Source organism: Lagopus muta, chromosome 6 (assembly GCF_023343835.1).
Source record: "Lagopus muta isolate bLagMut1 chromosome 6, bLagMut1 primary, whole genome shotgun sequence".
Classification (NCBI taxonomy): Eukaryota; Metazoa; Chordata; class Aves; order Galliformes; family Phasianidae; genus Lagopus; species Lagopus muta.
The window spans coordinates 36,022,932-36,311,289 of NC_064438.1; the positions used below are offsets into that span (position 1 = coordinate 36,022,932).

The following is a 288,358-nucleotide window of genomic DNA, read 5'->3' on the forward strand; positions in this document are numbered from 1 at the left end:
GGTTATTTTTATCAGCTCACAGTGTTACACGTGGGCTGTTCACCTCCCCCTCATGTATTTTTGACTGGGGACTGTCAAAGAACAGCCCCAAAACTGTGAGCTGTGGATACAGAGGAAACATTTATCTATCTTATTCAGGCTGACATGATAACCAAGCAAACTACGTGGGAGGTACTTTTTCAGCATGAATAGCCAAGGTCCAAATTAAGTCATTTAAAATCTTAAGGCTGCTCCACAGATAAAGAAATGGAGCTCACCAGGGTATCCAGCCAGAGCTCCACAGTGTTGTTATGTATATTTCTGACTGACCACGCTCAGTTCTGGTTTTATTTTTAGGCTGTGTCTTATTTTTGATGTCTCTTAAATTGACTGTTGCATCCCTGGGAAGATCTGCATTTCTCTCTGTGAACTGTGGGGCTGTTTATAAATCCATTGCTTGCATGTTTGGAGATCCTTAGGGATGAGATGTGTGATATAAATTTAAAATGCTTTTGTTGTTATGCCTTAGGGGTAAATACAGGTCACTTCATTTGAAATCTGCTACCACTGGGAAGGCAAGTTTTCTCTGGTGTCATTCCCATTTCTCTCCATGCAAGTTTTGTTACAGCACGTTGCTCGCAGTGCCTTTGCCTAGAGCTGATGCTTGTTGCCTGCTGCAGAAAAACGTGCTGCCATGTATAAGAAAAGCTGTGGAGTGTGAGGGGGAACACAGGCAAGTCTCGTGGGCTTGTAGTACAACTTCCCCCTCAGCAACACAAATAACACTGCTCCCCATCAGCATGGCCCCTTCTCCTACAGCAGAGTGGAAGCACCTGAAACAGAAAACACCAACTGGAAGCGTGCTGACAATTACAAAGGGACTTTCCCCTGCAGGCAGCTGTGACATGTGGTAATATTACCTTCTCTAGTTTTTCCCAGCAAGAAGGAAGCTTACAAAGGTGGGGAAAGAAGTTCCATGGGACTGTGCAGAAAAGTGGTGCTGTAGGAATTCAGGGCAGGGTTCCTGTCAGACACAAGGAGCAAGTAGGGTTGTACTAAGGTGCTACTTTCCTTTCTGCTTGAATTTGGGATATAGAAAGCTGAAGCTGGGTCTAGATGTGAGTTTCCCTGTGGTACAAGATGATATTTTGAGCAAATGGAATGCCTGAGCAGGGCAGGTGAAGCAGGGCTGGCTGCAGTCTGAGTCCAGGCACTGCAGGCCTCGCTTGTTCTGATATCTAAAGTTGGTGGGTGCAAAGGCTGCACTTCATCCCAGTAAGCAGATGTGCTGCTTATATGGAAATGGCTGAAGCAGCTGGAGCCCTCTGCAGAAAGCAGCCACAGGGCAGCCTGAATTAGTAGCTGAGTTGTGTGTGATATCAGGGATTTCCCTGAGGACGGATGTGGCAAATACAGGGGTTAATTTACCAAGTGCTGTAACTGCATCTGTGAGATAGCAGGGGAACCAAGGGGAAGGAAGTAGGAAATACTAGACAGAATACAGAGAGCATAACCCTGAGGAGGAAAAAAAAAAAAAAAAAAGAGAAAAAAAAAAGCACCACATAAAATGAACTTTGGGCTGGGTGCTTCCTGAAAAAACCTTGGGACTACAAACAGAGGTCTTGAGGTTGATTCCTGCTGTGCACACCCTCTGCAAATGAAGAAGTCTTTGGCTGGCCCCAGGCCCACTTCTCCCCACCATAAAGCGGTTGCTGGACTGGCACCAGAGAGGACTTTGCTTCATGTACCACAGTGTGGCATGCTCCTGACAGAAGCTCCTTTTTTTCTGGACTAGTTTTGGAGCTGCCTTTGCCTGCAGGGAATGCAGGCAGTTTGTTCAGGGTTGGATATGTTTTCACATAATGTTCTGCTGTTCCAGCCCATGCTTCCTTTGACTTGACAAAAGACTGCTGCTGAGCAGGGCTGCATGAGGGCTGAGTTACAGAGAGCAGGGATCACTATGAGCACTGCACATAGTGTTGGAGGGTGCCCATGTCCTCAGGTGCTGGAGTCCCCCAGCTGCACCTGGGAACACACTAAGGAGTCCACAGTGCTGGGCTGGGAGTCATTAACAGGGCTCTGGAAGAAATAGGAACAGATGGAGATGCCATGCAGATGTTTCAGCCTGAACTGAGTTTAAATTTCTCTCTCTCCAAAGTTGGATCAATTCCTGGGATGACTCAGTATATGCCTTTCAGGGCCCTGTTTTCTTCAGATTTAGTGGGTGATGCTTAGAGAGGCTTGGGCTTTGATGTTTCCCAGGTGGAAACATCTCTAAGATAAGCTCCAGTATTCCTACTTTGTGCACATGCCCCATGGAGACATCTGGAGGCACACAGTGTAGCCCTGATGGCACACATGCCTGTCTTCCCTAGGTGCTCAGTTAGCCAAGTTATCTCAGTTCTGTTTAACCCTGATGGGCGGAGGGAGAAATAGTTCTCCAGTAGCTCCTTTCCTGAGGAGCATCCAGAGGGACACACATGTGCTGCCCTATGGGCAGGATGCAGCTCTGGGAGGGGGACTGGGCAGACAAAAGCCTGTCCTCTGGCGGTCAGCTGCACACTAGTTTCAGCTGCATCATCACAGTGAGTCATTCAATAAAAGCAATTAACTGAAGAAATATCACTGAACTACAATAATTATCCAAATGTCCTACCATTGACCATTCAGATGGTAAAAATAAATCCACACAATCAATTGTGTTAGTGAATGCTAATTCAAATCTAATAACATCCTGGTTTATTTGATTATGTATAAAGAATTTACCTGCAGAGTTGATGCAGGATGGGCTGGGGAGTAGCCAGGTGCTTGGATGACTGCCCACTGTGTGGCCTCCATGTACATTTTGTCCCTGGACTAGCAACACAGAAGCCACCTGGTCTGGGGAGTAGCAAAGGAGTGGTGCCCAAGGCTGTGGCTTTCATGGACATAGGAGGGACTTTTTTATGAAGTATTTCAAGGTATCATAGAATCATCAAGGCTGGAAATGACCACTGGGATCATCTAGTCAAACCACTGATGTATCACCACCATGCCCACTAACCATGTCCCTAACTTCATGCTGCGAATGACCATGATGCACATTGTTACTTGACACTGTGCCTGTCACTGTGGGACCTGGATATGTAAGAATGATGGATGTTGCAGATTCAATGAGCTCCTTCAACCTTCATTGGCTTCAGCCTTCCACAAAGGCATGGTGAGCTCCTTCCCTGCTGGGGCAGTTCTGCCCTGTCCTTGCTCACCGAGGGAGGAGCCTGCTTCTGTAGAACTTGAAGCGCTGTGTCTGTGCCACTTCACCTTTGCGAGCAGAGCAGGAGATGCTCTTGAATTGCTGTTGAAAGTGAATGCAAGCTGGGCTGCATAAGACCATGAACAGAGCTATTTCTTAGTTAATTACGGTGGGTAGTCTGAAGAGATGAATTCAGTAATGCTTGTTTTTAGCGATATTTCAAGATTAGAAAAGTTAGCAAAGTTACCAAGAAAGCAGTCTGCTCTGAAAGCTGTCTGCTGTGTTGTTTTCACATTTCTCTGTGAATCTTTATGCATAGCTCTCATGCTGCTTTGCAAATGCAGGAAGCAGTGAGCAGATTTAGCACAGGGACCAGTGACACAATTTCACAATGCAAGGTGCCTGGGATGGCAAAAACCTGGCACTTCTGAAGTCAGCAGCAGCCAGAATGTGCTTACACCTTTCACATCGATGCCCCATCCATTGAACTGTGTTGTTCCCCTGGGGTGAAAAACAGCATAGACATCAAGGCAAATTTCTCCTGCTCTCATTATGACATTTCAGGGTTTTCTGAATGAGGCTAATAGACAGTGAATCACCACAATGTGCTGTGGCAGCATCGGCTTTTTCCCACTTGCACTCGATACCAACTGTATGTCCAGGGCTGTCAGGATGTGTCATGGCAGCAGGTCCTGCAGCAAGGTAGGAGTTCCCCCAGGCACCTCTGTGGCATTTGGCCACTGGCCGGAGGAGCCTGGCTGTGTCACGTGAGCTGTTGTTAGCATGCTCCTCAGCAGCAGAAGCAGCCCTCATGCTGCAAGGACAGGACTTCTCTGCTTGTCTGTTAGCATGAACAGTCATCTGCTCTCTGAGGCTGGCCACTTTTATTTTTTTAGGTCATTCTATGTAACACAATTATGTTGGAATAGGATTCTTGTATCTAATCAAATGAAACTTCATGTAGTTAGTTTGTCATTAGCATTTATTAACGAATGTGATTGTGAAGATTTAGTTTCTCACATGGTTAATAGGAAAGCATTTAGATAATTACAGCTGTCTAGTGTCTTTCCACCTCTAATTGCTTTTACTGCCTGGTTCATTTCCAGAACAGCAAGTGAGACACTGGCTTGCAGTTGTGCAGAGAAACTGGTCCTGCAGTTAATCCTTGCTGTATCACTGGTATGATGCTTTGTAGATGAGAAGTCAGCTCCCAAATCCTTCCTAAGTTTCACATGAACTGCAGAAAATCACAGCCATACTGTGACCCAGCTTTCCCCCTTGGCTACACCATGCCAATTCACCTGGTCTAGCATCCATTCTGACATTGGCTATCTGAAGCTACCTATGAGAGAAAAATAAGTTAACACCCAGCATTCACTGCTTTAGGAGCTTCCCCAACATCTGTCTTTGAATTTAACTGCAGTGGATGTATCTAATCCCTTGTTAAGCTTCTCCACATCTTTGGTCTCCACAGTGTCCTCTTACATTCATTATACATACATTAAAACCAAAGCTCCACTAACACTTCCTAGTGTCTGTTTTAAAACTATTAGGTTATAAAAGGAATGCTCCTGACATATTAAGCAAAGAATGACATTTCTTCTTCACTTCCTTAGGCCATGTGTGTTGTAACTGAGCTGTAACCACCTTCTTCTGTCTCCTTTCTAAGTTTCAACTAGCTTACTCCTAACTTCATTTCCTTCTCATGGAGCTTTTCTGTACATGGTCACTTTTTACAGAACCTATTTTTTTTCTGTCCTATATAGCATCTAACCTGTATTTAAGAAGGATTTAAAGAAAGTCAAAATGGTATATTTTGCTTTTTCTCCACTTCTTCCTATTAATTCTGATGATCTATCCTGTTCTTTTGGCCTCTGTGGAACTCTGACGTCCAGTATCCACTGTGGCTCTGAGAATTGTTTCTAGTCAAAACAGTTCATTCAAAGCTCACAACTGGTCATTGTAAATAGCCTTTTCCCTTTGGGTGCTGTGTAGTGCATTTGATGCAGAATTTAATGCAAAATCTGACTTCTGATTACTCTGCTACATCATATTTTTACATATTTCTAAACATTTCTGTACTTCTTTTCTGTCACAACTTCACCTGTTATGCTTAATTCTGTATCAACTGTGGTCTTTTCTGCTTGGTTCTTCACTCTGCTTTCTACGTCTTTCAAATGTACAGAAAACAACAAGGTGAGGACATTGTTATCTTGAAAGACTAAATATCTGGAGAAAACATGTCTATTGTACAAAGTAAAAGTGGTACATTATAACAAGGATGATGGTAGTGTTCATTCTCATAAACTTTTTTGTCACTGTTCTGTCTTTCAATAGCTATCTTGGTTGTAGCGAACTGTCCCAGGAGTACTTCAGAACAGAACTATCTGTTCTTGGCTAGGCAGACCAGTGACCCTTCACGGAGCTGGGGACACCTGCAACCACAGAAACGATGCAAGGGAGGACCTGTGCCCCTGGGACTGATGTGTCCTGATGCTATGAGCCTTTGGGAGGCTTCTTCAGAGACAATGTGGTGGACACATTTGAAGCCTACATCTTTTTCACAGGGAGAAGCTGGGCAGCACTGATCTCTGCTCTCTGTGACAGCGGCAGGACTGGAGAGACTGGCATAGAGCGGTATCTGGGGAGGGTCAGGTTGGGTGTTAGGGAAAGGCTCCTCACTACAGGGTGGTGGGCATGGAACAGGCCGCCCGGGGCAGTGATCACGGCCCCAAGCTGCTGAAGCTCAAGAGGCATTTGATCATCGCTCTCAGACACTGGGTTTCCAACGCCTCCCGGCCCTCGGCTTCTTTCTTCCCGGCCGCTGCCGAGAATGGTTCTGCGTTTGTGCGTTTCCCTCTGTTATGCCGTGTTTGCTTCCCTCCGTGGTGCTGTGTTTCCCTCTAGTGGCGCCTGAGCCCTGCAAAAAAGTGCAGCCGCCTGCAAGCTGCCTTACTCTGCAGGGATGGCTGGGGTGATGGCTTTCAGAGCTCACAGAACTCATCTTTGTTTCAGCGACCGATCCGAGAAGGTTGCAGCATGTCTCCAGATGAATAACAGCGATTTTACCGCAAAAATATTCCTCTGTGCTTCATTAGACTCCCAAGGCACATCTTTATGAAGTACACTTGATGTGGCCTCAAATATGTGAATTTGTTGTCCATTCTGGACCAATAACAGCATCGCTTGGTGGAGTGCTCTTGAAATATGAACTCAGTGATCCTTGTGAGTCTCTGCCAAGTGGAGATATTCAGTACTTCTATAATTCTGTGATTAACAAAACCCTCTCCCCACATTCAATCTCATTACACAATCTCTGCTGGGACAAGTTCTATTTTATGCAGAGCAGAGGTTAAGGGAATGACACCTGTTGTAGATTCAAGTCCCATGTTGGGACCCTTATGCTAACATTCTCCTGTATTGCCCTTGTCTTTTCTTTCTCCTGTGTACATAGGTTGCTTTGAAAGTAATGCTAATTATTTATTTCCTGGAAATGACGACAAAGAGCACAATGACACTATTTGATAGAGAAAATTCTCAGCTACAGAACATGATTTTTTAGTAGTTACCACCCTTAGCCAATCTGTGTGGATGAGTTGATCAAGATGCTCTTCAGTTTGTGGTGTGACAGCTGTGAGTGGCCATCTGAACGTGGCTTGTCTTTCATATTGCTGTTGTCACTGCTGAAATGCACCTCTCACCACCTCACTGTGCTCACATCCACTGTTTGGTCTCCATAAATGTTCAGGTATCGATAAATGTCAGTTGGTGCCAGTTTTTCTGCAAGGAGGAATTTAATGATGCATATTTGCTTCATATACATTTCCATGTCATATGCCATTTTGTCACCCCTCTGCCACCTGTTACACGGTGACAAAATGTAATGGAATATTGGTAGGAAGGTTCAGCCTCTACTGCCATTCTGCCAACATCTGTTTTTGATATTGTGGACCAATAGGATAAAATAGGAGGTATTACTTTTGGAGCAGCCCTCATATTTTCCTACTAGTCTACCAGGTTCCTCCCTTGTAAGCAGCTGCTATTGGCCATGGAGAGGCTGCTCTCTTAGCAGTGCCTGGGTGCAGACTAAGCCCCCTGAAGCGCATGCAACACAGGCTGCTGGATTGCAAATCGTCCTTTTGGTTTTCATGTATGAATGTGCCATCATCAAGATGGCATTTTGCAATGATTCTCAAAAGCTCATCCTAATAAAGCTATTTAAGCACTTCAGTGCATCCTCCTTGACATCCCTCTCTCCCTTCAGAAAAACAATGGACAAGTGGAGAGTATGTGGCACAGTTCATTCATTTTGACAGATGAATATGTGAAAAGATTTTTAGAGTCTCTGAACAAGAAAAGGAAATGTTTTGTTCCTCAGCATCTGGTAGGGGAAGCAGGTGATTTTTCTGGTTATTTTTCCTTAAATTAAAAAGCTACTGTGGGCACTTCAAAATGTTATAAGAGTTAGTAACAGCATGTTAATAATGTTGAATAATATCGATTAATGCATGTTCATTAATGTTGAATCTTATAAATATTATTTCTATTATATAAAAGTCTTGTTGGAACTGCTTTAAAGGCTCTTAATTAGCTTTTACTGAAGCAAAGTACCAGCAACAGGGATGCCAGAACAATGACTCGCAGGTGTGCATCCAGCCATAAGAGGGAGGTAATTGCAGGACTTGGCAGAGCTCAGATGCTTCAGTTCAAAGCTGTAATGATGAGAACCACCACTCTGCTGCTGTCTTGCCCTAGCCTGAAGTCTGAATGTCACAGTTACCTGTGGTAAAGGACTTTGGCTTCCCCAAGTCCAATGTCTCAGTCCCCAGTTGGATCCAGGGCCCCCTGAGATGCTCAACACCAGTCCCTGGTCAGTCCCTGTTCACACAGTACCCTGTGCTTATTTCCTAGGATCCCAGCTGCAGCTTGGTATGAAGCCATGGCTGCCCCTTTTCTCCGCCTCTTGCAGCCTCTTGAGGATGCTGAATGTTGACAGGATGTCAAAAGTGAATGGATGAAAAAGCCTATCTATTAAAGATATTAAATACAAAGACAACACTCAGGAATTGCCAGAGCCAAAGATTGCTGGCTGTTGGGAGGATATTCAGAGGAAGTATCATTTTATGCTTTCCTTTTTCTAAACATTTCCCCCAGCATCTGAGCATCTGCTTTTGGCCACTATAGGAGATACTAGGCCAGGTGGGTTTTTACTGAGCCAATAGGGTATTTTTGGGACAAATACAACCAAACAAGCGATTTTGTGCTGCCTTGTTGGGAGAGTGTTTCCAAATCCCCAGTAGTGTTTGTTTTGTTTGCTTTGTTTTGTTTTGTGAATGAGTCTTTGGCAGTTAGCCAAGTTGTGTCAGAAAACTAAAAGTTAACCAGAAAACAAAATAGCAAAAATCATAATAACACCATCAAGATTGCAAACATGAAGCACTTGGAGGGAAGAAAATGTAAAAGTAAATGATCTTTGAGAATCTTCAAGATTAGATTAGATCATATAAGACTGTAATCTTATCTGACGTCGCTCAAGTGTGCAATAGGAGATAGACTTGTTTTACACAGTAGTGCTCCATTTTTTCCACAGTGTCCTTTCCCTACTCTGTACTATCACAGATGAGCCTTATTTGAGGTGTGCAATGCTGCAAACTTAGTGAGGATAGATAGTCCCCGACATCCAGACATGTAGTCCTGGTCTCCACAGTTTGTTGGGCACACGACCCAGGGGACTCTGGGACCTGAAGGTAGATTCTGCTCACTTAACTTCAACACTTTCACAGGTCAGCAGAAGTTCTTTGTTTTTGTCATAACATCTCAGTTCCTCATTTGAGACTGGTAACACTTCCACTTACCTTAGTGTAGGTCCTGGCTCAATTATGACTTTATTTTCATTATTGTTGAAGTTCATGTTTGGCACCTTTCCCCATCTCACTTTGATCTGCTTATGGAGTCTTCCCTCCCCTGTAATGCTCCTTGTCTTCAGCCTGGGATTTGAGCTCAGGCATGGTTACTAATGCTAAACACTGTGTGTGCAGGCTTCTTGGTCTGCAGTAAAACTAAGTGGAGATTCCTTTGTAAAACCTGTGCTGTGGAACAAAACATGAAGCTCACTGGTGGGCTCACCGTATCTAAGCTGAATTGCCTGTGGTCTCAGTTGTGCCACAGAGAGAGAAAAAAACTACATTTGGGTCTATTTTAGGCTAGATTCAAATGCCCCTGAAGGCATCCTGTTGTGGAAGGTGGTTAGCCAACTGATTTAGATTGGACAGCTGTCTTTTATGTGGCTAAATGTTGGTGAGAAGAGGGGGAATGTCTTGACCCGATGTTCACAGAGTCATTTATTGTCACAGGAAGAATGTTGTGGGATTCTGTTGGTGGTGGGTTTTTGTTTCTTTGTTTTGCTTTGTTTTGTGTGTTTGTTTTTCATAATTTTCATAATCTGTTTAAGGACAACTAAGAGACAAGGAAAATAAAGTCTTTTTTCTAATACTTTAACTGTAATTGTGCCTTGTCTGAAAACAAACAAACAAGCAAAAAATAACCAAAAAACCTTCAAAATGGAAAAAAAAACCACCACAACTGCAGCTCAACCTCAAAATTGCCTCCTAACAGTAAATGAATATGTCAATTCTCTCTATGATGAAATTAAAATGTAATTAAGGTGATTTTTCTTTGGAAAAGTTCATTAATGATGTGGTTGGTAGAAGGAGGCAGTAATGCAGAGATTAAACATGCTGGAAATTAGCATAAGGTGTTATGCGCTCACAGCAATCTTCATAGTATCCTGGCAGCTTGTCATGAGAGTGTCTTTTGAAGGAGGTGATGCTCTGTGATGCACTGTGTGAAAACATGATAAACAGGAAGGATCGTGTGATGGCGAATTTTCTAAAGTATTAGGTTTAAACTTCATACAATTTAGAGAGTGTATGCAAATATCTGTGTCAATACTGCCATGATTTTGTGTGTACTTTCCTTGTGAAGTTGAGAAACTTCTGAACTATAAACTTTAATAAAGTTTATTTACTGAGATTTCATTACTGCCTAGCATGTCTACAGCATCTACAGCGTATTTACCTACAGTGGAGACTGCAGCAAAGAGATTTTATTCTTCATTTTTATTGTCCATTATAATTAAGATTACTGGAAACTATCTTTTAGCAGAAGATTTAAGAAGAACAAAAATAAAACAAAATTCAAAAACAAACAAGCAAACAAACAAACAAAAAAACCCTATAGGTGTTGACATATCTTATTTAGAGACTTGAGAGGGTTAGAGACTAAGAGAAAAATGATTGTTATCTGGCATGAATTAACATATAGTGAGTTTGCTCACAACTGAAGAAAGTGATAGATGTAACACATGCATTAATAAAACACCAAAGAAAAGGTATGGCTGTCATTAGGGATGGTACTTGGATAAATGCTATTGATTGCTGAAATTTAATTTAATTTGATGGCTTTTACTGTAATTAACACAATGGTTTGTACCAGCATAGATCTCTTAACATTGTTATCTAAGGTGACAAATTTTGAAATTAAATGTTCATTTAAGATTAATTCAAATTTTCTAAAGGTTTTCCCAAGTCAATGGATCTCAGTTAATTTCTTTAGACTGAGTAGACCTCATTTTTTTCTCCCCTCTCAGATGAACAACCTCCTTATTTACATCAATGTTGCAGTGAAAGCAGCATATACAAAGGAAATGTTTGCAGATTTTGATGAATTCTTGACAACTATTGTTGCCTATACTTTGCAAGCTTGAAAGGTATTTTCTTTGTAGCATTAGATTTTAATGGTACCAAATGTAACGTACACATATAATAACAATAATTCACTTTCCTTGTGTTCAGCCATTTACCTTGTCGTACATCTGCTAGATGCAGGGCCTGGTTCTCTTCTCTTTTACACCTGTTTTACCCGAGGGCTGTTTATTTTGATGGAGTTACTCCTGATTTAGACCTGTGTATATGAATCTGTTATCTCAGAGAGGTAAATTAATGCTTTTAATCAAGACCACTCTTCTGCCTACCCATCAACATCAAAGCCTAGACATGCTATTAGTTATTGAGAAAGGAAGCACAGTGTGAGTAAGCAGCCCTTATCCATCTCTGGCTCCCTATTACCAGAATTTTAGCACCATTACCTCAAAACCATGAATACTTTTATCCTCATAGTCACTTGGAAATGCTGCATATCCCCATTTTACAGACCAAAGCCACAAAAAGATGTGGAATTTAGGCAGAAATGAGGGACCTACATCCAAATTTATTCCTCAGGGTCACTTCTTGCAGATGCAAAGTCTCCCTGGTCTGAATGTGCCTCTGTTTTGGACGTTAAAGTTCCATATAACTGAAGATTTCTTTCCCTGAAGAACTTCAGTCTCATCAGAATGCAGCAGCTGATATGCCTAAGCTTTCTCCTGCCTGAGCCTCAGCACGTCTTTCCCCATTTCTTCCACAGGGTAAATCTGCTTCCCTGGCCTCTGAGTGTGCCAAAATCCTTTGGCCAGTTTTCACAGCTAACAGGAGTGGAATGCATTCCTTAGTTTTCCAGATGGACAGCTAGCATAACTACCTTAAGAAAAGGATGCAGATCTGTGAATCCCAATATGCATATACCTGCCATGCTGAGGTGGAATACCAAGTCATAAGGAAGTGAAAATTCAAACTCATCATTGCCAGCTGGCTACACTATGTGCTTCCCTCCTGGCTCTCCAGGAGATGCCAACACTGGGAGAAATTGGCACTTCTGGGCTGGGCACAGCAGCAGAAAGCAACTCAGTGGGAAAGTCGTTTACTTAAACTAGTGAGATGAAGAAACAGACTTAAAGTACTTCCAAATAGGGGATGCTAGGTGTAAAGGAAATTGTGGCAAGGTGGAGGTTGACCTCCCAGGTAACGAGTGATAGGACAAGAGATAACAAGTTTCACCAGGGAAGAGGGGTTCGTTTGGATAGAAGGGAAAAAATATGCTCAGAAAGAGCAGTCAGGAATTGGAACAGGCTGCCCAGGGAGGTGATGTAGTTAGTCACTGTCCCTAGAGGTGCTCAAGAACCACGTAGATGTGGCGCTGAGCGGCACGGTGGGGATGGGTCAGCGGTTGGCCCGGTTGATCTTAGGGCTCCTTTCCAACCGTAACCGTCCTGCGCTTCCATGACCCGCGGCCGGCGGAGCTGCGGAGCTGTCCCCCCTGTGGTGCTGAAGCGCCGGCAACCGCAGCGCCGCACTGCTGGCCGCTGCCGGCCCCTCCCCACCCCCTTCACCCCCCCCATCTCCCCCTCCCCCCTCTCCCTCCTCCCCGGGGAACCTGAGCGCTTGGGACGTTGAGAACGAGGGGCAGTTACTTTCTAAAATACACTGTCGTACGTGTAGGCTGTAGTCAATCTGTATTTGCCGGCTGATTATAGCTGTAATTGCTTTGCTTTTTATCTGTGGAGGAGCTTCCCCCATATAGAGGATAACCGCGTTAGGATGCCTCACGAAGAATATTAGTTGCTTAAACACAGAACTTCAAATTTCAGGTCTTAAAGGCAAATGGAGGAATTAATTGAAAAATCAGATTTGAGTTGGTCTAGGTGATTAAATGTACTGAGACAATATGCATACTAGACTGCTGATCTGAACAATATTCCTTTCCAGTGGTAGCAACAGAAACAAAAATGGGAAACAAATTGGTAAGCTATTCAACTACAGAATTATTTTAAGGAGAAGGCTGGGAAAGTGTACGTTTATCAAAACAAATGTAACATTGAATACTGTAATGCAAATTGATGAAAAATCTGTTACTTGCAAAAGAGAAAGAGCTGAAAAATGTAAAGCTAAAATCTAGTTTTACTTCTGTATTTATATAATTTGTCAGAGGAAAAAATAATGAAAAACTATAATTAACAATTATAAAGATAATTTCTGTTTCTATTAATGCCTACAAATACATTGTCATTAATCACACAATTTATAGAAATATTCAGAAAGTACTTAAGAGAGATTTTTACAAACCAAATGTCTGAGAAACGTAATCCTACCGTACCTCAGTGATTGGTAAAAGAAGGGCACATTATCTTAATTATTTTTCTGGAGCAAACATTATTTCAATGTGATAAAAGATGACATGACACTAAAGGTAAAGCTACAGCAGATGTTACATGAGTAACAAGACAGTATGCCTACATTCTGGTAATTTCTCCCCCTCTAGACATGTTCTCATTAATCTGTGATTAATAGGATTTGAGTATAGTAAATGATGTTGATCTATTGTCTGTCTTTGTCCTACACCATAGAGAGAGCAATTTGTCAGCTCGGCTTTTGTGTGGCTATTTAATAGCAAAGAGGGGAAGAGAAAAGACGCTGATCTTCTAATTGGCATCTATAGAGAAAGGTCTAAGAACACTGTCTGCCTGGAAATAGGTTGTGTGCAATTCCTATGCCTGTGAAGCTGAGGTGCACAGTTGTACAACCACACGTGCACACAGGAAAGGAACTGTATGTATCTTTCACACAATCATCTGCTTCCAAAAGTAGAACCAAGAGAAAGAGCACCATACAACAATCTGCAATTGCCAGCTCTTCAGAATCTGTTGTGTTTCAGCCTGTTACATGTCAAGGGAGTACTTCTTGACTGATGTGCCTTTATTACAGACAGAAAGCTCCTTCCTTCCCAGAGCAGAAAGAAGAATAAGGCAGGGGAGGAATGGAGGGTAGCAATAGAGACCAGAAAAGTCCTCTCATCAGAAAAATCAGAAGGAGAAGGAACATGAAGTGCTCAAATGCCAGGTGAATAATGGCTCAGATAATGTCACTCAGAATTTAACTGTCCTTCTTAGGTGTTCGGGTTATCTAATAAAATTATTCTACCTAATGTGAAACAAAATACAGATAACTTCATAATTAAGTCACCAGTCCCAGTTCAACAAAGCGTGTCAACTACTGCTTCAAAATAAGCATGAATCATGGAATCATGGGATCATAGAAAGGTTTGGATTGGTGGGGACCTTAAAGATCACCTAGTGCCCACCCTCTGCCATGAGCAGGGCTACTCCCCACCAGATCAAGCTGCTCAGGACTCCGTCCAACCTGGTCTTGAGTACCTCAAGGAATCAAGCACCTGTAGTTTCTCTGGGCAGCCTGTGCCAGGGCCTCACCACTCTCTGAGTAAACAGTCTTTTCCTAACATTTAGTCTGCATCTCTGTTTAGCTTAAAATCATTCCCCATTGGCCTATCATTACCAGACCATGAAGGTCTCATAAAGACAAGCACTTTGCTAAGCTGTGTTTCCTCAGATGCCTTCCCTTAACTCCTGCTAACTGTTTGATGTCCTCTGAAAGGTCAAGATACTTTTTTTGGGTGTGATTCAAGAATGGATCCCTTTGGCATGTCTGCATCTCAGCAAAATGCTTGTTTGTTTCCTATTATGATGTCTTCAGTGGTGACAATAGCTGAGGAATTTCTGATTTAGTTTAATTACCTGAGCAGTTATCACAGTACAACTACTTAAAACAACACAGTAACTCTTTAAATATATACCTATCTAAAAACACGTAACTTGTGCAAGTTAGGACACATTTCTTCAAATAGCTTTGTCCATCCAGTAGGTGGGAAAAATAAATTTCATGAGAGAGAAGTGGAATCATCTAAAACTGGCTTTGCCCTTGGAAATTGTGCTGTGGAACTGCACATAAAATTGTTTCTACCAATGAAACTCTTCAGTGGATTGTAGAATAGAAAATCTTTATTGTCTCTTTTTTAAAGCTAATGCATCTGGACAAGATTTAATGAAAACTGATAAAAGATTAAGATTGGATGAAGATATGTTTTTCTAGGGAAAAAATAAAGCCAAAGACAGAATTGAATCTGATTTAAAATGTAGCATAGTGTAGGAAAACAAATTGATGGTCCTGAGGTTAGAGAAATGGCTCCCAAAAATGTATATGTAAGTCTACAGTATCTACTGCCACATTTCACAATCACACCGCTGTATAAAGCCACTCGGATCCACTGCTCAGGTATAAATCAGTGTATCTGCATGTACAACAGCTGTTGTGATGGAGAACAGATGTGCAAGGATGAAAAAGTGGGGAAGTATTATAGCATATAAATTGTTCCATCTTGTTTATGAATTTGCAAAAATTGAGCAGTTCTCTGCTGCTTAGAGATGTTACTTCTGGATATGCTGAGCAGAGTTACCACCAACCACAAAGTGTAGCCATGTTTCTGTCTTCTGGGGGTCTTTTGGCATTTGAGTCTATTTCAGCCATGGAAGGGAGAAAGCATCCAAACTGTCCTAGTGGAAACAGCTTCCTAAGAGGAGATGCTAAAGTTGCATGAATATTGCACTGGGGAGCTGGGGACTTGTGAATCAGTCTTTCAATCTAAACTCATACACTTAAAATAAGCTCAAATTTTACACAATTCAAGCATTTGTATAAATAAATAATGTGGCATGGCTTAAATATGGCAAGTTTCAGTTCTTTCTAAAAATGAGGTTAGTTTTTATTTTTTTAAATACTCAGAGCTGTGCGTATGGAAATGTTTGCTAATCCTGCATGCAAGTGAGTGCAAAATGCCCCCAGATGCTCACAGGGAGTACAGCAGGAGGCACTGGGGGCTGGGGGACTCTGTCTGTGACCTGGGCTTCATCTGACAAAGTCCTCTGTATTAGGGTACGAATTTATTGCATCTGTCCATCAACACAGCTCATTACACAGAACTTGAACTTAAGCTGCCACATATTTTCTGATAGATTAATCTCTATCTAGCATGTGAAGTTGTTGTGAGAGCTATTTGTTATTTGATATTTCATGCTCTCAGATTGTTGAAAAAGCTGCTGAGTTAAGGAAGATCAAAATGCAGAGTGACATTTCTCTTTAAAGAGCCATTATTCCTGAAAGATAGGAGGACTGTTGAAATGTGAGAATAAGGTGATAGAAGCAAACGTTATAAAACTGTTATTTTAAAACATTACCTGTTTTCTGCTGCCCCTTAATATCGCTGTGCTTAGAGGGGGAAGGAGGCTGCATTTGAAGCAGTTATCTCTTATGCAGGCAATAGCATCTGGTGATATTAAAATGTCATCAGATGAAAATATATGCAACAGCATCAACCTCATTTGAATATGAAATGCAGAGACAATCCAAGGCAGACAACTGCTTGTTTAGAATTATATCTGAGTCCAAAGGCTGGATCATCAATAATAGATTAAGGTTTTTTTGCTTGTTGTAAATTAGAGGTTGGATGGGTATTGTCGTTTTGCTTTTTAATTATTTATAGCATTAGCAAGATTGTATGTTGCAAAACACCAAGGAGAGTAAAAATGTAAAATGCAAAGGGGGGAGAATTAATTTTAAAATCTGACACTAGAATAAAGCTTCAAAACCTTGTATCAACCACACTGAAAATTAGATAGTAACATTCTGCTAGTTCTGTCAAAGTCAAATACAGAAGCAATTGTTAAGTGTTGATAGGCAGTGGCTAGAAGGTGTAATCCTCTGGGAAGGTTTTGATCCAAAATGAAACAGTTTTCTACCCCTGCTAGTCAGGCAGAAATCTAATTACTCTCTTTTGATCTCTATGGAGAGGTAAACCAAGGAGTTATAGGTTATGGACAGTTTTATTGATTTTTATCTCAGAAATCAACAAGTGCAGGCTTTACACTTTACACATACTTGCTTAGCTGGTGTTAGGATCAAATATTTCAAACTGGCTTTCCCTGCTACTGCATCAATAAGCATTTCAGTTGTTTTGTTCAGGTTGTGCTGTTGATGTTAATATTACAGAACTTCTTTGCACTTGGAAGCTTTGGAGGAAAATGACAGGTAGGTTTATATTTTGGCATTTTAAGATAAAATCTAAACACTTCTTTTCCAGCTACTTTCTTTTCTTAGAAGACTGAATTGATATATCCAGGATATAACCAGGCAAACTGATAAATATTTTTATCTCTGTAAGAAAAGGATCTTTGCTGTAAAGGCAGCAGAACCAGAGTCTCAGTTGGAAGAGGCCACCCCTGTTTGGACATTTAGCATCCCTCCCATGTTCAAAGCAGATAAGGATTGCTGTGATGCAGCTGTAACAGCAGGTATTTCTGTGGTACACTTGGAGAGTGGAGGACGGAGAAGGCATTGTGTTTCTAGAGTCTGCAGTGCTCCTGTAGGACATACCAGCTGCCAACCACACTGCTCATATTCTAGCCTTTACTTTGCTCTGGTCCTTTGTCCTGCCTCTGTGAATGTGGACAGTTCTGCAAATACCCACTCTTATCAAATGCAGCTTACAGAAATACTTAACCTTAAAAACAAAACAAAGCGAAACAAAACAATCTTTTCTTCCGTAAGCTATTTACCATATGTATATAGTTTTGCAGAATGAGTAAAGACACTGGCCTAAATGATCAATGGAGAAGGAAGTCCTTGTTTTTCATGTGTTTTTAATTAAGTTTATATATATGGGAAAGACTTTGATGCTTTTTTAACTAAAATCTTGGAAAGTAATGATGTCCCCATCTCAATGAACAGGACTTGTGCTGTCAAGTTAAAGGCGTCAGGATTTCATGCCAGCTTTTTAGAAATACAATAATTTTGGTCCTATTGTTGCTAATTACATGTTTTCAGGCAATCTAATCAGTCTTCAAGAATGTGCATGAATCAGGACCGCCTTGTTCAAGCACACAGCATAGCCAGTCACTCATATTTAACTCGGCTGTCAGATCCACAGGCACAGGCACACAGCCCAGGATGAGTGCAGGTTCGAGATTGTTTTGATAGCTTCTCTTCTTCGTGGCCAGGGAGATAAGGCTGTTTCTCCCACAGCTGCATTTTTCCTGAATGACTGACAACCCCTTTAGAGGAGATCAGCTCCTTTTTGTGCCCTTTCACTCACTCGGAGGTTATCAGCTAAAACTGCACTCAGCATTCAATCACATTTTTCCCCTGTGGCCATAACTCCTGTTAACACAATTAACCTTCTGATGGGAACATAAAATGAATCTAGGGAGGGAAAAAGAGCAGAAATACATTCCCATGTTACAGATTAAATGGCCATATTGCTTATAGCAGTGTTTTTTCACCTCTTTTCTCTTCCACAACATTGCGTATAAGGGGCTATTAACAGGAAGTTGCCTGTCACAAAATTCTTCCTAGCAATCCCGGCAGCTCTTATTTTATTGGCAATTTTTTGACTTTAATGCTGATGGAAACTATTATGGGACATAAAACTGTATTGCCAGACAAATGAAAATTTGTGTTTGCTTGTGTTTTGGCTTGCTGAACCCCCTAAAATATCTAAATCTGAAAAATACTTTATCCATCTCCTTTGGGTTTCTTCTTCTATCACAGTATTTTGAAATGGTAAACAGACCCATTGCATGTTCATTTTTGTTTTCATTGACTGGGTGTGATTCTCAGACACCAAGGCAAGATTGCAGCCAGTGACCCTGTGCAGGTTTGGTGCTGAGCTCCAGCTCTGTCTCTGATTATCTTCAGCAAGCTATTGCTCTGCTCCACTTAATGCTACATATTTAATTTTATCACTCTGACATCCTCTTCAACTATACTCTGTCAGCATCACTTGTTCCCACCAACTGCAGTGATGAGGTAAAAGGTGAATTTGGGTTGGAAGATATTTGTTCTCTTACTGACAGGGCATGCACCATTCTTGTGGGCAAGAGGAGGGCTTGAAGATGCTGAGCCAGTTGTCTTTCTCAGATTGTGTTATTTTAAACTATTGTCCAGCCACAGGCATGTGGCCACCACATAGTATTATGACTCCAGGAACTTGCAGAACTATGTTGAGAAACAAGCAAGCAGACAAAGGAAGGAAAATAAATGCCACTTCTCTAGTATGGGCAAATCCCTAACCACAGGCAGTGGTTCTATTGAGGCAGCACTTAAATGAGATCAAGACATTTTATGTTTTCCTAGAAGACTGTAATAATACTGATTTTGACCCTTCTTCATTTACCAGGTTTGCATAGTAAGCATCCAGTTCTAGCTGGTAAGGACAGATTTGAATAATTTCTAGATTTGTTTTTATGTTGTCACATCTCCCCTTTTTTTCTTGTTTTTTTTTTTTTTTTTTTTTTTTTTTTTTTTTTTTTTGCTACAGCCTCGCCTTTCCAAAGCAGGGCTTAAGGGATGGTCTTCATGTGCCAGCACTGCTGCTGTTGATTTAAAAAAGTCTTGCAAGATTAAAGTAATGTTGAAAAACCTGCAGTTAATAATGCTGGAATGTTTTCCTGGCAAAATAAGAGAGGTCTTTGCTGCTAGAGACAAGTGCTGCTGAGGAAGAGCCAAGGAAACCCTGTGATTGCCAATTTGAAGATGAAGGAGCTATGTGGGTATATAGGAGAAGAATGAGAACGCAGCTGATGGGAAAAGGAAGATGCAGGACTATCACCTGACAGCCAAAGGTTGGGCTAATTTTCATTGTAAGCCTGTTTTTTTCTATTTCATATCTCCTTTCTTTTCTCATTTCAGTTTAGATGTGTTAGCTGTTCATCTGTTCTTGTCCTGAGAATTGATTGTTTCATCCATGGGAGATTGCTGACATGAAGAAAACACAGTAATTAAAGTGAGGACAGAGGATGTCAGGCTTGCTTTTCCCTTTCAAGAGAAACTGAAAACTTCTCCAGGAACAGTTTTGCTACACAGCAAACATAATTCCACTGGATGTAGCATTCAGACTGGCACAAGTAAATATGACTGATACAGCCCCATAGGAGGACCAGTAGAGCTCCATGGTGAAGATCACTTTTCAGGTAAGAGTCTCAACCATTTGTCAACAAAATGCAAGGCTAAATAGTAGTGTATCCCTTGACTCCCTTGACTCTCCTTTCGCAGGTAATACCTGTCGTCTGCTGTCCTGCCCCAAGCAACAGACTCCAGCCCACTGGTTCCCACTGCTGTCTCCTTAGTGAACACAAAGGACACACTAGGCAGGGTGGCAGGGAGTGTGGCACAAGGAGGTGCACTGTGCCAGGCCATGAGGGTGCAAAAATGCTGCTGCTGAGCCGAGCTGGCTGGGAAGATCCCACTGGTGAGCTGGAGATAACTTCTGTAATTCAGGTTTTTCCACAGGATTTAAAATGAATGGCTGTAGAAATATGAATTCAGTATATATTAAGTGGATCTTATTCTGCTGGAAGACACATGTGCTGGAGCGTTGGATAAATCCTGAGAAGATAGGACTCCCAGCTCATCTCATTATTGTAAGGGATTAGTCCTCTGTGAGCCCTTGGGAATTACAGATCAGCGTTCAGAGGATGTGCCTAGCTGTGACTTATGGTTTTCAAGGGCTTTGTGCCTTTACTCAGCACTTACAGCTGCAAAGATTTCTTTTGCTTGGTTTTTGAGGGTGCCAGGGAATATTTTGCCAAGTCTTGTGGCTACACAAAATATCACTAACTGCCTTTTCCCAGATCCACACAGGCGTGCTACTGAAAAACAGCACTTGAGAGAAGGCTCCATGTCTTTTTTGCTAAAGCAGGTCCCCTTCACACACAGCACATGCTCCCTGCCCTGCCCTAGGCTGCAGCTCCACCAGGTGAACCTGTTGCTGCTCTTTGTCCAGCAGACTCACTGCACCTCGTAGACTGCAACACCTCATGTTGCATATCCATGTACAAGTTCAGCACTGTGATCCAGCCCCTGGGATTTGCCGTCTCTGAGCTGGCTCTGCAATGTCAGGTTGATGTGGTTATTAATTTTTTCTGATAAGACTGGGGCAGTCACCGGTGTAAGGGCTTCTGTAGTGCTGCATAATACATCAAAACTCCGGTGCAGCGGCTGCTTCTAAATAGCAGATATAAATTCTCTGTGGCTCTGTTGGGGTCTGCTGTCCTGCGGGAATGCGCAGGCTGGGCAGTCATCTCCAGCCCTCGGCACTGAGGCTCAACCAAGAGAGTTCACAGGAAGTCCAATTGCTGCGATAAGCCTGACCTGGTTAACAAGACGCCTAACGTTCGTGGTGGGTTTTTGGTGGTTTTTTTTTTTTTTTTTTTTTTGGGGGGGGGTTGTTTTGTTTTGTTTTGTTTTGTTTTGGTAGGTAGGTCTTCTCACAGTTCTTGGAGAAAAGAAAAAAGGGGCATAACTCAGAAATTAGAGGAAACAATTCAAGGACCAACTGTAAGGAAATCACTTGCTCCTCCTTATATTTCTGGGTGGACATGGTGCGACAGCCTCAGCTCCAGTGGCTGTGGAAGAGCCATACATTCACTGGAGATTGTTAGTGCTTCCTCTTGAGATTTACTGCCTGGTTCTGGCTCAAGACAATAATTGAGGTTGTACCAGTGCAGACTGTCCCCTGCTGTTTTACCCTCAACATTTTTTTTATTTTTATTTTTTAAATCTACTCAGAAAAGAAACAGAGAATATGGGAAGATATTGAATAATATCTGACATTTTCAGTTTTCCTGGCTTGTGCTTCCTACCTTCCAGTAGGCATCTGGTGGTTAAGCAGAAGTGAAACACATTGGTCTTAGCCTCGGAAAGTAGACATTAAACTTTCAAACACAGTAGACATTTTCACCTGTATTTTCCATGCACAAAAGCCTAATATGGAATGATATCAGAGTAAATAGGTGGTGTGTGCTTAGAGGTCCTTTAGAAAAAAATTGATCAATTCAGAAATGTTTTTTGCCTTCAGTCCTAAACAACTGATTTATGTTCCAGGCGAATTTCTACAGCAATTTACAGTTCTTCTACTTCTTCAATTATCCATTTTTCCCCTATTGAGATCTTATTCATTTTCATTTACTTCTGCAAAATCTTTTTTTCCTGGCATTACCATTATGCCTTCTCCTACTATTTCTTTTAAATTAAGTGCTTGGTTCTTTATCTTTTCACCATTAATTACTGATGTCTTTTTGACCTCTGCTTTGTAAGATACCGTGTCATATTTCTATTTCCTATCTTTCAGTCTCCGATTAGACTTTTTTTTCCTTAACGATTCCTCCCTGAATAGCCTTGTTCTTGTTTTTCAGGCAGTTCCCAGAATGGCCGTACAGCCGAACCTTTGCCCTCTTCTCTCATTTCTCACCTTGTCTCCATTGTATCAATGGCCTATTTAAAAATGTATTTTACAGCTCGCAAGGCCAAGCCGCTCTCTCTTCTTATAATTAGGCTGATTTCAATTATCTATATCGGCATCTCAACAGCCTTTTGCTATGACTCTGAGCCAGAGAGCACCTCTCTTTTGGGGACATGTAAGGTCTGGTGGGAGCAGCAGGTGCCATCATGAGACCTGAGGTTTGGTTTAGCAGATGGGGTGATAGGACTATATCAGAGTAACACGAACAGAAACTGCTATACAGATTTTGGGCACGTGAAATGCTAGTTTAAAGGGTTGAGGTCTTTTCTGAGGAAAAATAGTGAAGTTTTTTTGGCATAACAGAGTGCAACCTCTTCAGTGATAAGCTGTTATTTCAGAGTTTCAAACTCATCCTCAGGTATCCAAACCATTTCTTGGACTGGTTCCACGTGTACCATTTTACCATGTCTTACAGAGGCATTTTCATTTGCTTCTTTCTCTGTAATGACTCCCAAAGTTTTTATTTTGTCATTGAAAAAAATGTGAATAGTTCACAAATTATTTTCCTGTCTTTGCCAAATCACCCATTAGCTTCGGCGGAGCCTCATTTAGCGAGCGAGGTGAGACTGCAGCAGAGCCTTTAAGCATTGCTTTGTCGGGGGGTGATGGCTGTGAAGGGCAGCCAGCTGCTTCATCCAAACTGCGAGTGGCTGGGCCTTCCTGCCGAAATATGTTTTATAAATGTGTAAAGCGAAACAGCATAAATGCAGGCATTTGCTGTCATTTTGTTCTTTTAAATAAATAAGTGAGTATAATGAGTCTCAGCCACAGAATGAACATAATGAACCTCCGAACAACAAGATGTTGTCTGAGAGCAATATTTACCACTGAGGAAGGGATTGTTGCAGAAACAAAAATTGTTTAGATGTTAGTGGGTGAGATAAGAATCTATTAAAGGAATTAAAAGCTGAGATGATTCATCGCACATTTCTGCTTATTTGTAAGCAACACATGAAAGGCAGGATTTCAAAACATTTGTATTAGAAAAACATCAGTAACAAAGCCTACTGATTTAATTTTTCAGTCTCTCGGGCTTCAAAAGAAGATGTGACTTGTCCGCATTTGCCTTGAAAAAACATACAGCTCTGTAAATTTGCCTGGGCTCTGTTTGTTTTGCTACGTTTTGAAATTTGTCACCAATAAATGATATTTACACAATTTTGCCACGCACAACAATCCCAGAGCTGCTTCTGGCTGTGCTGGGAGCCAGGTTTGTGATGCATTTCAAACTGGGGAGCTGCTTCTCCTGGTGCTGCTGCTGGGGCTGTGCAGCTCACAGAGAAGTGCATCCTCTCTGCTCCCCCCAAACACACTGCAGCCCTCTGCTCATTGCAGGCTGCAGCTCTTAATGCCAACCAAATGCTTCTGCAGTGAAGATCAGTGCCATTATTCAAAGATGGATGTTTTGCTTCCCCTGTCATTTGCAGGAGGAATGTTGCAAGGAGCTGTTGCAAATATTTTGGTATGACAGCTGAAATTCATAGGGTTGGACTTCTATTTTGTTGTCTGGGTCCTGGCCCAAGGTCTCACAGCACAACTATTGGAGAAAATTTGTCTTAAAGTGTTTTTCATTGCAGAATAGAAATAGCACTGAAATCTAAAAATGTGCAAGACTGGCAGGAGTTTTTGCGTGAATTTTCTATAGGAGGACAGTAGAGAACATGGCAACAAAACCAAGAAATGGAGAAAGAAGTGGCACCAGGAGGCAGTGTGTAAACAAACAAGAGAGCGAACAGCATGACTGTGAGCCATTGGCAGGGAATGGACCTGCAGTTCAGCAAATCTGAATTGCTCCTGCTGTACAGTCTGGATTTTCCTGAGCAGTATTCTTTCCACTGTCTCCTGTAAGTTGAGCATCTTTAAAGCAACCTTTGAAAGCAAACTGGCTTGCACCAGCTCCTGACCACTGGGATCAGTGGAATGAAGGAAAGCACAGCTCCTGGTAGCTCCCTGCCCTTGAGGAGATGAAGTGAGCATCAGGGCAATGGAGCTGTGCAGAGGTCAGTGCTGCTGAGATTCAGCACCAAACTCCTCCACCATTGCCCCAGGCTTCTGGCCATGACCAAGGGGAGGAGGGCATTTGGTGGGGGGAGAGGAGCAGAAGGGAAAAGCAGGTCTGCTGGACTCACTTGGTGCTTTAGAAGACCCTCTTACAGCTGAGAAGCTCAGTGCAAAGCTGAGAGCCTCATCTTCATGCAGAAACATACACCTTGCCTCTAAAAACATCTCTGTCCTTACAACAGCTTGGTATGGCAGCCACTAAAATTCAAACTGCTTCTTAGGAAAAAGTGGTTCCTTTCTAAATGGCAAAATGAAAAAAAAAAAAAAATAGAAGAAAATCCCCATTTTAAGCATTAAGAAGGAAACATTTATTTTAATGGCAATTTTTCTCTTTATGTCATCTAAAAATATTAAGCAGTGCTGTGGCTCCCACCTAAAGGTGTGACAAAACCTTGTAGCACAGAACAGGCACAGGACTTTTCAACTCCAGACCTGCCTATTTTGCAGTTTCATAGCTACCTCAAGGAAAACATCTTTATTGGAAGAAATATCATGCAGCTATAGGAGAGGCTGCCTTGTTTGTCCCAACGCCTGATGCTTATTTGAAGGATTAACTCAGCCATTCCTTATTCCCATTTTTCACTTCTAATGCGTTTCTGTTTGTGTATCTTCCAACAGAACATACTGTGCTTCTGTTTAACTGTCTATTTATAGTCATAAGAGAAATAAACATATAAAATAAATGCATCTTGATGCATAGCTGTGCACAAGTACAGATGTTTTATTAATGAAAATGAATCTAGCTTTTTGTAAGTCATGGCAGCAATATAACATATCATTGTTTGGTTCTCTGCTAGACAGTCCCTGCTGTTTTTACATAGAAATTCCTGTAATACTTAATGGACATCTGGAAGAATTCAGCCAATTAATCGAATTCACACAGGAGCTAGGCTAATGGCTGTCTGAAAGGCAGATTACATTAAATCAAACTTGCAATATGAATGAAAGTACTTAATCATACATGCAACATTCATTAGATGCGGCACAGCAAGTGTTTTGATTACTTTAATGAAAGATCAGGTAAAGTGCATCAACTGAACAGATTGAAGAGACAGCATGCTTACAAATGTTTGATTATGTTGACTATCAACAGAAACAGTGCCAGTAATTTATAGCAAAAACATATTTGGAGGAGTAGGATTATGGAGCCGGTGAACTTGGGAGGGGAGCTGAAATTTCAGCCTCACCTTCAAACACTTTAATTAATAGCCAGGATAGCAAGACTTTAATCAAATGTCACAGAAGAAGCAAAACAGACACGTTTGGAGACTCTTGTATGGTGACTGCTGGTCTTCACCAGTGTTTGCCGTCCTTACACTTGATGCTGGTTTTGAATCCCCTGTGTTTTGTCTGACTTGGGAGTAAACACAGCAATTTCCTAACTGCACAAATATCTTTAAAGAATGGTACGGTTTGAGAAAGGCAGTGACTTCTGATCTGTGCTACTCCTCGCTGCTGGAGGCAGCCCCACTCTCCATGCCAGCAGCCCTGGCCCACTGCACCCTAAAACACCATCACATTTTTCCTTCTCTGAGTTCTTCAGCTGGAAGCTAATTTTGTCCTCGTGCCCAGGAGGTTCCCCCCCAGTTCACCACTGCTATGAGCACAGCTTCCCCCCAGTGACCCACTGTAACCCACCTGCAGCCTCACCAGTCTGAAGATGGGAGCTCACTAGCTCCCAGAGCCTGAAAGAGTTCCTTCCCCAGGGTCCTTTATTCCTTGCCTGCACTCTTCTGCCTTGTAAACAAGTGCTTGGGTGTGGGCAGAGGTGGGTAGCTCAACTAGGGGCATCATTTTTTCTTTTATGTTTTACTGCCTTACCTGGAGCAGATTTTATATTTTTTGGAAGCACGCACACATTATTAGGAGGAGCTAGGTCTTAGAACTCAAGCATCCTATGGCTATGGACCATGACATATTTCCTGGACAGGGGTACCAGCTTGCAGGGAGGGATGATGAGGACTTCCCTGCATTGCAACAAAGTGTTTTGTGGCTGTGGTTCTCCTGGTCCTGCCTTCTGTGCTCCAGAATCCTCCTAGCTCTAGCCCTCTAAGAGAAATGAACAAAGAAACTGTGGGATTCTCCCTCCTGCCTGAACTCTATTGGAGGCAGGTGTGGCGTTACGCAGCCCAGTGAGCTCCATCTCTCTCACCCTGCTTTCCTGTTATCCTTCAGGCTGTGCTTTTCACAGGCAGAGTTGCCCACCTGTCTCTGCATACATCCACGCAGCATGCAGCTGGGAAGCGATCTCACTGAGAGCTGCTGTTACTATTCATATAATTAATAACTGTGACCTTTCCATAAAAATGAGTATCTTTTTCAGTGAATTACAACATATAATGATGTTTGTAGGAAACAGACTGCTGGGTATCTCATGCTGAAGAACGCCTGAGCTTCCTATTTATGACTTTGTGAGATCAATAAATAACTCCATTACAAGCAAAATTGTAATGGCAAATGGCTTCAGCCTGTGGGACACCAGCTGAAACCCATAATGAAATCACAACAGCTCTGATGGTCCCATGGAGGCCCTTGGAGGACTGGTGGGAGTTTGGGCATGTCAGCAGCTCCCTGGAGAGAACCCAGTGGCCCGGAAGCAGCCCTGGTGGGTTGAAGGTGGGGAGAGGTCTGTGGGTACACTGAGGGTCCACAAGCCCTCTGGCACAGGGGCAAGGCTGGGAGTCACAGCACTGTGACCCTGTCTTCATCTCTTAGTGACAGAATCATTGCCACATCAACAGTTCTATGACCAGGGCTACAATGGCCTGACTCCATTTACACAAAAGAAGAGAGGGCGAATGCTTTCATAGTGTTCTAAAATGCCTTAAAATCCCTCCAGTCCACAGAAAAAAAGTGTTTCATACCTTCTCCTCTGGAAACCTTTTGGCTAATATTTGAGCAAGAAAGAAAACACAGCAGCTGTTAGCGTAATTTCCCCCTTGAGGCAGATTGTCCTCAGGTAAAACAAAACCCAATTAATGTACCATCAAGGTCAGGTAAATTAGACAACGCAGACCATCATAATGCAGAGCTTTCCTCCAGCGTCTGCCACCGGCTCCAAGTACCAGCCCAGCAGAAGCACCAGAGCAGTGGGGCCTGTCTGTGTGAGCGCTGGAGCTGGGGCTGCTCCACTGGCAGTGCTGCTGTGGGTATTGGGGACAGGCGGCTGCTGTCTGCCTTCTGCTTCCTGCTTCTGTCGTCGCAAACCAGATGTTGAGGAAAGATTTAAAAGTCAACTTAATTTGAAATTCAAAAATATAAAAAAAACTTGACCACAGGATTTTTTTTTTTGTGGCAGGGAGGGGACACATGAAGGGGAGAAATATTCTTTAATCCTCTGATTATAGTCCCTTTCTATTTTAGTTTTGACATTTATTTTTTAAAGCTGTGGTTATTTTTTCTTTTATTAAGCAGCCAGAGTCACTTCTCCCTCTCTCTGTCCCTTCAGTCCCCAGAAGGACTCCTCTGAGAACCAGACCTCACCCCAGACTTTTCCCTCACAGCTGGGAATGCTGCCATACATACATTCCTCTCCCTGTTGGTGCCTGAAGACTGCACAGAAGCTCCAAATGCAGCTGCACCAATTTACTGGGACATTGCATCGCACCTCATTCCCCAGCCTCACCAGGCCTAGATCACAAGGGATGCCATTGCATTTTTCAGCTAGAAATGTGAGTTCCATACACTGTAGGATTAACCCTTTGGCTAATCCAGTCTCACCTAAGGATGACTGTTTTACGTAAGCAGCCAATACATTTGATCAAGCCCAATCCACTTTGATCAGACCACAGAGAACACAGTGCATGGCAGGAGACCTGGCCAGTTCTCCTGAGAGCAATCAGTTCCTTGTTTAGGAAACCTTCAACATAAAGCTCCCTGTCATTCTGTGGTTGGATGGGCTGAGAGCTGCACCACCAGCAGTGTGATGGTGCCAGTGGAATTCAATGTCAGTGGATAAAAATCCTGCAGATTCAGGATCTGTATGCACATGTGCACAGAATTGTTGAATATTTTTATAAATTACCTGAAATTCTTAATTATTAAAATTTTAGAAGGAATACAGGCTGAAATTAAGAGTATAACTCCACATGACAACCCTGAAAACTGGCAGCTCACAGAACCAGTGCAAGGACAATCAACAGGGTGAACTTCACTGGGGCTGGGCGAAGATAATCTGGAATGAAACTCTAAGTGGGAGTCAAGAAACTGGAAGCCAGCATAGGAGAAGGGGCAGAGAAGATGATACACTTTATCGTGGCAAAACCAGGCACAAATCCCAGAACAGGTTTGCAACATCTTTGTTAACATCCCACAGGCACTTAGTGTGGTGAGACACCAATGGGACAATGAACTCATTAGGCCCAGTCCCACCTCAACCTGACATCCATGGAGCTGAGCAGGGTGGGTGCCGTAGATGCTGCAAGGCCCAGGGGGCTCAGGGACCTCACTGTTAGAGAAAGAGCTGTGGAAGGATAGAGGGTGGTAAGGGATGAGGCTGGAGCAATTTTTTGAGCTGTACTGCTTCAGGCTGGGAGGCTCTGCAGTGCCTGCAGCCTTCTTGCATCCTCTGGGGACAGGCCTGGACTCTGGGACCCAGGGACATTCCTGTCACAGCCCCAGCCTGCATCACAGGTGCTGTTACTGGAAATGTCTGGTGTTCCAGTTAACACACCCAGTGCACCTGATGGTGTCCAACTGGCACGACCTTGGCTGTTCCCAAAAGGAAGAGACACCAACAGGCTTCTCAGCGCTCAGGCACATGGGGTGCTCCTACCACAGGCTCCTTGTGCAACGTGACTGCAGAGAGACAAGCACTGAAGGGAAGGAACACCGCTCTGCAAATTAAAAGAGCTATTTACGCTCTGCAAGAGGAGCAGTGAAACACAGCATACTTGTAAGTAGGGATGCGGTAATTCAGTGAGAAATGCAGTTGGGAAGTCCCAGTAACAAAGGTCAACCAAACACTAGGAAAAATCATGCAGTCAGACAGGGAAGGATCCAGCTGTGCTGAGCACGGCTCATCGGTCCCAATTAGAGTGGTTTGTACTAACAAAGGGTGATCTCTAGCCCACAGAGCCTGTAATCTAATTTAAAATTCAGTGCAACAATGAAAATGAGGGAAAATAGGAGAGTAATGTAAAACATGATTAAGAGTTTGCTAAGCAAATGTAATCAGAGCACTTACAGAGACAAGTGGCTGAGTGTTCGGAGCAGGTGGGGAAAGTTCTCTTTCTGCACGAGGGCTCACATCCTCACCACCACTGCTGCAAATCCCCTGCTTGAGGGGTGCCGAACGGCTTGAGGGATGCCGTCCCCATGTGCCTGCATTTCTGCAGGAAGAGGATGCTCTTGGTGGGTTCTGTGGCACAGCCGCGGCTGGGGCTGGGCTCCAGGCACAGTGCAACGCACGGAGCAAGGCTCCAGCCTGTGCATCGGCCGTGGCACGCTGCTTTGCCTAGTCGCCGTGGGACTGTTCCAGCTCACCCCGGGTAACCGAATGACCCAAAAGTGAGGTGCTGACAACTTGAGGCGGCTCGGAGGAACCGTGGCAAAGCAATTCCTCCCCACACGTACATCACTACTTCCCAAGCAACTCGGTGAATGCCGCGGCTCCAGCTCCGCGCACGGCTGCAGACTCGTGGCACCCACGCGTATCCGCAGCTCGCAGCGGGGCAGAGCCGGCTCTGCAGCCATTCCTTGCCCCGTGGCTCGGCCTTACATCCCTCACACTCTGTAGGATGCCTAGCAGCGAGGCGGCCGGATGCCGTATCGCAGCAGCTCCCGGGGTGACAGAGCATTGCGAGCGGCGGAGCTTCGCAAGGAGCGGCGTTCCTCGACGCCTGCACAGTGACCTGCGGAAACGCCCTCGAAGTGCGGTAGAATGGCGCGCGCCGAAAGCCTTGCCTGCAGCCCCTCCAGCTTCTGGGAGGAAAACCCGACAGAGCTGTCGGCTCGGCCCGCGAAGGGCAGCAAGGGGCGCTCCTGCCGTGACCCTGCCGGGTTGCCGGGCCCGGGATGCCGCCGTGCCCCGTGCCGCGTCCCCTTCGGCAAGGAGAGAACTGCCGTGCCCCGGGGGACGCCGCGGGGGCCGCATCGCCCTCTCCGCGCCCGCCCCGGCAGCGTGGAGCCCTGGCCGGCTCCGGCCGCCCCCGCCCCCGCCGCCGCCAGCGCCGGCCCCAACTCCTCATTGGCCGCCGACGCCGGAGGGAGGATGACGGCCGGGCGGGAGCGGGCGCGGGGGTATAAAGCAGAGCGGGCTCCGCTCCTACCGTCCCCCACCTCGCCATGCCGCGCGGCTTTCTCGTAAAGCGCAGCCGGCGCCCCGGCGGCTCCTACCGGGCGCGCCCCCGGGAGCGGGACCCGCCGCCCGCCCCGCCGCCACCGCCGCCCGCCGCCTTCGAGGGCGGCCCCGCCGCTCGGCCGGGGGCGGAGGAGGAGGAGGAGGGCGAGGAGGAGGGGGGCGCCGCCGCCGCCCGCCCCGCGCCCGCCGCCGCGACGTGGACCGCTGGCGGCGGGGATGCCGGGGGCGCCGGGCTCGGTCATCCGGAGGGGCCGTGCGGCGGCTGGGGGCCGTGCGGCGCGGCGGGGCCGCGGGCGGCGTTCTTCGAGCGGTGCCTGAGCTCCCCCGCCTCCGCCGAGTCCTTCCCGCTGGCCGCCGCCTTCCCGCCGGTCGAGAAGCTGCCTCCGGCACCCCGCACGCCGCTGCCTGCGCCCCCGCCGCCGTCTGTCCCCGCGCTGAAGCGGCCGTCGCGGGCCAAGGCGCCCGCCAAGAGGGCGAAGGCCGCGCGGAAGCTGAGCTTCGCCGACGAGGTGACCACCTCGCCCGTGCTGGGGCTGCGCATCAAGGAGGAGGGCCCCGAGGGGCGGCCGGGCGTGGAGCCGCCGGGGGGCCGCACGCCGCTGGGCGAGTTCATCTGCCAGCTGTGCAAGGAGCGCTACGCCGACCCGCTGGCGCTGGCCCAGCACCGCTGCTCCCGCATCGTGCGCGTCGAGTACCGCTGCCCCGAGTGCCACAAGATCTTCAGCTGCCCCGCTAACCTGGCCTCGCACCGCCGCTGGCACAAGCCGCGGCCCGGCCCCAGCGCCGAGGGCCCCGCCGCCGCCCCGCCGGGCAAGGAGAACAGCCCCGAGCGGCGGCCCCGCGCCGCCCCGCAGCCCGCGCCGCCCGCGCCGCCCCGTCAGCACCTCGCCGTCGCGGACAGCGGCGCCGCGGCCCCCGGCGCGGAGGCGTTCTCGTGCCCGTGCTGCCAGAAGCGGTTCCGGCGGCAGGCCTACCTCCGCAAGCACCTGGGCACGCACGGCACCCCGCGGCCCGTCCCCCTCGGGCCGCCCGAGCGCGGGCAGCTCTCCTTCGGCTGCCACCTGTGCGGCGCCCGCTTCCCCTCGGCGGACATCAGGGACAAGCACCGGCTGTGGCACGCCGTGCGGGACGAGCTGCTGCTGCAGCCTCCGCCGCCCGGGCGACCCGAGGGCGGCGGGGCGGCGGGCGGCGAGCGGCAGGGCTTCCCCTGCAAGCAGTGCCCCGCCACCTTCTTCAGCGCGCCTGGGTTGGCGCGGCACGCCAGCAAGTGCCACCCGGCGGAAGGCAGGCAGGTCCTGCTGCTTCAGGTGCCCGTCCGCCCGGGCTGCTAGCCCGCCGAGTGCCCCGAGCCCGGGCCGGGCCCGGCCGCGCTGTAATTCCTATGGAACGTCGCGGTCCGTGTCCGCGCGGCCGCGAGGCGGAGGGGCCGCAGCCCCGGGCGGGGCGGGAGCGCGGCTGTACAGACGGTACTTAAAGAGAGGAATTATTTTTTTTTTCGTGAGAAAGGAGCCCGACCTAGTGACCTTGTTGCAATAGCCTTAGGCCCCGAGCTTCACCACTGAAGTTATTGTGAAGTGTTTCGTTCGCTGTATTATGTACCAAATAGTCAGGAAGGTGAATGTTCCCGTTCAGTCGGTGTCCGGTCACATAATAGCTAGAAAATCGTATGGGAACTTATTCGTGCTGTCCGCTTGCTAAGACGCGAGGCGTTGCTCTCCGTGCTAAGTACGCATCTCCCGCTCCTTCCGTGCGTCCGCGCTGCGGCACAGTGCGCGCCGCTCCGGGGCTGCCACGGGTCCCGCGCTGCTGCCAGCCGGTGACCCGCAGCCGGGCCGCGCCGCTGCTGCTGTAGTGCGGCGAGCCCCGTGCTTTGCGGCGCCCTGCCCAGCGCTCCGACGCGGCGCGGCCTTTCCCGCCCGCTGCCGGCGTCCCGGGCTGTATTTCTTCGTTCGGTTGGTTATTTATTTATTTATTTATTTATTTATTTTCACGCGGTGCTGCTTGTTTCCAAATGTGATCGCGGATGAGGCCAAAAGTAAGGACGAGCAAATTCAATAAATGTTCTAAAACAAAGCGAACGCCTTGCTTGAATTCCGGGGGGAGAAGCAGGTTGTTCAGTCAGCGCTGAAGAACCAAACCGATCCCAGGCAGCCTTCGCTACAGCGCTGGGAAAGGAGCACGCAGAGTATTTCCATCTTTTCATTAAAAGCGATGAATTTTGTTGCACACAACAGGGTGCTCGCATGTATCATGCCCAAGGGCTGAGAGCAAGTGATAATGCTTCATTTTGTGTTTGGGTTCCAGGATCTGGAAATCAGAAAGCATCCAGCAGCCCATTAGGCTGCTCTGTGCTGCCCGCTGAGGCCCCACCTGCAGCCCGCTGTGCCCTGCAAAGAAGCAATGGGCATTGTTGTAACAGTGCGTCTACGAGACTCTTGGTGGTAACTGAGGTTCAGCTAGAAGTGCCTGTTCTTCTCACTGATCTCAGTGTCACTGTGCGTTTTTAAACTATCATCCTCTTTCTCTGCTTGCATGAGCAAAGGGAAAAGGGCTACGGACCCTGCGGACCCAACGATTGCTGGCTGTTCCTACAGTCGGCAGCAGCACTGAGCTGCACTTTGTGCTGCCGGGCGCCTTGTTCCCCACATCTGGGGATGGGGATCCCACACGTTCCTATGGTGGATGGGGAAGTGCCCCCAGAGCTGGCTCACAGCCTGAGCTTCGGTAGGAGCGGAAGCCCCATATCCCTGGCAGCCGCCCTGTGCGCAGTTTGCTGACCTTTTACAAACTGGAGCAGAAATCTAGCAGCTGAGGTGAATGACTAATACACAAAAGGTGGTAAGAATAATTTTATTGTATTATTAAATAGCATGTCTTCTCTTCAACCATTACAAATTTGTAGATACTACATGAATGACAATACATAATTTATATTTTTACTGTTGCCCATATGATATATTTACACATGCAGTTAGTACCGATGCCATGCTACATCTTGTTAACAGCATTCTGTTGTTCGCCAGCCCCAAAATGTGAGCATCTCATCTCCGGTAGGAAAATATCTCTGGATGGGTGGAATGCGTGTACGGAGCTGCTCTTGGGGCTTGAATCAGCGGCACTGCAAGTCCAATCCTGCAGTGTGTTCCCTTTGCTTCCGCAGCACACAGCATCAGAGCAATGAGTTTATATCAGGAAAGTGCTTTTTTGTTGTTGGTTTTTAAGGAGCGATGACACACATATAGCCCAGCAGTCTGGTGAGAAAGGCTAAAACTCATGGAACTCAGTGGCATTGACTACTGATACCACTTTGAAAAGCAAACGTTATAAAAATATTTGGAAGCCAAGCAGAAGGAGAACTTCAGCACAGTGATTTTTATCTTTTCTGGCATAGATGATGGCACCACCTGCGCTGCTACGACATGACACACTGCTCTGTGAGGAAGGAGCTGCTGCTGCGTGCAAGTTACTCTGTTTGGGCTCTGTAATGCCTGAAAGACTGTTGGAGTATTTCATTCTTAACATAAATAATCTGCACACAGGCTGTGCATTAGCACTGTGACATCTGACAGAAACTTTACAAATGCAACTCCAATTTAAAACTGTACGTTCATTTTTCAAATTGTACATATTTCTTTCTTTGTTTCAGAGGAAACTGCAATGGGGCACAATAAATATGGTGTAACCAAATGGCAGTCTCCAATTCTCATGTCACTCAGATCAACCAGAGCTAAAAAGGACTTCTGGGGAGGTGTCCTCATCACAGAGCACAGTAACAGGTACAGAGGGCAGGCTACACTAAATAAAAAAAAAGGGAAAAAATTGTAATTAAAAAAAGGGGGAGGAAAAAAAAAAAAGAGCCTGGAGTTTGAGTAAAAAAAAAACAAAAAACAAAACAAAACAAAAAAACAACCAAACAACAACAAAGAAAAACCCTTAAAAAAAAAAAAAAAAGATGCTAAAATACGAAAGTAAAATTCCAGTGTCGCTGTTTAAAACAAGCACACAGATGGGTAGGCAGGGACCGGGTGCTGTCCTCCAGCTGCAGGCTGTGGGTGCTGTCAGGAAGCTGCGGGCACCCCGCCCTCAGGACTTGTTGGCTGAGCCCGAGGAGCGCCGCAGCTTCATGGACATGCGGCTCTTGCTAGTCCGAGGAGACATGGGTGAGGCTAAGTCTGTTCCATCCGCCTGCGCTGCTGCTGCTGCTGCTGGAGGCTCTCCCGGCTGAGTCTCTGGGCAGGAGCCTGCAGAGGACAGCAAGAACCGAGGCTGTCAGTGCTGCCTCCATGCCGCAGTGTGGGCATCTGTACACAAGGGCAGACAGGAGCCCCGTGCTGCCAGCAACCCAGCATGTGCACCAGCCCCTCACCAGCTGCGGGTGGCTGCAGTGACTGCTGCAGCACCAGCTCTAGAGAAAGGGTGGTGCCAGGGGCCACTGGGCTGCAAGGCCACGTTAACTGTTGCCCTCAGCCACTGACGTAGCACTGAGGTGGGCACTGTAACTCTGCTATGCAGTGGGACTGACCCCTCTCTAGCTGCCTGCAGGGATGGAGAGGGATTATGTAGGCCATCGCCCCACAGAGTTCAGTCTTTATGACAGCATGGAAAATTAGAGCCCATCGCGTGCCAAGGGAGCTCTAGGGACGCAACTGAAAAGGTGGAGTGAGCTGGGAGAGCAGAACACCTCTTCCCACCTGAACTTCAATCAGTGCTCCAAATTCCTGCAGGGCCCACAAGGCAAAGCTTGAACAGATCATATGAGCTGGATGCACTTCGCATCCCACGTTCTTTGTAAAAGGAACAAGATGAATTTGAGATAATGGTGCAGAGCTCATCCTCACACCCAAAGCTGCTCTGCAGCGACGTCCCCACAGAAGCCCCTCTCATGCAGCTCTGCCTGCTTCTGCCAATAGGTATTATGGGAAAGAGGCAGCGCAACACGGCAGCTACGTTCTGCCTCATGGGTACAGAATTGGGACCCTGCAAACTCACATGCACAAAACTAAACTGATTTGATCAGCCATCTGCAGAGACCAACAGCTGCCTGGCCCCAGTCCCCCCCACTGGCGCTGACCACTTCTGAGCTGTGTAAACTGCAGACAGCAGCTCAGTACTACAGAAGTCAATGGAAAACCTCTGCCGGCTTTGGTAAGCCAGAAAGAACATCGCCTGCTATTCTGTCTGCATCACGGTAATGCTTTTAAAATAATAATAATGCAATAATCAGAACTGAAGAGACTTCTCTCTCAGTTAACATTTCACATATAATGGGTTCAAAAAACCCCCGCTAAAAACAGAACTTTTCTTTTCTTTGGAAAGACTCCTGTCAAATAAAATCATGGCAAAAAATTCAGATAGGAAGTCTGAGAGTACAGTTAAAGCACTGCCATAAGCCTGAAGGGTTGGGTGCCTAGAGTCCTCCTGGCCTGGCCACTACCTGCCCGTTCCTCCAAGGCCCCACACTCTCTTTCTCCAGTTTACACCAGCCTCTGAGGTGACGGGGAGGAAAAAGGGCTGCTATTTGTTCCCCAGCTGGGGACAGCAATTCTCTTCATGAGCTGGAGACCTCATTGCCAAACAATCTGGAAAAGCACGATAATGCCTGACTTACTGCGCCTCATAAAAAAAGGCAGGCAGGGAAACATGCACTCTCATTTTCTGAAATTCTATCTTGTTCTAATTTTACAAGGAATTAAAGCATTTCAAACGGTGGAAGTTAGAGAACAGAAAATAACCATTGTTGTTTTGCACAGCATACCATTCACAGCTAGCGTGAAAGACCTTCCGTTTCAAGCCTTTGCCCTTTACCTTGATGTGGCCAATGCTTTCTAGTGGAGGTTTTGGAAGGAGAAGAAATATCACAGCATTTCTTTCTTTGTTGAGAATGAAGAAGTGATGAGGAAGGAGAAGTGGAAAGAAGTGAGGAAGGGGGAGGAGAAAAGATAAAAGATAACAGGTGTGAGACATGAGACACGAACCGCAGAGATTGAAGGGTATTAACAGATGAGTACAGAAAACAGAATTTCGAATTTCATTATGTAATTGCTGCTCATGCTACAGGTTAAAGAGAGTGATGAGTTAGTTATGTGCAATGAAGCAACAGCTCACAAATCCGGTGTCATACTTACCAACTAAGCATTACAAGAAAAAAGGAAGGGAGAGAGAAAGAAAAGAATTCTATGACATTATCCAGATCCAGCAACCTTGTTTATAGCAACAGATACATCCTAAGCATAGTCTGCAACGTTTTCTCAAAGTCTGTGAAAACAGTTAAATACTCACACACAGACACACAACCTAGAAGGAAAAACAAATGGCAATCTGACATATGGCTTCTGCTCCCCAGCTGTCCCATCTTTTAAGTATGCTATAATTACAGCCAATCTCCACATGAGACTGAAATCACGTCAAGAAGAAAAAACACTGGATTTGAGCTAGTCAAGTTAAGGAGTAAAACCATACTTCAAAATTTTATCAAGGGCTGGATAAGGAAAGCCTTAAAACTCCAAGTATTTCAATCAGGGTATTATTGATATTATTCTTGTAATATCTTAAAATTTTGATCATAATTTCTGCAAACAGACATTAGAAATCACAGAATTCACATATAGTCCAATTTTAAGAAACTGACTTAGAGTTGCTAAAGAACAGAAGTCATGTGAAGTGATTTTCACATCTGAACATACCACAACAGAAGAGTGAAGAATAATGGCACTTAAAATATATTTGAAGTCTCACAGGAATCAACAGACTGATTACTCATTTTCTTTGGATTTTAGATATGAATATATATCTATAGGTGCACACATACACACACACACACACACACACACAAAGTGTGGTTATATAAATTCTCAAGTTTTAAAACCTTCAGTTTGAAGTTTTATATCTTTGTGCAATTAAATATTTAGTTATCCAAACTATAAAAATAGGATTAAACAAGAAGGCCTTTTTCTCAATTGACCTGTAATAAGAAAATTCAATTAAAATAAACAAAACAGATGAATTAACTTTTTTAAGAGTTTGAAAAATGTTTAAAAGTCATTCATTTTTTTTAGTCTCTTAAGCTTGACAACTGACCAAACTGGCATGGAGCATTTTATCAGCTTGATACCAGTTCGATAGCGTGGGATCACAGCGTGAAGCTGTTTCAGTTGTTTGTGAACATGGAAGCTATTCAGGGGAGTTGAAAGGAGACATTTTCCCAATACACCTACAATTTTTAGGATCCTCTAAAGACAGTAGGATTTTTATTTGTCTCAGAATGGAGCTATTTAAACATTAAAAGGAATCCTAACTACAGACTGACTTAGAAAGGATACGGATACACCATAGCACACCCATTTACATAGAACATCTCACTCAACAGTTCTGACTTGCAGAGGTGAAAAATTTAGACCACGAGTGCAGTGGGGTGCTGATCCGTTGCCTGTTGAGCTTTCTGGCTTTATCACATCAGTTGTGTGATTAGTGTTTTTCTGAGCGTCATTTCTGTGAACAGCTACCCAGGGAAATACCATTTGTTTATGTTGGTAAATTCTGATTTTAAGATACTCCAAGCCCTGCCTTTCCTGACCTCCAGGGAAGAGAAAAATCACTTGAATAGTTTGTGCTCTCTGCCACTCTCACAAACACCAGCCCAAAGCTGGCCAGGCTATCAGTTACACTCAGGTGAGCCTTGCTAGGGCCAAAGCATTATATCTATCAACAGTTTGCAGAAAAGATGAAAAGAAGCAAGAAGCAGGTACAGAGAGGATGACTGCAAAAGCAGCTGCCAAGCAAGATGAGAGGCAGAGGAAGAGATGTGAGTGGCCTGGAAACCTGGAGGGCTGAAGCTAAGTAGGAGACAAAAAGTTGGAGCCAGACACGAGAAAGATGCACAACCAAAAGGGGTTTATGGAACATGAGTGGAAGAGCTTATGTCCAGCAAAGAATACTCTTCAGAACCTGTCTGGAAAGCTGACTACTGGAGAAACCTATTCTGCATCAGCAAATACCTTGAACATCCACTCTTTCCATTGGTAGAGGTTCAGGCAGAGATAAGACAGCGCTCTGTTACCACAAATCACTGCACTGCCCCAGTTCTCAGAAACTGGTGGTGGATCTTAAGGTTACAGTTTTGCTTATGAATCATGATGGCTATTAATCAGTGTTACAGTTTCTCTTTTGTCCTACGCCTTAAGCAAAAACAAGAATGGAAAAAACCTACACATTACATGTAGTTACAAAACAATTGATCTATAAAGTCAAATGTTCAAAAGCTAGGAAATACCAGAATTAGAATTGTACATGCTGTTTTAATTTCATCCCTTGGTACATATATGTATTTTTTTAATTGGACAACCATATTACATTTTTTTCAGTAAACGCCAGTAAACGTATGAAGTTGATTTGTTTGGGACTCCAGCAGTCAGAGAATCACAGAATCATCTGAGTTGGAAGGGACCTTTAAAGGTCATCTAGTCCAACTCCCCTGCAGTGAACAGGGACATCTAAGCTAGATCAGGTTGCTGTAGTCTACACTGAATTTACTGCTTCAAAGTGCTGAGGATTGTCAGCTTACTATGACCAAAGTGGTCAATAGCTATTCAGAAACATTTAATGTTTCAGTTTCAGTTGTCCAATGTGGAATTTTTGGAAAATTTTATTAAGTTCTGTTGTTTTGCTCTGACTTGGAAGTACAAAAAATTCATAATAAGACTGGACTGGAGAAGAATAATGAGAAACTCTTCACAGCCTTACTAGACAAACAGCTTTCATAAAACACTCTTGCTTTTAAGAGTGTTTTCAATCACAGACTCCAACCATCATCAAGAGCAGTGGTTAGACCAATGCGGTGAGAAAAGCACCACCATCATCTGTGAAGGGCTAAGACAGGATAAAAAAGATTATGAAATTCTTCATTCAAAGGTACCCAGCAAACAAGCAGCAGGGATGATGATACAAGCTCTAGAACGTGAGATCTTCTTGTACAAGGCTGAAGAACCACTGACTCCACATTCCTCCACTTCTCTACATGTAAGTCAGCATAACTGTACTGAGCTCTGACTTGAAAACACAGGAATGATTAATAAGAGCAAAAGGTCTTCTGCTGGCATCACAAGTAAGGCACTATAGCAGAGAGGTTCCCTTTCTATGAGGTTTACTATACTGCAGTCCGATTTATGGTAGCAGAGAGAGTTAAAAAAAGTACCACAAAGAAGAACCAAAAGTAAATCATCAATACAATTTAAAACTCAGAATCTTAGCATCATGAGGTCAATAAGCCCTTCAATATCATTGAGCTTGTTACTGACAGTTTCCTTGGACTACTCTGGTGTCACAGAAATTGGGTTTACTCAATAGCTGTATAGTAGGAAATCTTAGTTTGCAGTTACTCTTTCTTTAGAGACAGCAAAAAGTAAAAAATGGAGTAGCAAATGAATTACATTCTGTGACTAAATAGAGGTAACTCTCAATTAAAAAAAAAAAAAAAAAGCATACATACATTACACCAGTCAAATTCCTAAGCATGGGGAGGGGGATTTTGCAGATATTTTGACAGGATAACTTACATATCTAGACAAAACAGCAGCTGCCAAAACAACATTGTATCAATGAGCAACCACTTTAAGGAAGGAAACAGTTTTTGTTGATGATTGAAGCTTTCATAAACAGAAAAAGTACACTGTCACTGAACAGCATGTTCTCTATTGGCCAGTTGTCATAGATTAATTGAAAAACATGGCATGCTGAAAGTGGCTGATAGGATCACAACAAAATTTACAGTGCCTGGTGGTGGGCTTTTGTAGCTTCACTGCTTCCTTATATCTGTCCCAGAGTAAGGAATTATATGTATGTAGTATTATTTATAAAAATTGAAGATATTCAACAACTATAAGCTTTGAAATCATGATCCAAGTAAACATTCAAGTCTGTGATGTCTAACATATGGAAATATTTTCTGGTTATTTCTGGTCTTTCTTCATAAAAAGCAGACAAAATATTTTTAATTTTGAAAAATAACTGCAACATAATTTTAGAAACTGGTCAGAAATTTTCAGGTGCTGTGAAAACATCTGGCAGGTAGCCTGCAAAGTTTTGAGTCATTCTGGGTGCAATGAATGTGTGCAGATGCCCAGGCAGGACTCCAGTGCCACTCCTTTGTGCAGTCCTGGAACAAGTCAGACCTCCACACTCATCTTTCAAGAGTTGCCAGATCCATGGAAAGTAGAAACCTGGTGGAATCTTTCTTAGGACCATGGTCCTTCAAAATTGAGGGTCATCTGCATTTACCCTACTCACAGGTATATCTTCATTAGAACTGGAAACTGGTGGTTTCCAGATGAATCAAGCTTGGGAGATGACTGCCACTATATGGCACAAAGTCCAGGAGAACATCTCCCTTAGGACAAGGCATCACATTTTGTGGAGTGTAAACATGCGCATTCACTCTGATGTGAAATGCATCACAGATTCCTATTAATGAGATTTCTGCAGAAAAACGTTACATGGGAGAGAAAGCTTAAGACAAAAATCAATTTTTTTTTTCAGAATTCAGAAGTTAGAGTAAGCAAGTATGACTCAGACAATTTTTAAGGGAACACAGGAATTGCCATGTGGAGCAATGCCCTGTATTAGTTTGGTGCAATGGGGAGAAGTAGCTTTGCTTCTCCCTGAAAGAATAAGCTAGATGAAGAACACAGAACCACTTAGCCTGAAATGAGATTTCTAAAAGTGAACAGGCAGAACTGATACAAGCACACTAGACTATGCACTATGAGTGTCTGATGCTGAATACATACTGAGTGCAATAGGTAGGAAAAGTGGCAAGGATTGGTGTGTCTGGTCATTGTTTTTAAAGTTTCCAGTTACAGATTCTTCCTATTCAAATGCTGTCATACATTAAATTATGTTACTATCTTTGAACTAATTTAATTAGTTTTAAATTACTGCCTTTTAATTTAGTTTCCCCTTGGTTTTGATTATTTACACTGGGATAGCTCTGCCACTTACACTCCGAAACTAACTTCTAGTCATGGTTTATACTTACACACAAAAGAATCTCTCTGTTTTAACATCTCTCAGTCTGCAGACCTCGTCAGAATGCTTTTGTAATTCTGAAACTTATTTCTGCATATTTTATCAATTAAGAAACAAATTTTGAGATAATAACTTACCAAATTAATTAATTCTTACAAAATGCATTTTATTTAGATTTACAGCTTTTCCACAATAGCACTTTGATTTATTTGAGAATTTCAAGTGTTACACATTCTTCTTCTCCTTCTTTCCTATGTTATCACTGCAGAATGCCTTACAACATCAATGAAAGACAGTACAGGGTACAAAACACACCACTGCCATTCAGTACTACTTGTTCATGCTGAGAAACGAAGGTCAATACAATAAAGTGTTACTCATTCAACAACTGTCTCTACCATTAGTTACCTTAATCCCAGAACCAGTGTTAGTGCTTCATGCAGACCTGAGGTTAGTAAAAGACTAAAACTTTAAGAAGATGTAGTGGTCATTTCTCAATCAGTGTGAAATTCTTTTTAGTGTGAACAAGGGCAACAAGGAAAGTTTGCATACAATCTGGTTACAAGCTTAGTGCTCTAGTAAAAGTAATAGGAACAAAGGGTTTTTTGGACACTTTGTCTTACCTTCAGATAAACAGAACTGATATTTAATGATCTAAAAAGAGGGGAAATAAAATAAATGAAATAATCATAAGGAGTTCAGGAAATTTCAGAACAGGAAGGCCTTGAGTTACTCATTCTCTTAGCAATTTTCTTATTAGTAACTGAAAATGCAGTATCCTCTTAGAGAACAGTGGAAAGCAAAAATGACCTTAAGAAAACTCTGCAACTAACAACCTGGAAACAGATGACTGCAAGGCTCTCAGGTTTCTAGTTTTAAACTTTTCATTCTAAAAATGTAAAGAGTTTAAAACTTTTTTACAGGGAAGGCATACTGACATTAAAGAAGCCTACACTAGCCTAAACCAGCCTACATGAATCAGTACTGACAAGCCATGGAAATTTTACATGGGGGAATGCAATAAAATACATTGTGAAAATACACTTGCTACATTAAAGGAGCTTGCCAAGTCTTACTGTCTGGCATTGGCTCATGATGCCAGACAAAAGAAAAAGGGCTAAAGGTAACTTTGAAGAAGTTCTTTAATAGATGTATATAGACTTTCACATTAATGGAAACCATTAATAATATGAAAAGATTTGAATTTTCATTCTTTATAAGTAAGGATACTGCATTTGATGTAAGACTGTGTAAGAACAGTTCTTCACTGTTCTTCTTACCTGCATCTGAGGGAAAATGGTGGTAAGGTGCTGGACAGAAAACCTGAGCAGCAAAATCCTCAAAAGTTGTAGGTTCTAGGTGATGCTGAACAATTGTTTGCAGGTATCGTGCTCTCTCCTCATAGCTGGTTTAGCTGAGAATTAAGGAGCAATTTATATCACGTACTGTAATTGCTAAATAACAGTGCCCAGTAATTCAGAGCTCTTAATGTTAAATATGTATTTCAATGACGGCACACATTTATTTTTAATTCCTTACATAACTTAAGATAACAAAAGATTACCTGAAGCACTGTAATAATAGAAACTGTATGACAAATACAATCAATGTGAGCCTTATTGTTACATCATTCCCTTTTCAAGCTTCATATCACACTTTCCGAAAATCTTTTCAAACTACAGCTGTTTAAATGTTATCTCTAAACAAAATACTTCGGCTACCCTGGTTAAAATTAAATTTAAACACCTACATTTTTAAGAATATAGCATGAAAAGTAACATGAGCATTAACAAAATAATTCATTTTGCACTTTGCAATGACAAACTCTTTCCATAATCCCTAAACACACATGCAGCTAAGATAAGTACAGAGTTTAATTTGGGTACTGGGAAAAAAACCCTAATTGATTATGCTGAAAAACATGCAAAAGTATTTGTAGAGTATCTGAGAGACCCCTAAATACCAGCTAACGGGGAGCTGGCAGGGCACTGACAGCAAAATACTGTTCTTCTTCCTTTTCACCTTGTTCTCCCTTTCTGATATTATTGACAAGAGAGCAGTGTCTTCAAGTGTTGCTGCTTTTGAAGAACCCTCTCCAGGCTGCTTGTTCCAGCAGGCCTGATTGTGCTGTTAGCACAGAGAGAGCGAGAAAAAGAGAGAATATTTCTGCTGTTCACGAAAGCAACTATGGAAATGGCTGTCAAAATGTAGAGCAGCAGGCAGCAACATACAATTATCAAGAAAAACTACCATGCTGACTTCACGTCATATAGTTCCTGAACTGAGAAATCAGTTAACCTTTTCTCTGACAACTTTCAAAGTCCTCCAGCTGGACTCAACGTGCTGAATGACAGAGACTTTCCCAAGTTATCTCACATAAACACAACATGACCAAAATTTTTTCCTGACATTTATGATTGTGCATGTCTTGTTTTTGTAATTTATCTGTTGATAGTAAGATTGTGTTCGCCTCATACATACATATATATTGTCTCCATTACCCCTTCCAAAAAAAAAAAAAAACAACAACCAAAACCAAACCAACCAAGCAAAAAATATGCACAATAAAATCCAAATCAGCATTCAGTGGAGGAATGTACTCAGAATCAGTTCTCAAAGGTTCTGAGGTCTGACTTCTGGTTTGCTGCTCTTTTGGAGCAGGAGAGGGAGTGAGGAAACTTCCCTTTTGACTCAATTTCATCTGTGAAATGGGGATAATATTAATCTCTGTATCTTGCACATATATTTTAGTAAATTAAACAAGAGAATTGCATTAGAAGTGACTACAGTTTTTATTAACAAGTGCTAACATTTTAAATAATCGTTTTCAGTTATTTATAATAAATATTCTCAGCTCTATATTACAGCTGGAAACAATACCCTTCATCTTAGCTATGAAAACTAGAGTTCAACTATTACAGAACTTTTCTTCTGTACAGTATTTACTATATATTTTGCAGTGCATCTAATCATAGGAATGCAGAGACTGTATTATCTGAAAACAACTTTCTACTGAATATGATCACCTTAGTGGTGTTTCCTTAGATCACAACTTGGTTATGCAGTGAAACTGCAAAACAATTTTACCTTTAAAATCTGTGCTCCAATTTTTGTCTTTTGGATCCAGAGAGAGCTGAAACCCAGCAGAATTCTCTATCTGGAGAAGCTATGATAGAAGCACTGGGACAAGAGAAAATACAAAAATCTCCTATTGTAAAGAGTTAGGTTGGGGGATAAACATAGCGTTGAGCCTTAAGAGAGAAGAGTAATATAGAACATTTTTAAAGAGGCTATGTATAAGTGGTAGAGGATGAAACTGATGGTTGAAGTCTAAATAATACTACGTATCTCACAACTTGTTGAAAAGCACTTTTTTTCATTGGGGGAGATTCACAGCTGCTGAATTTTCTGCAGTTAATAGAGTCCTTTGATTCACAGCAGTGCCCCTTGCACAAAATATACTGGCCTTTGTGTATTACCAGAAACTAATTTTCTATTTGGCTGAAAAGGGAAAAATGGGGTTATTGCTTCTCCCTCCTACAGAGCTTTTCATTATGCCTGATGCACTCAACTTCTAAGCTCTTCTGAGAAAAAAAAAATAACTGAAGAGGCAAGAGGTAGAAAAATGAGCTTGTTAGCACATTAGAAGTGAAGTATCTTGGTGGGCCCTAGAAATTCCCAGTGGTGTGTTAACTTATCACTCTATGCATGCTGGCACTGATAGTCTCCCAATTGATCACTCTCTTTTCGCACCAAAGGTGCTGCCAGGAAGCAAAGGCTGAAGGCCCACAGAACAGGCTGCTATCAAAACAAGCTGTTTTTAAAAGTCTGCTTGAATGGGTAAAATGTTTCATGGTAAAGTAGGGTGGAGACACCTACCTCCTTTTCAAATGCTCTACTTTTAGAGGTCTCTGAAGAAAATCTTTCAGGTTATCCTATTATATCCAAAGCTTACACACAAATAAGGCAGAAATGAAGGAAAGTTACCACTTTGAATGCAGAAGGACTTTCTCATTCTCCAGTCTATGTACCCATCTCCTAACCAAATAAAGAAGTCTTGACACAGATGCTGACTGAGGAGGATAATGACGTTTTTGTTACTCAGTGGAAAGGACATGCTTATATCAGTTCTAGAAGACTAATTCAAATGCACACTTAGCACACTCAGAGAAAGGTAATTCAGCTGGCCTGGTTGCCTCTCATCTTAGCAATCCTCAAAACTATCTGCACTGTGTCAAAAACAGAACTCTGCAAAAAAAATACCCACAAATCTGATGTGTAAGTCAAGTCCAAAACTTGCACTAAGAAGATACAATCTCCTCAGAACAGCTCTTCTGTGTTAGAAAATGAGTAGCTGAGGTTTGGACACTTACAACTACTTGCACGTACTTCAAAAATATTCCAGTATTTTAAAACTTCATTTTTATGCATTTCTGACTGAGATAATCCAGCTCTACACTTCATTTAAATGCTACTTATCTGCAAGTATCCAATCCCATGGAGGTTAATTTTTGCATTACTTCTATTAGGCTAGACATTTATTTCTTTAAAATGCTGCTCTCTAGGGAAGAGTTATTAGCACCTATAAATTGAGCGGCACACACAAACTCATTGGCTAGTAATAACAGTGGAAATGCAGGCTACATTCTTACTGTGAGTGGATGTTGCCACTAGCATCCCAATTAAGACAGAACGGGAAGGACACACAGACAAAACCAGCAGAGAAATAATCAGTTTGTCACTAAAAAAGAAAGTTTGTGACTAAACACTTTCTGCTTCTGAGAAGATGCTAACTGACAAAAAAGAGAATGGATAGAAGTGCAAGATATGCATTAACTGTACAGACACTCACTCAAATCTGTCAGCTAAAAACTGGCAGAAACATAACACAAAAAGCACAATAAAACATCCAAAGATCTGATGAAATTATTTCATTATGTTTTTTCAGAAGTTGTAGCCGTGCAATATACAATCAATATAACAACAACAAACAAGCCAGAAATTGCGCCTCTACAGGTCATTCAAGTTGTGGTCACTGCAACTAACATTTCATTTGCATTACAACTGATGTGAATTTTTGTATACTCAGAACAGCAGAGTCCACTTTCGGGGCATCCCGCTTCGAATCATAATCCGGTCTGGGTTGAAAAGGACCTCAATGATGATCTAGTTTCAACCTCCCTGCTATGTGCAGGGCTGCCAACCACTAGACCAGGCTGCCCAGAGCCACAGGGCATTGACGGGCATTCTCTTTGGATATCATTTTCAATCTGCCATTTCCTTGCAGTAGTCATTAACTACTTGATCAATTTGATTAAAACTGCTAAGAAGACATCTTTGAAGGCTTATAATCTGTTGGCATTCAGGTCACACAGCCATTCATACTTCTCACTACTGTTTCACACATCCTTATATTTTGCATCCTCCTTCATTTTTTGTCATTTTTAGACTTAACTGTTAAACTTTGAGGACACAAACAGCACTTGTCTAGTCTGCACATCTCAGTATAATGAGATTGTGGTCTATGGTCATGTTTATACACTATCTATGGTTACACATATGACATGATAATACAAGTAAAATATTTTTCTTGCGTGCATCTTCATGCACCATCCTCATCTCCTTCTTTCATATTCAGAACAATTCCTTCATAGATCATTTTTTAATTCACAATTTTGTCATCCTTCCATTTGATGAGGAAATCTATTTCCTAATTACCTTCATCTCTAGGTATTTGTCTCAAATTCTTCTTTCTTGCAATTCTAATCATGCAATCTCTGTAAGCTGTACTTCCCATTGCCCAGCCCCATCTACTGTCTCCATCTTTCAAGTTCTTACATCAGATCATCTATTCATAATCATTTCCATAGGTTTATAATCTCAATCTAACTACACTTTTCTTCTCCATTTGTATTTACATCCTTCTAAACTCAGTAAAAAGTCAGCCCATAAACTTTAGAATTGAGTAATATGTATTGCAAGTAACCTATCTAGTATTTAACAGTTAAAGAAGAATGAATTCATGATTAGCACATTATAGTCATCACCAGAGTACCAATCCTAATATTTCATTTAACCCGAAGCTGAGAAAATACAAAGGAAAGGTAGTTTCAACATGGAGTAAAATTCCCAAGACTTTAATTAAGAATATATCTTTTCAAAATTGTGTTATCTGTCTTACAGGAGCATCTACATGCTAGATCTATAAAAGAACTGGAGAAGAAATTCTAGTGTTGGCACTGAAGACTTCCTGAGCAGGGGCCATAAGCTCAGGGGCCATAACCTTCTCTCTCACCAAAGTACTATAACCACTGCTCTATACAGATGAGCATGTACTCTCCCTGTGATGATGAGGACATGTTATGAAACGAAGAGCAATTTCAGCAGTGAACCAAGTGCACCTATTACAAAATGTCCTCAGTTCCAATGACTAGAATGACATTCTTATAAGAGGCAGTAGATGTGGCCTCAAAACTGGAAACCACTCATTTCTTAGATGACTGATATAACTACTGAGTTAACTCCTGTTGTATTTGTGTGGGAACTGATCCAGTAAACATGCTTTCAAAGCTCTATGCACTGCCACCTTACAAGTAAGATGAGTAAAGAAACACCAACCTCTGCTCAACAGATAGACAGAGGCATGAGCAAGAGGCATGAGAAAATGTATTATCACAACAGATTTCCTAAGGAGCTTCTAAGGAGAAAGATAATGGTGGAAAATGCATTCAAAGATGGAAAATTTAAAAAGGATTGAAGGCACAGTTCAGTAATACACAAAAATGATTATAGAAAGATCTCTAATGATTGTAAATACTCTTTGAAAGGTCAGTGTGTCATTTGTTCAAAAAATTTTTAAATGACTGTATGTGTGAAGTACCAAAAGACATCAATTGCAGAAATCCTGTAATTTTCTACCTGTCAAAAGAAGCATCTACCATTTCAGACACAACAATCAAATGTCATGCTACGGCTTCCATTTTAGTAAATGACTTCAGTATGACTTCAGGATGATTTAAAAGGCATCAGAGTCACAATAATTCAGGAAATACCCCACAACTACGAAGTTTCAAGCTGTAAGCCCAGCAACGTTGCAGGTATTTCTAGCCCCTTAATTGGTGGCCTGGTTAAGCCCAGTAAAGAGAAAACAAAACTGTTTTCTTAGAAATCAGAATTATAACAAAAGGAAAGGAATTTCCAAAAGGTATATGAAAGACAGTAAAAATGTGGGCTATTGTTTTTTGCTTCTTTTTCCTATCGCTGTCTCTCATCCAGACAAACTGAATAAAAATCACAATATCAAGCACCTCTATGAAAGTTTTATTAATAAATCATCCGTTCTGATGCTTATGTATGTACATATATATATGTGCACATTTGTTTAGCGTATCACAATAGAACAGTGTATTGGTGTTACAGTGTATATGTGATCACAACACTGACGGTATGTAGAATCTGAGAGCCTTTGATTCCACTGCTAGGAAAGAGAGAATCTTCTGATGATTGCCTAGAAATACCTTTTAGAACAAAAGCCAGAGAATGCATTTCTAAATAGCATGATGGACCATCTCAGGTTAAATTACCAACCATTGTTAGAAATACATGTACAGCTGCATCCCTGGCAGTTTCAATTGTTAGCAAAATCATCTAAGAAGTCAATACATATTGATATGATTGTGGAGAGTACAAGCCAGGCCTTTGAAAAACAGTTTAGGCAAGCAATAGCCAAAGTACTGCTCAATTTTTAACTGGAAAATGAAAGTCTTCCATCCAGAGATACTTGTTTGTAGGCTTAATGGACACCTACAAGAGGCTGCTTTTTTTGACTGCACGCACAATGTATAAAAGAGATTAACGATGTTTTAAGAAAAGCTACGTAAGATGGCACCTTCTTATTTATATCTACCCCCCTCAGCAAATTTAGAAGCCCACTTCTTTGCAAGGAAAAATAACAGTGCAATATTGTCAACAGTCAAAAAAGCTCCCAGGATATTAAAGACCAAAGGGGGAAAAAAAAAAACAAAAGAGAGAAAATAGTGAGGCACAATAAATGGCAGATTTTGTAGGATTTTAAGCTAGATTCCTGGGTCTGAAAAGGGGTTCAAACTCTGCAGAATTGCTACAATCTGAGGTATTTAGAACGAAGAAAGCAACAATTTTATTAGGCAGATTCTTCCTTGTAAATTTCAATTTCTGACATAAAGAAGTGAAGGACAATTGCCTCCAGAAAAAGATAACAAGTACAGATTAAAACCTAAGGTTACAACCTTAGTAGAATTTGACAAAACCCAACCATCATACTTGTTGAAATGGAAGTTTTTTTTTTCCAGAAAATCTCACTCTGAAAGAAAGAGATTGTTCAGTGGTTGTCAAATCAGCTGAAGTCATACTGAGTCACAACAATTTGTACTTTTTGTTGCCTCTTAGAATTAAGGATCTAAGTTGGGATGCTATTGATCTAGTGTTGGAAGCCCTGCAACTAGCTGTGTTTTCTATGTAGGTGGGAGATCAGTATCAACTGGCCACACTGAGAGGAATACTTAAAGTTCTGTTCTACTTTGAAAAGTGACTGTGGAAGTAGCACCTACGTAATGCACTTCAGTGGTTCCCGCATCTATTTTGCACGGTATACAAAGATTCTTTTTCCCAACTGTAACTTCTATTAACTCATGTCAACTTATTTCTCAAAGTCAGCCTAGATTCTTTTCTGTTTCTTAAATACTACCAATATTGAAAACTGGCACATAAATACTTTGCTCTGTGCATTACACAGATATGCTGTAAATGAAAGCAGTGTCTGCATACAGAATTGGAGTTTACCCACGTCACCGATGATTTATAAAGCAGAATTCAGTTTATGCCTCTCATATCCAGTGCAAGATTTTCAGGTTAAAGAGAAGAAACAAAAAATTACAATGCTTGACACTACTGAAAAGGTGAATAATTTTACAGTTTTCTAAGGTGATTTTTACCCCATTTTTACCCCCATTTTCTCAGTATTAGTGACAGCACTTTTGTAAAACATAACAATCTATTTCCTTACTCATAAAACAGAACATAAAACTCAAAGGACCCACCGTAATATTTTTAAAGTTCTAAGTTGCCTTTCATGAAGATATCTTAAAACTGTGGAAGGGACTCAGTGCTAATTATCAAAACCCAGTAAATTTAAAAAGTAAAGCATTAATATGACAAACTACCTAGTAAAGTAGATATATTGTTAAAATTAAATCAGTATTAAAAGTAAGTAACAGACAACAGAATTTAAGCAAGCATAAAATGCAGTATCTAGCATCCTTAATGAAAATCCTTCTCAACACAAACTGTAACTGCCAAAGGGTTCTCTGACAATTTCTGAGGCATGTATCTTCATGATTAAAATACAGAAATAAATAATAGATAAATCCATACAAATTAATCTCATCATTCTAGGTTTTGAAAATTGTTTTTAATGCATATATTCGCATTATTCTTTAAATGAATGTAATTAAAACTACATGCTATTTTTAATGCTACTAAAAAGTTCAATATATTTTAATGAATTGAAAATTTGGGGGTAAATTATAACATACATTTTTGCCATTTAGAAGCTTTTTTAAGAGTACTAATTTTACAGTTAAAGGTGATTAATTCCAGTATAGATAACTATAGTTAAATGATGAAAAGGGCAAGCATTATCTAGGCATATTTGCAGCCACTGAGTGCTTCTGAGTCAGTGTATTGCTTTCTGCCTAGTTTATCACCACATTATACATTGGAAGGCATTGACTTCATCTGGATTTTTATAAGAATCTTTATTTTTACTGTGTAAGCACTTGCAAAGTTACTAAATTATTGCAAGAAATTGTAATTGATGCTTACATTTTCATTGGAAAACCCAGTACTGTCCTTCTAGGAATATCCTTGATGCATTGTTTATTTTTTTATCTTGTTCCATCAGATCTTAAAGCTAACTAAATTCTTCAGTGGTTTATAACATCTTCTGCGAAGAAAAAGCTGTGATTCATCAGAGCAGACAAAGCGAGGCTTTAATCCATTCCTGTAACCATATTGCCAAGTCTATATTGTTTACATTGCGTCTCAATTAAGAGACAGGCAGGACACCTGGTACTTCTTTATCTAAGTCCCACGGGCTGCCAGATGACTCAAAATCCATAACAGGTGCTAAAGCAGTGTGAGTGTAGCACCATTAACACAAACTGGAATTAGATAAAATTTGGACCATGCTTAACCACTTAAAACACTCAATTATGAAATGAAAAATGTAACCACTCTGTACCAAGCTCCTTTAGAGAAGGCACATAAAAGATGCGTAGAATTAAACTGCAACTGTAATGGACTTACCATAAACCTCACATTCAGTATAAGTATTCTCTTGAATCAAACTACTTAACAACTATATAAAAAGTCATTGTTTTAAGGTAGCCATATCAAAATATTTTGAGATTACACTTATTAAACTGAATAGATTCTAATTCTGATCAATCACTCAAGCAGAAAAAATGACAACACTGATTCCCAGATTTTTAGCAATTTCCAAGGTAAGATGAAAAAATGCAGAATTAATAATATTTATTGAATATTTATTATCTTCTACTCTGTATAGCCTAACAGTTATTTTATTCTAAGGACTTTGGCAAACAAAAGCATCTTAAGGAATGATCTTAAAACAACAAGGTTCAAGTGAAAAAAAAGATAAAAGGTACTGCCTTTTACTGAAAATCCCATTTTGATCTTTTTTTCAACACTTTTTCAGCTAAGGTGACTGAACTAAGTATTAAACTGACAGAACACACCTCGTGAGTGAAAAAAAATGAGTATCAGAAATTTTACAGCGGACAATTACTTAAGAACTATCTGTATCTAAATGTGCAGTAATCAAATTAAGTTTCTATTTAATATTGTAATTATCAAGAACACAATATAGTGATTTTATTACCAGAGTAAGCAGTAACAAAGTACAGTAAACCGTCATTCAAGACAGTGTCATAGCATCTATGATAAGCAGCATATTGGCTTGAACTAATGCACTATATGCCTCTAGGGAATGTCAGGCTCAGAGACTGGGTTTTAACATCAGAATCTATCCATTAATCTTGACTTAAATATAATCTTCTCTGCAGTAAGAGGAAGAACGGGCATTCAATGAATTATCTGTTTGAAATATAGCAGCAGCTGATTAACACAAACATATAGAAGAAAGTCTCAGTTTTGCTACCATTTATTGTGCACAAAATTTACAAACCCCGAACTGCAATTTAGCATGAACAACAGTGTGATCAAATGACTAACAGTACTGGAAGGAAAAATACCTCAGGATTGCAACAGATTACTCATTAAATTTACTTGTGATGCAGTCAGAAGACTAATTACAGCATTTAAAAACATCCCCACTAGCCTATGTTGTGGTAACAGGCTATGGAGGTGAAAATAAAACAGTGAAGGTACAGTGCTGCAGCTCTCATGTAGGAAGAATTTCCAGTTCACCTTCCAGGGAGGATTTGTCTTACTAACATTGCCCAGACAAGAATCAATGAAACTTGATGGTGTGTTGTGTTAATTATTTTGCAGATGATCACAGTTACCCAGTTTCAGGACTCCTTTGGAAGCAGGTTCCCCGAGGCAGACTGAATGGCTCACAAAGTGCTTCCAATGTGGCACTGCTGTGTTACAGACGAGTGGCAGGAGAAGCAATGACATGACCAGCCAAAGGGCTGAAGTTTAAGGATGCTGCCCCAAATGTGCCAGGGAGAGATGTCCAGCCATTTCAACCATTGCTTCAGCCTACAAATAATATATAGGCCAGAGGGAAGTGTTGCCACATGCACTGACTCCAGATTTGGAGAGAGGGGCTTATCCCTATTCCAACACTCAGCACTGTATTGGTCTAAACTCCAGCAATTCACGTTCCTGCATGTAAAAATACAAAAGCAAAACTGGCTCTGCTTCAAGTACTTGATGAATGCTGAAGTCCACTGTTCTCATATACTCAGAAGTTTAGATTTCTATCTTAAGTACCTCTGCATATATTATTAGATTTATTAGTTGATGAGATAAATAGTTATGAAAACGCCTTTCAGAAAGACTTTGCCGAAAACTGCAAAAATTGAAGATAAAAATGATATTAAACATTGTCCAGTAAAAAGACTACAGATATAGACATAAATTAATTTGCAATTCCACACTACACAGTAACAGGGACAATTCTCAGAAGAGAAATTCCGTCTTTAATTCCAATCTACACTTGAATAATCATTACAACTACCTAGAAAACATTTTATCTTCACTGTGGGCTGCACAAGATAATCTACTTGTAAGCCTCTTTAGATGGTAGCAAAGTCTTCTGCAATTTTTAGAAGACTGGCAAAGGCATTCAAATGATGAAAACAAAAACGAATTTTCAGTTACTTCCCTCTTCCTTTATTTTGAATAGCAATTAGTAAATCAGCCCTTTCTCCCTCCTCCCTAGTGCTGTCAAGCTGTTGAGAGCAGTTTGCAACACTACAATGGTACTATTGTGAATGCAGTCTGGGCTTCCTTCCCACAGAGAGTTAAATGGGCAGTTCCTGCTGCCCATGATTGGTGTCCAGTGAAACAATACTTAAGAGCCAGGTTTTATCAGTTCAACGCCAAAGGAGTGAAGCCAGGGAACCCAAGCCTTCATATCATGCTGAACCATATGCCAACCCTGCTGGCCCCAATAGTTTATCACTAAGAATCAGGAACCATCATGTCCCCTGTGAAATTTCAGTTCACATACCTTCTGCGAAATACAAGGCTTTGCTGAAAACTGACCTTTTTCCACAATTGGCACGAACAGATGGATGGTAACTATGGTTTGGCAAGCAGAAATTAAAAGATTTTCTAATACCCTTCACTCTTCTATGTTCAGAAGCAGCAGCATTCTGAAGGAAATAGATACATTTGTGACCCAAAGATCTATTCAGGTGCAGCTAATCAGCAATTACACTATTTTTTCTAACGTCTAGAAAGTATATTGTGATTACTTTGATTGGCTGGGCCATGATTAGGACTCATGTTCTTTGGACTACCATATGGTAATTCCAATTACTGTAATACTAACTTTTAATCCTTGCTTTATGCTGGTTTATTACATTGTTTGCTTTTTTTTTTCCTACTAAATCTGTGGCACATCCAGAATACATTATATACACATATCCTCTATTTTATTTTATTTTGTAATTTTGACTTCTTTAGTTAGAGAATATAGCCACATGAAGTTTATTCCAGCTAGATATTTTCACATATTTACAGGTATTATATAAAACCCTTTACTGAATAAAAGACAACAGACTCGTTGGAGATGTTTTAGAGAGCAAAGACAACTAATGAACTTGTTTCTATTTTCTCCTTGTTTTTTGTTTGGTACATATCATTATCTTCTCCCTCTGTTGGCACTGCAACTATGCCCCACCTGTCATGATTATCATATATAGAATGATGTAGGAACAGTTTGTCACTATCTTATTCAGCTCACCCTAAAATTCTATCTCACAGACACTAGTATTTGTCAGTTTTGCTTGTTACCAATAATCTCCCACATTTCCCACCAATTTAAACAACAGAATACAGCTTTCAGAGTTTTAGCATACAAAACTTTCAAGCAATTTCTCTGTTATTAGGGCTGAATTCATGACCAGTAAAGGATTACATCAACAAGCAGTGCTCTTTTTAGCAAAATAAAAGCAAGGTTTAAATAGTGTTTTTGTTGTTAATTCTTTACTTTAAATCCTAGAAATATCAGAAATGAAATGTTTACTATTTCCTCCTTTTATTCTCAGACATCTGAGAGCTATCGAAGGAATCTGTATGAATTTTAACACCTTAAGAGGGCAAGAGTCTTAACATTTTAACAATAGGCTTTTGTTATCCAAAACGTTTAATTAATTAATAAGGTTAAGTAGGTATTAACAAAAAAACCTGTCATTTTGTGTTATGTACAAAGCAATTACTCTGCATATGATTGAACTAGTTTATTTTTTCGATTCCAGTTTAAGGAATACGCATTCTTTTTCCTACCATTTTTTTTTTTTTTTAAGAGGGATATGCAAGACCTCTAAAATGCATCTTATGATGAAAGAGTGTTTGTTCTACTAATTTTCCATTTACAATATACCCCAAACTTCCAACCTGAAAAAGGCACATTAACAAAGAACTTCCCTCCTTCAAGCCATCTGTACTGACAGATCTAAATTCAGAAATTCTAGCAGGCTGAGAAAGCACTTCACTGCCTTTCACGGTAGCCCACCAACATCCTTTTATTCTAAATCATAATGCCACCCGAATAAGCCTACTCACATTTTATACAAAAATCAAGACTTTTTTTTTTTTTTTTAAACAGAAAACAGTACATCTCCCCTGTCCCTTCAGGCTAAATTCAATTAATGAAAGAATGTAGATGTAAAAAGCCCTATATTTTTTCTGAACAATACAAAAATATCTGAGTCTCCCTATCAACAGAACATCTTTACTATTATTAGCAGAACACTGTGTTAGCGGGATGAATCAGTTTTGTATTATTTTATATTTTGCTCTTTGCTCTTTTACTTCTTTCAAGAGAGTCTCATGTACTCATTTGGGAAGAATAAATAATAAAGATGCTACTAACTCAAAACCAAATTATGATATCTTGATGTGATGACAACAACAGTATTTACTCTTAAACCCAGGTGCTTGAGCTGTAGCTCTTAACAGGCACTGCTAGTGTCCTGGCTAGGTTCTGTCAACAGCCCAAGAAGAGAAAGAGAAAAGAGCTACCGGGGTAGAGAAGGCAAGTTCTGTGGGACCAGAAGCAGTAAAATTACTAAAGAAAATATGTTTACCTGAACAGATACAAATCCAGAACTGCTGTTAGAGAAAAGCATACCATGTTTTGCAAAAAAAATTAAAAAAAAAATCAGTGTCTACGCATGAAAATACACTACACTGTAACACAGAAGCAGAGCCCTCAAGCTTTCAGTTTCTATTCACTGCTAGTACTAGAGATGCATTATTCAGAAGAAAAGGAGCAGTGGAGAAAACCAACTGAAATGATGTGTGTGTCTACATGAAAATGCAGAAGAAACAGCAGCTTTGTACACACATCTGCAAGAATCACTCCAGCAGTTATTTCAAGTGTCTGTATGATAAAAACTAAGGCAAGAGTTTAAAAACCTATCACAAATGTTGGTTCAATCAGTTGTCTCTAGTGGCTAAAATCAAAGGCATTTAAAGTGATGCTTTGGAATTATTCATAGCAAAACAGAACTATTCTTTCAACAGGTAACTAATAAATGACAGCTGAAAACAGGCTTGCACTACCCCTGAGGTCCAATTGTTACTCGGAACACTATTGCTCCCTGGTGTTGCATTTTAAGTCTAATTGCACAATCAAGCCAATAAATTGGACTCAGGGGACAAAAAAACACTACAAAAGTACCTACTCTGACAAAACCAGAGGTTGCAAGAAAATGCACTTCAAATAGAAGAGAGGCAAGACAAGATGAACGAAGGAGAGGTATCAAAGCTTGAAAGACAGTCATTAACACTGACAGATTACCGTAATTCTGGCTGTCAAGGTGATCGATTTAAGCAGCATATGTCAATCAATACTTGCCTCATTTACTGTGGAACATTAGATATATAGTCAGGTGAGGTATTCCTATGATAGGATTCAAACAATACTTAATGAACATAAATAACTTATGCTTTGGAATCTTCACTGGTTTTTTATTTGGTCCTTTTTTGATGGAGAAAACTTCAGTGTGATTTTATTACCCATACAAAAGTTACTTTGTGTGGCTCTCATTACATTGCCATTATGTATACAATTCCTTTATGGGAGATATTCAAACTACACCAATTTTCAGTATAGCATACTACAGCACTAATCCTGAATATGAACATTCTTAAACACATCATTTACTTATGGACTGCTCATTTTGCCTTTGTTCATTAATTGTTTGCCATTTTGAGTACTTTCACTATCCATGGTTTACAAGAAACCAAATCCTGCAGATATTTCTGGGATTTTTCTTACAACAGTTTCTTCTTGTTCAAATATGCTTGTGGCATCAAAGGAACAAATGTTAATTAAATGCATTACTTCAGGGAAAAAAAACCCACAAAGATGGTATAAAAAATTGCTATCATTACATATCTACAAATTGTCACACACACACATGCATGACTCTACATAGAGATGAACTTTCCTCTTTTATTTTGCAAAGAGAAACTGTCATCCTATTCCTTGAAACTTAAATAACTGAACAGTCTACAAAAACAATCTGATATTTACAGATATCTGGGAAACCCTCAGTTGTTCTTGTTTTACTGTTGTATGCATGCCTTTAATTAATGACATTTTGAATTAAGAAGATCAAAAGAATTGTCAGCAGAACTAGGACTTGGGAAAATTGAAAAACAGAGCATTGTCAAAGTAAAAGGAATATATATGATAATAATGATAATAAGTTTCTTTACCTTGTGATTCTTGTTTAAACTTGAAAAAAATGTCCACTGCTAAACAGTAAAATAGATTCTAGAAATAACTCTATTTTCTCCTGGAAGAGACAGCAAGGGTCATATGACGAACTCATGCATGGCTCTTATTTGAACTTACATCAAACAAGGCTTCAATAGTATGACTCAGGGGTGGGATAAATATTCACCAAAATCCTGAAATGTTCAATTATTTGTTGTAAAGCATATAAAGTAATATCTACAAAGTATACAAAAACACTGGCCAAAGTAAGTGCCTTCTAGTTTCTAATATCTAAGTTTCTGTATTAGTAAGAAACTTCCAAAATCTTCACAAATCCTACACAAAACCATGTCAGTCAAATATATGCTTAATTAAATGAGGCCAGACAATGTGAAACATGCACTTTGCTAACTGTAAGTAATTAGTAATTAGACTTTTTTTTTTTTTTTTAAAATATAAATGGTATCTGAAATTCTATCTTGTGGCTAACAATTATCAAGCACACATAACAAATAAATATGCTTCTGTTTCAAATAAAACCCTTTTTTGGGGCATCTGAGTACTTCACATCAAGCAAGAAAGCTCCTTCTGTACTACGAGTTTTTAACACAGAAGAAACTTTTAAGAACCCCCTCAAACATACTATTTTATTTGTAAAGTAGTGATTGCCTTGTCAGATATTATATGAAGTCAATATTTTTAATCTCCGGAAGACAACTCCCTAAGAAGGCTAGCTGCAATACATCAAATACCAACTCTTTAGGAATGCAATGTCAAAATAGATGAGAGGATGTAAATTTTCCAATTTTGATAACAAAAAAATACTTAAATCCTTTCAATTATGATTTGTTTTACAATATTCTGTAGACTGAATAATTAAAACAGCATTATAATTTTGGTATTTAAGTTCGCCATTAAATAAGGAAAAAAAAAATCAAAATAATTGATGAATTCTTTGCATATGGTAAAATACACGGCAGATTATTAATAAAGAAGTGAAAATTATGGTATGATCATTGTGGGTAAAATTATCTATATTCCAGATTTGTAAAAGTTCAACAAATTTTAGGTTTAAAAGATACTAAATAGGATTTCTTAATGTGTGCTGTTAAGTAGCATCCTTATGGGGAGGAATATTGCAAAAGAAAGAATGCATTATGGTGCCTGAGCTGCAGACAAATCTCACTCCAGATACTTTGGAATACTTCTTAGCACTCCAAAATTTGTGTACAGTGTGTAACACAGTAAGAGAGTAGATTTTTCAGATTTCACTCCTATGAAGTTTCAGTATTTTTCCTGATCTGTTGAATGATAAACACAATTTTAACTACTTGGATCACTGGACAATTCCACATTAAAAACATTATCTCTGTGTACACTTTGCCATCTGACTGACTTCAGGAAGTTCAAATACATGTCTAAATAGTTTATATATACATGATACGTACGTCTCAAAAATATTTCATTTTGATCAATTTCCTACGCTGTAACTTCTAAATTCAGAATTTAACAACATGCTTTGATATTGAAGCCATTAATAAAAACAATCCTATCAGAAATTTTCACAGAAATCAGTAAATAAAAAATATTCAATTATCCCCTAAATGATGGGCTTCTTATTCTACATGATAGTGAGAGTGGTTTTTCTCAACATCCAGTACCATTACTACACCTGCAGTTATAAATCTTAGCAGTATTTCCAGCATGCATGCAGTTGGTGTGCATTCATGAGATATGCATGCTTTTCCTAATGCAATGAGAAGAAACACACAGAAGAAAAGGGGTACTGCTGTTTCATTAGCATGACAGTGCAAGTATTTTGAGCATATCATCTGTTACATGTGTGCATACATGCTGCCTATTGGTGAAGGAGTTAAATAAAAGTAAGGTCACTGAAAGAAAACGAGGGACTGAAGAACTCTTGAAGGAAAAACTAAAGCAAATCCCACAAATTAACAAGCAGCTCAATCCGTAACAGCAATTCTCTCTTCATGCCGCAACAGCGATGAAAACAGCAAGCATCAAAGTCAAAGCAAGACATCTGCCTGTGCAATGGCTGTTAATATACTAAGTAAATTTTAAATCTTAAAATACTACCATGCTGACACATTATTACAGTATTCTGAGCACAGAATAAAAACAGAGCAGATGAAACCTTTAAAAATCATCAACAAAATCAAATCTTTTAAGCTATTTAAGTTTGCTACCAGAAGTGTCAAAATAACATCAGAAACAGGAAGGTGAATGACTGAGTACATCAGCGTCAGGGAGTTACTTCAGATCACACATTCTCAAAGTTGGAGCAGACTACAAAAAGGAGATGAGGAGAATTTCCTGTATCCATGCAACCATTATTATAGTATTCACACGTGCTACCCATTGCCACATCATGATTAACAGACTAGAGCAATAAAGAAAAAGCTGCAATCAGATTACATGAAGAGGAATGAATATCTCTGCTGATTACAAATGACAGCTGATTTTTTTTTTCAGTCAGGTGCACATTTAGAAAATGCACCAACTCAAAGGACAGATAAAGCCTCCTTGGAAGTAGCAGAGCCCATTTCAATGCTACTTTCTCACATGCTTTCAAATCAACACACAACTAGCTTAATCAAGAGTTTACCGTGACCCATTTTCATTACAAAGATCTACAACACAATGTAAATATTCCTCAAGTACACATAAGCACAGATCTACATATCAACTCTACACATAGTCAGAAAATTTCCACCAAATATTCTCCAGCACAGTGAAATTAATTACAGCCTTGCAGGATTAGAGATAACCATACTAGTTTTGAAATTCCCTGCTTATGATGGCCTACTATGTTAGTAAAAGGAGAGTCAACGCACAAGTGCAGGATTTGAATTCCTAATGTATTCAACAGAAGTCTCAAGTATTCTTGTTCCCCTAAGACCCACATTAAATTGAATTTCATCACAGTTGCTACAAAATTAACAGCACAGGTCCAATATATTAGACACTCATAGACAAATAAAAATTCATTTCAAGCAGATCAGATAGGAAGTCTTGTTCACTGACACCATTACACTCCTGGACATGTGGGAGGCCTTGATTATCAGCTTCAGTTTTTGAGATGGATTTCTGTTTTTGGTGTGCTTCTGAAAAATGTCTTTTCTGTTCCTATTTCCCTCCCCTCTTCAGAAACATTGTTTACACCACTCTAAGTCCTCTTTTTATTTGTTCAGTAAGTTCTGTCGTCCACAAGAGTCATCAAGCCTAGAGAGGTCTACACAAATGCCATTTAACCACAGATCATAAAATCCTCCTGTCCCCACGTCCTTCAGTTTACAACAAACTTGAAAGCTGGGAGAGCCATAGGTAAAATATGCCAGAGGAAAAGAGTGGGGGACACCAAGGACAATTCTCAACATCTTCGATTCCCTTCTATTGCAAAAACAAACTGGATTCAATTTTCAAATATTCCTAGCTAGGAGATCATGTCTGTGTTATGGAAAACTCCTACTTATCCTTGCCATTCTTATCTGAGGGAAATTCCTTCTAGACCTCAAATATGATAATAGGTTGAACACCTAAAGCACTGAAATGACATATTTCTTCAAGAGTTTTTAAGCCGTAGAGAAGGTGGCAAATTTTTGAAGTTTATTTCTCTATTTATTTTCTGTTGCCTATTGAATTAATTGAGTCCACTCAGGCCAAAGAAGTTTGTAGAATTTTTTTTCAAATCTCACTCCAAACCAACAGCTTTTAAAGAAGACCTCATGCCTCACATTAATTTTTGAAGTACTATGCAAAGCACTGAGTACAATACTCCAAGTCAGGTAGAAAAACAATTCTAATGACTACTTATTAACAAATCCACTCTTTAAAATCAGTGCCCAATCAACCAATGCTTAGTTAACAAAGCATTGGCTAACGAAGTCAACAAAGCCTACCAAGTAATAATATCTAATATTATAGCTAGTTAATTCTTTTCACAGTTACCACGCTGAACATATTAAGGAGCACAAACTCACCAACCAATACTATCTAATACCAAATACAGTTATCACAATAACCATGTTAAGGGGCACATATAAACAGTTTTATAGAAGCAATGTCATAAATGACATGCAATGAATTGATAAAAGTATATTTAAAAAAGTACTGAGAATCAAATTGTAAGTGAACATACAGTAAAAACAGCTCTTAGGACCTGGCCAATTCCTGGATACTGAGATGGCAAGCTATGTCTGAGGAATTTATAAAAACTTGTATATTCTATACAGAATCTGAAACACAGATTTTTTTGTGGGTATATTTTTCAGCACTGAAAGTTTGCTATTTCAAAGTAAATTTTTTTCCAATTGCTCATCACTATATATCAATATAATGCTATAAGCCATCACTTTTCATGGTATAATGATGATAATACATTTTAAATTCTTTGATTAAGCTACTTGAGTAATGACGAAAAGATCGGACCTTTCTGAGCATAGAAATACCATGAATCAACATCTGTCATCTACAGAAATGGCACAAACGTCATTTACTGTTATCACACCAAACACCATCCATCACTCATCTTTAAATCCACTTCATCATATCCAAAGGGAGAACAAATCCAAAACTCCATGAGTACTAACAGCCTTAAAAAATAGTATTCTAACAGTATATCACACAAAAAATACAAATATATACAGCTTGGGTAGAAATTAGGCACAGAATCTATTTGGATCAAAATTCACATTTACCTTTCAATTTATGAAAACAAAAAATAGTACATTCTTGCTGACATAAGTAACAGGTATAGAACAGAACAGAACTCAGTCCTAAGAAGGGGAGAAGCAGAAGAGATTGACTTACCTTACGTTTTTTAATTTCTGATTGGTAAACCTGTTCTCCTTAGAGAAGCCCTTTCAAAATACTACAATTTCAGTTACAACCAAAAAATGAGATAGCCTTTTCTGACATCTTCACAATGACACTAACTTTGACAACGTTATATTCTGAGCTAAACAACAAATTCTCTAGGAGAAAAATGAACTAATTACACATTTTGAAGGAAAGCAGCATTGGAACTAGAAAATACAGATAAGTAATTTTAATACTGGGGAAATACTTACTATCTTTAAGTAGAAAAAGATTAGGAACACCAGGACTTTGTTGCTTTAGGAAGGCTAAAACCACTAACTGGTCATGATAATAATTAAGACAAAGTGATAAGAACTTACACCATGTTATAAAATATCAGAAAGAAATGACTTTTTAGGGCTGAATCTATTATTTGCTTATTTAAAAAAGCTGGTCTTTTTCAGTGCTTTGCTATGCTTTTTATGGCAATGACATCACAATAAATTGAAAACAATATCCTTAAATCTGACAAAAATAAAAGAGGACATAAAATGTGAAGATCATAGCAGTAGAACTGCAGGGAAACGTATATGCCTTGGGAACCACATGTGTGAAAGGATACAAGTTTTGGTATAAAGGGATTAACGATTTCAACGCACGGCTTGCATTTATAGCTGTTGCACGAACCATAATAGGAAGAATTTTTCCATTCACAATAGCACCATCAAAGAGTGGACCAAAAAATGGGACCTGAATAAAAAATTAAGAAATTCAACATAAAGCAAGATGTAAGCTATAACAATTACCAATCAACAGTAACAATAGAGTGCCCAAGGGTATAATTTTTTTCTCCTCATTCTTAGATAATCAGACCAGTTATTGTGCTCCATGACAGACCTTTTCTCTTAAGGAAATATACAGCCACATAACTGCTTGATATCCTTGGTAACAGATAAAGTATTTTAAGAAAATTAAGCAACCATTTTAATACTATATCTCATCAAAGCTTATTTTCAAAATTTGCTGCCAAAAATCCAAAGAATAGTTATGCATATGATGTTTATGAGGCTGCAAGGCCAGATGACAATACTGTAAGCAGTCTTTTTTTTCCTTTTTAACATTCAAGCCCTTTACTATTCCCCGTAATATAACATGATGTACTTAAGCTAGTAAAGAAAACAATACACTTATTAATTCAAATACAAGGAACCTTGTGATAATAAGACCATATACTGGGTATCATTTCATACCTATAATCAGAGGTAGTTATCACATGGATGAATTCCTATGTCCCTATTCTGTTATATCTCAATTAATCTTAGCACTTTTAAGAAAGTGCTTCAATATATGAAGCACAGAAACTTATGGTGAGTGACATCATATAGAGAAATTTTGCAGTACAAACATTCATGATGACTTTTACTCAGTCAGCGTTCAGTATCTTAAATCACTGACAGCCCAGACATTTGATGAACAGAAATTAGAAAGGATATGCGTTCATATGCCTAGGAGTTGAATGGTCTTTGCTTGGCTGAATTTATTTTCAAGTTCCTATGCTGAGTCCTATGCTGAGGAGAAGATGAAAATTGGCTTTGAGAAAGAAGAAAGGGGAATATGAAATGGATGGAAAAGCTCGAGCAGGCTATGATTTAATGGCCACAATCACATATCAATTTGATACAGAAAATTTCAAAGATTATCTTAGAATTTAAATAATTAAGCAGAACATTGCAGCTTTCTTTGCAGTTTACAATGCCAGCAGATTTGCTTGATAGAATCCTGCCTCTGCAGGTTCAAGTTACTTGTTTTGCTATGCACTGTTCTAACTGAGTTCTCCCATTTCCTCCTACCACACTGCAATTGTCAAAGCTGAAGACAGATCACCTTGTTGAATCAGTTTATTACACCAAAGCCCTGCATACAAAATAGAACTTAGTTCATGAACTTCGAACATAAGGAAGAATATATGTTCTCTCTGCCCTGTGTGTATGCTCGATCAATTTTCACTGTTCCCTGGGTATAAAGCACATGAAGGAAACACATAACCAGCCACCTGCCTTACCTCAGGCTTCTTCATGATCTGGATACTAAACATATGGTTTTTCATGGGATAGATAACAATAAGAACATCACCAAATTCTGTTGGAATTATTCCTCTTCTATAATCTCGAGTATGCTCTGACCAAACAATGTGTACTTCATCGTTTCCTAAATGTCTCAGCTGGAAAAGCAGAAATAAAAGAGCATCAGTTTAAATATCTTCTGTATCCATACAGCTATACTAAATGTTCTTATTTCAATAGGAAAAAAAAAAACAACCACGAAAAAGAAATAAAGAGGAATAAAATAAATTACACTACAGTTCTCTCGTGTTTTCAGTTACAGTATTGGTTTTTGCTATGGATTTTTATACATTTCTGCCAATTACTATTTAAATTAACAATAGAGACTAATAAAAGCTAAAATTTTGTTGATTTTATCTCAAGAATGCCAAGTAATTCAACTGGATTTGCCAAAACGGTTTCAAGACTGCCATCATTGACAGGCAGTAAATTAACTACTAAATTCCATATGAATTTTAAAAAGAGAGAGACAAACATCTGTTTAAAAGGCATCAATCTGAGCAGTCTTTTAACCTCATCATTCTAGCTAAATTCTAAACTGTCCACCACAATTTTTTCCTCCTTGTGCATCACCAGATATAGCTGACAATTTTCTTTATCCACAGATCTCAGTTTGTTTGCATGGCTTTGGCCAACCAATCAATTGCCTTGATGTTATTCAAAGGACAGCACTGTGAATGGCTCTTAACAAGTAACATGCTGATACAAATCTGAGCACTTCCAAGTTGTTGTTTTGTATAAAAAGTCAACAAATTTGTTTTCTTTTTTTTTTACAATATAACTGCATTTTAAATAAAAGGAAAACATACACAGTCATCAGAGAAATATCATTCCAAATATTTGCTTGTTTCTCTTATAGTCTCCTGGAACACTATTTTTGTCTTACCTGAAGGCCATAAGTTGAAGGCCATTATATTGGTCATAAGTAGCAGTCTTTACAAAAAAAAATCAAAAAAGAAAAAAAACCCATGCTTCTGCTCTTCTCTACTGGCTTTGCATTGTAGCAGACTGAAAACTGATACATTATGATTACAATAAAAGCTTTTTCTTCAGTTTCAGACTGGGCAAAGATGTGATCGTCAGTGGCATCAGTGCCATGTCTCCTGTGATGCTCAATAAACCATTTGTTTTACCTGGATCAGATCATACATACACGTAAAGAACCATGAGTGTAATTTCTTTTAAGAGAGCTATTTTTGCCTCTTTTGTAGATGTCTGTTACTTTGAACTGCACTTAGATGTTATTGTGCCAACCATAAACCTAGACCAAGAGAAGACTTGGTTACAACAGCATTCAGGATGTTGAGTTTTATTTGACTAGATGAGAAAAAAAACAGGCAGCAACCTGAACTACTGATATGGAACACAAGAACATCAGCTGCAGAAATTTTGGATGACATGTTTACAATGACACATTGTAAAAGACAACTAACTGTGGTACTCTTAGGAGGGCCTAAATATCTTCGAAGTTCCAAAGTGAAGTGACAGTCAAACAATGCATCAAAATATGACAATGACATAAGGGCATGTGGAACTGCCAGGCCCACACTCAGAAGCAGGTGAAAAGTTAGGAAGGATGAAACAGACTTATCAAAGAGAAATTAAGAGGCTCAGATAGAAAATCCTGTGAAATATGAAACAACAGTGTGATCCTAGATTGGGGTATGCTCAGTCACCTGGTACACCATTAACATGTAGAACACCCATCACTGACACACTCATCACTGCTCAGTACCATTCTTAATTTCAGCAATATTGAACTATTAATTAGAAGATGACTTTACTTATCATCTTCGGACTCAGAGACAATAAACTTGCACTGTTACATTTCAAATAATGGATAGAGACAAACTACATGCCAAATAAACAGCTTTAAAGCCCTAAACATATTGAGTTTAGATAGTAGAGTTTCTGGCTGTCCCTGAGTTTCATTTATCAAAGGTTGCCCCTGCGTATTTGTAACTAGAATTCAGAGCTAATCAGATATGACAACAATTCTTGCATTTCTGGGATAGCTACTGAGATGGAGCATCACTACTGATGAATACTTGCAAATCAGAATGGTACAGATTCTGGAGAGTGATAAAGCATGATAAAAGTCTATTGTGCAGTTATTTCACAAAGACTACTGATAAAGAGCACATAATTTAGGACGCCAAGTGTACTGAAGCGATCAGTGATTTTTCTTTCCATTTTGGAAATTTGCTTTATTACTCCCATAGAAGTGTGAGAATACACTCCAGGCTAAAAACACTAACTTATTCAGAAGAAAAAAACAATGAATTGGATGATTCCACTGAGTGCCAAGTTTTGTCAGCTGTCCTTCATCTCATGAGTACTCCCAAAAATGATTTGACAAAGACTTATTTTAAGTGCAGAATGTGACACACAATGCATTGTGTCAAACTTAGATGGTGCAAGTAGGCAAATGATGGTATTAACTGTGTGTACTAGTTTATAACAAAATGTACTCAAAATCAAAACTATGATCAATGTTTTGTGCTCATCGTAGGAGGAAGAAGAGCAACAAGAGAGTATGCAACTGCAAAAGATTGGGTGTTGCTTATTTTATCTTTATGCTTGGAGAAGAATTAAATCTTGGATAAGTAATTATATTCACTTTACAAGAGCAGATCAAAGAGTTCTGATCTTAAAAAAGAGCTCTTTACTGCTTCTTTCACATGACCTCATCATGGTCAGTAAGCAATGCTAACGAGAAAGTTGGAATGGTTATAACTTGACTGATAAACACACTTGATTCATGGAAGAGATCCAACACCTAGAATTGTCTCTTTTGATGGTCTGTTAGCTTTTGCATGAACTTTTTAGAAAGAAGAATTTCAATTTTTCTTCTTTTTTCAGTTCCCTCTGCAATGATCCTGAAACTGAGTGCTACCCCACACCAAGCTCTCCTGCAAGCACAACAAACATTAGGAGAATTCACCATACACTGTATTTATTACACCACAAAAGGGTCAGAGTCTGACCTCTTTCAACTTCAATCTGAATTCCTCAAGTCTGAATTGGAAGCATCACAGAAATCAGCGCCCTGTATACAAATGGCACAAAGACTCTGAGTTATAACCATTTCTGTGCATTGAATCCACAGGAGAGACAGCAACATAGTCAAGAAGAAAGTGTGGTTCCATGTTATCTAGCAGAATTGGATGTGGTATGTACAGAATACACAGGTAATAAGACTGAAATCGGTGTCAGTGGTTATTCAAAACTCTCCACCAGCAGTTGTGTTAGCCATTGTATCTTCAAAATAATTTCCTGACCTTGTTTTCCTAACTTTAGAGCAGTCGAGTGCAAATATTTACTAGAGATTTGAAGAACAGCAGTAATACAAATAGTAAAATTTGCTAAAACTGTGTTACACTTCAAGTAACTGGTAATACACTGTATCTGAAACACCTGGAACTGTAGTTATATACCAATATTCTAAAATACTAAATATTGTATAACTTCACATATAACTCTAGATAGTTTATTGTTGAAGTATAAGGTAGTACACAAATCAGAAATAGGAACATGCAAATAAATGGTAAAAAGGCAAATATCTTTTACAGTAGCATTCTTAAAGGATGCACCAAGCCCAGAGAATGGAAAGTTGAGCAAGCAATATAGCAGTTTAGGATATAGCTTTTAGCTGTGGGTGTGAAGAAGGAAAAGGCTATATTGCAAGAAACGTTACATGAAAAAAAGGAACAGAGCAATAAGCACCAAATGAATGTAAGAATTCAGAAAAGTGGATCAAATTAAAGATGATTTCCGGCTATGGGAGTAAGTGACAGGCACAATGGTCATGTTATCCATGGTGATCCACAAAGGTGGCAATGAGAAATAGATTAAGAGCTCTGTTTTACCAATTTTAAACCTAAGCTGACGGGAAGACAGCCTGAGGAAATGTCAGAGATGAGCAGATTTTTTTTTTAAGCTTGCTTTGAAACTCTACTCCATTAAAATAAATATATAAAAATGACCAACTGCAAGGTTACCTGAAATTTCAAATTTAACTCAAAATACTTTAAAATATTCTTACTCTATAGCCATCATCATGTGTCAGCTCTCTTAATACATTTATGTTAACTGAATACAAAAGAAACGTGAAATAAATATAACCAGGAGGGATGATCAAATCTAATTTTGATACATTAGTGTCATATGCTGTACATGTTACAATAGCAGCCAGACTTAATACTAAGCTGCAGGCTATACTGAAATTTCCAAATGGCAGATTGTTCTAAGTGATACCAAGTATAATTGAAGTAATAAACGATAGTAAAAGCAAAGCACACTGTCAGGAAGAATTTAAGTATTTACTTTTTAAAATTAAATGAGTTAGGTTTGGAAAGGCAAGACAAGTGAAATAATGCAGGGCTCAATTTACAAAAAATTCCTTTTATTTATCTGTTGCATTAACCCTTGAACTCTTGCCAAAATTACTGTAATTTCTAATATTCACTTACCTAACGGAGGGAGAAAAAAGGCTATTATATTTCCTTCTGATGCAGCAACATCCCCAAATTTGCTGCTTCTTCAAAAATTCAAGTGTTCATTATGAAAAGAACAGAAGAAGCAGAAACATCTGAAGTACTGGCATAACGAAGCTAGTTCTGCCCACTGAATGTAGGAAGCACTTCTTTATAGTATATATAGCCTCTGGTTTAATTTTTCACAAAACTTTCAGAACTACGGTATTGTGGTTTTTGTTGTTGTGTTTTTAGTTTTTTTTAAATGGCATGTGTACTTAATTGTAACTCAAAAAATATTGTACTAATAATTTACATCTATAAACATTCAACTCCCTGATACATCTTGATACAGAATAAAAAACTAGCTACAAATGCTGAGAGTTATAATTCTGTTAGGACAACATCAAAGATAAACTAGAATCATGTCAAACAGCCAAGGCCCAAGACGAATTAGTACTCCAATTTTTAATAACATTACTATTGCTTATTCATGCATCTTGTGCATAACTTCACCTACAATGCCCCCACTCCTCCATCTGGCTAAGCAAGGAGGAGCCAAATAGTGATAAGGTAGAGGCAGAAATATGAGCTTTTTCACTCCATAAACTGAGTCTTCACAGCTTCATTAAACTCTGACATTTTCTTTGTAAGCTTGTCCTTGTAAGGCTGTTCAATTTAAATGCTTTTTAATCTAACTCTTAATTCTAAAAGAAACAAATTGGGTTATATTATTGGTATTAAATCTTTAATTCAGTATTTTTAAATTTACTGCATGCTTTAGATATGCATTTCAATGTTAAGTTCCTTTATATATTCACATTTTCATTTGTGCTTCCCAAATTCATGCCATTTCTTGTTCTTGTTCATGTCTTCAGTAACGAATGCTTCAGAGGTACTCAAGACATTTAAAAGTTTTATTTACTACTCTGTAAGATGGATAGAAAATAAGTTTAACATTGGGTTGGCCTCTGAAACAGCAGAATCTTGATTTTGTAGTAGCTGGACAGGCAGGAAGAAGTTTTGTTTTAATTTAATTTGATCTCCATTTATAAAATGGACCTATCATGCACCTCTAGGCACATTTACAGTATAAAAACAGCAGCAGTTCTAAGCCAAGTACTGGAAGTTTGCTTGTTTTTCTCTTTGAATGAAATAGATAAAGAAAGTACGTGAAAGACTTGCAGAGAAACTCAAAACTCAAGTTTCTTTTGAGGTCATGAACAGTACTGTGCTCAGCACAATTACAAAATGAAGCCCATTCTACTGAGTGTGATCTTGCAGAGGACATAAAATATATTTTTTTCTGACCCATCCACAGTGTAAGCAGCACAAGTAGTTTCAGAACCACTAAAAGACTTAAGCACTAAGCTTGCTTCCCTACTCATGATTCTTCCCAAGATTTGAATTAGATGATTTTTTCTAATTTGGGATAACATTTATTACATCTTCTTGATGTCTAATGCTTCTTTCCATACAGTCTTTACCTTACAAGAAGGACTCAGCACTAACAGTCTCTCTTACTCCTTTACTTAGGCTATTTTCACTGAACATACATGAAATTAATACTTTCCAACCTGTCTCTGTTAAATTTGATTGAGATGGATTGAAATGGAGATATTAGAGAAGGGAGGAGAGATGTAAAGACAGGCTCACAAGCCTTCACTCATTGGGAAACTGTTTAAATAAACAGAGAACAAATGTAGAGGAGGAACAGGAAAGAAAGCCACAGAGAATAAAGGAGCTTGGTAACAGCCCATCAGCATCATCAGTACACTACAAATACAATTCCAACCTTCTGATATATATACTCCACTGACATATCCATACAGACCTCAAATATTCCTAATTACTAAAAAGAGAGATTGTGAAAGAGAATAGAAATGGGCCTGGGGCAAATTGGAGCTGTTAAAAAGTCCAGTTGACACCACTTTCACAAGTTAAATCACAGAAGGCCTGGACAAGCACTGAACCTTCTGTGGTAGAACAGCTATATGCAGATTCAGAGTGCTCCTGGAAACAGACATGAGATCTTTCCTGTGTGTTCTGCTGAAGCCTACAGCATTTGAAAATTATTTGAGAAAAATTAATTTTCATTGTGATCAATCTTTCTCCTTTCCAACACTTTGTAATCCTCTAATTCAAACGTTACATGCAACGTTTGTAAACATAATTATAAGCTGTGTTGCACAAAATCAAATTTCTTTTAAAACATACAGAAGCCAGTTAACATAACAGCATACGTTGTAGCAATATATACTGCTTTAAATTAGAACAAAAGCAGCAACCTTATTTTAAAGTTAGTCATATTATCTATTAAACCACTCTTATAAATCACTAACAATCTATTACTCTGGCTATACTTAATGAAATAAAGAACAGGAAGGACCCAGCACTACAGGCACACAAAAAGAAATATCTTTAATTAAAAAACAAACAAACAAAAACCAACTGCCTAAAATGCAGCAGTGAGAAGTTAGAACCCACAGTTAGTCTATAATAACAAGAACAACAATTATATTTTTTTCTTCAAGTTGAACACAAGGAACAAAAAGTCATTAATAACTGAAGTTTGCCAGAGGCATGGCTATTACTCTCTTTACTGACTGTCTGTTGTCTAATTTAATTACAAGTATTAAACTCCACGCTGAGGTCAACCAGCTTCAGTTCCTTCAATATTACACTTCAACCGGTGCTCATTAACGTGTCTACTGAATGGATTAGCACATCTGAAGATGTATGTATGTAGGACAGGGGACAATCTAATGATAGCCAATTGTTCATTTATAACAGGACACGTGTTCAAGGAGGTAACTTATTCACACTAATATGGAATTTATTAAATTCTAAAGAAAAAATACCAATACAGAATATCATTCTTTTCTTAGCATGGCAACGAGAGATTCTATCACTCTTGAACGTTCGTGTCTGCTCCAAAACAAAACACCACACATATGATAAGCATGGTCAAATTAATATTTTAAACTTTTTAAGGGGAAAATTAGTTTAATAGACAGCGTGTGACCCTTCAATAAATAAAAAGTCATTTTTGAAAGTACTCACCATATATTTATCGACTGGCATTCAAAGACTCAAATATAAAAAAAAAACAATTTTATGCACTCTTTTCATCAACACAAGCACTTATCTTCCTTCATTTTTCACCAGTATTCATATGACCTCACCAGTATTTGCAATAATCTCAAAATTCACCATTTTGACAGATAGTTTACATGGCTTAATCTCCTTCTGTAAAATACCCACTATCAGCAAGTAAATGTATCATGTTTTATGATTTATTTCTTAAGACAAAACTACTGAATTTTCATTTAGAATGATCTTTGCTTCCCTAGTTTTATTACTGCAAGGAAATCTTTTAATCAGAAACACGTACCTTTTTTGTTAGAGAGTCATCCGAATCAGAAGGCATTCTTGTTGACACATGGAACATTACTTCTACTGTTGAGGTAGCAAAATATGGAGTAGTCAATCCAGTGCTTTTGTTTTTTTGCAGTCCTCCCATAAAACCACAGTGGTTTGTGAGATTTACCTAAAAATAAAGTCCAGGAGACATTAGGGGGAAAAAAAAAAACTTCATATAGAACTTTTTTGTTTTAAATCCACTTTCAACTGAATTTTAAAAATTGATGGCCGCTTTTCATAGCCAGCCAGAAGCAGGAATGATTCCTGTATTTCAGTGAGACAGAGCTGTGTCTTAGGAAGTTAATCTTTTGCAGTCAGAAACAAAGGACACGAAAAAGGGAAATCTTTTTAGCAATATCAGAATACTAACTGAAGAGTTGAAGTGCTGTAGAGATGATGGGGTATATGACAGCATTTCTGACTGCAGGAACAGACATGTTAAGACAGTGGAGTGGTTGTGAACATACACATATCTGCAGTGGAAGGGAGCTAGAATAGAACATGAGTAAAGATGCATTCTCATATTTTTAGGATTCACAAATTTGAACAAAACTAAAACTTCACTGAACTTCATATCTTACAGGCCCACAGGGCAATCAAAATACCTCCCCATTAGTCCATGAAGTACAGAATTGCATATTAATGAATAATCCCTGCCTGCATGAACTTTTCTAAATTGGAAGAACTTAGAATTAAGTATCTAGTACTGCTAACGAAATTAGAATTCTTCTCAGCATCCTATTAGAGAAACAGTACTTGTAAGTAATTTAAAGAGCCAAAGAACTGTAGGAATATATCTTTTTCTCTGTAAAAAAAATTGGAATTAAAAAATTGAATAAATACCTCCCAACCAAGGCCAGCTACAAAATCCTCATAGGCTTGACTTCCCCCAGTATTAGTAAGAATGGAGTGTTTATCTTCTTGTCCCTCAGCAACATAAAACACTGCAATCTTGTGGGTCTCTCGGCTGTAAAAAATGGAGTGGTCACCACATAACAGTGCCTTTGCTAATATGAAACCAAAATACGCAAACACTACACAGAGAGCATGGGTTTTTAAATTTCAAACAAGCCTGTGGAAGTAAAGTACAGCTATACAACTTTTTACTTCTATGCTACAACTCCACCTACAATTCCATGCCTTCAAATACAGTGTCGGAAAACAGCTAAATTAAAACAGTAGACAATTACATATTGATGTTTTAAAACTATCCCATGTTACACATATCCAGGTGTTAGTAAATTCAAGTTATTTTGAAATTTGTTCTATTTCATGATATTTGACTGTAGATATTTGCAGATTTTCACTCTACAAGTAACATTAACATAACTTCAGTGTAACAATAACTACAGCATACTGCAATATATAAAAAAAGTTTAAAAAATTATTTTTAACATCAGCTCAATTCTCCCATCTAACGCAAATTACAGCCATTTAAATACAAGCACATAAAACAAATAAGGTAGGGTAGCGATTAGAAGAATTTACCACTGTCTTGAGTCCAAATTTCTGAGCTCTCGAAGTAACTTCTCATTTTTCTTCAGGAGATGAAAGCTCCTTCTAAATAGAAAAATTTGTAACTTTATTACTTGTTCAGTTATGAAACATCAGAACAGTAAAAGAACTGAACAAGAACACTGCCAAGTCCAAGTAAAAACAGCCAACAAATGCTTTTGCCTTTTCAACTATTCTTTCTTACATAAAATGATTAAGGTACCTTAAGAAAAAAATCTAAGCCATTTTTAACTCCAGGAAATCTTCTATATCCATCATAATCTTGAAAGCAAACTTTCTTTCTTTATGTCTTCTTCATTCAACCTACTGGATACAGCAGCAATCAATCTGCTCCTGCAGAAGAATGGGCAGAATGTCTTTTGACACCTATGCAATCTGCACATTTTACTAGCCCAAAACATTTGCGCTTAGTGACAAAAGACACTCCTGCAATCCACTGTTTTAGGGAGTTCGTATGTTAAATACTGAGCTTTTGCTCTTCTGAATTACTGAAGAGAACAGAATATAGCTCAGAAGCCACCCAGCCAGCTGTAACAATTTAAAGAAAAAACAAAACAATGTTACAGTGAGGAAGGCACTTCTAAAAATAAAAAAAGCACTTAAAATATTCCCTGTAAAACACAGTGGAATGAATTTAAGAGCAGTGGTGTTCAAAAACAGCCTGCCTTGAGGAGTTAAAGGTCATAATACCAAAATTTTTGAAATAAAAAAAAATTTGATTCCAGTAGTAACTCAGTGAACTAAGTTACAGAATATCCATTTTCCCTCCAAGTAAGAGAATATTTCAGTGTCTGCAATACAGAATCTGACAGATATGGCAAAAGAAGGTTTCAGACTCTTCAATTCTAGGATCTAATATTTTTACATATCTACATCTATGTGCACATATATCTAAATACAGCTAAACACAAATCATAATGATAACATAAGCAGTGACATTTAAGTTCATAACCAAAAGTGGCTTGTCTCCTGTTCTAAACAATACCTCAACATTGCCAATGTGAAAATAAATAGTAGAAGACACTTTTCTAGTTAGCTAACAAGGAAGCTGCATGCAAGCATGCTCTTAGCAGGCAAAGCAGCAGGACACCATCCAGCAACACAATAGCTGAGAATGTGACACTTTGAAAGACTCATTCTGGCATAGAAATGGAACAATTTTTGCAAGAACATACACGGGAGGCAAAGAAAGTAAAAATATGCTATGTCTATCCATGGTAGTACACCTTAGCTGATGAAAGGATTATTAGAAAAGATACAACTCCTTCAAATCTCCCTCCAACACTAAGAGTGAAAGTAGCAATAAAGGCAATAGGCTTCTCCTTTACGTCTCCCTAAATGACAGGCTGAAATGCACAAGAAAACTGCCACTTTCCTTTAGCTGCAAGTTGCAAAATCCCTCTGCTTTTGTTGGCTGGCCAAGAATATTTTTGGCTGAACCTACTCTATGAACAACTATGTTCCAAGTATGAGCAGCGCAATTCTTTCAAAAAGAGTTTATAAAAATGCGGTTTCATCTTTTCTTTTTACCTTTTATCCCAAGAATTCATTCCCAGTATACTGAGAAGTAGTCTGCAGTAGTAAAATGCTGACTGGGGCTTTTGTGATGTTGGCTCATCCTGCTCCATAGCCCTCATATTTAAATCATTGAAATGTTTTTCAACAAACTCTCTTTCTTCTGTGTGCTGTTTCAGAATTGCATTGATGACGTCATTCTCCTGCTTCTCTGAGATGCAGACTGGTTGGGGAGCAGGAATGTTGAGTGAGACTCCAGTTCTCTGTAAGCATTCAGGGCTTGTAACACCTAAATACTGCAAGAGCTCATCAAGGGCATCTTCTTCATCCCTAATTGTATCCCATGTTGGTACAGTGTCTCTGAATTTCTTTTTTACTTGGAGTGTAATTCCATCCCTTGCAGATATATCTTCTACATGCTCAAAAGAAGAAAGAGGATCTTCAGTTTTCTCTTGTTGAGATAATGAAAGGGCAAAAGATGTTTGTTGTGAAGATGCACATAAGGATGACGGTCCATACAAAATGGCTGAGTCCCATGAGTATTTGCCAGACAGATCACGCACTATAATTCTGACATTTGAATTAGCAGATGCAAGTCCAGCAGACAGTCCTCCCCCAGGCATGTCATCTTCTGCTTGGATTTGTATGCAAGACACCAAGGAAGTATTGTTTAACACAAAGAATTGAAGGTTTGGATTCTCAAAAAGTTCCGGAGAAAGTTCAGGACTTTCACTGTATGGATTGTCATTATTTTCACACACTTGACTAGTTAGCATAGCAGGTCCTCCACTCATAGGATAGTGGCCTAAGTGGTTGACTAGATGTGTGATCACAGTACGAGCAGCAACAGAAATTAATCCTTGTTGCATGTGAGTTTTCACTGTGAGAGAAAGAACATAGGTTTTCAAGTAAGAGTTAAGGAAACAACACTGAGATTTGGTTTTTTGACCTCTTCCTTCTTGGGAGTTTAAAAGAAAGGATAAGCAATGCAAACAGCATGGTAATATTAGGAAAATATGTTTTTTGATAAACACTGATTTGATATATAACTAGCATGAAAAGTCTTAACACAATTAAAGAAGCATCTTATTTTACAGCCTGCCATACTTCCTTATCATATGTTGGTAATCAGCATTGTCCTAAAATAAACAGTTGCATTCTTTAGTCTAGTGAAAATAAATCTTAAATTACTAATGAAGTAGAGATCATAATTATGTTGTAAGAAGATAATTTCAAATTGCAGTTTATTTATTTGTTTATTTTAATGATTTCTACACACCATTAACCCCATACAAAGCAAAGGAACATAGATGGACAAAATCTCTAATTCATCTTAGTTTCTCTGGGGAGCATATAGGTGCAGATTAGGTTGACAATAACAATAGATAATTTTAAAGTACCACAGCAAAGGCTACCTATACTGAACATAATAACATTAGCAATGTTTAAAGAAAAAAAAAAAAGATACAACTCACACCCTAATTGAATTTTTAAAAGTTTCTCTCCAAGTTTTTCCAGTTGGAAAGAGAAGTAGAAAGTGCCCATCTTATATTTATCCTGTGAAATTTACTGGTATATCTCTAAGGCTTTGCCACTTACATTATCTCTTGGATACCTTCCACTTGTATACAACACTATTTAAATTTTTGTAATGCATAATGATTGCCATGACAGTTAGTTTCTGAAGTATTGGATGTATTTAGTATCTGCAGAAGCAAACAAATTTCCTTTTATATTTCTCCCAAGGTTTGGGTAAAGCACGTAAGGAACACTTGGATTCCTGGCTCTTCCATACCTTTTAGGGAGCACTAGATTTGAACTGCAAAAAGCGAAACATCTCAGTCTGTTAATAACTGGTAAAATCAACTTAATTTATACTCTGTTCCAAAACTCAGAAAAACTTAAATATTTTGATGAGTTAAGGTCTTGGAAACTGATAAAAACAAATTTGATAATATGTGTGGATTTTTAAATTTTTTTTTTTTTTTTTTAGATTATCCACAGCCTTCTTGTGGCTTAAAAATTAATAAACAAAAATATTCAGTGAAGCTGAATTAAATGCTCAGATACTGATAGCATACAAGGAAATTAAGTTATAGTGCCATCTGCTGAAACATAAGAAGGAATTGTAAGCAAATGTATACAAGAAAAAGAGAAATTAAGTTAGATGCTTGGAGAATAATTTACTAACGCAGTACTAGCCAGCACCTGGAAATGAAGATGCGGGCTCATCTTAGTCAGCAGATTTATGCCAAATGTTTACAGCTCAGTAATGTACAGATATGTAAGAAAACACTTTTCTCAGGTTCCTAGGAGCAGATGCGAGCTTCCCATCTAGGTGAAGTCTCACACTGAGTAGGTTAATTGCATTCAGTGTATTCCTAATGAAACAACCAAAGAAATGAGGGATTCCATAGTTTGTAAGATATCACTATTACTGCTTTCTGGCAAATCCTAAAAATCTCAAACCATGTAATGATTGCTTTGTGTCTGTATTACTAAAGATACTCCCTTATGAGCTTCACGACATACAGAAAGGAAAGGTGATATAATGATACAAAGAACGATACTACCACAGTGATTCTGTAAAAATTTTATTCTTGAATTTAAATTTAAAAAAAAAAAGGAATATAAATCTATAAAAGCCTCTTCTAAAAATCAGTACAGTACTTCTCACTTCTCAGTTTTAAATCAAATTTGTAACATAAAGGACACATTTTAGCATTTTGATCATAGAAGCCCACCTCCTCAAACAGGAACAACTGGACATTCTACCAGGATTCTTAAAATGCATATCCAAACCACATACTGTGTTTCTGCAGGGCATATCAAAATATGCAATAATGCAACCATCAGAACTTTACCACAAATTCTACAAACTAAATCGCACCATTACACATTACTGGCTTCTTTGCCAATATGTATTACTGACTGAACACATCTCTGCTCTCTTCACAATGGTACAGTCTCTCACTTGGGCAATGCAATTTGTATGTGTACATGATCACTTGGTAATTTGCTAGAAGCATGTTATATTGGCTATTTTTCTCAGTTCCTGAAATTACCTCTTTTGTGAGAAGAATGAAGGTCTATCACCACTAATTTGTATCAGTGCCAGGAATGGATGATTCCTGAATTTCCTTAGGATGTGTTGTTAACTCTTTACTTCAACTTTGGCTGAACAGCTTCTAAACAACTGCAGTTACATAGTAGAAGGAAAAAGTAATGACTGAAGGCAAGTTTAACTCTGTTTATCCTTTCAGCTACCTAAAAGAATGATGCACCTGTACATAGTGATTCATCTCAGTAATAAACACAAATTGGAGAAATGAGACTCCAGAAATGAGAAATCATTCTCTGGAAATTTTCCTTTTTCTCCATTACTTTTACAAGGAGCCTTAGAGAATTCAACATAGCTTAGATACCTAAATTTTACAGTAGATTATGAAAGTCTTTACCTGTTCTATTTTTAAGCTACGGACATAGGAAGAACCTCTGTTTAGAATAAATTTCACAAAACAGAAATTGTGCTAATCTGGATGTACCATGCATAAACTATTTTTTTTAAAAGGTGTTTTTCCCTTTTTTGTCTTGTTCCAGTAAAAAAGGCAATCAGCATCAAAGCTTTAAAAATAAAGCAGAAGTACATAATTTTCCTAATTTTTAAAGAAAAGACTATAAATTTATATTGGATGGAGAACATCATTTACTTAGAAATTGAAACATACTAGGAAAAATGTTCAGTATAAACAAAACTGTTAAAAAAGTGTTTGAAGAAATGAGAGAAATGGGAAAAAATACACAAAATCAATAACTGATATCACTGAAACTATGCAATGGAACTACTGCCTTTCCAATCTCATTTATCCCTAACAGATTTGTGATCTATGAAGAACAGGACTCGAAGTGTTTCTGCCCAAAATTGCAAAAAATTCCTGTAAAATATTATTTCCCTCCAACTAGAATTCATTGGTATGATTTTGCTATTAATCAATATTGGAAGATAGGTAGCAGATGTTCACATATTTTCACGTAACCACCTTTCTCACTTATGTTAGTATCACAAAAAAACCCTCAATTTTACCTCTCATAAATGTTTTCTTCATTTAAAATAAACAATTTAAAATATATTAACAAAAGGTTCCATTTTAATTCTCCCTCACATACATTGTCCTATAATGATAGGTAAAAGATCAGAAGCAGGTAAGCAGATCATGGCAGAATACAACTAAACTCTAGAGTGAATGGTTGCAACACTATCCTCTTTGGAGAAAGCACACCTGTATCACTGTGATGCTGAATTTAAGCTAGACAGGTGTAGATAATTAGCAAAAACAGCCATATGCCTATATTGCAGCTAGGGGAAGCTGCTGATTATGCTAGCTAGAGGGTCTGTTTATCAGCCTTTAAGTAGACATGCCCTGTGATTCTGTACTTGTACAAAATCGCCACAGACTTCAACTGTGGAAGTTATGATAATGCAAGAAAAGCAGCTTACTTTTAGCTGCTAAAAGTTCATTCTGATCTAAATGTAACATTTTAATATCTTAATACAATTTCAAAATTGTTCTTTGTGAACCTTACACTGCAATTTACTATTTCACCTGAAACCTATAAAAAGGAGGAAAAACAGTTTCAATGATAATCCTAGGTATAGCATTTTCTTTGAGACAGCCTTTGGAAAGCTACTGAAACAAGCACGGGCATAGTTGTCTTCTCTCCTGCTGTTGCCTATTTCCAGAGAATTTAATAAATCTTTGTCCTGTTATTTATTGGCGGCTTGTTCTAACCTCCGAATAGATCTTGTCCCCACAGTACAGCTGTATCATAGATACACATACACACATACACAAGTCCCACATACTTGTCTCATCCTGCATCACAGTGTGGGTAAGTGTCCATAAAACGATCTGACACGTAACCGTAACACGACTGATCTTGAACAATGGGAGGCATAAGTGGGTATGTCAATCATTTCTTCAACTGATAAAAACCATCCTGTCTTTAAAATAATGCTCTTTCAGTGCTTTCATTTTTGCTTGTGATCTTAAGGAAAGTGTCCAGCAATCCCCATCCTGTCTTTGATTTCCCTAAAACTGTTGTTTTACCTGTTTCCATAATCTTCAAAAAAATACGATAGTACTTGTACTCTACTAAGTAAGAAATTGACCCACTGGCACACTACTCTGCTGCTAGTTTGCGCTACCTGACTCCCCTTGTTCTTGAATGAGTCCCAGACTGGTCACTACACACTAACTTTACACCCCTCAATGCCAGAGAGAACAGATGTTTTGTGATGGTTTAGAAAATGCCAGCGTAGGCTAGAAGTGCCATGGTTGCAAGACCAGGGTTGCATTATAGCACTGTCATCTGCCAACTAAATTTCACAAACTGACTTAAAATTCCAGAGCTCTGAAACTTTAAAAACATACGGGCTTCTTTAACTTATCTGGACAGAGAAAAGCAACACCTGAAATTACTTTTATTTAGAAATTTAACAAGAAATCATAAAAGAACAGATCACATACAGAAATGTGAAATGAAGATATCGATGCTAAGGCTTTGTGCAACTGCATTCATTTAAAGAGAAATCTATTCAGGGTTGTCTTTTCAGATTGTCAGATTAAACAAGCCACACAGCATTTGCTGCAAACCCATAATTACAGATTATTACAGAATACAAAAGATGCCAGGCATAAAAAGCTACTACAATTCTCCACACTGTAATAGAACATGCGGTGGAAGTTAATTTTGGCAAATGCTTTAAATATTAGCTTTACATAATATGTATAGGTGAGACTGTAATTAGGACAGAATGAATCTTTCGAAGCCTCTTTCATTCTGACCCAGCAGATGATTACTTCTTACTAATAAGAACCACAGCCATTTGACAAAAAGCCAACTATAGTACCTTGCTTCATTCTTCAGTAAATTTAATAATTACAGCTCCTCCTGCCAATAGTTCTCAAATCAGACTTGTTCAATCCAATACTGAGCTTATTAGGGGACAGCTCTATGTTTAGAATTCTTTGGCCAAAAAAGTACTTGAGGATGATGAAGCATGCCTTAGACAAGGGCACAATGATTAGCCATTTTCTCTACATAAAAAACAGCACGTAGTCACTACAGACCACAAAATCACCTGCTGTTAGCACACAGCTGCTACAAAGAGCTTCTGCATTTATCTGGTTCTTAATACCTTTAAGGAAGCCTAAATGGAACAACTTAATATGGTTGGAGAATAGCACTACACAGAGTTTCTGGTGCCTGTATTAATCTCATCTTTTTCAATTTTCTTCCTGATGTAGCCATTTCATATCTACTAGATATGCTGTATAATACTGCTCTTCTGTATCTTAGTTTCTTGATTTATTTTTGTTTTTGAGATCTGAAGAAAAAGTTAATTCCCAGGTCTCTTAAGGTTCCAAACAAATGAGAGACAATTTATCTTCTAAAAGCATAAAGAGATCAACAACCAAGTATAATAAGTAAAAAAAAAAAAAAAGATTAGCAGCAAGCTTAAAATATTGCAAGCTTAGAAAAGAAAAAAGTCCAAAATACTCCCAGAAAAAGGAATAAAATCGAAAAAAAAAAAAAAAAAAGTTACTGAAAGTAACTACTGAAAAATAATGCTTGTCCAGTACTCAAATTTTTTTGTTGATACAGAGCACAGAAGAATCCATATCAAACTGATCTTCACATTCTTCAGAAGATACTTACTGCAGTTAATCAAATAGCAATTGTTCAAAATTATGTTGCTACGTAGTGTCAAGGTATGACTTAAAACTTATGCTTTAAACAAACACTTCAGTAGTGGAAAACAAGGTTAAAACTTTCTTGAAAGAAAATATACTTAAGCAGTTTGACAAACCTTCGGTGACTGGTTGAAGTTTAGAAGAACGCTCCGAGTCTGGAGAATGCAGTGGTTCTGGCTCCTTCAAGCTTTCTAAATGCATAAAAGGATCATAATCCACACATGCCAAATCAGAAAGACTTAGGGGAAAATATTTGGGGTTACTAAAACACTGAGATCCATAGACACATCCATGTAGAACCTAGAACAAAAACAGGATTTCATTACATTAATTACTGAAATTTCTATTTGGTGGCTTTATAAGAATTAGATTTAGTTTTATTTACACTGAAATTAATTTGTTAGAAGTAGATAGGCAGGACAAAATCCTGGAAATTTTAGATGCTTGATATTTACAGAAACAAACCCATATCTGTAAAGGTAACTTTGCTATGCTTATTGATAAGAAAATTGTTTGGTATGTAAAAGCTACATCTTCGTACGCCTTAAATGCATGGCTGGTCTTCTGCAACACAAGTGTATGCTACTGGTATGGCATATATACTCTAATATAGTTAATCACAAAGTGGTAAGACAATATCAAGAATTCCAAATATACCAATGATCACATAGAGTTAATTACAAAACATACAAGATTTAAGACAGCACTCCAAATTTCAGTGGTAAAATGAGGTTAGTTTACAGAAAAGTTCCGTCTTTGTTTTCATGAAAGCTGACGCTTCCTGCATGTCTAGAAATTCTGATTTAGCAAGTAAAGAAACACGTACCTTATAAATACAATTGAGAACAGATCTCTCAGTCTTATCATTTTCTGCTCCTGTAGCGTGAAGAGGCTGCAGCAAGGTCTTTAATGGCAAGGCCATTATCCAATCCAATAAGCACAGAAGTAAGGAAACTACCAACTATAACAAACACTTTCAATTACAAATCAATTAAAACAGCACTTGTGACCTCACAGTTATCCCTGTATTTTATTTCTGTTTCGCTTTCTTTTCTCAATTTAGAGAACCTGGCAAACTTACACAGAAATTACAGGTCACATTTGTTTAAAAACCACAGTATGTTCAAATACTATATAATATGAGTAAAAATTTTAGGTTTGTTTTAATAATTAAACATTTAAAAAAAGATTATCCATACAACACTTTCTCAATATGACAAATCAGTAAGTGGCTACAGTGCTTATGAGGATACCCTGATTCTTCAGAATTGGTCTGCAGGATGCTGTTTACAAAATGACAGATTGGACACATACAAGTTAATGCAGACATACTATTCTGAATGTAAATCCACTTTAAAGTGAGTCAAGGATTACACAAAAGTGGACAAATTCACATACATTTACCGTTTTATAAATGACAGAGAATTTCTTTCACAACTTGTCAATGTTGCTACACAGAATGAGGTATCGTCTGACAGTAATACAACTGCTTTCTGTATTGTACTCTACTCAGTCAGCAAAACAACCAACTCCCTCTAGGGGATATTTTAAAAGACTAGAACAGAGATAGAGTAAGACACACATCAAATTATTAATAACTTACTACAAATATTTGCCTTAAACTTTTAAAATTTAGCTATGAAAGAGGAAAAAATTCAGATAAACAGATGCGGGATTCTCTAAAATATTTTCCAAATGTACATCTTTCAAAGAAAATCCACCTAAGCAATTCACTAATAAAAGATGCATAAAAATCTTAATCGCTTCATGTAATACACTGCAACTTCGCCTTGCAAAGACACCATAAAATAAACTGAACAATGAATGTCTCCAATTATTTTTGCATTAAACCAATTTTTATGAAAGCCATTAGGACTAAGTTTGTCAAAATATTTCAACATATTTTTGGTGCATTTTTGATGCAGTATTTGGCATAAAACGGTCAGCATTCATTCATGGGGAATGTTTTCGCATATGGGAATCATCCTCAAGTTGAAAGTTGGTTAACATTATATGCTTCAATATTCTACAACAGATACTGACTTCTCAAGCAAAGAGGAGAGATGAAATGGAGATCTGCTGGCCAAAATGATCAACACATGAATTGCAGTTCAAAATTTAAATGACCGTTGTGTCCCACAGCTCTTGCTCCCCTAGTCCAAGAACAAAGCCAAATACAAAGACTGGTCTGAAAATAGTGGTGATAGCAGGTTACCTCTGCTGGTGCAAATTTTTATGAGCACAGCATGGAGGCTCTTGTTCTTCACTGAAAATGCAAAGCTAATGGAGGTGACTATATTAAAAATATTATTTTGTAGTTGAGAATTTGCTCTATTAAACAGCATCATTACAATCCTTTTATCTGTTGGAAATAAATAGGACAGATTACTTTTGGAGCAACCTACATAATTCAGAGAAGACAAAACTTTCTGGAGGCAGAAAGCACGACTGAGAGTATAAGATGGTTGCAGAAAGAGTCCATCATAAACAGGGGACTCAGATCCACTGAAAATATGAAAAGACAGCAATTGTTTTGGAGGATGTCAACAATTAAATTCATCTGAATATTACACACTGTCTTGTTGAAAAATTTACTTGAAATAATAAAAATTCACAACCTTTTGAGTATTTTGAAATGTACTCCTAAGAAGTTGAAAATATATTTTCAGTATAAGCCAAGTCTGAAAAGTCTACCTTGCTTAACTTAAGGATAGAAGGAGACATTCTAATGACTGTAAGCAATCTATTTCGATTAATTTTAAAAGCATATTTTTCAGCAAACAAAATCAGAAAGTCATTTGCAAAGAGAATATTGTTGTAAGTCTGGGAAGACAATACTGCATTACATTTACTAAGCTGGATTCCTGCTCTAAAGGAATATCTTAAATTTTGTAACAGAACTGTTATACACTTGTAAGTTACTTGTAAGTTACAAGGAACTGAAAATGTTTACCCTCTTGTCCTGTTCATAGGATGAAGCTTCTGTACCAGGTAGCAGATGGGTAATTGTTGCTATCAGAATCTGGAGAAAAAAAAACAGCACAGTTTCTTTACAACTAGAAATAATAAAGTACTTAAGTTTAAAGTGGTTTTTTAAGCACATAAATAGGACAATACTAGACTCATAGCTGAATTACATTTAGGTTATTTTAAGACAAAATCATAGTATTCCTTGCCATTTTTTTAATTTTATAAATAAAACCCTTTCAATTGAATGCAAGGAAAATGTTATGTATGACTGACTTAAGTTCACAGTATCACAAAATCTTTAGGTTCAATGCACTTACATGGCTACTCCAAATACTCAGGCAGGAAGATAACTTAATTCCACATATTTGTAGGGTGCAGGAATTATCCTGATGGTTTGTGTATGGGACCATACTAATTTCATTATTTCTTGAAATACTAGAACTTGTAAACAACCTCTTTTCAGTTAATCAATAATATGACTGCACAGGAGCAGAGATATCCTTCTTATGCCTTTCAAGAAGCTTCCACACAATTCCCTTCCTGGTTACCTGGGAGACCTCTATTTTTTTCTGCTCCAACTCACAGAGGCCACAGCCTAATTCCTCATTATTCGAAGTGTATTAAAGAAAAATATATTTGCTTTATGCTGACACATCAGTTGATACGCAAAATACAATTGCAGATGCCTATTAAATAGCTGCTTTCTTACTAAATTTAAACATACATATTTGCCATTATCTAATATAAAATAATTTACTTAATTTAAAATATGCTCATCTAAATAATGATGAAGTTATCCTGGAGAAAAAGACATGCTAAAGCCATTTTACATGTTAATATTGGAGACAGTAAATAAATGTTACATGAATCCATACCATTGATGTTCAGTAAGATAGTATCAGTTTCACATTTTGTGAAACACACTTGTCAATACTGTGGTATTTTAATTTTAGTGAAATATATCTTACTGCTACTTTAAAATAAAAAATAAATTACTTACTTGAATAATTCTTAAAGGTGAATCAGCTTGATACACTTGAAGTCTGTGCACATAATGTATCAGCATGTTCAGCATACTGCAGGCAACTTGAGCTACTGTTTTATTTGGAAACTAGAAAAGAACACAGTGCAGTAATGATGACTGTGACTTCATGTAATAGTATGTTAGGTGGTAAGGTGGTCAGGAATTCCTATGATGGAATTAATCCAACATGTGGCTCTCATGTATTCTTTGCAGGAGAAACAACTTTTGCAAAATATAAAAGAAACGATTTTATAATCCTAAACAAATATTATCAGCTAACATCCAAGGTCTGGATCAGACCACAAGTAAGTTGCACAGAATGAAGGAAATGGGAAAGAACTCCTTGAAGTTTAACCTCAGACTGGTTAGGATAATACCATGAAGCCAGAACAAACAAATTAACTTCTTACCTGCATTATTATTAATATTAACACATCACTGAAGAAAAACCCCAGGATTCTGAAATCAGAGGTCTTTGTTGAGAACTGAGGTAGGTGAACAGTCAAGTAACTAATGCACAAGACACAGTACTAAAAATAGTGAGATTAATTGTTCAGTTATTTGTTAGTGACTGCTACATACAGTACTTGTCTGAATGGAAATGAATGCACTCTGGCTTCTATACTCCTCCTCTTTTCTGTACTCTTTTAAATGTTGGAAAATGTTATTGCATAGGAGCCTGGTTTAAACAGCTCCTGAACTGTTATGGTCAAGGCAGACATGAGTGCATTTGTACAATTACTCTCCATTCTTGCTAGTTGATGTACATGCTGCCCTAGATTCCTATGAGGAAAAACAAAGAAAAGAAAAGGCAGAGGTGTATTTCTCTAAAGTGTTGATGCACAGGAAATGTAACTGAGGTGCCTTCCTGTGTTATAGTTGCATTAAAACTATATATAAACTGTGCATCAAATATCAAACACAAATTCAATTCTACAAGGGAATTTTATTCATCTAGCACATGAAAATTCTACAAATCTGAGCTTAATATATAATTCAAATTGGTTATTAGCATAGTCAAACTACAGACTTTTAAAGACAGCACAGAATTCACAGAAGAAAAAATTACACGCAATGGCCTCAAGGTTTTGGGGAAGGGAAGGACTTTAAATATTCTTGTTACTTAAGTACCATCTTCAGTGAAAACAAGTACTCCAAACCTTATTTCTAAGAAATCATATATCACCCAGCAGATAGTTAGGTACTACTGTTTTTATCAGGAAAAAATCCTATTTTATTTATCTGATAAAGATGAGTAACTTTAGAATTCCTCCTTTATTGAAAGACTAATAAATTAGTTTACATGTTCTAATCTCACTTACTAAGCAGTGAAGCTATGACAGATGTGTGCTGCAAGGTGGGCAAGTGCTGACCTCTGAATTCAGAATAATTACGTTATAAAAATAGTTAGATCTAGTTCATTGGCTTCTTAGATTGTGTTCTTAACAAGTGCAATTCTATTAACCAATCAGAGAAAGGTATATCTCATATATCTATAAAAAAAGACAGGAAAAAAAGCTTTAAGAAAGCTGAAGCACCTGGGCAATGAAGTGCGAATGGAACAATAAGAATTTTGAAATAAAAGTTTTTGAATGGCAATAATTCAAAGGTGAGAAATACACTGGAATAAAACTCTATCCTAAGCCAGCTTCTTGCAAAGCAGAGCTATATCTTCTAACATTTAAGGAACTAATGAGACCAAAAAAGAAGCACAGGCAAAAAAACAGAAGGCAAAGTTTTAATCAACATTTTTTATTTCTGGTAACCATGTAAACAGGAAAAAAGACTACGAATTACTGTTATAAGACAGCCACAGAGACAAACACCTGAGTAAGCAGGCTAGTTAATTCCTGTTGTGTCATAAAAACAAGTTACCTCTCCCCAAAATCATACTGCTCATTATTCCCTTTCAACAGGCAGTTTATTAACATAAACTTTAAACTTCAATGCAAACTCTCAATCAGTCTTTGGATTCTTTTTTTTTTTTTTTTTTTTTCTTAACAAATCCTGGCCTGAGTGACCTTGTCTGGGAGTGAGTATAGAACTTCACCACAGGAAATCACACATCTTCCAGTGCTTCCATGCATGTGATGCAGGCACTATACCTACCTCTACACATCTGGTGATGCCTGAGAAACTATACTACCTAATGCAATGGCTTGCAAATTTAGAAGTGAACATACACAGAATGTAGGTGGATAGGATTTTGTGGTCAAGGTAAAACACATCACAAAAGTGTTAGTCTCTCACCTTTAAAGAAACACAAATCACATTCAAGGCTTCCTTGATCTGAGGATGATGAGATTCATGAACTAGCTCCTCACAGATCCAAATACCAAGGCTGCAAAGAGCAACGCATCTGCAAAACAATGTTGGAGGATAAATAACTTGAAAGGCACACTACAAGAATATGCACACCTTTTATTTTCATGATATGTCCTGCTAAAGCCTGATAAAGTTTCTTTCTACACCAGAGACCTTTATAGTCCTGTAACTTAAAAAAAACAATAAATCCTATCTACCTCTGTCAAGGCACAGGGAAGGAAGGACTAACTCAAAAATCAAAAAGCAATTAAAAACTCCTGTATCTCTGCTTGTTTTATGGATTTAAAATATTTTTCTTAACATTTATAAATATTTTAATTTCTTGAATTAACACCTTGAATTAATATCTTATCTTCAAAAAGTATTTTATTAAGACAAAGAAAAAACTGAGGAGCAAAGTCTTCATACCCAGTGTGAGTTTGTTCATATTTGCTTAAAGCTTCTGAGACAAATAAATGAGAGAGGGGTACCCTATTACTTCACATGTGTTTAAGTATTTTTAGATTGGCAATAACCAAGGATGAATGGAAGAAGAGTAAATGAACACTAAAGACTGTATGCATTCTGATTAAATATTAAAACTAACTTTTATTGTTGCTTCCTCCTCTAAAATCTGGAAATAGAACCATAGAATCACAGAATGGCCTGGGTTGAAAAGATCATCCAGTTTCAACCCCCCCTGCAATATACAGGGTCATCAATCACCAGACCAGGCTGCCCAGAGCCACATCCAGCCTGGCCTTGAATGCCCCCAGGGATGGGGATGGGGCATCCACAACCTCCTTGGGCAACCTGTTCCAGTGCGTTACCACTCTCTGAGTGAAAAAGTGTAAAGAATGATTTCAAGAAGTAATTACACAAAATACTCGGTTAACACTTGCTTACAACACCACTGTATGATAACTGTGACGTAGTATTGTAGATGGGGAGACATGTTGTAAGGCTGGTCTGCTTTAAGAAGTCAAAAGCAGCAAAAACGGAATGCCTAGAATGTGACAGACTGCATCAAGATGTTCCCCTCTGTCTTCCTTATCTGTGCGAGCAGAGACTTCTTGATTGCCCTTGCATTCCACAGCAATCTTTAGGACAAAAGGACTATTGAGAGGAAGTAAACGATCATCCCAAGGACTAAGAATGGACTGACAATGGACCATCAAGGTGGTAAAAGGCTAGACGACACTGAAGATCGCCAAATATGTCTGTGTCTGTTGGGCAACCACTGAGGGTGGATAGGATAATGAATTTGGAAATGTAATGAATATGTAATACACATGAAAATATAACATGTTTACTAACGATCAACTGTGGGAGCATTCTTGAAGAGTCATCTCGATACTACCCCAGCACAGCCAATAAAGAATACCTTGCTTAATGATAACAAAACTTTGCTGTTAAGTTTCTACTCATTGACTTCTTTAAATCAAGAATATTGAGATGAATGCATCCAAAGCAGCAGACAAGGATGAAATTTGCCCAGAAATATCATAGACTTCATGAGACTGCCATGACTTCTCAAATATGATGGATAGATAGCAGCCTAGCTACTTAAAAAACATTTTGAATTAAAACAGTAGACCATGTTTAGATGGTAGTGAAGAAAAGCATGAATAGAATACAAAGTTTTACTTTACAACCTTTAATTTACCTTCTTCAAAATAGTATAATATATAAAAGTAACTACTAACTTAGAAGCTCCTTTTGTATGACCTACCGTGCTGGACCAGATGGCTCCTCTCTGGCTGAACTTAACACAGTTTTAATTATGAGCTCCTAAAACAAAGAGGAAAACGCTCACCAGTTTGCCAATTACACAATCACATAAAATGTTAGAAAATTGGAATTTTATTATGAGACAGACAGGCACATCATTTAGCTGGCTCTCCAGGTCTGTGGTCAGAACTGTTTGTTGCCACTATATCAATTTCTAGTCTGTCACAGAAGTACATTATTATGCTAACTCAAGAACATCTCACGGGTTACTGTCCTAATTTCTGGTGATTCATCCAACACATTTCCATGAAGTATCATGGGGAAAAAATGAAAGAAAGAAAGAAAAAAATCCAACAAACAACGACCATCATGTAGCTAACTTCTGTGAACAATCACAAATGATACCACAGAAAGTATTCATCTGCTAGTTACTTTGAGGTATGTATGAAATGATTTTTTTTTTCCTAATCAAAATTCTATTAATTAAAAAAGTCCTTGGAAGTATCCAGAGAACAAGTGACTACAGGCCTTAAGAATGATGTCAAGAATAATTCTGATTGAACTGCTGCAAAATGTCCCTAAATCTGCAGGTTATTATCAAAGCTTATGTAAACATCCAGTAAGTTTATTAGTATAATGTTTCACAATATTTTACAGGATCTATTTGAAATAGCTCGTGAAAAAATTTAGTCATTATTTCCTGGAATATCATCATATCATAATTTCATTGGTGGCAGAATACTATTCAAATAGTCTTTAAATTTCCCACCTTAACATCTGTAAACTGAGATACAGCTATGTCAGGAATGTTTGGGTGAAGAGCTGGTAGTTCATGATATAAATTGGGAAAACAGACAAGAGATCCTAAAAGAACTTGCGCTTCAACTCTTGGTGCCTGAAAGAAAAACAGGTGAAGGGAAACATATTTTTACTGCAGTCAGAAAGATGACATTTCTAGCTGCCTTAAATAAGAACAACAGCTAAAACTGTGCACAGTTATCTCTTTTTTCCTTCTCCAAATTCTCTAAAGCTGAGCAAACTGAGATCACATCCCAGTGGACTGCTACTCATACACACACTACGCCCATTTTCCAAGCTGGCCAAAAGGAAATGAAGGATTTGTTAGGATTACAGAAAAATGACTAAGTAACTAGGCCTGGACAGCTAACACTGCTGGACATGATAGACAAAAGCATAAAAAGATGCAAAGATCAGCTCTGATAGCGCCTTAAGGAAAACTGAATTTCACAAGTAGTTAAAAGGTGAATTATGTAAGAAGAGCCAAAAGTCATTGATAACTGGAGTATTAGGGACCTTTGAGGAATACAGTCACACAAGGTCAACAGCACTTGAATAATCACATCAGCGTTCCAATAAAAAGCTGAGGATGCCTAGGTGCTATATCAGAGATATAAATGGCCAACATTATCAGACACTGGAGTTTTCAAGCCAGACTATGAAAGTCATTGCAGTGTGTATGTATGTGTGTAAATATAGCTGTATTTCTAACGCGAAGTTATAGCCAAAATGACCACTTATTTTAAAATATTTTGAAGTGCAGATAAATGGCAATCATAAGTTCTAGAACTCTAAAATTACTGTGTCAACAGCAATGTTAGTATACTTCACATTACATTTTCCATGAAGGACTTGCATGTGTAGTGTGCTAGAATGAAACACTAACAGTGTCTGTATTTGCTGTTACATTGACTTCTTCGGACAAATTAACACCCCAGTCAAGGAAAAATATTGCTCAGTTTTCTCTCAAATCCTTCTAACTTGCCCATTAATGAGAATGAACTATTGAACACTTACATTGAGAAAAGAAGAAGCTGCCACCCTTCCTGCTGCTACAATGAAATCCATAATAAGCATGGTGGCACCAGGCAAACTAAGTGAAAAGAACTGAGGAGAGCAGTGCTTGATGATTGTATTGACAATATCCTTGTACAAGGAAGAATAAAAAAAAGGAAAAGAATGTCAAGAACATGAACAAATAATGAAAAAAAGGCAGATATTGAACGGAAAATTGGGAATAAAAAAGCATGTAAATTCACTGTGGCCATTGGAACATTCTAGGTTTCATTACTGAACAAGGAGTAGCACAAAAAAGTTACATTCCATATGTATACTCATCTTAATGTAAGTATAGTATACTTTATAGATCAATTTAATCTTGGACACTACTGTACCACCTTTGTATTAAGTCATTTAGATTGTAAGGGTTTTATAAATGATTAACAATTCATTTAAATAGCTACAGAAGAGACAGAGAGATAACCAGCTATTACTTAGCATCTTAGAAAACTGAATTGGAAGGAATCTTAAAGAACATCTACTTCTAACCCTCTCAGCCATGGGCAGTGTCACTTTCTACTAGATAAGTTTGCTCATATCTCCCTAACAACATGCTTAAATCCTCTCCAACAAATGTCACCTTAGTATAACATTAAAAGAAGTGTTAACTTCTTATGTATCTTTTATGGAATCATAATATAAAGACAATTACATATAAAGACATAGTGTTTTATAACACTGTTGGTGTATAGTCATTCAACACATTAAATTACAAGACTGTGGTGAAGCACTCACACTTGTAACGTGAATCTCTAAAAAGAGCATTTAAACCATGTACTATTTTCAGACTTGTTCATATTAAAACATACAAGATCTATTCCTCTGATTAAATGTCTTTGCTACTTTCTATATCTGATGTAGAAATAAACTACGCCAGACATATAGTGATGACAATTTACTTTCCCATTAGCTGAACAGTTGCACCAGGAAGCAAATAAAACCAGTAGACATTAGAGATACCTGTTTCCTTTATTCTTGCGTGCTTCAGTCTGCAGCACTCAGTTATAGAAAAAAAACAAAGAAAGAATACCCTTTTCTGCCCTCTTACTTGCTTAAAATGGACTACAAAAAAACACTTCTGATTACAATGAAGAACATATAGGCCATTTACCAAAGCCTGGAAAAAGTACCAGTCACATAGCTATTTTTAAAGGAAAAAGTTGAAATACTCAGCTTAAAATCCAGTATTTCTCACAATTTCATTTTTACTTCTACTATTCATTTTAACTGGTACATCATAGTTAAACTTACCTGATCAACATGAAGAAGTCCACAGTGCATTATATTGTAAAAATGAGTTAAAAAATCCTTGTTGGGAGATACATCTTGTCTTCGCTTCATTGTCTTACAAATAAGTTTATAAGCATGTAGCTTTCCTTGTTTATATTTATCAGTCAGCATTGTTGCCTACAGTTTAAAAAAACGTTGATTATCCATAAAAGAAAAAAGTAAATTAAACACTTCTGCAACAATATTTCTGTTTCACTACTTAGTGCTCAAATTTACCTTGAACAGCCAAGGTGTTAGAATTCTCAGTGGTGGGATTAAAACTGGTGGAGATGGTGAAGTGAGGTTATCTGTTGAAATACCAAGATTGTCTCTTATCTGCAATTATTAAAATAAAACAAAATAAAATAAGGGAAATATGTCAGGTGACGGTTGTTCCATCTGAAAATCCTTCCTTGTTGAAACAGCTTGGATAAGAGGTTTTTTTGTTTGTTTGCTTTTACCTTGGCCAGATTCTGCCACAGTTCACACAGATAATCAAAAACCTGGGCATGAATCTCTGGATCCATGATGCTGTTGACATCTCCTAAAATTCCCAACATTCGTCTCCACATCACAGTAGCAACATCTGCATGCCATCCTGTAAGCGTTCCCCCAGCCATAACACTGCAACATTCTGAGGGGAATTCACTAGTTTCTGCAAAGGAAGAAAAAAACATAGTGAGATCTACCTCTTTACAGAAGGAAAAGTTCTGCCTGAACTATTACATACATAGTTTCCATAAAACTGAAAGAGAAAAAAAAAAAAACAATCAGACTTTCAGAGTAAGATATTTCTTACCCATTAAGCCATCTCAAAACTGAAACTGTTTAATTACGTAACTACTTCCAAATTTTCTAGAAGAATTGTTTTGTTTCTTGTATATTTTGTCCGTAAGTAACATTCAAGGTCACTACTGGAGCCCTAATTCAGTAACCCAGTGTGGCAGTTTTGTGTGAACTCTGTTCACCTCATTCTTCCTATGCATCATTACACATTATCTCTACACAATATATGAATGGACAGTCCTTTTTAGTGGAAGATCTGTTCGTTCCAGTTTGCACATAGAAAGAATGCTCACATTACAGTGGCTCACACTTTATGTGGTTAAACAGCCAAAGCAAACTACCTAAGGAACCACAGTTCTAAAGCAGAAAGCATCCACATTCTTCCTCCTGTACCTCTCACATAGGTTTTAAAACACCTCAGCACCAGAACTTGCTGAGATCTTCTGTAAATCTTGCAGCTCCCATAGGCATACAAAATGAAAATGAAATCCAAATTCAGCCTAATCTCATAGCCTCTTCATTTGAAGATCTGGACCACTGTGGTAGAGACACTGATGGCTTCTGGGTTGCAAATTACAAAGTATAAAGCAAAATGATTGTATTTGTGTTCATCAGTAGGCTACCTTAAAGAAAAAAGGGTCTAAAATACCCATCAGACATTCTTCTGTTTCCATGAGACTGAACATGGGAGAATTGATAACTTTGTGTTTATAAAGTGAATGTATTTTAAAATTCAATAACTTAAAGTAATTAAAACTTGTATAAATATTAAAGGGAAAAGAAGAAATAAAAACATTACTTAAAAATTAGGTCTTACTACCTTTACATTAATGATAAAACTGTCCTTGGCAGGACCACATACAAGGTTACCTTGACACAACTCTATCTATCAAAAAGAACAGTTATAAATATACTGACTAGAAGCCCACTGCTAATAGTTTCAATGAAATGCAAGACAAAACGTAGAAAAGGTTTTGGTTTGCTTTCTGAGACGATAACTGCAATTAAATATTTTTAAAAGTGCAGATGAAATAGCTTTTTACAGGATTGTCTACAGCTAATGGGATACTATCTACTTCACTGTATTGCATTCAAAAGAAAGGAAAAACAGGTTTATGTTTTCTATTCCAGATATTGCCTAGGTCATCTGGCGTCTGCAAAACAGAGTGGTGGAGCTTCTCATCCAGTTGCAGATCCTTCTGCTCAATATGATCTGCATGAAGAGTGGCAGGAGAGGGTGTCTGTGATCGGGATCCAAGAGCAGATTGGATTGGAGAAGCACTTTCAGAGCCTGCAAATGCAATTTTTAACAGTTACCTTAAAAGCCTTTTCTGTCCTTTTGAGCTACTGAAATTTCTAAACACAGCATTAAAAGAAAATTTAAATACTTTAATATAACAAATTTGGCCAAAAAAGAAAATGATATAAAACCTGCAATAAGATCTGCCTGTGAACTGAGCTCCAAGAGACAACAAATTACATACAGGAAAGGCAAGAGATGAACATCAAAATCAGGTGAATGGACTACCAGAGCTCTATTTTCAATCAAAATAATTTTAAATGTGTTTATTCTGCAGCACTTGCAGTGCTCAGAACCAGTCAAATTTCTCTACACATTCCTTCACGTAGATTTTTCCCCAGTAAACGATTCAAGCAGAAATTTTGCTGAAACAACCGTTTTTCCAGGTTTATGGATGTGTACAGTTCGATTTAAAAATCAAAGCTCGAACTGGGGACTGATATTCAAAAAAACACAGAATGGCCAGGGTTGGAAGGGACCTCAAGGATCATGAATCTTCAACCCCCCTGCCACAGGGCCACCAACCTCCCCATTTAATACTAGACCAGGCTGCCCAGGACCCCATCCAATCTGGCCTTCAACATCTCTAGGGACGGGGCATCCACAAACTCTCTGGGCAGCCTGTTCCAGTACCTCATGACTCTCATAGAAAAGAACTTCTTCCTGACATCCAACCTAAATCTCCCCTCCCTCAACTTAAAACCATTTCCCCTTGTCCTGAAGTTATCAACCCTTTCAAAGAGTTGATTCCCCTCCTGTCTGTAGGCTTCCTTTAGGTACTGAAAGGCTGCAATGATGTCACCCCGCAGCCTTCTCTTCTCCAGGCTGATCAAGCCCAGTTCCCTCAGCCTATCTTCGCAGGGGAGGTGCCTCAGTCCCCTGATCATCTCTGTGGCTCTCCTCTGGACCCTCTCCAACAGCCCTCATATTCTTTGATGTTTATCTGCTGACCAGAAAATCTGTAAGGGGGGAGTGTTCTATGTATAGTTAGAGGAATGTTAATCCTTGAAGGAAGAACATGAGCTTTTCGAGTGGCAGTGTGCAAAGGCATCTTTCCATGATCAACACAGAGCAACCTCTCTAGACAGTTACTTGATCTACTCTACTCTAAGAGATACTTACATAGGAGCAGCACACACTTTTACTTGGTACTTTTACTAACTTCTGCTAAACAAATTTCACTTCTTGAATTTGCTTAAAGATTCTTCCAAAATGGCAAGTTCAGACTGAATACTCAGACAGCAGTGGAAATAAAGAACAGGTATTCACTATATATTTCCCTACACATCAGCACATTTTAAAATGGAAAAATGCACGTCTCTGAATTTTAACTCTTGGAAAATGACTGATTAAAAAAATATTACGCTGGAGATAAACTAAAATCTAAGGACATAAAAGAAAAAGTGAGGGTGTTAAAAATAGTAATTTTCCTAAATTATTGGTTGTTAAATGTTCTTCTTTGAAACAAAATTAAACATTTTAAAGAACTTGACAGAAAACGTGAAGTGTTATCAGAACAGAAACAATGCTAAACAAACTTGCACTACTGGATTGAAAAGCAATGCAGTTTTTACCAGCAGTTTAAATCAATGCATCTATGTAGGAGATACAGACATACATATGAACATCACTAAATTCTGTAAAATGACAAACTGTGGCAATGCCTTTCCTCTTTCACTACTACTTCACACACAGAATATTTTTTCACTCCATATTCTGCATTTTTAAGTATAGGAGACCATCCACCTGACTCTGATCGCTTGTTTTCAATATACAAAATTAATGTAAAATACACATTTAAAGGTGTCCTAAGAAATCCTTTCCTACTTATCCATTCTGTTCACTAAAAGGGGAGGGATTGAAATAGACATAGAGAAGAAGGAAAAGAGTGTTGGGGTAGAGAAGTGGGAAGAAAAAAGGAGGGAAGGAGAGAGGCAAGAAGGAAGGAAGGAAAAGAGAGAGTAGGGGAGGGAGGGAAAGAGATTTTATATGAAGGAAAACAATAGACACAAATAACGATGGAAAATTTGCTGATCTACTGGAATCTTCTAAGCATTAAAAGATACCGCAGTACACTTGCTTTCAACTTTGATGCTGTGCTTTGAAGTTGAGTTTCCACATGTATCTTCTGGTATCTAATCACATTGAATTCAAACTGCAGCTTCCCTATCAGGTGACTCTTCACGCACGTGATTTACACTATGCAGCTGCCTATCTTTCAAAAATTTCAAAGAAACCGTGTTTTCTTCTTACGTGTGAAAAGAAATTAGACAATAGGCTCCAACTTTGTGGGGGCACTGAAGTGACACACAAAAACCACCTCTCTAAAACAGTGGTCCAAACAACAAGAAAAGACAGCCACAGAACTTTCTCAATGGACAACTCAGTCATTAATTGTAATCTTGTCAATTACAATGCAAACTTGGACAAAACAACCAAATAGCAATGAAATCATTAACATACAAACAAACAAACAGATAAAGAACAGATTCTCTGTGAGGACTTCAACAAGTACACAGTAAAGAGAATGAAAGTCAAGCTGATTATTGTTGACCAAGCTAAACAACAATGTTGAAAAAGCTTTTATCATGCTTCTTTCAATAGAAAGGCAATTTTTGAATGTGAAAATAGTTGCAAGAAAGTGAAGACAGTTCTTAAACATATCTGAAAATGCAGTTTGATTTGTCACAGAGAACAGAACCTATGTATGCGTAAGCTGTCACAGATAAGTAGGTACTTGTTCTACATTTGTTAGGCATAACAGTATTTAACAGTTATGGAACAAGGAATATAAAAATGTCTATGGATGTTTCATTCACAAAATATGGTGAGATCTTCCTTCTAAACACTCCTTGGAGAGGAAGATTTTCTCTTTCAGAAAGCAGCTCATTCAATTTGCTTACCTGTATCATTTGATAATTGTTCAATAAATATTTGTAAAATAAATTGGTAGGGCCTCAAGACTGACTGAGGCTGTGAAACTCTCATTTAGTTTGTAAAAGGCTATTCCATGAGAAAAAAAATGGAAAAATACCAACAAAAAATAAGTGACACAAATGGAAACTGATCTTACAAGTTCACAATAACATTTTTACATATTATGTAAGACTCAGATTTCACAAGAGACAATACAGTGAAGACAGTTGTACGCAAAAGAATCTCATAAGACTTCAATGTACTAGTTTGAAAGCACCAGCAAAGCCTTTCAAGAAAAAAATAGCTTACTGAAAATTAGTTTTTTGACTACAGTACTATAAAAACATTAGTAAGATCTAGCTTACATTATGTGCTAACAGTTTTCTCTGATAATTGTATATATTTTCTCACTAAGGATTTAAAACAGATTTAGCACCAAGTAAAGGATTATGAAGGTAAGTAGGTCAGACAAAAGTTTTCTATTTGTAATTTCACCCATCAGTGTTCAATGGCAATAGAAAAATAACTGAAATCCAAGAATCATCTTCTACATAATATAGATTCATAGCAGAAGCTGAATCTTGAACTCTTCAAGATGGGTGGAAAATTTCTGAAACAAATGATTATTTATCTATTAACTACTTTACCAGTAACAGTTGCAGCTTCAACAGACAACGGTTGCTGATTCAAACTACTTGTTTCCGAATCTATATGGAGTGTAGTTAGACTGGCTACTTCTTGTTCCTCAGCACTCTGATGTTGTCCTGAAATTGCATCAGCATCAGTGGAAGCTGGTGTCCCTGCCTCTGTGCCAAAGCTGAAATCTGTATGAGGAAAGAGCTGTATTAACTGATAACTTAAAAATACCACTAATATAAAATACAAAAGCCTAGCACCTCCAAAATCCTCCATGTAAAACTTGTATGTACATCTCCTATGCTTCCAACACACTGTTGCACAATTTACATAAGATGTAAAAGCAGAAAGTAATTGGCTATTATGGACATTCTCATTTCTGTCACAAAACTGCGACTGAACTTCTGGAGGAGACATTCCTATTGCATGTCCTGTATTCTGCTTAGTCGCTGTAAGTGTACCTAAATGAGAATAAAGTAAAAAATAATGGAAAATTACATTAAGGAATTTATTCGCAAAATTTATAAGCTTAGAAATAGCCAACTTGTTCATTAAAGATCTAACTTTAAGCTAAAAATATTACGACAAATGACATTCTGGCAAATTGCATTCTCAACACTTAAGAGAAGATGCCACACTGAAACATAGTTTAACTAGCATCACTTAGCTACCTACCATCTACATATCCACAGTACATATAGAAATACAGTACATACTTCTACCAAATAAACAGTATTACTCTCTTATGTAACACACACAAAAAAAAATCACAGTTCTAAGCAACTGCAATAACCCCTCCATATGCATATAAGTAGGAACAGATGCAGGAAATGAATGAAAAAGATATTAAGTCATTTTAAAAAAGCATACTCATTTTACCATGATAACACATTTAGTATCTTTATCAATCTATAGCTACAAAAAGACCACTGTAAAAATATTAGATGACCTTCCTTACATTTTACCTAAACTTTTTCAGAAGTAAAATAAATTCTGAAGCTATCTTCCATTTTTACATTCTAATGCATAGAAAACTCCACAGACAGTATTGCTTCCTAGCTTCTATGCACTGTTGTTCAGCTTTTATAGAGCAGTGTTTCAGTGCTGTTTTGCTCATTAGTATACTACACAAATGTTAGCCTCATGAATTCTGCTTTGTTCCATTAAATTAGTAGTGATTTCAATGGGGAATCAAGATATGCTCTTTTTATAGAAGAATACTGGTATTTAACTTACAAAAATTAGGAAAAGGAAGTCACAAGCAATCAACCAAAAATGTTCCTACTTTTGGGAAAGTATACTTGCTTTCAAATTTGCGTCCATCATACTGAAAGGCACTGAACGAGTCCGAGTGGCTATCTGAACTGATGAGGTCACTGCTGCCTGCGCTAGCAGGTGATGTCCATTCAGAAGGCACGCCTGGGTCGTCTATAGGGCGCATTTGGTTCTGTTTGTTCAATACATCAGGAAGGTCTTTTGGAACTTCCAGGCTGCCAGGACTGCTTCCTCGCCTTGTCACATTCTAAATATTGAAGATATATGAAGTATTTTACAATCTTGGATGGCTTATTTGCTTATAATAGGAAAAGCAATCTCACATTCACAAATGTCTGTATACAACTTGTTGTACGCATGCACCTAAGCCAAAAATTGTCATCATCCTACAGAGTAAGACTTTCCAAAATCCCAGAAAGCAGGAAGCAAAGAACCCGTGCTGTCACACAATTCAGTAAATTTCAATTTTGCTTTCACAATGGATGTTTTTGCACAAACTTTAAAAGACCTGGATTCAAACCAAAATATGCCCCCGCTTGTATTTGGTAAGACTTTGGAAAAAATAGTAAAAAAACACATTACCTCCAACTCATGTCTAAATTGATAAACAAGTCTTGTTAACCTTGGTTTCAGAAGCATGCAGAAAAAAAGATTTCAGGAAATCTGCTGGGTTTTGGTCAATAGGCTATGATGATACAAGCAAAAAATTAACATACACTGCAAGCAAAAGAATTTTCCTAATTCACATATTAATATTCTTATGTGTAAGCCAAAACCTTAGCATTGATTTAAGACAAGAAAAGACAGTGTATAGATGAAACAACACACGTTTGCTCATGTAAACGTACACCGCTCTACTTGAGTCTTTCTTTAAGACTCTCCTCACAGAGCAGAAAAGGCAGTGAAAAGTACAGCTATCTGCTTCAGTGGGAACTAAGATAAACACTGAGAAGTCTTTTTATGAAACAGCTTGAATTCTTTATGCATTGAAAATCAAGTGACTGAAGGTGAATTACCTCATGACTAGTCACACTTCACTTCTCCTTTTAACATCCTGCTACAAATTGGCTATTTAACTGATAATTCTGACAACATACAAGGTTTCAGTGTTCAATAGATCAAGCAATCAAAAAATAATAAGTTAGTACTCTATTTTTTTTAAGACAGAATATCCATTTTTGTGTGCTAGACTGCAACTTCAATGGAAGGCAAAGTTTCATAGTGCTTATTCAAACCTACCTTGGGCTGTTTTTTTCCCTACCTGAGGAAAGTATCAATTTTTCATACGTTTATTAATAGTTTTTGAATGTTGACTAATGATCAACATTCCTGCCCATCTATGTGAACATGAACAGTGCTCCCTTTCCTTTTTTTTTCTTTTTCTCCTGTGATCAGTTGTGAAGACTCCTGTTTTATTGATGTACATCCTGAAGTTTACATTTAAGGTATCTCAAAACAGCAACAGCATTTTCATCTTGTAACTCAAGATGAAACAAAGTTTGATGAAAATAAATTCAAAGCAACAGAGTAAAAAGCATACATGTGAACAATCCCTACAGGTCCTGTCTTGCCATCTATTAAAGATGATGATAAATAAATCAATTTTTCCAATCACTTTGAAGAATCTTCTGTTCCTTATTTGCAACAACTATGATATTCATTGACAACTTTTACACACAAGTTTTACTCGACATGTCTAAAATCTTCTTTTCCTTAAAAAAGTATTAATTTAAAAGTACACAGCTTTGAAACAATCTCAATTATTACCCATTCTGTTCATTTTCAATGTTTCTTTGAATATGTCCCCCTTCTTTGACACTTAATTAACCATGAGAACATTTCAGATCAGTTGCTTTGTTTGGCAAGTACTCAAAGGTAACCAGAAATTATTGACTTATAATTGATTGAAATTTTTCACTATGAATCACAGCCACAATGACATTGCTGGAAAAGTATAGGAAAAAATAATACAAAAAGATGGTTTTTCTAACAGAAAGTTATTTAAAAGAAATTTTTTAACACTTCTAAACGAAAGAAGGAAAAAAAAAAGCGGAAAAACATGCAAATGTAGTTTTGTAGTCTGTTGCACTAACAAAAATTGTAGAGAATAGCACCACACTCCTGTACTCCAGTATGGTGCATAAATACAGCAACACACTAAGCACTGCAAATTTACATATAAACATTTGCTTTGAAACTGCACGTGTACGACAACCTTTTCAGTCGCAATTAAAACCATTTAATTCAACGAGACTAGTCACCTGACAGTTACTTCTGCTCTGCTTGAAGAATGAAATTCTAGTAGAAATGACATTAAAAATGCATAAAACAGCATAAGCCTGTGCTAAAAATGATTGACAGCCAAAGAATATTTTAATGATATTCTGAAGTCTTTCTGATACATAAAATCCAGAGTAAGATGAACATCTTAATAAGTGGTGAGCTGACTTATGAAGTCATTCATAAATGACATGAATATTCACACATACATGCAGACTTACATATCACTACATAGGAAGTTTAAAGGCTTACCAGTGTACTACCACTGCGGAGTCTCTCAGCTATAAATTCATCCATGAGGTCAGGAACATTTGTATTGCTACTGCCAATATCACTATCAATAGGGTGCAGCTTTTGACTCATGTCCTCTCTATTAGCTAAAAGCAAATGAATAATTGTATATAGTAAAGAACACATCAACACACATTCTAAACAAAAGATAATAAACAAAGAAGCCCTGCTAGTAAAAAGAAATTAAAAATTCAAAATTGCCAAACATGCATTTTAAGACTCTCCCACTTTTTAAGCAGATTCTACTGTAGGAATTAGTAAAACCACTTCTTCCCACTAAGCAGGTGTTAGTCAATTTCCAGTAAAACCTTTAAGAGCAAGAAAGCTTATAGGTAAGCACTACTTAAAGTTGTTAATGCTTGCTTTAAGGATACAGCACGTATTTTTCCTCCATATCACAAAAAAATAAGTAATAAATCCTAAAAATTTTATACAAGTCCTACAGGTACTCCTCCTCCATTGCACTCTTAATGAAGAGCAATGCAGTAGGAAAAGCACAGTAGACTGCAACATGAAATAATGACAAATGCCAATGTGGCACAGTATACATTTAGTATAAACAGTGCAAATAAAAAATGTTACGTAATAAAATAACATGCTACTACTTGGAATGAAAATTCCATCTCTAGATGGTCAATGGTGATGAACAATTAATGAAGTTCACTCAATTATCAATTTGTATTTTTGATAGAATTGTACTTTCTGTATCTGACTGTGGCTGCTACACCTAACTGTACGATCCTTTAAAGCTTTCAGGTTACCTCAGTTCATTTTTCCTCTGCAATTTTTCCCTCAGTGTCCTCTCTCATGGGACCACAACAGGGTTTTCGTTTATCGTAACATTGAAGCTCTGCTAGATTTTACGGATTTCAAATAATTTTTTTTTCTAGACACCATTTTCAGAAGTTCAGATTCTGCATAGAAGCAGAAAACTTTCTTGCGGAACGTGACAATCACATCACTGCCCACTTGTCATGGTGCTACGCTTTCACAGACTGCCCTCAGGTGGCATTAACATCTCAATGCAGGATGCATTACAGAATGCTGTTAATCATGCCAGTGTAATAAGGTGAAAAAAGAAAACCTACATTACTGCTGAAAGTTAATTTATTGTTCATTTAAGGTTATTTATGATTTGAACTAAGCCAATGGATATCAGAGCGACAGCCTTCTTTTTGATCAAGCCACGGAGGTCTCATAGTAAACAGGAGGATGATCAAGAGACCTTCATGAACATACATATTGCCAAGATGCAACTGTATCAATTTTGATGAGTGCATACAGAAAGGCCTACAGCACAATTCAAAAAAGATTCACACAAAACCTTAAGACTACTCACAGAGAACTGTGATAACAAAATCATTTCAGTAACAGCTTTCTGTTCCAAACTACTTTTAAAAAGATATCTAAACTGACCTCCAAATGTAAATTTGAGGGGCCTTTTTGTTTTGGAGGAGGATAAGGCGGAGCGGGAGAGGAGGAGGAAGAAAATACACTAAATGAACCAGAAATAAAATTAATTGAACCTAGCTGGTAGATAGCCAGGTCATTCTGACAAACAAACTAGTTGGAGCAGAACAGTACATTCTGATATAATGTGCACATGCCAGTCATTCAGTAGGCTGAATTTTGAGGCTCTATATGGTAGATGAAAATTCAAATTTTTCAAGGCTTAGTCTTTATTAGGTCATTTACTGTCTCTTCCTCTTCCCTAACCTGATGGTCTTCAGCAGCAAAGAGGTTCAACCAAATATACTTCAAAGGAAAATTAGTAATTTAAAGTATGTAAAAGTAACTTAGGCTGTGAGAAAAATCAGCTGGCTATAGGCGCATGCACAACCAAACAGGAAAAGCAGTGATCATCCCAAAGCCTTTTGATTGCTTATCAGAGCTTGCTTCAGTTGCATTAAGCCAAACTGGTGCTGCCTTTCTCCTTTTGCACTCTGCACACTGTCAGTGCTCACCTGCAGCTCTCCTTCCAAAATAGCCCATTACATGACTGTACAGATCCCTCAGTGGAGCCTCTGCTGGCATTCTGTTCTGCCTCTGTGGGGAAACATTTGCCTTCGGCTTCGAAAGAGCATGTACAACAGTTTTATAAACACCACCCAGGGAGCCCTGCTGTTGCGCTGACTCCTGACCTGATGATCTAAATGCACTACGATTATGGAACTGATTAACTGCAATAGCTTCCTTTTGCAGCATGGCTGTTTGAGTTTCTGTAATTTCCTTACTTTGCTTGCTACTAAGTGAAGCAGCATTGATTGCATCTAGAGGTCTATATATTCCAGGTCTAACCAGCTCCATGGCAGCTGACGAGCTGCTGCTTGTACTGCTACTGCTGTTGCTGCTACCACTACCACTACCACTGAAGCCACTAAGTTTACGAAGTCTTGCTTTCCATGCAGCCTCTTTGTTCTCAAGAGGATTGTAAAACTGAACTGATTCTGTAGATGGTCTAAAAGTTACATGAACGCTATTTCTTTTTTTAGCTGTTATTTTCATGATTTTGGCCCTATGAGTTACTGTTTCAGATATACTTCTTTTAGTTGGTGACAGCTTGCTTGTACCTGTGATGTGAGGCATTTGAGGGTTAACTTGTGCTTTAGGAAGAATTTTCTTTGCATGCATAACACGTGAGTTGGTTATTTTGTCGTTAAACTGAGCACTTTTATGCTTTTCAGCTAATGCTGCTTCCATGGCTGAATCTACATCAGCTTCAGTGGCTGCTTGTCTGTACAGATATCTTTTTCCTTCTTTGATGCTAGGACTACTTGGCCCATGATCAAACAGACTTTCACACTGTTTATCAATATTTAACTGTCTGACTTTATCGAGTGCTTCATTTCTTGCAAAAATGTCTATTTGAGCAGGTGCAATATTACTTATAAAGCCACTTTGGTTTTGTTCTAGGTGCAGCTCTGGGTTATCAGGTCTTTCTGTAACAGTGACGCTATTCGTGCATTGACCAGTCTGATCACTATTTTCTAATCCATCCAGTGGTAATCTATCATTCCTATTTACTGATGTATCACCTTCATGAGCAGCAGCCTCACATTCATCTATCTCAAAGTTACCGCAAAGTTCTTCTTTTTCTTTAAGATATTCTCTCAGAGAGGAAAGAAGATCATCTTCACCTTCAAGGTCAACATACTGGTTTTGTTCAAAGGTTGTGTTTGCAAATTCTACTGGCCCTATTAAATGACAAAGATGGTCATAAATACTATCCCCAACTTCCAAGGAGGACTCTCTGCTATTTGAATCGGTAATATGGCTTTCAGTGGATCTATGCATTGAAGAGGTCTCAGTGGAACTTTGTAAACTTGGAGCATGATGGGATGAACTTTCAATGACAGGAACTGCACCTTTGGCTCGTTCAACTGCGAATGGTTCCAAGATGTCAGAGGTGCTGCTGCTTCGTGGCAGTGGTTGTTCCTCATTTAATGCACCAAAAACTTCACTTGGAGCATCCTCACTCTGTGAAAAATGTCTGACTCGAGGTGGACGTGGAAGAATTTGAGCATCATCAATGTCTGTAGGAAAAAAGTGTATGTAATACAAACCAGAATTTACATAGAAAAATAAATTTATTTACTGCTACATTCTAATCAGGTGATTGAAAAAGCCAGGAAAGTCCAGAGCCTTGTTTAATTATGTACAATGAAAATACTTTTTCAGTACTAGAGTGTTAAAAACAAACACACAATATCCAGTACAAAATGCAATATAAATGAGTTAGACCATCAGAACACAGTTTTAAATGTTAACATGCATGAGAACAGTGAGACCATGGAACATTTGGAAATACAGTTAAAGCTAGGGCTGTGCCAATAAGTTCAATAATTCAAGCAATATTATTCCAACTACCGTGAAGAAATGTTTACCTGTAATATAAATTAGCTTAACAGTATGACTCTTCATAGAACTTACATCTTCAGAAAAATACACAACTCCAAAGAGACATGTAAGTTTTCTGGCAAATTAGTATTGTCTACTGAAGAGATAAACTATTACTTTTTTCATAACTTGTGTGGACATACATAAATTACTGAAATATAAGAAACAATAGTAATGTAAAGTTATAAATATTATGGCAAACATAATGTGGTGTATACCTGAAGACTCAGGTGGTTTTTTTTTTTTTTTTTTTTTTTTTTTGTTTTCTTTGTTTAAGTTTTTAAATGACAGAGAAGAGCCGGAGAAGGTGACCATAAATAAAGGATATATATATATTTATAACACATCTTTTTTCCCTAGAAGGATGTTTTGTGAAATGTCTCATGTTGAAATTGCAAAACTAAATGCTGAATGGAAGCTAACCTCCCCATCATCTTTCAATTTTACCCAAGGAACTCATAAGAATTATCAAATTAAGAATTTGATAATAAAGATATCGAAAAAATCCTGCAGCCACACAACAATTAACATTGAAGTAAAATCACTTTTACTTACAACGAGACAAGAACATTTGTTATGACCATTTAAATTAGTAATTCCTTGTCTCAACTAAGGCTGCTAATACTTCACCACCAGTTTAAGTCATAGTTAACTGCAATGAAAGCCACAGTTTCAACATAGGTTGCTGAGGAGATGTACAGAAATACATTCAGCTCACTTAATGTCATCCACCAAAATAAAGAACTTTCACATTCCCTCATCAAATTTCTTGATAAATAGGAATACTATATACTATATAATCAACAATACAGACAAGGATAAGTGTCTCTTCAAAAAATTGCATGAATTCAATGCTTTTTATGGGATAGGAACTTGAAACGTAAGGTAAAAACAGCTTAGTTTTCCACTGGCTTCATTTTCATATAATCATTTATTCTCCAGATTTATTTTTAAGACCTATCACTAGTTCTAGATCTGCTTTTAAAAAAAGGAATAACAATAAAAAGCTTAAATGAACAACAACACTTACTTGCCACAATAAACAGACTTACCTTGTTATTCTGTCTAGAGGGTTAATCTTCAGCACTCAGTGGTACTTAAATTTACTGCATTTACTTAAATTCACCATATCACACAATTTAAGCCCCTTCCCCTCCTTCAAATCTGATGTGTTATTGTCAAAACAAAGAAATTATGTTGAATTGATTTTATAATATTTCAGATGATTACTTCATAGACGTCAACATGTATTTCAACATCATGATAATCCGAAGTTGCCTTAAATGGCCATTTTGAAGTGCTCACACTTTCCTGAGAAAGTCAGAGCTGAAGCTGAATTTTGTCATAATTTCCTTCTGAGCAAAGCACTTAACCCGGAGGAATCAGATATATTTGCACTTAACATATGTGTTGAAACAAGATGAAAAGTTCAATTTTTCAAAGAAACTCCAATTTGAAAATTAAGCTTGACCTGATTCAAAGTTTACTGAACAGTATAGCAGCTATTAGACAAGAGATAGAAGTCTATGGTGAAAAAGAGAGTAGACATACAAGCTCTTTCAGAAAACAAACATGAACTGAAAATAGCTGTATAGTGCATAATTTATTAACCCTTTCCTTTCTCTTCAGCTTTTATCAACAGCAAATTTTTCAACAATGTTCCTATTCAGTTTATTACTGACTATACAGACTAGCACCCTCTGACATGAAGGGTGTCACTCTTTAGCTTGAATTAATATTTCAGATTCTTTAACTGATTTAGGCATGGATTATTAGCACGGATTATTCTTAAATAGTTTCTGTGTAGCTTGAAGAAATAGGTTTTAACGAAAGCAGCACCTGAGATCACAGGATGCATCTAAAACTTGTATAATAATACTATTGATGAAATTAATATGATAAGATGATCTCATCCTGAGCCTCAATATGTATCTTTCATGTTTCATAAACTCCGCTTTAGTCAGCCTAAGGATTGCATACTAGGCAAGCATGCAGTGATTATGATTTTCTAGGATGTTAAAAATTACTGGATGGAGAACTCTAAAAGCACGCCAAGCAGCTCCACACATTGAAATAAATTCAGCTAGATTTATTTCAACATTGATCCAGTATTACTTAATAGGCACTCATGTATGTGTGAATAGCACATACAAGTACACAAAGATTTTCATATAAACATGTAGTGCTTGTGCCAGCAGAAAATTCATTTTTGTAAAACAGAAGAAATTAAGGAAATACATAGTTATTGTAGTATCAGCACTGAAAATATAGATAATGTTTTAAAATCCAAATTAACAGCCTCCTTGGAAATCAGAGCTCACACCTGCACACTAGTTGCAGTCAAAATGGGACTCTAACAATTCCTAGAGTTTTTACCAAACACATTACAATTGTTGCTGCAGAGGAGTGTATCTTTAACAGTGCACACATCTGGAAGAAATACTATCTGCTTCCTAATAAGCTGGAGTAAGGAAGAAACTGAAATTGGCAGTTCCAGCTAATCTCAATTGATTGCAACTTTCCTTACACCAATCTATTCTCCTATTTTTCTGCTTGAAGACGGAAACAAAAAGCAGCTTTTCAGCATTAGGTGGGAGACATGTATGCTAAAATACATGCACATTCTGGCAGTACACAATAAAGTATAATTTTCAACGTACAGATCGTGATACTTCTTTGGGTAATAGAGGCAGGTGAGAAGTGGAAAAAAAAATAGAACATATCTTATTTACAAAAATGTACTAAGTCATATTTGTATGCAGCCTTCCCAATGCAATTTTGCTTTTTTATACATTGAGACAAAGGCATAATATAACAGTCAGCCTTATACTTTACTGATTTTACTGATTACCCAATAGCTGGAGTACAAGAAAAAAAAAAAAAAAAAAGACAATATTATCTGTAACATTTCATACAAGCTAATCCTTACTGTCTTTATCTATTTGCTGAAAGAAAATTATCCAAAGAAAACTACTGTGAAGAATTCTAGCTGATCATCCTGTGTGGCCAAATACAACATTACAGAAAATTATAAATCTGTAAAGACAGATGATTTGGAAAACCAAACCAAATCACAGCACCTCAGAATCCAATACTGTGTATATACACATAATATTTTTATATATTAATAAAATCAGGCATTCTGTAAAGCATATAAATGATACCATATACTTCACACGATTTTTTTTTCATGGGAACTAAATTACATCATTATCATGGCTGGCCACACAACATCCAGAACTGAAATCAAGAATTTAAGAAGAAAGATGTAAATGGCAAGTCAAACTAAAACTTCCTCCTTTTCCTCCCTTACTAATGACAAAATCTTTAGATTAGCTGTACTCTCTGGTAGACAGAAGTTGTATTACTGCTTACCAAATAATTATAAAAGCAAGATATTCCTCTTGTTTTATTTTTTATGATAGTAAACATTGGCACAGCACTAACTTCTAACAGTTCCAGAATGAATTGGAAAATAGCATGATATTTTACATAACTCCAAATATTCATTCTTAATCTCTTCCCCTCTCCCCCCATCCCCCAAGTATTTTTACTTTCAAAAAAATTAACTATTTTGCAGAATTTGAAAGCAGAAGGTTTAAAAAAGTGATAAAGGGGGTGCAGAAATTAGCAGAGGTGGCACTACCTGAAAGCTCATCAGAAAGGGGAGTGAGAACAATATCAGGCAAGAAGGGTTTGGAAGTATGGATCAGAACAGGAGCACTTTTAGCACTGCGTATATAGGCCGATGGCAGAGCACATTCACCAATGGATCGGCTTCTCATGGCTTTAAAAAGGAAAAGAAAGAAGTGGGGAAGGAAAAAAGAAGAGTGACTATAATGAAAGGCTTGTGTCACAGAAAAAGCAGCAACAGAGAAAACAAAGATAAAAAGGAAGAAAATTTAAAAATTAAAACATTTCAGCACGGCAGATATTGGCAGAGCTGTAAGAAAGAAAAAAATCAGTGGACACATAAGACATTTTGAGTTTTTAATTTTTATGTAAAGCAGTAACAATGCCTTTATTATGACTATTACAGAGATTTTGCATTCGAAAACCAAAAAACTAATTAACATTTTTTTCCTACTGCATCAAGGGTTGAAAAATCAAAGTTAAATCCACTCCACAAGCACTCAGAAATTTAGATTTCTTAAAAGAAAAACAATTTACTCTACCTTTATATTTTTCTACTTTCCTTTGGATTACTCAAGACAAGTATATCTAAATTTTACCTGAACCATAGTCTTTAATTCAAGATTCTCAGAAAGAGATTCAAAAATGCGAAAATAAGCAACTGTATGTGGAGAAACTTCCAATACAATACAGCATGTTTGTGCATTAAAAATTAAGATATTGAAATGAAATTGTTTGTCAACATAAAGTGTTACATTCTTATTTTTCTAGATATCGAATAAATCTTGCTAACTAATCCTAATTAACCGTTTTTGTATCTGCCCTTCTGCCAACAGTCCCTATAGAAAGAAAACTTAAATAAGAATTGTAGTAATAGGATCAGATTATACATATAGCTTTTCCAATAGATCTGAAGTGAAAATTTATTACACTTGTTTTCATTTGTCAGAGTAAGATACTGCAAGAACTGATACTGCATTCAATCTCAAAGTATAGCAAAAGTTCTTCAGAAAGTAATATTCATAGTTTCAAGCAGTTTCCTTTTCACATAGTCGCAAATTTGAGAACTTATGCTAAAGTTGTTGTTGATTAGCTTATTTTAAGGAAAATTCAGTGCATCTTAAACACTGTCAGCACAGTATTTAGGTAGTCTTTGAACTTCTCTTTGCATAATTCCAAAACAATATGGAATATACCCTCTGAAATTTTAGTGCTTCTGATCTGTACGGAAATCATAAGAACAGAATGGAGTGCAGAAAAACTTGAGCACATCACACTTATAAATCAGGTTAGAGAACTTCCCTAACACAGCAACAAGAAGATAACTTGAGCAGGCCAACATATATGGAGCAGAAAACACATTTGACAAATGCAGCAACCTTAAGCAGAATCTTAACATCAGTTTGGAAAAAAAAATTCAGAAAGATGAATGTTTTAAGAATGAAGCCATTCACTTAAGCTCATAAGACAGAAAGCAACTTTTTAAAAAAACAAACAAACAAACAACTACCTGTACAGTTGTAACTTCTCTTTAAGAGATACAGCATTAAAACTCAGAATACAGCAATAGTTAGCTGTATTCATCATTATGCATTTTTAAATGAATCTAGGAAAGGGAAAAAAATATCAAGTTACTTAGAAAACAGACCAAACTTTTGAGATTGGATACCATGTTGAATGCAAATCATTAAAAGAAGTGTTCCCTATAATTTGACTGAATCTTTCCCACCATTTTATGTTGATTCTAGTAAGAGGGGACAGGGCTTCTCATTGACTGTTTGGAAGAAGGAAATTTTAGAGATACTTAAAAGGAAAATTATTCTGAGATGCTGTAAAATGTGATCTCCCTGAATATTTATTTTAAATAAGATGTGTCATATCAATTAATTAGCTGAGTAGAAGCAGATTTGAGACCAGAATGTGAACTAGGTATTTGTTGCTTTAAAACCTTTCACTATTGTCTTCAGAAAAAAAAGCAGAGGAATGGAATCCTAAATTCTTTCTGTCCTGATATTTTTATTGGACTACAATCTGCTGCCTAGACTACAAATTCCATACCTCGGCCTAAAAAGATTTTTCAACCCATATGCATATTACATTTAAAGGCCCTTTACTAAAAATTACTTTACATAAGTTCAGGCTAAAAATGTACACACTGCATATCAGAAAAGCTGTGATTTTTGTTTGAGTACACCACATACACACAAACTTGGTGCAGCCATAGATGTGCGCTGGCATGAGGATGGCTCGAAAAATAAAGGTTTGCAGACGTACACAAAATGTGTACAACAAAAAACAGACGAAGAAGAAACCCCAGCTTTTTCTTACCATAAAATATTCAACATGCACATCTCCCCTACTCAGATAGCAAGAGTATATTACTCACAATCACAGGAAATATACTATATGTCAGTTAACATGCAACACATCCAAGATCTGTCTCAGTTCCAGGTTTTGCTTGTGGCATTACTATTAAATTGAAGGAGACAATCTGACCAGCAAAGTGCTATACAGAAAATTTCACTTACTGTCACTATCAGCCAGTTTTTTTAATATGCACCCCTGTTTTAACTGGTACAAGCTAGGAAGCACCTTAACAGGACTCTTAGCAGACCTGAGACAATAATAAAGGCATATGCTTTTGTAGTATATGCTTCATCAACAGCTTAAAACCTGAAGAGTTTGGGACTCTAGAGATGGCAACTTTGTCAGGGCTTTTAATCTTTTAAAATTATCCTACCAATACTGAGATGCTTGTCCACAAGTGGTTTACTACAAAATAAATAGATCTGAAATTTTAACTGGTTATAACAGTACAGACTTGGCTTATTCATATCAAATATGTAAGTAGACAAGGAACCAAATGCAGGAAGCTAAAGTACAGTGAAACTAAAATTAGATTAGTTTGCTACTTATGAGGTCAGTACATAGCTTGATTAGATAAACTCAATGATTTTAGGGCTAACATCATATGAATAGTCATCTTTCAAATAGAAGCAAAACAAAACCTTATAAAACTGATCAAGTGGCATAACCTTCTTACAGAACATCTGAAATAACAATATGAGAGGGAAAAATTTCAGCATGAGCTTTACCTTGTTAAGACAATTAAGACTTAAAGAGAAAAACATTGCAACAGTCAATCACAGACTATTTACAGAGAAGCAGAAATTACATTTAAAGTATTTGTGATCTGTAAGGAAAACTGCTGAGTCAGACTAGAGCTGTCAGTATGAAATAAAGGAAAAGCTGTGTAGCATCTGAATACAGGAAATACACATTTTTGGAGTAGTGTTTACAGCTAATCAGCTCTGCCACCCAAATAGAAGACTTCAGAAGCTACCAGTAAACAAAATGTAAAAATGGAGTAAGAAAATTTCTTTAGATGTTCAAATAGAAACGTTGGCAAAATAATCTGTGACTAAAAAAAACAAAAAACATCTTTTCTTTGTGACAAAATAACGTTAATTTCTGAAAAGCGAACATAACTGAATGTATATTCAACTATTAATATGCACTCCTGCTTCCTAAATTGTCAGATTGTACTTGCTCCCAAGAAGTATCAGTGAAGAAAAATGCATCATGACTGAAGTAACTACTATTACAGAGATAATGAAAAAGCATAAGATAGTCCTTTAAATGTTATTTTAAATGAAAAAGCGAAGAGTATAACCTTCTTTCACATAATGGATAGCACTGAGATCCGCAAGATGAAATAAGAGAACAAAGAAATTAGAAGTCCAGTTCAATAAGACATTGTGCTCAAATCATACAGATGTAAATGAGTCTTCTTTTGAGTGATCCACCTAAAGCACTGTCTAGCATCACTCATTTCTAACTAAAGAGTATCTGCAAGTAATGAAATTGTGAAGTAAGTCACTTCAGAAACAGCAAACTGCACACATTTGCACCAATCTATCATTAACACAAGATTCTGGGTACAGTAAAAGAAAACAGGTTTTATGAACAATGCAGATACGTATGTATTTCTTGCACTTTTTTTCTGCAGTTGGAAAATATTCAACCTATTTTGTGCACTATTTAGGAAAACGCAGACTTGAAGAGCCACCTGTCCATAGCAATGCTCAAACCATTCCAGCTTTTCCAGCATTTCTTTTTCACACGCTTACAACTGTATTATTTTTCTAATGTAGGCTAAGCATGCAATCAACTTATTCAAAATTAAGCCATATCTGCATTACTTTCATTTACAGTAACTGCAATTGTAATAACAACGAGCTATTCAGCTGCCCTCAAAACATGCAAGGCTGCACAATTTACACTTACATCTTCAACTAGTTATTTAAGAAAGTATACTTCTCTGGAAAAAAATTAACCGCGTAGCTACAAAGTCAATTATTAATTCTTTTTCCCTTTTCAAATGTCACTTATATCAGCACTTACAGATACATACCAACAGTTTTCTGCCGCACTATGCTTCTTGCCTTTTCAGTTCCTGGAGATCCAGTGGTTGTAGCACTCCGTTGTCTCATTGGCGCCTGTCCAGGCTGATCACGGCTCCAGCCTCTAGAAAAGGACTTATCCACTGAAGACTTGGGGAATTCATGCCCAACTCCTACAAAAACAGAATTGCAAATTTATACACTTCTATGCTAGCATCACCAGAGTTGTGCTCTTTCAGACAGATTTAAAGTTGGATAGAATAAATTACTGGAGCTAGCATAATGTTAAAAGCTAAATAGCAAATTACTATTTATAAGTATCTCTAAGCCCACTCAGCATTAACTGAGGGATCCTGCAACTGTTTTAGAAGCACTGGTGCTATTATGCTATTGTGATTTTCTTTTCTGATCAAACGAGTCCAAAATCACAGAAAAAGTGGTTTTGAAAAGATTGTAGGCAAGATGTGTAATTATAGAATTTTTTCATTCAACATTTGCTGTTTCTATTAGACAAAACACGCAAAATCATACATTACGTACCATTAACACTCTAATTGCTTGTCAAATCATAACTGTGACTTGAGGAACATGAAATAAAGATTATAAAATATTTTAACACCAAAAAAGTAACTAAGTAAAACAGATGGTGGACTCAAAGAACATAAGTCTTCAAAAATTCACACACACACACAAAAAGAAAACAGTGTAAGAAGATTAAGAAAAGATGTAACAAAATCAGAGTTGAGATTTATATCAAATTAAATACAGCTCATAAGCGGAGCCTTCCAAAAACCGTAAAGAAAAAAAAAAAATCCCAGTCAACTGAACAAACATTTGCAGTGTATTTCCCTACCTACACTGAACTGACACAAGTTGTGATCACAATTAAATTGTTAAAGGGCATCTCCTTGGAAGTTGTGTCTTCATAATGCACATTTGTAATTATAAACAAATGAGCAGGTCCAAACAAACTGGGCATAATATTTAAGTGATCAATTATTTCCCAAATCTACTAGAGCTAGTTCTGCAACCCACAGTTAACAATGGAAGCTTTCTCTGGAATTTTGCTACTGAAAGTTAGCATAAACTCTTCTCAAGTGGCTCCATATGGGTGATGCAGACAGTTCAAAATATTTTTAAAAACTATATTCAAAATAGCAATACACATTCCTATCCAACATCATACTTGTTTTTTAAACTGTCTTACGGACAAAAGAAAAAAATCTATACAGTACAGGCAAACAAAAATTTATGGTCTGGAACAAACTCTCAAGGTCAACTGAAGCAAAAAGTAAGTTTGTTCAGCTGTCACGTAGCAGAAGAATAAAATGAAAGTGTGAAATGTCTGTGCCCAAGATGAGGAATGAGACGTGAAATGTCTTTACTACAAACAGCTTATAGCAACATTCTCTTTAAAATAGGGCACTGATTATTTCTCACTCAGTAAGTAAGTAGTGAGTACCTTCCCTCGGGTTTGAATGAAGAACCACATCAATCAGAATACAGAGAGATTAAAAAGTAGATTAAAACCATACTTTTTCTCTATCCTTATTACTCATCTTAAATGTAATTCTGCCTCTTGCTATTAGATCTCAAAGCTCTTTTTAAAGAAGATCAGTATTCCCCTTGTTTTACAGATGACTAAAGCAAGGCAGAAACCATTTCTCATGGTGACATGCAGATATTCAGTTTCTAATCTGGGAATAGAAGCCAGGTTTTGCCGATGTCAATTCAGCACTCTATGCAAAAGGACAGATTTCCTGTCTCAACAGTACCAATATCAGTAAGTAGCTACCTCTCTCCCTATGTTTTGTCCCACACGTTTTTTTTCTATATCATAGAGGAATCAGCTTAAAAATTGATACCATTAATATGGCACTAGCATACTTTCACCTCAACAGTCAGTCACTTTGGCAAAACCAATCTTCACCATGATTTTGCAGTGAGTTACTGCTCCAAAACTACATTCATCTAACGTTTCACCTTTATTCAACATTTGGAAGATTTCAGGATCAATGTTCCAGTTACGCTTGCAATATCTACTTTCTACCCACTTAATTGTCACCAGACATGTAATCTTCACTAATTTCAAGGCACTACAATTGCGGACTCAGCTATTTAATTGCTTTGATAACAGTAGAAAGGTATAACCCATGGCAGCATAAAATTTTTTGTTTAATTCTACACACCTTCAATAATTAAATTCTTATGAGCCTATTTGCTGGACTGCACATCTGTGGTAGCATTTTGTGCTGGTTATAAAAAGCAGCTTTATCTTACAGAAACTAGGTTATTTTAGGTGATAGAGAGGCCTAACTGTATCCTGAAAACACTGGACTAGAGTTCTGATGATCTAACACCTCATTAGTTCTGCTCAGATTCTTATGATGCCCATACAGTGTTGTCTTACCTTTGCCTTTGTGTTTTTTCTGTTTCTGCTCACTTAACTTATCCAATGGCAGGTCACTGAGGTCCAGACTGTACAGGTTTCTGGCTAACACTTTAGTTAGGGTCTCCATTGTCAGTGACCACTCAGTGGCCAGCTCTTCCCAGTATGTCAGTGATGACATGACAGACAGTAAGTCATCCCAAAGTTCTCGAGAGATGTACACATTTAGATTTGCTTTGATCCAAGCTACTATAAGAGTCTAAGAGTAAAATGAGAAATGTTGACTTATTAACAAAAGATGACAATAATCAAACATTACTGCTTAAAAAGAAGTATCTAACTGCCATTATTTCTGTGTTCATTTCCTCATCATTACTTACAGACTTTTCATGAATAATCAATTAACATGTGCTTTTGATTTAAATACAGGAGCAACTGGTTTAACTTCTGTAAGATCTTACCATATTTTACAAGTTTTGACAGACAGTTTAAAGACTATTCTCAATTAGTTCTCATCACATTTGTAACTCTACTGTTTTTCCCCTTCTAAAGAATCTGAGGACATTATAGATTTATAGAGAAGGCATCATAACAACAGTTTGCAAATATGAAGTTTGAAATCATCTATTACAGCTTATAGAAAGGAATACAAAAATCAGTTCAATAGGCATAGATAGCACAGAAGACTTTGTGCTGACCTGAGCTAAAATTTTAGTCTGCAACAGAATTGGAATAAAATTACCAGTTAACTAATGAAGTGCATTTATTTTTAATTTCACTTGAGAACTATTATTAGAATGCCATTAACTTTAGACAGTATGAGATATAGCCAGATGCTTAACCCGTGCCATTCACATTATCTGGACAATCAATGACTTAAGATGACAAATCAGTCAACAGTAGTTGACGTGTCTTGGTTAAAATTAAACTGAATTAATTAAATTGAGTTTATGGTTTAATTGCCTGGAAAAGAGGTCCCGCAAGTCTTCCTGCTAAAGTGGAGTTTTTTCTTCCTTGATACTGCAAGAAAGTTTGGGGTGGTGTTTTCAGCACAGATTCAGTAACTCTGAGCAGCACAAGTAGCATTTGTTCCCTGCAAAGCAATGTTAAATTTAAAGTCAGTACTTTGTTATATTTCTGTATATACCAAGATACTTCTAAAGATAATATCTGAGCTTGATTTTCTCAAATACACTGCAAACAGCCTAACTTGATTATTGTAGAAGAAATTAATGAAATCGTAAGATAATGGTCTTTTTTTCTGTATAAATGACAGGTTTGGGCAATGTAACATCATAAATAAAGCTTCATTCGTTATTTTGTGTGACACAGAATCTCTGTCATCACAGTCTAGAGTCACTTCTTTAAAATGATACTGAGAAAGAAAATAGCAACTCAGTGGGATCTGTTTTCTGTTGCTTTTCCTAATTCCCCACTGGTGATTACTTGTTTCCTCACAAGGGGAGACGAATTTTACGTGATGTACAGGGTACTTACCCAGGAGATACTAGTGAGAGACTGAATGCAAGTCAAGTTAAAATGGAATAAATCAGCCATTTGACATCCCCTTGTTACTGCCTCCTTGCAATAGAGAATGGTGGCAATATATTACCTCATTAGAGACAGTTATTTAAAAGAGAGGAGGAAATAATGTAGATGACTTGTAAGAGGGTCCCTTGCTCCTGCTATGCAACTTAAACGCTGGAATGGAACAACACTGTTAAACAGTAAATGGACTCTTGCACAAACTTCTTCATTAGCAATTAATTTCAGCTTTAGAGCAACCCACATCTCATTATAATAATTATCCAGACTTAACTGAGTATTTTTGTCTACTTTCAAATCAGACTGTGAAGCTTCATACATGACTTCATACTTAGTACTCTCATACACGAGAAAAACTTCCTGCAAAACAACAAGCCATCACTAGCTACTTAATAGTAGTCCATGTACACCAGCTTATTTCTTTTTTCATTGAGGCTAAGCCGTCTCAAACTAGCTAGCAATGACTATTGGTTTTAGCAGAGGAGCTCACCAATTTCTCTATGGAAAGTTGCTGGAGATTGTTAAAGTTCATGCATTTACTGATTTAGAGAATCTGATTCACACAGTCACTACCATCCTATTGTGTTTACCGCCAAGAACACTTTCACATTTATCTCATGAAATAATAATTTAAGATAAAAACAACAGCATTTTACCAGGTCTTCTTGTCCATAGTAACTTGAACTACCATGTGACGGTAGATATTAAGAATCCGTTTACACATATCAGTATGTTCATCCAACAGAGTTTTAATTTCATTTGCAGGCTCAAGAAAGAATATGTTTGAAGAATTTATTATAAAAACCTGCAGGTTTAAAAAAAAAAAGTGTAATGAGCTTGAAGCACTCTGATATTTTCAACAATTCTGCTAATAGTAATCGAGGACAAAATCCATAATTAACAATATCAGCTGCATATACATTCAGAAGTATATATTTAAATACATGTAAGTTTGATTTGATAATAAAACAAGATATTAATTGTAATGTTTTTTTTCTATTAAAACATTAATATATCTTTGTTCTCCTAGATATGTGGTACAGTAAATTACTCAATCAGATTATTTAATATAATGGACAAAATGTGCCAGTAAAGAAGTCTACTGCTTCTTTAAGCATAAAAGCTCCCCTGCAAGCCAGTAACGGACTGGTATAACACATGCTAAACTACTTGAAATAGTCCCATATAAACAATAAATGCTACAATGATTAACTGCTGTCAAGATTGACTGTTCACAAATACCACTTCCTAGATATTTACATTAGGAAGCTTGCCAAAATACATACTGGAGTTAACAGAATTCAAGTCTGTACGCTCAGAGCCAAAAGGATATAATTCTCATAATATGCAGAAGTAAATGAAAAACAGTCAATGACATTAAGAATTGCTTTGACTATGTTTTGCTCCTTGTGCAGTGGAATGATATTATGCAAGCATTAAGCACCAACAAGATAAAAAACCAGATATATATATTATTAGGCCTTAAATATATGTTTTAACTTTTTTTCCAGGTTGGTTTTGTTTTCTTTTTTGTTTTCTTTTTTTTTTTTTTTTCTGTTTGTTTGTTTGTTTCTTTCTTTTTCTTTTTAAATCAACTTGGGTTAAGATATTGAGGAGGTTGGGCCCAAATACATTTGTATTTTTCACAGAAGCCAATAATTACTGGCCAAAACACTAATTGTTAAGATGGAAAATAATTCTGTCCTCTCAAGTGCTCTTTAGTGTATTATTGCTTAACACAACAACATTCTTAGGATGAAAAATGGTAATAATGTATATTTACAAAAAGAAAAAAAAAGTCTAGCAAAGACTTTTGCAGCTCAGACACTATTTCTAGTGATCCAGCCTTCTTAAGGCTGAATGATTCAACATTTTTAAAACTCGATGACAGTTTTGCACTGATGTCAATGGACAGTGAATTAAGGCTTTCAGAATGAAAGTCTCTAAGGGCCTAGAAATAAGCCTAGAAACAGGAAGAAAATTCAATAGACAAGTCTTTGATAACTGATTCAGAAAAGGCAAACATGGTTCCAGGTCTGGAAACCTCTCAAATTCAGACACTGTACTGAGGTAGTATGCCTCGAGTCTGGCACCTTATAAATCTTTGAAGCTAAAAAAGATATTTGCTGTTCAAATGATCCTTTGTCTAAAAAAACATCAATATGGAGAATCTCCCAACTATTCGCAGATATGTAAACTTAAATATTAATTCAAATTGAGAGAGACGCTTCTTTCTTGCCTTAGAAGCATTTCATATATATTCTACATACTGCAAGCATACTTACGTATGCAAAGATTAAGAAGGTTAAATTGTTATGTTTGAATATAAAATTTGTTTCAGTTACAAAGTTTATTTTTGTATTTAACAGCATTACAGGAAATCCTTTTTTAGGAAATCCTTCAAGCTGCAGAAATCTTAATTAAGATGGTCATTTATGTTGTAATTGGAAACAACAGAGTAGCAACAGATGTTTTGTTTAGAATCAATTTTCTTCCAGATAGAAGAATATTATGAAGGTTGAAGTCATGCACACACTTCTGTGAGTTTGTACATGTACATATTATACATAAAATGCACATATTTTACATGATCATAAATGCATTTCAAAAACCCTAAAAACTCCTGATTTTATTTAAAATAATTAGAAAAACTGAAATACTTTGAAAGAGCATGGGAATCCTTTGTAGGAATACTTTATTCCATTCTTTACGTGCTAACATCATGAGTTTTACTTTTAGGATGAAAATTAAATATCAAGCCTATTTCATACCTGTAATACTGACTGCATTCCAGCTCGTACATTTTGCTCTTCTGTATCAATCTCAGATAGTTTATGCAAAGTCTCTTGGTAACAGCCATTTCTTGCCCAGTTTGAGTTCCTAACATGACTACAGTTCATAGCTTTTTCCTGAAAAATATTTTGCCCTTAAAGTTCACACTGATTTTTTGACAGGTATTTCTGTTTTACAGTAAAGAAAAATTATGCAATAATAAATAGTAGACAGAAGTTTAATACGTATCTTAAAGATAACATCATGTTTTAAAAGGCTTGTAGGAATTATTTTCAAGTACCTGGTTAAATACTTGCCATTTTCATCACTCATTTATTTGTACATAACTTGTATTCAGCTGAAAGCTTGTATATTTTATTATACAAACCATATCTTGAAACCAGATTATAAAACTATGTTTTTTTAAAATTGAACTAAACACATTAAAAAATTACAGATAATACAGAGTAAACTGGTACCTCACATACACACTGTTTAATTATCATTGCTTCATTCCCCCAACAGATGCTTCAACATTAAGCCAACCACATATAATCTGTTGAATAAGTCCACTTGGTCTCAGCCTCTGCCCACTATGCAAAAGATGCAGAAAGAGCAGTCAACAATATCTTACCTCTTCTCTTTCTTTTGCTTTCTCTGATGAATTGCGGTCTACAACACTTTCATCACAATCTACAGTTGCACACTGCATTACTTCTTCAGATTCTTTCATAAATAAAGGCTTATCTTCTTGCTGAATCCATTCCTGATATACCTTTACCACTTTCCTCATGGCAGCTGCTTCGCATATTGGCAACAGAAATGCCTGGGAGTAGAAAAAGAAACCAATAAAACCCAGTTACAATACTTGAAAAATGGCTAAAAAGGCATGGCTTCAAGCTATATCTAGAGCTGAACATTTTTAGGTGCAAAGTGCATAAAGTAAAGAAGCATCAAGATAAACTTCAAACTCACTTAAGCAGTGCTTTATAATAGGCAAGCTCTAAGGGATAATAGAAAATAAAGTACAACCATTGTAGGATCTTGACTAGGAAATTTCTCACAAGCCTAAATGTTTGCTCACTTTCTTCATCTGTAATGTGAGAGTGTGCAGACAGATGGTAAAGAAAATGCTTTATCAAGAAAACTTGAAAGCTTCTCTGCAAAAAAGATAGACATGAGAATCTACACAGGTGGATCTATTCAGTGTCTGGACTGCTGAAATTAAAGCCTAAATACTCATCAAAACCATGCAAAACAAATGGTAGAAGTTTCTTCTACAATACCTTCCATTTAAAGCACTTGGAAGAGTAGCATTAAATCAGTTCTAAACTGCTAATAAAAATGGAAGCAACGTTCATTACTCATAGTCATTTATCTTACTTTTACCTAAAAGAGATTCAGAGTAGTAGCCTTAAAACTAATGATTCACTGAAAAGACTTCAGAATTATTGTTTTAAAAAATCATGTTTTTGAGTCAGTGTGACAGCTGATTTCTGCCCTCTCCAGGATGTTTTATGTAACTGCTGTGCCTGTAATGAATAGTCAGAGATCAGGAACTGTTAATATTAGTCAGGCTTCAACTAACTGCATTTATCAAAGACTATAATGACCAAGTAGTATTAAAAAAACAAACAGATAAACTACACTAGCACATAGTTTTATGGAGTCTATAGGGTGAATGTTGAAAACTCACTGACCATGCCTTCAAGGCATACCCACATGACAAAAACAAGATATTCTCTCTCCAGAAATGGATGTGTCATATGAATATCACACTAAAAATAAGTGTGGGAAAAAAAAAAAAAGAAGGGAAGAGTTCTAATAGTTCTGTTAATTTAGAATCTCCGTTCAGTGTCTCAGACTGTCAACCCTGGAGTTTTTACAAGGTAACTGCTGTTTTCTTCAATAACGTGTCCAAACTTTTCAACACATTGGATATTGTTAAGCTTCTGACATGCACCTCATTTAAGAACATCAATTTTAACCAGAAATACTGGAGTTTTAATGTTTGGTTTCCTGTTCTTTAAAGAAATCTATTTGCATTTCAGCTGAAAGCTAGAAATTTTTCTTTAGTATTATTAGGAAAAACCTTTTCACCTTTAAGTCTTTATGCCATAGGGCATAAAGAAAGTCTACCTTCCATTAATTGTCTTGGTTTGAACTCAAAGCTATGTACCTTCGTATTACAAAGAAAGACTTGATATTCTGGTATATATTCTTAGTTTAAACTTGTTCAGTAAAATTTCCAGCTATAAAAAACTATCTTGAGTATGTTCAGCTTATGTGTCTGGTTGCAGTAGAGTTACAAGCAGAATCTGTTACCTTCTGTAGCCATCTGTCTCACTTTTCTGGTGAATACTGACAAAGTAAGGTCATTTCGCTGCTGCTAAAACAGATCTGCAGAACAGCTGCAGACTCCTAAAGCAGGCTTATATTTAAGTTTGGTTGTGAGTTACAACAGCTATGGGGCTGAAGAGATAAAACATTCCTATCAAATTGTAAAGTCCAAGCTAAATTCTCTCAAGCTGGTTATCAAAGAAATAGAAAAAGGAGGGTCCAGACACATTCTACACAAGAAGTAAAGATTCTGAAGTATCTTCTAATTTTAAAAGCATTTTAAAGGCAAAATGACAAAAAAATGTACATTTTAATAATGTTCTGGTTAGCAAATACACTTGAAAAAATATGACATAATGATCACTTCTAGTCTAATTTTATAGCTCTTGTATTCAAAGGAAGATTTTTTTACCTGTCGAAAAATCTCAGTTAGAAAATTAACATTACTTCTTTTAGAAGAAAAGACTTTGCGGACGATTTCAATATCAGTTAAATGTTCTTCATCAATACTGCAGAGGCTAGAAGAACTTGGTTCTCTCTCTGTTAGAGTACTTGTATTAGAATGCGATTGTTCTGGCTCTGCATTTCTATCCTGTTTGTCAGTATTGTCATTTTTGCTGTCTTCTCTTGAAGCCATGCTAGCAGCTGCTCTCTGGAAGAAAAATTAAGAGAGTATTTCATAGCACATTTTAGTAATACAATTTGAATGGCACAATTTAAATCACACAGAAGTACTCTTTAAAACAGTACAGAGAATTCATGAAAAAGAACAAATATAAAATTTACAGTACTCCAAAGCTTTACTTGTTTAAAACACAAATATTTAGAAGATTTAAAAAAAAAAAAAGAAAAAGGACCATAGTGACTTCTAAACTGAATTCATAAGCAGAAGTTTTTTTTAGAAATTCTCTTTTTTAATTCTGCATTAATTATAATGATCAAAAGATTGTATGCTGCTGGCAATACTAGAAAGTGAAAAACATAAAAACAAGAAAATGTTGTTTATTTAGCTTTACCTGAATATTCTTTGGCACATTTTCACCTTCAATCCCAGGAATATGAGGTCCTGTATGGGGTTTTGGCTCAAGCCAGAAAGACACCAACCACCGAATGACAATAACACGAGCCTTAATAAAAGGTTCCTTTGTGCAATATATTGCCTCATTGGTTTCAGCATCTTTCTTAACCATTACGTAGTGTGGCTTTGGTCTCATCTGTGGTATATCTGTAAGGAAAAACAACATTTAAAAATACATCAAAGAGAAAGCTCCATTCAACTGAAGCCACTCTATGATTCTGTATGTAAGAAATCTTAAAACTATGACCAATACACATGAACGTTCAGAGATGCTGTTTCTTCATATTCACCACTGAGCATCACATTCCAAGCCGTGCTGAAATGGCCAAAACATAGACGGTTCCAAAACTAGACAATAAGGATTCAAAAGGCTGTAATTTTCTCCTGGAGTGATAACGTATTTATAATCCAACAAACAGTAACAAGCTTTTACTATTCTAAAACATTTAACTTTCATCTGGAAGGCACTTGTTGTATGGCTTACAGCCTTGTTTAAATTTTAAAAACTTCTACATCCTTTTCATGCTTTCAGCCTTATTTTTAATTTACATGCTATATTTACATTTAAAGAGAAACCTCGGTAAACTCATCCAAGAGCATAACTACTTCACACTCGCGTTGAAAAGCACAATGAGCTTTAAATAGGAAAATAACCATTAACTAGACCAAAATGCATCCTATGCAAGAAAATAATGTTCATATATAATGATGTTTATAATGATTTAGTGTTGTCATTTTAAAAAAAACTTTTAAAGAAGTGTTTATAGCTAAGTTACAAAGCAACAATTTATCTGTGACTCATACCAAATTTACAGACATTTAAGAGCCCTGTAAGCCACTTAACTCCCTACTACCAAATTTAGTAGGTGAACAAATACAGTTCAGATGCAGTTCAGAAGCAATGCATCGTCATATTTTCTAATGAATCCCCAGAAATATTTGTTTGTCTGCAGCAAGCCATATTAGTTAAGCAATATAGTTAGCAATAAAGGTCAACAGTTGTTTACTGATGCTGACCCTAACATCTAATCATGGCTGTTATAGGAGAGCCTTAATTCCAAATCATATTTTATAAGCAGCTGCAGTAAAAGTGGACTGTTGGTCCTGGAATAGGTGAAAGATGAATAATACAACAGGGAGAACACTTTAAGTCTCACAGCTCCATCTAAGACCACATTTCTATTACATAATTTTGCTTGACTTTGCTGCCAGAGCAAGGGCACATGCACCTTCATATGACTTAGTTGAAAGCTGATTCTAGAAGTACTAACTCCCCCACCAGCTTGTAAGGAATGCAATGAATGATGCCCCATGGGATTACAGTTCTGCTCTGAAGGAACTTTGATTAATTCAGGGTTTATAACCTAAAATTCCCATGTTCAGCGCAGTGACTCAGAATATTTTATATCTCCTCGTTCTCAATTCTTGCAGTGACAAAGATGCTGGCAGTGCAATTGGAATCATGAATCTAATTGGAAAACAAAAAAAAGAAAAAAGAAAGGTAGTACTGTTTCTTGCTAACTCATCTTAGATGCTATCTACAACTACAGTAAAAATGTTACAAAAATCTAAAAATGTGTTTGGGAGGTACAGGAAGGGAGAACAGTTTGTTTGTTTTTAAATGGTGCATAACATACCCTCCTGCAAGCACATGTATCAACAGCCCAGTTAAATTCCAGACATATATATAGTTAGCTCAACACCGCAAAATGTGATGTCTAGGTTTCATAACCCAATACTGCTATATAAAAATCAACAGTCAAAAGCGACTACAAGACTTCTGGATGTGAATGGCATTTCAGTGGGAGTAGTGTGCCAAGTTTATTTCCAGTTCTTCAGTGTAGAAAAGCAAGTAGAAGATCTGCTCTAATACAGAGTCAATGAAAATGCAGCTAAGGACTGAAGGCATCGGGTGCCGTCAGAGCACATCTTACTGCTGGTATTTCAGTATAACAGTTTTATCTGGAGATACCGTGCAATCCCAAACCATGCCCAGAAGAGAGAAAACAGAAAATGATGATCCTACTCAGATAAGGAGAGAGATGCACTGGAAACTTAAGATGCATTCCATAGTTTTACAATCTTCAGTTGGCAGTTCAAAAATACTAGTACTAGGATTCAAAGATGTAAAGTAGCCACGTTAGAAAATGTAAAGTTGTTCCCCATCTGTGTCTTCCTAACGTTAGGCCAACAACTTTTCAGGGATACAGTATTACTTCTTTTGGGCTATATATGGTGCCCTTAATCCAGGAAGAATAAATGTAGACAGCAGCAGTGTAATAATTGCCTAGATAATAGCTGATTATCTTACGATAGAAATATAAACTTTCAGATGTTTGAAGTTTACAGCCACCCTATGACAAAGGTTTCCCTGTTAATATTACAAATACACAAGACAACATCCAGCACCAGCACTGAGAATATCCAAGTCGATGCATCTGTTTCCTTCCAAGAGACATGCACAAAACCAGTGACAATCTCAACACAACACTGCTTAACTGAGGAATGTTTACAAAACGTACTTTAAAATTTAATCCAGTACTTTCAATGGAGGCATTGTTTTTAGGGGAAACTGCATTACTCTTGTATACCATCCATGTAAGAATAACTTACAAATGCACAGAACGCTTTTAAACAGCTTAGAAATTTTTATTTAGTACAAGTACAGAAAAGTATACCATTTCCATTTTGCAGAAAGCAGCAACTTAAGAAAAACATCTAAAAAAATTATACATCTTAAACTGCAGCATGTGTTACTGCACAGCCTGTGAAAAAATGATGTGCCTGGTAGTGCAAGGCAGAAAAATCAGTCCTCTGACATCTACTACATTCAGTAGAAGGTGAAGGCTACAATCCTAGCTACGCAGTAACAGGACTTGGACAGTTGTTTCACCCCTTTCGAAGAAAACAGTACACAAGCTGTAAACACATCTTTGCAGTGCACTGTCTCCTGTAATTTCACAGCATCTTCCCAGAAAAGCCTCTCTCTAGGTATTCTTAACTATATCATGTAATGCAGCTGTTTCTCAAATGCATCCTCCATCAATTATTTCTTGTGTTTTCACACTTTTGCCAGTCTTCAAAGTATTTGTAAGGGCTTCATGGAAGGGCACAGACCTAAAACCGGAGCAAATCAGAAGCTTACTAAATTGACTAAAATAACACAAGAAAATATTCCTTTCCCCAAGTTTTCATTTTTCCTTTATTTTATTTAGTTTTTCCCTCAACTCTGGGAACGTAGTGCGAACTTATTCAAAGAGGACAAGTTTTATATGGAACAGACAATGAAAAGACCAGGGAAAAATAGATATAATGGTGGTCCTTACAGTTTTGATCATGCTTACAGTTTAAGGCAGTAAGGAGCACAGAGAACTATGGGACAGACTACTTTCTGGTTTACTTGTAAACAAATAAGCTCTTCTAAATGGCTTGGAAATGAAACAGATAGGTAGGACGGAAGTAAAAATGACCCTGAAATCCATACTCCAGAGAACATCTTACAGAATACGAATAGATGTTAAAGGACATTTGAAACAATTCTACTCTTGTACTGCACTGCTCTTCTAAGCCTGAGAGACTCCAAGGATTTCAGAGGAGGCATGTTAGCTTCTCGTAACTGAATATGCATTACTGTAACTGATACACATCTGAAAATCTTGCTTAAGAAAATCATTACTCAATTACCATCTTCAATAAATGACTAACGCTTGCTTAGTAAAACTACTGTTTCCACTTGTAACCTCATGATTTTTTCTAAATTAAACATAAAGCTAGTAGGACAAAAGCAAGTTTTTAATCAGCATGCTCAGTGTCCAAGCTTTTGCTGTTTTCAGCGTAAACAACTTGTTAATTTTGTTCAGAACTGGCAAGTAGAAGATGGTTTTCAATTAGAGGGAGGGGAGGAATGCCAGAGAAGAATTTCAGAAAGGAAAATCTCTATTCCGCTTACCAGTGTTTCTGTTGTCTCTGCTACTGTACTCTTCCTCAGACTGCTTCTGACTTTGCACAACTTAAGGCACTGACAGTAGTTTTGGAGATCTGTGTTAATTTTTTTCTTCTTTCCCATTGTTCTAAGGCCTTGCAAGTTTCCTGTTTATGGTTCACAGGAAAAGAAAGAACTATAGTAGTACTTCCGTGGAAGAGTCAATCAAGACCTCCATAGAAAGAAATAAGGTTTCCACATTTCTTCTTCCAAGACCTCAAAGAAGCAGCACTTGCCGCTATTTCATCAATGAAGCTCTTCAGTATCTTCACACAATTCTTGCTCCACAATTGCTTATGACTGGATTTATACTGTTCCTCTTCCCCTGTGTGAGAAGGTCCACTGTTTGTAGGAACACCTGTCCCAGATTTTAAACACACATCTCTGCAGAAGGCCATAATCCACACATAGACTAGTAGCAAGAAAGACCTTTTCAGCATCCTTTTCATATATGTGTACATATTATTCAAGCAATGAAATATATCTAAAAGCCTGAATAGATCATATTGCTTTGTTTGTTGTGTGGGTGAATATAAACCTGAGGTAGAAAAGTCAGGATACGCAAACAACATTCCAGTTAAGAATGAGCTAAAAACTTCTAAACAAAATTCTGGTTGGGTTTGCTAAGTAAACACCTAGAATTCCAGATTTATATAGAAAGATACATTTTAGCAAGGTCTTTTTTTAAAGATTGTTAAAACCTACCTTCCTCCTCCTAATGCAAGCACATGACGAAAATACGGTTGATGTAAAAATATAGCTAACTTCACCCTGATTGAACTTTTGAACAAGCACTGTATGATCCCATATGTTTCTTTATCTGTACATATTCTGTATGGATAAAATCAGCATCCCCAAAGAGCAGAAATTCTCTTGTCTTAACATAATTAATCTTCTGAGCATAACAACAGAGGTCACATAAAGAATGGTTTGACATTTAGTTTATCTGAATTGTGTTAATACGTTAAGATTGACAGAAATTAATAAAGGGATCAAGTGCTTCCACAGATAATTGAAAGCCATGAAACAGAAGCCATGCTTCCTTTCATAAGAAATACTGAGCATAGAGAACATTCTCCTTAGTATACCTTAAGCAAGAAACTGCTTTGCCACGTTCTTTGTTAGAGGAAATATAATGATCATTTACTTTATCAGTTGTATAGACTTACCAAGTATAGGGTTATATAAGCTGGTCTCCTTACAGATGTTTGGGAAGATAGAAGGTAAGTAATATTTCTTAAAATTTGAGAATAAAAATGAAAATCCCTTTTCCTGGTTTTCTTTGTTCTTCCATTCTAAACTCTTAACCTTAAAAACAAGAAAATATTTTAAATTAAGTAAATCTAGAAGAGAAAGATAACAGATGAAACTGTCTCTTTATACATTATTTCCCTGAAACAATATCATTTTTATATACATTTGCAATATAGAGTGCTGTTTTTTTCCCTTTCCACTGGACAAACAGATGTTAGTTACTTCATGTTTATTTGCTTGAAAGCTACAGAACATACCTGAATTACGATGTATTTCAGAAGCGCTTCCAAGAAATAGCTTGTTAAGTCTTCTTGTCCTTTATCCCCAGATTGAGGTGGAACAAGTGGAGTGATTTCCTCTATAGTCACTTGAGCTATCAAAGAATATTAATAATGATTTTTAAGAAAATCAGATCTACATTTATATGACTTCCGTATAAACACCTACCAGGTCATGAAGGTAGAAATGTACTGCTATAAACAGAGAGGTACAGGCAAAACAAAGTAAACACAAAGTAAAAACATTAATGAAATTCAGTAAGCTTTAGCTAATAAATCAACATACAAATAATTTCTTATGTTACTAAAAATACAGAGAAGAATTAAATTCTCTTTATGCACCTTGAAATTTATCTGCTAAGACCAAATTTTTCTGAAGGACATAATCAATATTTCTAAATTTATGCAAATAACGAAGAGCATAGTGTTTGTGTTTCACAAACGCCAACGCTTTATTTACATCTACATTTTCTTCATTTAGCAATTCATCAGTTACATCAAATAAAGATTTAGTTTTATACGTCCTTTGCCTCTAAAGCAAAACTAGATAGGTGCTATTTTTCTCTTGGTCCTGCAGTAAGATGCTTGCATTTAACTCTTTGTACTCTACAATTCTATGCTGCCAAGACAGTTGGATTTTTTCCTTCTTTCTTGTGTCTGCATACGAGATAACTTCAAAACACGGCTTAAAATAACTTATATCTCCAGAGATAACCTGTCAAGAAATTCAGCAGCTGGAGTCAGCTTTCTTTCTGTAAATTTAACTACCAACCAACAAGACACTGTTTCCTCTATAAATGATGCTTGTGTCAGCTCTAAAGCATTAGGTGGAGGTGGGGAGAAAGGAAACAGCACTTTCTGCTCAGAGGAATAAAGTGCTTAGCTTCTCATTCATATTTGTCTGAATACACAGTTTGCAAGCAAAACATACAGTTTGCAAGCAACACCACTCAATTTCAATTCAAGGATAAATCTGAATTCCTACAAAAGGTATATGCATTGAATTACAAAGTAAGAATTTTCCCCAAAGCTACAATTAGCTGATATTTACTGCTGGAGTGAACAGCTGAAGATAAATTTGCCATGAAAACGATCGTAAGAAAAAGTTATCTCTACACTCTATCAATTAGGAAGATATGAAATTTTTAAAGCCACGATCATTACCACATCAATTATGTGGGAAGGAAAGAAAAAAAAAAAAAAAAAAAAAAAAAAAAAAAAGAGTAATTTTACCAAATTACTTACTTTCTTGAACATTGAGAGGAGGGTTAATGAGATTATCTAGTGTTCGGGGACCATATTCAGATTGTGGTGATGAAAATCCAGGAATTAAGCAAGAAAACATCCATAGTTGTTCTTTACTACAGTTATTCTGAAGTGCTTGCAGCCACAGCAGAAAGAGACGCACACCCTCTCGACGTATCTGAAATGAGAAAACAGAACAAGGGAACAAGTTAACTTAGACCAAAACAATTCTGTACATCCTGGAGGGAGGAGGAGAAAGACAGGGATGGAAAAGATGAGAACAGATGGCGTAATCACCAGCAAAGACAAGCTAGCAGTGTGCAGGCCCTGTTGAATTGCAAGCCCAATATGATCTCTTTTACAGTGCTTTCCCTGAAAGAAGAGGAAGAAGACAATACACACCTACTCACTTGCTTGAATAGTGTGAGATACCATCTGAATTTTTAAGAAAATAAGTAATATCGTAAGATCTTGAAATATGTTTGTGAATTGTAGGAGCAGAGCAAGCTTTTTGCCATAGCAGGACCCACAGAATCACATAATTGTGGGGGTTGGAAGGGACCTCATGAGATCATCTACCCCAATCCCCCTGCTAAAGCAAGTTTCCTTAAGTAGTGTTCAGGCAGGTTTTGAGTATTTCCAGAGAAGCAGACTCCACAACCTCTCTGGGCAACTTGTTCCACTGCTGCCATCCTCAAAGTAAATAACTTTCTTCTCATATTCACATGGAACCTCCTGCGTTCCAGTTTTTGCCTGTTGTTCCTCGTCTGTCACTGGGCAGCACTGAAAAGAGCCTGGCCTGTCCTTGTGACATCCAGCCTTTAGATATTTATACTTCATTACTTGAAGAAGGAATGAAAAAGGGTAGAAGAAGTAGAGTCCCAGAACAGTCTTCTGGCTCTTACATTGGAGGACTTCAGGACCAAAAAGCCTGAAGATGGTTCACAGAGAAGTGGCACAGCTGCTTACTGCTGTACCAAAACCACATGGTCAACCATTGTTATTTTACTACCTACTAGAGAATTACCTAGTTCAAAGACACTAAGACAATCAAAACCTCAGCAACGAACTGATATTCAGTTATTTGCACACATTCTTAAAATAGCTACCTTATTACTACTGTCAACAGTAGTTCCACTGAAATTAAGATCTTGATTAGAAGTGGTTACTTCATGACACTTAAGTCATGACCTGATTCTCACTACTATAATTTTTCCACAAAAATTCACCTTTACGTTCTTATTTTAAAGTAATTAAGACAAAATTAAATAATATGCAACTTTTTCCAATACCTTTAATGAATTTCCAGTATGAAGAAGCTTCTTTAAAATCAACCCTGAAAAGAAAAAAATATTTTTTTTTCTTAATTTCTTTGTTAAGGACGATGTCAGAGTTCTCGGTCAGACTTGCTAGCATCTTTTAAACAAGTCCTTGGCAACCTCCATTTTAATCTTGGTGAGCTTGTTACCTTCAGGCAACTCTCAATGCCAGAAGGAAAAAAAAAAGATCACCTCTCACAGCTTCCTTGTAACATAGATCATCTTTCCTAAAGGACTTCTGGGGAGGTATACACTGAACACAAATGATTCTTACATCATTAATACAAGTAAAATCAGAGTTACCCATTTACAAATATAGATCTTCCTCAATTTTTTCCACCTATTACTGTAGTGGAAAAATTGGAAAATTAGTTTACAGTGCTGCTGTCCACTTGCCTTTGCTCCTTCTCAGCCACCATGACATTTCTGAATTCTCATGTAGAAGAGTATCTAATTATGTTGTTGGGTTTTGTTGTTTCATTTCTCTCCACTCCCATCTATTTTTTCCTTTCCTTACCTTAATAATGTTTCAAGACCTTAATCCCTGCTATGGCAGTTAAAGTTTCATGAAATCAGTAGCACAAACTCCTAACAGCTACTGATAAAAAAATAAAGGTTAAAAAAAAACAGCAAAAAAAAAAAAAAAAAAAAAAAGATAAGTAACTTACCAATACTATGAAATTGCCATCTCTGATGAATCCTTTCTGGAAGGAGTTGCAATATTTTCTACAAAAAAAAAAGAACAACCAACAAAAAACAAAAAACAGAACCCATCGATCTATGTTGTAGATACTGTATTCACTAAAGACTTAAAAGCACTCTCACAAAGGCCATAGATCAGAAACTGAAAGGTTACTTTAGGAAATTTCCATATTACTTTCCCTGAAAACATTACTGTCCTTTCCATAGAATTCCATTCCGAAAGCTAAAAAGCCCAAAGGCTCTAACACACTGTGTGGCACATCCACATTTCAGATTTCAGATGTCGCTGCAGTTTATCTAGCTTCACTGACTCTTTGCTGGATATTACTATTTACAGCACAGGGAATGAAGTGGGATGAGCATCTGACTCAGTTGCTCTCATTCACAACAGTTGCATTAGGCTTCCAAAGCACAGCTCACCTAATAGCCTTTTTGCAACAACCAATGAGCAAATCAAACAGCTCTTTTCAGATTCACTCTCTCCTATACAGCTAAACCTATGCTTTCAAGCAGCAATATACCTCACAATCAAACAAGAAACCCAACAACAAAAAACCTCCTGAATCTGTGTTCACAGATTCAGATTACATATTCAGAAATTTTGATCAAAACAAAAAAAGACAAAAACTTGACATTAAGTTATTTTTAAACTATGATCTCTCATCAGAACCAGTCTGATTTAATTCAGATAGGTTCTAAAACATCTTAAGTAAGTGAAGCAATGATATTGTGAAATGCTACTTTGAAAACCAAAATATAAAAGAAATCTATGTAAACTGGTTCTGCAGCTGTAATAACCATCACCACCAAAAACTTAGGAACATACACATAAAATGTTTCTTCCAGTTATGATGCCTTCCTGTAAAAATTCAAGTCAACTATAAGCAAAAGGAAAAGGGAATGCAGTTCAGCATAAAGCATATTTGTAGGGGACTGAAGGATAGCTACCGTTACTATTCAACAGAACTTAATTCAAAGCCAAGAATTTACTAAGGAATACTGAAGTTATCTTACCTCAAAAATAAAAAGAATAGAATCTAATTCTTCTCTCTGAGACTTGTGACCTAGATGCAATTAAGAAGATACCAAAGCAGAATTTAAGGAACACTGAAGATTCTTAGATGCACAAAACAAAACATGCACTTCTACAATCAGTAATTATTTTGCAATCCTTCTGCAAATAAAAAGGACATTTTCTTTTGTTATAGTTTATAACAGCTACATTTCATATAACTTTCTATTATGACAACAACAGCTGGCAGAGATTAAGTTACACACCATATTATGAAGTAAAGCTTCCAATGATTCCACAGCACACAAAAAGCCTAACATCTGAAGAATTCCCATTTTTCAAAATTGCAAAACCAGCCATTAGAGAATAAACTCTACTTCCCCAATCCCCACTCAGGTGTATTTAATTACTCCGCCTTTATTCGCCATGTTAGTGTTTATGCATATTTCTGCATCCCTACTACATGTGATCACAGAAGCACATATACAAAAAAAACCATTCTATTTGAAACACTCACCTTTTTGTTTCAGACCTACTTCAATAGTCACAAAGTTTTCAAAGAACACATAATATATATGTGAGAAATGTAGATCAAAAAACTGTTTGAGATCAATCGATTCTGCATTCTCTGAAAAACAAAACAGAAGATTTTCATTTTCTCAAATACTCAGTCACCCCCAGTATACTATTATCCTGCAGTCAGAAAAGGAGAATTAAAATAAAAAATAATTATTGGCAAAGAAGTTCTTGAAGTTTCCATTCTTTTAAAGTAAAGCTAATGAAATTAAATACCCGGTGCCCACCAAAATTTAAAACAGGAAGCAGCATCTCCTTTCACATATGCTTGTGCGGCAGCAGCATCTGCAAACCCCAGCAGGGAATCAGAATTCCATGAAGGCTAGCCATATATAGATGTATCTTGGTTTAACTGATAATTCACTAGATATAAATCTACCCTACTGCTCCCATTCTGTACAACAGAAAGACCATCTCTGTCATCCACTGCTATCAGCAGCAACTACCAGACACAGCTAAGCTTAATGGGAGGACAGTAAGCAAAGTCCACCTCTGCTCTTTAGAGAAACAAGCAAGTGGCGGAGGAAGCAAGCGGCAGATCTTGATTCCTACTGTTGCTCCCCCTCCTTCCCTACCAAGCTTCAGACTTGCCCGCCTCATTCATTGCCCCAGGCTCCTTTGATTGTGGTGGCTCTGGAGATGAGATGCTGCTAACTTATATCTCTGAGGCTACCCTTGGGGTGAGGGTAGAAAGTGTTTGCTTTCCTCCCTTCCCCTGTGTAAACAGGAAAGTTTCTGAGCTCACTTCCAAAATCCCCCCAGACAATTTTGTGCAAATCTTCCTTCAAAACAATATGAAGATTCATCTAGTTTAGGTTTAAACTAGTTGGTATAATTATTTTAAATATCAATAAATATACTGAAGAAAAGCACTCCCTGCTCAGACGTTTAACAAAAGATTAGAAAAACTAAGTGCACAGAAGAATAGTCAGGAAGCATGTGGCAACAGAAAGGCAGAGTTTTAAAAGGTAAAATGCTTTCTCTTTAAAATAGTGATGTGGAGCAACAACAATAGAACAATAGAGAGTGAACAGAATGGAAATAAGGCAAATCAAAATGTATGCAGATGTTTTATAGCCATTAAGATTTACCAGTTCTACACACTAAGGCAGCATTACTAACTGTTGCTCTTCTAAGTACCTTTCTAATTTTCTGTGGAATGTTTTTAAAACCCCTTTCAAATGACATCAATCTTAATCTGCATGACAGGATATATAAACCCCTCCGCCACCCCGCCACCCCCCTCCTCCCCCCAAAAAAGCAAGGACGGCCAAAAGCACAGTGTATTTTAAATTCTATTTCTGCAGTACTGCCAATTCAATTTTGTCACAACTCCTGCCATGAAATTTTCTATTACATATTGAATTTCTGCAGTATCTTAAGAAAGACGTTCTACCTACGTCTTCCATAACCAGTGTGGTGGAGTCAGTGCTCTCAGAGAAGATAGTGCTGTACTAAAAACTGACTCTTCAAGCAAAGTAGCTCACGTAGCAATAACCTTTTAACAGTCCAGGTAGATAAAGCATGTACCTGATCTTCTACAGGATTAGCAAACCTTCAGTTTTACAGATCACATCAGCATTTATTGATCAGCAGCATAACTGCTATCGCGTAGTCTGAAATACTGCAGGACAGCAAAAAATACTTCCATTTTAAATAAAGCGGACCTTGATTCAAGGAAGGTCAGGGCAATGTGCCAAGAAACTGAGCTATGAGTTCAGTACAATCATTATATCCACTTCCACTGATGAGGCAGAATTCCAGAGTTTTGGACTACAGGCATGAAAACACATCAGGAATGAATTCAACAAGTTTTGAGACAGAAGGAGAGAAGTAGAAATGAAAAGAATGATTGACACATTCAGAAAAGAGGGTAAGGTGGCAGAAGATACTCTTTCCATCTTATTTTACCATTGCACGGGAAATACACAAAGAAACGAGGGAAACGGTTGGCTTAATGTGAACAAATGGAAGAAGATTCTAAAAACGGATGAGAAACAGTTAACCAGCTGTGTTTTTGTATGCATACTGTTTCATCCGTAAAATAAGCAGTCTTTATCCAGATGTAGGTAAATTCAGACGAAAAACTCTTCTTTCAAATTCAATCTTAGCACAACAGTTCATAGTTTTAGTAGCTCCCTTGACTCATCAGGAGAAGAACTAAAGACTTGCCTACGTAACCAACTGAACAGTCAGTCTTCATTACCCCAGTTACTGCAGTGATGCTCAGATAGCTGAGTGTCACTGGCACTATGGCAAAGCTCTTTGCCATTACTCTATTCTCCAAAGAAATACTGATGACACTCCATTCTACTTATTTAGTATTTATCTCTTTAATTACAATGTAAGTAGGTGTCAGTCACCTCAGAAAAAAACAACAGGAGCACTGCTTGACCTGCATTGTTACTATTAACACCTGAACATTACCGCCAGAAGTTTACCTCCCAAATACTCCCATACCTTGGAAGAGGATAATGTACGTCAAAAGCTCCTGAAGGTTGCAACTTTTCTACCAAACGTATTTCACTCTCATTTCTTTTTAAGATCACATTCAACAGCATAGACAAAATAAGTTTTTGGAATTCATACAGTTAGTAAGCACTAAGCGCTTGCAGTAAGTGCTATTGCTTTAGGACACAAGAAAACAAAGATATAACATTTCATTTAATAAGAACTTTGTTCAGTCATTACCTGACCCTAATGCACACACACAAAATTTCTTTTAAGGCCGAAAACTTTAAAGGAAGGAAAAACGTGCTTGTACAGCTGAAAGGTCACTGTTTGCCACATACAATAAAAGGCAGCTTCTGCTCATCACCAAACAGCACGTTCCGTGATTTAATACATTACTGATCCAGAAATCTGGGACTTGCCATTAGTGAAAGAAATCTGGAATGTATTATGCACAGCTGCACAATCCCAAGAATCCCAGCAAGGAGGAATAAGAAAAGAATAATCAGGTACAGTATGGAAACAGTGATGCAGATTTCAGAAGATTTTGATCTTGTCTGGTGACCTGTTATCGCCCCATTCACAGCTGCCCCTGTATCAGTCTGTAAAGCTACACCATACATCAAGAGACAAGACTCTCCCTGATTACCAGAAAAAAATGCTTTGCATGCACATCATTTGAATTTATCCAACTTCCAGAGATACTCTACTATACTCTCCTTCATTTAGAAACTGATCATTTTTCTGAACAAAAGTGTTTCTAAAACATTCAGTTCACCATTATCTTCGGGATCAATTAAAGATACAGATTTTCAGTCCCATGACATTAAACCATTTTCTTCAGTTCTAAGCAATTTATTTGTTTTTCTCCATGATCTCAAAAGGTATCTTGAATGCTTTACAAAGAGGTAAAAAACCACTTCCTCTACAGGAGACATATGCACGTCTTTTTCATGCAGCCTTGAACTGGGAATTAGCAGGAAGCTGCTTGTCTGCTTCAGCTACTTAAAACTTACCTGCCTTTCTAAGAGAACTGTAACCTTGTGGGACTACACAGAAACAAGCTTTCCTTTTCCATCTAAAATTTAGATATTTTTAAACAAAAGAACTTTGCACTCTCTCACCACAGCTTCTTGCAACTAACACAAAGTACTGCATTCCTTCCTTGCGTTCTCATGCCCAGATGGGGGAAAAAGAAAAAAAAAGAACTCAAAAATAGATCTGGCACCATTTAAAGTAGAAAAGTTTCCCAGAACAGGAAAGGGAGAACAGGACAACAGCTATTTCCATATTCCAAGAACGTAAGAACCAAAGCTTAGACTGTACAGTTGGATTAGGTATCTTAGAGGTCTTTTCCAACCTTAATGATTCTAGGATTCTATGATTTACAAAAAATAGTTTTAATACACTGAAATCCAGATTTGCATCTTCATTCACAGAGCTCTGACAAGAAAATGCTGTTTTCTTCATACATCACAGTTAGAGTAAACATGGATTTTTTTTGATTGCTGAGTTTTCCTCACTATGTCTCCATGACCTAAAAATTGATACAAATCTGATCTCTGCATTAACTGTGTTCTGTGGTTCCTTTTTATTTGAGTTTTGTGGGGGGGTTTTTTGTGTTTTTTTTTTTTTTTTTTTTTTTTTTTTTTTTTTTTTTTTTAAGGGAGAAAGTTGCATTTCAGTACAGAAGTGACACCTCCTCTGTCCTTCCTTCCCCTCCCTCCTACTAAGCTTTTATGAAAGTGGCTTTTGTTTTCTCTAGCCCCAGCATTAACAAGGTAAGTTAGTTTTTCTGGATGAAATTGCAGAAGTTGTATTCCATTCATGGATTTTTGTTCTATTTTGATGCATGACAGAGAACCAAACTTAAAATGGAAGATTATATCCAAGATATTTGTATGAACCTCATTACAAGAACAGTTAAGTACCCAATAAACTGGAATTTGCATTTCCATTAAATTTATTGAAACTTGAAGTTCTGCTACTCCCCATCTTATAGACTACAGCTGCAGCACTGAAGGACTAAATAAAAAAAAAAATACACTAAAACAAAATAGTATCAAAAACCTGCTCCATCTCTGCTATCAAATTCCATGCGTACATGCGAATGATACTTTTAGGAACTCTTTTCACTCATTTTCTGTCAGTTCTTCTTCAAAGAACTTGTTTTTGTGTCTTTTCAAATGGCCAACTCTTCTGCAAGCTACTCGTTCAAAACTTTGCAAAAGGTTACAATCTTCTCAAGAACCCCAGTAAGGCATGGAAATCTTCACTGAGGAAAAATCAGATTCCAAGCCTAATTCTACTAAAACTCTGCTTTAGAGGTTGCTCCAGGGCTTTACTCATGGTTTAATTGTCAGGACACCCCTTTGTAATCAGGAATAATTTGCAGTCACGTAAGCAATCCAGTATTTTAATTAAAACATCCATTAATATTACACATTCGAGGAAGGATTCTATTTCAACAGCACATCATACTTAGAATTACAGTGCAGAAGAGTTAAAAAAAAAAAAACAACCACGAAACACAACAAGCCATCATTTTGTCAGATGTAAAATATGAAACAGAAAAAAAGCAGTAGATTTTTAACTATACATTTCAACTTGTACAGGCTCACCTAAGCACAATTCTGGAAAGTTTCCAAGTTTACACATATAACGCCCCAGTCCATCCCACCCCAGAGGGCAACCTCTGTGAGCTTTACTTTACAGCATAAACAACTATCTTTCCCCATATTACAGTAAAAATTATTACAAAGTAGTCCACAATATGTGTTATAAGTTTATGAGTGAATTTGCAAGAGAAATGCATACTAGTGTTTAGAAGATTGCCTCTGCATGAGATTAAAAGTATCAAGTATGTAAATCTTCATTTTCTGCAAAGGACAACTTCAACAGTAAACAATCAGAGCACAGGACGTAAGGCTAGAACAACAGAAAACCCATGCAGATCTTAGAAAGACATGAACTTTTGCTGAAGAGAATATGAACATTCACCACTTACACACAGCACAGAAAGTTACCAGAGTAGTTCATGGGATAATCGACACCGTTACTGACCAAAATGTCGTTAGCTTTATGTTTGATTAGAAGTGTTTCAGGATTTAACAGCATGTATACAGCAGATAATATATCAAAAGCATTACCCAGAGACTCAGTGGCTTCTTACTCACTTCCCCTCTTCCTCACCCAAAAATCTAATAGCACTACAACTGCAACCAACAATGACCAAGAGGATGGCCAGACTTATAGCTCCTTTCTGTAAATCCAGGGTCCACCACAGGCTGAAATTGTGTGTAGTGATTCTCATAACGAATTGGTGGCTTTAGGAAACAAGATGTTCTGAAGTTTCCTAAAATTCAGCATACAAGCAGAACAGCAAACAGAAATTATTCCTAATTCCTCAGGGTAGAAAATCTAACCGCTGCTTTTTAGTAAAGCAGTACAGAGAATCAGTTTATATATGGACAGTCTATTGAATATGAAATCACATCATTTAAAAAGTTTCAGTAGGAAACATCCAGAACTAACCAATAGTTCTGAGATATTTAACAGACTGACAAAAAGTGAAAAAAGAGGGGATATAATAAGCCACACTGTTTCCAACAGCGTGCTACAAGTGTACTTCTATTAAAAAAGTTTTTACCTTAGCTTTATTGTTTTGGATCACTAATAACTAGCCAAGACAATTATTATTGTTATTTTTATGTAATGCTGTCAAAGAAAACATCTCCGAGGTTCCTGGTACTGAATAAAAATGCACTTCAGGAATTTTTTAATCAACTTCAATTTTACACTGGAGAAGATTGAACTTCAGATCATGAGCACCTTTTAGAGACAAAGGAACACGGGAAAAAATAAATGTGAATGATTAAGCATGTCAACAGCATGACCTTCATATACATACAAACTGCTACCAAATATCACCATTAGTTAACTACAGGAATGAGCAGAGCAGCTGACAGCTCTCCGGCCTGGCTGCCTCAGCTTGCCAGCAGACTTCAGAAAGGTTACAGCCTTATAAAACTACTCCCATAACAACTCACGTGTGTTCCAGAAGTCTTTTATTTAAGCAACTTCAGACACTCCCACAGCAATGCACTTATTTCCATTCTGAACTGCCACAACTAAACCCACACTGACCTTCCCTTCAAGTCCAAGCAGCTAAAGCCGTCCCTTTGTCTACCCTGGGACTTTGATCCCATTCCAGCCATAGCCTCACAGGCTAGCAGTACTGACCAGCACTGCTGTCTGCAAGTCACATGGAACACAAGCCAAAATCCTAAAGCAAAATAATTCTTTCCTTCTCTGATGGCCAGAAGAGAATAGAACGGCTCCAGGTTTAAAGTCAGACTGACAGAACACCTACTCAGGCGTCTTACACTGTGCTCAGCCTGCAGCCAAAGCCACGAATACTGCTGGTGACATGTCCTCTGCAGTTAAGAGTTACCAGGAGGGTGAAATAAAAAAATACATACAATCCATGCCAAAAATAACACAGCACTGCACATCCGCAGACACTTCTGGAACAGTTATCTCCAGCGGAAATTCCAGGCAGCTATTTCTGCTGCAGCTTTCCAACAGCCCTCCACTGTAACAGCAATCAAACATTTTTCATTTCTTATAGTACAGAAGAGATATTACTATGAATGATGTTGTTGATGTGCAACACCAGTGAATTGTATCCAGCTGAGGCATTAGGACTGACTGCCAGCCAAATACATTTCTTAAATTAAAATCCCTTTAGATAAGTGCAATCTTTAAGCATATTGTTTAATATTAAGCAATATATCAAAATGGATGTTGAACACAGAGTGCCGCATCCTGCACTCTATTGCTTGACTTCTCCCTTTTAAAGCTCACTTACACAGGATGTCAAGCACTATCTGACCACTGAGAACAAAAAGAAAACAAGTAAAACAAATCCACACTTCAAACACTCTCCTCTCTTAGCATTATGCATTACAAGCATTGTTTATATGGATCCAGAGATACAAGTAATGCATTTTTAAGATATCAGATGCAAATAAAATTATTTGTGAAAAACAAAATATTATTTTTCCTTCATCCTGAGGTAAAGGTTTGATGCTGAGGTCTTATTAAACAGTTCAACACTAATTGTAAGAACAAGGCAATATTATTTCTATAGTACCTCCCCTTAATAATCCTAAAAAACGCAATTAGCCACTAAAACACTGGGGATTGATATAAATACATATTTTCCTGTAAAATTACAAGCTTCATTCTAAAGGCAACACTTAACTCCTTGAGATGTGCTATGTGCCTTCACTGCCAGCTGCTAGCCACATCCCAATGATCGCATCTGCACCAGCTGCAGCTGGCAGCTGTCCTCAACAGCAGGATCCCACTTCTGACACCGCTGAGCCACATCCACAGATTGGAGGAGAATCCCTGCCTGCATTCCTCCTCAAGATTGAGATGCACTTACCACCAAAGTAACTCACAGTAAGCACAACTGCTACAGCCTTTCCAGCGTATAGAAAGGAGACAGAAGAATAATTCATTTAAAAAAAAAAAAAAAAAAAATCACATAAAAATCAGATGCTGACAGAGATGGCATTAGAAGACTGAACGATTTCAAGGTACTTCAAAGAACTGGAGTGGGTTGGGAAAAAAAAAAAAAAAAAGCACAAACAGTTCACTATAGGAAGAACCTAATTTGCCCTAAAAGAAACAAGTCTCTTAACAGAGATAGTTCCAGCTGTTTCAAGAAATACATTGCAGCTGCGAAAAAGAAAAAGCAGATTACTCTCACTAATGGACTGATATGTCTCGGGATATGGCTTCAAACTTTTGCCAATATTTCACAGGATTTCTTGCAATAACAATATTTATTGCTACTTGGAGGTCTCCTAAATGACCTTGTGAAATGCATAAGTTGGTCATTTGTTACACTCATTTTAAGAAATAATACAACAGATTATTCAATAGTCACCTACAATTCTCTGAAAAAGTCTGAATTCCAGCAGCAGAATCATACTGAGTCGTGGCAGAGAACCACTCAGAGATATGATGCTAGACTTAAGTGGCAGAGAGCAGATTCTAAAAAATAGGTTTTAGGAAAAATAAATAAATAAATAGGAAGAATACATCTGCCCCAAGTATACCTATACCTGATTGACAGTCCAATACTCAAAGATACCCACACCAAAAATCTCCTATTGGAACTTCAGATTTGGTGGCTCTTATTAGGCTTCACTTCCTTATCTTTTTCATGTATGTTTACATGTTTTTCTCACCTCCAAAAAGGGATACCAAGAATTTCTTTCCATATCCTTTATCCTTATCTGTGTCATTTTCAACTCTAAATTCTCTGTACAGACTACAGCAGTAAATAAAGTTCATATTTTCAGATAATTGCACACTACAGTTTTATAAAAACATTTTCTACATTTCTCCCACAGGCTAATTTGCATTTTTTTTTTACTAAATTTAAACTGAATTGTCAATAATGACTAAGTATTTTTTTTCTAGACGTGATACAAGTTACTGCATTCTAAGTTACCTTGTAAAACTATTTAAATAATTCCATCCCATGTGCATTATTTCTTATTTTTTAAAAATAAAAGTCACTTGCTTTTGTGCTATCCATTCTGAAACTGTTCTGCCTCTTCTGGTCTTAGCTAACAACCACATTATACCAGCTCAATTATTTTTAGACGATGCCTAACTTGCACCATTGCTTTGCAGGATCTGTCAGTATTTCACCATAATGAGATTTTTAGTTTGTTTTTAACTTCTCCTCTTTGGCTAATAGACTCATAGAATGACTTAAGTTAGAAGGGATCTTAAAGGTAATCTAATTCCAACCCCTTGTCACGGGAAGAGTTGCCAACAACCAAATCAGCCTGCCCAGTGCCCCATCCAGCCTGGCCTTGAATGCCTCCAGAGATGAAGCATCTATATCCTATTAATAATCCGTGAGCACTCTGTCTCCTTTCATACCTACTTCATTACTTGATAAGGTAATTGGAGAATGGATGCTTTAGATAAAAAGATGAACCAACACTCCCTTTCCTCCCAGCAAGTCTTCACCATGAATCCAAAAGCCATATTTCAGTTTATTGCCACTGAACCAAACACTGGAAGAGTACAGCAATAACATTAATTCTAGTCCAATTGACCTTGCAGGCCTACTAAAAAGATTTTAAGCTTATACATAAGAAACACTTATCTCCCTCTACTCGATGTGAAAAAGCAGAGAATTCTCTTCTTAATGGTCTTTTAGCCTCCAGCATGCAGGGCTTAAGAGCAATAACCAAGACAAACCATTTTCATGAATAAAGATGCTGAACAGACTCCACCACCATCTCTCTGAGATACTCTGCTGGCAATAGCTAGCCTGGCTCTGCCGAAGTGCATGGATACACCCCGATTATTACATAGGGAGGAGTGGTCAGTGGGAAAACAAAACAAAAAACAAAAACAACAAAAAAAAAAAACCACGAAAAAAGACAAACAGGAAAACGTTGCATTACACTGCTCAAGCTGCAGAACGGTATCTGCATGGAAAGCCACCTCAGGCAGTAGTCTGTCCCATGTGGGCACATCACTTGTTTTTATTGTGGTTCAGCAGACTAGTCACAGAAACAACAGGAAAAGAAATGGCACATGCTTTGAAAGCCAGTTAAGGGAGAGCAGAGATGTAAGGAATAAGGTAAGGATGTGATCAGAGCAGTAGTTGGACTTGAGATAACCTGCACTGTATTTCTTTCACACTAATGTATTACTAAGAGAAGCGCCTCCTTGCTCTTGGTTTCAAACCTTGTGGATCTAGCTCTATCTGTTTAACAACAGAATCTCGTAGGTGGATACAAGAGAAGCTGGAGAGCAGGGTCGCGCCTTTCCTTACACACACAGCCATACACATACATAGTATGCTCCCAAACTTACAGAAAGGATATGTGGGTGCTATGCTTCAACAACTGAGATATACGCATGTGCAGTGGAAAAAAGGGAATGGCCACAACACCAGAACATGCCCCAGCAGATTTTGTCTGTCCTACAGTCAGGAAGCAGAAGCCTTAGATTAGATAAGAACATTTGCTTGACACAGAGCTCACAGCCTGACTCTTACCAAATACATGTAAGCATTAACAAAGCTGAATGAAAAATCTTGTAAATAGAAGATGAGAGACAGAAATAAGAGATCCAGAACAGATCAGAAAATATCAGCCAAATACAATGTTCTTAAGAAGAAAGCAAACTAGAAGCGTTCAATGTACTTTAACAGGTGTTCTGCCTTCCTGAGTTAACCAGAAGCAGCCAGGAAAACTAATTCCGAACTGTACTTAGTTTCTTTGTAATAATCTTCCCTCTTAAATTTCTTTGACTAATTAAGCAGATAAAAATAAATATAAATCAACATAAGATACGCCACAATTGACTGAGCATGGCTAGTGCTGACAAGTTCCCAGACTTAGGAGCGAAGAGGTACTTCCATCTACAGAAGGGTCAGGAATGGCAAGCTACAAAGTTACTCCCTGTTTCAAAACACAGAATAATTACATTGCAGAAAATAAATCATGCAGCAGCAATTGCCACCATACAGGAACAATTGTTCCTTCAACTGATATAACAAAAGAAAAAGGGTCAAAGAATTGTTTTCCTTTGAAAAGAGAGAACCCACTTTTGGAGGTTGAGCACAAGCTACTTAAAATACCCCCTGACTGTAGGCTGAACCCCAAACAATCTATTCAGTAGTCAGCTCTAAATATGGAATGTGCTGCCCTTGCTCAAGCTCTGCTCATATATTTATTACCTACCAGAAACAATCCATAAGCTTGCTGAAGACCCAAAACATGTTGGAGAGCAAACTTCTCTTATCAAGGACTCAGATTTCTACACAGTCATCTGGCAGATGTTTCAGAAAGGAACTCCGGTTCTTCCATTAGGCAACCATTGCATATAACCACATTGCAGAATGCACCGGTCAGGTGAACCAGCTGCCTGAACAGCACCCTGGTGCTTATATGATCACTCTGCAAACCAAAAACGTCTAAATGCTATATTAACGCCTGTCTACAGACACGCTGGGCAGCACTTACCGCTGCAGCTCTCACCTCGGGAACACACACGAAGATGAGCAACAAGGAAAATGGCTCAGGAACTCACAGACGTTCCTGGCTGCCACTTCCACACAAACACACCGACCACACGTTAATGCGGCACTGCAGAGCATCACGCTTAAGAAGCCCAGCAGTTTCTCCCCGCCACACGAGTCCCTCCCTCAGACGCGGAGGAGCTGCGGGTCCGCGGTGCGGCGCGGCGCACGGAGCCCCGAAGGCACGCCCCAGAGAGCCGAGGCAGGGCCGGGTCTCCCAGCGCAGCACGGGCCCACGCCGCCTCCCCGCCGCGCCTCGGTTCAGTTCTTCCTCCGCCGGCACCGGGGGCCCGAGCCCCGCGCTGCCCCGCCCGCCCGCCCGCTCCCGCTCCCCCTCCCCACCGGCCGCCTCACCGATGAGGACGCGCAGATGCTTGAGGCGGGTGAGCGGGTCCTTGCGGGTGTCCAGCACCTTCTGCGTGGATTTCCGCACATCCCCGTGCGGCTTCTTGGAGAACATCCCGCCGGGCCCGGCCCCGGCGCCGCGCTCCAGAGGCGGGCAGCGGCCTCCGGATCCGCCCGCACCGGGGCCCTACATAGCCGGCGGCAGCGCCGCCTCCTCCTCCTGCTGCTGCCGCCTCCGGCTGCGGCGGGGCGGAGCGCGGCGGGCGGGGGGGCGCAGAGGCAACTCCCCGCAGGCCCGGGGGTGGCCCGGGCCCGACTCCCCCCTTCCTCCTTCCCTCGTTCTCCTCCCGCTGCTTCGCGACAGCCGTCAGGTGCGACCCCAGGCGTCGCTATGGCAACCGCGCCGTGACGTCACGGCGGCTCTGCCCGGCGCACCTCCCGGGGCGCGGCGGGTGGAGGCCGCGGCTGTCTGGAAAACGTGGGGGCGCGGCCCGCCGGGGCTTCTGGCAGGGGGCGCCAGGCGGGGAAGAGGGGGCGGAGAGCGGGAAGCCAGCGGCAGTAACTGGGGCGGGGCGGTGCTCTTTGGCTGTTTAAAAGCGCAGTATAAAGTTATGTGATGAGTCGGGTGCTGGCGACCGTATTATACCGAGAAACTGAAAAGCTGTTTGAGAGGAATCCCGCAGAGGACGCAGAAATAAAATCCAGGCCAGGACCACGTTGGTGGAGGCCGCAGCTCCAAAGCTTTTAACCAAGCTCCAGTTGAGCAACAGTCGGTGATCAGCGATCGCCTCACAGTTATTTCCACACCCGTGCTCGGAGTGCTGCAACCCCTCGCCCGGCCCTGCCCCCAGCCACTCAGCACTGCCCGTGTTCCTGGCAGCACGAGGACACGCATGGCGAGCCACCAGCATTCGGCGTGGTGCTCCGCGGTGAGGTCCCGGCCTCGGAACTGCGCTCCTTGGAATACGTGGATCCACGCTGGTCCTGGAGCAAAGCGAGACACGGAGTCCACAGGCCGTGCTTGTCAGGTCACAGTGCGGCCAACAAGCAGCCAGCGCTATGTGCTGTGTGCCATGTGAGCGCTGCTGCTAAGGGCTGAACTCATAATGCTGGAAAAGACTGAAGGTTTTCCTAAAATCCCGATGCTGGTTTACAGTCATCAAATACATAAAACAACAAATTATTGGATTTTTCAATAGAACTATGTTACTTTATTTAACACATGGTTTCTAGTGGCCCTCTGCTCTTTTTTTTTTTCCCTTTCTCCTAAGATAAGGAATACTTAAATAGTTAAGACATTATAAAGTCATTACAGTTGGCAACAGTTTGAACAATATATGTGCTACTGAAATAAAATAAGCATTTAAATGCATGGCTGACCCATCAGTGACTATCATGAGCAGTGGGACAGTGGGTTTCAGTCAACATTAGGGTGTCATCTGCCGATGTGGCATGCCACAAATCATTTCATGGTTCCATCATCCTGCTAAATGAGATTTGAGGATTAGTGATGTTATCTAACAGCTACAATTACAACATTTGATTTTACCATAGCAGTGAATTTACCTCTGAAAGACTTGATAACTCTGCTATAAATTAAGTGCTTTGTTCTCTACATTTATCAGTTCTGAACACAAGGTTGTATCTTGACAACCTTCAATAACACTTTTGCTTTATAGAATTTACTTACTCTTCTGGTAATTTTTTTGGACTTTGACTCAAGATAGTGCTCAAAAATAATGAACAGAATAAGATTTCACCAAAGCAGTAAATTAAAGGAGGGAGTGGTTTTAACCAAGTTAATAATGGCTTCTACAGAGAACCTCCTCACTGAAAACACACTGGGCAGGAAGAGCATGTTCAATGCACAGTGAAGGCCATGATCTTGCAAAAGCTTGACTTTGAAGCATGTGACTTCAGTGACTTTCATTACATACGGAGGACAAAGTTAGAAAATACCAGGATTAGTTACGGGGAGGGGTTAGGTTGTACTACATTCCAATTGGAATTCTGTTCACCAGCAGAAGCACAAGTACTACATTCCAAGTGGAATTCCACTTTATCCTGAGTTAACAATTTTTAGTTAACTTGACTGGCAACTATTTACTTTGAGAAAACAAACTTCCAAATCTAAATAATTCAAGTTTGGCTTCTGTACTTCTGAACAATGCTGAACTCTGGAGGTGCTGGCTGTGTTGATCAGGATCCTGTAAAACACTTCTAGAATAATTGTAGCACTAGCTATTCCAGCCATGTCTTGTTGATCCACAAACAAACAAACAAACAAAAAAAAAAACCACAGCTTCCCATTTCCACATTATCTTGCAGATAAAATCTCAACACTATATTCTTCTGTAATTAAGGAAAAGGCCTCTTTGTGAGCTTATATTTTGAGTGACCAATTCTTGCTTTATCACCTTATTTGTTAGGAAGGGTATCAGTATCAACACTTGTGTGTTGGCATCTGTTACAAAGCCAAAACACTGTGGTATTCCCACTCACCAAAGATCCCAAGCCAGAATAGTTTTCCCATGAGCTACAAAATTAATAAGACAGATCTCCTATGAATTTACACACTAGACACTGAATGCCTTCCTCACCTCCTTCCACAGCCTGAACCTTCCTTTACTTAGCCCTTCCCTACCTATTTGAGATGGACAAAAGTCCTAACTGCAAATAAGACTCAACTACAGATGTGAAGTTTGGAGAGCTCACCACTGACATATGAAGAGGTAAAAATCAAGTTCCACAAAGTCCTCCATAGGATATTAACAGGAGCTCTTTGTTCCAGATGCTGTTTCACAAAACACACAGAAACTGCAGCTTTAATGCTTCTACTCTGGGGTACAATTTGATCCAAATTATACAATGTCTTCAGAAGTAGTAGAGGGACACTCCAAGAAAAAAATAAAAATCCTAGTAGATCACCAAAACAAAGCTTAATTCAAGACCATGCTAGCCATGATTAAACAACAGATATATGAGCTATCATGGTCAGAAGCTTTTATATACCTGAAAGTTAATTTTAACAGATAAACCATTATCAGCTCCCACCCAGTAGCAGCAAAACCTCAGTCTTTCACTGCAATAAGTCACCTCCAACTCACAATGTTTGAATTCTTAGGTAAACACTGGCATCCATATCTGATATGAAAGAGGTTTTGAAATATTAATGTACTGATACAGGGGCAGTTACAACACCTTAAAAAAAAAAAAAAACTGAAAATGTTCAAAACACTCTCTCAACACTAAGATGTTCTCTTTTTCTTTTCCAGCTTATGAAATAGTTTTGCAATACTGACATACCCACAAAAGAATTTAAAGAAGAGAAAAATTCTGCAAAAGCTCTGCATGCCTTCCAAGCTCTACAAGAAACTAGTTTAGCATTGTTTCCTTCTTATCAAAGAAAATAATTTGCCCTGTTCTCTCCCCATATCTCCCCTGCAGGAGTATGCAAGGTCTTTTAGATATAAGCCATATCTCCTTGCATTAGTATTTTTCAGATTACTTCAGATCACTTGCAGCATATACCAGAATCTCTCCCGGATAATAGGATAGTGGAGGGAGGAACATGTTCCAGTAGCCTTCTAACACAGCTTGCACACTGTGAAGGTTGCTACTTGAACTTACTGCTGACCTTGTCGTGTAAGGAAAACAGTCTTTCCTACATTTGTGAGACTCCCCCCTTCCCTAATACTGGCTTTTGAAATGGAGTGTGAAGAATCAGACTTAATTTGCTAGAACATCCAATGTATCATTTCCTTCCAAAAATGAATAAAATTTCCTTTCAAATAATCTGATTTAGTTGCATTCACCAGGCCACTTCTCCGATAAGATTTTGTAATGCATTTCTTAACGTGCAAGGTTTATTCTCCATTTACTCTGCACATCAAGAGCTGGCAATCAGTTTGGTGACCAGAAAGATAATAACTGCTTTTTAGATTCTAGAGTAATACACATTTCCAGTCACCATCTCCAGTCAACAAATAAGATGCAAAATTACAGGTCTGCTTCCCAGCCTTTTCCTGAAGATGCCCGGTGTGATATCCACCAAGATCATGCCAGGTTCAACTTTTCTCTGTTAACCAGATGTTAACCGCTATTTCCCATTAAGTGCAGAACTGAACTACTGAGGATGATGAGGATCACATTTAATGGCTGTTTTCTTCTGATAGGCAAAACTCAATCCAGAAAAAAATTCAGCACTTTGCAGGCACCTGATGCTTCCTTTCACTTATCTCAATAAAATGACTGATTTACAGACTGATCCTTCAGTAACTGGATTCCTAAAAGGCATCTTCACACAGCAAGAACACATTTCTGAAAATTATCTCACAAGCCACACAGAATGTCTTCTTTCCCTCTCCACCTAGCACATATCTGGGCTCTAGACAGATGATTGAGTTAGGTGTTGCCACTTCTCACGCTAAACGTGTATGGGTGATCAGGTTGATTATTTCCAGAAACAAATTATCTGTGCACTGTACCAAAACATAGCTCCTGGAATTAGCCTGACCTCTTCTTTGGTCCAGCATCCCACCTGGACAGAGATACTGACTACAGCTGGTACTTTTGTTCCCATCAAGACAGTAAATGCTTGTATTGCTTTAGCAGGGTAACTCTCCCTTGGCTTCAAAGCAAGAAACATAATAGAAGAAATATGTAAAAATCACATATCTTGAAATAACATTAAAAAAAAAACTGGCTCAATTCTGCATCTCAGTTGTTCATTTCCAGTGTGGCATGGGAACCTTGTTTTGCTCCTTGAATTTATTTTTAGCCCCTTAGACCTAGTTCCAACTGCTTGCATAGGAAATTACAGTCATGGAGCCAAAAGATTCCTGATTTCCTGCCATTGCATTCCCTGTTGCTTCCAGTAGGCCTTTCCAGGCCATAGTACTCAATTTCCTGTTTTATCTTGCTAGACTGAGATGTAAACCTTAAGACTTTTTTATTATTTCATTTCTGGTTTCTTTTTACTAAATCCACATGGATTCATTACAAAGCATTTCAGACCCAGTCTGTGAAATTCACCCCTTTTCCTTGAGGACACGGCCAACTCTCATCAGACTATTCCCAACTTCATTTCAGCCACCCAAATACCTGACGCCCCTTTCAAAGCACTCTGGGCACGTCAGCTGACACTATCTTCCAGTTCCTTTGGGAACTGCCTCTACATTTTGATATTGCATCAGCTTCTGGGGTCCCAAAACCTGTTTTTGAACAAGAGAAGCCCGAGAGCATTACCCTCACACCAACCAACAGGAGCCATCAAGCAGCCAAGACCCGCACTCACACCGGGCCGCGCCACCCCCGCCGCAGAGCATGCGCGTGCCCGAAGCATGCGCAGACAGAGCGGCCGCTGCACGCGGGCTCACGGGGCGCGGCAGCCGGGGAAAGCGGGAATGAGGGTCATCCTCAGCGGCTACAGCGGCCTGGTGTTGCCGAGCTGAATCTGTATCTCAATACGAAGAGTTGCTTCCGCCGGGCAGACGGAGCTCTCGCTTCCCAAAACGAAAGCATGGAAACATACAGCCCACACTGCTGCTCTTTTCCCAAGCTCAAACCTCAGAACCGGCCCGTGTTATACACGCTTCCTCTGAAACCCCAGTGCCTACAGGCCGGGCCACGCCTGCAGGAAACGCAAAGCGCTCCCGGCTACCGCAGCATCCTTCAGGACGGAACGGCACACACCAGCACCCTACTAGCAGCGGACAACTCCCAGCGTGCCCCGCGCTCTATCTCGCTGTACCTGCCGGCTGGGCCAATGGGGGGGCTCGGCCAATGAGAGAGCTCGGCCAATGGAAGGGCTCGGCCAATGGGAGGGCACGGCGGGCGTTGGGCGGGGTTGGTTGCACCGCGGGGCGGGGCAGCGGCGGCGCGGCTGGCAGTGGTAGCGGCGGGAAGGGCCGTTCTGGGGCTGTCCCGGGGCTCTGCAGCGGGCAGGATGCCGGTTCACTCCCGGGAGAAGAAGGAGAACAACCACGATGAGATGGAGGTGGACTACGGGGAGAACGAGGGGAGCACCTCGGAAGAGGAGGAGACCGAGAGCTCGTCCGTGTCCGAGGAGGGGGATAGCTCAGGTATCGCAGTCGCCGTCTCCGCCGTTCTCTCTGCCCCTTCCGGGGGGAACCGGCCCCAGCTCCGGCCGCGGCACTGCCGCTACCCGCCCCCTCCGCGACCCCGCCCCCCGGCCCTCCCGTTGCTGCGGCCCAGCCGGGGGCGGGGACGTGGCGGGGGCACGACGGCACCATTTCGGCCCCCGCCGCAGGTCCTGGTGCCGTGCGGGCCGGGCCGTGTGGTGCTGTGGTGTCTGTGTGGGGCCTCGCTGGTGCTTCGGTCCGCGGCCGGAGCCAATGTCTGCCTGTTTCTTAGCAGGCAAAACCGAGCATTTCTGTTGGGTGTTTTGGGGCCTGCCTGGGTGGGAGGGGACCTGTCAGTGCCATTGACCTCTTCTGCGCAGCGTTAAACCCTGCTGCGATAAAGACACCTTTTTTGTGTGTGCCTAACTTGCTCAGGACTGCGCGCTGGGGATGATTTAGCATGTGAAAGGTGAATCTAGCAGCTATTCACCTGCCACCCTGCTAGAAGGAAAGTTTTCTGTCCGTGGTTACCTCATCATTCCAAGGGCTAAATTAGAAACTTGTCATTTATTGGGATCCACACTGATCCTTCGGAGAGTGCACTGCAATCTGGGATTATTGGGGCTTCGTAGGTCCTGACCCACATGGGACCTTTGTCACTGCATGCACTGGCTTTTCAGTGTCTAAAGGGGAGCTATAGGAAAGAAGGCATAGGACTCTGTTATAATAGGACAAGGGGACATGTTTTCAAACTAAGGTGAGGGGATTTGGTTTGGGTAGGATGGGGGGAAAAAGGAGTAAGGCTAGTGAGACACTGAAACGGGTTGCCCAGTGATGTGGTCTGCCCATCTCTGGAGACAGCCAAAGGCAGGCTGGACCAGGCTCTGAGCACCCTGATCTAGCTGTAGGTGTTCCTGTTCATTGCAGGGGAGTTGGACCAAATGGACTGTTGAAGGAGCCTTCCAACTCAAAAAATTCTGTGATTCTTTGAAAAGCTGGAGCTGTGCTCAGTGCTGGCTGTGGTCCTGACGCAAGCTTCTGGTAGTTGGAACGTACTCCTTGCATTTAGAGTGCGCTGTCCTGGTCCAGGCCCATGCTTGTAGCAGCACAGTTACTAGTGGTGTGAGTACCGGGCTCGTGTGGTTTGGATCCTAGCTCTTCCACCTTTGACATTGCATTTTTAGATGCATTGACGTACAATTGGTTTGCCTGAATGTGTTAAAGCCCTCAACATACTGTTAATTCATTATTATCTGATATTAGAAGATCTGGGAGATCTTGACTATTAACATCCTTTGGCTTTTGTATTCACACTGACTTCATTCCAGGGAGAGCTCCAATGTGGTGGTTCATGGAAACTCCTCTCATCTGGACTGTTTTTAGGTAGAAAACTGTGGAAGCCCACAGGTATGATACAGAGTCATCTAAGTTGGCTCTGCAGTAACAGAGTGTAGAGTGAAGGCTCTGCCAGTACTAGGAAAGTTTTGCTGCTGCCGTGCTGAGAGAGTATAGACATGCCCTTGGGCAAGTATCGCTGATTGAACCCCACTTTACAGCTCTAGGCAGCTGATTGATTATTATCTACTTGGATCCAAGTATCACCATCCTTCCTCACATCCTTACTCACCCTTCTTGGTGCAGTGTACTTTCCTGTCCTTGTTTCTTGCTCTGTCTTCAGTGATATTCGGCCTTTGTATGCTAAGCTGTCAGAAAAAGAACCCATTAAAAAGTGAAATAGCAAAAATGGCTGAGTGAAGAATTTGATTTGTGAACGAGAGGTACTGGGGCCTATGTAAACTAACGCTTAGCTAGACTGCAGCTCCAGAGCAACAGAAGTCATAAATAACAATTTTGTTAGAATATGTAAAGATCTCCAATTTACATCAGTTAATTCGGCACACATTTTTGTGAATTTAAGACTAATGACTTGCACAGGTTTAGACGGGAGGGTTCTTGAAGCAGAGATTCTGAAGTTCTTGGCAGTTTCCTGATCTGAGGGAACATCTTGCTTCTCTCATCTAATGCAGTATTACTCAGGAAATATTTTCAGTCCATAAACCATGGAGCACATCCAGGTATGGGCTTGCAAGAACTAGCAAAATTATTACAAACGTTGTTTCTATTTGTGTCTATAATAGCAACTGGTTTGGTGAAGAGATTCCTAGTTAGAAGAGATTCCAGAATAGATAGTGCTGAGGCCCCTATTTCTCCCAAACAATGATGGTTTTCTTTTAGATAATATAGCCTGAACTGAACATGTATGGTTGGGAGCTGCCTGAAGAACAAGTCATTGTTTCAAACTCTTATGCTCTCTGTGGATATTTGACTACATTTGATAAGTGCTTGGTGAAGCTTTGGGCTTAACTTGGTAGTTGAACTTGATTTCTGTTCACTGAAACAACTGCTAATTAAACCAGTGTGTACAAAGCTATTCGGTGGTGAAACATGTATGTGCACTGAACTTTATAAATAGTTGGGCTGTTACAGGTGAACAGTTCATTGATCCAGGTACAGATCTTTCCTTATCCGCATTCTCTTGAAGTTGTTCACTTGGAAAAGAAAAGAGCCAGAAAGATGTGTTTAACTTGCCTTGGGTAGGCTTGATGAAACTTAATCTGGGCAGCATCAGTGTGTACTGGTGGTTATGTTGGAAGAAAAGTAAATTTGAGAGAGGATATCAGGACAAGTAGCTGCAGGTATCACATTTTGAGTGTGAAAAGCATGTCTAACTATGTCCCTGTTTGCACAGCAAACCGCTCCATTCCTTTCTCATGTGACTTAGAAAGGTATGTTTCAATTCTTTTATTATCAGAATTGAATGTGGACTTGAATGTTTGGGAAAATAAATAAATGGAGACAGCTCTTCCCTCCTGAACATGACTGTTTTTCAAAAGAACTGAACAGACACTATTTGTTCAGACACTATCAGACACTATCTTTCAGAGGGAAAACATAGAGTAGAGGAGGAATACGCAAGCTTATTGAGTGATATGGAGGTGAGACATGGGGTTGCAAAGGACTCCTTGATGAGGTCCAGGAGCAGTACTGCAACAATAACCCTTACTTACTTAGTCCAGTGGTTCTTCTCGCTTACCTTGAAATAGATTATGCAGTTTATGTAGGTTACTGTTATATAAGCTGCCTTTTCTCTATTTTTCTGTCCAAACAGTATGTCATAAAATTTTTTTGTTTTTTTAATTCTCATTTTTTCCTGTGTGGGAAAGAGAGCTTAATATCACAGAATAGTCAGGGTTGGAAGGGGCCTCAAGAATCATGAATCTCCAACCCCCCTGTCACATGCAGGGCTACCAAGCTCCCCATTTAATACTAGACCAGGCTGCCCAGGGCCCCATCCAACCTGGCCTTGAACACCTCTAGGGACAGGGCATCCACAACCTGTCTGGGCAGCTGTTCCAGCACCTCACCACTCTCATAGTAAAGAACTTAATATGACAGATATAAATGTAGCTTTCTCTCCTCCAACTCCCTGGCTCTGGTGAAGGGAGGACTGTCTATTAGTACCAGCTGCAGGCTTTGAAGCTTCTTCTCTTTCAAAATTTTCCTGTATTCTTGTTTGTAATTTTTGGTAACTGACATTTTTAAAGCAAACTTTCAATTTTGCAAGTCCATTTTGTTGATTTCTTTTTTGTTTTTTTTTATTATTTTTAAATGAGGGCAAGTAATGCTGTTGCTTTTCCACAGTCTTTAGCAGGGATGAAGGAGGAGCAATGTTTTACGTGAAAGTAGTGTGTGTTTCTTTAAAGCCATACAAGAAACCCTGTGGATAATTTCTGTTGCATTCCATGGAGAAACGCTTTTATGGGAGCGCTTTAAAAATGATGACTATGGAAAATTACATGCTTATCTCAGTGTCTTGACAAATATGAATTTACTCCATGGAAGCGTGTTGCTTCTACAGACATAAGATGATTAGCACTGCAGGAAATAAGTATTAATTAAAATTACTGGGGGAAAAAAAAAAAAAAAAGAGATAATCCCTTCAAGTTCATTCTTATAAATTTGTTATTTGTTTTACTTGCATTTAACTTTTTTTTTTTTTTTTTTTTAATCTCTTCCAGTGGATGCCTGAGAAAATAGAAGGCCTTGAGAGCTGGCACCATTTCTATCCTGGTCCTTTTGTTGATACGTATTTAGTAAAGTGTTGTGTTGTTTTTTAATATTGGCAAAGGCCCAGAATAGCATATCAGGGATGAATAAAAAAGCCACAAGTTATGTTCACCATCCAAGATGACAATTTGGGCATTTTATAGAGCATTTTTTATAGGCCACAGCTTATTGATAAGAGCTGTATTAGGTACTCTTGTGTTTTAAGTACTTTTTTTTGGTCTTTAAACTGGGCTGCCCTGGTTGCTGAGTTGGATTATTTGAATATAGTAGGGAAAGAATGACTGTAATTCTGAAAATGATTTAAAATGCCCCAAATGCTCTGTGTGGTATGAAACCTAATGTGAAGTATTGAGACAGTATGGGGCCATTAGCAAGTATTTTAATATATAATGAGTTGTTTTCCATTTCTAGCAATGTGAATTTTCAACAGATAAGCTGTGAGATATAATCTGAAAACTCTTTTACTTTTTCATTACTGAATATTCACTGAACTGTTCTTTAAAGATAGAAGTTTCTGTAATTGAGGAATTGAAGATATTTCAGGAGTCTTAACACTTGAAAATGGTTAATTGGCAAAATGAAACGAGAAGATTGTTATTCAGTGTTACAGGTAGAATGTAGACTTCTAGACAGGAAGTCCAACATTTTTTGAGTGTATAGGTAGCTGAGGGGAGATTTAAACAAGCTCTGTTTTATTTCAGTAATACAGAAGTGTCCGCTGTGCCCTCATGCCAGTGTGTTTTCTTGTTTTCTTGCAACAGTGGATAAAAACATAAGATGCAATCCCCTTTCCCTCCAGCGTTGGGGAGTTGCACTGATCTTCAGAAGAGGCTGCAGTTCTAATGTGTTTTTTTTAATTAGTTTATTTATTCATTTTAAATCCATAAGCAATAAAATCCATGTTGATATAAGGGAAAACTTCTGGATGAATTGCTTGCTGAAACATACGTAGAACCAAAACAGTACTTGAAAAAATCTGAAATGCGTGCTTGAGCTTAAGAAGAAAGTTGGAAAGGATCTGCATCCCAGTGTTCTCTTGGGCTTGTCTTGTTTCACAGGGCAGATCCTTCAAACTTCATAGAATTTTTATTTTTATAGTACATAAAAGCTTCAGGCAACTCTCAAAGTAATGTAACTGCTGCATTCCTTAAATCTGACTGAGGTGAAAATTGCCCAGTCAGTTGGGCTCAGACAGTACATTGAACTGCCAACTAAAGCTTTGCTCTTTAATCTGATTTTCAATCTTATTCTGGGTTTCAAGATCTGCCTTATTTTTGAGAACAGGAGTTTGAAATCACGCCTTTTAAGACATGCCTTTAGGGCTTATTTCTCTCCTCTCTCACTCTTCCCTGTCTGCCTAGCATTTATTAGAAGTTCCAGCTTTAAATTTTCTCTCTCGTCAGGCTAGGTCATCTTCTAAAGCTTTGTCAAAGTTTTCTGCTTGTACTGACTGCAGTTTAAGGAACTGCAGTAAGTCTTTCATTTGGACGTACTTTTCTGCTGCCTGTTGGTTTTCATGCACAGGTAGAAGGGGCCGGTATGGTTTTCAAACTTGAAAGCTGTGTTTATTTCAATGAAAAGGTATGATTTTAGTAAAAAGGAATGTGGAACAGATGCATCAAGGGATCTGAGTGGTAGATGTGAGTTAATAGGTTTCTCTGAGTTAGGGAGGTGATATGCAGGCTCCTCTCACCTTTGCAAATCACTGTACTCTTTTGCAAAACAACAAGAATGAAGGCTTGAATGCTGCCTTTTTTTGGAGCTGGCATATGAGACCACATAAAGCAGTGAAATGTTGACTGAGGAAGAGGCGAAGGCATTCAGAGTTGTTTGTAGACTAGAGGAGCTGATGCAGAGCATCTCTGCTTGGTTTGAGGCCCTGCTTGGCCTTTTTGTCAGCTGTTTTCTGGAGTGACTGCACTGCTGGGCATGGCTTCCACTTAGTCAAGCTCTCCTCTTGTGCTCTGGCTCCTGGCTATGTGGCTCTCCGCCCTTCTAACACTGGTTAATGGTTAGTTGCTTGTGCCTTAACCAGAGAGCTGTCTCTCTGAGATGCTGCTGAGGTAAAGCAGCTTCAGGACATCTCTGCCCCCTGAGTATACCTTAGCAGAGCTTGTTCTCCCACTCCTTTATTTAAAATACACTGGGCAGGACTGGTGGAGGTTTGGATCTAGAAATTCAGTTTGTTATCATGGAGAACTATGGTTAATGAAGTTAATGGGTTCAGAAATACCCTGGAAACTGGTGTGTCTTTGATAGGAATAGAGTTTAGAACTTTCCCTTTTATTCTTGCTTGCCAAGCACAGCAGAAGATTGCATGTCACTAAAATTCAGCAGTTTTCCGTTCTGTGGTTGCTGCTTGTTACATCCATCTCTTATCCTCTTGAGGTGTGCTTTGCTAAATCTAAAAGGGCAGAGACAGAGATAGGATTTCTGTGTGAAGGAAAATAGAAACAAGAAATGTTATCTTGGGGAAACTCTTCACAACTTTTAGTTTATCTAATCCACCATAAAAGCAAGGAAAAAGATAGTTTTCTTTTGTTGAAGAAGGAATTTTCTAAACTGAAACTTTTAGTTCACCTTCTCAAGGCATTTACCTGAAGGTCAATAGGTGCTGCCACTTCATAGTGTTAATGATTTTTCTATTTTGTAGTTTAAGAAATGGGAATGGAGGTAACAACTGATGCTTAGATGTCCCTTTGGCAAGAGCCAAAAATTCTTGTCCAAAAAGTGAGTGTTTATTATACCTTACCATTATGTTTGTTATGTAAATTAGGGAAAAAATCAGAAGTATGAATTAAAACAAAAGCTCTGAAAAGAATTTAATAACTCTTGCTTCATAAAAGCATCTGAAATGAGGTTTCTGTAAAATCCTGCATTTTTTAGGTTTCACTGTTAAAAACTGTTTACAAAGTCTTTTCTAGTGGTCATTGAGATGAGCTACAGATATTTCTACATGAATATTTTAGCTTCAAACAGCTCTTCCAATTAAAGAGGATGAAACCTTGTTTCAAAACCAAGTGTTACATTTTTCTTTTTAATGGATGTTAATGACACAAAACCTCGAATTACATATGACAGGCACAACATTTGAACTTGTTCACTTGATCTCCAGGGATTTCTTTTGCTCATACTGACGCAGGACACACTGGAATTTTCAGTTATGGCTAATAACTCTTCATGAGTAATGCTGCTTCTCATCTGATGTGCTGTACAAGGATTAATTATTCTGTTTCACACTTTCATCTGCATTTTACATTGTCATTTATGAGATTTAACCTCTTGAAATCTTACAATCATGTTGTTTTCTGGTGTGGGAAAGAAAAATAACACTTCATGGGGCTCCTTGAATCAAATTTAAGTTTCTTACTTAATGTGATAAGTGGTCTATTGTAACCTGCTGTAGCATAGTAATATGGTTGATCTGTTTATTGCTTAAATTCAGATTTGCTTCAAGTTTTAGAAGCAAACTATGCAGTCTACTTGGTTACATTGTTCAAAATATATTACCTTTTCTTATTCTTAGAAATGGATGATGAAGACTGCGAGAGGAGAAGAATGGAGTGTTTAGATGAAATGTCTAATCTTGAAAAGCAATTTACAGATCTCAAAGATCAGTAAGTATCTTAAGTGCCTCATTTGAGGGTCTATTCTGTGAGAATATGGTATGCAACTGGTGTTTCTTGTCTTTCAAATATCTGGATATTACTTTTGGAGAAGAATAATGGTTGAAAGTTTTGATATGGTTTGCAGGCAGCTGCTCTGGAATACTTTCTCTTTGGTGTCTCTGAAAGGGAAGAATATGTACCATGGAGTCACATGCACATAATGTGTACAGTATATGTAAGCATGTGCATGTATACATATATAAATATATTTATTTCTGTTTTGCTGCAAGAATAGTTCTGAAGTGTTGTGGTAAAGGGCAGGTGTGGTTCTGTTGCACCAAGGAGTGGTGATCTTTGGAGAGGTATGCCAGGATCCTTCTCCTCCTTGTGTATATGCGTGACTTGTAGAAACAGACAAACAAACTCAAGCATTGTGTTTGCTAAACTAGATATGAGGGGTTTTTTTGTAAGACATTGTAGCACTTTTTATTGCTGTCATTGATGAAAATTTCTTGTGATTACTGCAAACCAGATACCAATACTGAAAGTGAAACCAGTGTTAGATCTGTCAGTAGTTTACCATAATATCTGTATCACTCACTGAAGACCTAGTAAGCAGAAGAGAGGAGATGAATAGCCATGTGTACTCAAAAGTGGATGTGACATTTTTGATAGCATTCCATATGTGGGTTTTCACCAGAGATGGAATGAGGGCTGCTTCAGTAAGAGCCTGTGTATCTTTTTCCTTCGTTTGTGCTTCTGTAGGAGCAGATACGTGGACAAGAAAATGAATGCAGATTTCTATCTAAAAATCTTTTTCTTCCTCCCGTATTGCAAGCATGGAATCTTTAATTTACTTCTGTAGGTGCACCATTAACAAAGGCATTAACAAAGAGTCAGATTAGCTCTTCTTAAAATTTCTTCCACGTTGTATTTACTTTAAATATATATATATATATATATATATTTAAATGTTTATTGTTTTCAGACTTTACAAAGAAAGATTAAGCCAAGTGGATGCAAAACTGCAAGAGGTCATAGCTGGAAAAGCACCTGAATATTTAGAACCATTGGCAGCATTACAAGAAAATATGCAAATCAGAACCAAGGTGGCAGGTAGGCATATAAAACGAATGTTTCTATTTCAACCATATGATGTTGCTATTCATTTAAACACCAATTTTTATCAATTGTTATGATTTTTACTTTAAAATTGCTACAAGAGTGTGTTTTAAAGTTAGAAACGCTGTCGTGGTTTTAAACTTAAAATATTTTTCAGGTCAAATTGAATAGGTTGTTTGCTTCTTCTTTATTTGCCTGATAGCATCAAGCTGAAAATACGGCTTATTTACGTTTCATTGAATATCTGTCTTTGTGTAGAGAGCACCAAGTTTCTAAATTAGAAACAGTAAACTTTGATGCTTCAGTTGTTACTTTTGACTCCAGGCTGTGAAGAGAAATTGAAATCTTCTGGTCTATGGCATTTTTCTCTCTTTTGATCATCTTCATAATGCTTCATAATGATGGTGACCTGGAATTTCTGGGTTTTGAGATCTTTATCCAAAATTTACTTGATTAATTCTGAGCAGTACTTTTGCCTACTGCAGAAGATGAAGACTCCAAGCTGAACTTCCCAGGAGCTGTGACATGAAACCACCTGTAGCTTTTTAGTTTTAAATGTGATTTTCTGTCAGTGCTTTGATGTAGGTGGGTGTGAATAGGCAGAATATTAAGGATTCTCCTGATTCAAGTCTTCGACAGCAGTAAAGTCAGTGTTCCAATGTAGTGTTTTTCCTGAGCTCTTTCTACAACTTTCCTGAAGTCTAGCAATCAGATATTTTAATTTTTTTTTCTTTTTTTCATTTTGTCTTCAACTCATTGAGATCCGAAAATCATTTCAGAGGATGCCAGAAATAGCAGAAAGATTTTGCTCTTACTGTTTCGTAGCCTTGACAGAAGTGGGTAGTATGAGAGTTTGAGCTCTATCAAGTAACCCTTAAGGACTGCAAATAAGCAGTGACTGGGAATTGACAGGTGCAAGAAATAGACCTAATACTCAGAAATACTTTTATTTATATCACAAGAAGTCTATTTGATTGAGTGGAATAGTCTTGTTAAATGATGTGATTTATTAGTGTCATGCTGTGTAAAGCAAGTCTTGTTCCACACATTCATTTGTAAAAGCTTGTTCTTTCATTCTGTTTTCCAGCTATTTGAAACTCTCTAAGTATTATTTAAAATAGTAATTAGAAAATAGAATGGGTGAATACTTATGTATTTGAAATTTGAAGATATCCAGGGTAATTTGGTAGGCCGTGTGAAATAGACCTATTTTGTAAGGTTAGCATGGTAACTAATGTAACTGTTGACAGATAGGGCAAAAAGTGAAAATAGCATTTATTTTTCTTCAGATATTTAGATTTAATGAATTAAAAGGGATTAATTGCCTAACAAAAATATTTATTAATTGCCTAACAAAATAGGTCTATATGTTTTTTCCCTTTTGTACATATTTTGGGGCTTGAAGGCAATCTTAAAAGAGAATTTTGGAATCACATATTAGCTAAAGAAAGTAACGTTGTCATTTGTTTGACAGGTATCTATAGAGAGCTTTGTCTGGAATCTGTGAAGAACAAGTATGAATGTGAAATTCAAGCCTCTCGACAGCACTGTGAGGTTGTGCCAGCTATTCTGTATTGAACATTTTCCTTTACTGTGTGTCATGCTTTCCAAATTCAGTGCATATTTTTATGTTTTAGTTTTTTATGTTCTAATTTTTCTATTGCTGTTACTTGCTATTTTAATGCAAACCTTTTGTGACATTAAAATCCACGTAAAAGCTTGTTCAAAGCATTTCAAAGTTAGGTTTCTAATAGGTTTGCTTTCATGTAAGTGTAATTTTCTTATTTAGAATAATGAGAGTGGTAAAAATCATTTTGGTACCATGTTTACCAAGACCAGTAACTATAATATCTACCATAATTTTAGCAAAAAGCACCTTACATTTTTGTGATTATAATAGCCTTACTCAGTTTTTAAGGTATTTTGGTCAGCTAGTGATAGAGTTACCGTTCCTGTGACTGCTTTTGAAAAAATGTGTTTCTCTGCTTGAACATAAACATTTCCATTGAAGCATTTACATAACATTTACTGCACTGTACTGTAGTGCAAATAATCAGGTACCTGTATGTCTGACCCTGTGGCGTAGCTGCTTAGATCCTGATGCGTGCATTGTAGTCCTCCTCAGCATACTTTACAGTGGCTTAAATGTGTGTTCTTCTAGGTGGCTAACTGTATTCCTGAAATTCCTGGTTCTTATTTTGCCAATAAATAAAGAGTGTACACACATACTATTTAAAAATTCCATTTTCTGGTTGCCTTACAAAAGAAAAGGTACAACATAAGACAGACTGTTCATTACTGGTTCTCCTCTTTCCTGTGAATACAATCCTGAGGTTGGTCAGAATGCTGTAAGACTTGCAGGGTTTCTTATCCACAATTGAATGATTTTCTTTGGCTGTGTATTATTCATCTTTAAGGTTGTCCTTGTTGCTTGTTTTGCTGCTATTCTTTTACACTGGAACATTCGGGATTCAAACATGCAACATCCAAGAAGGGTCCCTGGGGAAAAGCTGTCCAAAATCAGTAATGCTGCTTGTAGGATCGTTGCTCTGAGTGTAGCTATTCAGCAAGAATGCCTCTGTTGCCCATAACATCATCTCACACCTTATTTGTTACCAAGACTAGCAGCAAAACAGGTATCTAAACACAAACAGTATTTCATTTTAAAAAGGAAATTCTAAAATGGTATCAGAACAAATAGTACTAATTTGACATTTCAGGTATATATAAGAAAGCTTTTGCATTTTCAGTTCAATTGAGGATTATTTTTTATTTAGTAGTAACGGCTTGAGAAATATATAAAAGGGGGATCTGTGGAACACAAGTACTTTGTGACTTGAAGGGAATGTTAACCACACAGATGTCTATTGGAGTAGGACTATTTGGTTGTTTTTATTCCTGAGCTGATTTGCTTCATTTTGCTTTAGTGTTCAGTTTGAACATTGGTGTTGTTTCTGTTGGTATGCTGCGCTGTGGGCAGAAGCAGTTGAGATACAGAGATCTGCTGAATTGGCTCTAGGTCTGCAGCCTCTGGCATGAGAGAGAAAGAGACATGGTGGCAAATGAGTAGATGCAGTGACTTGTGCTACTTAAGCTGGTTGTTTGTTGTTGTTTTTTCCTTGAGTAATTAAGTCCAAGTCTCTGTTTCCTCGAGTTGTTAGCGGTGTTGGTCAGCGAACATGAGCTTAAGAATGTAACAGTCAGCTGTGCTTCCTACTTGTGTTTTACGAAGTGTGCAAGTGAAATTCAGCTTAATTTCTTTCTTTTAATTAAAGTTCTAGTTTTAGGAAGTTAAGTGTGTTTAGAAACTGCCTTTAAAAGGGTAACTATTTGGTACAGATATTGAGCTGATAAGAAAGTTATACAATATAGGGTGTTATAATTGAGAGCAGCTGTACAAAAAGTTGATTTTTCTTTCTGAAATACCTGTAGGTAGAAAAGAGGTTAGACTACAACATGCTGTAGAAAGCTTGCATCAGAGTGTATTTCCATTTGTGCGTTACTAGCACTTTTTATATAAAAGCATTGGAGGCATTTTGTTAATCTATGTGAATCAGAGATAATCTTTTAAATTGATGAACTAGCTAACCTTTCTAAAGCAGTTTTAAGAATGTTTCTCGCAGCTTTAAGGTACACAGTTTTGCTTTCACAACTTCTAGAGTATTTTACGTGCACTGTAGATTCTTTTTACTGTGAGTGGATATATCAGTGATATGAGTAGATACATCAGTTCTGTGGGAAAAGGTAATTGTAAATAGTATAGTAGTAGATGATAATTCTCTATAAATTAATACAATCTCATTAACATTGGAGACTTAATAAAACACTTTCAGTGAAAACATTAACTTTTAAGAAAGCTGGAGTAGAACTTAATGTTTTACAGTTAGTTACTGAGAATAAATTTTTGCTATCCAAAAGGAAAATATTGACTGCTATTCTGGAGGTCTGGGTGTGTGCTCTGTATACTTGGTTATTCTTGGTACTGATACTTGATGACCATATATATGCTGATGCCAAGTGAATGTGCCATCTTTGAGGAGCTAGAATCTCATGATAAGGAAATGAGTACAGGGATATATTGCATGCTTTACAGCTCTGTAAAGTGTTCACCTCAAATCTGTTCTGTCCTCCTGCTGAGCCTTTAAATTACTGTAATACTGGACTTAGTCATGTTTCATTTCTTGTTATTTTAGAGTGAAAAGCTTCTGTTGTATGATACTGTACAAAGTGAACTAGAAGAGAAGATTAGAAGACTTGAAGAAGACAGACATAGCATTGACATTACATCAGGTGAGTGAAAATTTTTAAATTCTGTTATTAAAAATTCAAGTAGCTATACTATTTCTGGTTTCAAGTTATTCAGTAGAATGCTTTTCTGAACAACAGCGTAAGATTTGTGGGATGAGTTTGAATTTAAGCTTAAAACAAACTTTGGTCCGGTAATTATCAATATCTGTTGTCTGTTTAGAGAACATTCATCTATGACTGCATGATCTTGTGACACTTTTGTTCTATTCAGAGTCAACATCTCACCTGATTGTCCAGAAATAAAAAAAACACTTTTCAGATTTTCTTTTTTGTGAGAACAACTGGGTATACACATTTCTGATTCGTTCATTGTTATTATTTCTTTTCAGAATTATGGAATGATGAGCTACAGTCAAGGAAAAAAAGGAAGGATCCATTTAGTCCAGATAAAAAAAAGCCTGTTGTTGTATCAGATATCCTTTCATTGAAATCACTGATCATTCTGGTAATATTCACTACTATTTGATGGCTAGTCATATTACGTATGTCATTAACAACAAGTTGAGGTGATAATGCATTTTCAAAATGTATTTTTGAGTGGCAGCTGGTATTCTAATTCAGATTGGAGAAGCCTAGTTAACACATCCTGTTGTGAAAATTAAAATTAGGGATCTGTAATTACTAGCTATGTACAGAGTCTGTTTTTAAAAATATCTCTCTCTTAAAAAAAAAAAAAAAAAGTAGAAGCTATTTGGCTCATCTTTTGAGTATTTGGTGTAGGTACTTGACATCATTTTTGTAGTATACTTGGAAGTGCTCCTGAACTGGGCCCTGTGTATATTAAGGAATGCACTGCACGTAATGAAGATTGTATCTTGAAGTATTCTTGGTCCTGTTTTTGTGAAGAGCAAGGAATATGGGAGAAGAGATTTAGAAGAAAAGGGCTTAGATAGTTTTGCAAGTTCGGAAAAGCTTTTTTTCTTAGGTGGGGACATAAAAAGGTGATAGCTCTGAAAATAAACACTCTTTTTGGACATAAATGAATAATCAGTAACTTTTCATTATTACAGCCACTTTAAAGGGTTAATTGGATGCAAGACAATATATGAGGTAAACTATTGGCTCTCAGTGTAATGGAGATTCAGCCTGATGAACAGTTAGCTACAAAATGAAAGCAGAAACAGGCATTATGTCTTCAGAGTGCAACTTGACTTGTGTTACTTCTACTTCATAGATTTGCTTCTTTTACTGGAGCATCTTCAACTTAGTTTATGACTTCTTAACAGTTTCCAAGTCTTTAGAACCCTCTTTGATTAATTGTTTCAACTCTTGGAATTTTTAATTTTTATAGGCATTTTTTGAGCTTGAGGTTCCTGTAGAATGGGTATAGTATTTAAGGATTTTGTATCACTATCTTCTATAAGGCTGTAATGAACGTACAGTGCAGCTGAAATTTCTAAAGTTATGGCACTTTGAAGAAAGATTCTTGTCTCCTAAGAAAGAAACTGAGTATTCCATGTCCCTCCTGTCCCTAATCCATGCTGTTACTGCTTATGATTTTAAGGTAGTTGTGAACTTGTCACTTTGCAGAGATCTGTGTAAAGCAAGTACGTATAAATTCTACACTGTTCTTCATTTGTAGTTCTCTCCTGTTTAGAGAAAATTAAAACAAATACGAAAATGGTGAAGGATTCTTGAAGTTTCAAATAGAATGTAGAATACCATAAAAATGATAACTTTAGAAGAGATTATACTAGTGCAAATGCTTTTTTTTAGTGGCATTGAAATTGCAGGAAGTTTTAACTGTAATTTATAACATTGCAAGTAGAATGATTTTTGGAACAGGGATGGTATGGTTGTATGACAATTGTTAATTTTATGTTGAATTCAAATAGTATGAATATATACGTGCTATTACTTCTTTTAGTAACTTCACAAGTATACTTCTAAGTTGCCTAATTCAAAAATGCATTTATTTTTACTGAGCTTCAACTTCACACAGGTGTTTTTTCTGTGAGAGAAATATCTTAATATCTTTGGACAATTTTTAAAATATTTGTATTATCACTGTATAGAAGAGTTTTCCCTAACTTTTTCACGCCCCTATATAGTTTATATGTTACAAGACCTTGATATACTTGAAGACTGGACGACCATAAGGAAGGTAAGATGAAAGCATGAATGCCTGTAGCTTTGGGTTTCTTTGGGTTCTTGTCTATTCCTTTTCCCTACTGGAAATACATAAATGCATTTCTAATACCATCAAGACTTAAGTACAGGTATGTATTTATTCAGTGGTCTGTTAATGATTCTAGTTTGAGCCATGCTGTTGCAGCTTTTTCTGACTCTATGCAAATCATGCAAAGGAATCTGAAAAGGAGATGGCAGAAGTTCTCTCTTAATATTTATTGTCTCTGGTGTCTGTGGTGCAGTGAACTTGAAGGCTGTATCTAGGCCATCTGATTTCTCATTGTCTCTACCAAAGTCTGTCATACTATGATAGTTTGATAGGGTTTTGTTTTAAATAAAGATTTCTGAATATATGTAATATGTTTTGTTTTCTGATAGTAAATGTATCATTTTATGATGATGCATGTTCTTCAGCCTCTCACTACACCTTTTTTTTTTTTCTTTTGGCTTAAAGTATAATGCTGTGTTTTTTTCCAACTGTAAGAGGATCAGGATTTACAGGAAGATAAATTCGTTTGACTAATCAATATATTTAGAAAAAAATAAATCTAAATTTTGAGTACAGAGTGTCTTACCAGATCTTTGCCATAGTGTTAGTGTAACTTGATGTAATCAAATGCTATTCTTGCCTTGCATCTGCAGTTGGAAAACTTTTCCCTGTATTCTGGCAAAAATCAGTGCTTTCCAACTTGTGGAGCAGGAAATTACGTTGTAAGAATTTGGAAGCTTTCTGGGAAATGGTGTTCAGTTTATTTCCATCTGTCTTGTGGTGCTGATGTGAAAACCTGTCTGTTTTCCTGTCTCATCAGATGCACAGATAAAAAATAGCTTCTGCTCAGTTTCTTTGCTGTAGTGTAATGTGATTTAAAGCAATAGAAACAACAACAAAAATCAAAAATCTATTTTGCTGCTGCACATGATTCACAGATTTTCACTCGCATGAATTGTCTGCTTGTGGGTATAATTTAATAATCCAGAGAATGGGTTGTTCAGATAGCACTTAGTTTTTCCGTATCATTTTGTATTTTTTTAATAGAATTACATAATGGCCATTTTGAGGATTTTATTTAGAAAACTTGAGATATGTAAAGTCAAAACTCATTAGAGAAGGTCATTTTTCCTTCCCAAACACTTAAAAGCAAATGTAACTAAACAGTTCATATTCATAAAGTATGAAAAGTATGAAAAAGTACTTAAGGTTTATATTCATTTCATAGTATCATCAGTATCACATAACATTAATGCTGCACATAAAAACAAATGTTTTGAGCTATGCTGCACAACACCATTTGAGCTGGCAATTTAAGAAAAAAATTCTGCTTTCTGCCTTCATTTTCTTTTGTTTCAAGGCAATGGCTACTTTGGGGCCACACAGAGTAAAGCCAGAACGTAAGTAAACACTGTTTGATTTCATAAGACAGAACTTGCAATATATAATGATGCAAACTGCATCAAAGCAGACTATATTTGTTTTAGCCTTGTTTTACTGAACGCAGGGTGGGGTGAGCTGACTGGCAGATGTGGATTTTGTCTATCCCTGCTCTGAGTTGCTGATACTTGCAGCTTGATTGGTGATTATGTAATTGATGCGTGAATTGTAAAAGTTATTTTAAAAATTAAGACTCCTAAGAGTGGGCTTCACTAATGAAATTGGTACATTATGCCAATATTTTCATAAAATGAGGCAGGAAACTGAAATTGCCTGAATTTGAAAGGGGCATTCTAAACATGATTTGTGTTCACTGCAAGCTGCAGCTCTGAAAATACAGGTGTGGGAAAGGAGTGGTAAATGATAACATGGTCTGAGGTAAGAAGCATATTAACTTTGTTAAAATCAAATGCTTGGAGGTAGTGAGTAATGAAGAAAAGGGGGAGAAGACAAGTGAGTGGGTTCTTCAGTGGTGAATTACTGCTTGCAGTCTGAGATAATGCACTGATAAAGAGATTTCGTATTCTGTGTCTTGTTGCATTATTCTAATTGTGAAAATTGACATCGTAGATAGCAGAGTTGTATGGAAGAGAACTTCTTTAAAATGGAAATACAGCTTTTAATTTATCTGACTGGAAATAAATATCTTCTAATTTTCTTGCATTTGGAGTTAATTATCTAGAGAGAGACTATTTCTGACAATGGAAAAACTGCATATTTTGTGTATAAATAATTTACTGAATGCTTATTTCTAAATCTTACCAACTTCTGCCAGTTGATATTAACTTTGATCGTTTTAGCACCTGTCAAATTAGAGAAACACCTACATAGTGCTAGGTCTGAAGAAGGAAGACTGTATTATGATGGAGAGTGGTATGGACGCGGACAGACGATATACATTGATAAGAAAGATGAATGTCCTACAAGGTGAATATTATTCATTTTATACAGCTCTGTATATTCCTGATAAGCAAAAGGCAACATGGTGGCCTTGAAGAATGAGGCTTAATTGGAGATAACCTTCAACCTTTACAAGGTTGAATTTCACTGAAGATAATGTGTTTCTCAGGATGGGATTTAATTGAAGGATTGAAGCTCTTAACCAATTTCTGGCCAGCCTGTGATTTAAGGGTTGTGTTTGGGGGTTTTGTTGCTTTGAGGCTTTAACCTGTTGGCCAGATGTAGAATAGTATGGAAAATTTTGGAGCTTTGTTTTTGCTCTACACCTTGGGGTTTTGTATGTTTAAGCATTTTCTGGATATGCTTTCTAGCATACTGTGGGTTTACTGTGGGTAGTCTGCTCATTACTGTGAGTAACAATTATTTGTAGATGTTGTGAGGATTTTCTCGTGTAAGGAGAAAAAATAGCTGGCTGACAATTCAACTACCTACTAGAGACTTATGCAGTTACTAAAAAATTGTGTCAAAACTGTCCTTGCAATAGAGCTGGTACCCTCTGACCCTAGTGTCTATACCTACTGCATATTTTCATTTACAGTACAGTTGGAGTTTTTGAGGTGTTTTTTTTACTTTTCTAAATGCTTCTTATTTTTCTTTCCCTGACCCTTCTTCCTCATTTTCTGTAGTGCCATAATTACAACAATTAACCATGATGAAGTTTGGTTCAAAAGACCAGATGGAAGCAAGTCCAAGCTATATATTTCTCAGCTACAGAAAGGAAAATATTCAATAAAGCATAACCACAACTGACTATTGCTAAGCCATGCTTGATGTGCCATGGGATGAAAGTTGTATTTAATAGCATTTTGTATTCCTTATAAATTTACAGCAGTATCTGATGTGTATTTGTAGTGCTGTATGTAAACTTCATACAGATGGCTTTCAGAAACCTGAGGATGTTAAATCATGCTGACAGACATTTTACCTCTCAATTGGGTACAGTGCCTAGATATGAAGTATGCTCTTCAAATGTAGTGGCTCAGAATTTCTCATTGAAAGTTAATCTTTTAAAATGGAAAAAATAAAAATAAAAAAATTATTTTTCATTGGTGACCAGTTTGTTTGATAAAAACGATACCCACGATTACCAGCAACTCATTTTGTTTTTCAGTGAACGTCATGCTTCTCTTGTGGATATAAACTTAGCTTGTTTAGCTATTGCTTTTAAATAGATTGTAACATGCATAAAGCATTCTTTTATCCGAAGTGGATTGATTTATTAAAATTGTTGCCCTCGACAGCTCTGCTAGTTCTGACTGTGTTATATTTTGTGAGGTTTTCTACATTGTTTGTAATGAGACAAAGCTAATATTTTGAGTTAATTTTTTTCAGGAGCACTTTTCTAACTTAGGATTATACAGACATTAAACATATTATTGGTAATTTTTTTCTTCTTCCCCAGATTATCATCAAGACTAATGTGTAAAGTAAATAGTGTTCCTTCAACACGTGTTACATGCAGCCCACAGAAGGGTGGCTGCTGGGATGATTATGTAAATACTGTTGCATGCTTTGATTGTTTGATCCATAGTTGTATGGAATGTGGTGAGTTTTTTTCAAAAGGGAAATATTTCCCCAGAAATCGTGTAACTGGGCAAATTTTCACTGTCTTCTTCACCAAACATCGTTTTCCAAATTTCTGTAACCCATTTCATCTTTCATCACCATTGTATACCATTATTTTATGCAGCTTAGAAAGCTGAATTTCTCTTGTATCTTACTGTTTAAGCCACCAAGAAAAATCCTTAATCCTTAATGTTACTGTGATGTGCTTGAAGCATCTAGACTGTTAGATGGGATTGTTGAAGAATTTTTAACGTGTTGGTTATGTGCACTTTAATCTCCACTTATGATGACTCTGTGGAGCAAGAAAGCATCCATTTGGTTTAAAGGATCACAGCAAATAAGTATTTTTATTGTAACATATACACTGTTTATTCCTGTATTAATTGTCTCTTTTGGTGCAGGTAACTACTTTCCAAATGCCAGATCAGTTTCTTCTGAGTGATGCTTTTCTACAAGCGTATGACATGAATAATGTATATAAAGTAGCAGTTGACATTGGCTTTTAACAAGATGAACTGTATGTATACAGTTGTTTGATAAACTTTTTGTAATAAAATATTCGTATTTTTTAACTTAGTATATAAATAAATGATTGGTGTTAGTGGACATCCTGAACGTTGTGCTTATTTGTTTTCTAGTCTTGGTGTTGCTGATGTAACAACTCTGTAAGCAAAGTATATTTAAGTTTGCAAAAAGCATAAATCATTTCAAAGCTCCTTGAGTTGTGTTTCTTTCTCTTGAATATTGAGAGTGTGCACACTTATTTTTTTCATCTTACATTTTTTCTTTAGTATGCTATGAAAGCACTGCTCTGCACATTTAAAAATTACATTTTAAGCACTCTTTAAAATGTCTTGGCTCCTGAATGGCTTGAAATCATTTGTACTTAGAGTGTGCTGAGGCCCCTAAGTTGTTCAGTGGTTCACCTGTTTTCTCCCTGTATTCTGCACCACACTGGTTGCAATCAGTTGTTTCTTGAGTTGTTTCTAATCTGATATCTTTGGGTGGAGAGCTGTGCTTTGTACTACTGTGCTGTTTAGGTTGACACCTGGTAAGTGTGGCTTCTCTATTCAGAGTAACTGCACATATGAACTTGGCAGTTAATAAGCGTAGCATTACATCTTAGTGGTCAAACAACTGAGATCAAACTGTTCCATTTCTGTAATTGCAAGAATGTGAGCCATGGCTTTCTTTTTTACAAGAAATCACATGTGCATGTGATAGGAAAGGAATTAGAGTGTTTCTTATAATTGGTTTTGTCCTTTATTTTTTTTCTTGAAAATATGATTTGCAATTGTTTTGTTTCTGTATGAGCCATGTTTGGTTCAGGTTACGTATTTTTGTATTATTTTGTCAGTTAATGGTTTGCCTGCTGTCATAAATTATAAGAGATGTCTTGAGGAGATTTTAGTCCTTTGGAGTACAGACATTGTTAGCCTCTTGTTCATCTGTCATTTGCACTGCTACAGGAAAGATTTTCAAGGTTCAGTAGCTTTGCTTTAACCTGCAAGTATGATTAAATTCAGTGAAGCACTGAAAGGAATAAGGTGTTGGGCATGCTATTTATTTCTTGATCTACACACTTCGTGAAAGGGTAATAAATAAGAGTAATAGGCACTGACAAAAATAACTTTGTTATACTTCAGAGGAGATGCTACTTTTGCCAAGCAGGGTGACCTGTTCATCTTTCCCATAACAAAACTGTGGGTACATTTAGTTGAAATGCAATTCACGTGACCCAGAAGCATTCAGTGTGGTATCTTGTAACAGCAAGCTCTTAAGCTTTCCAAATACACTTGAATGTTGACACTTTATCTCACAGTGTGTTTTAAAACTGTGAAAATCAGCTATTTATTTATTTCTGTTCCATGGAACATCTTGTTTAAGATTTGGAAGCCAAGGCCTGCATAGCCAGCTCACCATCCCCACCAAGTGGCAAGGGATGATTAAGTGCTACAATTTTCACACTGTCTCAAAACCTGTGTAGCCTTCCATTAACAGGTTACATTTGTTTGTTTGTTTTTCTTCCTTTTGTGGAGGAGCTGTGGGTATTTTCGTTGTTTTGTTTTGCGTGGGGGTTTTTTTGAGGGCAAGGGAAAGTGGTAGAGAAGAAAGCATGTGGTCTATAGACCGCACATTTAAGTAGCTAAAATCTTTGGTGCTTTTGTGCATCTCAGGTTGGTTCAGCCTGTCACTGTTCCTGGTGTTAGCTAAATGGCTTTCTTCAAACAAGTTCTGCATGTGACAGCTCTGTCCAAGCACACCCTTTTACAGGCAGCTTAGTAAGCTCTATGGTAGGGGTACTCAATCCTTCTGATAGAAGTTGATCATAAACAAGGCCAGCCACCATTGGATAGGACACGTAGGCAGTGATATGCCTCTGGCATGAAAGGTACCTCGGGGTTCTTGCAGCCAGGTGCTCTGGGTGACTTGTGCATGCTGGTGGTGCTGTTGGGAACTGCCTGGGTTCTGGAACTGCTTCAGTGGCTCTGTGGCATATGTGTAGCTCAGCTGCATAGTGCATCTGCAGTAAATCAGCATGGAGTTTGCAGCCTACGAATTAATCAAAAGCACAGCATGTGTTCCCTAAGCCTGCTATTTCCTGGAAATGCCAACCTAACTGTCCTTGTATTATGTATGCTTTTATTTTCTCTGTACAGAGAACCTGGTCTCGGTGAAACAGAGGTGACCCTCAATCAATGTTTAAGATTTTTTTCAGTGTTTACCGTTCCAGTTAGGTGATTCCAGAAAATGATGTGCTGAACTGCTGCTTCAGCATGCTGGCTCACACATGCCTCATTTCTCAAAGTCTGACTTTCCCAGGTGTTGTACAATGAGTTGGAATGCTTGAGGTGAGTGGAGGGTTTCACCAGCTGGCAAGGGACCCAAAGTTAGGTGTGGGCTGAAGGAAACGTTGAAAGGAAGACATTCTAACTACAAAATAAAGATTGAAGGGTAAGTGGACCAACTGAAGTGTATGTCAAACATCAGCTTTTCAAAAAATTGTGAAATGAGTAACATTGCCCTAGTTACTAATGAGCAGAAGCATGCTGGAATAGGGCAATGCAAAGGAAAATAGACTGCTTGATTTATTTGAACGGAGCACATCAGGCATCACAGAATTGCAGGGGTTGGAGGGGACCTTAAGAGATCAATAAATCCAACCCCCCTGCTAAACCATGTTTCCTAGAGCAGGTTGGACAGGTAGACATCCTTAGGTCTTGAATATCTCCATAGGAGGAGATTCCGCATGCTTTCTGGGCAACCTGTTCCAGTGCTTTGTCACCCTTTCTGCATGTCTGTGTGGAACTTCTGATGTTCAAGTTTTAGGCCATTACTCCTTGGCCTATTACTGTACACCACCGAGGAGAGCCTGGCCTCATCCATTTGCCTCCCACCTCCCTTTAAATATTTATAAACGTTAATCAGGTCCAGCCTCAGACTTCTTTTCCCCAGGCTGAACAGTCCCAGGTTTCTCAGCCTTTCATCATAAAGGAAATGCTCCAGGCCCTTTTTCCTGTGAGCAAAATGAGTCAGAAACAGCTGGCACAAACAGGAATTTTCTTAAACCTGCCTTTCCTCTGTGACCTGGGGTCTGGGGGTATCCTGCTTCTATGCTGCAGAAAGGTGTTGTGCTGAGTGCCTGCAGGTGGCAGTAGGTTTATGTCCAAATTCCTCACTGGTAGACTACAAATTTTCTGTCAAGATCCAGCTTGTTTTTTTTTGTTGTTGTTGGGTTTTGGTTTTCTGATTTTTTTTTTTTTTTTTTTTTTTTTGACTCTGTTTCTTTCAGTTGTAGTGCTGCTGCAATTGGTTTTAATCCTAATGCATACTAATTAAGGGATATTTAGAAAGAGCAGATAGTACATGGAGCTCTAAAGAAGGATTATCTCTAGCTACTGTATCATGGAGAAAATTGGCGTGTAAAGGCTTAGGAAGCAATAGAAAAGGATTAGATGCTTTCTAGTTGCTATAGAAACAAAATATGTAATTAAACAAAATGAAATATATTACAACTCTTACACTGATGAAAGTACTTAGGAAAGGTTGGACAATAAATGAGTGTTTTATGCTGCAGTACCAACCCAAGAAATAAACAGAGCTCTGGGATTATTTTTCAGATAAAATGTTCATCTGTTGCCTTTTGATGCTCAGTTAATTCAAGCCAAAAATATTTTGTTTCCTAAACTGAAGCTATGAAAAGGAGTCTTAATAATAACCAGTAAGTAATGCGGTGAGGTCTTGCATCGGTACTGCTGCAAATTTGTACCATTAATGTGAATATCAGTAACATAATGCTGACCATACTGTAAAATTAATAAAAAGTTGAAGTACATTTATTCTGGGGGAAAAAGAAAACATGTTATTTTCTGAATATTAACCGTTTAATTATACTTGCTTTAAAATAACAGGTCCCTTCCTTTCCTTTCTTATTCCAAAAGAGTATGTTAACGGATGAACACCCCTGCTCTGTAGGGGTTACGCTCAGCATTTATGAGGCCAGTTTTGCATGTCACAGTCACTCCTTTTGACATTTTTGAACTGTGTGTATTTCTGGATTAGTTTATCTGCAAGGCAAACGAAGGTAAGACAATTCTGAATAGATAATATGTCAGATCAGAAAGTGAATAGTGTGGATTTAATACGCGCTGCAGATGAACTAGCAGTTAGTGCCACCTGCCAAAAGAGGGCACTTTGGGGTTTCTTATCAAGTGCCATTTACTTGGAAAGTTTCACCTGAGTTCTCAGAATGTTTTTACTCTTTTATATCTTGAAATTTGATTGTTGACAATTCAGAAAGGTTGCAGTGGTTGCTACTTCTTTGTTAGCTTAATTTTAAGGTGATCACATCTGCTCTTAGTAAATAAAGAGGGCACGTTTGTATAGAAGATTTTATTTAGCATATGGCCTGAAATGTGGCCATGGAAGGAAGACCACAGGCTTCTGATTTCGTGGAAAAGAAAAGAGAGCTAGAATGCCAGTATATGATTCTTCATCTTTATTCGTCAGAGTGCAGCTCTGACAGTCCCCAGGCTGTGTTTTGAGCCCAGCATGATGAACAAGTTATTTTACATTTAAGGCTATGAATTGGGCTCTAATTTTTATTATCCAAGCACTATTTTGTTGGATCAATTATTGGATTGAAGTACACGAATAACTTGAATGAGATAAAGTCTGTGCACAGGAAGTAACCAAAAGATGACTGTTTAGTTTTGGTTTACTATTGCACCACATTAGCAGCAGGAGTCAAGTCACAAATCAGTGTAAATACATCACCATTGTTCTACAAACTCACCTGTGCTGAACAGCCCAAAACCCAGCCAGCACCTGTGAAAAAGCTGTGATATGTTCTGATAAAATGTACTTATTAGCAATTACTAAATTCACATACTTGCCCAGGTTCTTTCGTTCTTTTATTGTATGGTCTTGCTGCTTCTGTAACTGGAGTACTCAGTAAATCTCTAAATAGAAAGCAAGAGAAGGCTTTTGGGAGGTGAAATGCATGGTTCTTCATTTCGTTTTAAATTCTTTCTTGCAATTTTTCCCTTCTAAATAGTCCAAGATCCATATATAAATACTGCTAATGATTAGGCAGCCGTCAGCCAATTCCAACATGCCTACAAATGAACCATTTTTAATCAGCCTTCCTCTGAATTGGGCTCTATCATAAAAATTTCATGTGCAACTTACAAAAAGCTGTTTCTTATTTAAGTAATGCTTTTTTTTTTTTTTTTTTTCCTTTGTGGGTTATAAATAGCCCAGTATTTTTTTTTAAATAGTACAGACTAAAAATGTTTTCCTAGCCGTGGCTCAGGATGTGGGTTGCTTTATTATTGTATTTCATAATGTAATAATTTTTTTTATTGTAGAAGAACTAATCCTCATGGACTTGTATTTGTTTTATGAGGGAGGCCATCTCCACAATGGTCATCTCCTGAGACATAATACTATTAGAATCATCATCCCTGGTTTTAACTTGAGAAGCATGCCTGCCAAGACTTGTTGGCACCTTCATTTGGTGGTACCCATTCAACAGCATGGGGAAATTTGGCACCCCTCCCTTGGCAGGAGCAACATCACTGTGAGTAGGCTCTGCATCCCGGCTGTGTTTGCTGTTACCAGGTGAAGTGGAGCAGCAATTCCACAGGATTCATGTGTGGTGTCACCGTGGGTCTTCTCTGAAACCTCTCCCTGCATCATCAATGGGATTACAGCTTATGTTCAGCAGTTTTAGCTGGGGGACCAACAGGAGGACAGATGAACAACTGATAACGTACTGGAATAAATCTCATTTCCCTGGAAAACTGAGCTAGAAAAGTGTATTTAATATCAAAAACTGTGAACAAGCAAAACACAGCCAAGATGTGTCTGAGATCACAAAATCTAAAGCCTTGAGCATAGCACCAGCTGTGATGACAAGTACTGGACAAGATCTGCAATAATCCCCTTTTCTGTGCCTTGAATATTCATACAAAGGCCTTGTGATGTTAAATTAATTACAACACAGCTGAGAAACCAGATCTTCAGTGGATAAAACTGCAGTATTTTTGAACAGGTAGAACTACATTAAACGTTGGGCTCCTTTGTATGAGATTTCCTGAAAGACCTGAAATGTCATTGTGTAGTGGATTCCCTGGAACAAGATGTCTTGCTGGAAATCTTGTTGTGGGTTTCTACGTTGTAGTAGGATTTGTTTTTAAAAATTTGAGCTGCTAACAAGGTTAAATAAAATAAAAAACCTGTTATAGATTAAGTCACTTCGTAAGATGTACTTAGAGAATGTATTTCTGTGTTTTCAGGGTCATGTCTGCTTCTTTTCTCATTCAATTTCCATAGAAAATGAATATATGCCAATTATATAAGTTAACAATTAAATTCAAGGTTTTCTATTATTGTGAAAAGAAAAGATTCCAGAAGCTGTATAGAAAAAAAGTCACAAGTATTGAGCATCCTTACTACTCCATTCTGATTTGTGTACACTGTTGTTTATGAATGGCTTCCCTCTAATTAGGTTTGCCATATAAAACAAGTCCCACTGATAAGGTTTGAAAAGTATGAGCATAGGCATTAACTATTTAGACTTTGACAAAATCTTCCTGTTTGTGTAACTGACTTTATACTACGTAAAAGATTTTAAAATATTTTATATGATTGTTAAGTCTGTTTTATGGGAAACGGCCTCAGTCTCTAAATGAAAACCCACGTTCTGGTCCCAAATATTCTTTTCCACTGTGGAAGCTATGGAAAGTTTAGTTTTGTTCCATGCTGGCAAAAATAAGCAAAACACAGCAGTATGGCTTTTTGCAGGACAGAGGGAATGTTTTGTATTCGTCAGGACAGCTGAGCCCTAATGTAGAACATGGAAGATCTGCTATACCCAACTACTACAAAAATAAAAAGACTCCAGTGTTTTTTTTTTTGTCAAGTAGGTATTTTCTGCTTCAAAATACTTCTTAAACTTAAGTTCCTGTTTCCTATCTGAAGAGTGGCCAAAAATAACGTGATGGCCAAGCCATATTAAGGCAAACATAAGCATAATGTGCCAGCATAATTTACAATTAAGCTTACAGCACAGCCCTCTAAGTGTATTTGTCAGCGTTCATGTAGATAAATGTGCATGTATGTACAAACATGCACCAGTCTCTCCAAAGCCTGCTGTGAACTGTGTGTTTAAGTAATGCACACTAAATTGATGCTCTAAACAGTGTGTCTTCTCAGACTGATCAAAGCTCAGAAAGAGACTTATTTCAAGAAATGAAGTGCTTTGAAGTGCCCACAGAAGCTCAATGTGTAGCTTATAATATAAACATTCTTTTAAGGGCTATAAGTATATAGGAATGGTGTACAACTATGAAATACTGTCTGGTTGGTTGTTGACTTTATATTTATTACTGTAGTATTGACCTCTCATTCCACAACTACATGAATCAATCATAATAAAAAATGAGCTTGCATTGAAGAAAACCGTATTTACAGGAAGTAATAATTTGATTTCTTCTTTCTGTGTCAGCAAAATGGAGACTTCAGTAGAGGAGAGAAATGACTCAGGGAAGTAGAAAATTCCTACATTAACACAGTATTTGAGATTGATCTGTGCATCTTTTAACAGATCTTATGATCTCTTCAGGTGTTTTTATTTACTGATCAAAGTTGATGACTCTGAGATTTGAAAGGTGGAGCAACCTATAGGCTCAAGAGCACAAGGCTTGTGAATAACTTGCTGGAATAATGTTAGCTATATATATTTGCTGGAAGATGGACTCCAAAGGTGACATTGTCTGGAAAATCTGCCTCTCTTGTGCTACCTGGAATATGGTGAGATTTAAGGAGCATACATAGGTCATCTAATCCTGGATTTTTAGTGCAATTTCTCAGAAATACATGTCTCATAAAGCTCTGTGTGTGCTTTTACTCTTTGACACATTCTTGTCCTTTTTATAGCTTTCATGTTCACAACTAGTGCACATGTCGCTGCTCAGCTACAAAACACTTGGAAGAGTTGTGTTGTGCAGGTACTCTGCTGTAAGACTTTTGCAACGATTCATTTATTTGATGCTGCATTTTCATTTAAATTTTCATTAGAGCTGTGTATTACAATAGCTACATTTAAACAGTCAGAGAGCAGTTATGAGTATGAGGAAGATTAAAATGTGCTCTTCCAAATCTTAACGTTGTGACGTGGATGAGCAAAGCCCATAGTCTTTCTTTTGCCTTGGTCTCTTACTAATTTTCACTCTCATTTGCTGCAGAACAAATGCTTTCCTGCCAGTCCAGTGCACTGCTTAAAAAAAAAAAATATATATATATATATATATAAAATAATCTATTTTTATATACAAATGCAATTTCAATGGGCTTAGCAAGAGAAAATACTTTTCAATGTATCTCTCCTTCTCATAAGAATTTTCTTAAGCAGCTGTGTCTACAAGCCATATCAGATGTAGTGCTGCATCCTGGGGTGTACATTGGTGTGATTCCTGATTTAGGGACAGACAGGAATTACGCATGATTTAAAAAAAAAACAACAACAAAACAAAGGACTGTGAGGCAGCTGATAAGTTGCTGAAGTAGACAGATAGTATTAACATCAGCAAAGATGCACCCTGCTGAGTTCAGACAATCTCTTGACATCTATTTCAGCCCTGACTTTTATACAGATTTCATGACTGATGTCTCAGTATTTTGGTTCATGCTCAAGGTCCTGTTCTCCTTCCTTTCTCTGCTCTATGTTCTCGAGTAAATAGGAGGAAAAAAAAAAAAAAAAGAGAAGTTAGATTCGAGTCCTTTCTCCTGAAAGCACAGGGTACTGCTGCACTCTGTGAGCAGAGAGAAGTGGGAGTGTGTCTGCATTCCTGGCTGCTTCACCGACCTGAGAAAAAGTGGCAGTGATTGCTTTCTTCCAGCACCGATGGGAAAGCTGCTGGTCACTCCCAGCAGCACAAGTTGTGCAGGGCAGAGTGGATGGAGGTAAACACTCTCATTGGTGCTATGTCCCAAAATGCCAACATTTCTCACTCTTATCTAAAAAAACTTGTGTATGAAATAGTTGACCAGTACAGAATTTGTAAGGCACCAGTACACAGTAATAAATATCACACTATGGAGAACTGAAGCTGCTACTTTCCATCAGATATGGAGCCATTTTTTAAGCCAGTTTTAATGTTTAAGATACAGATATTCTTTCTTCCTTATTTAGAATAGAAACAAATCCATTTTTTGTTTTGTTGTTTTTTGTTTTTATCATGCATCAATTCATATTTCAGAAAATCATCCATAATTTGGATCCTTCAATCCACCAGCAACCTGAAAATGTGCAAGAAAGATTTGTTCTTGCCAAAGTCTGCTTTACTTAAATGAATTATCCTTCTGAGTGTTAAACAAACAGATACATAGGATCATTGTATCATTAAGGCCGGAAAAGACTTCTAAGATCACCTAGCACAATCATCAACCCATCCCTACCCACTAGCCATGTCCCTCAGTGCCACATCTACACAGTTCTTAAACACCTCCAGGGATGGCAATTCTACCACCTCCCTGGGCAGCCCATTCCTGTGTGTTTCAGAAGAATTTTTTCCTAGTATCCAACCTAATATTAAGTATGTTTTAGGCATGAGGCCTTACATGGATGAACATCCAATCCTCAATTTATGTTCTGTGACTAGAAATCATCTTGAGAGTACCTGGCTTTAACAGGAAGAATAATCACCATTGTAAATTTCCAACATTTGGAAAAGCAAATAAGAGCTATTGACTTATATTTATAGGAAGATTTAAACAGTTATTATTACTATCATTTTTAATACTGAATACGAATATAAAAAACACTTTTCTCTGTCCTTCAAGAACAACTGTTGTACAAAAAGAACTGCTGTGCCAGCTGGGAGCTGCAACCTATGGTTGTTGCACTGGGAGAGCACCAGGTGCCTGAGAGATACTGCTTTAGGACATGGAGAATTTGAGCTGTGGAAGGAGAGGACTTGCTGCAGAAGTGCTGCAAATTTGTGTTTCAGCCTTTTGTTTATGTGCACATTTACAAAGGCAGCAAAGGTGAAGTTGTGTAAAGCAGCAGGAGTTTCTTTACCACTTCACAATTTAAAGGTCCACAGGAATCTGCTGAGCCTTCAAGGTCATAGGTGTACAGAATAATGGAAGAGAAAATAATGAAAAGCAGGTGGTTCTCTGCTAACTAATAGTAAATTACCTCAAATTGTTTTTAAGGAGGAATTAATTTACTGGCATTTACAGTGAAAACATGAAAAGCTGCATTGCCTTTTATGAAATAGAAATCTCTGATCAGTTCCAATAATGGACATTACAACAAAATACAGAATGGAGGTAAATACAGTTAACAGTGTTCCTGAAGTCTGCAGGTTAGCCCTGTGGAGCAAGGTTTTTGCATGCTTCATGTGATGTGGAAACCAACTGGCAACAATTAGTAACTAGCTAGGTACAAGGGGAAAAGGGTATTTTATCTGGATATTCTTTTTGGTTTTCTCTTTCAGAGGCTGATGAATCACTACTCCGCAGACTATCATGAAAAGGGTCATGGAAAACTTGATGCAGATGGATAGATGTCTACACAGGGCTCATTTCTCTCTTATGGTCACTTACCTAGGTTTCTGTGGGGTTTATAGCAAAAATCTTTGTTTCCTGTTGTTCTTAATGAGCAATTATATATACCAGAGTTGGTTGATTTAATGATTATATGGAAACGTTACAACATTCTTCATATTATCCAATTGAATTTGGAGTAGCTTAATCATGTATAAGTTAAGAAGCTACCAATAAATAGAGCAAGTCATATCCTGAGAATTGAGCAAACATCTGAAATCTTTCTTCAGTGTTTGTATTGACATAATGTATTCTGTAGGGACAATAACAGATTTTAAAGGAGCTAAAGCAAGTAAACCAACTCCTTTTGACATAAATCTATGTCCAGGTGATGGCAATGAAAAAAAAGGACAAAACTCTTTGTTAATTCTATTTATCATTAAAATGCGTACTTTTTGTATTGAAGTGGAGGAATGTTAAATGTGTCGCTTGTGCTGGCGGTTACTGCTCGCTCGTGCTTCCGGCCCCTGCTTTCTCTCCCGTCTATCTGAGGCAGAAGCTGCCCCCTGCTGGTACACAGGGGATTCAAATAACAGCCGAAGTTGGAATCATTTTTGTCCCCATTTATACCGCTAGAAACCACAGGGAAATTTTCTTCTCTGCTTTGTAGCATGGGGCTTAGTTCTCTCCCTGAGATCATCTCTGAATTTAACCAATGCTTTGTCATAGAGATCTAGAACATCAATGTAGCTCTGTATCTTTGCAGTACTCCAGCTGTGTTTTCCGGCTTCAGGTTAGGTGCAGAATTCAAGAAAACTTTCTGACAGGGATCTGTGTGCCTGACCTGAGGTCTCTCCTGAGCACTGCCTGCAGCTGTGGGAACCTCTTCTGTCAGGATCCTGTCCCAGCCTGCTGGAGTGCTGGAACTTGTTCTGGCAGGGGAATTTCCCTTATGTATATTCCCTTATATATATATATTTTTCTTCCTCTTTTGTCTTAGTAATGTGAAAACAAATGCAAGTTGTCAAACCTAGCAGAGAAGGCTGTCCACCTTGTTCAGAAGTAACATTTGTGGAGATGGGTACTTCCCTTCTGCTGAATATTTACCACTTACTACAAGAACAGTAATTGAAATCCATTACAAAAATTGTGATTTGTTAATTAGAACCAGAAACTGTGGCAGCTCTTTGCCTCAAATGCACTTTGCAAATTCACTTTGTGTAGATGTTGCATACAGAATTGTTCGAAGTCCTGCTTTTCCCAAGATATCCATGGTAAACATTGTACTGAAGAGAGAAGAAAAGGCACTCATGTTCATTATTTGAGTTCAACTGTATTTTGATTGAAAATAAAATAATGAGTGTGCTCTTAAAGAATTAATAAAATAGTGTAAGAATATGGTGGGTATTGTGCATACTGGAACAGTTCCCTTTCTTGATTGTGATGCTCTTTCATGCAGCTGAGTGAAAGTAAATAAAATTATTTCTGCATATCCTAAAACCAATTTTTCTGGTTTACACAAAATGAGACTCTATCATTACCTACAGTCGAAGTGAATAGTAAAAGAAACAGGAAACAAAAAAGTCCTTTGGAGCGCAGTTCAAGGGGGTCTGACATGCTACAAGAGAGCCACATGACATCTGCACGTTTTTCTGTACATTCGCACTGGAAAGAGGATAGAATTACCAGGAAATGTTGCCCTGTGATTTCTGTATTGAAGTGGCTGCATCTGTGCCACCTGTTGATGACATGATTGGAGCATTAGTTCTCCCTCTGCCTTTGCACTATTGATAACTCTGCTTAACATCGCCACAGGGGAGGCTTTGTTGGAGGCTGCAGTCACTTCGCCTGAGCAATGGTGTACATTGGCTCCGCCATTCAGCCCTTTTTTCCGACATTAGTGCATTTGAATGGGCCACCAGTGAAGCCATTCAGTGAGAACATGCACCGGGGCTCCTGGGTGGCCCGGGCCGCGCTGAGAACCCTCGTTAATGGACTGCGAGCCGCAGCCTATTGAGCTCCATGAACTCGGTGACCAAAGAAAAGTGAGACAAAGATGTCCCTCGGCGGAACATGTAGGTCAGCGCCGGACAAAGGCGGACATCGACCAGTCAAACCTACTTGATTACTGAGCTGAAAAGGGGCACCTACTGCCATGGGAGCGACCCTCCCGCCGGATGGCCTGCCCTCACCTGCATGCCAGCCCGCCTCACGGAAGACGATTTGCACTGCAGTTTGCCCGACTGCAAAACATTTGTCTCCTTTTTTTTTTTTTTTTTTTTTTTGTTTGTTTGTTTGTTTTGTTTTGCTTCTAACTTATACCTGCTGGAATGCACAGCTCTTGTTTGTGATCATTAGTACTATCCTGTTAAGCCAGAGAGCAGGTAGTGAGATCTTCTGCTCTCACAATTAAGGAAAAGGGCAGGAGGACATGGCTGTGTATAAGCTCTTTACTGGGATGAAGCTAAGATGCTCTCATGTGGGTCAGTGTCTTGAAAGCCCTTGGTTGGCTTTGAATAGCGATAGTATGCAAGACTATGCCTGTCCTGGTATCTCTGTGTGCTCTCCCTGGGGTCCTTTGGGTAAGGGATTATGTTGTTTTTCCATGCAGATTAACAGCAGCACTGTGAAAAGCATTCTGAGCCCAAATACACATTATAAACTCAGGTATCAAATTTTCTCATTCACTTTTCTGATGGCAATATGCCTCTGCTACTTATCTGCACGGATCTTTGCCTTCAGCCTCATGAATAAATCAAGTAAAAAGTTGTATATGTGGTAAATGGTCCTGCAGCAAAAGGTAATAATGTATGTGCTCCCTTTACTATTATTTCCTGCTCCTTGTTCAACCACCTGCTTTGGGGAAATCTGCTGGGCCTGAGCAGTGTATACCCAAAAGATGTATACTTGCTTCATAATCAGTCTCCCACAAATCTAATTCTGTCTTTTCTAGATTGCTTCTCATGCCTTCAAAATGCAGAGGACAACGTGATAAGCTCTCACATTGTTGTAAATAACAAATTTGCATTTTGATTGAAGATGAAGGACAGATGAGAAATGAATCATTTTCTTTCACTGTCAAGGACTAATACCATACAGCAAATCCTGTGTACCTGTGCTCTTTATTTTTGTATGTTATATAAAAATTGAGGCATGGTGACTTAGCATCAGAGACCCTCTTAGATGAAGGTCTAAACCTTAGAGAAAACAAAAAATATGTGGATGTAAATAAAAATATGTGTGTGGGGAGGATGCTGAAGCAATAAGAAACAGTTCAATTTGACTATTAGTTGTTGCCTAAAGTACAGGCAACTAACTCCACACTTTCATTAATTTTAAAGACAGACTGTGTTTTTCGAAATGAAAAACATACAGTTAAAGATGACAATACAAGTAGATAATTTTACAAAGAGCACAGAAGAAGCAGAAAGAAGTTGTCTGCAAATGCTCAGGTTGATTAAAAAGATGAAGAGGAAAGCTAGCCAAAATAAAGAAAAAGATGCATTCAGTAAAGAGAAGAACTGGAAAGGAGGAGACAACTGAGACCTGTTTTTAATGGCCACTGAGCAGATTAAATGAAGGAAGATGCAATCATCTCTCTTGTGTTAATTTCTTAAATGCAAACACAAAGAAGCAGTAGGTTGGGATATGAGATTCTATGCAAGCGAATCGTGCACATATAAATTAATTCTGGTGACTGTATGCATTTTGGAAACTTCAGAAGCACAGTAACAGAAAACACAAGGCACCACACCTGTCGATTGCATTTAGAATCAGGCCTCTGCTGCACCTGTAGACGAAATTGTTAGTTTCCCTAACACAGCTGGCGAAGCCTATCATGGCTCGAAACTGACTTGGTGAGAATAGTTTGGGTGCAGGGCAGAGCACGGACACGAGATTTTTTCTGCCGACGCTGCCAATGAGGCTGTGGCCGCAGGAGCAGTCCGTGCAGTCTCTGGGGGGCAGCACACCACCACCTCCTGGGCCCGGATGCAGCAGACGCAGCTTCACACATGGCCTTACAGAAAGAATTGCTTCTTATTTGAAGTCTTCAGAAAACTTGGTTTTGATTTCAGGAGGCTTCCTGCATTGACTTTTTCACAGGATTATGTTACTTAACATTTCTGTGACTCTGCAAACATTCCTAGCTTTACGCTTGCTCAGCAGTATTGTTTTAATTCCTCTGTTATGCTTTTCCAGTACGTTTCTGTGGTTACCCTCTGGTATTAAATTTCATAAAATTGCCCTGATCAAAAATGTTCTGGTCATTTTGCCCTGCTTCTTTCCACACAGTTTCCATTACTGCATAGGGTCCTGACTTATGGAAAAGCAGTCCTTCAGAAAAAATTCTTCTTAAATTCTTGCTAAGTGGTTTCTGTTCTGGATGCTATGAGATCTCTTGTTCATCCACAACTGGACACCAAGACAGGCAGCTCATGTGCTCAATGCTTTAGGTAAGTGCTTGTAAATCCAGTCAGAATCAAATGGATCTATGTCGTTTTTCACATATAATTTATTCTGTGGTTGTATCAGTAACTGAGAACTGTGCAAAAAGTAAAGGAGATCTGGAGACTAATTGAAGTCAGAATTTTCTTTAATTAATAACTACCTTCAAACATATGCTATAATGAAGGTAAGAACAGGAGGCTAAAGAACAGAAATTCTTTTTATCCCTATAAAAGGTTTTAAGGTAAAACATCCTGCTACATAGTAGGATAAAGCGGTACTCTTTTTGTAACTAGTAGATATTAGTATTTTTTTATGTGCTTTACTGTGCTTGTCCCCATTTATGATTGGTAATTTTTATACATAGTAGTACAGTTAGTATAGTTCAGTACTGTATTTTTTTTCCCCCCCCTCCTCTGGGGAAGTTTCAAAAGAATGAAAACACCTTGCAAATTCCAGTGCCATTTTATGAATTAGTTTTGGCTTAATTTGTTGTAATTTCAAGGCGATAGGCAGCATTCACTGAAGCATCAATGAGAAACCCCCCTCATCTGTTTGCAGTCAGTAACCTGGACTCCCAACAAGAATGTATAAAACTACATTCAGTTGTTCCTGTTGTTTGGTTTGTGGAAGAGGTTGTAACCCAGGTCATTCGCATCCCAGTAGAAGACTTCAACAAGCAGGACGAAAATGTGCTTTTTAGAGGGAAAAGTGTGTTCTGCCTGAAATTAATTTCCTATGCATGTTACAAAGTATTTTATATACCAATTGAACATAAATGAGAGATCATCAGTTAAATTACAGTTCTGGGAAACCTGCGTTTCAGTCTCTGTTTCTAGATACTGAACTTTTAACTTTTTATATGAAGGACAGCGTCTGTGGCTGGAAGGACCAGACCATCTAATGGGCTCTTTGAGGATTCCTCTTCTGGGTCTTGTTTTGTGAGATGAGTTTTAGGGTTGTGCTCTGAATCATATAGAGAGAGGCTGAAATCTGAGTGTGACTGTGCTGGTCAGAGTTGAAGCAGTGTGGGAGCACTGTCATCGTCTCCTTTTCAGGCTTCTGGAATATTTTGAAATGTTTTAATTCAGAGCATATACAAATTTAAAAGTAGAAGAATAAAGTGATAGGTAAGCAAATAAATACTCAACATTTCCAATTGATACTAAATGAAATATTTGGTTTAAATTGCATCTATCTGTCTGTCTATGTCTGCCTGTCTATTTGTCTGTCTAAAGAAAATACAGAAGAGAAAATGCTGGGTTTGTCATTTCTAGGTGCAGAAGTCTGCTGTGAATTTCCTTTGAAATTTAAATTAGTTTTGTAAGCTTGTGAAGGGCATGCTGCTGCTCGTTGATCATTGTTAGAAAGTGAGAAAGGAGAGCGAGACATGTGAGGGTTATTCTTATATGCTAAACAAAATAATAATGTTTTGTGTAACATTAAACGTTTGGAAGTCAGAAGAACAGTTTCTAATTAGCACAGTGTTACGTGGTTGAGTGAGATCACTTAAGTTTTATGCTCCTTTCTACAAGCGTTCAAACAACACTGAAGGAGTTAATTTGCAATTGGTACTCCGGGAAAAGAAACAATGAATCATGCTAATTAACAGTTAAGATAAATGGAAAGGCTATTAGTGCTAGTAGTAAGATAGCCTCTGAATAATACTCCGCCCTTCTACTAGTCGCTGCCCCAAATCCTGATATTATTTCTTCAGAATTTTGTACTCTGCCACTTTCAATGGAGAAGTCATCCTCTTTTAAAAAACACAAAACCATTCAATACACTGCACTGAACATGGAGTTGCAGAAAAGTCTCTTTTTAGTATCTGAAAGCTGCAGTGTTTCTCTTCAAAACCTGTGATGGGCTCAGCTGTCATTTTCTAAAGAAACCCTGCATTTCAATGCAATAAAATTAATTTGAATATAATTAAAAATTGGGTTGTGCACATGGTTTCCCATCTTTTATTTTGCTCTGAATGGCTACAGGAATAGACCTCCTGCTGTGAGGGCAAGAAAGTATAAAAAATGAAGTATGCTTTAAACACAGACTTTGCCTAGGACTACAGTCCCAAATTCAAGAGCCCTTAAAACTTTGACAGTTATGGAAATTTTCTTATGGTCTGCTATGACAATCACTGTTAGACTTGTAAGAAAAAATACTTGAAAGCTATGAAAAATCTCTAAGCTTCAATATAGTTCCACAAAACAGCTTCAGGTCTCTGAGCTTAGCCTTGATGGCCAAATTTGCCTAATCAGAATCTAAAGTCTATAAACTGATGTTATTCCAGGCCAGTGCAAGTCTCTTGAATAGGGAAGGCAAACCCCATCCTACAAACAGTATCCTAAGTATCTTCATATATTTATCTTAAGTGTGACTTACATCCTGATTTTTAAAGGTTTATAAAGCCTAATTTTGTGGATGATTACAATTCAGCCTTGTAATGGTTTTATCACAAGTCATTGCTGCCTACATTAATTGCCTATGTCCATTTTCCAGTAGTATTTATCTGAAAATACACACAGATCTTTGTTGCTGAGTTTCTGAGGAAGGTTCACTGCAAATAGTTTCAGTTTGCAACATAAAACTCTACATAGCAGCCAAGTAGAAATTAACATGATAGAAATGGAGCCTTTGTGAGTGTAAACAGTGGCATTTGTTTCTCTGCACTGATCTTGGGTATAAAACTCTTCTTATCCAGAAGACATTTTTATATGTGGCCATAAACCAGGACTCCATCTGTGAGAACATGGTAAGTGTGGGATTTATTCTTGTGAGAACACACATACAGTAAACAAAATACTTGCAGAACACATCAGAAAACAGAAGAATGTACAAGGGATCAGAAGCCAGCCAGCAGTATGAAGGAAGCAGGGAAATAGGACTAGAGAGATCTGGGGACAAGGGACACACAGCTGAGATTCTGGGAGAGACAGACAGCAATCAGTACTGCAGCTGATTCAGTTGTGGGGGGTGGGTAGCTTTCTTGGGAAAGCATTTGTGATGCCAGGTTCAGTGGAAAACAGAAGTAAATCAGAAGTAGTAATCTCAGTTGGAATAGAATAGCAACAAATAAATTTCTTACTGGATTAACAGCTTTCCAGACATAAAGTATATGACATTCTGGGTGCTAGGCAGCTGTTAAAGGCATCTATTTCATATAGGCAATGTATTTTCAAGCTGAAGTCTAAAGATGAGCAAGTCTCGTTTCATCGGTACCTGCAAGCTTACACTTCATGAACAGCATTAAATTCATCCGGTACCAGGTGTATAAAATCACAGTATCATTCAGGCTGGAAAAGACCTCTAAGATCATGTAGTCCAACTGCTGACCCATCCCCACCTTGCCCACTAACCATGTTCCTTAGTGCCGCATTCGTACAGTTCTGGTGGTGACTCCACCACCTCCCTGGGCAGCCCATTCCAGTTCCCTACCACTCTTTTGGATAAGATATTTTTCCTAATATTCTGCCTGAATCTCCTCTGGTGCAAGTTGAGGCCTTTAAGCCCAAAGTCTGTCACAAGCTCCCATGGAGCTAACAAGCCCGATGAATAGAGCTTTAAGTGAACACTCCTACTTATTCCTTATAATTATTGCTTCAAAGTAAAGAAGTTTTACCCTCAAGGACCCAGAAGGTCCAGGTCAGATGAATATTTCCTCATTCCTTCTTTTGCACTCTGCTCCTGCCCTTGTTTTATCAACTGTTTGTGGGTTTGTAAACCTGGTGAGGTGTGGGAGCTAACACAAGGGCTCACAGCCTGCTTTTGCGTTTGAGTGGCAGGAGAACTGCCTTTGTGAACTGTTCTCAAATTGCTGTGGCAGGACAGACATGAGGGAGGTGTGGGCTGGATTGAGCTCAAGGTGCAGGGAATTGCTCCATGTGGCATGGCTGGCAGAAGTTGAGCAGTGGTGTTTTTGTGCAAGGTTTCTGCAGAAGAGAGAGTAGAACATGAAATGGAATCATTTCATTGGCACACCTCTTGAGGTTGCTTTGCTTCTCCAGTGAGCACAACAGGAGAGAGGCTTTCAGTACCCTGAGGGATGTATTTGTTCTGTCTGACACTCAGAGCAGAAAATTCTGTATTTCCTCTCTGATTCACTCATCTGAAGAAGTGACAGAAAATGCTTTTCCTCTATTACTCTCTGTGATCTGAGTCACTGGGTGCTGCCTGCTGAATCATCAGTATACAATTCCTTTTTTACAACCGTAACCCTAATTTTTTCTAACTCTTTATTTGATTTAACTTGCTGAACCGTTATTGAATTTGTACTTTGTAAACATCTATCTGTGGGACTCAAATCTGACAGAAATCAATTAGGGTAGGAACAAAAACTGTACTTGAGAAATCTTAAAGGACACTCAAGTATATTTAATATCCATTGTGGGCAGGGAAGCTCCTATAAGGTGACTGTTCCCTGACACTGGGTGTATATTTACCATTAAATCATAATTGGAATACGAGATTGCGTTTTATTACCCAGAACAGTTAAAACGTAGAGAGGTTTTATTTCTACAGTAGGTCAGAAAGGTGGAAGAGTATGTTGTATATATTTGAACATTTGTATCTTGAGAACAGGAGATAGCAGGACTGTATTTTAAATACTTGTCTTCTGAATTATATATTGAAGCCAAACAGTGTTATCCCAGGTTCATCTGCATTCACAAAAGGGCTATGTGTTTACTTGAATCTTTGAATTTACATGGCAGATATGCTGTGCAGTCTTATAGAAGAAATATTTCCATTTTAGAATTCAACTTTTGTAACCTTTGGCAACACGTAGTATCAATGGCTCTTTGTTGTTTAAAAAAAGTGAAACTATAAGCTATCCACAAGGATATGCAGGGCATTGCTATAGCAACACAGCCTCCCTTGCAGCACCAAGAGAGAGTCATGAATAAAAGATGGGGTTCTAAAGACAACAAAATAGAAAAGGTTGTTTCAACCCTTCTAATACCTGACATTTGCTGTTATTTTGTTAAATGCAAACTAAAAGAAATGTTGGGAAAGGGCATGCCTTGGCTGAAAGTATGCATTCATATACTGGGAAGGTCACCAAGCTTACAGCCACTTCTTGCATTTATCAGCTGAAAAAAAGGATAGAAATCAAAAGTAGAAGCCGACAGCATGGAATTTCTTAAAATGTATATATACATATATATAAATATATATATACATAAAAGAAACAATCATATTAACTATCCATCTGATTTGAAAAACAGTGCATGCTCACCATCTGAATTAGCATAAAGAAAGCATAATGTTGGAAAAACACTACTCATTTTCTGGTTTACACTTGAATTTAAAAAAAGGAAAAAAAGAAAAAAAAAAAAAAAAGGAAAATTTCCATTAAAGTAGGAAAGATTATCAGCCTCAACAAATTCAATTTTTTCCTTTAGCCATACAGAGATTATAATAAAAGTGGAGCACGATCTCATTTTTCTCTGTGCCTTACTCCACTTTCAGACCCTTAGTATTTTTAATGGAAATGTTTTAATTATTGAATTATTAATTAATGAGAGGCATAAGGACAGAGGCATACTTTGAAAGGTTCTTTTTAAAAATGCATGTTATTTGTTACTTCATTTCAACTCAGATTAAAAGCCAGGGAAGGCTACAAAATCCTTCCCCATCTACAGTCTTGCTCAGTAAAAACTGTCTTAAAAAAAATGTTGTTTAAAAAAAAGTATTACTCATAAAGTGCTGCATTTGAGGACCAGAAGAGCATGTATCTATGATAAACGTATTTTGCTTATTCTTTGGAATAATTTGATGTGTATATCTGCACTTGGATTTATTCAATTTGAAACAAAAACATCATGAGAGATGGATAGATATCTGTCAATTATGTTGGTAAATTTTCACTGTTGCTGTAAATGTTATGTAGGAAGCAATATGAATCAGTAGCGGTGTTATAAAAAATGGCCTACCTGTCCTACAACTTGGCTTTAGAGCTATGAAACCCACTTCCTTCAGATGATAAGTTTTGTTTATTTGCCCACACTGAGCTGTGTCTTTGTCTCCACTGAGCTGTACAAGTATGAAGAAAAACGCAGACCAGCATTGCTCTTCAACGTGAGAAAAAGAAATTAATTGCTGCTCTCCCTTTTTCTTCTCTTTTTTCTTCATCTAAATCAGTCTGTTTTCTGCACTTTGAGTTATAGCAAGCAGATTACATTTCATCCCAGAGAATGTTGAGATATGCTTCTGTCAATTGTATAGACTTTCGGCTGTAAATGCGTTGTGAATTGTCCTTGGACTTGCCATGATGATGCTTTTTTCAGGAGACCTCATTGTTTTGGCCAGATAAGACCACTTTTGCACTTTTGTCACATGGAGCACTGAAAGCCTTTCTCTAGGGAAGGCTTTGGCTCCTTTACAGCCCCCCCAACACAGGAGGAGAACCAAAGATTTATTGAAGCCTTGCAACTTAGGGGCGGTGAGCAATGGAGTTAGGCAGTTCAGGTGAGGTTCTGAGAGGCATGGTTCTCCTTGCTGACATCAGCAGTGTAATCAGTAGAGCGACACTGCTTACATAAATGCATTAGTCAACTGTCTCTACACAGGCACTCAGCTCATTGAATTTTGTCTATACATTTGGTGACTCTAGTCACTGTGTGAGGTTTTTGGTTCACTTGTCAATGTCTGCAAGAAATTGATAGCACAAGCCCAATTTATTTCTCTGTTTCCCTACAGAACTCTGGTTTGGAAAAGAGATTTGTTGCAGTACAAACTCAAATGGAAAAGAATATAACTGTATTTAATTATTTAGAAATATTCAGCAAATAAATTTGCTTGATTAAAACATCTGAAAATGTTCTCTAACTTGATGGCACTTCTTGAAGACGTGTTTTATCCAAGAGAATATCTGACCATTGTCTGCCCTTCAAGTACACTATTGACTTTTTTTTTTTTTTAGAAGAGGGGAGGTACATCCTGACCAGCTTTACTCAGGAATATTCTTATGTGACACTGATCCTTTGCCATGCCAGGGGAAGGAGGAAGGCAGCATAGGGTAGGGGCTGTGGCTTCCTTGCCATGGCACATGACTTCATTTGAAAAAGCTTCCACACAGAAAAATGCAATAGCAAATAACAGAGCAGTCAAAAATACCATATTTGGCATTACATCTAGTGTGGAGAATGAAGTGTAAAGTGAACTGTAGCAAAAATGAATATGACAAAGGTAAATGTTGTGTGAGAAAGGCAGTTCTTTAGCAGAACTATTCCAACATAACTAAAAAAACATTATACCAGCATGTAGAAAAATAAAATCAAACTATCTTTTGACAACATAACAAGAGCTCTCAAAAGAAACATATTCTGATTATACAAAAAATTAGTAAAACTTTAATTTATGCTCTGTAAGTAATAGTTATTAAAGACTATGTGTTACTTAGCATTGCCTTAATTCCTAAAGACATTGAGATTACAGTCTGAACAGATTGAATAAATGTGCAGAGAGGAGCAAAGAGAGAACCTTCTTAGGCACAAGAGAACAAAAGTTACTGGGAAGGAAATCAGTGGCAATCTAATACGTCAGCCAAGAAATACACATAAAAGAGGAGGAAATGTGTTCCACAGAGGCAGTCAAACTTATCTCCTAAGTGTCTAAGGACAAATCTCATTGAGGCATTTGCCATAAAAGAATTTCATTCTCTTTCCTTTAAATTAAAATTATATAAACTGACAACTGTACTACTCTATTAATTTCAGAAGGAAGATGTAAAGAATATTTTTCACCTTCTTGGCTAAGAGAAGGCCAAGATTGCCCAAATGCAATGACTAAATGTAAACAATTGTCAGTATCGGAAGCACTTCTAGGATTTAGGATTTGTAACAAGCTAAGGCAGAAACTCTTCACAAGATCCTCTTGTTAAAAATATTGACAGAGTATGATTGAGAAAGCTTCATTAATGCCTTCCTCCAAGTTCAGTAAAATAACTTCCTTCTCTCATCAGATTTTAATATAATTTAAATTTGAACATAAATAAATTTCAAAAACTGCAGCATCTAACTATTATGTTCTGTGAATAGCTGCATATTCAACAACAAAAACTCTCATTCTAATGTTTTAAAGCCAGCTAACATCTCTCCAGGACTTCTCAGCTCATTATGCTGTGAGTTACTTACATATGAGAATAAATTAGTGTGGTTCTTGAAAACTGGGGTGCTGGCAAGACAGAACGTGCAGATGATTGTCTGATACCTGGGGAATTTATCTGGTTCTTTTTTCAATTGAAACGTGGGTTAGTTTTTGTGCCAAATACTTTGAGGATTGTGTTTTCAAGCATTTCAGTGTCATTAATATGGTTTAATATTCATTGGAGTAAGACAGCTTTTTATAAATTGCTCCATGAGTTACAAGAAACCACAGGCAAAGTTCAGTGGTAAAATTTTAAAGCAATTCTGCATACCCTCGTCCTTTGCGGGCCATTTTTCCATGGTTGCTTCAGGTGGTAAGTAACTGTTATGGATGGGTGGTCCAATGTGGCAGAGATGGGAGGAGGAGTCAAGAAGCACCATTTGGAGAAAAAAGACACCTATTTTTACAATATTTTTTTCAAAGAATATGTTGATCGAAATAAGTGAAAACAAATAACAAAGCCAGCACATAATGCGCCTACTGTTTTCTCTGAATCACAAACAGGCTCAGGGGTCCCTAAGCCAATAAGTTTTTCATCCTTATTTTTAGACCACACCATGAAAAAAACTGTGCTTTGATGCAATGAACACTGAGGTACTGGGGAAAAAGGCATTTATGTTCGAGTACCATCCCTAATCTGTGGGTGTTAACTGGCTTCCACTGGCTATGGCAGAGGCAGACAGCTATTTGGATACAGGGCAATAAATCAAGAGGGGAGAGAAAGAGGAGGGGAACAGGCAGGTGAATAAAAGAATACACACGTAAATGGAAAAAGAGGGAAAAGAATGTAACACTGACAGGAAAAAAAATAGGGTGAAGCGCAGAGGAAAGGAGAAAAAAGTATGGATTTCGAAAAAGGCAAGGTGACAAAGAAAACATTTTTTTTCTTTTACTAAAATTTATTGCAAAAACATACGTAGTTTAGATGATTTTCACCTTAGTGTGTGCTTAGATTTGTGTGTTCTTGACTATACCCTACATTGTCTAAATTGTATTTCTTTAGAGTACTTGCATGAGGTGTTTGTGTGCAGTATTTTATTATACTTAAATTGTATTTGAAATAAAAATATTGCTTTTCCTGTTTTAAGTGCACAGAAGGGTGGTTTTGGTTGCAGTCTGTGTAATTACAGGATGGAAAGTTCCTCCCTGTTTTGGTGTTATCATTATTCAACTCCTATCCTGCAAATTTCAGGTGGTCCTGAAAATTGTCTGTACTTTCATACTCACATACTCACTAGAGTCTTTAGTCACCTCTATTCATCCTTGACTTCTGTTCAAAATTTGCTTTATGGCTCAGATCTGTTTTTTAGCTTATTATTAGAACACTCAGTGCATCTTTACTAACATGAAGATCCTCCCCAGTATGCTAGCTATTTTTCACTGTGATGGGGCAGTTCTTGCAGCCTTATCTCTGACTAAAATAAGCATCGTTCTGTTTTTATTTTGAGGGAAAGGCTTTGGGTAGCAGGGTAGAGGAGACATTATGAAGAAATATCTGTATGTACCTGAACCAATTTAGTCATGGTGCAGGTGACTGGAAGACAACTGATTCTTTCTGTTTGCGCAGAGCTGAGTCATTTGCTGACATTGATTGTTGTTGCAGCAACTCTCCATAATAAAAAATGTCAAAAAATCCTAGTCAGTGTTTATATAAAATAGGTGTTTATTAACCTTTGATCCTCTTTCAGTTAAAAGCAAACATGCAAAACACTGATTTTGAATTGTTTTCCACCTGTAGCCCTTTTTCGTCTCTGTTTAAAAAAACTGAAATTTGTTGATCATGATCAGTGTTTCAAATGTCTTGCAGTCTGCCACAGCCACTGGTAAAATTCAGAGAACATTGATGCTGTTTAACATTTAAAATAAATAAAAATTTAGCATCAACCAAACATAAACTTTCATTGACTATCATTGTGGGCAGTCCAATATGGTCCAATTGATGTCACACAGACAAAAATGTTTAGTAAAAATTGGTATAGTAGTTTGGTCAAGAATTGGAACGGGCTGCCCAGGGAGATGGTGGAGTGAGAATCCCTGGAGGTGTTCCAGAACCACGTAGATGTGGCACTGAGGGACACGGTTAGTGGGCATGGTGAGGATGGGTCAGCAGTTATGCTAGATGATCTTAGAGATCTTTTCAAACCTTAATGATTCTATGATTCTATAATTCAAGTTCATTTTCAGTTATTTTGCCTTTTGTTATGCTGCAAAATGAGAATGTGAAGTTATTTTTGACAAAAAATGTTCTGAATTTTTCACGGTATGGGCAAAGAATGAAAAAAAACTGCTGACAGATTGGAATAATTTCTTTGAGGTCACTCATGTCAATAGTAATATGCAGAAATTCTTGTTTTTATAAGAATTATCTTTAAGTTATTTACTTAACAATTATCATGTCTGTTTTTCTCACCTCTAGTGGCAGAAATCTCAATGAATCCTTTGCTCTTTTTCCATTTGAATTATCTCTAAATAAAAATTGCTGAAATGATAACAAGCTTTATTTTCCTTGTAATTTAGGTAGGTTTTGTTGATGCACATTATATGATGAAGTGCCGTGTCTAATCTTTATCCCAGGTGAAAAGTTCTACACATTCATGAGAAAGGCAGGCTTAGTCAGGTAAATGAACTAAATCAATTTTAAAACAACAAGAGAAAGGTCCTCATCATAATAATAATTTCATATCTCATAAATAATCCAGGATAGCACATATTTTATCCTGATTTCTCACTTGGCAATGATTTAAACAACATTTTGATGTTAATTACATGCCACACATTGCACATACCTGTGAGCATATTCCTAAGGCAGTTATTTTAATCCAATGATTAATGATTACAAATTGATATTGAAAATATTGTTCTTTTATTTATTTAAATTCTTTCCTGAAATCAAATCAATCATCTGCCCTGCAGTGCTGGCCCCAGCATTCTCAAATTCAATATCACACATTCTCTGTGCATCTTCCCATCATAATATAATCTCAAACAGAAAAGTGCGCACACACAAAGAGACTTTCTAAAAAAAAGAGGCAAGCACAAGGGTAAAACTCATGCAGGAGGCTGCTGAAGGTATCAGGGACAACTTCAACTGTGGCAAAAATTTTGTCCAAAGAAGAATATAGAATATCCTGGAAGCTTCGATTTGAAACTAATGAAACAAGCCAAAATGTTGTTGAGCCTTGACATGCATGATAAAAACACAAGCACAAATAGTGGCATCATTTAAATTAGAAAAGGAGAAATTACTGTAGCTCAGACAAAACATAGAAGAAGCATACTAGAAAAGTAAGATTGTAGTAAATCCATACAAAATCCTCAAATTTACATGAATTATTTCTATTGTTCGTGTATTATGGTTTATGAATGTTCTTAGTATCGTAGTAACTTGATGAAACAAAGAGAAGTGTTTGTATGGTTTTTTTTCCTTTTTTTTTTTTTTTTTTTTTGTGCTATTATTATTATATTTTCCGTGGAACCTTTCTATGTGGAAAACAAAGTAGAATTTTCCTGTTCTGAAAATCTTGATATATGTATAGCAATAAACCAATAGAAATAGATTGTGTTTATCTAAGAACCTGAAAAAAATCACAAGTAAAACTTCTAAACTGCTAACTGCGGGGGATAGTGACAGCTTTTATCAGCACTGACACCTGAGGAGTGGAAAGGGCCATTTGTGATGCTTGTTTGTTGTTTTTTTTTCAGAGCCTGTAGAGTGTGAAATTCATTAGAGATCAAAATTCATTAGTGTATCTGAATTCTGCAATGAGCAGATTAGCTGAAACTGTAATAGAGGCCAGAACTAATACGTGACAGTGTTTTAATGTATTGTAATGGAGAAAATTCAGCAAAACTTGATGTTATGTACTTGGATATTTAATTGGCATCTTACCAAAGGTTAACAGAAATTGGCTATTATGGAGTAAGAAATAAGTTTCTCCCTGATTTAGTAATGGATTAAAGAAAAGGGGAGAAATGATAGATGATCATTTCCCAAATGGTTTAGAAGGGAAATGAATAGAGCTGTCTGCTATTCAACGTATCTTTGACTGATCTAGAAAAGGAGGGGTAAGGAGATAATTTTTGACTGATACAAAATTTCTGAGGATAGCTCAAGCTTTCTCTTTAGGATTATAGAAGCATTTTACTGCATTTAATGATTGGGTAAGAAAATACCAAATTAATGCAAAGTAACATGCCTGGGGGAAAAACAATTGTAATTATGAAGCTCACAGTGGTGGACTCAAAATTAGCAAAAATGATCTTGGAGTTATTCTGATTAATTCCTTAAAAACATCAGCCCAGCTCTCAGCAGCCATCAGAAGACAAACAATACTCAAAAGTATCTGAAAAAGAATGAAAAAAGAAACTGAAATCTTGATTATGTCACTGCATACATTGATGAGACAGCAACACAGTGATTGATTTGGGGAGCTAACAGAGGATATACAGACCTAGAAAGGGAATGGCTCTTTATGAGAATTGTACTCATACTCTTCAGCTTGGAAAGAGACAACAAAAGGTGGGTGTGAGAGAGGAATAGAAAATCATGAATGACATGAAGAATCTGAATAGGGAATGATTACTCACTGCAGGGCACCCAGGGAAACTTTTTGGCAGCAGGTTTAAAACAAACATAAGAAAGATCTTTCCTGCTTAAGAATATTGTATTTTAAAATTTATTTTCATCGGGTGCCAAAATTACAAAATGTTTAATTTTATTTTTATAAAAGAAGAAATAATTAAGAGCTATTAAATACAAGATGGATGACTTTTTTTAGGGTGCAGCTAGCACTCTACTTTTCCCCTTTTACATGCTCCTTTTCCTAAGTATCACCTTCTGGCCACTGGCTGAGAAAAATCTGTTAGTTTGATACAGCATGTCTGTTTTTATGGAAAACAGCATAGAAAATATGGTTTATTCAATACTAAATATGCAAGCACTGATTCTGCTATCCTTTCCACTGGCCTGTGCTTAGCACGAAAGCTAGCCAGGTTTTTGTTGAGATTGCTTGATTAAATTTATAATTTATAATTTATTTTAATAATCACCAAACTCTCAATAATAACCTAACAAAATCCAATATTTCTTTCTATACATTGATCAGATATCTAATATCATACAGATGTTTTCAGTGTTGATAAGAATGAGTAGTAATATAGAATACTTAGACTGAGATTCAGAACAGTAAGTACAATGTGAATTACAGATGAGAGACATATCTCTATGATCAAGTGAAAGGTGTTAATTCATTCTCTGTACAGTCTTGCTTTAGTAAAGCAAAAACAGAGAAGGAAGGGATGGTTCTGTATTTTCAGTGTCTTTGTATTCATGAAATAGTACTGGAAGAACAGTAATCCATTACTGTATTACTGTATGAATGCTGAGGCTTCCATTATTTCAACGGCTGCCCCACTAAACATGTGGTTTCTGTGGGAACAGACAACAGTGTGGTTGGAGAACGTGGGTGTCTTTGTGGGTCTACAGAGCTAGTGCAACAATAGCCCTTTCTCTGTCAAGGCCCAGTATGAACAGAAACATAACTATACAATCAGCTATGTGTTAGAGGGCTTCTCCTCCTCTCTTTCCGGGCAGAGAAAATTAGATTCTTCTGAGTCAAAAGCAGAACGTGTTGAGAATACTGTGCCGAAAAAAAACCACCAAAAAACAAAACCAAACACCCTAAATATCTGAGGCAGAATCTTACCTCTACTGATCTTGAGATGGGGGTAGTGACAGAAAATGGTAAGACTGGAAACTAATATTGTAATCAGCCACTGAAATATTGAGATGAGCTGTCAAGAATCAAGTGTTCTGCTATTTAAAATTTATAGACAGGTACTACTGTATTGCCTGGAATATACATATATATTTTGGAAGCTGAAAAACATAAGATCTTGTCTGACAGGCACCCTGCTACTCATGTGGCCTCCTAACAGAGGTGGGACCACTAGTGCTATCACTGGTTAGATGTAGGGCTGCCAAGAAGGCTATGTAGAACTGCATCCAGCGCTGTCTATATTGCATAGTGGCAAATGACCAAACAGTCCTTCAGATTATAGACCTGTGGGTTAAGACAGCACAGTCTTGAGCATCACAATGACATCCTGGCCCATAAAACTCAGGCACTAAGAAGCCTTTCCATGTATCTCCTTTGATATATTTTTGCTGCTGGTTGAACCAAGTAGTTACTTGCAGAAATGTTCTGAACTCATTTCTTGAACTCCTGGAATTTGTGAAACCAGTGAAATAGGAATAGTTCAATGAAACCAGAATAGAAATGGCGTATGAGAACTGCTGAATCATGGTCTGAACCTCTGATTGATCACCTGAGGCGAGCAATGAGTCAGCCACAGGAGCACAGGTGAAGCCTGGCTCCACCTCTTCTAGACCATTTAAGAGCTGACTACCAGGGGGGAAGGATCTCTTCTACAGATCTACTCTGCTGGAGTTTCGCAAGTAAGCTCAGGATACAGGTAAGTGTCCTATCTTTTTTGCTTTGGTGTAATAACTATGTAGCCAAGCTCTCTGGTATACCTCATAGCTATAGTATCTGTACCTTCATTGATTGTACAAATGGGATTTGCATTTATGCTCAAGTAGGAATACTCAAAATGAAAACTTCATAGATAATGGCTTAGATGACTTAATGCAAGTGTAGATTTGTTTCTACTGGCTAGTGGACATAAAAATATAAGGTGAAAAGAACAAATCTAAACTTCTGTTGTTACTCCATAATTTTTAATAAATCTTTTACAGCTCTGTTTCTTCATACTATCTGCATCTTAAGACTAAAGCCTAGCCGTACCTGTAAATAATTTTGTATGTAATGTAGATAATGCTACTTAGGAATTGTGTATATATGTGTTTATTTATATATATATATATGTGTGTGTGTGTGTGTGTGTGTGCGTGTGTGTGCATATATGCACACACACACAAAACTTTTAAAAAGAAATCCATGTTTTTACCATTATTTCTGAAATTTGTTTTGAAATCCAGAAATGAGTGTGCTTTCTGGGTTGTACCAGATAAGGTGAGTCTGATAAGAGTAAGGTGTGAATGATGGTTCCTTTCATCCCCCAAATATATGACGTTGATAGTGTTGTTAACAGTGATTCTAAGTGTATGCAGATTGTAATCTGTGAAAATACTTGTTCCACTTTTTCTTAACAACGTAGGTTCTGCTACCAGAATTAATGTTGTCAAGTAAGAAGAGTTGATTTTTTTCAAAAAAGTACACATCTAAAATTAATGTGCTAAACAATACACTTGTGCTTTATGTTTATTTGTAAAACCTAATTCAGTAATTTAGTATAAATGCAAGATTCAGAGCTACTGCACTACTTGCATGCAGTTGTATTGGTGGTAAGTAATGCACGAAGAGACTACAGCGGAGCAGGCATATTTCCTTTCACTTGCTAGAATAACAACTATGGAAATAAATTGCAAAATATTCTTCATGCAAGTATTAGTTGTATTTTCCTAAACTTGTGTGTGTGTGTGTGGACTGCAATTTAACTTGGATTGTCTCCTATTATTTGCATGACTTTTATTTGGGAAAGTAGAGCAATAAGAGTGCTGGAAAATGTGGCAAGGTGTGGTGCTCTTTTTTTTTTATTATTATTATTATTCTCCAGCACTGGCTGGCAAGGTGTCACTGTTTGAATAGATTGTCTGTTTATAACCTTTTCTATCTCACAAATAAGAGCTCTTCTGCTGCAGTTCTCAAAAATTACTAAGAAATCCAGGTAAAAAAAATCAAGTTTTGAACACTGTCATAGAATCACAAGGTTGGAAACAACCTGTACGATCATCTAGTCCAACTGTCTTCTCATTACTATTGCTGCCACAAGATACTAAACCATATCTCGCAGCTCCTCATCCAGATGCCTCTTGAACACTGCCAGGGATGGCGACTCCACTACCTCCCGGGGCAGCCAGTCCAGTGCCGGACCACACTCTGAAAGTTTTTCCTCATGTCTAACCTAAACCTCCTCTGGTACAACTTGTGGCCATTTCCCCGTTCATTGCCAAACCCCTCTTCACCACAACCTCCCTTCAGGAAATTGTAGAGTGCAATGCAGTCTCTCCTGAGCTTCCTCTTCTCCAGACTGAACAATCCCAGCTCCCTTAGCAGCTCCTCATAAGACTTGTGCTTCAGACCCCTCACCAGTTTCGTTGCCCTTCTCTGGACATGTTCCAGGGCCTCAATGTCTTTCTTGTACTGATGGGCCCAAAACAACACAGGACTCGAGCGCCCTCACCAGTGCTGAGTAGAGGGGGATGATCAGCTCCCTGCTCCTGCTGGCCACACTATTTCTAATGCAGGCCAGGATGCTGTTGGCCCTCTTGGCCACCTGGGCACACTGCTGGCTCATGTTCAGTCAAGCATCAACCAACACCCCCAGGTCCCTTTTCTCTTCACGGTCATCCAGCCACTCATCCCCAAGCCTATAATGCTGCATGGGGTTGTTGCAGCCAAAGTGCAGGACCTGACACTTAGCTTTGTTGAACCTCAGCCCAGTGATCCAGCTTATCTAAATCCCTCTGAAGGGCCTCCCTACCCTCAGGCAGATCCACACCACCTCCCAGCTTGGTGTCATCTGCAAACTTACTGGGGGTGCGCTCAATCCCCTCATCTAGGTCATCAATAAAGATATTAAACAAGATGGGCCCCAGTACCGACCCCTGGGGGACAACACTTGAAACGGGCTGCCAGCTGGGCTTCACTCCATTCACCAAGACCTGCTGGGCACGGCCCAGATGAGGTTGGGTAAGCAGGGCCTGCCTTTCATGAACCCATGCTGTCTGGGCCTGATCCCCTGGACACCACGCACATGCCGTGTGATCTCACCCAAGACGATTTGCTCCATTACTTTCCCTGGTACCAAGGTCAGGCTAACAGGCCTATAGTTCCCCAGATCCTCCTTACGGCCCTTCTTGAAGATGGGAGTCACATCAGCAAGCCTCCAATCCTCGGGGATGTCTCCAGTTAACCAGGAGCACATATAGATGGCCGAGAGTGGCTCGGCAATCACCCCCACCAGCTCCCTCAGCACCAGAGGGTGTAGCCTATCTGGTCCCATGAACTTGTGACAGTCCAGATGGAGGAGGAGCTCTCTGACTGTCTCCACCTGAATTGCTGGGGGTATATTCCGAGCAGCATCCCAAACTTCCAGATCAGGGCGTAAAATGCCCAGAGGATAACTGGTCTGGCTATTAAAGGCAGATGTAAAGAAGGCATTGAGGACCACAGCCTTCTCCTTGTCTTCAGTGGCCACGTTTCCTGCTGCTTCAAGTATAGGATGGAAATTATCCTTGGTTCTTCTTTTGCCATTGATGTATTTATAAAAGGTTTCTTCATTGTCTTTTACTGCAGTGGCCAATCTGAGATCAAGGCGGTAAACCTGACTTCAAGTTGTCTTGTGGGTTTCCTTATATACTAGTATTTGTGACAACTTTCTTGATTTGAAAACGTGTTTTCAGATGTATTTGCTGTCTGGTTGCATGTGGTAGTGTTACATTTTCCTGAAGCCACTGTTATCTGTGATGAATAGGAACTATTGGAATAATCTATAGTGATGTTAATTCGCATTCACTTGTAGTGCTGCTGCCTAGATACACAGTAATTGTTCCAGGATATTCCATTCTGATATGGACAAATATTTGTGATGAAGACATCGCTGATTTTTAACTCATTTCTTCTGTGAGCTCAGAATTAGCTGTTTTTAAGTGAGACAAAGCAAAAGGATAGGAATACAGATAGAGTTTTTTTTTTTTAAGATATATTAATAATTCATACTTCATTTATTAATTGTACTGGAATTTGATTATTTGGTTACTTGATTGATTTTCCTCTTCATAAACAATTTCACGTCTTCTCCTCTTCAGCCTTCTTGCTCTAATTGACAATTGTTACTTTGAAACAGACTGAGAAAATGTTTGAAAACGCTGGAGATCATCTATAGCAATGGGGAAGCCAGTTCATCTGACTTTGTCCACAGAGAAAATGGCAAATTGGCTCTCAGAACAGCTCCTCTTTGTTCTATTTATAGTGCTCTTAAAGGCCTTTCGAAAATGGTGATTGTGAATTACCATATATAAAGTACAGAGAATCCATGTGGAAGAAAGGAATGTAAGGGACAGTAAAATTGCATTCCGTAAATAATAGTATAGGGCAAAATTGGAAACCAGAAAGATCTGTTGTCCTTTCCATCTTCTAAGACAGAATTTTATAATATTTTACCTGTTTTTTTTCTCCTAGATGTTATCCAGGGAGTTAATATTACTGGTGAAGATCAATCAAGGTCAAATTAAATTTACATTTATAGCTAATATCAATTTTGGAGAGATAAATTATATCTGTGATAATTTAATATAATGCATTTATTTATAGATTTTTGGAATCTTAATTATTTTTAAAAAGAGGAACTTAAATTATTTCTCAATTAAAAAAAAAAAACAACAAAAAACAAAAAAACCAAACAAACAAAAAAAAAACAGCTTTCCTGTTGCACCAGCAATCATGGACTGACTATTTATTTTTAGAACTCATTTGAACTATTTCTTTTTATTGATACTTTTCTATTAGAAATTTAATTTTAAAAATCTATTTCTCTAAGAAGGATTCCCTTGGGGAAATGGTCCAAGTGACCATTCCTGCAATTTTTATAGTGATTCTGCATGCTCTGCATCTGTCCTCTTGAACAGTGTCTCTGAATGCTGTCAATGGAAAGATGAATTTGATGACATTTTCTAGGCCAGTTCATCACAAACCTGTCTCTCTACTCAAGTCTTCAGTTACTTTGCTCAAACTAAAATCTTGGACCAACTCTCTTGTATGGCTGTAACCTCAGGCAGAGAAAGTTCCCCCTTTTTGACTCTAAGTCCAGCCTAATTTTTTTTTTGTATGACTCTGTGTACTGCTATACTTGTCTGGCATACAATTTGCCTTTGCCCTGTAAGTTGTTTCTCCCATTTGGTCTGTTTTGATTATTCTCACTGCAGTATTTAAAATCTTTCATGTGTTTCCTTCCAGCTTGAAGTTGGCATTATCAGTTACATGCTTTTTTGTCTTTTATTTTAATTTGGTCTTTGGACAATTCTTCATATGGCTGCAAGACTCTTTCTTCCTATATTTCTCTCACCTATAATTCCTTTGCTTTGCAAAAATCCACTTCTCCTCACTAACTGACTCATTCTCAAAGCTTTTGAAAACCTTTCTCCTTGTCCTCCAGATTAAGGGTTAGTTCCAACTTCCAGTCACCCACGAGCCCAGCTTCTTCATCTACTTGTTGAAGTTCTAGGCAGAGACTTTTCTGTTTTCTCCATGTTATTCTTATACCTCCCACTAAGCTGGGGAAAGAGAATGTTTCTATAAACAGCTTCAAACTATTTCATTTATGCTCCTTAATATTTTTCTTAACTAGGACTGGGACAGCAATAGCAGTCAAGTGAGATCAAGCTGAGCAACTCTTAGCCTTATTTCCCCCACTGACCCATTTGCATTACTTGCATTTGGACTTAGAATGTCTTCTGAGGCAGAGAGAGCAATATGAACAGCTTAAAAGTACTGCAGCAAGTCAGTTGATAAGCATGGTTTTGGAATACTTGCTAGAGAACTTAGAAGTGGTGGACTGTAGTGGTTGAATGCCTCCAGCTAAAGGTTTTAAGAGATTTACTTTCCACTTCCTTACTTCTCTGACAGGTTTATTGTATTTGATGAAACCTTTACTGTTTCCCAATTAAGTTATTTGTATGTTAATGATATCTGTAGATTGCGCAGGATGATAAATATTAAAATAGGATGTGGAAGTGATTCATATTTTGTGAACTCTGGTCCTGAGGTTTTTACAATTATCAGAAAAAATTACATTAATTGCACCAAATTACATGATGAGTGGGGAAGTTTTCATTAGTATCCATTTCATAAAGCAACATAGAAATTTCCTTTTTTCTATGACTATAAATATGTTCAATCTTACATAATAGCAATGCATATATAATGGGTGATGTTTATCGCTTTGTGGAGTTCTAGGACTTCTAATAACTTACAGATTTGGGTTAATTATGACTGCATGAGAAGGAAATTAGATGAGAGGGAAATATTTTGGTCACACAAACCTTATTTCCTTAGGTAAAAAATATTCTGTATGAAGATCAGCATCTTAAAATGTGAACCTGAGAGCAGTCTTGCAGCATCAGACTGTATGGGCCACATGGCTGGCTGCCAAAACATAAGACTCCACCAAGAGTCCAACCAGCCCCTATCACAGGGTAGATACCGTACTTGCTCTTCCATTTCAGCTACAGTGCATTGCTTCTGAGGTGAAAGAATTTGATAAAATTCTTTTGATAAAAAACTCTTTTGTTCATGCAGTTGGCATGGTAAGAACAAATCAAGCTGCTTTTGTAAACTTTGGAGTCCTTCTCAGGTAGCAGACTGTACAACTTGATGTATGCAAAACAAACAGCCATTAAAAAACACATGGATCTCATTTTAAAAATGTAAACCTCCTATTTGAGTTAAATGATCATTATTTTCACATAAGCTCTGTGTTGTAGTAAAATCTGATAAATTAAGTAAGAATATAATCCAGAAATCGTTACATCCAGAATTTTTGCAAAGAAGCAAATATAATTTGTGATAGATAACAGTGGAGAGGGAAAGGTGTGAAAGAAGGCTTTAAAAAAAAAAAGAAAAAAAAGAAACAATTAAAATTATCCTTAAGAATATAGTCAGAAAAGACAGATTTCAATTTGAAATAAGTCAACTCTCACTCAGATCTTGAGGAAAGAGTTAGAAGTGCCCACAGAAGTTGTTCCACATTGAGCTGGCCTCTTGCTCAGACTCAAAAGTCATTAGAAGACATTTCTAATGGGCTGTTCTGTAGGGGAAAAAGAAAAGAAAATTAAGATCCAAAATTAAAATACACAGCAGTCTCTGTATCATAGAATCATAGAATTACTCGGGTTGAAAAGGACCTCAAGAGTCATCAAGTCCAACTGCAGCCTAACTATAGTGCCTTAATTCTAACGACCCTCTGCTAAATCATATCTCCGAGCACCACATCCAAATGGCTCTTAAACACATCCAGGGACAGTGACTCAACCACCTCCCTGGGGAGCCCATTCCAATGTTTAACCACCCTTTCTGTAAAGAAGTGTTTCCTAATGTCCAACCTAAACTTACCTTGGAGCAACTTGAGGCTATTTCCCCTCGTCTTGTCACCAGTGAGAAGAGACCTACCCCACTCTTACTGTAAGCACCTTTCAGGTACTGGAAGAGAGCAATAAGGTCTCCCCACAGCCGCCTCTTCCCCAGACTAAACAGCCCCATCTCCCTCAGCCTCTCCTCATAGGGCTGATTTTCCAAGCCCTTCACAAGCCTTGTTGCCCTTCTCTGGACCTGCTCCAGTACCTCCACATCCTTTCTGTACTGAGGTGCCCAAAACTGAACACAGTACTTGAGGTGAGGCCTCACCAATGCCGAGTACAGGGGCGGGATGACTTCCCAAGTCCTGCTCACCACACCATTCCTGGTACAAGCCAGGATGCCATTGGCCTTCTTGACCAACAGGGCACACTGCTGGCTCATGTTCAACTGACTGTCTATCGGAACACCAAGGTCCCTTTCCATCAGGCAGCTTTCCAGCCACTCTTCCCCAAGCCTGTAGGGTTGCCTGGGGTTGTTGTGACCAAAATGCAGGACCCGACACTTGCCCTATTGAAACTCATGCTGTTAACCTTGGCCCAGCAATCCAGTCTGTAGACTTTCTTCTCTTGATTTCAAGAGCAAGAATGAATCACCACTTTTTCTACAACTTCATGTTCTTTCTCTCTAAGAGGCAGAGCATAAGTAGAGGAGTCAGGGTGTTACTTTTGTGAGAGAAGAGTTCCTCTTTATCTGAAATCATACTGAATGAAGGTGGGAAATGGACATCAGTCCAACACAACAGAATTTAGGGAGCAATGTTTTTGCATCAGGGCCTCTAAGATGCCTGCTGACCTGGGGCGGCTGGAGAATCCAGGTCCCACAGAAGGGCACTGTGATTGCTCCATCATTGTTATCCAGAAAGGGTCCTTAAGCAATTCAAAGTAATGTATTGAACAAGGTAACATTTCTTAGCCATAAAGTACTTTGGAATGACGGTCAAGCACTCTAGAGTGTGGAATAAACAACATATTTCTGTTATATGTGCTCTTATTAACAAGAGGAAGGATGCTAATAGAGCCCTAAGACTGCACTGTTTATAATGAGATTTCTGCAAAAGTCGAATTCTTTTTAGAGATCACAGGAATAGAAATCCTGAAGAAAAGGGTACATTTTGTGCTTTGCCTTGTGCAAACTGAGGCACGTGTTTGTTGGATGTGTATAGTGGAAGCTTTTTTTCTGGGTCTGTCTGACATAACAGGAGGAGCTACTTCACATGTGGAATCAGAGTTTAGAAAGTTGTTTGTATTGCAACAAATAGACAAACCTATTAAATTGCAGTGATGTGATCCAGGCCCTCAGCAGCTTCATCTGAAATGTAACCTATATATCAGCTCCAGATGCAAAAAGACTGGAATGTATGGTGCACAGGATTTAGATATTTCACAGTAAATTAATTAGGGATCAAAATTTTTGAAACTATATGCTCAAAATGTTATGTTTTCTAACTTGTTTTGTAGACGTTAAACCTTTCTGCCCTTTTCTTAGAAAACTACTACATTAAAAGAAATTTAGTTGTTTGGTATGTTATTATAATCTTCTTCTGAACCAGCACTGAGCTTTAGTGCTTAATACCATTTAACACTGTATAATCATTTAAATCCACTTTAATGACTTTTGTAATATAAATGTTTTAAGTATAGTAACAATTATTTTAACAAGTGTTTCCTGATTCTAGGCATGTGTAAAGAAGATGGGGTATGTAATATGTCTGACCAGATAACTGCTTTTACAAATTATATTCATTCTTTATTTAGCTGCAAAATGAAGAGAGTTCAGTGTAGTTCAAGGAAAGCATTGTGGTAAACAGGCAGCTTAAATGTGAGCAGTGTAAAGAGCAGCAGCTTGCAGAAATATTGCTATAGATACTAAGACCATATCCTGCCTTGGTACGGACCACACATAATTGAATCATGTTCAATAGAAGGCCATTACAAAACAGAACTGATTTGCAATGCTAATGCAATGAAGACAGCTGTCGCTGGGAATTAAATATGATCATTCAAAGCCTGAATAAATGAGGTGCCCATTATCTTCTGGCTCTGCTGCAGCCTGCTTAAAGAACACAAATAAATGATACTGTCTCAATAACCAGCTCAGTTTTGTCTTCTAGCCATAGAAATATTAAGAAGACAGGGAAGAGGGAGGGAATACAACAACACCAACAACAAAAAGCATAGTCGATTTACAAAGGCAAGCACAGAAGCAGTGCCCTAGGACTCTATTTTCAACAGAATGGTATTTGTGGAAAAATGGGGAAAATAGCTCTTTAACCAAGCTAACGTGTTTTAGTTGAAAAACCGCATTCTTATTTGCAGAGAAACAGTGAAAAATAACAGGTGTCTAAAAATTACCATCAGCAATTTTTCCAAAAGAAATCAGCCAGAGAATCCAAAATGTCCAGTGGACTGGTGTGGAGTCTGTAACGAATGAGAAAGGGAAGGTTAAGGGAAATTTCCTTTCTTTTTTCCATGCAGTGCCACAAATGTCATAAATTATTGCTATCAATTTTAATGTGAGCCGTAATCTACATACAAGGAAAAAGCTAATTAAGGTGACAGAAATTTACACTTGTTTGAAGAGGAAGTTTTTTTAATTTCGCCGAGCCCACAGCTGGAAGAAGGATAAAGAAAGTTATCACAGACATGAAGGCTGCTTCTGTTTCAAGTCAGGATGGTACCAGTGCAGTGGGGAGGTCAGCAGATTATGTGGCAAGTAGGGCATTGGCTAGAATTTCACTGCAGAAAACACTGTATAAAGTCTGTGCTTAAAAGGAAAAAAGAGAGAGAACAGAACAGGTAACTTGCATAAATCATATTGCTAGGATATATGTATGTGTGAAAACATTTCTGTAGAAGTGTGATATCCTTGAAGGGTAATCATGAATGAAAGATTATAGAGCTGCTTTTCTCTGATCAGACAAAGTATTTCCCCATCCACTTCTCCTTTGTATTTTTTTTTTGTTTGTTTTCCAAAACAGAAATAACAGGCAGAGCCTGGAAATGATCAAAATAGGCTGGGAGATGTGGGAAACACCTGACATTATAATAAATACCAGCAAATGTAAAGTCATATGCAGGCACACAAAGACAAATGAACAGGATGGATTCAATTTGGAGATTATCTTTTTAGAAGTCAGCAACATCAGTAATGGGTAGAAAAAAACTGTTGTGTAATTATAGACTGAAGGCCAGGCTGGTTGCAAGTCAGTGCACAAACTACAGGCAACAGTGTTTGCAAGACTAAGTTCATAAGAGCGTCTGCACTTGAAATATTGTATATTTCCTTTAGATCCTCACATGTACTGAAACTGCAATTTAAAAAAGACAATTAATATGGGGGGGGGGGGGGGGGGGTAGGTAATGGAGTGTGTGTGGAATGACCAATAGAACCAATCACTGCTCTGTAAAAATCAGAGGAATTGGAGACACAGATAAGTGAAGCTATACGTGAAGAAGTGGAATTATTTGTATTTTGAAAGAAATAATGGACATAAGCGATATCTCCATAAAGCAACTGTGAGAGGTGTTTCAAGGACAGAACCCTTTGATATCAAAACACTTTGTATGTTAACTCCTCTTGTAAAATTAAACAGAGCAAGGTCAAAGAAATGAGTATTTGAAATTATTATTTTAAGTTCCTTCATCTATCATTTTCTTGATAACTATATAGTTTGCAAATGCTTTAGCTGTGAGCTGCTAAATAGAAGGCCTATTGTGCCCTATTGTGAGAATGTCTTTAATGGATTCTCTATTTTCCCATTTTCACTTGGGTTTTAGTATTTTTCCTGTTTTAAAACCCAGGGAGGAAAAACCTTGTATTCACTGTTTTGAAACTCTTTGAGAGCAACGCAGAACCTGTGCATTTACTATATCAAAGCCTTTGATTATGTTGAGCTGGAGGGGTTATTCCCTCCCCTTTCCTACCAGTGACTATTGCATTCCCTGTAGATTTATGCCTTTTACCACTTCAAAAATTTCAAAATACATTTTAATCAATAGGAAACTTTGTAAGACTGTTGTTGATGGTTGCGGATTTCTATTTATTTATTTATTTTGAGTGGCAACACCACAGGTGATATACAGCCAGAGAAAGAAGCACAGCACTGCATGGCACCTCACAGACAGTGGGAACGTGCAAGGCAAGGCCTTTCCAATGCTGTCCTCTGTTGACAATATTCTCTTCTAGGGAGAGGGAAAGCACCTCAAGCATTATCAGATGAATGAATCATCCTGTTGCTTTGGAAAACAAAGCCAGGAGAATTCCACTTTTTTCCCCAACTTTAGTAAAGCACTTGGTGTTTTCATGCTCTGTAATTGTAGCAATTAAAACTGACAAATGTAGAACAGTTTGCAGGTTTACCAAACAGAAGTATGGCACGCAAATTATCCTGCTAGCACTGTGAGAGCGAACTTCAGTATTGTTTCACAAATATACTCTTGTGGCTAATTCTTTAATTTACGGTGATGCCATCTTAGCATAAAGTGAAATAAAGACTTATGAAATACTTTATTACAGAAAGTAGACTTAAGCTGGCCCTACAATGTATGAAAATTCAATCACTTAAGGTTCTTCATACAGGAATTTTGGGCGATTGGACTGAAATGGCACTAGTTTCTTCCTGTTCCCCTTATACTTAGCTGTGTTGTGGAAGAAAAGGAGTCAAAATACATATAATGACTCGCTATCTTCTATTTGAGTTGAAACCAAAGCGACTGCAAATAAAAGCCAGGGAAAGCAGGACAAAGGAGAAATGTGTACTGTGCTCCCTCCTCAGCAGCTGGAGCTTTCTGGGTACAAGAGGGCGTTGTACCTGGAAGGATTTTAGCCCATTGCAATGCATATTCCAAAGATCAGTGCAATGCAGGTGCATGTATTTCAATTCTAAAATGTTCTGAATCCTCTTGCGTGGTTGTCCTGCCCCTACTTAATTTCAGATTCCCTTTGAATGCTACTGAAATCCAAGGAACAGAAAAATTCCTTTTCTTTTCCAGGTGTAGACTGTGGTTAACTTCCTCTGTTGTGGTATTTAATTGATAGAAGCTTCCTTTAAAAAAAAAAATCTTCATGATATCTGGATCGTATTTCATTTTCTATTTCATCTAAGTACCTAGAACAGTCCAGAAAGAAGAATACAGGTAATGATGGTATTACTTCCAGGTAAGAAAGAAGTAAAATCACATCTGGTTTGCTGCTCTTAACATAGTTAAAGAATGCAGTTGTGTCCACCATGTTGTGCAATTCACAGACTAAACCAGCATTTATCATAGTAAATGGCAAGAGATTGATGGAGACTAATTACAACATTTCACAAGCGATAATTGTTGTTAAATGTTGGTCTTTACATAATCTTTGTGTAGCTCTGAAGAGCTCTCTTCGATTTCACTTGATATGATGACATCACCTTCAGTTCCCTAAATTCCAGACTGTGCTCTGTCTTGTAGCTCTGCACTAGGGAACCAGGTGCTGGGCTGCCCTTCCCATCATGTTTTCAATTCCAAGAGATGCATTTCAAAGTGGGCAGAACTTGATACAATATTTGAAACCTTGGAGTTGGAGAACCATATGGATACCTATCACAGAATCACAGAATTGTAGGGGTTGGAAGGGACCTCCAGAGATCATTGAGTCCAACATACTTATTCTTTTAGTTGTTGCTTTGTTTCTGTGTGTGTGGATGGTTGTGGCTGGGCTACTTAGAATCCAGCTTCAGAACATTGGATAGGTTTGATGTGTTAGTTCAACCTTCTTTGCATAATTCTTTGCATAAGTTGTAATTTAATTCTTTTTCTTATTAAGCATAAGCTTGAATAGAAGTAAGTACTGAGCAAAAGTGTTTGTGTTGTGTTGCTAAGGCTGGATATGCAGCTATGAAGCTGTTGTAGAGCAACAATATGCATTATCTTTACATTATGGACAGCTAATTTTTGTATTGTATACTCAAAACATGAAAATAAACTGTAACAGAAGGTCTTCTGTAGATCTTTGTTCTCAGCCTGCATTTTTTCAGTCATTTTGTTTCTTTTCCAAATGGTCTAAACTGTATTACATCTCCTGAAAAATTTAATTAAAAAAAAAAACAGCAACAACTTCACACTAATTAGTTAATTAGGGGCCATAAAATGTTCTTTCTGTCCCTCTCCATTTTTATTCTTGTTTATTTCTGAAGTGTGAATGGGGTGGAAAATCCATCCACTAAAAGGGAGATGGAGATAATTGAACTCTTTTCATACAGTTCCAGGTAGAAATCAAATCCAAGACCCAGAGGTGAAAGGTGAGCTCTGTAACTACTATACCAAACTATTCTTGGTAATTATCAGCATAAGCATAATTATTAACATTTCAATTATACTCACAGCACTACATCTCTCCAAGGGGTTTAACTCCACTGATTTTTAACTTGTCTTGTTTTTTGGTAGACATCCAGTTGGAACAAAGTTGATGGATAATATTTTTGACACAAAAGGGTAACGTACTTTTCAGAATATGTGATCTATATGTTTTGTCCTCAATGACATTTGCGTGCTTCCAGATTTTGATTGCTTGGTAACACTACTTGGCATGGTGAGGTGTCTATTTCAATAGATTTAAATAACTTGTTACACAAGAAATAAATGAACAGCTCCAGGCTATCCTCTCTTAAAATCTAAAGTTGAAATTACAACTTAGATGAATGATACTGCATCCTTTGATTTAAAACAAATACTTGATCTTTGCTGCCTAATAACTTCTAATACAACTGCTTTCTAAAATTTAATATGCCCAAGTATGAAGACCAATGTTTTATGAATTTTAAAATATCTTATATATTTTTAACAGTTTGTGAGTATTAAGCAATTTAGGTTTGAAATAAATAAAAGATTTATGAGTAGAAATCACTTGCTTCTTCTCTATTGCTTCTGTATTATGGTTGAGTTCTGCCTGTACAGTGTTTGCTATCTGAGTAAAGTTGCCACACTATTCTGTATTTACAGGAGTGGTACTTTCAGAAAATGCTTGTAAGAACAGCCTACCTGGGGAGGAATGGAGACTTCACCTTGACTGCTGATAAGACAGCAAAAGCAACTCACCTAAGGACTTGCTGACCCTGCATAAGAGAAATTAAATGAAACAACATGTAGTACTGGTAATATCCTAAGTTCCTGCTCTACAGCACATGGGTTTGAAAGAACATCTGTTGAACCTGTTTAAAATTCTTAAATCTTCATTAAAAAAATGGCGAGCTTCTAACAGGGCTGGAAGAAAGAACAGTGCAGCTTCCTATATATTCTTTCCTATTCTTGTGCTTTTTTCATGGAAATCTGCGTATGGCCAGAAAATTATGCATTGGATGAACCTTTGGACTAATACTGAATGGACACTTAAATTTTCTTCTGTAGGAACTGTTATTTGTTAAGGCTGCAACATAGCCTAAAAACATCTGCATACAGCAGCAGGATGTTGGGATATTGGCAGGATTTTTGTGTAATCAGGATCCTAGAAAAAATACATATATTGCAAGCTTACATTTTTAATGGTGGGCATTGTACTTTGATAGTGTACACAAAAGATACAAGAACATGAGAAACACAAATGCAATCTATGAAATGTCTTTGTTTCTTTCTAAAACAACAGTAATAGAGAAATAGAAATGCCATAAGAAAAGTTCAGTAACACAGGAAAAAAATGCAATGGCTTTGGAAGACTCTCCCAACTTTCCCTGGAAAAGCAGGATGTACTTTTATGAAAAGATAAACCATAGTTAAAAGGGAAGGGTGGAAGAAAAGCACTGATTTGAGGAGCACTGTAGATACTACAGAAACTATTTTGCACAAGTTAGTGCTACACAAAACTTCAAAATAAGTGGATCATGGAAGCTCAGAACAAGAAAACAAAGGCCAGCAGACAAATTGAACATTTACAAATATGTCAGGTTATGATGATGTCATTAGCAACTTGAAACAACTGCAAGTAAATCCAAGCCTTGTGCAATTGTGCAATGGAATGACAAAATATCACCAGGAGAAATGTAAGCAGTGTTTACAACCCCAGATAAAATATTAAACCTGAAATGATCTGGTATCAGCACATACACAAGTTTATGAGTTTTATCAAATATCTTTGTACCAAAAAAAAACAACAAAACACAACTCAGAATTGATTAGGTACCAGGAATATCCTCCAACAATTACTATAAAATTGCCAAGGAGGAAAAGAAATGTCTTCTGGGCACATTACACCTAGAAATACATTGAGCACTTCCACAGGCTAGAAATTTCTTCCTTACAGCACACTTGTTCAGCACACTTTAAACAAAAGTGTATGGGACAATTATCTAAACTGGAAATGGCTGCTTACCTGACAGTGTGATATTGCTAGCAGGTTTGGTTAACAGTACTTTCCTAAGTCTGGGCTGGCCATGTAGGACTGATAATGAAAATTATGGGCTGGTTCTCATTCCTAATGCAAGTAAAAGACATTTTCCTTCATAATAAATAACACTAGTTTCCATGCTATCTCTCCTTCTGCTTTACCACTACAGCTGGGAATGATCACGTTCCAGATTTCAGCTGCTGCAGCTGACCATAGCCACATTCTGCATTCTCTGCCATCTCTGCTGTGAGAACAACAGTTACAGCAAACCTGCAGGTTTGTGACTGCAGGCATATCTATAGTAAAGCTTTCTTTTTCAGACACTCTTCTTTTTTAAAAGGCAGATTAATTTTTTAAAAATGGAAGATGAGTATAACCCAGAATATGCTGCTTTACCTCATGATGCAAATGTAAGTGTTAAAGGAAGACTGCAGATGAAATGCAGCCCCTTTTGTGTCTTCCAAGCAAACAGGAGATACAGGTTCAAACCTAGCATGACAAATCCAAAATGGTTGCTACAATGACCTCTCCATTAAATTAAGAGATTCTTCTACTGAGCTATAAATACACTGTGTGGAAGCTGAAAAATCTTTGTAACAACTGAAGGTACTAAAGGCCAGAGGTCAGTTCAGTGTTTATCAGTGCAGTTAAAAAACTGAGTCCCAAAGCTTGGCCAACCAGCACTGTCTTTTCTTAGATAAAACTCTCCTAGTGTTAAATAGAGTCTTAATGAGCTCAAGTTCATTAGTACAAGATAGCTGAGATCACGCTTTCCTGGCTTCACTATTGCTTCAGCAAACCAGGTGAGCATTTATTTTAAATGCTAAGATGTAATTTGTAACAATAAATTCAAAAATAAATGAAAAGAAGGTCATGTGTGAGTAATAGTGAAAGATTAGCAAGTCAAAGATAGTGAGCTTTGAATATTTTATACAGACAAGTAAACGTTAGCTTATGCAAGGATGTTGTCTGCCAAAATAAGGGTAAACTCCAAGAGCTGTTCCTAGTCACTGTAACATAAGATTGGACCATAGAACAAAGTAGCTCTACCTTTGTTCGCATAAGCTTGAAGAAGATATGCGCCAAGCTTCTCTGAAATAGCTTTATTAGAAAATACTGCAGCTGAAGAAGGGGTTATGTACCACAAGTCTATTGTCCCTTATCATGGGTCCTTGTTGTGTGCCTGGTGAACAACATGCTGCTTTAGGCAGGAGATCAAGCTGCTGGTGAAGCTGTGCAGTGTTAGATACGTATCCTGCTCCTGGCAGAATTGTGTTCATGTCTGGTTTCTAAAATGCAGCGTTTTGTCTCAGATTGGAAGTTGTGACAGTGGAAACTTAAATTCAGTGTCTGCAGTTACTGAGGGCAAATGGTTCTGTGGAAGTGCGTTTAGTCACAACCCTCTAGATATGGTCAAAGACGAGCACTTGAAAGAGAGCTGTTTTAAGAAACACAACTGAATAGAATGGAAGAAGCTGGAGAAGAGTTGTTATTTCACCTTAAAATTGAGAGCAGGATTTTAAATTTTATTAAAGGATAAGAGGGAGGCACAGGGGGAAGGCTACCTTAACTGGTTAAATTTGGGCAGCATGTAGAGGGCAGAGCTGAGAGTAAGATGTGCTAGAAGGGAAGATTCAGTATTAGTTCAGAGGAAAATAGTGAGTTAAGCATGTAATGATAACAGTGGTCCCGCTTTCTTTTTACAGAGAATGGAAATAGATAAAGTATGAATAAGGTCAGCCTTGAATGCATTGCCTTGAGTAAGTGCCTCATGAAAATGAGGAATCTAACCCTAGGTAAAAGCAGTGTGATTGAAGTACACATGCTTTTATAGTATGCAAAATACTAAATCACTAAATCCTCTCCTCTATATGTGCATAGGCATGTACATGTGTGCATGCACAGCGGGGATGTGCGCTGTCATGACTTGTTACCAAGCAAAAATTGTTAACCAATTAGTTCATACAATAGTAACCTCCTATGTCAATGACAGATTCTACAGATTTAATTTAGTCAGCAAGCTCTGCCTGTACTGACACTGATGAGCAGAGTAACTCAGACTCCTTGGCTCTTATGCCCCTGTTTGACTTTGGAACTCAGTTCGGAAAGTATTTTCATCTGCATCTTTGAAACTAGGACTGTACAATTTATTTAACCTTTCTACAAACCCATCTTTACATCTGGAACAGCTTGTTGTTTTTCATCTAGTGGTTGCAAGTGTGACAGTTATGTTTTATGTGTGATGCAGAGCTACAGCATTACAATCCATTGTAGCCAGCAAAAAGAGTTCCTGATACAGGGAGCACTTTGAACCCTGAAAACCCAAATTATTTGTCCTAACAGGCTCCAAGCTCTTTCCAATGGTCTGTCAAAACAAACAAAGGAAAACAGGAAAAACAAAGGAAGGAGGGGGCGGGGTTGGGGAGTGTAGATATATATATATAATGTAAGATTGTAGAACTCCACTATTTTAAGTCAAACACTATTTTTTATTTTTAAGCATATGATGGTCTTGTGTTGTGACAGCCTGAGCATCAGGCAAACTTCAGGTTTTTCAGTTGGTTTTTCACTGTTGGTGAGCTTTGCTGTAGTTTGTACAAGGATAGCATGAAACATCTGCCTATCTGCCTGTTGCATATAGAAGTATTTGGAGATCTCTGCTTTATCCACTGCCATTGATAGGAGGTGCTGAGATTTACAGGATTTGTTCTTAATAGCAAAACTGTAGAAAGAGTTGCTAAACCTCTTTTATAATTACTATACTGAAGAAGAACATACAGCTAAATTCAATACATAAGAGTTATCTACATTTTTTTTCTAGTTTCAACATTCTTTTCCTGTAGAAGTAGGTATTTAAATAATATAGGCTTCAAAATCAGCAGCAAATGGACCAGAGTGTATGTGTATAGAAACTCTCTAATTAAAATTAGTGCCTTTAAAAAATCACTGTAAACTCTGTTTTCTGTAATTATAACAAGCCCTAGAGTTTTACCTATGTAATAGTAATTTTTTTTTACTGTCTTCACCATTATTTTCCTTTTCATTTATTTAACTACATCTAACTTGAGCAAACAATGTTAAGTGGGGAAACAGATGTGGTTAAATAGTCTGTAATTATGCCTTTAGTCATCTGTTGCCATCACAAGGCTCCTCCTGCTACCATGACCAGAAAAAGTGACCTAACTGATTTCACCATCAGCCTTGCCAGCTCCTGATGCAGAGTAGATGGCCTTATTAAGCAATCAGAAAAAAAAAAAAAAGAAAAAAAAAAAGAAAAAATCAACCGTTGCAGTGGAATAGTAATCAGCAGTGTTTATACTGTCCCCACAATGCACAATCAGAATCATGAATTCTGCTAATTGGGTACCTTCTGCATCCAGAGTTGCCTGCAGTAGGAAACAAAAAGGATTTGAAAATTAGTGTTTGTATCAATTAGCTTCTGTCTGAAGGTTTAGCCCAGTTCATGGAAGCCATGATTTAAACAGAGATTATTATAGTAACTCTGGTATTTAAATGTCCTCTGTCATTATTCAGCATCAAATTTAGCATAGCAAGACTAATTTGGATTTACTCTTTAAAATATGATTGTTCGGAATTTTCCTAATCCTTAACTGCAAACCATATATTTTATGCTTTTTTAAATATTTCCCACATCAGTTATTTTCTTTTAAAGATTATGAGCTTGTTTCAGACTAACTGTAGAGGTGATTAAATGTGTTTGCTATTGAATTGCTGAGATTGAACGAATAGCATGTTGAGAGAGTTGGACTATTATTTTTCACAGAATGATCCACACTCTATTGGCATATTGAGGAATTCCACGCTTTGTAAAAATGGAAGGACTTCAAGTTTACTTGTTTATAAACAGCTACAAATTCACACCAGTGAGTTGTGATATATGAAAGTTTAAGAAGAGAAATTTAAGCATGCATTTTTCTGAATAAACTGCTAGTGTATTTACAGATGAGCCTCAGTCAAAGCTCAGTGGATTATATTAAGTTGATTACAAAAAGCCTTTAGCCCTTCTTTTTCCTTTGAATCTTCAGAATTTCTGACATAAATGTTCTGATTGACAAATCTCTGTGCTTCAGTTCTTACCATTACAGACTCCTTGCTGTTGGTGCTTACAGGACATATTAACAGTAGTACAATTTGAGAAACCTCTTCACCTTTTCTATCAAAGCACTGGCTTCATGTTCCTGCTTTTCTCTCCATATGGTTACTGAAGGTCTGTGACAATAGCATACAAGAAAAGCTTAGAATTTAGGGAAAAAAAATGAAGAAGAAATAGGAAAAAGAAAGTAAAATATCTTTAAGTCAGCCCTCAGTTTTAGCTCTGCTCTTTAAAGGTTACGCTGAACAACGGAAATGTATTATCTGCAATTTATTAATAAGTTCCCATCCTCATTAGTTAACTGCTATTTAATCTGTATGTGATTAACTGTGTGACCTTAAAAAGATTGTTATTACTACAAAATATTACATTATGAAACCATTAAGTTATAGGAAAATATTGGTACTTTGAAGACAATCAGAATGATAAGTGGGATAGTTTTTAGAGATACTGTACCAACACTTCCTCTGACTGATTGCATTACATATTGATATTAGCAAGTATCAGTATGTAGCGCAATCAGTCAGTGGAAAATGAGTGAAATGTGAACTAATGAGAGCTAATTGTCTCATATAATAGCAAGGACAGAGAATTCTATCAATTAAATTAGTCTGAGTTGAAACAACTATCAGTGTAATAATGTTGATAATATCAACCAAATTAGATGTAATGAAATAAATGCTATGCTAAAGATCAAGGATACCCGTTGGCTCTGACTCCCACCTGGTGCTACCTAGTGAGAGAGCCTCATGACTTAGGGCTCAGTTTGCTCAAATTTCTGCCTACAACACATGCATTTATGTTCCCAGGAAACTGAAGGAATTTTGAATTCTTGTAATTCGAATATGGCAAACAGAAGAAGCCTTCTGAGAGAGTGAGACAATGAACAACACGTAGTGCAGATGTACCACTAAAGACTATTGCTATCTCTGGCACACCTGTTAGCGACAGTGGGTGATGCGATAGGTGGGAAATGCAGGCTTGAGCAATCCTTGCAAATCTGCCCAGGTATCAAGGCTTTTTTTCTTTTTTCCCCCTTAGAAATTACTGCATTTAAACATCTGTCTGACATAATCAGTAAAGGTCTTATAGTCTGTAACACTGTTTTCCCTTTTCCTGCTAAGTCCCATTCCTTTTGGCTGACGTTTGCCAAGGCTTTCCAAGTCAGATATTCACAACCAGATCCCAGACCCTTAACTCACAATGGGGACTGGATGGGGATGGTTGTGTTTTCAGAAAAGCTGAGAACACAGCAGTTCCAACTGAGGGCATGGAAAGCATGAAGTTTTCAGCCCTGGTATGTAGGAATCCAAATGGAATTTTTCTATCCTTACCAAAGAAAACACAAGTGTATTATAATTGAGCTCTCAGTGATACCCCTACTGAGTAAAATTAATATAGATAATTAATAAAATAACTTTAATAATTAATATAGTTATACAGGATCAAAGGAAGAAAAAGCTAGAAATAACAGGAGAAAGCTTGAGTTAGAGAAAGGTGACACACAGTTCATCAGCAGCACTGAAACCACATAATCAGCCACTAATTGATCAGTTTATTATTTAGAAAACATTTGACTTCCTTCCACCTTACAGGCTTCAGAGAATGCTGTGAAATGCAGAGACTCAAAAAGCACGTGTACTAACATAAGTAGTAAAGATAAAATGATTTTTTAAATAATTAAAAATATGTTTAGAGATATTGTTTTAACATAGCCAAAAAAGAAGCTAAAGATCTTACATTTGTGTATGAATGGAGAAAAAAAATCAAGAAAGCAACTGCAGAAGCACTAGTGGCGGAATCACACAGGGGAGAACAGCCAGATTGAAGGCTGAATTGATGATGGATAGACTGGCAAGGCCACAAAGACACTAGCCCATCTGAAAAAGCACCTGGAAATTCTGGTATGACATCAACATGAGTCATGAATGAATATGCAGATGTACTTACCAAAGGCATAGTGAGTAGTGATTGAATAAATTTATTAGCTAATTCTCTTAATACATGAGGATAAGTGAAATATTTAATGTGGAGTCTTAGATGTGATTACCAATGGTTATTTTCAGAGGACCTTCCAGCTCCTTTTTGTTCCTTCTACTTTTCGTTTAGCAAGGCTATTATCTCACCTATTTTTGAGTTGCCATAATTTCATCCCCTCATCTGTTAATGGACTTTCTTTCTCTTTAGTATTTACTTCCCTATCTATAAAAGCTTTTCTAATCCTCCCAAGCTCCTTTTATTCTTTCTGGGCTTGATTGTAATGCTACACCCTACCCTGGCTAAGTAGCTCCGTTGCCCCAGGAGCAGCCTGGAGAATTAAGTAGGACTTGAAGTTCTGGTCTCTTTCTGTGGTCTGCTTCAGAAGACAAGGCTGGACTGTGGCTGTGTGACTTCCAGTCTAACCAGTAACCCTGGCTGACAAACCAAAGAGAAAAGCATTTTGCAGGTACTGTGACTTCTTTCCCGCTGACCTGCTTGCACATGGTGAGTCCTGCTCTTCATGCCAAAACTTCTGCTGCACAAGAGAGTAGTGTGCAGCAGGTTAAGTAATACTTTGCTCTTTCTGTTAGTCTCAGCTTCAGCTTCTTAATTTTTTTTTATAGCCTTCCGTTAGATGAGGAGATCTTATTGCTGTGCAGGCAGGCAGGCTCAGGAGCACTGTCAAAATGTCAGGTAATCTGGATGTGAAAACAGCATCATGCACTGGTGCAACATCAGTGGAAATGGGACAGTTCAGCCTTCTGATTTTTGCCTCCTCATGTCAGTTTCCTCTAGCTCACCCTAGTTATTTTCAGACAGTTTTCTAAGGAAATGGTTCTTATATGATTTTACCACATGTGTTTGCATACACTTCTGCCCATTTTCCTTTTAGTTATTTCCTTTCTCCCTTTTTCTCCTTTCTCCTTCCCTCTCCTGTATGATATTTAGCTTATTTTCCCAAGCCAATCCCACAGGAATAACGGTGTTAGGGAAATAGATGGTGAAGTAAGGAAAAGAAATGCCATGAACATCATTTCTGAAGAAAAAAATGCAACCTGTGCTCAGTCTCAATTAGGCATGAGAGGTCTCAGCGCTTGGTGAAGTTTTACCTCTCATTGTGTTTTCTGGAGTCTAACTGGGGAAAACTTCTGGGGGAAGAATTCCCATTGCTGAAACACTCACTCCTACGTGTACGGTGAGTAAGCTCATGCTTAATGTTGATGTAACTCAGTCAGAAGAGTGGTCAGCTGTGGCACAAAAGACATTTGGCTTCATTAGTTTAGCCTCACTGAATTACATAAAACTTGTTTTACATCTCCTTATGATATCAGATATTTGAGCAAGGTTTCAAAAATCCAGTATTAGGTTTCAAAGTTTCCTGCTTTGTCTCTCAGAGGAACCATCTGCAGTACATTCCTTAATTCAAACTATGTGCTGCTTTTTTTTTTTTTTTTTTTTTTTTTTTGTCCTATTTCTTTTGAGGGCTCCTTTGCTATCTTCAGTATGGTTGTTTTCAAGAAATCAGACACTTTTTGGTTTCTGCCACACTGTCTTCCTTTCAATGCCTCCCAAATATTTTTTCTTCATTTTTCTCTAAGAATCAACATGGTTTCATTTTATGAGCAATAAAAGTTTGTAACTTTATTTCCTCTCTAATATATGTGCGACTCTATTTGTTATCCTGCAGAGAGATTTTCAGGAATTCTCCAGGTCAGGATTTCTCCACGGTGGATTTTACAGGCTTGAGAAATAATTGTTCTTCCTTGGCTGTTTGTGCTTTGTAGTCCGTTCTCTAGGCTGGCTTCATGTGCGTCACCATAGTTTCTCTGCAGGGCAGGAGCTGCCACATGTGGCCAGCTGTCCACCTTGTGTAAAACACAGATGGTCACACTGTGTTTCACTAAAAACCTGAAGCACTGTTCACACAGCTAAATAGAACTTTGAGGGGAAACCAGTGGGAGCAGTTAATTTGTAGAAGAAAAGAGGAGAAAGTAGTTGGATATTTTCTCTAAGGTTAGTACCAATCAAAATGTTGGTAAGAAAACGTGCCAGAATACTGGACTAATATATGAAGATGTAGAAATCACCAATGAAACATGAGCTAGGATATTTATCTATGTTTTTGCCCTTAGGTCTCTGTCAGACAGTCCTGAATCATCCTTTTGAAGTAAACAGAAGTTATGACATGTGAAGATGATGAATTTAAGGACCCAAAAATATGCTGTTTTCCACAATTAACTGCTTTCAGGTAACCTTCAATTTGGCTGCTGTTATGTTTTATAATGTATATTGTAGCTCTCTTTTTTTTTTTTTCCCTCCCTCCTTTTGCTTTTGTATTGCTTTAAAAAGACAACAGAACATGCTGTGAGTTAATGTTTCACTTGTAAAAGGTTATGGATTAAGCTCAGCTGGTTTCTCAGGCTGACACAGGGTTCATGATTAGAAGAATGAAAACAAACATGAATTGAAAATGTCACTAACCTTTATTGGGCCCTGAAAATCCCTGAGCCTGCATGACAGGAGGCTTTCCTGTTTTCAACAGGATAAAGAAGATTGAAACAAAACAGCATGGATCTTGGCTATTTGCATCCTTTAATGAATGCTCTTCACGTTTGGGTCCCTTTATCAATCTCCCAGTTTTCAAGGGTTTAGCTGTGCAAGTGCGGATGGTATCACATACTCTTATGAACCATGGAGTAGACATCTGTCTAGGAGGCTTTTTTCCTCCAAATTATGCTCAGTGTAAAGGACCATGTCTTAAGCTTTATTTATGACTGTGCATGGATAAGGTAGCCAGTTATCCAGTCTGAGTGATAGGCCAAATAAAACCATCTCTAAATAATGCCACCATTTTTTTTTTTTAATTTGAAAAATTATTGTTATAAATTCAATATCAGAATATGTTTTGAATGTCGGAACAGTGTAATGGAAAAAAAAAAAAAAGCTCACCTTTTTTTTAGGAAAAAAAGTCAGTTTTTCCTCTGACAGTAGAAGAAGTCCTGTCTAAGCCAAGTTAGGAGAAACTTGAAGCAGACTTGAACAGGCTGGAGAGGAAACCAAAAATGCCCCTGGGCTGTGAAGCTTTACTCTGTTAAGAGCACAAGTTCTGGCCCTGTGTCTTAGACCTACATATTGAAAGAATATATTGCATGGTGTGCCTGCACTTCCTCTGCACTTATTCTTCCTATGCCTTAGGGAAGAATTACATACAGCACTTGGCCTTGGAGACTCAAATATTCCCTGCTTACTCATTACCTTACACTGCTCAGCTGATTTTTCCCAGTCAAATTACTGAACACACAAAAGAATTATCAAATGTTTTTAGTCTAGGCAGTGAAGAAACAAAGTCTGTGTTTTCCTTGATTTTAAAATTTTGAACTGCATGTTTTAGTTACAGCTGTGTCACTGCTTCACTGATTTCATAGGTAACCTGAGAGAATGCTTTATGGAGGAAGAACACCAGGGGATCCTGTGACCAAATGTATTTCCTCCTCCTGAACTATAAATGTCTGGCAGATATGGAATTTTTGCCTCACAAAATCAAATTTACTTTTTTTTTTTTTTTTTTTTTTGTGAAGTGAGGCAATACAGACCCATGCTTAGTACGTAATTATTTAATATATCCCACTATTTCATGGTGCAACTCTGACCTGTAACTGAGATTTAATGAAGTGCTTTGGCAGAGAATTAATATTAGAAGAAACACAAACCTGCAATTGTTAAGTCTCACTTCATCCAATTATAGCTTGTTCTTAAGTTACATAATCTATTTTACAGGTTTTAGTATAGGAAAAGAGTGATCTCTCACAGCATTTTAATGAGGACCAGTTTTTATCTCAAGCTATTTCAGTCTTTTGCAAATATTGAGGAATGTTATATCTGATAAAATTTACTTATGTATCTTAATGATATAGAACTCTAAACCACTGTTTCAAAATTGGCCATGTCTCTAAATGTGCATGGACATGCGACTCTCTTTTATTGAAAGAGACAAACCATATAAATGAACTGAAAATTAAGTAGATGGCTATTAGGTGCTCTAATCCTAGAGAGCTCCTTGTCTTCTGTTGACATAAGAAGCTATGTAAGAGGTAGAAGTGAATTCACACTTCCAATTGCACACTAAGTGATGAGACAGTAGGAAACACTGCAGAGAGATAACCACATTTCCAATGGGAAGAAATGCTGAGAAATACTGGGAGTACAACTCTCATGTTTGCAGTTGAGTATCTTGCCTTGTCCCTTCCTGTTTTTTTTCTCTTTCACCTCTCCAAAGTCAGTTTGGAGAGAGAGATTCTTCTCTGCAAATCTGTAATTGCACATGAAGTGTGAGGCGTGCTTCTTACATAATGACAGTGTTAACAGCCTGCAGTTTGATAGTGAAGTCACCCACATGGAGAGCAAGTTCAAGGGAAATTGCATCCCGAGGAAATACTTCTAATACTGCGTGTGACTGAGATGAATAGAGAATGGACAGCTTCTCTTCCCAGCTGTGATTTGACTAAGATCAGATACACTTGGTGTATATCTCACAGGTCAGCTCCTGAAGATCAGGCTTTCTGCCTTGTCTGGAAAGATCAGCCAGTTGAAGTGTGGGAATGACACCATACTGATAAGTGCTTTCAGGACCCCAAAATTTCGGTTTATTCCTAGTGCAGAAACTTAGTCTCCCAGGAGATTGGACCTGTGGAAACCTGAGAAATCTTTGAGGATCTGAAATTTTTATTTGGATACTTAGAGTGATATTAAGATGCTTTCATTCTCCTCTTGAATCTAACATATGGAGGGAAATTTTTAACAATACACAGTGCATTTAAATGAATTTGAGCACGTCATTTTGATTTGTCAAATGTGCATGGGCAATTCACTTTATTTTAGTACCATTTGTCTGAGACGCATGGGAATTTTCAGCAGAAAACCAGTTAGAATGAGACTAGGACTCTTAAATACCCTTATCTATCTATCATCTCTCCATCAGTCTGTGTGTTTAGACACTGAATACATTTGTGGAATTAGCCCAATGGGCAAAGGCTCCAAAGGTACTTATGTGCCTCTGAAAATATTTCTTACAGCATTATCCTGGTGCATTATATGTTCTGTGGTAATAGAAGATGCAGAGAAGAAAAAGAGTAAGTGCTGTTCTTCTCATTTTATCTCAAGCTATAGTAGTTAGATCCTCATGTTATTTCTCTGGGAAAAAAAGAAAAAAAAGATCCACATTGAGAGCATATGGAGCAATGTAACATCATTTAGGTTAATTTGCTAAGCTCTTGAGAGCAGTTTCATGTAATATATAGTGCTATGTGATGTCTTGGCTTACTCTGGGCTGTGTGAGAGTTGAGCATGAATTCAGGCATGACTCAGTGACTGTCATTTTCAGTTCTGAAAATACATGGACACATCTGATTTATAATAAAAGCAAGGAGCTAGTGACACTTGGCATGAGGAAATTACTGTTCAGTTTGGTGCCAGTTCCTGTTAAACTCTCCCAATGTACTTTTGTCTTGGCTTGAGTTCTTTTGACTGCTCAAGCAGAAAGGTTTCCTGCAGCAGAGAACTGAGCCAACCGTTTAGAGAGTGTTTTTTTCCCCTAATAAAACTTTACTGCACTTTTATGTGAATTTAGTGTTCATGAAAGGCCCAGCTCTGATGGCCTGGGCAACAGAGACCCTAAGTTCATGCACAGCCCACAGACAATGCAAGCAGGACTGGCTCTGCCCTGCCATGTGTATTCTGCATCACAGCCCAAATGTGATTACTGCTATAGGTAAAACCTTGATTCAGTCTCTGACGATCTTCCATCATTTTCTTTTCATCTGACACCATCACAAGGCTGCAGTCTGATTTCAGCCTTGAAACTGAAAAAAAATTATGCACGTGAAGGCCATAGACTGTGAGAGTCACAATAAGCAATATACCAAGTGATAGGACACCTACCCCAGCTGGTACCAAGTGCAAAGATATGACATTTGACATGCTCCTTGCATTAGCTGGACAATCTGACCTCTGAAAATATAGTAAGAGTTTATTGAGCAGCCCACTGCTGGGAGCAATGCCTAGGAGGGAAATACAGACACTCCCGCCACACAGGGCTCTGCAGGAAAGCAGGCTCAAGCATCTTGAGCTGTCTTAGGTAGAAAATCAGTAGGTGGGTATTCAGCAAAGAAACAGGGCCTCTAAGGAGCACAGCTTTAAGCTCCAAGGCCATGTTTTACAGGTATCTTGTTTAAGCATTGAGAATCTATAAAATTATGGCTGAGTTTCACAGACTATAAGGAAATTAAGATGCATTTTGCCATTTTTTGCTTTGATCAGTATTCTCTTTGAGTGTTGCTGAAAGTACACAAATTATGGTCTGTGAAACAGTTAAGGTAATTGACGCTTTCACTGAAGCTTTAAAACATAGAAAGAGCTAAACAAGAATGGAAAATGTGCTTCTCAGTCTGGTATGTGCATTTTCTGGAGGTGGTAAGAATACTTTCTAAGTTAAAAAAAAAATGTTATATATTATATAATGTTATGTAATATAGCATCTTATTATTTGGGTCTTTCTGAGAGAGTAATGTCAGGACATAACCAGTTCTTTTGGAGACTGTCTAATTGTGATCTGAGATTAAATGTCTCGTATCTCCCCAGTGATTCACCTCTGAGGGGTTAAAGAATCATTTAAATCTATTAAGCCTCCATTAATCTGAGGCTGAATTCAGTACAGATGACAGTGTTTTGAGTTGAATGCTACAACTGAAAGACAAAAAAAATCTCACCTCAAACTGTACTTTCTGAGCCTGCTATTTCAAGTAAAACATAGTTGAATGTTTTCTTAATTTTTCTTTACTTTTTGTGCTTCTTAAAGGCCTTCTGGGATCTATTATTGTTACGCTTAATTTTACGTATTAAGAAATGGGATGGAGAAGGGTTTGACAGATGTAATGGGATATGTCTCACTCACCTGTCCACCTACAAAGCATTCTTACTGTATGCCGCTGCAAACTCTACTTCTTTCCAAGCTGCAGCTTGGCCCTGAGAAGCTTATTTCATTGCATTTCACTTCACGGTTCCCTATGAATGCCTTGTACATGAAGCTCTTGTATGTTTTCTCATTTTGGGAGAACTGCTGGGAAAGTTAATGTGTTAATATGTTTCAAGTAATTCTGTACATGAACCGCAGCAGGTTTATTGCAGATTGTTGTGTGATGGTATCTTGGATTCCTTACAAAACAACCTACTTAGGATCTGAATCTGCAAAACGTGCCAAGTGCATGGAGGCTGATTGTATTTAGTTTAACAACACTAATTTAATTAAATTGACTTATTATCTGGCTTTTAATTTGCAACCTGAGTTTAATGAGACCTTTTCTGTTGTTTATCTTCCTCTTACAATTTTCTCTCTTCTTCCCTCCTTTCTCCTTTCTCTTCTCCTCATCCACTTCCTCTCTGTTTCTCTCCCTGAGAGCTTGGGCAGTATCAGAAGACTCTGGTTTGAAAGATGAGCATGTGTAGGTAACAATCCTTTGGAGCCATGCAGAACTATTAATGGTCACTGGCATGCACCACCCTTGGAACACCATTACTAAGATGATGGAGAACTCCCATGAATCTGGGCCACTCAAAAATAGGGCGGATTTCGGGTGGTAATTAAAGGCTCATTGTACTTTACTCAGCATAGAGGAAACTGCTTAGGAGTTTTCTAGCTGGCAAAAGCTGTATGAACTGCTTACCAGCCCCAAATCAGAGCCTCAAATGCTTGTAAGTGCCCCCATAGATTCATTTTGTCCCTCTGTGTGGCACAAGTGTGGTGCAGCACATATGCAGTGCTGCCTCCTGCCCAGGAGCAGGGCCATCTGATGCAAAGCAAGGCAGCAAACTGCACGCAGGAAGGCCCTTGCCTGTTACCACAGCTGCTCCCTCTGCTAATTGATGCTCTGTATCTGTGGCATCATCCCAGCAACTATTTTAGTTGGTTTCCAGCTGTGAAGGTTTTTGTCTCACAGCTAGTGGTATCTTTGCAGCTGGTAGAGCAAGGTAAAAATAAACACAACTAATTCAGCACAGCAAAGAGAGGGAACATTCACAGAAATTAAAAAACAATTTTATCCAAAGTTATTTGGGAGAGATATCTGCATCTGTGGGGAGAAAGGCTGATTTGCGTTGACAAGAGTTGATCACTTGCCTGTGAGTTCCAAGGAAATGGAAATATTTTCATGTGAATATTGAACTTATAAATTGTGTTAAATGCTGAAATTTTCCACACATAAAACTCTGGTGGTGTTATTGACAGCTCCCCTACAATGTTCCACACATGTATGCTACGGAACATATATGTTCAAATATGTACTGCACAGGAGGCATTCTGAAGAATGAGAATATATTCCTTCACTTATGATTTTTCATAAACTCCCCGCTTTGTTTTCAAGCAGCAGTTCAGTAACTACTGCTAGTTAGAGGGCTTGTTCTTCCTCCCTTATCTTGGGCATTTTTCTTTCATAAAAAAAGATTAAAAAAACCTGTACTACTAAGCTCATGTCTCCTGTTTCTCCATAACTTCTCCAATAATACCCATGTTAACCCTCCAGCAGCACCAAAGGTGGCTGTGCAAGTTCTAGGTTGCACCACCACATTTTGGTATTTATATTTCTTTTAAATCCTTGTAGTTTCTCATAGTATTATGAAAAAAGTAGGACATGTACTTGATAATGCTTAAAACTATCTTAGGACACTCAGTATCTTAGGAAACTTTAAGTTTTCAGAAGGAAAATTTTGATTACAACATAGGAAAATGTATATATATATATTTTTTATTTGTTCTTCCCTATGCTTTCATGTTTTGAAATATTTATTTTTACTGTTTTACCTTGGAGTTTTGGACACAACAGCATGATTCGTACATCACAAACCCAGATGCACAGCGCCTACATTCTAGCTTGGAAATGTTCTGCTCATTTCAAATTTGCAATACATTACTTTCTACCTGAATTTAGGAAACTGACATTCACAAGTCAGCCACATTACCTAGAATGCAAATATATGCTATTGTAGTGGCAATGCATGAACTAACAGAAAATTAAAATAAATTTAACTTTACTTACTTTTATCAAATTGGCTTGCTCGACTATTCTGTTTACAGTATCATCAAGTGTTTATTTAATACATTCTTATCAATTCTGTTTTATAATGAAAAATTGATACCCAGGAACATAGGAACATAAACATTGCAACATAAAGTAACTTCATGGAACTACATTTAGATAATCAACAATTATAGACCAGTCCCCATTTCATCTTTTTTTTTTTCTTTTTTTTTTTTTTTTTCAGGATATTCATTTATTGACTCCCTCCAAAGGAAAAATATTTAAAAAATTTAAAAAATAGTATGGTTTACGTAGCTTCTTAAATTCTGAATTCCCTTCAACATTATTTCTAAATCCTGTGTGTGATGGGACTGAAACCCACCTGTTCATGCAGAATAGCTTGCACACCAGCTGGCCAAAACCTGATGGAGGACTTGCGTCATGGCAGTCTCTGCCCACAAACCTCAAATTGCTGTACTGGAATGAGTGCTATTTAAAGAGAGATCTCTTCATTGCTAAAACACTTAATCCATTCTTTCTCATAAAATTCACTTAGGATAGTTTCCATGGATGTCCTTCCTGAAGGGGTCAGTGACTCAAGGAGAAATAAATTTGAGAGTTGGGAGATGAAAAACTTTCTTGGATAAACAAGTTTCTCTCTTTTCTCAGAGCATCCCATTCCTTTTATCAAGCCACCTAGGTAGATTCTTGAATCCACCTCCTGGAAAGGAGGCATAAACCTGCTGCCTGAGCTGTCTTAAGAGCTTGATCAAGCAGTGAGGTAAGTGCCTTTTACTACATGGAAACTACAAGGTCAGAAGGGGAAAAAGTACTGAGAAGATGGTGATTATGAGCATTAATCATAATAATATCGAGTTCTTGTGTAGCACTTTTCATCAGGAGATTTTAAAGCACTGTAGAAAAGAGACGAGTCTCATTATCTCCATATTTTAGATCTAAAATGTGACCTCTGCTACCTTAAGGCTGTTTTTTTGCAGGTAAAAAAGGCTTCTGGAATCAACAGTTCTTTTTTTCTGTTAAATTTCTAATCATCACAATGAAGATTTTTGAAATCTACTTGTTTCTGTGTTCTCTGTAATGGAGCTGTAATTGTTTTACTTACAGCCCAGGATATCGTGAATGAATAAATGTGATTTTTATCAGCACACTGACATCAGCTGATTGAACTGACATGTTAGCATTCTGAGGGTATATTCTGAACAATTATTTTAACACGTCCAATTATGTTGAGAAATGGTAACTGATTATATTGGTGTTGCAATGCACAGTGAAATGGATCGGTGTAAACCACTTTCAAGGAGGGCTTAAATGAATCCTCTTTTTCATTTGCAGAGGACTGATGGATGGACCTTTTAGAGCATCCTAGTTGAAAGCATGCTACCTACCAGCAGAGGGGTGGTCTTTCAAAACATGCTAATACTCCTGCAACAACTGTCTGGTCCTAAATGCCCCATAAAAGAATTATATTAAGCAAAACATCAATATTATTGTCAATTGTTATTGAAGGGCAAATTTTTACCTCTGCTGTCAGGAAAATATTTGTTTTACAAGATGGACCCTGACATCTTCCAGCATAATTTTATTGTAAGAGAAAAGGCTTATGTCTGCAGAACAGTGAAGGACAAAACTGGGGTGCTCACCTTTCTTCTTGGTGCAGAGTGGCTCAAGTATTTGCTGAGGAATTGTTCTTGGGAGTTCCCCTCTGGGGCAAAGTTTGGTCTTCATGAGTAAGTCCTACAAAAAAAGAGAGAGGGGGTTGTGAGGAGCTTTAAATATCAGAAAAGAAAATCAGAATAACAAAAATATACCGTTGTCTATGTTCAGAAAATTGCTCTAGAGAGGGGGTGCGTAGGTTGCTCTGAAAATAATGCCCCATATTTACTTCAATGGAAACTCCAACAGATACAATGAGCACAATAACACTACTTGATTGGGCAAATTATCTGTTACAAAACACTGTTCTTTAACAGTCACCACCATTAGCTACGCATTTTCACCAACAATGAGCAAGAACCTACGTGTCATGCTCATAAAAATCTGTGCCAGTGGAAGTGACCACTGGCACCGCAGCTGAAATGCACCACCTCAGTGTACTGCACTGTAATCCATTGTTTTTCTCCATGAACATTCAGCAAGTGTTGAGGAAGGTCAGTGGGTGCCATTTTTTTCTGCATGGACAAATTCACGCACCTTTGCGTCATGTGCACTTCGACGTCAGATACCATTTTGTCAGACTGCCCCCTGGCTGCCATCTGTCACACAGCAAGAACGTGTAACTTGGTGGGAAGGGTTCAGCCTCTAGTGCCATACCACCAACATCTGCCTCCAGTGTCGTGGGTCACCATAATAATAAAATAGGAGGCAAATTCTAACTGTTTTTATTTATAAATGTTTTTATTTATAACTGTATATTATAACTGTCCAGTTTTCAGACCCTGCTTACAGGAAATTGTTTTGTGAAATAATGTTTTTTACAAGGTCAGTATTGAGCACTGATGTGAACACAGACTTTTAAAGAAGCTGCTTTGCGCAAAGCTTGCCTCACTCCTTCTTAAGGAAAGACTATATAAAAGAGATATAAATGATGAAAGGGAAAAAAGAAGTGAAGCTACTGGAAGATGCTATGTTTCAGGGAGTTGCCTGTCTTTCTACCAAGGGCGAGACCTTGTCATCAAGTAGCTGCAAACATTTTCATCTAATAACAAATTATTGTGTGTTTTCCATTTGGCTAAGAATAACATGAATGTCAGACACTGGGCCTGAAGTACCATCTGCTCATTATTTTTATTTAGAATTTCTCTTTTCATTAAGTCTATTTTGTTTGCATAAATAAGGAATAAATAAGACAGATCACTTAAAACTCTATTCATCAGTCTTGTTAGCTCCATGGGAGCTGGTGATAGAATTTGTAGTTCCTGTACCAGCTGAACTTAATGCTGTTCATGAACTTAAACTTCCTGACACTGACAAAATGAGGCTAGACTTTAGACTTTAGCTCGTAACAGTTTTCTGACTACTTATTTGGATTCCCAGGTGGATAACTGTTACTTCAGTTATTTCAGAAAAGTAAGTTTCTCGTTAGTATTCTCTCTGTTAGTTTTTTGTTTTTTTTTTCTCCAGTTAAGTGTGGTTATTCCTTGTAAGAACTAATTTACTGAGTTATTGGCAAGAGTTTTCATACTGGATGTATAACATCAAATTGAATGCCTTTTAAACATTTTTAGCAAATCCTGTGGGAATTTTTGCAGTATTTTACCCTTATAGTATCTATATGCTAGGTAGGATTTGCATAACGTGACTGATTTCTTTCCAAGCCGAAAAAGTATGGGGACACAGCAGTTGCTGACACAGCTTTACATTTCTAGAGTAAGTGGGTACTACATTTTGTAAAGACTTAGTGCAAAAACAACAATTTATGGCTTACTCATGTCATGTGATGAATGCTGTCAGCTTTCAGTATACAAAGTGATCTGGGAAAGTCTGCATGTCCTGAGACCCACTCCCAGATGAATGCCACCCTTCAGATCATACTTATTTCTTTCCAACTCCTATCAAATGTTTACAGATGTGTTGGTTTTCAAAATAAAGAAATAAAAAATTAATGTCTGTGTAATTTTTGGACATTGATGGACATTGGAAAGAGAAACAACTTTGCACTGAAAAAAAACAAAAAACAAACAAACAAAAAAGGAAACAATCCAGCAGCAGCCTTCAAAAGACCCTTCACATAGGAATTCCGCACTTTTGAGCTACCTAGGAGTCAAGTGGCCCATAAAGCCTTCTCCATGTCATAATAGAGACCATGTTTCTATGAACATAGAGCCACGTTTCAAACTCACACAGGGCAAGTGGAAAAACTGTAGAGGATGCCAGAAAATTGCAGAAGACATTGAGAGGATGAAAGAAAATCAAGAGCCAAAATAAGCAAGGCAAATGAATCTCTAGTGTTTTTGTTAGCAAGGCAAACAGTGTGCTAGTGCTTTAGCTTCTCTTGTTCTGGTTAATTTCATGAGTAGGGATTGCCCTACCCAGGTGGGCACTGGGATGGGGTGGAAAATGGGATGTCTTCCAGGTGAGCCAGTTAGAACTTACTTAATACTTAATGCAAGTGTTGTTTTGAAACATGTTTTTGTTTAAGAAACTATGAATGCAAACCCTGACAACCCAATATAGCAGAAATTTTGTTTTCCAGAAGAATTGATGAAAATACGGATGTGATTAGATGTACAATGCCCACAGATTTCATGTTCCTACTCTCCCTCTAGGACGAGGGTGTTGCATCCGATGGCAGTAAGTTGTTTTCAGTGTGTGGCACCACAATGTGACAAGAGAGCAATGCCAGATTTCCTGCAGCAGTGTCCCTGACCACAACACTGCTTGGACCCTCCTGCTAGCACAGATGAGGTCAGGGACTCATCCTGCCACTGGCAGATGCATTCCGGATGTTGCTCAGTTTCTGGCTTTTGGTTCCATCTTTGTGCAGAGTTTTATAGTATCTTCAGTTACAGTTCATAAGCAGATGCATAAGAAAATATTACATTTACACTGGGTGGCCTCCATTCCATTTAAGCCCAACCAACTCTGACTTTGTCCTCATTTCAGTACAGTACACTTTTCTTCTCAAACCGTGAGAATTAACTGCCATGAATATTTAACAACTGATTTCCCAAGTTGGTGATCTTGTTCAAAAGGTTACAGTACCATGCTTTCTTGACTTTAATTTAGTGTGTCTTTCATTTTGCTGTCTGATCTGTATGACACTTACAAGGTAAATGCTCTGTTTTGTCACTGCCCCAGTACAGTAAATCATATTCCTGTAATTTGTCACACTAATTGTTTCTGTGAATAAAGATCATTGATGAAAAGCTACTTAGAAAATAAGACTTAATTTGTGAATGAAATAAGCTTAACCTGGAGGGAATCTATTGATGTTTTTCTTCCCTGATCATTGAATAAAATATGTAAAAGATTACTTTCTCGTACTGGGGTGCTATATTTTGACAGGACATCAAAATCCTTACATCTAATGACAAAAGTACATCTAGATTTGAGTGAGTTAAGAAAAACGAACATGTACTCAGCTGTACTAGGTGTTAAGGTCAGATTATTCGTGTTCTAGACTTTGTTTGCTCCATCTCTTAATTACAGATTAAAAACATGAAAATTAACCAGCTGTAATCATGAGACAGACCTCTCACCTGTGTTGTTAGGCTTGGAGACAAAGAAACAAGATCAGAGAACAAATGCTTAGCTGTGCCTTTCTCTCTTTGCCTTTCCATTTATGAAGAGCAAGGTAAACACACTGGATGACCAATATGTACTCAACCAAACAGAACATCTTGTGTTTTACACAGCAGATATTGCTCCTCTTACAAGTAATGTGATGTGAATATGTAGACTGAGGAAATGTGAGCTGCCGGGATGGTCCTTCATGGGGAATGCTCAAGGTGACCTGGGGAGATGCCTGGTATGAAGCGCCATGCAGGCCTTCAGCTTCTCTTGAGAACTGAAACACACAGAGAGCCCTATGAAGGTCTCTGTTATGGTTAGATAATGGTTGAAGGATTGAAATGAGAGGAGGGCCTGGTTAGTTGCTTTAGCTGTTTATTTGCTTACCCTTCATATCCCTTTCTGAAGTCTCATCCTGGAGCTTCTTTTCTTCAGATCCTAAGCAGAGGTGAGAAAAATTTGGGCTTGATTGATTTTCCCTCCCCTCTTTGCTGAGGGAAGTAGAAGATGCATTAGTGTGAGAAACTATCATGTCTTTCTCCCACCACATATCTTGTTCATTGATTGCCTATGCAGAAGACATTGTTAACACTGGAGGAGCAAATGCAATGACAGTCATACTCTGTGATCATGTATGACCTTTCCTGCAGTCACAGATAACAGTGCACATGCAACCACGGTCAGAGTTGGCTCATTAATAACGGTGCAGAAAAAAAGTAGTTTAGATTTATCTTCAAGGCCAAAACTGGGAGTTTGACTCTTCCAAATTAGTCAGCTTTGAAATCTATGCATTCCAACAGGTAACTGTTCTGTGCAGTCAAAGAACTCAAGACATTTTCAAGACTATACATATGTAACTTGCTGATTTATGGGCTGGAGAGATGTGAAGGTAATGAAGCGACTGTAAATAATACAGCAATAGGTTGTGAGTTATAAGGGAAAAAAAGATTAAGTTATCAATCTGTTCAAGCATCTGTTGGAATTTCCTGAGTTAAAGTATGAATTTCTGATTAAGAGAGATTTTTAAATGGCTTAAATAGTTGGATAAAGATTAGCAAAAGAAAATCTATGAGAAACATCCCAAGTCTCCTGAAGCATTCAAAGTCTTTTCTACTAATTTTCCCTTTCTTTGTAAATAAGCTAATTAAGAACCAGAGCTATATTTTCTTCCAATTTTTTTTTAATTGAAAAATAGTTGAATTGAAAGAAAAGATCAATGTTAAGACAAAAATTCCAATAAAGAAATAAATATATTTCTTGAAAATGTGCTGGTAGATGTTAAAGATGCTTCTGATTTTTTTTCTTCCTGTTTTTATGCTTTCTGTGGTTCCCAGTGTCTTTCAGCAAGCAATAGACTGTTAAAATATCTGATTGCTTTGCTACTTTTGGGAAAATCAGATAGATTGCTTTTACGTGTGCTGAAGAAACGTAGTGCAAGTTTTCATACCACTAAAACTCCTTCTGTGAGTCAATCTATTTCTTGAGAGCATTCCTGAGCACCCCAGTTAATTCAACCCAATTGCTACTGCTGGCATTTTGCCTTTCTACATCTCTTCTCTCCAATTGTAATCAGCTGCTCTGTAATCATTTGTTTCAAAGTGAAATGGATGTGGATTTATTATTTTATCTATCTATCTATTTATTTATTTATTTATTTATATCTGTGTTCTACCATTCCAAACACCAGCAAAAAGCGTGTCAGTACCATGGAGTTATTTGGGCTATTCTTTCTTTGAAGGAGGAAAGAAGATAGTAGGCTTCAGAAGATAAGTTTTTATCACCATTGCTATAGAAATAATAATAAAATAAAACCTGCAGTATTATGACAGTTTTTATTAATACATTTACAACCTAAAACAAATGAATAAAAAGCTACGTTATTGTACATCTGATCACAATGAGATAAAATATGTACAAAAATTGTTTAAAAATATTAACTCTTTTTTTTGATAGAAGGATATATAGAAGGTAGGGTATGTGTAGGGTTAGAGTAGGTTAGGTTGGTGGGGAAACTATCAAGGAAAATTTGTAATAAACATTTCTCATACTCCAGCTACGTTGGAAAACATTGTATTGTATTGAAGGAATAAAATCAGGCAGCCTTGTCACATGAGGAATATTATATCATATAACATTGAAGGCATTATACTGCAATATTTCAAGAGCTTATAAAGAGGATCGTGATATACCATCTTTTTTTGTTCCATGAAACAATGGAACAGCACTGGAAAGAGGAAACCATCAGGTATATGGAGACCTTGGCAAATTTGTTTCTGTTGTAGACAATTTTCTCTAACTTGCCAGGATGTCTCTTACACTCACACAATATCTGATAGCATGAGAGACAATTCACTAAGGAGGTGCTGATTAATCAAATTATGCTGAGAGATGTCTAGTTGTCTGAATTTTCTTCTGACAACTGAAATACTCTGAAGCAATAATTCAGGGGTAATGATCACTGCTATCGCTGACATGATCTGGAAAAGACAAGGCTTTCTAGGATCTAAAGAAACAACTTTTGAAATTATCAGTGAAGGCTCTTAAAAGGTCAAAACTAATTTGAAGATGTACCTAAAGAAGAGTTGGTCAGATACTTTCCCATACATAGTATTCTTTTCTAAAATATATTTTTTTCTATATAGGGCTTATTTCATCTTATGTACATCTAGTGTAGAAAACACACGAATGCATTGGGCACAGTATGGGTCTATTTCTTTAAAGTTTAATCCAAAAGAATCTCTACTGAATTTTGGTTTGGGCAGAACTGACATTGTATCTTCAAATATGTGTGACACTCTTGAGTATACAGATCTCCAAATACAATGAATAAACACATTCGGGTAATGGAATGAGAGGTCGCTACATGCATATGAATTGTTTGCCTACTATCAAGTGGAACTGAAAGTTATAATTGTTTGACTTGGGAAATGTGATATTTCTCTTTAAGTTCATCCTTAAATTTTAAAGCATAATTTGTTTTGATTGAATTTCTAATGTTAATTAGTGAGGCTTGCACAATTAAAGACATCAAGAACATATAATTATGTTCCTTATAATTACACCATAATTGTTTTAGTGTGTTAAATGATCTAATAGATTTTTCCTGTTTCAACAGCAGCATTACAACCATCTCTGTTGAAATAACTGGCAAACATTCAGTAGGTACTTTCAAGCATTTCAAGTAAAGTTTTGATGGGTATTCATCTACTAATGAAATATTCATGCATTATATTTTTCTCTATTACAAGTGACTTTCTCTGAAGCGCCTAATGCTCGGTTTGCTGAGACAGATATAACATTCAATCAAACTAATGGAAACTGTGGAGTACTGTTATACTGAATATTATTAAATCAAATGCTCTTGATAAATATTGAGTCTCTGATGTTAAATAGCATTTTGAGCACAGTGCATGGATAGTAAAACAATACTGTGGCCTCTTGTTAATAATGTTAATATTGCAACTGTCATCATTTGACAACTAATATGATCTCCCACATGCATAACTGTTTTGGTCTTCAAAAGAAAACTTTCTGTGTGCTATTTAAGATTTTCCATGCTATGTATATATTCACTCCCACTGAGGGACAATTAGACAAATTAGTATTACTAGCGAAGGATATATTCTTTGTCTGCTTAAAATTTAATATCTCCTTCAAGTAGCATAACTTGCACCCATGTCAATACAAAGGCATCAATTTTGCTAATTTTGTAGGCAGGAAGCTAATGATGCTCCTAAAAAGCAATTGCTTAAGGCCTCTGGGGAATTGTCTGGGCATATTGATGCTGCCTCTCCTTGTTTCCTAGATGCTAAATTTCATTAAATTAAACTAAAATGGATCAAATGTTTTCCTGCAGTACTTTTACACAGGAGCTCTTTTGTTAGTTTTTACAAGAAAATCAGGGTGAAAATGTGAAGTGGTTGACAAAAAAAATGAATAAAACATGCTTCATGCTTGGTTTTTAATGAATACAATTAAAATTCAGAGCTTAATATTATGCCTTGTTTTACTATTTCTGCATATGTGGAAGTAGTAGCTCCCTCATAATATATCCCTGGTCAACATGAACTTTGAGTTCATTTATTTTCAGATGATGCTGTATTGGCTCCTTCCAGGGATCCAGTGAAGTCAGAGAGAGAGCCAAATCAGCAGGAAAAGCATCAGAGGAATAATGGAGGGGGAAAAAATTGCAGAGAAGATCAGTTTCTCATTACTATTTACCTATTTTATTCAAAGTGATCATGGAATGAGTCTTTGTGAATTTTTATGGAACACGTTAAAAAAAAAAACAAGATTCCTCCATACCCTCTTAAAGGTAGGTAGTGATACTGGTTCTCTCTGTGTAATCCAACTGCCAATGACCCCTGGTAACATCATGAACTTAATAGTCCTCCTAGCAGTTCTTAAAGACTGCATTAACCTCTTTTTGCATTAAGGACAGGAACCTGCACCATTCGATGCCTATTAAAGCTGAGATTGGATATCTGAAAACATTTCACCAAATACTTCTCCTGTTAGCGAACAAATGAGTCAGCCAGAAAATAAGACACCTTAAGTGATGCTTGCTGTAAACACATACAATTCACAGGCCGTGATGAAAAGATTTCCTTTAGCTTGCTATGTAACACTGTGGCCTCATGATTGTCCTCAGGAAAGAGTTTATGTTAGGTGGGTGCTGTGCACATGCAGAGCACAGAATTCTGGGGTCAGGCAACTCCTGCTCAAAATTAAAAATGAGATGCAGATGTACACTGAGGTCTGTATGAGTGCTTTTGGAAAACTGCCTAAAATCTAAGCTAACCCAGTGAGTCACCAGCTTCCAGCAGCCTTCCTTTGCCATCCTGCAGGCTGCAGAACCAGTGAAAGGGCATCAATACCAGAAGAAAAACTTCCTCCTTCTGGGTGCAATTCTGCTACTTTTACTTGAGTTATTTGGTTTAAAATACTACCATACTGTATTCAGGGATCAGCTGAATAGTTCTTTTGAGATTGATGTTTTATTTTACTTTTTCTTTACAATCAATTTTAGAAGGGCAAAGCACAGTGCTAGGAAAATTAGGAAATGTGTATAAAATTATGGAGCAGTGACTCTGTGGGGAAAATGTTTACCCTGCGGGCTTTTCTCTTTAGAACACAACTGCTTGAAAGTATCACATTAAATACTAATGTGTGTGTATTTAAAAAAGGTACAATATATGAGAGGAAAAAAGCCTATGAAGTGAGTAAGGTGGAGCTGCTGTGGTTAAGCACTCCTCACAGAACACTGCCATGGTGCTGTGAAATCCCACGTAAGTGGTCAGAACACAAGTAAGGGCTGCCTGTGGGTAGTCCCAACCTATTCACAAGCCCTTTTGAACAGTTTTCCTACTTTTTTAAATACTGTTTTTGGCAAACATTCGATACTTGAAATACAAAATGCATGAGTCACCTACTGGGACAGGCACAGTGTGTGGTTTATTGAATTTAGCTAAATTGTGAGTCATCTATCAAAAGTCCTCATAGTGAAAATACTTGTAATAATTTCACACATTACAAACAAGAGTAGGTATGATTTTTCAAGATTTTTTGAAGTATTTTTCACTTGGAGATTTTACTCTTTGTGCTTCACTTTATGTTGTAGGAAATTGTTAACTTTTTAGTGCCGCAGATTAAAAGGAAAGGTTGTTATTGCTCATCAGTTTAAACAACAAAGATCAGAAATGCAAAACCTGACGTATTACAAAATACTGTTGTACAAAGCAAAGCCCTCAACGTGAGGTTGAATACAAATTTTTCTTGTGCCACTGTTGAGATTTGTTCTTCTACCAACATACCAATTTCTGTTGAGACAGGTAGTTTTAAAATTCAGAGGCAGCTGTTCTGAAGGGGAGAGCTGCAAATTACCACAGAACTGGAGTTGCCAAAACGTGGTAGTTCTGTGTCTGTGTAGGGGATGGTTTTTTTTGATGTAGGTTGGAAGGAGGAAACTCATGAGCAGAAGATAAATATGCGAAAAACAGGAGTGTATTAAATAGTGTCAGAATTGTCATCATTTACTACATAAAAGCATAAACAGCTCAAAGATGAAGGCAGAAAAGCACCAAGGGAGCTTCTGAACAAATTTCTGAGTGGGATGGACCTGAATGCCTCTGACGTACACTACGGGTGGTCTTCTTCAGAGCCAGCTTTTGAGCTGGGCCTTCCCCGAGCGTTTGTCACATGCGCTTCGTCCAGGCGTTCCCAGCGCAGCTCTGCAGGAATACTCCGCTCTCCTTCCGCCTCCCGCCCCCCTTCCCCCGCTGGCGAGAGACGCCGCTCCCGCCGGGTCGCCACTACCTCCACGCGCCGCGCCGCCAGATGGCGCTCTTGCACAAGGCACTCCGCTGGACGGGGCGGACGAGCCGGGGCAACGCGCGGGCCACGCCGCGGAGTTTTCCTCCCAGCCCCCTGCAGTGCGGTGCTTTGCATTCCTCCGCTGTTTTTCACTCGTTTTAAGATCAGCGCCATCGTTTCGTTGCACAGGGACAGAATATTTGCCGTTGTGGAGGAGAAGCAAAATGATGGGTCCGAGGAGTGAAGCTGGGAATAAGAAAATGCATATAAACGAAGCAGAGAGCACTAACAATGCGTAAATGAGAAATGTCTGCAGAGAAAGGAGGTGTAAACCACATTTGGACGTGTACAATAAGACCTGGATGCAGAACTGCACGCCCCCAGTCACAGTTTTGTTGGGTTAAAATAAAACTCTGTTGTGTGGTGACTGTAAAAGAAAATGTTACATATTAGTTACATATTGTACATACTGTATACTGTGTATCATACATTTATTTATTATATTGGAGTTCACTTTTCTACCTAGAATGAGACTGCTGAAAGTGTTAATATTTTCTATTCTTTCTCTACCATTTAAAATCTGAGATTGTGAGGGTGACAACAGACCTTTTCCAAATATTCTACCCCGTTCTCAGCATTCAGCAGTTTTTCAGAAGCGAAGTTCTAAACCACTGTGGCTGCCCACTGCTCTGACCACCAGCCCATCCCATGCCACACTACCTGCCAGTCAGAACTATCCAGCCTCCAGAGACATCTTTAGGTGATGTTCTTAAATAAATGCTTAATCATTAACATAACCCAAAGAAAATTCATGACACATAGCAATAGACATACAAAATTCTCAAGAGCCTTTGTAACTAATTTAGAGGAAAAAGGAAAAGTGGAAGAGAAAAGGAGGCTGAGGAACTGCTGGAAAATGTCCTCCCATCTCCTCAACAGCATGGCTCCCTGAGGAGACAAAGCAAAGAGCGTAATTACTAATTGCCTCCACAACATGGTTCCCGAAGCCCAGAGATGACTGCAATGCTGAATACAAACACCAGATTAGTTTCCCAAACAACAATTTTATCATAACATATGCCAAGGCCACACAGCATAGCAAAATAAAAACCTAAATCCAATACCCAGAGTTGACAAACAATACAGCAGGTAAAATAAACTGCAAAGTGCTACATAATATTGTTCCATGAGAAGACAATCAACAAGCTCCATAAATAGGGAAAAAAATTAGCATACTGACTATGAATTATCAAATTACTACAACATCTTCAATAATGCTACAGTCAGATGTGCTGGGAAAAAAAAAAAAAAAAAGACAATTCTATTTATGTATATATATAAAAAGCAATTTAAAAGCAATTGCACAGCACCCAAAGACTGATGCCCAGCCAGCCCTTGAGCAGCAGCAGCCTAAGTGATGAACTCCCCCTTCTCAGAGTTTCCTTCCATGTTATGTTGTATGGCATGGAATATCCATTTAGCTTGTGTGGGTCAGCTGTCCTGGTTCTGCCCCTCCCATCTCCTTGGACCTCTCCAATCCCCTTGCTGGCAGTACAGTAGAAGATGCTGAGTAAACCAAAACATTCTTAACTCTGTCAGAAGCAGCCCCAAATGACTATGCTCCATGTCAGGGTTGGAAGTGATCTGTGTTTACCTTCTGCTGTACTATTGGTCATGACTAGGAACTGCTTAAAAAGCATCTTGAAGAAAGAACAATATTTTGGGGGTGTTTTTAATTGTAATTATGATGATGAAATTCCAAATTCATTTGTGTTTGTTCAAGTTGTGGTGCTTTATTTTTTGGTGGAGTTTTGCAAATGGAACAATCTTCACTATTTATGTAATCAAGACATTCTAATCTTCAGAGCAGGGCATGCTATCAGCACCTGGCTGTGCCATGTGTGGTAGGATCCCATCTTTTTTACAGTTTGCGTTTACATTCAGTCTTGGTATCTATTGGCCTATAACGAAAACCTGCTGTCTTCTACTAATTGAGTTTAATTTACATTGATATATGGAATTGTGGCTGTGTTATGTCAGCCGCTCAAGCCCATTCAGCCACACCTGAGGCCAAGCAGGTCCTGCTGGGGGCAGGACTCCTCTCTGCAGCCTCATACACATGCAAGGTACAGCTGGGAAGGACAATTGGAAAAATACCTTTGTCAAAAGCTGGTGAGAAATTACATGAAGAATTAAATTCATAGGCAAAATGAATCTGTGGGCATTTTCCATGGTGGCAACCACAGCAAACAGGCAGTGGTGCAGACCTCCACTGGAAGATGTGCTCCACACCTCACAGCTACAAAACCTCTGTATGGAACATTACAATTTTTCTTGCAACTACTCCAATATTTTTTTAAAAATTATTGGTATTTTTTGTGACAAAGAGGAGGTTAAAAATACTCATTTTCATAACTTTTTTTTTTTTTTTTTTTTTTTTTTTTTTTAAATGAGGTGCAACTTTACTGCATCTCTGTCAGACTACAGACAGGTGAGAGGCACAGCTGCAAGGAGATCCCAGCTGCGTGTGATGGAGCTGCTTGGGCACTGCTATGCCCTCACCAAGGGTTTAAGGAGGAGTGAAAGTATTTCTGAGTTAGGAGGTGTTCGATTAGTCACTGTGAGGAATTCGTTAACAAAAAATGTTTTTAATTATGTTTTGCGGCGATCAGCTGCCTTGGAAGGAACGCCAAACATTTATGTGATTTTCAAAACACGGAAAGTCAAGAAATGACTGCCCTACACCCAGGGCGCTCAGTGTCTCAGGTGCCTTGGGAGAACTGGCGGGAACAGCTAGGAGCAGCGCGTGCCCTTAAGAAGAACCCGACGCCGCTACAATCACGTGAAAAAGGCGCGAACGGTGCAGAGAACGTAAAAAAGGCGGGAAGCGAGAGCGCCGTTCTTAGCTCCTATTGGCTAGTGGATTGCGGGGGCGGACGACGCCTATAAAAGGCGCAGGGACTGGCAGAGGTGCGACAGGTGTTCGCCTCAGGGCGCGGTGGAAGCGGAGAGTTTGAAGTAGGATGCTAGAGAGAAGCCTGCTGGGCTGAGGTAAGGGAACGAGAGCCATCCTTGCTGGGCGTGAAGGGATGAGGGGTGGTGGGGCAGGACGGCGCTGAGTTGGGAAAAGCGAGGTGTCCTCGCTGAGGGCGGTTGGTGGATGGAGGGCGGCGGGGAAGACTGCTATCCCCGGGCTGAGGAGTGCGTGAGGGGATGGAGAAAAACGTCTCAGGTGGGCTGAGGGGCGCCTGACTGGAGCGAAGAGAAATGCCGCTCCGGGGCTGAGGGTCGCGTGAGGAGGTGGAGGTCTTGCGGACTGAGGGGCGCGTGGGGGGATAGAGAAGAAATGTTTCTGTTAGGCCGAAGAACACCTGACTGGAACAACGAGAAATGCCGCTGCGGGGCTGAGCGGAGCGTTTTGGGGTGTAGGCGTGCGCTGCTCGTGCGTTGAGGGGCTGAGGGGCGGCGGAGGCGGGTGCCGTTCCCACGCTGCGGGGCGCGTGAGGCTCTGGCGGGATGAGGGGCGCCTGACTGGAGCGATGAGAAGTGCCGCTCCGGGTTGAGCGGCCAGCGGTGGGGCGAAAGCGGGTGCCGTTCTTGGGCGGATCTGACTGGAACGGAGGCAGTGTCGTTTGCGCACTGACGCGTGTGTGAGGAGGCGGGTGCCGTTCCTGGGTGAGGCGCCTGACTGGACCGGGGACAAATGCCGCTCTTGGGCTCAGGGGCGCGTGAGGGGGCGGCGCAGGCAGGTGTCGCTGGCGAGCTGAGGAGCGCCTGACTGGAAAGAGAAAAGCTGTTCTCGGGCTGAGCGGCGCGTGGGGGGAAGGTGCCGTTCGCGGGCTGATCGCTGCCTGACTAGAGCGGACGCAAATGTCGTTCCCGCGCTCTGGGGCGCGTGGAGGGAGAGAGACAATACTGCTCCTGAGCTGAAAGCAGTCTGACGGATGGAGGCAGGAGTCGTTCCCGCGCTAAGGGCTGTGTGAGAGGAGGGAGACAAGTATCATTGGTGGGCCGGGTGAGGAGGAGGGGGGTGCGTCAGAAGAGAGGATGCAAGCCTCGCTCCTGTGCTGAGGGAAGGGAAAGGCAGTAAGCTGCCGTGCTGGGACTAGATGCCAGAGCAGAGGCAAGCCACCCACGTGACATGTTCAGATTTCTGGCTGTAGGGAGTACCTGACCCTGCAACTCTCAGGGGAGAGTGTCTGAGTGAGGTGTGAGCAGGTGAAAGAGCTGCCCAGCCTGGTGGTGGAACTCAAGGAGGCGGCAGAAAGACTAAGGGCCATCAGGGAGTGTGAATGGGAGATCATCTGGTGGAGTGACTCTCTGAAATGCCAGAAGGAAGGGTGCCTGGGATATGGCCCCCCAGAAAGAGGTGGATTCCCTGTCAAAATCAGGCAGACCTGACAGATGGAGGAGGGTTGGAAGAGAGTCTCTTCTTGTTGTCATGGGAGCACCCTTTGCATGCCTACCCAACTTCCCCAGGACCCCCTATAGCATCCTTCTAATAAAGCTGAGGAAGTGTGGAATAGATGACTGGATGGTGAGGAGGGTTGAGAACTGCCTGATTGAGTTCAGAGTGTTGTGATAGGTGGCATAATCCAGTTAGAGACCTGTATTTAGTGGTGTACCTCAGGGGCTGGTGCTGGGTCTGATTTTGTTCAGCATCTTCATTAGTGACCTCTGTGAGGGTGTAGTGTCCCCCTGAGCAAATTTGGTGATGGTACAAAGCTGGGAGGAATGCCTGACAATACCAGAAAACTATATTGCCATCCAGTGAGACCTGGACAGGCTGGAGAGTTGGGCAGACAAAAACCAGATGAGGTTTAACAAGATAGTGTACAGCCTAGCATCTGGGAAGGAATAACTACACTAACCAGGGCAAATTAAGAGGTGACCTGCTGGAAAGCAGCACTGCAGAAAGGGACCTGGGGGTCCAGGTGGGTGGCAGGTTGGCAATGAGATAGCAGTGTACCTCGGTGGCCAAGGAGACCACTGGCATTCTAGGGTGCATTTAAAAAGGGTCAGCAGCTCAAGGGAGGTGATCTTCCCCCTATAATATGCTTTGGAATCTTATAACTAGTTCTGGGCTCCTTGATAAAAAAAAAAAAAAAAAAAAAAAAACAAAACAAAACAAAACAAAAAAAAAAAACAAAAAACCAAACAAAAAAACACACACAAAAAAACCCAGATGTTCTGGAAAGCATGAAGTAGGGGGACACAAAGAGGATAAAAGCATCTCTTATGAGGAAAGGCTGAGCTACCTGGACCTGTTCAGACTTGAGAAAAAAATACTTGAGGGCATTTGATCGATGTCCACAAATAGGAAAGGTGTAGGAGGTAGGGGAATGAGGTCAGATTATTTTCAGTACTGTGTGGCAGTAGGACAAGAGTAACAGACACAAACTGAAGCATAGGAAGTTCTGCACAAACATGAGTAATAACATAATCTAAAGGTAATTAAGCACTAGAATGGGCTATCCAAAAAGGTAGTGGCTTCTCCTTACTGTACATCTTCAAGACGTGTCTGGAAGCCAAGCTGCACAAATTGGTCCATAGAGCCTGCTTTGGCAGAGGGTTAGACTATGGGAAATTCAGATGTCCCATACAAACTCTGTAATTCTCAGGTTCTGATCTATAATCAAATATAGACCTGAGAATAGCAAGAGAAATCAGAAAAGAATTAATTTGATTCACTATCCCGGTTAGTGGGGTAGTTAGCGCTCCTTGGGTCTAAGGCTCTCTTCCTTCATCTGAAGGATTGGCTGCTGAAGGAAGGAAGGAAGAAAGGAGAAAGAAGGAAAGAAGGAAGAAAGGCTTGCCCCTCCCTGTAAGCAGGTCCGGGGAGACTGCAGTACTGCAGCCGGCTGCTCTAGCCAGCGTGTGGGAATGACCCCTCCCTGGCCCGTTAGTGGGCGCAGGTTGAGGTGCTGCTTGAGGTTGGGGCGACCTCCCCGCTGTGTGGGTTGAGGTTGCTCCCTGGGCTCCCAGAGACGTGCTGGTGTGGTGTAGTGGTGTTGTGGTGCAGCCGGGCGGGCCGGCCCGTCCCTCGGGCGCTGGCGGGAGCTGCGTGCTCCGTGGGGCTTCTGTCTGGAGATGGTGAGGCGCGGGGTGCCGTCCTGTAGGCAGGGCTGTGCGTGCCCCCTGTTTACGCTGAGATGTGTGCTGAGGAACCGCCTGTAGTCAGGTGGGTATCTCCGGCCCCGACCTTTTAGAGGCGTGAGGCTGTGGAGTTGTGGGGCTGGGCTTGCACCCTGCCTGGAATCGGGGCTAGGGTCCCGGGCGCGGCCTTGGTCCGTGCCGCCCCACTGCCTGGCTGCTGAGAGTCGTTCCCGCCGCTGTGGGGGAAACCGAGCTCCGTGGCCCCGTGGGTGTCGTCAGCCCGCCTGTAATCAGGGTCTGGGCGTGGGAGCCTTTGTGCTCCGCTGGCAGCCTGTGTGGGGTGACCGCCCCGTTAGCGGGGTGCGGGTCATGGCGACCCCCGACTGGGAGAGAAGGAGCCTCCCTCAGCCTTTGGGACCGGGGCTGCCCTGTAAGTGAGGGCCTGGCGCTCGAGTCCCGGGCACTTTGCAATGGAAGCAGTGGCTGGGGCCCCCTGTAAGCAGGGGAAGAGCTGACTCTTTGGCCGCCGCTTTGCGTGCCCAGCTCCGTTTGCCCTGGCTGCCCGACTCTGCGCCCTGCTGCAGCACCGGCCGGACCTCCGCGGCGCGTCAGTGTTGGTGAGAAATGGTGCTTTAAGTTGTTTGTGCTGGGACAAATTGGGGGTGGGGGATGCACGGTCATGGTTGGCTGGGTGGTTGAGTGCCGGGCGCTCTCGGGGCGTTGGCTTCCCTGCCGCCTTTAGGTGGGGGGAGTTAGCGCTCCTTGGGTCTAAGGCTCTCTTCCTTCATCTGGAGGATCGGCTGCTGAAGGAAGGAAGGAAGAAAGAAGAAGGAGGATGTGGAGCTCCGCGGCGACTGTGGGGAGGAAGAGGAAGAGGAAGGAAGAGGAAGGAAGATGACCAACTGCGGATGGGCAAAGGGAGAGGCTCCCTGGGCAAAAAAGCATGTCACATCACAGTGGAGCGTTGCCGGCACCTGCCGGCTTTGTGCTGGGCGACCTCCCTGCAACCAGGGCTCGGGTCTTTTCTTTTGCTGTAGTTGGCCTTTTGCCTTGTTGCTCCTTTGGCTGCCCCGGGGAGTGTGGCCCCCTGTAAGGAGGGCGAGAGCCACTTCTCCGCGCTCGAGTGGGAAACGGAGCTCGCTGGACCCCGAGGGCACCCTGTAAGCAGGGTAGCGCCCTTTCCCTGTCGCCCTTCCTCCCGCCCCTCGGCGCGGTTGCCTGCTGGTGACCTGCCAACGTGACGGCCCTGTAGTCGGGGTGCGTGTCGCGCCAATTGGCCCTTGGCCCCCTGAGAAGCCCCTTGGCATGTTGAGGCCCGTGGCCTCCGTGCAGCCCGGGGGTGGGTCAGAGGCTCTTGTCTGCTGCTCGTGGGTTCGGGCTTTTGCCCAGGAATTGGCTATACCGCGTTCTCCTTCCCTTCTGGAAAGCCGTACCTGTGTGTGCGTGTTTCCCTTCCTTTCCTTGTTTGCGTTTGCGTGGGTGACAGAGCGATAGAGCTTTCCCTTTAGGCCCCCCTGAAAATAGCTGCAGCCTAGCTTAGGCTTCCCGGGGGGGAATGGAGGACTTGCCGCATAAAGTCAGCGGGGTGTTCCCGCTCAGTCCCGCGAGTGGAGCGAGTGTCCTCTTGTCTCGCCCCTTTTTTTCTCCTTAGGACAGAGCAGAGCTAGCGCGGTAGTTCTGTGGCCAAGGCCGCCCTGTAGCCAGGGCTTGGGTCTGTGCCTGCGCGGCCGCCTGTCCTGCTGGCCATGTGCCAGCGTGGCAGCCCCGTAGTCGGGGTGTGTGTCACGAGCCCTGGAGCCCTCTGTCCCCCGAGCAGCCCGCCCCTCCCTGTAAGCAGGTCCGGGGAGACTGCAGTACTGCAGCCGGCTGCTCTAGCCAGCGTGTGGGAATGACCCCTCCCTGGCCCGTTAGTGGGCGCAGGTTGAGGTTCTGCTTGAGGTTGGGGCGACCTCCCCGCTGTGTGGGTTGAGGTTGCTCCCTGGGCTCCCAGAGACGTGCTGGTGTGGTGTAGTGGTGTTGTGGTGCAGCCGGGCGGGCCGGCCCGTCCCTCGGGCGCTGGCGGGAGCTGCGTGCTCCGTGGGGCTTCTGTCTGGAGATGGTGAGGCGCGGGGTGCCGTCCTGTAGGCAGGGCTGTGCGTGCCCCCTGTTTACGCTGAGATGTGTGCTGAGGAACCGCCTGTAGTCAGGTGGGTATCTCCGGCCCCGACCTTTTAGAGGCGTGAGGCTGTGGAGTTGTGGGGCTGGGCTTGCACCCTGCCTGGAATCGGGGCTAGGGTCCCGGGCGCGGCCTTGGTCCGTGCCGCCCCACTGCCTGGCTGCTGAGAGTCGTTCCCGCCGCTGTGGGGGAAACCGAGCTCCGTGGCCCCGTGGGTGTCGTCAGCCCGCCTGTAATCAGGGTCTGGGCGTGGGAGCCTTTGTGCTCCGCTGGCAGCCTGTGTGGGGTGACCGCCCCGTTAGCGGGGTGCGGGTCATGGCGACCCCCGACTGGGAGAGAAGGAGCCTCCCTCAGCCTTTGGGACCGGGGCTGCCCTGTAAGTGAGGGCCTGGCGCTCGAGTCCCGGGCACTTTGCAATGGAAGCAGTGGCTGGGGCCCCCTGTAAGCAGGGGAAGAGCCGACTCTTTGGCCGCCGCTTTGCATGCCCAGCTCCGTTTGCCCTGGCTGCCCGACTCTGCGCCCTGCTGCAGCACCGGCCGGACCTCCGCGGCGCGTCAGTGTTGGTGAGAAATGGTGCTTTAAGTTGTTTGTGCTGGGACAAATTGGGGGTGGGGGATGCACGGTCATGGTTGGCTGGGTGGTTGAGTGCCGGGCGCTCTCGGGGCGTTGGCTTCCCTGCCGCCTTTAGGTGGGGGGAGTTAGCGCTCCTTGGGTCTAAGGCTCTCTTCCTTCATCTGGAGGATCGGCTGCTGAAGGAAGGAAGGAAGGAAGAAAGAAGAAGGAGGATGTGGAGCTCCGCGGCGACTGTGGGGAGGAAGAGGAAGAGGAAGGAAGAGGAAGGAAGATGACCAACTGCGGATGGGCAAAGGGAGAGGCTCCCTGGGCAAAAAAGCATGTCACATCACAGTGGAGCGTTGCCGGCACCTGCCGGCTTTGTGCTGGGCGACCTCCCTGCAACCAGGGCTCGGGTCTTTTCTTTTGCTGTAGTTGGCCTTTTGCCTTGTTGCTCCTTTGGCTGCCCCGGGGAGTGTGGCCCCCTGTAAGGAGGGCGAGAGCCACTTCTCCGCGCTCGAGTGGGAAACGGAGCTCGCTGGACCCCGAGGGCACCCTGTAAGCAGGGTAGCGCCCTTTCCCTGTCGCCCTTCCTCCCGCCCCTCGGCGCGGTTGCCTGCTGGTGACCTGCCAACGTGACGGCCCTGTAGTCGGGGTGCGTGTCGCGCCAATTGGCCCTTGGCCCCCTGAGAAGCCCCTTGGCATGTTGAGGCCCGTGGCCTCCGTGCAGCCCGGGGGTGGGTCAGAGGCTCTTGTCTGCTGCTCGTGGGTTCGGGCTTTTGCCCAGGAATTGGCTATACCGCGTTCTCCTTCCCTTCTGGAAAGCCGTACCTGTGTGTGCGTGTTTCCCTTCCTTTCCTTGTTTGCGTTTGCGTGGGTGACAGAGCGATAGAGCTTTCCCTTTAGGCCCCCCTGAAAATAGCTGCAGCCTAGCTTAGGCTTCCCGGGGGGGAATGGAGGACTTGCCGCATAAAGTCAGCGGGGTGTTCCCGCTCAGTCCCGCGAGTGGAGCGAGTGTCCTCTTGTCTCGCCCCTTTTTTTCTCCTTAGGACAGAGCAGAGCTAGCGCGGTAGTTCTGTGGCCAAGGCCGCCCTGTAGCCAGGGCTTGGGTCTGTGCCTGCGCGGCCGCCTGTCCTGCTGGCCATGTGCCAGCGTGGCAGCCCCGTAGTTGGGGTGTGTGTCACGAGCCCTGGAGCCCTCTGTCCCCCGAGCAGCCCGCCCCTCCCTGTAAGCAGGTCCGGGGAGACTGCAGTACTGCAGCCGGCTGCTCTAGCCAGCGTGTGGGAATGACCCCTCCCTGGCCCGTTAGTGGGCGCAGGTTGAGGTGCTGCTTGAGGTTGGGGCGACCTCCCCGCTGTGTGGGTTGAGGTTGCTCCCTGGGCTCCCAGAGACGTGCTGGTGTGGTGTAGTGGTGTTGTGGTGCAGCCGGGCGGGCCGGCCCGTCCCTCGGGCGCTGGCGGGAGCTGCGTGCTCCGTGGGGCTTCTGTCTGGAGATGGTGAGGCGCGGGGTGCCGTCCTGTAGGCAGGGCTGTGCGTGCCCCCTGTTTACGCTGAGATGTGTGCTGAGGAACCGCCTGTAGTCAGGTGGGTATCTCCGGCCCCGACCTTTTAGAGGCGTGAGGCTGTGGAGTTGTGGGGCTGGGCTTGCACCCTGCCTGGAATCGGGGCTAGGGTCCCGGGCGCGGCCTTGGTCCGTGCCGCCCCACTGCCTGGCTGCTGAGAGTCGTTCCCGCCGCTGTGGGGGAAACCGAGCTCCGTGGCCCCGTGGGTGTCGTCAGCCCGCCTGTAATCAGGGTCTGGGCGTGGGAGCCTTTGTGCTCCGCTGGCAGCCTGTGTGGGGTGACCGCCCCGTTAGCGGGGTGCGGGTCATGGCGACCCCCGACTGGGAGAGAAGGAGCCTCCCTCAGCCTTTGGGACCGGGGCTGCCCTGTAAGTGAGGGCCTGGCGCTCGAGTCCCGGGCACTTTGCAATGGAAGCAGTGGCTGGGGCCCCCTGTAAGCAGGGGAAGAGCCGACTCTTTGGCCGCCGCTTTGCGTGCCCAGCTCCGTTTGCCCTGGCTGCCCGACTCTGCGCCCTGCTGCAGCACCGGCCGGACCTCCGCGGCGCGTCAGTGTTGGTGAGAAATGGTGCTTTAAGTTGTTTGTGCTGGGACAAATTGGGGGTGGGGGATGCACGGTCATGGTTGGCTGGGTGGTTGAGTGCCGGGCGCTCTCGGGGCGTTGGCTTCCCTGCCGCCTTTAGGTGGGGGGAGTTAGCGCTCCTTGGGTCTAAGGCTCTCTTCCTTCATCTGGAGGATCGGCTGCTGAAGGAAGGAAGGAAGGAAGAAAGAAGAAGGAGGATGTGGAGCTCCGCGGCGACTGTGGGGAGGAAGAGGAAGAGGAAGGAAGAGGAAGATGACCAACTGCGGATGGGCAAAGGGAGAGGCTCCCTGGGCAAAAAAGCATGTCACATCACAGTGGAGCGTTGCCGGCACCTGCCGGCTTTGTGCTGGGCGACCTCCCTGCAACCAGGGCTCGGGTCTTTTCTTTTGCTGTAGTTGGCCTTTTGCCTTGTTGCTCCTTTGGCTGCCCCGGGGAGTGTGGCCCCCTGTAAGGAGGGCGAGAGCCACTTCTCCGCGCTCGAGTGGGAAACGGAGCTCGCTGGACCCCGAGGGCACCCTGTAAGCAGGGTAGCGCCCTTTCCCTGTCGCCCTTCCTCCCGCCCCTCGGCGCGGTTGCCTGCTGGTGACCTGCCAACGTGACGGCCCTGTAGTCGGGGTGCGTGTCGCGCCAATTGGCCCTTGGCCCCCTGAGAAGCCCCTTGGCATGTTGAGGCCCGTGGCCTCCGTGCAGCCCGGGGGTGGGTCAGAGGCTCTTGTCTGCTGCTCGTGGGTTCGGGCTTTTGCCCAGGAATTGGCTATACCGCGTTCTCCTTCCCTTCTGGAAAGCCGTACCTGTGTGTGCGTGTTTCCCTTCCTTTCCTTGTTTGCGTTTGCGTGGGTGACAGAGCGATAGAGCTTTCCCTTTAGGCCCCCCTGAAAATAGCTGCAGCCTAGCTTAGGCTTCCCGGGGGGGAATGGAGGACTTGCCGCATAAAGTCAGCGGGGTGTTCCCGCTCAGTCCCGCGAGTGGAGCGAGTGTCCTCTTGTCTCGCCCCTTTTTTTCTCCTTAGGACAGAGCAGAGCTAGCGCGGTAGTTCTGTGGCCAAGGCCGCCCTGTAGCCAGGGCTTGGGTCTGTGCCTGCGCGGCCGCCTGTCCTGCTGGCCATGTGCCAGCGTGGCAGCCCCGTAGTCGGGGTGTGTGTCACGAGCCCTGGAGCCCTCTGTCCCCCGAGCAGCCCGCCCCTCCCTGTAAGCAGGTCCGGGGAGACTGCAGTACTGCAGCCGGCTGCTCTAGCCAGCGTGTGGGAATGACCCCTCCCTGGCCCGTTAGTGGGCGCAGGTTGAGGTGCTGCTTGAGGTTGGGGCGACCTCCCCGCTGTGTGGGTTGAGGTTGCTCCCTGGGCTCCCAGAGACGTGCTGGTGTGGTGTAGTGGTGTTGTGGTGCAGCCGGGCGGGCCGGCCCGTCCCTCGGGCGCTGGCGGGAGCTGCGTGCTCCGTGGGGCTTCTGTCTGGAGATGGTGAGGCGCGGGGTGCCGTCCTGTAGGCAGGGCTGTGCGTGCCCCCTGTTTACGCTGAGATGTGTGCTGAGGAACCGCCTGTAGTCAGGTGGGTATCTCCGGCCCCGACCTTTTAGAGGCGTGAGGCTGTGGAGTTGTGGGGCTGGGCTTGCACCCTGCCTGGAATCGGGGCTAGGGTCCCGGGCGCGGCCTTGGTCCGTGCCGCCCCACTGCCTGGCTGCTGAGAGTCGTTCCCGCCGCTGTGGGGGAAACCGAGCTCCGTGGCCCCGTGGGTGTCGTCAGCCCGCCTGTAATCAGGGTCTGGGCGTGGGAGCCTTTGTGCTCCGCTGGCAGCCTGTGTGGGGTGACCGCCCCGTTAGCGGGGTGCGGGTCATGGCGACCCCCGACTGGGAGAGAAGGAGCCTCCCTCAGCCTTTGGGACCGGGGCTGCCCTGTAAGTGAGGGCCTGGCGCTCGAGTCCCGGGCACTTTGCAATGGAAGCAGTGGCTGGGGCCCCCTGTAAGCAGGGGAAGAGCCGACTCTTTGGCCGCCGCTTTGCGTGCCCAGCTCCGTTTGCCCTGGCTGCCCGACTCTGCGCCCTGCTGCAGCACCGGCCGGACCTCCGCGGCGCGTCAGTGTTGGTGAGAAATGGTGCTTTAAGTTGTTTGTGCTGGGACAAATTGGGGGTGGGGGATGCACGGTCATGGTTGGCTGGGTGGTTGAGTGCCGGGCGCTCTCGGGGCGTTGGCTTCCCTGCCGCCTTTAGGTGGGGGGAGTTAGCGCTCCTTGGGTCTAAGGCTCTCTTCCTTCATCTGGAGGATCGGCTGCTGAAGGAAGGAAGGAAGGAAGAAAGAAGAAGGAGGATGTGGAGCTCCGCGGCGACTGTGGGGAGGAAGAGGAAGAGGAAGGAAGAGGAAGGAAGATGACCAACTGCGGATGGGCAAAGGGAGAGGCTCCCTGGGCAAAAAAGCATGTCACATCACAGTGGAGCGTTGCCGGCACCTGCCGGCTTTGTGCTGGGCGACCTCCCTGCAACCAGGGCTCGGGTCTTTTCTTTTGCTGTAGTTGGCCTTTTGCCTTGTTGCTCCTTTGGCTGCCCCGGGGAGTGTGGCCCCCTGTAAGGAGGGCGAGAGCCACTTCTCCGCGCTCGAGTGGGAAACGGAGCTCGCTGGACCCCGAGGGCACCCTGTAAGCAGGGTAGCGCCCTTTCCCTGTCGCCCTTCCTCCCGCCCCTCGGCGCGGTTGCCTGCTGGTGACCTGCCAACGTGACGGCCCTGTAGTCGGGGTGCGTGTCGCGCCAATTGGCCCTTGGCCCCCTGAGAAGCCCCTTGGCATGTTGAGGCCCGTGGCCTCCGTGCAGCCCGGGGGTGGGTCAGAGGCTCTTGTCTGCTGCTCGTGGGTTCGGGCTTTTGCCCAGGAATTGGCTATACCGCGTTCTCCTTCCCTTCTGGAAAGCCGTACCTGTGTGTGCGTGTTTCCCTTCCTTTCCTTGTTTGCGTTTGCGTGGGTGACAGAGCGATAGAGCTTTCCCTTTAGGCCCCCCTGAAAATAGCTGCAGCCTAGCTTAGGCTTCCCGGGGGGGAATGGAGGACTTGCCGCATAAAGTCAGCGGGGTGTTCCCGCTCAGTCCCGCGAGTGGAGCGAGTGTCCTCTTGTCTCGCCCCTTTTTTTTCTCCTTAGGACAGAGCAGAGCTAGCGCGGTAGTTCTGTGGCCAAGGCCGCCCTGTAGCCAGGGCTTGGGTCTGTGCCTGCGCGGCCGCCTGTCCTGCTGGCCATGTGCCAGCGTGGCAGCCCCGTAGTCGGGGTGTGTGTCACGAGCCCTGGAGCCCTCTGTCCCCCGAGCAGCCCGCCCCTCCCTGTAAGCAGGTCCGGGGAGACTGCAGTACTGCAGCCGGCTGCTCTAGCCAGCGTGTGGGAATGACCCCTCCCTGGCCCGTTAGTGGGCGCAGGTTGAGGTGCTGCTTGAGGTTGGGGCGACCTCCCCGCTGTGTGGGTTGAGGTTGCTCCCTGGGCTCCCAGAGACGTGCTGGTGTGGTGTAGTGGTGTTGTGGTGCAGCCGGGCGGGCCGGCCCGTCCCTCGGGCGCTGGCGGGAGCTGCGTGCTCCGTGGGGCTTCTGTCTGGAGATGGTGAGGCGCGGGGTGCCGTCCTGTAGGCAGGGCTGTGCGTGCCCCCTGTTTACGCTGAGATGTGTGCTGAGGAACCGCCTGTAGTCAGGTGGGTATCTCCGGCCCCGACCTTTTAGAGGCGTGAGGCTGTGGAGTTGTGGGGCTGGGCTTGCACCCTGCCTGGAATCGGGGCTAGGGTCCCGGGCGCGGCCTTGGTCCGTGCCGCCCCACTGCCTGGCTGCTGAGAGTCGTTCCCGCCGCTGTGGGGGAAACCGAGCTCCGTGGCCCCGTGGGTGTCGTCAGCCCGCCTGTAATCAGGGTCTGGGCGTGGGAGCCTTTGTGCTCCGCTGGCAGCCTGTGTGGGGTGACCGCCCCGTTAGCGGGGTGCGGGTCATGGCGACCCCCGACTGGGAGAGAAGGAGCCTCCCTCAGCCTTTGGGACCGGGGCTGCCCTGTAAGTGAGGGCCTGGCGCTCGAGTCCCGGGCACTTTGCAATGGAAGCAGTGGCTGGGGCCCCCTGTAAGCAGGGGAAGAGCCGACTCTTTGGCCGCCGCTTTGCGTGCCCAGCTCCGTTTGCCCTGGCTGCCCGACTCTGCGCCCTGCTGCAGCACCGGCCGGACCTCCGCGGCGCGTCAGTGTTGGTGAGAAATGGTGCTTTAAGTTGTTTGTGCTGGGACAAATTGGGGGTGGGGGATGCACGGTCATGGTTGGCTGGGTGGTTGAGTGCCGGGCGCTCTCGGGGCGTTGGCTTCCCTGCCGCCTTTAGGTGGGGGGAGTTAGCGCTCCTTGGGTCTAAGGCTCTCTTCCTTCATCTGGAGGATCGGCTGCTGAAGGAAGGAAGGAAGGAAGAAAGAAGAAGGAGGATGTGGAGCTCCGCGGCGACTGTGGGGAGGAAGAGGAAGAGGAAGGAAGAGGAAGGAAGATGACCAACTGCGGATGGGCAAAGGGAGAGGCTCCCTGGGCAAAAAAGCATGTCACATCACAGTGGAGCGTTGCCGGCACCTGCCGGCTTTGTGCTGGGCGACCTCCCTGCAACCAGGGCTCGGGTCTTTTCTTTTGCTGTAGTTGGCCTTTTGCCTTGTTGCTCCTTTGGCTGCCCCGGGGAGTGTGGCCCCCTGTAAGGAGGGCGAGAGCCACTTCTCCGCGCTCGAGTGGGAAACGGAGCTCGCTGGACCCCGAGGGCACCCTGTAAGCAGGGTAGCGCCCTTTCCCTGTCGCCCTTCCTCCCGCCCCTCGGCGCGGTTGCCTGCTGGTGACCTGCCAACGTGACGGCCCTGTAGTCGGGGTGCGTGTCGCGCCAATTGGCCCTTGGCCCCCTGAGAAGCCCCTTGGCATGTTGAGGCCCGTGGCCTCCGTGCAGCCCGGGGGTGGGTCAGAGGCTCTTGTCTGCTGCTCGTGGGTTCGGGCTTTTGCCCAGGAATTGGCTATACCGCGTTCTCCTTCCCTTCTGGAAAGCCGTACCTGTGTGTGCGTGTTTCCCTTCCTTTCCTTGTTTGCGTTTGCGTGGGTGACAGAGCGATAGAGCTTTCCCTTTAGGCCCCCCTGAAAATAGCTGCAGCCTAGCTTAGGCTTCCCGGGGGGGAATGGAGGACTTGCCGCATAAAGTCAGCGGGGTGTTCCCGCTCAGTCCCGCGAGTGGAGCGAGTGTCCTCTTGTCTCGCCCCTTTTTTTCTCCTTAGGACAGAGCAGAGCTAGCGCGGTAGTTCTGTGGCCAAGGCCGCCCTGTAGCCAGGGCTTGGGTCTGTGCCTGCGCGGCCGCCTGTCCTGCTGGCCATGTGCCAGCGTGGCAGCCCCGTAGTCGGGGTGTGTGTCACGAGCCCTGGAGCCCTCTGTCCCCCGAGCAGCCCGCCCCTCCCTGTAAGCAGGTCCGGGGAGACTGCAGTACTGCAGCCGGCTGCTCTAGCCAGCGTGTGGGAATGACCCCTCCCTGGCCCGTTAGTGGGCGCAGGTTGAGGTGCTGCTTGAGGTTGGGGCGACCTCCCCGCTGTGTGGGTTGAGGTTGCTCCCTGGGCTCCCAGAGACGTGCTGGTGTGGTGTAGTGGTGTTGTGGTGCAGCCGGGCGGGCCGGCCCGTCCCTCGGGCGCTGGCGGGAGCTGCGTGCTCCGTGGGGCTTCTGTCTGGAGATGGTGAGGCGCGGGGTGCCGTCCTGTAGGCAGGGCTGTGCGTGCCCCCTGTTTACGCTGAGATGTGTGCTGAGGAACCGCCTGTAGTCAGGTGGGTATCTCCGGCCCCGACCTTTTAGAGGCGTGAGGCTGTGGAGTTGTGGGGCTGGGCTTGCACCCTGCCTGGAATCGGGGCTAGGGTCCCGGGCGCGGCCTTGGTCCGTGCCGCCCCACTGCCTGGCTGCTGAGAGTCGTTCCCGCCGCTGTGGGGGAAACCGAGCTCCGTGGCCCCGTGGGTGTCGTCAGCCCGCCTGTAATCAGGGTCTGGGCGTGGGAGCCTTTGTGCTCCGCTGGCAGCCTGTGTGGGGTGACCGCCCCGTTAGCGGGGTGCGGGTCATGGCGACCCCCGACTGGGAGAGAAGGAGCCTCCCTCAGCCTTTGGGACCGGGGCTGCCCTGTAAGTGAGGGCCTGGCGCTCGAGTCCCGGGCACTTTGCAATGGAAGCAGTGGCTGGGGCCCCCTGTAAGCAGGGGAAGAGCCGACTCTTTGGCCGCCGCTTTGCGTGCCCAGCTCCGTTTGCCCTGGCTGCCCGACTCTGCGCCCTGCTGCAGCACCGGCCGGACCTCCGCGGCGCGTCAGTGTTGGTGAGAAATGGTGCTTTAAGTTGTTTGTGCTGGGACAAATTGGGGGTGGGGGATGCACGGTCATGGTTGGCTGGGTGGTTGAGTGCCGGGCGCTCTCGGGGCGTTGGCTTCCCTGCCGCCTTTAGGTGGGGGGAGTTAGCGCTCCTTGGGTCTAAGGCTCTCTTCCTTCATCTGGAGGATCGGCTGCTGAAGGAAGGAAGGAAGGAAGAAAGAAGAAGGAGGATGTGGAGCTCCGCGGTGACTGTGGGGAGGAAGAGGAAGAGGAAGGAAGAGGAAGGAAGATGACCAACTGCGGATGGGCAAAGGGAGAGGCTCCCTGGGCAAAAAAGCATGTCACATCACAGTGGAGCGTTGCCGGCACCTGCCGGCTTTGTGCTGGGCGACCTCCCTGCAACCAGGGCTCGGGTCTTTTCTTTTGCTGTAGTTGGCCTTTTGCCTTGTTGCTCCTTTGGCTGCCCCGGGGAGTGTGGCCCCCTGTAAGGAGGGCGAGAGCCACTTCTCCGCGCTCGAGTGGGAAACGGAGCTCGCTGGACCCCGAGGGCACCCTGTAAGCAGGGTAGCGCCCTTTCCCTGTCGCCCTTCCTCCCGCCCCTCGGCGCGGTTGCCTGCTGGTGACCTGCCAACGTGACGGCCCTGTAGTCGGGGTGCGTGTCACGCCAATTGGCCCTTGGCCCCCTGAGAAGCCCCTTGGCATGTTGAGGCCCGTGGCCTCCGTGCAGCCCGGGGGTGGGTCAGAGGCTCTTGTCTGCTGCTCGTGGGTTCGGGCTTTTGCCCAGGAATTGGCTATACCGCGTTCTCCTTCCCTTCTGGAAAGCCGTACCTGTGTGTGCGTGTTTCCCTTCCTTTCCTTGTTTGCGTTTGCGTGGGTGACAGAGCGATAGAGCTTTCCCTTTAGGCCCCCCTGAAAATAGCTGCAGCCTAGCTTAGGCTTCCCGGGGGGGAATGGAGGACTTGCCGCATAAAGTCAGCGGGGTGTTCCCGCTCAGTCCCGCGAGTGGAGCGAGTGTCCTCTTGTCTCGCCCCTTTTTTTCTCCTTAGGACAGAGCAGAGCTAGCGCGGTAGTTCTGTGGCCAAGGCCGCCCTGTAGCCAGGGCTTGGGTCTGTGCCTGCGCGGCCGCCTGTCCTGCTGGCCATGTGCCAGCGTGGCAGCCCCGTAGTCGGGGTGTGTGTCACGAGCCCTGGAGCCCTCTGTCCCCCGAGCAGCCCGCCCCTCCCTGTAAGCAGGTCCGGGGAGACTGCAGTACTGCAGCCGGCTGCTCTAGCCAGCGTGTGGGAATGACCCCTCCCTGGCCCGTTAGTGGGCGCAGGTTGAGGTGCTGCTTGAGGTTGGGGCGACCTCCCCGCTGTGTGGGTTGAGGTTGCTCCCTGGGCTCCCAGAGACGTGCTGGTGTGGTGTAGTGGTGTTGTGGTGCAGCCGGGCGGGCCGGCCCGTCCCTCGGGCGCTGGCGGGAGCTGCGTGCTCCGTGGGGCTTCTGTCTGGAGATGGTGAGGCGCGGGGTGCCGTCCTGTAGGCAGGGCTGTGCGTGCCCCCTGTTTACGCTGAGATGTGTGCTGAGGAACCGCCTGTAGTCAGGTGGGTATCTCCGGCCCCGACCTTTTAGAGGCGTGAGGCTGTGGAGTTGTGGGGCTGGGCTTGCACCCTGCCTGGAATCGGGGCTAGGGTCCCGGGCGCGGCCTTGGTCCGTGCCGCCCCACTGCCTGGCTGCTGAGAGTCGTTCCCGCCGCTGTGGGGGAAACCGAGCTCCGTGGCCCCGTGGGTGTCGTCAGCCCGCCTGTAATCAGGGTCTGGGCGTGGGAGCCTTTGTGCTCCGCTGGCAGCCTGTGTGGGGTGACCGCCCCGTTAGCGGGGTGCGGGTCATGGCGACCCCCGACTGGGAGAGAAGGAGCCTCCCTCAGCCTTTGGGACCGGGGCTGCCCTGTAAGTGAGGGCCTGGCGCTCGAGTCCCGGGCACTTTGCAATGGAAGCAGTGGCTGGGGCCCCCTGTAAGCAGGGGAAGAGCCGACTCTTTGGCCGCCGCTTTGCGTGCCCAGCTCCGTTTGCCCTGGCTGCCCGACTCTGCGCCCTGCTGCAGCACCGGCCGGACCTCCGCGGCGCGTCAGTGTTGGTGAGAAATGGTGCTTTAAGTTGTTTGTGCTGGGACAAATTGGGGGTGGGGGATGCACGGTCATGGTTGGCTGGGTGGTTGAGTGCCGGGCGCTCTCGGGGCGTTGGCTTCCCTGCCGCCTTTAGGTGGGGGGAGTTAGCGCTCCTTGGGTCTAAGGCTCTCTTCCTTCATCTGGAGGATCGGCTGCTGAAGGAAGGAAGGAAGGAAGAAAGAAGAAGGAGGATGTGGAGCTCCGCGGCGACTGTGGGGAGGAAGAGGAAGAGGAAGGAAGAGGAAGGAAGATGACCAACTGCGGATGGGCAAAGGGAGAGGCTCCCTGGGCAAAAAAGCATGTCACATCACAGTGGAGCGTTGCCGGCACCTGCCGGCTTTGTGCTGGGCGACCTCCCTGCAACCAGGGCTCGGGTCTTTTCTTTTGCTGTAGTTGGCCTTTTGCCTTGTTGCTCCTTTGGCTGCCCCGGGGAGTGTGGCCCCCTGTAAGGAGGGCGAGAGCCACTTCTCCGCGCTCGAGTGGGAAACGGAGCTCGCTGGACCCCGAGGGCACCCTGTAAGCAGGGTAGCGCCCTTTCCCTGTCGCCCTTCCTCCCGCCCCTCGGCGCGGTTGCCTGCTGGTGACCTGCCAACGTGACGGCCCTGTAGTCGGGGTGCGTGTCGCGCCAATTGGCCCTTGGCCCCCTGAGAAGCCCCTTGGCATGTTGAGGCCCGTGGCCTCCGTGCAGCCCGGGGGTGGGTCAGAGGCTCTTGTCTGCTGCTCGTGGGTTCGGGCTTTTGCCCAGGAATTGGCTATACCGCGTTCTCCTTCCCTTCTGGAAAGCCGTACCTGTGTGTGCGTGTTTCCCTTCCTTTCCTTGTTTGCGTTTGCGTGGGTGACAGAGCGATAGAGCTTTCCCTTTAGGCCCCCCTGAAAATAGCTGCAGCCTAGCTTAGGCTTCCCGGGGGGGAATGGAGGACTTGCCGCATAAAGTCAGCGGGGTGTTCCCGCTCAGTCCCGCGAGTGGAGCGAGTGTCCTCTTGTCTCGCCCCTTTTTTTCTCCTTAGGACAGAGCAGAGCTAGCGCGGTAGTTCTGTGGCCAAGGCCGCCCTGTAGCCAGGGCTTGGGTCTGTGCCTGCGCGGCCGCCTGTCCTGCTGGCCATGTGCCAGCGTGGCAGCCCCGTAGTCGGGGTGTGTGTCACGAGCCCTGGAGCCCTCTGTCCCCCGAGCAGCCCGCCCCTCCCTGTAAGCAGGTCCGGGGAGACTGCAGTACTGCAGCCGGCTGCTCTAGCCAGCGTGTGGGAATGACCCCTCCCTGGCCCGTTAGTGGGCGCAGGTTGAGGTGCTGCTTGAGGTTGGGGCGACCTCCCCGCTGTGTGGGTTGAGGTTGCTCCCTGGGCTCCCAGAGACGTGCTGGTGTGGTGTAGTGGTGTTGTGGTGCAGCCGGGCGGGCCGGCCCGTCCCTCGGGTGCTGGCGGGAGCTGCGTGCTCCGTGGGGCTTCTGTCTGGAGATGGTGAGGCGCGGGGTGCCGTCCTGTAGGCAGGGCTGTGCGTGCCCCCTGTTTACGCTGAGATGTGTGCTGAGGAACCGCCTGTAGTCAGGTGGGTATCTCCGGCCCCGACCTTTTAGAGGCGTGAGGCTGTGGAGTTGTGGGGCTGGGCTTGCACCCTGCCTGGAATCGGGGCTAGGGTCCCGGGCGCGGCCTTGGTCCGTGCCGCCCCACTGCCTGGCTGCTGAGAGTCGTTCCCGCCGCTGTGGGGGAAACCGAGCTCCGTGGCCCCGTGGGTGTCGTCAGCCCGCCTGTAATCAGGGTCTGGGTGTGGGAGCCTTTGTGCTCCGCTGGCAGCCTGTGTGGGGTGACCGCCCCGTTAGCGGGGTGCGGGTCATGGCGACCCCCGACTGGGAGAGAAGGAGCCTCCCTCAGCCTTTGGGACCGGGGCTGCCCTGTAAGTGAGGGCCTGGCGCTCGAGTCCCGGGCACTTTGCAATGGAAGCAGTGGCTGGGGCCCCCTGTAAGCAGGGGAAGAGCCGACTCTTTGGCCGCCGCTTTGCGTGCCCAGCTCCGTTTGCCCTGGCTGCCCGACTCTGCGCCCTGCTGCAGCACCGGCCGGACCTCCGCGGCGCGTCAGTGTTGGTGAGAAATGGTGCTTTAAGTTGTTTGTGCTGGGACAAATTGGGGGTGGGGGATGCACGGTCATGGTTGGCTGGGTGGTTGAGTGCCGGGCGCTCTCGGGGCGTTGGCTTCCCTGCCGCCTTTAGGTGGGGGGAGTTAGCGCTCCTTGGGTCTAAGGCTCTCTTCCTTCATCTGGAGGATCGGCTGCTGAAGGAAGGAAGGAAGGAAGAAAGAAGAAGGAGGATGTGGAGCTCCGCGGCGACTGTGGGGAGGAAGAGGAAGAGGAAGGAAGAGGAAGGAAGATGACCAACTGCGGATGGGCAAAGGGAGAGGCTCCCTGGGCAAAAAAGCATGTCACATCACAGTGGAGCGTTGCCGGCACCTGCCGGCTTTGTGCTGGGCGACCTCCCTGCAACCAGGGCTCGGGTCTTTTCTTTTGCTGTAGTTGGCCTTTTGCCTTGTTGCTCCTTTGGCTGCCCCGGGGAGTGTGGCCCCCTGTAAGGAGGGCGAGAGCCACTTCTCCGCGCTCGAGTGGGAAACGGAGCTCGCTGGACCCCGAGGGCACCCTGTAAGCAGGGTAGCGCCCTTTCCCTGTCGCCCTTCCTCCCGCCCCTCGGCGCGGTTGCCTGCTGGTGACCTGCCAACGTGACGGCCCTGTAGTCGGGGTGCGTGTCGCGCCAATTGGCCCTTGGCCCCCTGAGAAGCCCCTTGGCATGTTGAGGCCCGTGGCCTCCGTGCAGCCCGGGGGTGGGTCAGAGGCTCTTGTCTGCTGCTCGTGGGTTCGGGCTTTTGCCCAGGAATTGGCTATACCGCGTTCTCCTTCCCTTCTGGAAAGCCGTACCTGTGTGTGCGTGTTTCCCTTCCTTTCCTTGTTTGCGTTTGCGTGGGTGACAGAGCGATAGAGCTTTCCCTTTAGGCCCCCCTGAAAATAGCTGCAGCCTAGCTTAGGCTTCCCGGGGGGGAATGGAGGACTTGCCGCATAAAGTCAGCGGGGTGTTCCCGCTCAGTCCCGCGAGTGGAGCGAGTGTCCTCTTGTCTCGCCCCTTTTTTTCTCCTTAGGACAGAGCAGAGCTAGCGCGGTAGTTCTGTGGCCAAGGCCGCCCTGTAGCCAGGGCTTGGGTCTGTGCCTGCGCGGCCGCCTGTCCTGCTGGCCATGTGCCAGCGTGGCAGCCCCGTAGTCGGGGTGTGTGTCACGAGCCCTGGAGCCCTCTGTCCCCCGAGCAGCCCGCCCCTCCCTGTAAGCAGGTCCGGGGAGACTGCAGTACTGCAGCCGGCTGCTCTAGCCAGCGTGTGGGAATGACCCCTCCCTGGCCCGTTAGTGGGCGCAGGTTGAGGTGCTGCTTGAGGTTGGGGCGACCTCCCCGCTGTGTGGGTTGAGGTTGCTCCCTGGGCTCCCAGAGACGTGCTGGTGTGGTGTAGTGGTGTTGTGGTGCAGCCGGGCGGGCCGGCCCGTCCCTCGGGCGCTGGCGGGAGCTGCGTGCTCCGTGGGGCTTCTGTCTGGAGATGGTGAGGCGCGGGGTGCCGTCCTGTAGGCAGGGCTGTGCGTGCCCCCTGTTTACGCTGAGATGTGTGCTGAGGAACCGCCTGTAGTCAGGTGGGTATCTCCGGCCCCGACCTTTTAGAGGCGTGAGGCTGTGGAGTTGTGGGGCTGGGCTTGCACCCTGCCTGGAATCGGGGCTAGGGTCCCGGGCGCGGCCTTGGTCCGTGCCGCCCCACTGCCTGGCTGCTGAGAGTCGTTCCCGCCGCTGTGGGGGAAACCGAGCTCCGTGGCCCCGTGGGTGTCGTCAGCCCGCCTGTAATCAGGGTCTGGGCGTGGGAGCCTTTGTGCTCCGCTGGCAGCCTGTGTGGGGTGACCGCCCCGTTAGCGGGGTGCGGGTCATGGCGACCCCCGACTGGGAGAGAAGGAGCCTCCCTCAGCCTTTGGGACCGGGGCTGCCCTGTAAGTGAGGGCCTGGCGCTCGAGTCCCGGGCACTTTGCAATGGAAGCAGTGGCTGGGGCCCCCTGTAAGCAGGGGAAGAGCCGACTCTTTGGCCGCCGCTTTGCGTGCCCAGCTCCGTTTGCCCTGGCTGCCCGACTCTGCGCCCTGCTGCAGCACCGGCCGGACCTCCGCGGCGCGTCAGTGTTGGTGAGAAATGGTGCTTTAAGTTGTTTGTGCTGGGACAAATTGGGGGTGGGGGATGCACGGTCATGGTTGGCTGGGTGGTTGAGTGCCGGGCGCTCTCGGGGCGTTGGCTTCCCTGCCGCCTTTAGGTGGGGGGAGTTAGCGCTCCTTGGGTCTAAGGCTCTCTTCCTTCATCTGGAGGATCGGCTGCTGAAGGAAGGAAGGAAGGAAGAAAGAAGAAGGAGGATGTGGAGCTCCGCGGCGACTGTGGGGAGGAAGAGGAAGAGGAAGGAAGAGGAAGGAAGATGACCAACTGCGGATGGGCAAAGGGAGAGGCTCCCTGGGCAAAAAAGCATGTCACATCACAGTGGAGCGTTGCCGGCACCTGCCGGCTTTGTGCTGGGCGACCTCCCTGCAACCAGGGCTCGGGTCTTTTCTTTTGCTGTAGTTGGCCTTTTGCCTTGTTGCTCCTTTGGCTGCCCCGGGGAGTGTGGCCCCCTGTAAGGAGGGCGAGAGCCACTTCTCCGCGCTCGAGTGGGAAACGGAGCTCGCTGGACCCCGAGGGCACCCTGTAAGCAGGGTAGCGCCCTTTCCCTGTCGCCCTTCCTCCCGCCCCTCGGCGCGGTTGCCTGCTGGTGACCTGCCAACGTGACGGCCCTGTAGTCGGGGTGCGTGTCGCGCCAATTGGCCCTTGGCCCCCTGAGAAGCCCCTTGGCATGTTGAGGATGTGGAGCTCTGCGGCAACTGTGGGGAGGAATTATAAGCTCTTTTTTTGGTCTCATAGAATTAACTTCCATTGTTTGGGTATTTCGGTGGTTTTGTTTTTATGTACAGTTTTTGTTATGTTTAATGTGTAATAAATGTTAATTTTTTCTCATCTCTGGTGTGTTGGTTTTTATTTTTTCTTTACCGTTATTATCAAGTTTTGCTCTTGATGTACAAATCGCTTTACGTTTTCTTAATCACTTCGCTCTCTTATTGGTATTTGTCTAGTCTTTTTTTGTTGTTGTTGTTCCTTGTGTGATGGAGGGCTTGCCCTTTATTTCCTTTCAGTTTTTTTATCTTTGATATGATATTTGGTGTTGGTAATTGTGGCAGGCCTCGTTCTCTCATTTGACTGTTGTTTATATTTGAAATTGTCTGTTGTGGGGTTTGTCTGTTGGATGAGATATCCTTGCCTTCCTGAGCTTTGTTTTGTGAAATATAGTAATTTCTGATTTACTTGTGTGGGCTCACTTCTAGTAGTGTAAGTCTAGCATTCAAATCTTTAGAGTTCTACGTTTTTGAAAACAGGAAGACAGCAATGGTATTAGTTTAGGAACCTGTGACAACGAATTTCTTTTTCATTCACTGTGTTATGAAATGCATGATATTTATTTGTAAGAGTAAGGGAAGCGCAAGACAACTCATTAAAAATAGTGGAGTAGTTGTTGGCTAATGGCCATGCCTAAGCTTTAGTAGTTGGTTTTTTTTCCTGTTTTAAACTTGACACTCTTAGAAAACGATGGTGTAAAATTTTTTGAATGAGTTGTGTTTTATTCTTGGTTATATTTTCAGCGTGTTTTGTATGCTCTATATTGGCTTTATGCTAGTATTGTTTGTCAGTATCGGAGCAAAGTGGTTGCTGTGTCAGTACTGATGGTCTCGTCCCTCTTGGATCTAGAGGGCAAGTTGTTCTGGAGCTCTGAGAGGTCATTCATTCTTCTACAAAATAGGAGCATGCTGATGGACTTCTACAGTGACTTTTAAGTTCTTTGTCAGTGTTGTTTAAGGGAGCATCTATCCTTAAAATCTGGCAATATATTTTAATCACATTGTATGTGTTTTTTGCGCAGATTCCAATTTATGTGGTATGAATTGTTTTAACTTAGTTTTGTGTTTTCAAGAGTTTTTTGAGCGCCTATCAGCGTGGATCTGATGATATGTGTTTTCTTAGCTTATGAAAAGTTAGACTTCTAATTAGCTGTGTTTTCTGAGAATGCATATGTTTATGGGATCTGTTGAAACATGGCCTGAACCACTGATTGATCACTTGAGGAAAGCTCTGTGTCAGCCATGGGAGAACAGGTGAATGCAGTTCACCTGTGTGACTGGAAGGGGTGGAGCTCCACTTCTCCTATACCCCTTTTAAGGGCTGACTGCCACTGTGATGGATGTCACTCCCATTGGAGTTGTTTTACTGTGAGCCTAGGACACAGGTGAGCTTTTCATTTATTTTTGATTATTTCTTTCCACCATGATGATTTTGCAAGTTATACAACCTGTAAAATACCAGCCTAACCGTACCTCTCTGCTAACTGTCTATTTGTTCACTGTGCACGTATGTAATTCCCTGTTTCTATGTCTGTATCTGGGGCAGAAAAAAAGCATAGAATTCCAGCTTTTTCTTTGTGTGTAAGGCTTAGTCCAATGACTGCTGAGCTCATCCTTTTTTTGAACTTTGAAACTTGTACTTATTGCAAAGATATTGTCTTACATATGAAGTTTTTTTGTTTTTGTTTTTTTTAATCAAAGACTTGGTCTGTCTTTTACGCCCTAGAGGAATTCACTGTTAGGCATCCATGAGAGCCTCTAAACTGATTTGTAAACATTTGGGTTTGACATACAGGCACAGACTGTCCTGCCTGAAGAAAGTTATGTGCCAGAGAAGCATTTAGTGCATTTGTTTTGTTTTGGAATGTGTGTACTTGGTTATGTATGGCCTCTGGTCTTTAATCCTGTTTTTTGTTTGTTTGTTTGTGTTAATGTAATGTCAAGAACTGTTGTGCTGACAATATCAGTCCAATTCTCAGTCTTAATGAGCTTGAAGTACAATGCCATCAATGATTGTATGGAATTCTTTCAAAAGAGGTCTAAGTATGTTCTTTCATTCTAAAATTCCACATTGTCCCCTTGATCCCTTGCATGAAGATACATATTTCACTGCTATGTGGTGAATGTGAAGGGAATGTTGATACTAATCCTAGCCTTATTTTCCTTCTTGATAAAGCTTTTGAAGAACTGCGATGAATCTTGACAGGATTTAACATCTTGTCTGGCAGTGTCTTACACAGGGAAGTAACAGTTAAAACTGGTATTGGGGCACTTTAAAAGCCCATACCTCATCAACCCCCCCCCCCCAACTCCTTGTTTTTGCTGGGTTCAATTAACATATCCTTTTTCCTCCTTGTTGTAAGAAACTCAAAAATTCTTCTGGATCCCCCTGGAATGACAATGCAGGCAGACCATCTTGGCTGTTTCAAAAACTTGCTATGTGACAGTAGAGGCACTCCGGGTGCATCACCCACACTGCTTAGCATTGCATCTGGAAAGAACTGATTGTCAGTCTGAGCATCTTCAATGGGAGGGTTTCTAGCGTGCTCTGCTGCCTCTATTGCCTCAGCAATATTTTATCAATGATTGCTGGTGTTGTAAATTCTCTGTAGCTCAGAAATATGGATTTAAATAATGGAAAATGCAATTGAAAACTTGAGAAGGAGGGGGGGAAAAAAAAAAAAGGATAAATGAGCTAAAGGTTGTAAAACCACAGGGAAAAGTAAACACTACTTCTTGACCCTGGATGTTAATCTGAATAAAAACAGAGTTCAAGGCTCGCTATGAAGGATCAAAGTGATCAGTTGACTAACTGGCACGAATAAAAACAAGGATTAGAAGTGGCAGATGGAAACCTGAACAGGAAAGTGTATGAAAGCTTTCTGCTGCTGAAGAGGCCTGGCTAAAAGGATCAAACCACACGAAGAATGAGAGCTTCAGACACAATGTAAATGAAATAATACTTGCAAAAGTCTTTGATTGTAATAAGGGAGGTTGGTTAACACCATACTTAAAATGCTTGTCTTTGGTATTTTGCTTTCATGGAATTTTTCTGGTGACTTTAAGTTTGGTTAGAGTAGAGCACTGAGATTTAGGAAGTGGGCTAAATGATATATTCTCTTGGAATTCATGTGATTTATACTGTGTGTATGTTGAATCAATTGTATCTGTTGCATGTTCAACATCTCCATGTGGTTGGTGGCCAATTAGGGGGTGAGTGTTAGGAACAAAACTAAATGGGTTGATACATACCTTCACAAAGAGTGCATGAGCATCTCTCTTTTCACATTTGATGTCATCCAAGCAGTATGGGTGCACTGAACTCTGGATCCGTTAATTCAGTTGGTGCTGCTGAATTGCTACCCATCCCCTTACGGGCAAAGCTGCTAATATGTTTGTCATTGCAGAGTAATGTAGCTGTCTGATGAAATGCGTCTGGGAGGGAACCACATCCTGCCTACTGACTGCAGCTCCTGCCTAGTTGTTTTTTTTTTTGTGTTGACCACAAAAGCCAGTGCTTTTATCTCAAGATTCAAATACCCCGCCAGAGATTTAGTGGGAATTTTACCTGTTTTTGGTGTCATCGGTAGGTATAAAGTATACAAGACCACCAATACTTCTGCATTTTGGATCACAGCTGTCTTCAGTTTGAAGCCCTCCTGGCTATGCAGGCAGGTGGCATTTTGTTTGGACTTCTTTGGGCAGATGTGTTTTGTGCTGGGATTTGTAGCATTGCTGCTTCATGGAGCACTTATGCAAGTGTTGGTGGCTAGCATGTCTTTCTAGCACTGTCCTATCACACTTTCTGGGATCTTGCAGGAAGTTTCCACTGTTAGTAGGGGTTATGAATAAGCAGGTGAATATGTCACTGCTAGGCACAGCAAGGAGGAAACAGGCCCAGTGCTCAAATACTCAGTAGCATTGTGACAGGGTGCGAGGATATCATTACACAGAAAGCAACAGTGGCAGCAATACCTGCAGATACTCATTTTCCCTGCTACTTATTCTCAAGATACCATTTTCCAAACATCTCACTACAGGAAGGGGCAGGAGCTAGATCTGCGACATCCCAGCTGCACCTGTGACTCTTTCTGTGGGGTTCTGTAATGTTTGTTGTCCCTCCTGTAGTCACTGGGCCTGAGTTGTGGCATTCTTCACCCCCTCCTGTATAGGGCATGCTGCTTGTGGGGCAGCAAGCTCAGCCCAGTACTGCTTTGTGACTGCTGTTGGAGTGAAGCCTTCTGAGCCTTGCTGCACAAAATTAATTCAGGGAAATTTCTCTAAATCATTCTGAGGATGGAATTAGCTCCTTGGTTTTTACTTTGTGAGAGATGTGGATGGATAAGGAGGGTGATGGAAAATTTCCTTTTTCTTACCCATTGATCTGGTTCTGCGTACAGCGTGGGTTGCAACTGTGCTGTAAAGCCAGAGCTGAATTTGATTGCAAGTTATCACATGATTTTTTTTTTTTGTAAAAAGATTTCTGCGGTGAACATCACAGATTCCAGGAGACTGATGGATGTACTGGAGAGGAGTGGGATGAAGAGTTGTTCTTTGCTGGGGGGTTCGTTTTTGTATCTGAAGAGTCTTGAAACATCGTTACAGAGGCTGATCCTTGAACTCTGCAATCAGGTGCAAATATAAACCACTGTGAGTGGCACAGAGAATGGAAATAAATATTTCTTGTAAGGCTGGTTGAAAATCTATGTGTGGAAAAATTCTTCAGTGTCAGATCAGAAAGTCAGTAATATATATTTTTCCCTCCCTTTTCTTAACATATACATTAAGCCTGAATGTGCTAAAACCCAAACTGACATTTGAGGTGGTAATTTTTTGGTTTATCTCTGACTGATGATTGCTGAGATTGGAGTTGAAAATTACTTTAAGGAACTTAGTGTTTCCTTAAGTGACTTTAAGGAAATGTAGCTTTTGTTGGAATAAAAGCTTTGAGTAACTGCCAAAGTTACTTATGTAGCAGTTCCAAACTGGGAACTATGGTCTGTTTGCTTGCTTTTCTGTCTGAGCTGTTCTTCCATGTCTGTTGTCCATAGGGGCAGTAGCTAGGAGGGCTGGAAGCAATGGACATCTTGGCTGGTAGGGAAACCACGTGTCTTAGGCTAGGACACCTTATCCCCAGTATAGCGTGGCACCATGAGTCACAGTGACAACCTTTCCAAATGAGAATTTCCCCCAGTTCTGACAGTGACTTACTAAATACCCTTGACTAAGTTTCAGTTTCTTTCCTTTTATCATTTGCTATTTGATGGCAGACTCAAGGGGAAAATAGTGTCTCTCCTCTGATGTATTTGTACAGCACTGAACTCAGAAGATCAATATTCTTAATTATTGTTCAAATATGGGTGCACTACAAATAATAATTAGGCATTTAATCACCATCAGCATTTACATAACTTTGCAAACATTTCGTGTGAAAGTTTTATCCAAGTATCTAGTGGGAGTTTTCCCATGTATTTTTATAATGACAGCATTACCAATCTCCATAAGAGAAAAAGCAATAGTTATTGCTGTAGTTTGAGTTTGGAAGTGGAAACTGCCTTGGTGACCAGCCATGGGAGCAGCATGTCAGGAAGGTGTCCTCAGGGAGCTGCAGTGCTGTTGGCCTTTCTCCCTGCAGCCAAATTACTGTAGGAGTTCTCAGTGCTGTACAGGGAACTAGGCAAGGCCATTTTATATGATGGGCCACAGCAAGCAATGCTACTAAGAACAGTGGTTGTAATGAAATTGCTGTGATCTTCAAGCTGCTCTCTTCTGTTGATGGTGTTGTTCTTAGCACTACTGCACAACAGAAAATACTGTCTTTGAGAAAGCGTCCTGTGCCTTAGCTGTGACTTTCATTTGAAATGATCATAGATTTTTATCTGCAAAGTTTAGATTGAAATGTAGAAATGATGAATGACATGAGATTGCATTTGCTGTTTGAGCTGTAATAGTTTATACTTGGTATTTGCAATTTTAATTTCATGTGGTGATTTTGAGATTTGCTGGAATGATTATCCTCAAATTTGGTTTGCTGGTCCCAGTTATTCCAAATGATTGTGGGGCTTTGCCTCCCCCAATGGACCCACTTATCTGTCTCTACATATTCCATGCATAATTTTTGTTTTTAGGCTAAATCATTTCCCAGGATAATCAAAAACCCTATCTTTTAGTTGCATTTTTAAAAACTGGATAGGTGTTATGGGAGGGTGAGAGAAAGTTCTTCCTGCTTTCTTTACTTTTTAGGTGATAAGTTGTTAAGAAAAAAACTCTGTACTGCTGCTACAATCCAGTGAGAAGTTTCTGAAAGAATATGAGAACATTTTTGTCACTAAAAATTGCACATCCTTTGTTTGCTGCTTGCCAGCAGGGGGCTGGACAATTTGTTCAAAAGAAGATTTCCTCTGCATAGTTAGCATTCAGCTTCTTGCAGGGATGTTGTGCACGTTCTTGAAAACAAGAACCTGGACGTGAGCCAGCAGTATGTGCTTGCAGCCTGGAGGGCCAACTATATCCTGGGCTGCATTAAAAAAGGGGTGGCCAGCAAGGAGAGGGGAGGTGATTGTCCCCCTCTACTTGGCTTTTGTGAGACCCCATCTGGAGTACTGTGTCCAGGCCTGGGGCCCCCCTAATTATAGGAAAGACATGCAGCTCTTGGACCTGTCTCATAGCAGGGGCGTTGAAACTAGATGATCTTCAAGGTCCTTTTCAACCCAGGCCATTCTATGAGAATATACTCCCCAAATGAATAAAGCACTTCATACTGTTTGATTGTCCTGCTTTGTCAAAAGATTTAAAAGGTTCTATTAAGATGAGAGGGAGTTCTCATCTTAATAGAAATGAAAACTGAAAATTGTGGGAATAGATATGAGGGGGAAGATAAACCAGTTTGGTTTTTTTTGTTTATTAAACAAAGTTTTTGTTTTTTTCTCCAGCATCTCACTGGTCTGGCTATTAGCTTCTCCATCCCACTGCACTGATTGCATTTTCACCAAAATCCTACTGCCTGAAACTGAGCAGCAGTAGAACATCACCAATTGTTGCTGTGAATTGACCTTTTCTCTTCCTCAAGATTTCCTCAAGACCTGTTTTTGTCTTTGCTTGCCTGTCTGGCTTTTTTGTGCTATTATTGCTTAGAAGCAGTGGTGAAACTTCCTGATCTGATTTCAAAATTATCTTTTTTTAGACTTACTCACTTTGATGTGGGCATAACTAGGTAAAATATAATTATTTAATTGAAAGCACAATAGCATGTAGAAGGAAGATATTTAATGTGAGGAACAAGTGTGTACTGTTAATTCAATGGGGATAAATCGAAAGTTTTTTCTACGAGTTAGCTCTGTTCCATATTCTACTTGGGCAGTGAATGGGTCTGTGGTGTGGAAGGGGATGGCTTCTAGCAAGCTTATCACTGGTGATCATCACTAAGCTGAAGCTGTTTGTCATGCTGACTCTCTTAATTTCAACCGATAGCAAAGTGTAGCCAAGCTCTTTTATGAAAGCATACAATAAAGTAAGAGACACCTCTGTACAAACTTTAAACAATTAGAGTTATTGTTGGGGGAAAAAAAGAAAACAAACAACTATTTGGAAGAACAAGGTGGTATTTTGGCAGGAGGGTATGGGCAACTGCTGTTGTTTGGTGTTTCAGAGAAAAGGTACTGGGTGGAATAGTGCCGTGCATGCTGGAAGCAGAGAAGCAGATCTGCAGCAGGAGAGGCAGGAGCACTCTGAACAGAGCTGCGCTGCCAACACAGCCCTGAGAGGAAGCCAAGACCAAGATTCTTTTGAGCAGATTGCAGTTTGAAAAGGCAAGCTTGGAAATGTGCCCAGGTGAACTGCTTCGTGTCTGTTCCTATTGTGTTCGGAGAAGCAGAGGGATATATACATTCTTTGCATGTAAAAAGAGTTGTAGTGAAGAAATGCCTGACTCAAATCATAAGCTTCTCTGCCTAATAGAAAGAATACAGCAAACCCCAAGCATCGTCATTTATGAACAGAAGGAAAAACAACCAAATACAGAGATGTAAATAGGTGTGAGTCTTCCTCTGGAATGATCCACTAGTGGTGAACAATGTTTCTACACAGGAATATTTTCATTAGAAGTTGCTTTTCTGTGGATGTTTTTAATTGAACCATGATTTAAGTGGAGTTGGTGTGACCCTAGCTGCAATGTGCTATTTTATCTTGACTGAAAAAAATATAAACTTAAACTCCATGATAGTGAATTGTCTTCAAGGGTCAATGTTTGGGTATCCACTACTGCAAAAACTTGCTAGAGAACTTCATCTCTCTGTTGATTTTCTCCTTGTGAGCTGCACAACTTTCAGTTCACACATTCTTCCTGCTTTCCCCCAATTCCTGTGAGAAAAGAGGCAGATGTGCAAGATGTCCCTCCAGTGTTTGAATTAAAATTGATCAACAATGCATTTTCTGCTGAAGGCATAGTATAGAAGCATAGATGAATCACATCAAATTTGGTTAAGATTTTTTATTTGAAAAAAAAAAAAAAGGGGGGGGGGGGAGGGAGGGAGGGGTTGAGAAGCTGAAAAACATCAATATTTTCTGAGAATGAGTTTGGCTTCTCATTTTGAAATGGCTTTTGTGTTTTGAAGTAGACAAATTTCAAGAAATTCATTAAAAGGCATTAAATAGTCCAAAAGATTAAAATAAAACTATTTTCCCATATGCTTCATCCTTGAAAATATTATTTCATTAATTAGTTGCTCTTTCTCAAAAATACGAAGCACGTGTATTGGGACCTGTTTATTCTACATATACAGAATTTTAAGCAATCCACATTCCCACAGCATCCTGTCTGCTCAAACCTGAGTGAAACGCATCCAATATTTTTATTTTTTGTGAGGATTGCAGACAGGAAAAGTTTTTCTCAGCCTGCATTAAATTTACTTAAAATTGAATTTAGAGACAGGAATCAAAACTTCGTTTAAAAAAACAATCAGTCAAATGTGATGACAAGGATAAAAAGTTGGAAATATAGTTGGAATTCTTTTTTTTTTTTTTTTTTTTTTTTTAAAAACAATGCTTAACCTGGAAGTTGTTTTAAAAATAGGGTAGAAAAGGTTTGTTTTTAAAAACTATTTTCCCCTTGTTTAACAGTTTAGTTCGATTCAAAAACCAAAACTTGGTTCTACCTCCTATTCTTTTGCCTCTGCAACTGTCAGGCAACCTTCGCAGGTGTTTCTTAGGCTCTGAACTGGTGAGTCTAGCAATTTTAGGTGTATGACAGTTATTAGTTTTGACATTCACCACTCTAAACTCAATAGCAGAGCTGTGCCCAGACGTTTCAGCAATCTGCCCTGCACTTGGTGCAAGGCTGGCAGGAGCTCCTTGGTGCAAGGCCTTGTTTTCTCTACTTTCCAGTGCCTAGGTGGGCATTGTGTGCCCAGATCTTTTGTTTACCAATGGCTTTAGTTAATGGGTATTTTCCCAAGCTCCACTCTTTAAAATAATGCTGAGGTCTGTTTCTGGTACTGATTCTTTAAATGCTATGTTTCCAAATATTACAAGAACATCTCAAAACCATCCCCATGATGTAAGCACTTGCTCTGAGAAGGTAGGTGGAGCTACATTAGATTCTTTGTGTTGTTCAGGTTAAAGGTTTTGTTGTTTTGATGAATTTAATGTTCTTAACAGCTGATGGAAAAAGCTATAAGCAATTAAAAACTTTCTATTAGAATCTCTTGTATGCTTTTAATGTTAGGTTCCTGTTTCAGTTTGCGGTAAAAAGAACCTTTGTTCTGATGTTAAATTTTTATGCTGCTTGTGCTAAAGTGGGTTTTGCTTGCAGTGATACTTTTTACTAATGACACTGTCAGTCACTCCTGGTGGTCTGACTGATTTACTTGTTCTAAGATGAACTGAGCATTACTTACACCTCATTTATTCTTCATGTTTAACTTAGCAATTTTGATTTGAGAAAAATCCATTTATAAGTGAGAGCCAGAGTAGCTTTATCCATTGCATTGCAAGAATGCCTTTTTTTCAAGGGGGGCATAAACCCAAGAGGCTGAGAAGTAACTAGAACATTAATTGCCAGTGATCTACCTACTTTTCCAGCTTCTCTGTAATGTGTTAATCTCCTTACTTCATTAACTTACCATTCTGTCTTCCTTACTTTTGTAACAGCCTGTGTTATTTATGATGTTATTACTATTTGTATTGTTTTTGATAATATAAATACTCATCCTTTCCTAAGACATGCTGGAAACGTTTTTGGGACTCTCCTAGATAGCTGAAAAGTCAGTTAGAGTGACACTCATGAAACTAATAATAGACCCAGCCACTTCAGAAATGATGTCAATATGCAGGAAATGGAGGCAAAGGTTTTGGAATGCCCATTAACATCAATCCCTAGGTGAAGATGGACACCTAGGGTAGATTTGGGTTATTCTTCAGGTAAGTGTGTGGAGACATAGGAGTGGCAGGAGAGGTTTGGCTGGACAAACTGTGAATTTGTTTCGGTACTGCTTGGAGATGGGATGGGTGACCTCTGAAGGTCTCTTTTAGCTTCAGCAGGAGAAGCCTTGCCTCTCTCTTTCTGACCCACCACCTTTCAGTGAGGACAGTCCAAACAGCTGAGATGGGTCTGGTTTCTATGAAAAACCTACTGAAAAGGCTGCAGTAGAATCACAGGTGGTGGCTTTGGCGATATCTGTGTGATGAGATTACAAGCAGTTATCCCAAGAGTAAGATTTCATGTATATTTGTATTTTATTTGAGAATCCATCTTATTTAGTATTTCTTATGGTAATATTTCCATGCGTTATGCCTATCTTAATTATGAAATGAATATGAGAAAATTGAATTACAACTGATAGTCTGGCAAGACTTTTTTTTTTTTAAAGATGATTAATTCTGACTATAGGCTATTCAAATAATACTGAATGTTAAATAATAACTTTGTTATAAATGTTAACATCTAGAGAGAAAAAATGGGGAAAAAAAACCCTGAAATAATGGCAGACAGCATAAATTCTATGGAACAAAATTACTCTTATCAACAAAAATCTTGTCATTTCCTTTAGAGAAGCTAGATATGATTTGGCTTTTCACCTCACGTTGTTTAGAGTATGAAAATGTTTCTGCTACGTATATTACTGGAGAATTATAGTAGAAGGTAATCTCCTCTGTAAAATGGCAGGCTTTTGTTCAAAATGTCTGCATTCATTGGCTTTATCTGACTTATCATCTCTTTTTCTCTCTGATGAGTGCAAAATGTTTGGGTAATTTGCTTTGACCAGATCTGTCTGTGAGATCTTAAGTGGAAAAACTATTTGCATACTTAAGAATCCTGAGAGCAGAGAGTGGCATTATAGTTGGGGATTTGGTTGGGATTTTTCCCCCCCTATGCTGGGCCAAGAGAGACACTTTACATTTATATGTAGCAATTACCATTCCTAATTTTTTTAATTAAACTGCCTTGTGAAAAATTTAACATATAAAATGGATGCTGCCAAGCTAATCTGCTTTGCTCTTTGCCTTACTCATTTTTCACATACCAGCTCCCAGAAGTTCAAATAGCTGTTTTTTCCTCTTTTCTCATCCTTCGACTTTTTAAAAAGTTGTTTTGGAACATATCTTCTCTCAAAAAAAATATGGTATCTATATGAATAAGTTTACTGAAACTGATTAAAATAATAATAATAATTTAGCAGCTGCTTCCTTTTTTTTTTTTTTTTTTTTTGTGGGGAGGTGAAGGGTGATTTAAAAACAAACAATAAAGAACACTGTGAACAAAGTTACTGACAAAAAATAATTCTATTCAGAAATACATGAGCTGATAGATTTTGCTGAGCTGGCCAGAAGCATGAATGCATTTGACAGAACATACCCATCTGCTTGCAGTCAGGACCTCCATTCAGCAGAGCAACTCACTGAATAAAGCCCACTGTGCTTACACACGCACAGACAAGTTCATGGGAAATGACCACCTTCTATTTTGCCCATGATTATTTATTTTTTTTTAAACAAATCAAAACTAACATGCAGTACTAGCAATTTTTTCTTCATTTGTATTTAATCATCTGAGTGCAATTCAGAGGCTGAAAGAGCAGCAGTGTTAATTGGAAGTATTCACTCTGCAAAGACTGCAAAGCAGAGAGTAATAAACTCAAATTGGAAGTGGCAGGATGTTTTTGCTGGTAACACTTGTGCATATTTCATTATGCTTTCTGACCCCGGTAGAAGGTAAAGTATAAAACTTGTGATTAAAAATAAGATTTTTTACATATTAAATGCATTTTATAATGTTATGGCTGTTGCTGATGAGAATTGAAACAGATCCATTCACTTCCCCTAACAGTTTCTGACTTTTTCAGCGGGCTGCAGGGTCTTGAAAAGTATGGGAATAAACCTCAACATTTCTTCTGATCTCCTGTGCTTGGGTTCCAGATGAGTTGCAAAGGAAGGTATTTGAAATAATGTCTTAAATTGATATCGTTGTTCAGGAGTGTAAAAGTAATGTACGTTTACAAATTCTATTTCAGAATATTCCTATGCAACTGACAAGCTGCTGCTTAGCAGATCGTAATTAATTATGTTGAGAAACATAGAAATATTTTGTATTTAATTCCCATTGTCATTTGTACACCATATGTAACTTTTAATGTGGATTTATGATGTTCCTAGTTCTGCAGGTATTAATGGTGTAGTCCTTTGTTTTTGTGAATTTCAGTAATAATACAGTACTCTGCATGAGTTTTCAGGAGTGTTAATTCTTTCCTAATGCTCAGGCTCATGGGAAAGAATTTGCTTCCTCTGAAATGGGACCAGCTGTAACGGTGAGAAAATGAGATCCCATGTCCAGATGCTTTATAATTTAGATTTGTTTTTTAAGCTACGGAAAAAGTGCAGTCTATGGGCAGAAAAATTTCCTTCCTTAAAATCAGCATTGCGAGTGAATTTAAAGTTGTACAAATGGATTTGAAGTTTGATGATAAGAAAATTGATTGGAGATTGTACATTGTGAATACATTAGGTTTGTAAAGACAAAACATGCATGAAGTGCAATTACTGCTAGTGTTGCTATATTAGTATGAATGTTAATAGCATGTTTGTTTTTGAAATGGGTTATGCATTCTGGTAAATGTCTGCTTGAATCTAGTCATCTGTGTATCACTTGTCTAAGTACTCTCATTTAAGATGCCATATCCCTTCTTGTAGCAATAAAGGGGTAAAGCAACATTAATATTAAATAATTAGAAAAACAAAAGGGGAATGATTAAACATATTTACATAATTGAAATAACACTGAGTCGCAGTGGGAAATCGGGACAATGTTGTCTCCTTTCAAAGTAATTCATAATTCAGATTTTTAATTATGGCATATTCATTCATTTAAAGATGATTCTGGATGAGAGGGCCACTAATGAAATACAATCATTAGCATCTAAACAAAGTAATTTAGAAAGTCTCCTTTCGGGGAAAAGATTTCTAGAACATCATCAATCACACAAGATATGCAAAAACAAGCAATTAAACCACACACAAGAACTACAACAACCTTATATATTAGTAATGTACACATGAAAACATAACTGATTACAATGATTAGAGTAGGGTAGTGTGGTTAATTTGTATGTTATGTAGCAATTTCATGGAAGAATGTACCAGGACAGACTCATCGCACAACAAACGAATGCCATGTCATTGATCTGTGTTTTAAATAGACTAATGTTATTTCAGTTCGTGCAAAGTTATCAATTAAAAATCCAGCAACACAAATCTGAAGCTGTGTCCTCCACAGAAGCATAAATACTCCATTGTGCATCTTCAGGCTGAGTTTTGGTTTCAGCTATGATTTTGTTTGGGATTTTTTGTTTCTATTTTTCTTCTCTTTTTTTTTTTTTTTTTTTTTGTGTGTGTGTGTGTGTGTGTGTGTGTGTGTGTGTGTTTGCATTGTATTTGGTTTTGTTTAAATGGCAAAATAAAGGCTTAGGAAGGTGTTTCATGAGAGAAGCAGGTGTTGCATTAGTTTCTCATTAACTACTCAAATCCTGCTTTGGGCTTATAGCAACAGAGTGCTTATAGACCTAAATGGGTCAGTGATTTACTGGGTCTTTCCATACACAATTACAATTCATTAAACATGCAGCAGCATTAAATGGACAGAGTAATTCTGCATGACTTTTAATGTCTGTGCATAGTGTCCTGTTAAAGCCAGCTTTTTTTGTGTCTCTTTAAATACCTTCTTCTTTTGGTTAAATTATAATCTTGTTGGAAACCCACAACGTTTCCTCATCCCTTAAAGAAAAGGCAGAAATAGTCATGTGTATGAGAGAAAGAGAGAGAGTGTGTGTGTGTGTGTGTGTATGTATGTCTCTGTATGTGTGTGTGTGTGAATGCAGAGAGCATCTTGCCACAGAGAGCCTGGTGCAGTTGCTCTGCCTTTGATAACCACCAGGCTTAGAAGCCAAAATATGTTCTATTGGGTACTCAAAGGATAAAAATACTGGTTAATTTTCAGCAGTGCTCCTTCATTTGACTTTACAATTTATAGCAGCGAACATTAATGCAAGAATAGCTTGGTTGAGGAGGAGTTTAAAATTAGAGCACCTCTTCTCATTAGCCCCAGCAGCCTGACCCAGGGTGAACTGAGAAGTAATTTGCCGCCAGATCCTCATTTTGCTTCTGTTATCACTCCTTGTAAATGAAGCGCAGCAATTTATTGTAGCACCTCAAGGAGTCAAGAACATAATGTGTAAAACACATACAAAAAAAATCTTTCTTCACATTCATTAACACCCAGCACACAGAGGCTGTTCACTTTTCACTCTAATGAAGGAGGGGGATCTTAAATCTAAAGCTTTCCAGCCTGTGAAGAAGGCCTCTTCAGGTCATTAGGCAGAAGCTGAGTTGGACTGAAGAAAGGTCATTGACAAAAAAGGGAGAATGGCAATATGATGAAAAATAGAAAATGGATAAAAGAAGAGACTTTAGAAAGCTCAGAGAATAGAAAGTACATTTTTGGCTTCAGTGATCAACCCTTCTTGTCTATGTTCATTTTCTGTTGTAGACGAAGAAAAGAATATCTGGCTTTTTATTTAGCTGGGAATTGCTCTCATGTTTGGTCAATTCTCATTTCATCACCCTTGATCTGACCTTGCAGGAAGCATTAATAGCCTTATTTTTAAGGGAGCTTTGTCTGCTGTCCATGAATTCAGCTCTTCATTTTGCTCTTTTTTATTAAAAACATGCTGTCTACTAGATTTTAATGTATTCTGATTATGTAACTGACAATTTCGCCATAGGGAAATCTTTTGTCTCTCCCATCCTGATTAACACTTTGAGTTTATAGCTCTCTATTAACATCGCGTTCAGGAGTATTAGGAAGTGTCTATATGCAAATTAATTTATATTGGTAATAGAAGTAGAAGAACTTAGAGAGGAGACAGAATCACACTGGACACATGCTGAATGCACAGTAAAACTGTACTTTGGGCTGGAGGTTTCCTAAGCCAAAAGGTGTAGAATCTTTTAGAAAATGCCTTCTTATATCATTCATCCAGCCTTCAGTGGCTGAATCCTGCAGTCCTGTAGCAATCACTATTAGGCAGTGCTTTTCTCCATTAATGCAAACAGCTTGTGCTGATATATTCTGTTACTGACATAAAAGTATTGTGAGGATAAAGGCACAATAGAGATGTATTTTTTTAATCTTGTTTGTTATTATAGATGAGAAAATATTGTTTTTTGCATATTTCCTTATGGTTGCCCTCATCACATTGCTGAATATTCTCTTCATATAACTTAATCTTATGTATTAGGGTGTATATATTTTGCAGTAAATGCTTTCCATTTAGTTAACAGCATGAGACCATTATCTTGTGACAAAACTCTGTTCCAGAGAAGCCTCTTCATTAAATAAGTAATCAACCTTTACTTACAACAGAAACTGGAATTAGTAGTATATAAATATATGATGCTGAAAAGCCATCAGTTGAAAACAACATGACCTACATCAAATTTTATCATATTGTTCTAATCCTTTTGGAAACTGATATGCAGTAGTGTGCCTCTGGCAGTCTTAGACAGACAAACAGATAAAAAATGCTTCAAAAACAATACAAATGGACTGTCAGCATCCACAGTACATCCAAGAGATGGATAAACTTATTTTGGAACTCTACTAGGGTTTGTATTAACTTTCCTTTAAAATGTACCCTTGTGAGTTGTGTGTGTAAATACTACAACTCTATATCCAAAACTGCAAGCTGCTTTATTTATTGCTGAGCTGGAATAGCAGTCTTTCAGAAAGTGATCCTTCACATTACCCCCAGTTCATCCTGCTTTGCTGTTCAGTTACCCTCTTAGTATTGGGTTGAGGTATTCTTTTTAAACTAGGTAGCTTAGCAGGTGGAGGTCAGGGAACAGTTGGTCAGACCTCTGGATTGTAGGTACTGACAACATGGTTGGATGAACAAGGTGCTAGACCTTCTAAATCAGTGTTGCTCTTATGTATTCCCAGTTCCCTGAGCTCCTTAGCACTGGTATTCCTTGACACAGGCACCCTGAAGTACTTGTGGAGCACCAGTTTTCTCTAGTATTTTACACGTAGCATATTATAAATTACGAGCTTTGTGCTGACTTTATAATTGTTGCTGAAATTATAGTTTTAACTGGAAGACCTACTGCATTCTTGTCTGGAACTCAGAAGCATGCAGATGTCTTTCTGAGCACAAAGGAGTTACGGTAGAGCAGCAGAGGGCAGAGCTCAACTCGGAAAGGAAGAGGGGAGGTGATATTCGTTAGGCTTGTATTTAAGTGTCCAGAATGTCCATCTCTAACTGTAAAACTGTGGATAAGGTGTGATTCAGAAAAGTCAGCTTCCTGACTTAGAAATGGCTTTTTAGTTGGCAAAAGTTGTGGGTACTCCTTTGCATTGCCAATCCATACTGCAGCTGGGTATTGTCACGCTAACAGCTCCTACAAAACAGCTAAGAGCCAGTGCATTAAATGTGAGTAGTAGGTACAAAACAGATTGAGTGTTATTCAGAGTGAAGTGCACAGCTACTATACAGATTTGTCACATGATTATGATCTGAGAGATAGATGCGATGGATGTAATATTTACTCATAATTCTACAAGGTGTGTTTGCTATGTTCTACTTGGTGTCCAAAAGTAATATCTTAATTTCCTTTCTCACTTTTCTAGAACGCAATGAGATCTCACATACCTTCTACCTGAGACACATACATTAGACTATAGAAGATCTGATGATAATTAACAACACTGAATCAGGAACTGCAACACCTTACAGAAATATCTGTATTTACTGAGTAGTATCTTAAAACAAAGAAAGCAGACTTTGAGAGAGGATGGACAGCCTAGTTTAAAAGTTCTGAAGCCTTGTTTGAGCACATATCCAAAGGACAGGTGTATTTGTTTGAAAATATTCAAGAAAATTTCTCAGAATTTCACTTGGGGAAATTACTTGGGGATGTTTTAGTCCTTATTTCCTGAACTGAAATTGAGAAAAAGGAAATTGGGAAGGACAAGGAAAAGCCAGACAAACCTTACCAACCTCTATTTTTTGTAGTCCAAATACATAAAAAGATGATATTTTCCAGAGGCCACTTTATCTTCATCTAATAGTCTTGGTCTTTTTGGGGTCCCAAATATTTTGTTATAAAAAACTGCCAGTGAAGTCATAGAGATATAGTTTTCTCTTATCATTGGATCATTTGGGTGGACAAAGTGCTCAGAAGTATAAAAGTAGTTATTCAGACTGTGTATTTTAAAAATTTGTGTAGTATACATGTATGTGCATTAAAATCGGTACATATATTCTTGCTTTAACTTTATGTACAGTGCTTTCTGAGTCTAGTTTCCATTCAGAGCTTCTCTACCCGCGTCCTCTTTTGCTCATCCAGCTCTGGATTTCTTCTTATTTAACTTGCCTGGAGATTTAAAATGGTGAAGGCTGGCTTCTTTTCTACCAGTATATATATCTGGCAGGATATAAGGAGGTTTTATGCTGGTTCTTACCCTGTGTGGTTGGGAAGGAAGAGTGAACTGGGAAAGGTTAGTTAACCAATGTGCAGAATGGGGAAATAGTCCATCTCTTGTCCTCTGTAATTCACAGACTATTTTAGACACTAAAATTGTGACAGCTTGCTCTTGTGATAAAGATGTTAACAAGACAAGAAAATGGCATTAATTTAATCTATTCTTACAGGTCATACTGAAATGAGTCTGTGATGATACAAAATTATAATAATAAATATGGTAGTAATTTTACAATTCTTTATAGATACCATTCGCCATCCTTTCACATGCAAATGTCCTATCCCATCCTTCATGGCAGTGATTTTTTTGAGCCATCCAGACTCTAATTCAGAACCTTCTAGTAGTTGATTCCATAATTACTTTATATTGCAAGAACAATACAAAATACTATTCCAAATTAGGATCTCAAGGCAGTTATCCTTTTATTTCTTTTTCTCCCAGTCTTCTAGGAAATTTCCATTTTAGATGTTTTCCACGTTCTCAAAAGTGAATTATATCATCAACATTCTTAGATCATACTACATCAATAGCTAAAGAACAGCAGTATACAAACCCTACAGTCTTGTAAAAAAAAAAAAAAAAAAAAAAAAAAGTATATATACGATTTAAAGATATTTTCATGTGAATGAAAGCAGGAGTTCCGATTTGTTCAGTATTTGCAGTATCTTTGGCAAACCTAACACGTTAATTCCAAATACTGAAAAGTTTTATAAATCTGTGGGCAAATGATTATTTAAATTAACATGATTATCAGTTAGTTAAAATTCAATACTTTCGTAAACGCCTCATTCAGAAAAGGAAGAAAAATACTATTTTTTTCCCCTAAGGATTATTTTAAAGATTAGTATTAAATTACAGGAAGAAAAAGTAATTCTAATCAAATCTGAAGTTCAAATTCTAATTTAATTTAAAAAAAAAAAACAAACCCACAACCAACAACAGAATTATGTCATCCTTCT

The 288,358-nt window shown here is 39.9% G+C and overlaps 3 protein-coding genes and 1 long non-coding RNA gene across 20 annotated transcripts; 3 read left to right on the top strand and 1 right to left on the bottom strand.

The window, feature by feature from the left end:
* The first annotated feature begins 30,637 nt into the window (after positions 1–30,637).
* On the top strand, positions 30,638–32,866 carry INSM2 (INSM transcriptional repressor 2). Its single transcript, XM_048949480.1, has 2 exons — positions 30,638–30,778; positions 30,902–32,866. The coding sequence occupies exons 1-2, from the start codon at positions 30,638–30,640 to the stop codon at positions 31,982–31,984; spliced, it is 1,224 nt and encodes a 407-aa protein (XP_048805437.1). The 3' UTR covers positions 31,985–32,866.
* Positions 32,867–33,489: 623 nt separating this feature from the next.
* Positions 33,490–148,224, bottom strand: RALGAPA1 (Ral GTPase activating protein catalytic subunit alpha 1). Of its 15 annotated transcripts, none has more exons than XM_048950135.1 (43): positions 147,776–148,219; positions 135,785–135,895; positions 135,270–135,319; positions 134,222–134,279; positions 133,527–133,570; positions 132,235–132,412; positions 130,969–131,084; positions 130,627–130,765; positions 125,414–125,622; positions 124,810–125,049; positions 122,692–122,883; positions 122,057–122,194; positions 119,942–120,090; positions 118,704–118,833; positions 117,762–117,999; positions 115,363–115,524; positions 110,962–111,102; positions 105,383–106,951; positions 103,380–103,504; positions 100,878–101,094; positions 99,833–100,033; positions 99,584–99,760; positions 95,859–96,011; positions 94,396–94,589; positions 94,172–94,270; positions 93,917–94,072; positions 92,624–92,752; positions 91,578–91,703; positions 90,810–90,868; positions 89,024–89,132; positions 86,750–86,860; positions 85,733–85,801; positions 83,606–83,740; positions 82,896–83,079; positions 76,040–76,904; positions 74,483–74,554; positions 73,838–73,961; positions 72,966–73,121; positions 65,036–65,194; positions 63,596–63,723; positions 42,953–43,077; positions 36,409–36,523; positions 33,490–34,894 (listed from the first exon to the last, which is right to left on the bottom strand). In XM_048950135.1, the coding sequence occupies exons 1-43, from the start codon at positions 147,879–147,881 to the stop codon at positions 34,795–34,797; spliced, it is 8,058 nt and encodes a 2,685-aa protein (XP_048806092.1). In that variant the 5' UTR covers positions 147,882–148,219; the 3' UTR covers positions 33,490–34,794. The 15 variants fall into 15 exon arrangements, 14 of the variants coding, with proteins under 14 accessions (XP_048806092.1, XP_048806094.1, XP_048806102.1 ...); XM_048950137.1 differs by having other exon boundaries at positions 36,459–36,523; positions 147,776–148,218; XM_048950145.1 differs by having other exon boundaries at positions 106,784–106,951; positions 147,776–148,210.
* A 5,390-nt stretch (positions 148,225–153,614) lies between these two features.
* On the top strand, positions 153,615–173,816 carry BRMS1L (BRMS1 like transcriptional repressor). 2 transcript variants are annotated; one of them, XM_048948745.1, is made up of 10 exons: positions 153,615–153,849; positions 161,504–161,594; positions 162,574–162,701; positions 164,182–164,261; positions 166,901–166,997; positions 167,345–167,428; positions 169,055–169,119; positions 170,495–170,534; positions 171,375–171,501; positions 172,161–173,816. In XM_048948745.1, exons 1-10 carry the CDS (start codon positions 153,714–153,716, stop codon positions 172,282–172,284), a joined length of 972 nt encoding a protein of 323 aa, XP_048804702.1. In that variant the 5' UTR covers positions 153,615–153,713; the 3' UTR covers positions 172,285–173,816. The 2 variants fall into 2 exon arrangements, with proteins under 2 accessions (XP_048804702.1, XP_048804703.1); XM_048948746.1 differs by lacking the exon at positions 153,615–153,849 and adding an exon at positions 158,679–160,707.
* Positions 173,817–203,155: 29,339 nt separating this feature from the next.
* On the top strand, positions 203,156–221,435 carry LOC125695230 (uncharacterized). 2 transcript variants are annotated; one of them, XR_007377879.1, is made up of 5 exons: positions 203,180–203,220; positions 214,955–215,120; positions 216,196–216,234; positions 216,380–216,427; positions 216,935–221,435. It is a non-coding gene; the product is annotated as an uncharacterized LOC125695230 (long non-coding RNA). The 2 variants fall into 2 exon arrangements; XR_007377878.1 differs by lacking the exons at positions 214,955–215,120; positions 216,196–216,234 and having other exon boundaries at positions 203,156–203,220.
* The last annotated feature ends 66,923 nt before the right edge of the window (positions 221,436–288,358 follow it).

Coding starts and splice junctions, on each gene's coding strand:
- INSM2 (XM_048949480.1), top strand. CDS start 30,638: ATGCCGCGCGGCTTTCTCGTAAAGCGCAGCCGGCGCCCCGGCGGCTCC. Junction 30,779..30,901: donor GCCCCGCCGCTCGGCCGGGG/GCGGAGGAGGAG, acceptor GGTCATCCGGAG/GGGCCGTGCGGCGGCTGGGG.
- RALGAPA1 (XM_048950135.1), bottom strand. CDS start 147,881: ATGTTCTCCAAGAAGCCGCACGGGGATGTGCGGAAATCCACGCAGAAG. Junction 91,704..92,623: donor CAGCTTCTTCTTTTCTCAAT/GTAAGTGTTCAA, acceptor TTTTTCTTTCAG/GCACCAAGAGTTGAAGCGCA. Junction 43,078..63,595: donor ATCCCTTTATACCAAAACTT/GTATCCTTTCAC, acceptor CAGCTAAACCAG/CTATGAGGAGAGAGCACGAT.
- BRMS1L (XM_048948745.1), top strand. CDS start 153,714: ATGCCGGTTCACTCCCGGGAGAAGAAGGAGAACAACCACGATGAGATG. Junction 153,850..161,503: donor CGAGGAGGGGGATAGCTCAG/GTATCGCAGTCG, acceptor TCTTATTCTTAG/AAATGGATGATGAAGACTGC. Junction 161,595..162,573: donor TTTACAGATCTCAAAGATCA/GTAAGTATCTTA, acceptor TATTGTTTTCAG/ACTTTACAAAGAAAGATTAA.